This window comes from Papio anubis, chromosome 7, assembly GCF_008728515.1.
Source record: "Papio anubis isolate 15944 chromosome 7, Panubis1.0, whole genome shotgun sequence".
Taxonomy (NCBI): Eukaryota; Metazoa; Chordata; class Mammalia; order Primates; family Cercopithecidae; genus Papio; species Papio anubis.
Window position 1 is genome coordinate 132418559 of NC_044982.1, and position 217498 is coordinate 132636056.

At 39.7% G+C, this 217498-nt stretch overlaps 2 protein-coding genes and 1 non-coding gene across 7 annotated transcripts in view; all 3 read left to right on the forward strand.

Annotated features, from left to right (window-relative positions):
* The first annotated feature begins 7817 nt into the window (after positions 1–7817).
* On the forward strand, positions 7818–175628 carry LOC101016432 (NEDD4 E3 ubiquitin protein ligase). 5 transcript variants are annotated; one of them, XM_021940594.2, is made up of 29 exons: positions 7818–8050; positions 33083–33156; positions 48242–48320; positions 48417–48455; positions 76013–76066; positions 125415–125465; positions 126944–127005; positions 129721–129823; positions 136274–136440; positions 138866–138983; positions 139068–139235; positions 143784–143849; positions 147423–147542; positions 149744–149944; positions 151557–151637; positions 152198–152252; positions 152343–152401; positions 154609–154674; positions 159828–160057; positions 161410–161531; positions 161619–161689; positions 163524–163619; positions 163950–164023; positions 164281–164341; positions 168278–168337; positions 168417–168524; positions 169474–169570; positions 171957–172029; positions 172569–175628. In XM_021940594.2, exons 1-29 carry the CDS (start codon positions 8006–8008, stop codon positions 172669–172671), a joined length of 2703 nt encoding a protein of 900 aa, XP_021796286.1. In that variant the 5' UTR covers positions 7818–8005; the 3' UTR covers positions 172672–175628. The 5 variants fall into 5 exon arrangements, with proteins under 5 accessions (XP_021796286.1, XP_021796284.1, XP_021796285.1 ...); XM_021940592.2 differs by lacking the exons at positions 7818–8050; positions 33083–33156; positions 48242–48320; positions 48417–48455; positions 76013–76066 and adding an exon at positions 81505–85428; XM_021940593.2 differs by lacking the exons at positions 7818–8050; positions 33083–33156; positions 48242–48320; ... (1 more) ...; positions 76013–76066; positions 125415–125465 and adding an exon at positions 81505–85428.
* Positions 44087–44190, forward strand: LOC116276271. The gene has a single exon (XR_004185694.1). It is a non-coding gene; the product is annotated as a small nucleolar RNA U13 (small nucleolar RNA).
* A 30311-nt stretch (positions 175629–205939) lies between the features above and the next one.
* LOC116275909 (dynein assembly factor 4, axonemal-like) overlaps positions 205940–217498 on the forward strand; it is a 33557-nt gene continuing 21998 nt past the window's right edge. The window contains exon 1 of the mRNA XM_031668985.1: positions 205940–206046. Within this exon, the coding sequence (XP_031524845.1) occupies positions 205940–206046 (107 nt within the window). The remainder of the gene's footprint in view (positions 206047–217498) is intronic.

Sequence of the window (217498 nt, forward strand, 5' to 3'; positions counted from 1 at the left end):
TCAAGCCTGTAATCCCAGCACTTTGGGAGGCCGAGACGGGCGGATCATGAGGTCAGGAGATCGAGACTATCCTGGCTAACACGGTGAAACCCCATCTCTACTAAAAAAAATACAAAAAACTAGCCGGGCGAAGTGGCGGGCGCCTGTGGTCCCAGCATCTCGGGAGGCTGAGGCAGGAGAATGGCGTAAACCCGGGAGGCGGAGCTTGCAGTGAGCTGAGATCCGGCCACTGCACTCCAGCCTGGGCGACAGAGCCAGACTCAGTCTCAAAAAAAAAAAAAAAAAAAAAAAAAAAAATTGCTAATAATTAAAATGGAATGTTCTTTGTAAGTTTATTTTATATTTGGGAGCTAAAATAAACAACAGCATTTGCTCAAAGGTTTTGAACTATGGCATACTAATGGTATAGATATAGTTTATCTATTGCAGAATTGAGTCATATGCAATATGAAACAGCATAAAATCCATAAATAAGAAGATTTTATGAGGGAAAAAAATCAGTGTTACATATGCATTTTTCCCTGTTTCTGGCAAATATAATCTTTCATTCATATAAATGTTGACTGGCTTCTATGTGTTCAATGGGAAGATACAGTTCCTATATTCAAAGAACTCCCAGACTAATTCAGGGAGAGCTACAAGACAATTTAGGTACTGCTGGATTAGGAATCCTAGTTCCTCCTATGGAGTAGAAGGGATGCTTCTTCCAGGAGACACAGCAAGGGTCCCATTATACTGGAAGCTATGACTACCACTTGGTCATTTTTGAGTTTCTCATGTTAGTGGACCAATAGACAAACATAGTAATTACCATATTGGCAGGGAGGTATAGGAGCTATGGTTCAGTTTCACAAGAAAGACAAGAAAGCGTATGTTTGGAACTCAGGGGATTCACTGGGGCATATTTTAGTACTTGCATGTCCAATGACAACTCTAAATGGGCAATTACTAGAACCATGACCCAATAAGTTGAACACAACTGACAAATCATACCTCTTGGGGAGGAAAATCTGAGTCACCACCAGGCAATAACCTAGATTTGCTGAAGTACTGGCCAAGAATGGGAAAATTGAGAGTGGTTGGTATAGGAGAGAGATAATGCATATCATTTATGGCCCTGAGACCAGTTACACAGTAGATGCTGCAGCTTATCCTAGAAACCCTTGTCTATCAAGTACTTTGGAGAGGTAAAAACTGGACAGACCTCGAAGACTCTGTGGCAGAATGGACTAAGTTTGGCGCAGATCTCCACGTGTATTAGACTCCTCTTTCACTCTGACTCATATCCTCTCAACTAACCTTTACTCCAGTCCTTGCTGCAGCAACCAAAGATGTAAAGATGTAACCAGAGAGCAACTCATTTTAGTTGTTTAACGTATATTTCACTTTCTGCCCCCACCCCTCACTGCCACTGCTGTTGGACATAACTGTAGGAGCCCATTCAGCCATTCTATGCACAAGAAAATCTGCAAATATTAACATCCTATGAAATAACCCCTGTCCAATGGGGAATGGAAACTAATGAATAAATACTCCCTTCTTGGTAGAACAATTCTGAGATACATTCTATATGGCTCCTGAAGGATCCTTAATGATATCGAGCCCAAATCAGGTTAATCATGTAAGGGAACTAAAAAATCTTAAAAAATCACGGCATGGGTTTTATGCCATTCCTTGTTTTACTCTTTTCAATCCCTCACTCATGTTTCCTAGGCTCAGTCATGTTCCCATAAATGTTTAATAGCTGCCTCTCCAGGAAAAAAAAAATTATTTTGGTTTGTAGCGTTTACCTATTTCTGTGGTATAAATATACCATAATTTCAAGCTACCATCACCAAATCTGCAGTTGGGTAGAGGTATACACAATTGTACCTTGGATGCCAGTATGAGTTGAGTCCAGCGCACTACTGCTTGGGAGTGGGTCTCAAAAAAAATTACTGCATGCAAACATTTGTCTCAGAAGATATAGGGTGAGACAAAAAAGACAAAAAGCTACCAGTCTGGGCCAATTACCAGACAATCATGGGTATACTGACATTAGCCATGGATACCAATAAGATGAGAAAAACATTCTTAGGTAGAAGAGGAAAGAATTTCAATTGTATAACAAATGGGTGATAGGAAAAAGTTGTAGGAATGGGCAGGGTGTATGAATTTTAGGATACTCAGAAGTTTCTAGCCTTTGCAACTAGATAGACAATAATGCTATTTCCAGAGACACAGAATACAGGATGATGATGAGTTCATTTTGGAATCTATTTAGTTTGAGATTTTTTTTCATGATACCAAGGCAGAGATAGTTAGTGGGAAATACAGGTCTGAAGCTTAGGTAGGAGATAAGGGTGTGGAAGCTATAGCAAGGTATTGTGAAATTTTATTGTTGATAACTACTTATATTCCTGGAATGTCCTGCCGCTCTTCCTCTGGCTCCAGTCAGACAGCAGTGAGGCTTTCTGATTACTGCCCTCAGGCTAGAACTGTTACTACAGAAATGAAAAGAGAAAGATGAGTCAATGCTCATTTTTTAAGTTTTAAAATAGAGCTTTGAAACTCCTGGTAGAAAAAATATGTTGACGCTGGGTATGGTGGCGCATGCCTGTAGTCCCAGCACTTTAGGAGGCCAAGGCAGGCAGATTACTTGAGGCCAGGTGTTCAAAACCAGCCTGGCCAACATGGTGAAACCCTGTCTCTACTAAAAATACAAAAATTAGCCAGGCATGGTGGCGCATGCCAGTAATCCCAGCTACTCAGGAGACTGAGGCAGGAGAGTCACTTGAACGCAGGAGACAGAGGTTACAGTGAGCCAAGATCACATCACTGCACTCCAAGGCTGGTATTACAGGCATGAGCCACCGCGCCCAGCCGTAATAAATCTCTTTATATATCTGCATCCTATTGGTTCTGTTTATCTAGGGAACCATAACACAATGTCTTTAATCTGTCAATCTGGAACAGTTCCTCCAACTTTCTTGACTTCGATGTCCTTGACACTTTTGAAGATTACAGGGCAGATATTTTGTAGTACGTTCCTTAAATTGGATTTGTTTTCTCATGATTAGATCCAAGTTATAGAGGAAAAGCAATGGGGTGCAAGATTTTGATTTGTCAAATGTTCACTTTGATCATTTGATTAAGGTGGTATCTTTCAGCCTTTTCCTCTATGTAACTAAGTACTTTGTGGAAACATACGCTGAACCCTGTAAAAATCTCACTTGTCATTGAACTTTGAATGTACTCATTTATTATAATTTGTATCTGTAATGAACTCACGGCACCAGAATTATTCATTGGATTATAATCTGTTGCTATCATAATTTATTTTAGTGCTCACGTTAGACCATCTTTGTTCAGTGGGAGTTTTTTTCAGGTTGGTTCCTGTGTCCTTTTAATCTGTCTCCATCATTTCTTTCATTATTTTCTGGGATAACAAGATGTTTCAGGCTCAACTTTTATTTGCCTCGTCCTAGTCCTGGAATCAGCCATTTTTTCAAGGAGCCCTGGTTTCTTTGAGTAAAAAAGTTAAAATATGGATGCAAGATATGCTCACTGCTTTTGTGGTGTCATTGTTCCCAGGCCCTCTTAGAGTACAAACGCAGAAAATATTTGTGTGTGTGTGTGTGTGTTTGTGTGTGTGTACAGCAGAGGTTTACATCTACATTTATTTACATACTATATATATGTTAAAAACTTTGAGTTCATATCAAGGCCACCAATTTCATTATAACAATACAAGACCCATTCAACTTTTCTCTTTCCATTCTTGTAACTCCCTTCTTCAACAGTGAAGAATGTGGTTCTCATTATCATTCATATATTCACTTATTGGATCACTTGTCTCCACAAGTAACTAATTTCCCATTTCTGCCATCACCAGTCCACCAAGCAAACCCTTCCTTGAACACACTTGGGTCCCAGTGCCTTGCACCTGGCCATCTCTCTCACTACCTCCCACCCCTTGTGGGTTGAGGAGGGCATTTTAAAAGATGACCATGATACCTGAACTCTCTTCTTCACTCCTTCCTCTGCCTTGTTACCTGGAACATGGATGTAGTGGCTGAAGCTTGAGCTACTCTCTGGACTATGAGGATAAGGGTCACACCTACAACATCAGAGCAGTGAGCTGTAAAGTGCCTGAAATTCTGACGCTTTGGCAGAGCAAAGTAGCCATATTAACCCTGTCCTGCCCACTGTCTAGACTTTTACATGAGAGCCATACAACAGGAGTCTTTAAATCTTATCAGTTTAGGTAACTAACAGCCTAATGTAATTCTACCTGATAAAGATGTCCACAGCTAGAGGCCAGCGGGAACACAGATACTACTACTTCCAGCAGTGAGTGATGAGAATCTTCATCACCAAAATGAGGGAGCACAACAGCCTGTTAGAAGTTAGAATCCAGCTTAGCAAAAAGAGGCTCAGGGAAGACCAATGAATTGATTGGGACTATGTATTCTACCACTGGAGGCAGAAACTTAGTTCATTTCAGAAAATCAAATAGTAACATTTCTTGCACTACTGAGCTCTGTGGATCTGAGATGGGCTCTATGAAGAGAGTAGCTGAAACTATGGTAATGGCAATGGCAATGGCAATGGATGAGGTCCAGGGAGTTTCCAGAGGAAGAAAAAATAAACCTTAAAAATCTCACAAACATTAGCTATTAGAAAGGACGCAGCCAGCAGATATTAAGAGTAAGAGAGAATTAAAGGAGAACTTCTGAACAAGACTTTTTTATATCCCTTAGCGAATTACCAACATTAAAGTGCATTTCATATCGTTACCTTTCATATTGTTACATTCCACATCAAATTTTGATCCCAAGTGGTGATATTTTAAAAACTAGAAACATCTTCTGCATCACAGTGAAATCTATAGGCAGAGTTAAAGAGGGTTAGGTTACTAAAAAATACAAAAAAACTAGCCGGGTGAGGTGGCGGGCGCCTGTAGTCCCAGCTACTCGGGAGGCTGAGGCAGGAGAATGGCGGGAACCCGGGAGGCGGAGCTTGCAGTGAGCTGAGATCCCGCCACTGCACTCCAGTCTGGGCGACAGAGCGAGACTCTGTCTCAAAGAAAAAAAAAAAAAGAGGGTTAGGTACACAGACTACTAGAAAGTCTACACCAGGTTTACTGGTTTTCATTCATTTCTTGCTTCTTCATCAGTTTGGAGGCTCATGTAAAGGCAGATTTAAAGGGAGAAAAGACTCAAGAACAAGAGATGGAAGGGGTCATGCTATTGGAGGGTGCTAGAATTGCCTGCGTTTTGAGTTTGGATGATCCCTAGCACAGGTAGCAGGCACAGAATAAATTGTTATGCACCATATCACATTCTTCACACGTGCCTCTCACATGGTTATACACATACTCAAACCAAATCAACATGAACCTAACTGAAGGCAGCCTCGGTGGACAAAAGACCTTCATGGGAGTTCCGCGCAGTTGAGTGATATGTAGAGGAGTTCTTCATTCTAAACAGCTTTCTCAATGGTGGTTGGTTATTGGACCACCAGCTGATATCACCATCTCTATCTGAGCTTCGTTAATTGTAAGGTGTCCCTCCTAGCTGTTGACTGGGATATAATAATTACTCTAGTTCATCTTATATTGGTAGCTGCCTGTTTAATTCTTCATGATTTCATATTCAGAAAGACAGAATAAGAAATCATGAGTCAAATCAGCAGTCTTCGGAAGTATCATCACTAATACCTATTGGCTACATCAAATGGCCGATTTGCTTTACTTTATAATCCCTTGGAGATTTATTGAATTTTTTTTTTAATTACCAGTTTTAGGCTGTGTATACTTCTCATATATTCATTAAATGTTAGTAGCAGTAACGGAAGCTGTTCTTAAATGTTCGTAACTGTGCCCTGAAATGACACTGAATTAACTTAAATTCAAATGACTTAACTGACTTAAAATTAAACATAAAAATGTATATCATGAGAGATGAGGGAAATATTATTCGCAAAATAGAAGGGCACACAATATTTTCAGATTATTTTATTCGAAACCCACACATCCCACAGATATGTGACAGCTTAAAAAACAAACTAATGGGCCGGGCGCGGTGGCTCAAGCCTGTAATCCCAGCACTTTGGGAGGCCGAGAATCACGAGGTCAGGAGATCGAGACCATCCTGGCTAACACGGTGAAACCCCATCTCTATTAAAAAATACAAAAAACTAGCCGGGCGAGGTGGCGGCGCCTGTAGTCCCAGCTACTCGGGAGGCTGAGGCAGGAGAATGGCGGGAACCCGGGAGGTGGAGCTTGCAGTGAGCTGAGATCCGGCCACTGCACTCCAGCCAGGGCGGCAGAGCGAGACTCGGTCTCAAAAAAAAAAAAAAACAAAAAAAAAAAACTAATGCTCTCATGGCTTTTTAGGTTTAAGTCAGCCAACAATTCCTGACCATTCTGTAATTTTGTAGTCATGTTCGATTAAGTGCCATCTCTTTCCCCCAATACAGAGGAAATCTGAATTGTGTATTAACAGAATTTTTATACATATTGTATGAATGAAATGGATCCTACCAAACATAAAAGTACAACAATTGAGACGGAGTCTTGTTCTGTCACCCAGATTGGAGTGCAATGGCGCAATCTCAGCTCACTGTAACCTCCTCCTCCCAAGCTCAAGCGATTCCCTTGCCTCAGCCTCCCAAGCAGCTGGGACTCCGGGCGCCCGCCACCACGCCCAGCTAATTTTTGTGTTTTTAGTAGAGACAGGGTTTTACTATGTTGGCCAGGTTGGGCTTGAACTCCTGACCTAAAGTGATTCACTCCCTTAGGTCTCCCAAAGTGCTGGGGTTACAGGCGTGAGCCATCGTGCCCGGTCAAGTACGACAAAAATCTTATGTAACAAACCTGTAATATGGGCTATAGCCTTGTTTCCACGTAGCATCTTAAACTGTTGAAAACAAATCAGAATTATTCTGAAATCACTGAGGAAAATAAAAATTAGATTTTGAGATTGTAGAATTTTGCAAATGTCTGCAAATGTATAAAAACAACATGATATAAATTGTGGCCTGGGTGTTTATAATTCTGCCCAGACTCTTTATATGGATGCCTTATTTGGTGGAGGTCTTCCTGTAATTATGGATCTATAAAACCCATCAGACAGGAATACTAAAAAGCATGATTATTCCATAACCTTATTCCACAGGAGTTATTCTACAGGAGGTCCTAGTTCATTTTATTTTTCCTCCTTCTTCACTGCCTTCCGGTGGTGCTGCGGGTCAATGCCCAGCTAAAGCAGGTTTAGAGGGTCAGCCTGGAGGTTGGATGTTACTGGTGGACTTTAAAGATGGACAGACCATAGGACAGCATATAGCTTAGGAACTGGCAGTGTTTACAAATCCTAGGGAGAGAATTTCGGAGTCCGAGACTGCTGCGATCCTTCCAGGCCTCCCCATTTGCTGTCACGCTCAGGCTTTCCCTGGCGGTCCCAAGGTCCAGCTTCTTATTGGAATGACAGCCTTAACCGACAAGAAAGCGCTATAATTTTCAGTTTGGGATTTAAGCGGGGGTTAAGCTCACGGATTCCCAGGCGTCTAGTCAGAGGCCGAACTCTGGGTCGGATCTTAGCGAGACTTGTTGCTGAGGAACACTGCAGCTTGGCTTGCCGGCTCCCCGGCGAGCCCGTCAACCACCCACCTCCCGGGGAAGGGACCGAGGGCGCGCCCTGCCACGCGCGCTCCCCACGCCCTGGTCCCCGCCACACGCGCTCCTCCCACCCGAGCCCCGCCGCTCGCCCTCCCCACTCCCCGAGCCCGGCCACGCGCGCCCCCGTTCAGCCCCGGGAGCGCGCCCCGCCGGCCTTTTCCCGCGGCGCTGCCGGGTGCCGCTAGCGCCCACTCGCCGGGGGAGGCGCTGCTGTCGCTGGGGGAGCGCCTCCTCCTCTTCCTCCAACTCTTCCCCGCCTCCTCCCGCTTCTCCTCCTCCTCCTCCTCCACAGTTGCCTGCCCTGGGCGGGGGCGAGCGTGTCCGGTTTGTTGGAAGCGTTCGGAAATGGCAACTTGCGCGGTGGAGGTGTTCGGGCTCCTGGAGGACGAGGTGCGGGGACCGCGGGGCTGCGGGGCGGGCTTCCCTTCGGGATATTCAGCAGCCGGACATGGGGAGGTAGTGGCGGCGGCCACGACCGGAGGCTCCGCTGTCAGCCCCTCCTCCCTCGGCGCGAGCCCGGGGAGCGCGCGAGGCGCCGCGGGGACTGTGGGGGCGGCTGGGAGCGCGGGCGCTGGGGGCTCGCTGGACCGAGCAAGTTTGTCGGGTCCATACCCGCCCCTTCCCGGAGCGGCCGCCGCCTTCCTTGTCAGTTTCCTTCAGGAAGTGTTGAGGAGGGGGCTAGGCGGCCGGCGGGGGACGCACATCACCGCGCCAGCCCTTTCCTGCCACCCCCGCCGGGTGTGCGGAGCTCGCAGGCGTGGGGAGACGGTCGCAGCATCCCTGCTGTTGATTTGCTTGCTCTGGCGGAGGCCGGGCCAACTTAACTTTACGGACTTCGGTCTGGAGAGTTCCAAGTGAATTGTCATTTGCTCGTTTGGTTTTTTCTCCTTTATCTGAAATCCTTTTTAATCCCCTAACTAGAGACAGGGGTGGGAGAGCAGGAACACAAATTTTCCTCCTCTTCTTTAGCAACAAGTGTCTAGTGTGAGAAGTTCATGCTTTTTTCCACCGGTCATCGTTGATGTTAAAAAGTAAAGCCAAAAAAGTATAAATACTTTATAAAGAAGTTACCATATCTGTTCTCTTTGAAAACTAGATTAAGCTGTGGGATTTGAAGAAGGCAAAGCTGTCTCTTTTCAACTAAATAACTAATGCTGATTATGCCTATGCTTATTAAAAATATTGTAAGACCATTTGGAAAGGTTGTTCCGTCGTAAATGATGTGTGGCTTCTGTGTGTTCTTGGAGATTGTCTGAAAAATGCAAATAGGTGGGAGATGAAAAGGCTGTATATAGTCTAACAGTGACTGGTTCCGAGTGAAAAAAATCAAATTTTTTGCCTTCTTTTTGGCTAAGCGCCACGTGTACCTGTTATCAAGATTAGAACCAATTTACTGAAAATTCATCAATCTAATTTATACTGCTTGAAGTATTGTAAGACTTAAGTTGTATAGTTCCTCCTCTTAGTAACTTGGTGTCGTCAAACATTTTACACTTCTCTTGAGAGTTCTTTGTTTATAAAGGGTGGGCAATTTGTTAATGCAGGCAAGTTATTTCAGGGTATTTTGAGAATGCTTACGTGATGTGATTAGAATTTAATTTCCTAGTTATTGCTGCCAGAAGAGAAACAAAGTGATGATGGACAAATGATGGCGGCTCATAGTTCCCTCAGAAACAACAGTCAATGTGTTATAGCTAAAGATAACATTCTAGCTAATGGCCCCTTTATTCTGTAGAGGAGATCAGAAGATAATACAGCACTTCACTTGTGGTCGCTTTCTTATCAGTCAGATTTCCCTGCTTGTTACATAGACTGCCCAGTGCAGATAACTTCAAGCTGGTGTCCAACCCAGTCAGGCTGGCCTTGGACTTTCTTTCCCTGCTATATTCACAGGTAGGCCCTGCTAATTGCAGATTTCTCATCTCACCGCCTTCCAACAGAGCCAGTTGATCTTAGAGAAAATAGTGCCAAAGGTATCATTCACCATCTGTTTACTCCCTCTTGGTACACGATCAGTGTTTTTAATTATCTACTTTAGTAATTTCTCTGTTTTCAATCATTACGCCTCTGCCCAGCTGAAATAAAACTAACTGTGGCAGTTAGTGGGTGGTCTGTAAGGAACTGGGGCTAAAGGCCAGAAACTCCACCCTTTGAAATGTGGATTTCCTGACCTTGCTGAAGGATTTGTACATCTAGGAAGTTTCATGGCATGGGGCCTATCCCATGCACATTCTGGGAGTTCTGGCTGTCAATTCCATGACTCTAATTTGTTTCTATCCCCCCTCTGTCTATTTTGTCCACATTAAGGAAGGGAGTGAGATAGGAAGATAAGAGACATGATGATGAAGAATTTTCCACTTCTTCCATTGTAATTGGATTATTCATTCAACAGACATTCATTTATTGTTTCCTCTCTGCCATGCATTGTGCTAGGCACCAGGGATAGAGAGGGAAAAAAAGTGTCAGCCGCGAACTGAGGGAAAGATAAAAGTCACTTTTTTTCTTGTGGAGGTTACCATCTCTTCACTGTCATTTGCCATTTATTTTCTGGTCTATCACAAAAGTAAAAGAAGGATGGGAACCACACTCCCACCCTCCCCCCACCACACACATACACCTCTTTTGTTAAAGGAAGAAAGCATTGCAACTCTGTCACTTCTAAAACTCACGGACTAGGCTGGGAATAGGTAGCCCTCTGCTGTTGATTAAAAGTAAAGTGCTTTTTCATTACAACAAAAGGAGAGGATTCTTATTTTAAATTTTAAACTAAAACAGGGAGAAAAATAATTTGAAATGGGATAGAAGATAGTGAAAGAATTGTAATTTAATCAGTATGTAGTGAATAGTCCCTGAGTCACAGTGTGTGAGTATATCAGCACTGAAGCATGCCAAAATGTAGATCATAACACCTCTCACTTTTCAGTGAGTTTTAACTCTTCTTCCACATATAAGTGGCTTATAGTAAGAGATCGCCCTGGCTGCATGTGCAGAATTTTGCCATTAAAGTGTTAACAAACCAAGGAGGAAGTGTAGTATAATTTATACCAGATTTGTTCTGACAGTCACTTGAGATTAACGGTAGAGAATAACACGCAGTGATCTTTAGTGGGGAGCAGTGTGGTAGATGCGGGGACTGGAATTCAGCATCTCTTCCCACTTCCTTCCCATGCACCTCCCAGTGATGTGGAGGTGGGAAAACTAAACACTGTTTCCCACACTCCCTTGAAATTAATGGTCTGGATTCAAAATAGGCTCCCCAGTTAAGTGCAATTACTTGAGATTTGGGGAGTGGAAATGAGGTGGAGCATATTGTTTTGTTTCTTTGGCTTTTTCTGCTGATAAGCACAGTCATGTAAACATCGAATTTTTCTACAAAAGTATTCCAGTATCTGGTAACTTGCTTTGTACATATTGATAAGAAGTCACAGAAATAGTGGTAGCGGTAGCTTCCAGACATCAAGATTGGTTGTATTCTTGAAGTCATCAGTTCTGGTGATGGCTCCTGATCACCTACCTTTCTGATTGGGGCAGAGATAGTAGCTTCCTGAGTGGGTCGGTTCTGCCCTGTTTCTGATCTTCTAAGAACTGCAGTCCCCAACAATTTTGGCACCACGGACCAGTTTCATGGAAGATAGCTTTTCCATGGACCAGGGATGAGGTCTAGTGGTTTCAGGATGATTCAAGCGCATTACATGTATTGTGCACTCCACTTCTATTATTAGTACATTGTAATATATAATGAAATAATTATACAACTCACCATAATGTAGAATCAGTGGGAGCCCTGAGCTTGTTTTCCTGCAACTAGATGGTCCCATGTGTGGGTGACGGTAATGGGGGACAGGGAGACAGTGACAAATCATCAGGCATTAGATTCTTATAAGGGGCACACAACCTAGATCCCTTGCATGGACAATTCGCAGTAGGGTTCATGCTCCTATGAGACTGTAATGCTGCTGCTGATCTGACAGGCAGCGGAGCTCAGGAGGTGATGTGATCGATGAGGAGTGGCTGTAAATACAGATGAAGCTTTGCTCACTGGCCTGCCACTCACCTCCTGCTGTGTGGCCAGTTCCTAAGGTTGGGGACCCTCTAGAAGTCCAGCCTAGCGTCTACTCTTCCAGCTCTTCCAAAGATTTTGTAAGCATCTAATCCCCTGTATTAGCTTCTTCTTAAAACATCGAGAATGATTTCTGTTTCCTGTAATAAAGCCTGACTGAAGCAAGGAAAAGAAGGAAGGAAATAAAGAGGAAAGAGTTTAGAGTCTCCTCTGACAGTATGGAGAGTGCGGTTTCCACACACAGAATAACAGATGCCCCTGGTGGCAGCAGCCACAACAATGCCTCAGCAACAGAGTAACTAAGAAGGGCATATTCTGATACTTCTGGACCCACTAAGGCTGACCAGACACTGACCCTCACTCAGTCTAGGAACAAACTTCCCAAACCTTTATGTACTACACACAAAGGAGGAGAAGCATAGTTTAAGCAGCAGCTGTATTAGTAATCTCTCCCAAGCTTTCATGTATTTTTTTTTTTTTTTGCCATTAGTGCTTTTTTGCAACTCTTTAATTCCGGGATCATTATAAAGTATTTTTCATGGACCCAAGGACCAAAGAAGTGAATAAATATAGTGTATTTTTAAAATAGTTTATTTTAAAGTAATTTATTTATTTACTTTTGAGACGGGGTCTTGCTCTGTCACCCAGGCTGGAGTCAATGGCATGATTTCAGCTCACTGTACCCTCTGCCTCCCAGGTTCTAGCAATTCTCCTGCCTCAGCCTCCTGGGTAGCTGGGATTACAGGCATGTGCCACCACGTCCAGCTAATTTTTGTATTTTTAGTAGAGTCAGGGTTTCACCATGTTGGCCAGGCTGGTCTCGAACTCCTGACCTCAGATGATCCGCCTGTCTCGGCCTCCCAAAGTGCTGGGATTACAGTCGAGGCACCACGCCCATCCTATTTTGAAAGTATTTTAAACCATCAGAAATGTTGAAAGTACAACACAAAGAGCTCCAGTATCCTTCTCATGCAGATTCTGCAACTGTTAACCTTTTCTCTGCAATTATTCCGTCACCTTTTTTTGCCATTTTCATTAATCTTTTTCTGAACCACTTGAGAGCAAGCGACAAACACAATGCCCCATCATCTTTAGATACTCTAGTGTGTATTTTTCTAAAACAAGAATACTTTCCTGCATAATAACCATACACCCCTCCAAGCTAGGAAATGGACACTGATACAACAATGCCATTCAATCCACAGATACCATCCACATTTTGATAAATGTTCTAATAATTTCTCTCTTTCCTTTTCTGGTCTAAGAACCTATCTAGGAACATATATTGCATTTACTTGGCATGTCTTTGCAGTCTCTTTTAATCTGTAACATTTCCTCAGTTTTTCTTACCCCAGACAATTTTAAGAAGGACAGGCCTTACATTCTATGATGTTTCTCATTTTGGGTTTGTTTCGTTTTTCTTGATGACCATGTTCAGGTCACACTCTCTTGGCAGGAATCACAGAAATGATGCTGTGTTCTTCCCATGCATCACACCAGGGGACACATGATGCTGACTTGTCCCAACACTGTTAGTAATAACCTTAATCACTTGGTCACCTTGGTGTCTGCCAGGTTTATTCTCTGTAATGTCACCCTTTTTCTCTTTATAATTGATAGTATTTTCGGGGGATATATTGTAAGATTATGCCAATATCCTATTTCTCATCAAGTCTTCATCCTCACTTTTAGCATCCATTGATGAATTCTATCTGAACCAAACACCACTGTTTTGTTTTATTTCCATATCTATTAGTTAGCGTTCTGTGTAAGAAGAGCTTTCCTTTTCCTGTCATTTATTTTTATCAGCATAGACTTGTAAAATCCCACTTTATTCAAGAGGTTGTAATCACTTACTGTCATTAAATATTTTATTGCTCATACTGTCCCAGTTTGTCCAGTGGCAGCCCTTTCAAGGAGGTTCCTAGGTCTTTGTAACAAGTCCCCATCATTCTTTGAACACTTTCTGGCAGAAGTTGTTCCAGGCTTCTCTTGTATTTTGCTTGGCTCAGCTATCTGTAGTCAGCCATTTTCCTAGGAGCGCTGGTCCTGTTTAGTATAAAGTGGTTTTTACATGCTACAATTTGGGTGCTTGGTGTGCTCATTGTTACTGGGATATACTCTTGGGCCATCTCAGTGAACAGAGTTCAGAAGCATATGCATGTGTGTTTGTGTGTGTATGTGTACTATACACACATAAGTATACACAAAGATCTATAGCTATTTCTATATCAATCTGTAAATACATATATGTAAAAATCATGAATTCATACTGATTTTTTCCAATTCACATCTAACACCTGAGTTCCTTTATAGCCATAAGTACCTTTTCTAACAGTGACAAAATTTGACTTTTATTATCCTTAATATAGTTATTTGTTCATTTAATTATGTGTTCAGTGTAACTAACTTCCTGACCACGCAGATTTCTCCTCTGCCACTTCAGCTCTTCACATCCTTGGATGCCAGTGGGAATATTGCTATTCTCTATACAACATCCTTATGCAACGCTCTCCTCCCCTCCTCAGTACCCTTGCCAGTGGGCACCCTTCTGGTACATCTCGGTATGGCACCTCCCTTCTCCCCTCAGTGCCCCATGCTGGCGAGCATGCCAACCATGCACCTCTGTGAAATTCCCCCTCACCCCACAGACGTTTTCTGTAGTGGCTTGTGGTTGACTGCTCTGCACCAGGAACAGAAGAGGAGAAGGAACTATAATTTCTTTTATAGGTAATTAGGAATTCATATATCACATAGGAATACAATCTTTGAGTTGGAAGAGACCTTGTAAATAAGTCATTTAGGGTGAGCAGGGGTATAGAAAATGGGATTCTTTTGGGTTGGAATTCTGGCCCTGTTACTTACTTGGTGAATCTTGCATAATTATTTCACATCAGTCAGAGCAGAGTATTTAAGTCTGCTGATTCTCCCCATCCCCTTGCTGTCTCAGAAATATTCTACAGCGTTTGGAGACATGCCGGAACCAGTTGAACACAACTGCTTCTCAGTCTATCATGGTTATCTACTCTAGCGCTGAATCTTTAAGTCAGATTGCTAATTTGAATTGCTAAACCCGTTGTTCTGCTGAATTCTGTGGCAATTGATGTTACTCCTTTACAACTTCTGTTTCTTCTGGCCTCCTTGCCAATCGTATCAAAGTTTTAAGAGGATAAATGAATGGGGAGCAGGTAGGAGAAATCTGGAGATAAAGGCAGGGAGAAAGGCATAGCATAAGCAAAAAGCATTTTGATAAGACTTTTCTGAAAGTTAAGTAAATATGTCTGTAGCCCATTGTTATAACTCATGGCTGGACTCAGATGTCTGGCTTCGACTCATGTGAGACATGTTGGGGCAATAAAGAGAGTAATATGAACAGTCATGGCCGTGAATAAAGATGCTTTAGTGAAAGTATTCTCCTATGGGAGAAAGAGTCAACCTAAATAAATAACAGCTGCCTTTAACTGCATATGCACTATATGCCAGGCACCAGGTTAGATTTTTTCATACTTTAGCTGTAATCATCACAACATTATTGCAAAAGTAGGAAGTATTACCCCCATTTTAGAGATAGGGAATATGAGATTCTGCTTTCTTCAAGAACCTTCTCCCAGTGGGTAGCGGCTCTGGGATTGAAACACAGATCTCTTTCATAACAAACCCTTGGTCCTTCCACTTTCTTGCTACTAATACACAAAATAATTTAAAAGAAGAGACTTTTTCTCAGGAAGATGATGAATGTGAATGGAATGTGTGCAAAATTAACTTGTAATTGTTATGCTCTCATTTCCACATCTTCTGTCTTTTCTTGGTAAAGCCTATACGTGGACCTCTGAAGTACTTGATTTCTGTATTTGCTTAACAAATATTTGATGAACACTATGTATCAGGCATGTAGGTCAAGGCATGAGGTATAATGATATACAATAGACTTTACCAACTTTATAGCCAAGAGGGAGAGAGAAACATTAAATAAATTATCACACGTCAATGTTTTATAAGTGTTATTAAGGAAAATAGTGTAAGATGAAATTATATATAACAGGCTGGGTGTACTGGCCCACGCCTGTAATCCCAGCACTTTGGGAGGCTGATGCGAGTGGATCACCTGAGGTCAGGAGTTCGAGACCGGCCTGGCCAGCATGGTGAAACCCTGTCTCTACTAAAAATACAAAAATTAGCCAGGCATGGTGGCGTATACCTGTAGTCTCAGCTACTTGAGAGACTGAGGCAGGAAAACTGCTTGAACCCAGGAGGTGGGGGTTGCAGTGAACTGAGATTATGCCACCGCACTCTAGCCTGGGCAACAGAGCAAGACTGCCGCAAAAAAAAAAGTATATCTAAAAATTAATTAATTTTGTATGGTGTGGAGAAGGGAGAAAATATCAGGGAAATTGAAACTAAGGATGAATAGGAGTTAGCAGATGAAGAGTAGGGCAAAAAGCTTTCCGAGTAAATAGAACCACATGTGCAAAAGATGGGATGGAGACGAACATGAAGGCTGGAGTGCTAAAACAAGAGGGACAATGTCAGCAGATGAGGCTGGAGAGGACAGCCTGATCAGGCAAGGCCTGGCATGCCACGTTAAGGATTTGGAATCGGATACAAAGTGGAATGGAAATCAAATGCGCACACACACACACACACCCCCCATTGTCATCATCATTAACATTATTTTTCATAGTTAATATTTGTTCCTCATATGCTTAACATTTGTTTGCTAGTTATTTCTTTATTCTTGCTGCTTCACCTTTCCGTCTGGGATCACTTTTTCTGCCTAAAGTACATCATCTAGAAATTCTATTTTCTTTTTTTTTTTTTGAAGATGGAGTTTCACTCTGGTCACCCAGGCTGGAGTGCAGTGGTGCAATCTCAGCTCACTGCAACCTCCACCTCCCGGGTTCAAGCTATTCTCCCCGCTCTGCCTCCAGAGTAGCTGGAATTACAGGCGCCTGCCACCATGCCTTGCTAATTTTTATATTTTTACCAGAGACGGGATTTCACCATGTTGGCCAGGCTAGTCTCAAACTCCTGACCTCAGGTGATCCACCCGCCTTGGCCTCCCAGAGTGCTGGGATTACAGGTGTGAGCCACCGCACCCGGCCCTAGAATATCTTTTACTGACTGTTTGTTGGAATTGAACTTTCTCAGTTTTTGTTTTTGTCTGAAAATGTATAGATTTTGCCTTCTTTTATGGAATGGGCGTGGAGAAGAGTAAAATTTACAAAGAGTGAAATGCACAGATCATAAATGTACAGTTTGATGATTTTCAACATGTAGAGCCAATGACCCAATTATGATATAGAATATTGCCATCATTCCAGAATGCTCCCTTGGGCCCTCTTCCAGTCAATTCTACCCCTCTACTCTCTATAGGCAACCTTTTGTCACCATGGATTACTTTTGCCTGTTCTGAAACTTTATGTAAATGGAATGCACATTATGTACTCTTTTGTGTCTTGATTCTTTATTTTGAGAGTCATCCATGTGGTTGTTTGTATCAATAGCTCATCTTTTTCTTGCTTAATAGTATTTCATTGTATGAATATAGCCATTCTCCTTTGATGGGCACATTGATTGTTTCTAGCTTTGGGCTGTTATGTATAAACCTACGGTGACCATTCTTCTACAAATCTTTTCATAAAAGTATATTTTTATTTCTCTTGTGTAAATACCTAGGAATGGAATTTCTGGGTCATAGGATTTATGTCTTTAACTTTATAAGAAACTGCCCAACAGTCTCCCAACGCGATTGTACCATTTTAATCTCCCATTGGTAATATGTGAAAGTTCTAGTTGCTGCACATTCTTTCAGCAGCATTTGAAGTTTCAGCCAAAGCCTTCCTCCTACTCCTGTCTCCCAGCCTTCTCTAGTAACCTACAGGTTATCAGCTCCATGTGTATCCTTCCAGTGATACTTTGTGTATAAATAAACAGATACGGTGCTATCACACTTAAAAGTAGTGATAAGATGTAAAGTGATGAGTTGTTCTTTCTTAGAAATTATATAGTATTGATTCAATAAAGTCCAGTATTCTAAATGAGGAATACTTCCATAACCACATTAACGACAGCAGTTTCCTTTCCTACCCCCATGTTCTCTACCTGTGGTTGTCAACTTTAGTGTCCATCTGAATCATCTGAAGAGTTTGTTAAAATATAGACTACCCCACAGTGTGTGATTCAGTAGGTTCGGGCCTCAACATTTGAATATGTAACAAATTTCCATGTGATGTTCATACTGCCAGTCCATGGAATCCACTTTGAGAACCACTGCTTGCTCCTAAATCGAAGGATTCTGGATATTTCTTCTTTATTGTGGCTATTACTGTCAAAAACTCTTGAAGAATTTTGACTCATGCATTTGGGTATCATAGACTCCAGCTTTACAAGGACACTTCTAATTGATTTTATTTCTCAGTATGGGTGATCTTCCATTTATATTTTTATAGACTGTTTCAAATGAATTTACATACCAGAGGAAGAAAACTGGTGTCAATCCATAGGTTCCAGTTTTTCGTTTGGAAAATATGGTTGCCATAAGTGATGTAGCATGTTGCTCAAGAGAAAAAAAAAGGAGGCCGGGCATGGTGGCTTACACCTGTAATCCCAGCACTTTGGGAGGCTGAGGCGGTGGATCACCTGAAGTCAGGAGTTCCAGACCAGCCTGGCCAACATGGTGGTGACATGAGAATCCCATGTATGTCTCTACTAAAAATACAAAAGTTAACTGGGTGTGGTGGCAGGCACCTGTAGTATCAGCTACTCAGGAGGCTGAGGCAGGAGAATCACTTGAACCTGGGAGGCAGACGTTGCATGCAGTGAGCCGAGATCATACCACTGCACTCCAGCCTGGGCGATAGAGTAAGACTCCGTCTCAAAAAAAAAAAAAAAAAGGAAAAAATATGCATCCCTCCCTAGCAATTTTTTTGTTGAATATTTTGTGTTTACCTTATTACCCTATTTAAATACAGTACTATTCACATCTGAATCACTATACTATGTTTATAATTATTTATTTCACATTTTTGTTTGGTTTAGTTTTCCGTATGTCTGTCGCAGATGTAATTATAAGCTGTTGGACAGAGCTTTAAAACCACTCAGTGCAGTAAAAATGTTATATATATATATATATATACACACACACACCCCCCTACACACACACTAAAAAATGAATGCTAGCCATTTTCTTTTCCTTGTTCTTGTTGAAGACAGCCTCTTGCTATGTTGCATTCCATCTGGACTGCTTGTTCTCTACACCTGTTGCGTAGCCATCATCTGTGGGCTTCCATTTGCCATCATTGTGAGAATTCACTTGATCTCTTTTCTGTGTTGAATGCACTGTTTCTTTAATTTCTTGTTTTCTTCTTTCCAAATTTATTCCTTATTTGGTGGCTTACATCCTCTGTACGAGGAGCAGGTACTGTTGACTGGAGCCTGTCACAGTAGAATGATCTGAACCTACCATTTCATTGTGGGATTCTCATATGTCACGATTTATAGTATTTTTTTTTCCCTTGGATCACCCAGTTTCCTCAAAGAGGAATCTTCTGTTTGGTGGATGCAGGTCTGGCAGCCTCTGTTCCCAGACACAAGTTGGGGGATGAGGCTGGGGTCTCATTAGGCAAACTTTTCCCTGCTTTTAATAAGGTGTCTTACTGCTATTTTCAGCTACTTTAGAAAGGTTTCTTGTTAATCCAGAATTTGTCAGCCCCTACTGTGTGCCAAGTATTCTGCTGATTTCAGAGGGTATAAAGTTAATGAAAATATGGCCGGGTGCAGTGACACACGCCTGTAATCCCAGCACTGTGGGAGGCCAGAGGCAGGCAGATCGCCTGAGGTCGGGCGTTCAAGACCAGCCTGGCCAACGTGGCGAAACTAAAAATACAAAAATTAGCCGGGCATAGTGGTGCACCCCTGTAATCCTAGCTACTCAAGAGGCTGAGGCAGGAGAAACACTTGAGCCCGGAAGGCAGAGGTTGCAGTGATCCGAGATCGCGCCACTACACTCCAATCTGGGTGACAAAGTGAGACTCCATCTCAAAAAAAAAAATAATTATTATAAAAAGTTAATGAGAAGAAAGTTTCCTAAATCTCAGCTTTAAAAGTGGAGAAAGGCATAAAGTTTATGCCTGAGATACGAGATAATGTGTGATAAACGCTACATAAATGAGCCTCTGACAATGAGAAGATTAATTCCATGTAAGACTTTTAGAAAAGATGGCATTTGGGCTTTGAAGAAAGGGCAGAACTTTCTTTAAAGAAAAAAATAGAATGTAAAATTTACAAAATGTTTAAGAAGTAAAAACTTTCATGACCTTACTACTTTAATAGCTATTTTTACTTTTGCATATTTCCTTCTAATCTTTCTGTGTGTATTTTTACAGTTGTCGTATAATAAATTTCAGCATTCTTATTTTTTCAATTAATATAATTATTCTGTTATAATCATTACTTTTTTAATGGCTTCAAAGGATTCTGCCCAGATGATATAGGGTTTTAATAGTGAAGTAGTAAGGGAATCCAGCTTGTATAAAAACTCAGAGATAAGTAAAAATGGAGTATATATATATTTTCAAAAATAGACTTATGAGTGTGGGGCACAACAGAGGAATGAGAGAAGGATGAAGAATAACAAAAGAAAATCTCTCAAGACTTGTGAGAAATGGAAAGACATACAGCCCTGCATTTCCTGTTCTTGTTTTTTGTTTTGTTTGTTTTTTGCATTGTCAGGAAATTGAAGAGCAGTTAGTAGATGTCTTCATGAATTGTGGAGAAAATCTCAACCCTAGGAAGCTACCTGTTAATTAACGCTGCCTGCATAGATAACACATTACATCACATTACCAATTTGTTTCTCCTTGTCATTCAAAAAGGGCACATCTCTTTGCCTATAATTTGCAACTTTCTATTTTATTTTCGAAAAACAATAAAGTTCTCTTTACTCATGAGTGGAAAAGGGAAGGTTCAAGCTTTAGTGAAGAGCCTTGGTCTGGTATAATTTTGTCCCTGTTTTGATTACGGAAAGGGTGTTTAACTTTTGTTCCTTTTTTTATTTATTTAAGTACTATCCAGATTTCTGTTAATAGTACTCAGTATCAGAATTCTAAAATCATTGAAGATATTTTTCTCTAGTTGCAGCATTTATGCTGCTTTCCCTCCTTTTCAAACATGTGAGAGATTATAATGTCAACATGTGAAAGTGATGGAAAAGACAATTCTCTAGCATAAAATTACAAAATGAAGTTAAAATCAGTGCAAATATTAAAATAAATGGCACTTCATTTTGAGAGAAATTTTTAATCAGTATAGCTTATCAATTAATCTTAGCATTTAAAATAACTAGTTCTGTTTTTCGTGGTGGGAAATGCAAGGAGAAAGGTTAAAAGTTAAATGTATCTGGGACAGCTGTGTTATTTATAATTCCCCTGGAATTGTTTTTGATTAATGCTTGTTACATTTTCCCCATGAGGCTGGGGAGTGTTTCAGTAAAGGCTAACATGGATGGTTTTTAATATCAGAAGTTCCACAAATATGGATTAACTTTTTAGAGATATATGATAATCTCTTTTCTCAGTTATGGTCATGTAAATTATAACTGCTACCTGAACTTAGAAAAAATAAGATAAGTAACATTATTTGCTGTTGTCACTTCAATTATACCTTACCACTTGAGAGAAATGGTACTTGTTAATTAAGTCATGACAGAAGAGATTTTTAATCGGGAGGATCCAGTTTTGGAGATTCCTACCTATGTAATGTAGTCTGGTTACTTCCCAGTAAACTGGTATAGTGAGAATTTGACCATCAGGGCCAATGGAATATTTCAGTTGGCCTATTTATTCATTGACCTTCCAGAAAAAAAGGGTAATCTGTAAGTGTCTCCGATTTTTGGGAATCCTTCCCCTCAGAAAACTGAAATTTCAGCTTACATGTTTTCCTCTCTGGTTTTCAATTCCATCTTTATTTCTGATACCTGAGGATTTCCCTTCTTTCTTGCAAGATCAGCTATATATTTAATTTTATTTGGTGATGGAAGAAAGTTATTTTTTTCTAGCATCTCCAGTCAGAGTTTTTTTGTGTGTTGTGTTAATTTACCATATGGGTTTTGGAATTAGTTGAATATTTAATTTACAGTCATGCATTGCTTAACAACAGGGATACATTCTGAGAAATGTGTCATTAGGCAGTTTCATCATTGTGCAAATGTCATAGAGTGTAGTCACACAAACGTAGAAAGTATAGCCTACTACACACCTAGGCTGTGTGATATAGCCTATTCTTCCTAGTGTACAAACCTTTACAGCATGATAACTGTACTGAATACTGTATGTAGTAGTAATACAATGTAAATATTGTGTGCCTAAACATATCTAAACATAGAAAAGGTAAAGTAAAAATGTGGTGTATTATGGGACCACCATCATATATGCTGTCCATCATTGGCTGAAATATCATTCTGCAGCATGACTGTCTTATTTAGTGAGACCTCTTGGAACAGGGGTGTTTGTAAACCTTTAGAAGGAAGAAGGTTAAAATAAATAATCTATGATATGTATATTTTCTCCTACTCAGACCTCTTCTGAGAAAGACATACAAGCTACTACTTGCCAATGAAATAATTTTAGAATAGAATCAGTTAATTTGCTATCTCTTGTGCTATAATATTTCATATTTGTTGATCTTTCAAAATTTTTAAAAATGCTTAAATTTTGTGGGCTCGTAGTAGGTATATATGTTGATGGGGTACATGAGATATTTTGATACAGACATTCTATGTATAATAACCACATCAAGGTAAATGAGTTATCTATTACTTAAAGCATTCATCATTTCTTTGTGTTACAAACATTCTAATTATTCTGTTATTCTAAAATATACAACAAATTATTGCTGACTGTAGTCACCCTATTGTGCTATCAAATACTAGCTCTTATTCATTGAATCTAATTATATTTTTGTACTCGTTAACCATCCACTTCCCCCAGGTCCTACTACCCTTCTTACAAATGCATGAGAACATACAAAGTTTGTTTTTGTCTCCCTGGCTCATTTCACTTAATGTCTTCCAGTTCTGTGTTGTTGCAAATCATGGAATCTCATTCTTTTTTATGGCCGAATAGGACAGCAGTGAGTGTATGTACCACATTCTCTTTATCCTTTCCTCTGTTGATGAATACAGGCTGATTCCAGATCTGCTGCAATACACATGGGAGTGCAGACATCTCTTCGATGTACTGGTTTCATTTCCTTTGGGTATATAGCAGTGGGATTGCTGGACCATATGATAGTTCTATTTTTAGTGTTTTAAGGAAACACCATAGTGTTCTCCATAGTGGTTTTACTAATCTACATTCTCATCAACAGAGTATAAGGGTACCCCTTTTGCCACATTCTTGCCAGCATTTGTTATTGCTCATCTTTTGGATAAGAGCCATTTTAACTGGGGTAAGATGATATCTCATTGTAGTTTTGATTTGCACTTCCCTGATGATCAGTGATGTTGAACACCTTTTCAAATACTTGTTTTCCATTTGTATGTCTTCTTTTGAGAAATATCTATTCAGATCTTCTGCCCATTTTAAAATCAGATTATTGGAGTTTTTCCTATTGAGTTGTTTGAGCTTCATATATTTTCTGGTGATTAGTCTCTTGTTGGATAGTTTGCAAATATTTTCTCCCATTCTGCGGGTTGTTTCTTCACTTTGTTGATTGTTGCCTTTGCTCTACAGGAGCTTTTTAAGTTGATGTGATCCAATTTGTCCATTTATGCTTTGGTTGCCTGTGCTTTTGAGTATTACTCAAGAGAGTTTTGCCTAGACCAGTGTTCTGGAGAGTTTCCTCAATGTTTTGATTTGATTTTTCTATATGACAAGAGATAGGGGTCTAGTTTGATTCTTCTACATAGGGATATCCAGTTTTCCCAGCACCATAATTTATTGAAGAGACTGTCCTTTCCCCGTTGTGTGTTCATGGCACCTTTGTCAAAAAGGAGTTCACTATAGATGTATAGATTTACTTGTGGGTTCTCTATTCTGTTCCATTGGTTTGTATGTCTGTTTTTATGCCAGTACCTTGTTGTGTTGGATACTATAACTCTGTAGTATAATTTGAAGTCCAGTAATTAATTTGACTCCATTTTGTTCTTTTTGCTCAGGATGACTTTGGCTATTCTGGATCTTTTGTGATTCCATATATTTTAGGATGTTTTTTTCCGTTTCTGTGAAGTATGTCATTGGTATTGTGATAGGAATTGCATTTAATCTGTAGATTGCTTTGGGTAGTATGGACATTTTAACAATATTGATTGTTCCAATCCATGAACATGGAATATTTTTCCCTTTTTTTTTTTTTTGGTGTTGTCTTCTATTTCTTTCATCTGTGTTTTATAGTTTTCAATGTAGAGATTTCTCACTTCTTTGGTTAAGTTTATTCCTAGATATTTAATTTTATTTATAGTGACTGTAAATGGGATTCCATTCTTGATTTCTTTTTCAGATTGTTCACTGTTGTCATATAAAAATGCTACTAATTTAATACCTTGTTTCTTAAATAAAAATAAATGCTACTGATTTTTTGTATATTGATTTTGTATCCTGCAACTTTACTGAATGTGTTTATCAGTTCTAATAGCTTTTGGGTGGAGTCTTTAGGTTTTCCAAATATAAGTTCATATCATCCTCAAATAAGAACGATTTGATGTCTTCCTAATTTAGCTTCCCTTTCTTTCTCTTATCTAATTTCTCTAGGACTTCCAGTACTATATTCAATAATAGTGGTAAAAGTGGGCGGCCGGGCACAGTGGCATACGCCTGTAATCCCAGCACTTTGGGAGGCCAAGGCGGGTGGATTGTCGGAGGTCAGGAGTTCGAGACCAGCCTGGCTAACATGGTGAAACCCTGACTCTACTAAAATTACAAAAATTACCCGGGTGTGGTGGCGCACACCTGTAGTCCCAGCTACTCGGGAGGCTGAGGAAGGAGAATTGCTTGAACCCTGGAGGCAGAGGTTGCAGTGAGCTGAGATCATGCCACTGCACTCCAGCCTGGGTGACAGAGCAAGACTCTATCTCAATGAAATGAAAAAAAGAAATGAAATGAGAAGAAAAGAAAAGAAGAAATGAAATGAAAATCTTGTTCCAGATCATAGATGAAAGGCTTTCAGTTTCTCCCCATTTACCATGGCACTAGCTGTGGGTCTGTCATATATGGCTTTCATTGTGTTGAGCTATGTTCCATCTATAGTCAGGTTTTTGAAGTGTTTTCTTTTAATCATTAAGGGATGTTGAAATTTATCAAATGCTTTTTCAGCATCAGTTAAAATGATCATACGGGTTTTGTCCTCCATTCTGTTGATATGATGTTTCACTTTGATTTGTGTATGTTGAACCATTCTTTCATCCCTGATATGAATCCCACTTGGTCACAATGAATGATTTTTTTTCAATGTGTTGTCAAATTTGATTTGCTAGTATTTTATTAAGGATTTCTGCATCAATGTTTATCAGAGATATTGGCCTGTAGTTTTCTTTTTTCAATGAATCTTTGGTTTTGATATCAGAGTATTATTGGCCTTATAGAATGAGTATGGAAAGTATTCCCTCTTCCTCTGTTTTTTGAAATAGTTTGAGTAGGATTGGTATTAATTCTTTAAATATTTGGTAGAGTTTGGCAGTGAAGCCATCAAGTCCTAGGCTTCTCTTTTCTGGGAGACTTTACTACAGCTTCAACCTCGTTGTTATTGGTCTTTTTATGTTTTGGATTTCTTCGTGGTTCATTCTTGGAAGGTTGTATGTGTATAGAAATTTATCCATTTCCTTTAGGTTTTCCAATTTATTGGCATATAGTTGTTCGCAGTAGTCTCTAATGATTCTTTGAATTTCTGTGGTATCAGTTATAATGTCTCCTTTTTCATCTGTGATTTTATTCATTTGGGCCTTCTTTCCTTAGTCTAGTTAAAAAGTTTTATCTATTTTGTTTATCTTTTCAAAACACCAGCATTTCATTTTTGTTGATCTTTTGTATTATTTTCTTTGTTTCAATTTCATTTATTTCTGCTCTGATCTTTATTATTTCTTCTACTAATTTTGGAGTTGGTTTGCTCTTGCTTTTCTAGTTCTTTAAGATGCATTGCTAGGTTTTTTTTTTTTTAAGTTTTTCTACCTTTTCATGTAGGAACTTACAGCTATAAGCTTCTCTTTTAGTACTGCTTTTGCTGTATTCCATAGATTTGCTATGTTGTGTTTCCATTATTATTTGTTTCAAGAAATTATTTAATATCCTTCCTAATTTTTTCATTGATCCGCTGATCATTCAGGAGCATACTGTTTAATTTCCATTTGTTTGTATTATTTCCAAGTTCCTCTTGTTTTTGATTTGTAGTTTTATTCCATTGTAGTCAGAGAAGATACTTTTAAGATCTTAATTAAAAAATTTTTTTTTTCGTTTTCAAGACAGAGCTACTCTGTTGAACAGGCTGGACCGCAGTGGCACAGTCATGGCTCCCTGCAGCCTCAACTCTTGGGCTCAAGTGATCCTCCCACCTCAACCCCCTGATGAGCTGGGAGTACCACTCTGCCTGTTTTTTTTTGTTTGTTTGTTTGCTTTCAAGAGATAGGGTCTGACTATGTTGCCCAGGCTGGTTTCAAACTCCTGGGCCCAAGAAGTCTGCCCATCTCGGCGTCCCAAAGCGTTGGAATTACAGGAATGAACCATTGTGCCTAGCTGAGTTTTTAAAGACTTGTTTTGTGGCTAACATATGGTTTATCCTTGAGAATGATCCATATGCCAAGGAGAAGAATATGTATTATGCAGCCATTGGATGAAATGTTCTGTAAATATCTATTAGGTTCATTTGGTTTACAGTGCAGATTAAGTCCAACATTTCTTTGTTGATTGTCTGTCTGAATGATCTATCCAGTGCCGAAAGTGGGATGTTGAAATTTCCAACTATTACTATATTGAAATCTAGCTCATTCTTTGACTTTAACAATATTTGCTTTATATAACTGGGTATTTCAGTGTTGGATGCATATGTATTTATAATTGTTATATCTTCTTGGTGAAATGATCCCTTTATCATTGTGTAATAACCTTTTTTGTCTCTTTTTTTTAGTTTTTGTATTGAAATCTATTTGATCTGATACAGCTATTCCTGCTCTTTTTGGTTTCCATTGACATGGAATATTTTCTCTGTCCTTTTATTTTCAGCCTATGTGTGTCTTTATAGGTGAAGTGTGTTTCTTGTATGCAACAGATTGTTGGGTACTGTTTTTTTAATCCATTCAACCACTCTATAATTTTGATTGGAGAGTTTAGTTCACTTACATTCATTGTTATTATTGATAAGTAAGGACTTCTGCCATTTTTAATTTGTTTTCTGGTTATTTTGTGGTCCTTTTTGTGAAAGTGTTTTCTTTAGTGGTGTGCTTTAAATTCTTGGTTTATCTATTTTATATGTCGGTTGTAGGTTTTTTAACTTGATGTTACATGACGGTTGCAGTTAACATATTACAATGCATTATTTTAAACTGATGACAATTTGATTGCAAAAACAAACAGGAAAAGAGAAAACTGATAAAAACGCTACACTTTATCCCTCTTGCTTTTTAACTTTTTCTTGTTTCTATTTGTATCTTCTTATATTGTCTGTGTCTTTAACAATTGTTGTAGTTATTGTTTTTGATAGATTCATCTTTTAATCTTTCTGCTCAAGATATGAGTAGTTTATATACCACAATTACAGTGTTATAATATTCTGTATTTGTCTGTGTACTTACTGTTACCTGTGAACTTTGCACCTTCAGATGATTTCTTACTGCTTATTAACATCCTTTTCTTTCAGACTGTAGGACACCCTTATAGCGTTTCTTGAAGGATAGGTCTTTATGTTGATTAAATCCCTCAGCTTTTGTTTGTCCAGGAAAGTCTTTATTTCTCCTTTATGTTTGAAGGGTATTTTCACCGGATATACTATTCTAGAATAAAAATTTTTTCCTTCAGCACTTTAAATAAATCATGCCACTGTCTCCTGGCCTATTAGGTGTCCACTCAGAAACCTGCTGCCAGACGTATTGGAGCTCCTTTGTTTTTTGTTTTGTTTTGTTTTTTAATTTTCTCTTGGTGCTTCTAAGATCCATTCTTCATCTCTGGCCTTTGCGAGTTTGGTTACTAAATATCTTAAGGTAGTCTTCTTTGGGTTAAATCTGCTTGATATTCAATAACCTTCCTGTGCCTGAATATTGATATCTTTCTCTAGGCTTAGAAAGTTTTCTGATATTATTTCTCTGAATAAACTTTCTACCCCAATCTCTCTTGCTACCTCCTCTTTAAAGTTAATAACTCTTTTTTTTCTTTTTTTGAGACAGAGTCTCACCCTGTTGCCCAGGCTGGAGTGCAGTGGCGTGATCTTCGCTGACCACAGCCTCTGCCTCCCAGATTCAAACATTTCTCCTGCCTCAGCCTCCTGAGTAGCTGGGATTACAGGTGCGCGCTGCCACGCCTGGCTAATTTTTGTGTTTTTAGTGGAGACGGGGTTTCACCATGTTGCCCAGACTAGTTTCAAACTCCTGACCTCAAGAGATCCACTCGCCTCGGCCTCCCAAAGTGCTGGGATTACAGGCATGAGCCACAATGCCGGGCCCAGTAACTCTTTGCCCTTTTGGGGTTATTTTCTACATCCTGTAGGCATGCTTTGTTACTTTTATTCTTTATTTTTACTCCTCCGACTGTGTATTTTCAAATAACCTGTCTTCAAGCTCACTAATTCTTTCTTCTGTGTGATCAGTTCTGCCACTGAGAGATTCTGATGCATTCTTCAGTTTGCCAATTAATTTTTTCAGCTCCAGAATTCTGTTTGATTCTTTATAAGAATCAAAGAGGTTTTTAATCTCTGTTAAATTTATCTGATAGGATCCTGAGATCCTTCTTTGTGTTTTCTTGTATTTCATTGAACTTCCTCAAAACTGCTATTTTGATTTATCTTAGAGTTCACGTATCTCTGTCCCTCTGGAATTGGTCACTGCTGCCCTATTTAGTTTGTTTGGTGAGATCGTGTTATCCTGGATGATGTGGATGCTTGTGGATGTTCATTAATGTCTGAACATTAAAGAGTTAGGTATTTATGCTGATCTTCACAGTCTGGGCTGGTTTGTACCCATCCTTCTTGAGAAGGCTTTGCAAGTATTCAAAGGGAATTAAATCTTGTGATCTAAGTCTTTGGTCACTGAAGCCATATGTGAGCATATTAGAGGGTACCCCAAGCCTAGTAGTGATGCGACTCTTGTAGTCTCATAGAGGCACCAACTTGCTGCTCTTGGTTAGATCTGGGAGAATTCCCTGGATTACCAGGCAGAGACTCTTGTTCTCCTCTCTTACTTTCCCCCAACCAGTTGGAGTCTGTCTGTCTGTTCTGAGCTGCCTGGAGTTGGCAGAAGGGTGACACAATCCTGTGGCCACCGTCACTGGGACTGTGGCCTTGGGTCATACCTGAAGCCAACACAGTACCGGATTTTGCCTAAGGCTTGTGGTGACTATTTCCTGGCTACTGCTTGTGTTTATTTAAGACCCAAGGGCTCTTCAGTCAGCAGGAGACGAATTTGCCAGGGCTGGGTCTTTCTCTTCAGTGCAGTAGGTTCCCTTCTGGCCCGCGGTGGGTCTAGACATGCTGTCTAGGAGTTTGGGCCTGGGATTAGAGACTTTAGGAATCTGCTTGGTGCTTTATTTCACTGGGGCTGTCATGGTACCCAGGTTGCAAGACAAAGTCCTTTTTATTCTTCCCTTTGATTTTCTCAAGCAGACAGAGTCTCTGCCCATGGCCACCACTGCCCCAGACCTGTGGCTACTACAGTCTGGCTACTGCTGATATTTATTAAGAGCCCAAGGTCTCTTTAATCAGTAGATGGTGAGTCCTGCCAGGCCTGGGTCTCTCCCTTTAGGGCAGTGGGTTTCCTTCTGGCCCAGAGTGGGTCTAAGGCCAGGAATCAGTGACTTTAGGAGTCTGATTGGTGCTTTATTTTACTGTGACTGAGCTGGTACCCACGTTGCAAGACAGTCTTTTTTTTTTTACTTTTCCCTCTCCTTTCCTTAAGCAGGAGTCTTTCCCTGTGGCCGCCACAGCTGGGCATGTGTTGGATCACACCGGAAGTCAGCATAATACTGAGTCTTGCCCAAGGCCTGTGGCAACGGCTACCTGGCTACCCCTGATGTTTATTCAAGGCCCAAGAGCTCTTTAGTCAGCAGGTAGTGAAATCTGGCAGGACTGGGACCTGTCCTTCAGGGTGGCACCTTCCCTTCTGGCCCAGGATGGATCTAGAAATGTCTGGGAGTTATGACTTAGAATGGGGGCTTCAGGACTCTGGTTGCTGCTTTATTTTATGGTGGCTGTGCTGGTATCCAAGTTGGAGAACATAGTCTCCTCTACCCTTATCGCTCCTCCTGGAGCTACGAACTGTGCTGTCTGAAGTTGGAGGAGGAGTGACACAAGCACACCCTTGGCCGCCTTGTCTGGTGTCTCACTGGTCCGTGTGCATCCCAAGTCTGCTGACTCCAAGCCCAGCACAGTACCAGGACTTGCTCAGGGACTGCAGTCCTTGTGGTCTAGACTGCCTTTTAAGTTTATTTAGGATCTTGGAGTGCTTTAGCCTACAGGGGCAAGGCTTGCCCAAACTTAGCTGTTGCTGGGATGGATGATTCCCCTCTGGCTGAGGTTGGTCTAACTACTCCCTCCATGGGTGCCAGTTGACTTCTGCCCTGTTTTGCCTTCCATTGCGACAGGGCAGCACTGAGTTCCAATGCAAAGTCCTACAATCACTTTGCTCTTCCTCTTGCGAAGGCATAGATTCTCTCTCAGCCACCACACTGCACTGCCAGGGGATGTAGGAGGGGTGGTGTAAGCAATTCAAGACTGTCTTTCCTACCCTCTTCAGTGCCTCTTTCCTTCATACGATGTTAAAACTAGGTACTGTGATTGGTCACCTGATTTTTGGTTCTTATGCAGATGCTTTCTTGTTTGAATAATTGTTTAATTTGATGTTCCTTGGTGGGGACTGTCACTGGAGAGTTCTAATGAGCCATCTTGCTCTGGCTCCTCCTCCATATTGTTGATCTTAAAAAATGCTCCTGTAAATACTGTTGTACTTAAGTCCTTGTATACATAGATGTACATTTATCTAGGGAAGCATCTAAAAATAGAGTTCCTGGGTTTTTGTTTTAGAACTTTAGTAAGCAGGTCAAGCATCTCTTTAGAATGATCCATCAATTTACACTCCCACCAACAGTGCATTAGAGTTCTTTCTGCTGACTGGTGAGATTATCTTTTCATGTATTTATCTTAGCCATTCTATATGGTATCTTGTATTAGGTTAATTATATTTTACATACTGATTTGTAGGAATTATTCACATACTCTGGATAATTATCATTTGTCTCAATGATGTATATTTTAGATACTTCTATCCTGTAGATATTTTAGATATGTCTACAGGAAGAAGTATCTAAAATATCCCCTTTTTTTTTCGTTTTGCACATGATATTTTTTCTCATACTAAAGGTATATAATTTTATTATTGTGGAATTGAATAATTTTTGCCATTAGGGTTGTATTTTTAAAATATTTCCAGATGCTATAGAACTATTGCAAAATTTTAAATTAACTTTAAAAAAATTTTTATTTTCACTTTTAGACTTTATCTGGAATTTGGTTTTATGTATTAGTACAAGATAGTGATTGAATGTTATTGTTTACTTCTTTACTCATTTTTACTCCTCTCTATGAATTTTGGAATATTTGTAAAGATCCATGAAAAAATTTGAAGGGAGAGTGGGAATTGTATTAAATTTATAGACTACTTTGGAGAAAAAAGATAATATTAAATATTTTCACACATAAACATAGTGGATTTCTCCATTTATTGAAGTCTTTTTTACGTTCTTCGATGTTTTATACATTTTTAAAATAAGGTCTTGCTCTGTCACCCAGACTGGAGTGCAGTGGTGTTCATAGCTCACTGTAATCTCAAATTCAGGCAATCCTCCTGCCTCAACCTCCCTAGTAGCTGGGATTACAGATACAAGCTGTCATGCCTGGCTTATGTTTTGGAGGGATGGGGTCTTGTTATATTGCCTAGGCTGGTCTTGAACTCCTGGGCTTAAACGATTCTCTCATGTTGGCCTCCCAAAGTGCTGTGATTATAGGTGTGTGCCAGCGTAACTGGCAATATTTTATAATGTTATCTATGAAGGTTTTTTTATATTTCTTATTAATTTTATTTCTGGTCTAACAGTTTTGTAACTTGTGAATTAAAAAAATGCATAATGTTTTATATTTTCTTAACTTTTTATTTTGAATAATTTCAAACCTACAGAACAGTTAAAAGAGTAGTATAAGTAGTACAGTATACACCTGTATACCCAAGAACTAGATCCACAAATTGGTAATATTTTGCTCATTCCCCTTTATTTATATACGCACACATACGCACACACAGCCTAGTTATGTTAAATTTTTTATTTGCTAAGTTATTTGAAAGTAAGTTGCAAGATTTATGATACTGTATCCCTAAACACTTTACTATGTGTCTCTTAAATCTAAGACACTCTTTATAAAACCTCCATGCCATCATATCAAAGATATTTAATATTTGATACTTTACAGTACCCACACATTATTATATACTGTGTTGTCTGTTGAATGGGATTTTAAAAATAACCTTTTCTAAGTAGTTATTACAAATGATTATGGGCTGGGTACAGTGTCTCACACCTGTAATCCCAACATTTTAGGAGGCTGAGGCAGGCAGATCACCTGAGGTCAGGAGTTCAAGACCAGTGCAGCCAATGGTAAAACCTTGTCTCTACTAAAAATAGAAAAATTATCTGGGCATGGTGGCGCATACCTATAATCTCAGCTACTCAGAAGGCTGAGGCATGAGAATTGCTTGAACCTGGGAGGCGGAGGTTGCAGTGAGCCAGGATCACACCACTGCACTCCAGGCTGGGTAATAGAGTGAGACTCTGTCTCAAAAAAACCCCAAAAGCCAAATGGTTATGAACTTTCGATTTTGTGTATGTATATAGCAATAATTAGAAATTCATATTAGTTGCAATACTTTGGCTTTAGATTTTCTTGAGTGCAGTAATAAATTCTTATTCAATGTAATAAGTTGACTCAAATTTTTGCTTATCTTTGTAAATAATCAGGTCATCTACGAATAATTTTCTTTTTTTCCTATGTAACTTTTAGTAAAATTATTGAAAAATTCTTCAATTAATTTTAATATCCTAATTATTGATATATATATTTTAAAATATTGTATCTTAGTTAACTTATAAGTGTATGAAAATGAAATATAAATTTCTGTATTTTAGGAAAATTCACGAATCGTGAGAGTAAAAGTTATAGCTGGAATAGGCCTTGCCAAGAAGGATATATTGGGAGCTAGGTAAGTATATCAATTTGGATTATAATTTTAAAACTTTGTATTTGTTAATTTTTTCCAAACTTTGGTTAAATTAAAAATCAAATAGTATTAGTAAATTGTTGTGGAAAGTATAATAATAATATTACCAGTTGGTGGTTTACTAAATCTCTTGGTGTCTGAATTACAAAATTTGTGAAATTAGGCAGAAGTACGAATGATAGCAATAGTCACAAGATACATTATTGAACTCTGGTTCTGGAAATTTGTAAAATTCTAACAGACTAATCCTTTAGCAGGTAACAACCATAAACTCTGGACTTAATACAAAAAGCAGCAACTTGAAGGCAGTGGAGAGTGAACAGAGCAGGCAGATTCTGGTGGGGAGTTCATGTTTGGAAGAAGCGAATTGTACTAAGTGAGTTCCTGATACTATGAGTTGGTCTGAGGGCAGGTAGAATCAGAACCTGGAAAAATTGTAGTCTTCATGGCCCAGGAAAGTAGCAGAATCCAAACTTTGGTTCAATTAAAAATCAAATCAGGCTGGGCATGGTGGCTCACGCCTGTAATTCTAGCACTTTGGGAGGCTGAGGCAGGCGGATCAGTCGAGGGTCAGGAGTTTGAGACCAGCCTGACCAACATGGTGAAACCCCGTCTGTACTAAAAATAAAAAAATTATCCAGAAATCGCTTGAACCCAGGAGGCGGAGGTTGCAGTGAGCCGAGATTGTGCCACTGCACTCCAGCCTGGGCAACAGAGTGTGCCTCTGTCTCAAAAACAAAAATATATACGTACGTACATACATACATACATACATACATACATACATACATACATACGTATGTACCAAATAGTATTGGTAAGTAGTTGTGGGAAGTAGAATAATATTTCCAGTTGTTGATTTACTGAATCTCTGAATCTGAAGAAAACATGGCAATGGTAAGGATTCTGGAAGGGAGAGAGCTGAAGAGCTCAGCAACTCAACTGAAGACAAAAGATCTGAAGAGAAATCAGAGTTACTGCCTAAGAAACGGGGTTTGGGAGACTGAGGCAGACAGATTGCTTGAACTCAGGAGTTTGAGACCAACCTGGGAAATATGGTGAAACTCCATCTCTACAAAAAATACAAAAAATCACCTGGGCATGCTGGCACATGCCTATACTCCTGGCTACATGGGGGACTGAGTCAGGAGCATTGCTTGAGCCTGGGTGATTGAGTCTGCAGTGAGCCAAGATCGTGCCAACGCACTCCAGCCTGGGTGACAAAGTGAGGCCGTGTCTCAAAAAACAAACAAAAACAGGATTTGTGGCTCTTGTCGGAACAAGATGATTAATTGCATGATAGTCTTAATCTGTTTAGTGTTGCTATAACAGAATTCCTAAGACCGTGTATTTTGTAAAGAAAAGTGGTTGATTTGGTATGTGGAAAGTTCAAGACTGGGCCTTTGCATCTAGTGAGGGCCTCAGGCTGATTCAAGTCATGACAAAAAGGGGAGGGAGACCTAGCATAGGCAAAGAAATCACATGGCAAGAGAGGAAGCAAGAGGGAGGTGTGCCAGCCTCTTTTTGACAAATAGAGAGGAACAAATAGAATGAGAACTCACTCACTCCCGAGGGAGGACATTCATCTATTCAGGAGGGATTTGCTCCCATGACCCAAATACCTCCAACTGAGACCCATCTTTCAATATTCCCACATTGGAAATCAAATTTCAACATGCAGTTTGGAGGGTACAAATATCCAAACCATAGAATGATAAGCAGAGACATACACACACACACACACACACGCACACACAGCAGCAGCAGCAAAATTCAGTCTCCAAAACTTAACATTTATAATATATGTCGGCCAGGCACAGTGGCTTACGCCTGTAATCCCAGCACTTTGGGAGGCTGAGGCGGGCGGATCACGAGGTCAGGAGATCGAGACCATCCTGGCTAACACGGTGAAACCCCGTCTCTACTAAAAATACAAAAAATTAGCCGGGCGAGGTGGCAGGCACCTGTAGTCCCAGCTACTCAGGAGGCTGAGGCAGGAGAATGGCTTGCAGTGAGCCAAGATCGCGCCACAGCACTCCAGCCTGGGCAGCAGCGAGACTCCGTCTCAAAAAACAAAACAAAAAAAACCCCCCAAAAAAACCATTTATAATATGTGTCCAGAATATAATGCAAAATTACTTATCTAAAAGAACCAGGAAAATGGAAGGCATTGTCAGTAGAGAAAATATGCCCACAATAAATTTTAAAAATATGAAATGAAATGGAAATCATAAACAAAAGAAAATTCCAAGAGTGAAAAAACAGCATTTGAAATTAAAATTGTTGGGTAGATTTATCAGCCAAATGGAGAAGAGGAAAGATGAACTGAACTTAAAGATAGATCAGTAGAAATCGTTACCCAGTTGGAGGATGAGAGAGACAAGAGAGACAAACATTGGAGGTAAAAACAAAAAACAAAAAAACACAGCTTTGGGGATTTGTTAGATAATATGTAAAAGTCTAACGTGGATATCGTTATATAATATCTTACAGTCTAACACAGAAACGGGAGGGGAATGAAGAAGGCAAAATATTTTTTGGAGAAATATTGGCCAAGTTTTTTTTTCCAAATTTGATTAAATTCATATAGTATTGAAAAACGCCAAGCAGGATAATAAACACTAAGAACACAATGAGGTGCATAATAGTCAAACTGTTGAAAGCCAGGTATAAAGAGAAAAATCTTGACAAAAAGAGAAAAATATGACCCTTTATATATGGGGGAACTACAAGTCAATTAATTACTGACTTCCTACCCAAAACGATAGAGACCAGGAAAAAATGGAACAATAAAATAACAACCATCAATCCATAATTTTATATTCAGTGAAAATATCCTTTAAGGAAGATGAGAAAATAACATTTTCCAAAAAAAAGACAACTAGAGAATTCATCACTGGCAGACCTGCCCTGTAAGATATCTTAAAGAAAGTCCTTTCCGCTGAAGAAAATTGAAACCAGATAGACATTCAGGTCCTCAGAAAGGAATAAAGAGCATCAAAAATGGTAAATATCTGAGAATATACAAAACATGTTTTCCTTTTATCATCATATCTTTTTAAAATAAAACATATGCCTATTGAAATCACAACCTAAAACATTGTTTTGTAGGATTTATATTGCTGATGGAATACATATAACAACTGTGACATAAAGGATGGAGCAGGTGTAAATTATGGACCTATGTGGTAGAATGGTATAATACTAAGTATAAGTTGAATAAAAGATTAATGATGTGTAGTGTAATATCCAGAGAAACCAATAAAAAATAGTGCAAAAAATTATAGATAAAAAACAGTAGAAGTTTTAAAATGAAGTTGTTGAAAAACTAAATAAACAAAAAGCCAGGAACTTAAGCCCAGGGGTTCAAGACCAGCCTGGGCAACAAAGTGGGACCCTGTCACTACAGAAAGTCAAAAAATTAGCCAGGTGTGTTTGTATGCACCTGTGGTCCCAGCTACAAAGGAGGCTGAGGTTGGAGGATCACTGGAGCCCAGGACGTCAAGGCTCCAATGAGCTGTAATTTTTTGCCACTGTACTCCAGCCTAGGTAACAGAGTAAGACCCTGTCTCCAAAAAAAAGAAAAAAAAAAATGCCAGAAAAGGAGAAACAAATGATCAAAAAAAGTAAACGAGGCCAGTTGTAGTAGCTCACACCTGTAATCCTAGCACTTTGGGAGGCTGAGGCGGGTGGATCACCTGAGGACAGGAGTTTGAGACCAGCCTGGCCAACATGGTGAAATCCAATCTATACTAAGACACAAAATTAGCTGGGTGTGGTGGCCCATGCCTGTAATCTGAGGCACTGAGGAGGCTGAGGCAGGAGAATCAGTGGAAGCCAGGAGGCGGAGGTTGCAATGAGCCAAGATCACACCATTGCACTCCAGCCTGGGCAAAATAACTAAACCATTAAAAAAAAAAAGTCAGAAAAGGAGGAACAAATGATCAAAAAAAGTAAAAGGGGCCGGGTGCAGTGGCTCACGTTTGTAATCCCAACACTTTGGGAGGCTAAGGCAGGTGGATCACCTGAGGTCAGGAGTTCGAGAGTAGCCTGGGCAACATGGTGAAACCCTGTCTCTACTAAAAATACAAAAATTAGCTGGGTGTGGTGGCGGGCATCTTAATCCCAGCCACTCAGGAGGCTGAGGCAGGAGAATTGCTTGAACCCGGGAGGTGGAGGTTGCAGTGAACCAAGATTATGCCACTGCACTTCAGCCTAGGTGACAAGAGTGAAACTCCATCTCAAAAACAAAAAAACAATGTAAAGGGCAGGAACAATGGAAAACAAACAATAAACCTGGTAGACCTAAATCCAATCATATCAATAATTACATGGAACATTAATGGATTAAAATAAATATGAGACAGAGGTTGTTAGGATAAATTAAAAAACAAGACCCAACTATATACTGTCTTATGAGATGCACTTAAAATATAAAGACATAGCTAAGTTGAAAGAAAGTGGAAGCAAAAATATATGCCATGCAAACAGTAAGCATAAAAAGACTGAAGTGGATATATTAGTATCTGGTAGAATAGATTTAAACACAAACATTTTCAAACATTTCGTGATGATAAAGAATAAAGTCAATCAAGAATATATAACAATCATAAATGTATGTGTGCCTGCTAAAATAACTTAGAAAAATATAAATCAAAATTTGACGGAATTAAAGGGGAAATTTTTAAAACTCCCACCATCATAGTTGGAGGCATTGACACTTCTCTTTCAGCAGTTGATAAAACAACTAAATAAAAAAATCAAAAACATAAATTTGAACAATATTATGAACAACTTTGACCTAAAGAACACTATTTCTAACAACTTTCTTTTCAAGTGTACATGGTACATTTGCTAGCGTAGACCACATATGGGCTGTATATTGCTGCATAATAATATTACCACAAACTGGCCGGGCGCGGTGGCTTATGCCTGTAATCCCAGCACTTTGGGAGGCTGAGGCAGGCGGATCACAAGGTCAGGAGATCGAGACCATCCTGGCTAACACGGTGAAACCCCTTCTCTACTAAAAATACAAAAAATTATCCGGGCGTGGTGGTGGTCAGCCCCTGTAGTCCCAGCTACTCGGGAGACTGAGGCAGGAGAATGATATGAACCCGGGAGGTGGAGGTTACAGTGAGGCAAGATGGCGCCACTGCACTCCAGCTTGGGTAACAGAGTGAGACTCTGTCTCAAATAATAATAGTAACAACAACAACAATAATAATAATAATACCACAAATTTGGTTGCTTAAAAGAACGTACATTTATTATCTCACAGTTTCTGTGGTTCAGAAGTTCCTGCATTGTTTAACTGGGTCCTCTGCTACAGGGTCTTGCAAAGCTGCTGTTGTTGTTGTTTTTTTTTTTCTGATTTTTTCTAACTTTTCTGTCTTGAAGTCTCTCACATGAGAGTGGCTGTAAACTCTAGCCCTGCCCTGATGAGACTCTAGGAATTTGGACATAGATGTTTACACTGTGCCTTTCATGGGTATTTCTTTATCCTGGCAAGTGCCCTCATGCCTAAGTGTCTTACCTATGACCAGATGTCCCTCTCACAGCACACTTGCATATCCTGGCGGCTGCTCTTAGAGCTCTCGTCTGTGTCCAGTTTATTCCTACCAAAATAGCAGATAGCCACTCTCTAGGAGAATCCTGACAAAGAAGTTAGGGTCGAGTGTATCAGTCAGGTGAGACACAGGGGGCAACTCAACAAAACACACGAAATAACAGCGGTGTATTACTTAACAGATGCCAGAGAGAAGAGGGCAGCATGCCTCCCAGGGTCAACAGGAAGTGGGGAGCCATCCAGGACTTGCACAGTCAACTAGTGGGTGGGGAACAGGAGAAACAGTGCAAGGGACCTGTGGGCTGAGGCTTTTATTGGGATCCAGGGCATTTTCCAAACAGGTTTCCTTCAGGGAGTTGTCACTGGTGGGTTTAGAGCAAGCAGGCACAAATTTCATGGAGTCATGCTGTGTCTGAGAAATCTGTATTAGGGTTCTCTAGGGGGACAGAACTCATAGGATACATGTATATACGAAAGGGAATTTAGTAGGAGAATTGACTCACATGATCACAAAGTAAAGTCCCACTGTAGGCCATCTGCAAGCTGCGGAGCAAGGAAGCCAGTCCGAGTCCCAAAATCTCAAAAATAGGAAGCCGACAATGCAGCCTGCAGTCTGTGGCCGAAGGTATAAGAGGCCCCTGGCATGTCACTGGTGTAAGTCCAACAGTCCAAAAGCTGAAGAACTTGGAATCTGATGTTCGAGGGCAGGAAGCATCCAGCATGGGAGAAAGATGAAGGCCGGAAGACTCAGCAAGTCAAGTCCTTCCACGTTCTGCCTGCTTTATTCTAGCTGCCCTGGCAGCTGATTAGACAGTGCCCACTCAGATTGAGGGTGCGTCTGCCTCTCCCAGTCCACTGATTCAAATGTTAATCTCCTTTGGCGATACCCTCACAGACGCACCCAGGAACAATACTTTGCATCCTTCAGTCTAATGAAGTTGGCACTCGGTATTAACCATCACGGAGAGGTGGTTACTGTGGCATATTTCTGCAGTCCTTGTGGGTATGGGGTCAGTGGAGCAAGTCAAGTAGGTTGAATCTGGTTGCTTCTTAGGGAGGTGGTTACCAGGAGGCAGTTGTGTAAGGTACTTATCTGATTGACCACATTGAGGAGCCGAGAGGAGGTAGAGAACTGGAAACTGTGCTAAGGGTGACTAAGACCTCCTTCTGGTATAAAAATGTCCAACTTAACATTCAGTATGGATGCTGAGGCAACATAAAATTATAGGAATTCACTTCAGCTGTCATTAAGGTGTTGGTAGGGCTGTGGTCTTAGCTGAGGCTTGCTTAGGGAAGGATTCATTTCCAAGCTAATGTGGTTGCTGGTGGCATTCAGTTCCTTGCAGGCTGCCAGTCTGAGCGTTTCCATTTCTTGCTAGCTGTCAGCTGGAGGCCGTCTCAGCTTCTTGCCATTCAGCAGCTCACAAGCTGGCAGTTTGCTTCTTCAAAGCTAGGAAGAGTCTCCTAGCAAGGTGGGTTACAATCTTATGTAATGTAATCACATACTTTGTCACCTTTGCCACAATCTGTTGGTTAGAATATATAGATCCGTCCCATGCTTAAGAGAAGAGGAACACAAAGAGCATGAATATTAGGAGGTGGGGATAATAGGAGCCGCCCTAGTGTCTGCCACAATATTCTGGGCCTTAAAACAATAAACCACATTCTTTTGAAATGTGCATGGTACATTAACCAGCATAGACCATGTGTGGGTCCATAGGACAAATTTCAGAAATTTTCAAAAGATTGAAATCATATAGAGGATGTTCTTTGAGAACAATGGAATTCAATTGGAAACCAATAATATTAAGATCTAGAAAAACTACAAATATTTGGAATTTAATTAGCATACTTCTAAATAATCTGTATGTCAAAGATGAAAATATTTTGAACTGAATGAAAATGAAAATAAAGCAATTTCACAATTGTGGAATGCAGCTGAAGTTATATTCAGAGGGAAATTTATGTGTTTAAAATCCTTAACTTAGAAAAGGAGCAAGATATAAATGAATGTTTTGAGTTCTGACCTTAATAAATTAGGAAAAAAGAGCAAATTAATTCTAAAATAAGTAGAGAGAAGAAATAATAAAAACAAAGGCCAAAATCAATAAAAGAGAAAATGGACAATGATAGAAAAAAAATTACTGTAATCAAAAGCTTGTTATTTGAAGATATCAATTAAAGTTTTAAATCTATCTAGAATGATCAAGAGTTAGAGAGAAGGCACTAATTACTGGTAATGAGAATGAAAACTGGGGCATTGCTATGGATCCTGTGGAAATGAAAAAGATAAAAGGAAAATATTTTGTACAATTTCATGTCAATAAAGAAGTACACACAACTTAGATGAACTAGATAATAGTCTTGAAAGACACGGATTACAGAACTAGCCACAGAACAAATATAAAACTTTAATAGATGTTCATTATGGAAAGAAATTGAATTTGTTGTTAAAAGAAATTGAATTTGTTGTTAATTAAAGGAACTGAATTTGTCCTTCCTGCAAAGAAAACTCCAGGCCCACATGGTATCACTGCATACAACTATCAGACATTTAAGGAATAAATAATACAAATTCTACACAAACACATTAAGAAAATGGAGGGCATTTCCCTACTCATTTTATTAGACTAGTATTATCTTGATCCCCAAACAAGACACAGACATCACAAGAAAACTTAAAACCAATATCCCTCAACACAGATGCAAAAATGAAATTGAACATTATGTATCTATGTGTCACCAGGTAGGATTTTTCCTAGGAATACAAGGTTTGTTCAACATTAAAAAATTTATCAATGCAATTCATCGTATTCATACAGTAAAGTAGAAAACACACATGGTCATTTTGCTTGGCATGGAATATGCCTTTGACAAAATCTAACACCAGTCATGATAAAATCTCTCAGCAAACTAACATAAAATACAAAGGCAGTTTAATATCTGAAAATTAACTGATGTAATACACTATATTAATAGAATAAAAGAAGACAGTCACCTTTTTTTTCTTTTTTTTTAAAATTATACTTTAAGTTCTAGGGTACATGTGCACAATGTGCAGGTTTGTTACATATGTATACATGTGCCATGTTGGTGTGCTGTACCCATCAACTTGTCATTTACATTAGGTATATCTCCTAATGCTATCCCTCCCCGCTCCCCCTACCCCATGACAGGCCCCGGTGTGTGATGTTCCCCACCCTGTGTCCAAGTGTTCTCATTGTTCAATTCCCACCTATGAGTGAGAATATATGGTGTTTGGTTTTCTGTCCTTGTGATAGTTTGCTCAGAATGATGGTTTCCAGCTTCACCCATGTCCCTACAAAGGACGTGAATTCATCCTTTTTTATGGCTGCATAGTATTCCATGGTGTATATATGCCACATTTTCTTAATCCAGTCTATCATTGATGGACATTTGGGTTAGTTCCAAGTCTTTGCTATTGTGAATAGTGCCACAATAAACATACATGTGCATGCGTCTTTATAGCAGCATGATTTATAATCCTTTGGGTATATACCCAGTAATGGGATGTCTGGGTCAAATGGTATTTCTAGTTTTAGATCCTTGAGGAATCGCCACACTGAGAAGACAGTCATCTTAATAAAAGCAGAAAACACAACTGGCAAAATTCAACACCCATTCATAATAGAAACTCTCTGCAAACTAGGAATAGATGGAAATGTCCTAAACTTCATCAAGGGAATCTATGAAAAAACCCAGTAGCTAACCACCTACTTAATGCTGGCAGTTTGAAGGCTCTCTACTTAATCTCAGGAATAAGGCAAAGTTGCCTGCTTATATGTTCTATCCAACATTGTACTATATATTTTAGCCCTGTAGTATAGCAAAGAAAAAATATAACAGGTCAAAAAGGAAGAAGTAAAACTGTCTTTATTTGCAGACAACATCGTTTGTAGGTAGAAAACCCCAAGGAATCTACAGAAAAAGCTACTGGAAGAACTAATAAGTGAATTTAACACTGCCACAAAATGCAAAGTCAGTGTACCCAAAATCAGTTATATTTCTGTATCCTATCATTGAGCAATTGGATAATAAAACTAAAAAATGTGTTTACAATCGTGTAAATGTTAAATATTTATAAATAAATGTACCAAAAGATTTGCAAGAAATGTACCCTGAAAACTATAAAACAGTGCTGAGAGAAATCGAAGACCACATAAATCAATGGATACATATGCTGTTTTAATTAGAAGACTCAATAGTGTTAGGGTGGCATTTTTCTCCAAATTGATTAGATTTGGCACAATCCCAATAAAAATCTCAGCAAATTTTTTCAGAGACATTGATAAGATGATTTCAATATTTATATGGAAAGTCAAGGCACATAGAATAGCCAGAACAATTCCGAGAAGGAACAAAATTGGAAGACTTACGTTACCTCATTTCAAGACCTGCTACACAGTTATAATAAGACAGAGTGGCAATGGCATGAGAATAGACATATTGTTCAATGGAATGGAGAGTGTAGAAATACATGCATGTGTGTGTGTGTGTGTGTGTGTGTGTGTGAGCGAGAGAGAGAATATATACACATATATGATTAGTTCCTGTTTAACAAAAAATGCTGAGGTAATTCAAGGGAAAGGGTAGTCTTTCAGTACACAGTACTAGAACAACTGGTCTGTACAGAATGAAATGAATCGTGGCCCTTACCACACATCATACAGAAAATTAGGATGAGCTAAAATGATGAAACTTCTATAGGAACACACAGGAAAAAAAATCTTTGCTCTATTGGGTTACACAAAGTTTTCGTGAACAGTACCAAAAAGGATGGGCCATAAAAGAAAACTGCCTTGAAAGGAACTTCAACACAATTAAAACTTTTCTTCTTTAAGAAACACGGTTATGGAAAATGCAAGCCATAGATTGGGAAAAAGTATCTTCAGACATATATCTGGAAACAACCTGAAAGTCCATCGACAAATGAATGGGTAATCTCATGTACCCCATAAACACATACACCTACTATGTACCCACGAAAATTAAAAACATTAAAAAAAAGAAATGTGGGCTGGACATGGTGGCTCACACCTGTAATCTCAGCACTTTGGAAGGCCAAGGTGGGAGGATCACTTGAGCCCAGGAGTTCGAGACCAGCCTGGTGATGAGACCCTGTCTCTACAAAAAAATTTTTAAAAGTTAGCCAGGTGTGGTGATGCATGCCTGTGGTCCCAGCTACTCAGGAGGCTGAGGTGGGAGGATCACTTGAGCCCAGGAAGTTGAGGCTGCAGTGAACCGTGTTCATGCCACCTCACTCCAGCCTGGGTGACAGAGAAAGACCCTGTCTCAAAAAAAAAAAAAAAAAATGTAGTCTAGATCCTTCTGTAGTTTATAAGTGTCATGACGGGGTGTCCATGCACATGTGTAAGATGTGCCACCCTTGAAGCTTGTTACAACATGGGCAGATTACCAATTCCACATGAAAAGAAAGAAAAGAAAGGTATATACATACAGTGTTTATTCAATCTTTAAAAAGGAGATTCTGCAATATGTGACTATACAGATTAATCAGGATATTATGCTAACTGAAATGAGACAGTCAGAGAGAGACAGATACTTCATGTTTCCATTTATATGAGATATCTAAAATAGTCAAATTCATAGAATCAAAGAGTGGAATGCTGGTTGCTGTGCTGGGGTGAGGGGTGAGTAGAAATGGAAGTTAATAATTAACAGGCATTAAACTTGAGTCAAGCAGGAAGAATAAGCTCTAGAGATTTGCTGTACAATGTTGTGCCTAAAGTTAACATTAATGTATGTGCAATTAAAAAGGTAAGAGGGTAGAGCTGCTGGGTGCAGTGGCTGACACCTGTAATCCCACCACTTTGGGAGGCTAAGGCAGGTGGATCACTTGAGCCTACAAATTTGAGACCGTCTCAGGCAACATGGTGAAAAACCCTGTTTCTACAAAGAAGCACAATTAGTCAGGCATGATGGTGTGCGCCTGTAGTCCCACTACTTGGGAGGCTGAGGTGGGAGGATTGCTTGAGCCCAAGAGGTGGAGGTTTCAAGTGAGCTGACATTGCACTACTGCACGCCAACCTGGACAACAGAACAAGACTCTGTCTCAAAAAATGAAATGAAATGAATGAATAAATACATAAATAAATAGGGTAGTGATCATGTTAAATATTCTTACCACAAGAGAAACAACGAAACAAAGATATCTGACAAAGGCCATTAACCCCCTATATATATGAAACCTCTTACAACTCAATATAATTAAAAGGCCAATTAAAAAGGGGCAAAACTCGACTGGGCACGGTGGCTTACACCTGTAATTCCAGCACTTTGGGAGGCCAAGGTGGGCGGATCACCTGAGGTTGAGAGTTCAAGACCAGCCTGACCAACATAGAGAAACGCCATCTCTACTAAAAATACAATAATTAACCAGGCGTGGTGATGCATTCCTGTAGTCCCAGCTACTAGGGAGGCTGAGGCAAAAGAATCACTTGAACCCGGGAGGCAGAGGTTGCGGTGAGCCGAGATTGTGCCATTGCATTCCAGCCTAGGCAACAAGAGTGAAACTCCATCTCAAAAAAAAAAAAGAAAAAAGAGGCAAAACTCTTGAACAGACAGTGTCTGTGTATTGTTCAAGTGTATTTGTCTAGCTGGATGGTGAGATTAGGGATATAATTACATTTACATTTTGTATTTTTATATTTAATAGTATTTAGTTAGTTGTAAAAAACCGTGGATAAGATTGGAAAGGGAAAATGTAGAGAGAACAGAGGGGTGGGGCAATACTTAGGGAATATCAGTATTTAACTGGCAGATAGTAGAAGAGGAGCCTAAGTAAGCCACTGAAGGAACGGTTCGAGTGGTATGAGGAGCACTGGAAGAGATGTGTCATAGAAGCGAAATGAGATGAGTGTTTCAAAGAGAAAATGGTCAGTAGTATCTAAAAACATAAAGAGGGCCAAAAAAAGAAGTATCTGGAAAATGTTGATTGCTTTAACAAGATTGGTGACTTTACAAGAGCCTTTTCAGAGGAATGGATCTCAAGGGAAGAGACAGAAATCAGACTGTAGGGTTTTGAAGCATAACAGGAATTAAGGAAATGAAGTAAAGGCGGTGGTATGCTATAGTGGTTAGGAGTATAGGCTGGGAGGCCGAGGCAGGCGGATCACGAGGTCGAGAAATCAAGACCATCCCGGCTAACATGGTGAAACCCCATCTCTACTTAAAATACAAAACATTAGCCAGGCGTGGTGGTAGGCACCAGTAGTCCCCGCTACTCGAGAGGCTGAGGCAGGAGAATTGCTTGAACCCAGGAGAAGGAGGTTGCAGTGAGCCGAGATCGTGCTACTGCACTCCAACCTGGCGACAGAGCAAGAGAGTATAAGCCGGGCATGTTGGCTGATGCCTGTAATCCCAGCACTTTGTGAGGCTGAGGCGGGTAGACCACCTGAGGTCAAGAGTTTGAGACCAGCCTGGCCAACATGGCAAAGCCGTGTCTCTACTAAAAATACAAAAATTAGCTGGGCGCAGTGGCGCGTGCCTGTAATCGCAGCTACTTGAGAGGCTGTGGCAGGAGAATAGCTTGAACCCAGGAGGCAGAAGCTGCAGTGAGCCAAGATCGCGCCATTTTACTCCAGCCTGGCTTACAGAGTGATGCTTCATCTCAAACAAACAAACAAAAAAGAGTATGGCCTCTGGAGCCAGGTGCTGGAGTTTCAATCCTGGCTGTCTGCTTTCTAGCTGTGTGATCTGTGTGAAATAAAGAAAGGAATAGTACCTACCTCACAGGTGGTTATAGAAATTCAAAGAATTAATATACGGGCTGGGCACTGTGGCTCACGTCTGTAATCCCAGCACTTTGGGAGGCCAAGGCAGGCGGGTCACCTGAGGTCAGGAGTTCGAGACCATCCTGGCCAACATGGTGAAACCCCGTCTCTACTAAAAATACAAAAATTAGCCGGGCGTGGTGTTGCACGCCTGTAATCCCAGCTACTCGGGAGGCTGAAGCAGGAGAATGGCATGAACCCGGAAGGCAGGGGTTGCAGTGAGCCGAGATTGTGCCACTGCACTGCAGCCTGGGCGACAGAGCAATACTCTGTCTCAAAAAAAAAAAAGGGAGAAAAAGAATTAATATACGAAACCTACTTACAGCAGTATCTGGCATCGGGTAATTGCTATATAAGTGTTCTTGTTTTTATTGTTAAAGATTATTCTCTGAAAAGGTTTGGGAATGGAAGAAAAAGATGTATTTTGCTTTGCTGGAGAAGGGAGGGAAAGTCAAGGGGAGGAGGAATTTAAAAACATTTATATGCCTAGAGAAACCTAGATCAAAGAAAAAGCCAAAGGTCTAAAAGAGAGCAATGAGAACAGATGATGCAAGGCTCCAAAGTTCAGAGAACTGAATAAGGGGGATGAGACTCAAAACAAGAGGACTCCTGACTCACTAGGTTAGGGGTAAGGATGGGTTCTGATAAATACCAGTTTCTTGGGAGTGTTTTGGTGCCTTTGATTTTGGCCAATTAAGAGGTAACGTGGTATGAAGAAATGGAGTTGGGGGAAGGATAGTTTGGATTAGTTTGGAGGGGATTTGGTGGAGAATGGTGAGTACTTGGGATACCCATGGAACATAGGAGAAATTTAACCATGGACAAGTAAAGTGTTCAAAGTCTTGTGGTTTGCAACCCTATACATCACAAGAATTTCCTTCTTCATATCTCCTTGTAGAATTGGTTTTATTAACATCTAGTTATTTTATTTTAATTTTTTTTTTTGAGACAGAGTCTTGCTCTGTTGCCCAAGCCTGAGTACAGTGTTGTGATCTTGGCTCACTGCAAGCTCCACCTCCCAGGTTCACGCCATCCTCCTGCCTCAGCCTCCTGAGTAGCTGGGACTACAGGCACCTGCCACCACGCCTGGCTAATTTTTTTTTTTTTTTTTGTATTTTTAATAGAGACAGGGTTTCACCGTGTTAGCCAGGATGGTCTTGATCCCCTGACCTCGTGATCCACCCGCTTCAGCCTCCCAAAGTGCTGGGATTCCAGGCGTGAGCCACTGTGCCTGGCCACACCTAGATATTTTCTTTTTTTAAGTGAAAACAGTTTGCCTTTACTTTGTAAGAAAAGTTTACACCCATGAGATAACTTGAGACAACCTAAGGTCTTACAAAACCAGTCTTAGAATCATTGAATTAACCATCTTAACTCAGAAGAAGAAAGAATGTAATAAAAATCAAACAAAATTTTAAAAATCTAGGAAGGTTATAATCATTAGGCCTGTGATTAAAAGGTTTTCTTTCTAATTCTTTGTGTCTTTCACTAACATGGTACTTCAGGTTTTTAACGAGATGCAAAAATTACTTCAATTGCTTACCTGCCTAAGAATTCTGACTTTTAAATTCAGGAAATAATTGTAGATATAACTAACAAGGAAAATTGTGAATTGTATAGTCTGGGTGATCTGAGCTTGGGGTAAGCAATAATTAAAATTTTTCTTTTTTTTTTTTTTTAACAGTGATCCTTATGTGAGAGTGACGTTATATGACCCAATGAATGGAGTTCTTACAAGTGTGCAAACAAAGACCATTAAAAAGGTTAGACTTAGCAATATTCAGAAGTTTTTAATGTCCTTTGTTTTATTTTTAGAAGACAAAACATTATTTAGTTATACTATGTTTATTATTTTTCAGAGTTTGAATCCAAAGTGGAATGAAGAAATATTATTCAGAGTAAGTATATATTTTATTTTACTAAAGTGGAAAAGTAAGTTTTTTTCTCAGGAGGTTAGAATGATAAATTCTCAATTACAATATTTGAAAATGTATCTCAGAATTGCCTGAAATTGTGAAAATGTAAAAGGAATTGAAATTGAGGATGACATAGTCCTGGAACCATTTGTCTTATGAAAAACATAAATGTAAAATAATGGAGAGGTAAAAGACTGGAATTATCTCATTCTAGTGAAACTGATTTAGAGACTGTACAGTAGTCCTATTCCAGTTGAGCAGATTCAGTGTTTTCTCATAAAGATGATGCAAAATATATTTATGTCTCCCCAGTGGTTTATTATTAAACAGTTTAGGGCCTATCAAGTGAACACATTTCTTTTTATCCACACGTCATTCACATTGCTGCCTTTCCACCCCATCTGCCTCATTTACCATAGGAACAAACTCCAGTCAGCAGTTATTTCCGGTTCCTCAGTAGGACCCTCAAACTGACTGTGTCTCTGTGTACCTGTTTAATATCAGAGTCCTTACTGTTGCCAAAATCGAAACCCTACCAGAGCAGTGGTAGAGATGCATTTCAGGAATTTCCCCTCTCTGGATTATTCCCACTTGTATCATCCTTCAAATGTTCTTCCTTGACCCCATTTTCCCCTTTAGCTGTTGACTTGTTTCTCTGTTCACCTGAATAAGGAACATTCATGGGAGAGTTGTCTACCCTCATCATTTCTGCTTCTCCAGGATGCTCCTTGACCCACTGTACTCTCGCTCACATCCCCGTCTCTCAAATGAAACTGCTGTTATTCAGGTCCCCAGTGACCTCCCTGCTGCCAGGTTCATCTCATCTCATCTTACTCATGCTCTTCACAGCATCTGACATGGCAGATCATTCCTGAAACACCAGCCTCTCTGGAGGCTTCTATGGTACCATACTTGATTTCAGTAAGGAAAACAGAAGCTGTTCTTCCGTACTTCATGTTAAAGATATTTTGTTTGTTTTGTTTTGTTCAATTTTAATAAAGTGAATTTGAAGGGAAGAAATTGCTGACACTAAGGGCAAGGAAGCTGTTGCTGAAGATCCAGCCAACAGCACCAATTAAGTTGCTTCTGTTTTTTCAGTTTGGAGTAAGATTTTCCCCACTCTTTGTAGTATGACATAAAAACAACATTTTAAATCGGTTAGGAAATTTTGGAATCTTGAAGAAATGATATTGAATCAATTGGATAGTCACATGAAGAAAAATGAAGCGAAATTTCTGTTTTTACTATTTCACCAGAATAAATTCCAGGCTTGATAATGTCTGGTTTTGATTGCTTTTTTGGCACAATTGTTGCTTAGGAGAGTATTTTTAAATTCCCAAGTTGTTGAGTTATTTATTTATTTATAATTTTGTTTTATTTTACTTATTTTGTTATATTTTTCTTAGAAACATATGTATTTTCAATATATTGCAAAGTTTTCTTTCTACCTCTTATGTTTTTTCTGATATTATTGGCTTGCCCATGTTAAATAATGTTTAGTCATAATAACAATGGATATATATTTGTCTTGTTTCAATTTTAGTGGGAATGCATCTAGCATGTCTCCGTTAAATATGGATAGCTTTTTGTTATTTATCATATTAAAGATGTATTCAGCTATTGCTGTTTTTTCAAGAGTTAAAAGAAAAAACGTATTGATACTTCCAATTTGAGCCATGATACAGTAACAGGATATCGGGCTTAACCTGATGTGTAAACAACCATAAAGCTGGGGGGGGGGGAATAGGAGAAATGGGGGGATGTTGGTCAAAGTGTACTGACTTTTAGTAGTAAGCTAGATAAGTTCTGAGATCTAACGTGTAGCATGGTGACTATAGTTAATAATACTGTATGTACACTCGAAATGTACTAAGAGAGTAGATTTTAAGTGGTCTCACTATACACACACACAATGGTAAGTAACTATGTGTGGTGACAGATGTGTTAATTAATTTGATTGTGGTAATCATTTCACAGAGTATACATATATCAAATCACATGTATACTTTGAATATTTACAATCGTTATTTGTCATTTATAACTCAAGAAAACTGGAAAAAAGAAATCTACTTAGATATAGTGAAATAGATGGTTAAAATTTAAAAGATGCAAGGAGACATACCATGCAAAAGTAATCAAAAGAAACTGAGGTAGCCATATCAATGTCAGACAAAGTAGACCTTAGAATAAGGACAATTACTGGGCATACTAAAGGACCATTATATGATGATAAAAAGGAGAAATTCATGAAGAAGCCAGAAACAGCTCTAATTGCTTATGCACCTAATGACAAAGCTTTAAAATACCCAAAGCAATAAATGATAGAACTGAAAGGAGAAATGGGCAATTATCCTATGTGGAGAATTTAGCATTCTTCTTTTTCTCAGTAACTGGTAGAACAAGTAGAAAAAAAAAATTGAGTAGTGATGTGGAAGTCCTGAAGAACATTATCAAGTTGATTTTACCTAATTGACATCTGTAGACTCTCTACTCCAACAGTAGCAGAATATGTAGTCTTTTCAAGTACACATAGAGTAGTTACTGAGTAATCTGGGCCAAAGCCCAAACCCTAACAATTTTAAAAGAATAGAAATCATGCAAATTGTGGTCTGTGACTAGAATGAAATGAAAGCAAGAATTAATAACAAAAAGGTATCTAGAAAATCCCCAAATATTTGGATGATAAACACTTCTAAGTAGCTCATGAGTCAAATAAAAATTCTCAATGGAAATTAGAAGATATTTTAAGAGAATGAAACTTTTTGATGTGGTTGTTTGTTTTTTTCTTGTAAATTTGCTTGAGTTCTTTGTAGGTTCTGGATATTAGCCCTTTGGCAGATGAGTAGATTGCAAAAATTTTCTCCCATTCTGTAGGCTGCCTATTCACTCTGATGGTAGTTTCTTTTGCTGTGCAGAAGCTCTTTAGTTTAATTAGATCCCATTTGTCAATTTTGGCTTTTGTTGCCATTGCTTTTGGTGTTTTAGACATGAAGTCCTTGCCCATGCCTATGTCCTGAATGGTATTACCTAGGTTTTCTTCTAGGGTTTTTATGGTATTAGGTCTAACATTTAAGTCTCTAATCCATCTTGAATTAATTTTTGTATAAGGAGTAAGGAAAGGATCCAGTTTCAGCTTTCTACTTACGGCTAGCCAATTTTCCCAGCACCATTTATTAAATAGGGAATCCTTTCCCCATTTCTTGTTTCTCTCAGGTTTGTCAAAGATCAGATGGCTGTAGATGTGTGGTATTATTTCTGAGGACTCTGTTCTGTTCCATTGGTCTATATCTCTGTTTTGGTACCAGTACCATGCTGTTTTGGTTACTGTAGCCTTGTAGTATAGTTTGAAGTCAGGTAGCGTGATGCCTCCAGCTTTGTTCTTTTGACTTAGGATTGTCTTGGAGATGCGGGCTCTTTTTTGGTTCCATATGAACTTTAAAGCAGTTTTTTCCAATTCTGTGAAGAAAGTCATTGGTAGCGGGATGGCATTGAAGCTATAAATTACCTTGGGCAGTATGGCCATTTTCACGATATTGATTCTTCCTATCCATGAGCATGGTATGTTCTTCCATTTGTTTGTGTCCTCTTTTATTTCACTGAGCAGTAGTTTGTAGTTCTCCTTGAAGAGGTCCTTTACATCCCCTGTAAGTTGGATTCCTAGGTATTTTATTCTCTTTGAAGCAATTGTGAATGGAAGTTCATTCCTGATTTGGCTCTCTGTTTGTCTGTTACTGGTGTATAAGAATGCTTGTGATTTTTGCACATTAATTTTGTATCCTGAGACTTTGCTGAAGTTGCTTATCAGCTTAAGGAGATTTTGGGCTGAGATGATGGGGTTTTCTAAATATACAATCATGTCATCTGCAAACAGGAACAATTTGACTTCCTCTTTTCCTAATTGAATACCCTTGATTTCTTTCTCTTGCCTGATTGCCCTGGCCAGAACTTCCACCACTATGTTGAATAGGAGTGGTGAGAGAGGGCATCCTTGTCTTGTGCTGGTTTTCAAAGGGAATGCTTCCAGTTTTTGCCCATTCAGTATGATATTGGCTGTGGGTCTGTCATAAATAGCTCTTATTATTTTGAGATACGTCACATCAATACCTAGTTTATTGAGAGTTTTTTAGCATAAAAGGCTGTTGAATTTTGTTGAAGGTCTTTTCTGCATCTGTTGAGATAATCGTGGTTTTTTCCACTGGTTTTGTTTATGTGATGGATTATGTTTATTGATTTGCGTATGTTAACCCATCCTTGCATCCCTTGGATAAAGCCAACTTGATTGTGGTGGAAAAGCTTTTTGATGTGCTGCTGGATCCGGTTTGCCAGTATTTTATTGAGGATATTGGCATCGATGTTCATCAGGGATATTGGTCTAAAATTCTCTTCTTTGTTGTTGTGTCTCTGCCAGGCTTTGGTATCAGGATGATGCTGGCCTCATAAAATGAATTAGAGAGGATTCTCTCTTTTTCTATTGATGGGAATAGTTTCAGAAGTAATGGTACCAGCTCCTCTTTGTACCTCTGGTAGAATTCAGCTGTGAATCCAACTGGTCCTGGACTTTTTTTGGTTGGTAGGCTATTAATTATTGCCTCAATTTCAAAGCCTCTTACTGGTCTATTCAGAGATTCAACTTCTTCCTGGTTTAGTCTTGGGAGGGTGTATGTGTCCAGGAATTTATCCATTTCTTCTAGATTTTCTAGTTTATTTGCATGCAGGTGTTTATAGTATTCTCTGATGGTAGTTTGTATTTCTGTGGGATTGGTGGTGATATCCCCTTTATCATTTTTTCTTGTGTCTATTTGATTCTTCTCTCTTTTCTTCTTTATTAGTCTTGTTAGCAGTCTATTTTGTTGATCTTTAAAAAAAAACCAGCTCCTGGATTCACTGTGTTTTTGAAGGATTTTTTTTGTGTGTGTCTCTATCTCCTTCAGTTCTGCTCTGATCTTAATTATTTCTTGCCTTCTGCTAGCTTTTGAATGTGTTTGCTCTTGCTTCTCTAGTTCTTTTAATTGTGATGTTAGGGTGTCGATTTTAGATCTTTCCTGCTTTCTCTCGTGGGCATTTAGTGCTATACATTTCCCTCTACACACTCCTTTAAATGTGTCCCAGAGATTCTGGTACGTTATGTTCTCATTGGTTTCAAAGAACATCTTTATTTCTGCCTTCATTTAGTTATTTACCCGGTAGTCATTTGGGAGCAGGTTGTTCAGTTTTCATGTATTTGTGCATATTGGGGTGAGTTTCTTAATCCTCATTTCTAATTTGATTGTGCTGTGGTCTGTGAGACAGTTTGTTGTGTTTTCTGTTCTTTTACACTGGCTGAGGAGTGCTTTACTTCCAATTATGTGGTCAATTTTAGAATAAGTGCCATGTGGTGCTAAGAAGAACATGTATTTTGTTGATTTGAGGTGGAGAGTTCTGTAGATGTCTATTAGGTCCACTTGGTGCAGAGCTGAGTTCTAGTTCTGGATATCCTTGTTAATATTCTGTCTCATTGATCTGTCTAATATTGACAGTGGGGTGTTAAAGTCTCTTATGGTTATTGTGTGGGAGTCTAAGTCTCTTTATAGGTCTCTAAAGACTTGCTTTATGAATCTGGGTGCTCCTGTATTGGGTGCATATATATTTAGGATAGTTAGCTCTTCTTGTTGAATTGATCCCTTTACCATTATGTAATGGCCTTCTTTGTCTCTTTTGATTTTTGTTGGTTTAAAGTCTGTTTTATCAGAGAGTAGGATTGCAACCCCTGTTTTTTTGTGGGTTTTTTTGTTTTTTTTTTTTTTTGCTTTCCATTTGCTTGGTAGATCTTCCTGCATCCCTTTATTTTGAGCCTATGTGTCTCTGCACATGAGATGGGTCTCCTGAATACAGCATACTGATGGGTGTTGACTCTATCTAATTTGCCAGTCTGTGTCTTTTAATTGGGGCATTTAGCCCATTTACATTTAAGGTTAATATTGTTATGTGTGAATTTGATCCTGTGATTATGATGTTAGCTGGTTATTTTGCCCATAATTGGTGCAGTTTCTTCATAGCATCGACGATCTTTATAATTTGGCATGGTTTTGCAGTGGCTGGTACCAGTTGTTCTCTTCCGTGTTTAGTGCTTCCTTCAGGAGCTCTTGTGAGGCAGGCCTGGTGGTGACAAAATCTCTCAGCTTGTCTATAAAGGATTTTATTTCTCCTTCACTAATGAAGCTTAGTTTGACTGAATGTTAAATTCTGGCTTGAAAATTCTTTTCTTTAAGAATGTTCAGTATTGGCCTCCACTCTATTCTGGTTTGTAGGGTTTCTGCCGAGAGATCCGCTGTTAGTCTGATGGGCTTCCCTTTGTGGGTCACCTTACCTTTCTCTCTGGCTGCCCTTAACATTTTTTCCTTCATTTCAAACTTGGTGAATCTGACAGTTATGTATCTTGGTGTTGCAATTCTTGAGGAATATCTTTGTGGTGTTCTCTGTATTTCCTGAATTTGAATGTTGTCCTGTCTTGCTAGGTCGGGGAAGTTCTCCTGGGAAATATCCTGAAGAGTGTTTTCTAGCTTGGTTGCATTCTCCCTGTCACTTTCAGGTACACCAGTCAGACATAGAGTTGGTCTTTTCACATAGTCCCATATTTCTTGGAGGCTTTGTTTGTTTCTTTTTATTCTTTTTTCTCTAAAGTTGTCTTCTCACTTTATGTCATTAATTTCATCTTCAATCACTGATATCCTTTCTTCCACTTGATCGAATCAGCTGCTGAAGCTTGTGCATATGTCATGAAGTTCTCATGCCATGGTTTTCAGCTCCATCAGGTCATTTAAGGTCTTCTCTACACTATTTATTCTAGTTAGTCATTTGCTAACCTTTTTAAAGGTTTTTAGCTTCCTTGCGATGGGTTAGAACATGCTGCTTTAGCTCGGAGAAGTTTGTTATTACCGACCCTCTGAAGCCTACTTCTGTCATCTCATCAAAGTCATTCTCTGTCCAGCTTTGTTCTGTTGCTGGGAGAGGAGCTGCGGTCCTTTGGAGAAGAAGAGGCGCTCCGGTTTTTAGAATTTTCAGCTTTTCTGCTGTGGTTTCTCCCCATCTTTGTGGTTTTATCTACCTTTGGTCTTTGAGGTTCGTGACATACAGATGGTGTTTTGGTGTGTATGTGCTTTTTGTTGATGTTGATGCTGTTCCTTTCTGTTTGTTAGTTTTCCTTCTAATACTCAGGTCCCTCAGCTGCAGTTCTGTTGGATTTTGCTAGAGGTCCACTCCAGACCCTGTTTGCTTGTGTATCACCAGCGGAGGCTGCAGAACAGCAAATATTGCAGAACAGCAAAATTGCTGCCTGATCCTTCCTCTGGAAGCTTTGTCCCAGAGGGGCACCTGCCTGTATGAGGTGTCTGTCGGCCCCTACTGGGAAGTGTCTCCCAGTTAGGTTATACGGGGGTCAGGGACCTTGAGGAGGCAGTCTGCTTGTTATCAGAGCTCCAGTGCCATACTGGGAGAATCACTGCTCTCTTTAGAGCTGTCAGATGGGGACGTTTAAGTCTGCTGGAGTTTCTGCTGCCTTTTGTTCAGCTATGCCCTGCTAATAGAGGTGGAGTCTATAGAGGCAATAGGCCTTGCTGAGTTGAGGTGGGCTCCGCCCAGTTCGAGCTTCCCAGCCACTTTGTTTACCTACTCAAGCCTCAGCAATGGTGGACACCCCTCACCCCACCAGGCTGCAGACTTTCAGGTCGATCTCAGACTGCTGTGCTAGCAGTGAGCAAGGCTCCGTGGGCGTGGTATCCACCGAGCCAGGCATGGGAGAGAATCCCCTGGTCCGCCAGTTGCTAAGACTATGGGAAAAGTACAGTATTTGGCCGGAAGTGTCCCGTTTTTCCAGGTACAGTCTGTCATGGCTTCCCTTGACTAGGAAAGGGAAATCCCCCAACCTGTTGTGCTTCCCAGGTGAGGCAATGCCCCATCCTGCTTTGGCTTGCCCTCTGTGGGCTGTACCCACTGTCCAGCCAGTCTAAATGAGATGAACCGGGTACCTCAGTTGGAAATGTAGACATCACCCATCTTCTGCATCGATCACACTGGGAACTGCAGACCGGAGCTGCTCCTATTTGGCCATCTTCCAATCATTACATCTTAAAGCTCTAAAATAATCTCCTTTGACTCTGTGTCTCACATCCAGGTCACACTGATGCAAGGGATGGTTTCCAAAGGCCTTGGGTGTCTCCACCCCTGTGTCTCTGCAAGGTACAGCCCCTTCAGCTGCTTTCACAGGCTAGTGTTTTGTGCCTGCAGGTTTTGCAGGCAAATAGTGCAAGCTGTTAATCTCCCATTCTGGGGTCTGGACAATAGTGGCCCACTTCTCACAGCTCTACTCGGCAGTGTCCCAGTCGGAACCCTGTGTAGGGACTCCAGTCCTACATTTGCCATCCACACTGCCCTAGTAGAAGTTCTCCATGAGGGCTCTGCCCCTGCAGCAGACTTCTGTCTGGATAGCCAGGCATTTACATACATCCTCTGAAATCTAGGAAGAGCTCCTAAGCCTCAGCTCTTGTCTTCTGCACACCTTCAGGCTTAACACCATGTGAAAGCCACCAAGACTTATAGTTTGAACCTTCTAGAGCAGCGGCCTGAGACATATCTGGGCCCTTTTTATCCACAGCTGGAGCTGGAGTGACTAGGACTCAGAGAGCAGTGTCCCACAGTTGTGGAGGGCAGCAGGGCCCAGGGCCTGGCCTGTGAAATCATTCTTCCCTTCTAGTCCTCTGGGGCTGTGATAGGAGGAGCTACCACAAAGGTCTCTAAAATGCATTCAAGGCATTTTCCCCATTGTCTTGGCTGCTGTGAACATTCAGCTCCAGCAGCTGGCTTGAATTCCTCCCCACAAAATGGGGCTTTCTTTTCTACCACTTGGTCAGGCTGCACATATTCCAAACTTTTATGCTCTGCTTTCCTTTTAAATATAAGTTTCAGTTTCAGATCATTTCTGTGAATGCATATAAGTATATGGTTAGAAGCAGTCAGGCCACATCTTGAACACTTTGCTGCTTAGAAATTTCTTCTGCCAGATACCCTAAATCATCTCTTTCAAGTTCAGAGTTCCACAGATTTCTAGAGCAGGGGCACAATGCTGCCAGTTTCTTTGCAGAAGCATAGCAAGAGGGACCTTTATTTCAGTTCCCAAAAGATTCCTTATCTTTACGACCTTCTCAGCCTGGACTTTCCTGTCCATATCACTATAAGCATTCTGGTCACAACCATTCAACAAGTCTCTAGGAAGTAAGTTCTATCTTTCCCCCATCCTCCTTTCTTCTTCTGATCTGTCCAAGCTGTTTCAGTCTCTGCCCATTACCCACTTCCAAACTTGCTTCCACATTTTCAGGTATCTATATAGCAATGCCCTACTTCCCAACACCAATTTTCTGTATTAGTTTGTTCTTGCATTGCTATAAAGAACTACCCGAGACTGAGTAATTGATAAAGAAAACGGGTTTAATTGACTCACAGTTCACAGGCTGTACAGGAAGCATGGCTGGGGAGGCCTCAGGGAACTTAGCAATTATGACAGAAGGTGAAGGGGAAGCAGGCTCATCTTACATGGCCAGAGAAGGAGGAGGAGAATGAAGGGGGAAGTACTACACACTTTTAAGCAACCAAATCTCATAAGAAGTCACTCACTGTCACCAGAGCAGCAACGGGGAAGTCTGCCTCCATGATCCAGTCACCTCCCACCTGGCCCCTCCTCCAACATTAGGGATTACAATTTGACATGAGATTTGGGCAGAGACATAATTCCAAACCATATCAGATACCCTACAAACACCAGAAAAAATATGCTAATGGTTGTGTTAACATCAGCCAAATTAGACTTTAGGACAGTATTGCCAGAGATGAAGAGGGCATTTCATGATTATAAAGGGTGAATTCAACAAGAAGACATACAATCTGAAATGTGTATGGACCCAGTAATAAATCTTTAAAATTATGAAGTAAAAATTGACAGAACTAAATAAATAAACAAATCCACAATAGTTGATTTTGTCACTTTTCTCTTAGTAACTGATATAACAACTAGACAAAAAATTTAGTAAATACATAGATGATTTGAACAACACTAGCAATCGAGTTAACCTATTTGACATGTATAGAACACTACAGCTAATACCCAAGTGTATATTCTTTTTATATGCCCGTGGAACATTTACCGAGATAGACCACATATTGGGCCATAAAACAAGTTTCAGTACACTTAAAAGGATTGAAATTCAACAGGATTGGTTGAGCGTGATGGCTTACGCCTATAATCCTCGCACTTTGGGAAGCTGATGCAGGCGAATCACTTGAGGTCAGGAGTTTGAGACAAGCCTGGCCAACGTGATGAAACCCCGCCTCTACTAAAGAAAAAATATATACAAAAATTAGCTAGGTGTGGTGGCGTGCACCTGTAATACCAGCTACTTGGAAGACTGGTCATGAGACTCACTTGAACCTGGGAGGCAGAGGTTGCAGTGAGCTGAAATCGCGCCGCTGGACTCCAGCCTGGGTGACGGAGTGAACCTCTGTCTCAATAAAAAAAAAAGAAATTTAACAGGATAGGTTCCCTGATCACAACAGATTTAAGTTAGAATTCAGTAACACACGTATATATGTATCACAAATGTTTAGAAATTAAACAAGTTTCTTTTGAATAAACCATGGATCAAAAAAGAAAATATAAGGGAAATTAAAAAGCATTTTAACTGATTGATTGTTAAAGCATAACATACCAAAATATGGGCTGAAGCTAATTCAGTGCTTAGAGATTAATTTATACCTTTAAATACTTATATATAAATGAAGAAATATTCAAAATCATTGATCTAAGCTTCCACCTTAAGTTCTTTAAAGAAAAAGAAGGAAAGAAATAAGAATAGAAATCAATGGACAAGAAAATGGACACAAAGTAGAGAAAATAAATAAAACCAAAGATGGATCTTAAAAAACTTAATGAAATTGATAGACGACAACTGGCCTTATATGAGAGAGAAAGAGAGAGTACTCAGATGACTAATATTAGGAATCAGAGGAGGGAACTTACAGATACTTTTTAAAAGGTAATATTGTAACTAATTTTATGCCGGTAATTTTAACAACTTAGTTTAAATAGATAAATTCTTATAAGCCAAAATATACTAAAATCAATATAAGCAGTAATAGAAAATATGGATATCTGTTAGAGGAATTAATGTTATAATTGGTTTTTTTTAAATTAAGGTGTCTATAATTTTAAAATCTTACCATTATTTTTGATGATCGTATTCTCCTATTAGAAAGAATATTTGACCTGGCATGGTGGCTCATGCCCATAATACCAGCACTTTGAGAGGCCAGGGTGGGCCCCCCAAAAGTTTAAGATCATCCTGAGCAACATAGTGAGATCCCATTTCTACCAAAAAAACGACCCTCTTCACAAGGCATGTGGCACACACCTATAGTCCCAGCTATTTGGGAGGCTGACATGGGAGAGAATACTTTGAGCCAAGGAATTTGAGGATACCCTGGGCAGCATAGTGAAACCTAGTCCCAAAAGAAAGAGACAGAGATAGAGACAGAGACAGAGAGAGAGGGAGGGAGGGAGGGAAGGGGGAGGAGGGAAAGAGGGAGGGAGGGAGGAAGGACTACTTTGGAATTAAAGATATTAATGAGAAAAATAAGAAAGTCATTTAAACAAAATTTTAACTGATTTATTGGGGGTATAGTTCATATAGAAAAAGCCTGCACATATTTAATATATAAGGTTTGATAGGTTTAAACATATGCATACAGCTGTAAAACCATCACCACAATAAAAGTCATAAACATATCCATCACCTCCAAAAGTTTCCTCCTGTCACCCCCTTTTTTGTGGTATCTTGATATCTACCCTCTTCGCAAAGGTTTTGGTGTACAATGTAGTATTAAACCACCATTCTACTCTCTGCTTCTATGAATTTGACTATTTTAGATACTTTTTGTGAGTAAGATCAGTATTTGTTCTTCTGGGACTAGCTTATTTCATCTAGGGTAATGTCCTCAAGGTTCATCCATTTTGTTGCAAATGGCAGGGCTTCCTTTTTGAAGGCTGAATAATATTCTATTGTATGTATATGCCACATTTCCTTAATGTATCCTTCAGTGGGTATTTAGGTTATTTCCATATCTTGGCTACTGTAAATAATGCTGTAATGAATGTGGGAGGGCAGATAACTTTAATTGCAGTGATTTTATTTCCTCTGGCTACATACCTAGAAGTGGGATTGCTAGATGACCAGTAGTTCTATTTTTTAATTTTATGGGGAACCTTTATACTGTTTTCTATAGAGACTGGACCATTTTACATTGCTACCAATAGTGTGCGGGGATTCCAGTTTCTCCACATCTTCACCAAAACTTGTTACCTAAAAAGATCTAAAAATTTTTGTAATAGTCATCCTAACAGGTGTGGTTTTGATTTACATCTGTCTGATGATTAGTGATTTGTGAGCACCTTTTTACATAAAGGGTAGGCTATTTGTCTTTGGAGAAATGTCTATTCAAGTCTTTAGTTCATTTTTTCAATTGGGTTCTTTGTTTGTATTAGTCCATTTTCACACTATGATAAAGATACTACCTGAGACTGGGGTGATTTATAAACAAAGGAGGTTTAATTGACTCACAGTTCCACATGGCTGGGGAGGCCTCAGGAAACTTACAGTCATGGCAGAACATGAACGGGAAGCAGGCATCTTCTCCACAAGGTGGTAGGAGAGAGAAGAGAAAGTGAAGGGGGCAGAACCCTTTGTAAAACTGTCAGATCTCCGGAGAACTCACTCACTGTCATGAGAACAGCATGGGGGAAACTTCCCCCGTTTTTGTTTTGTTTTGTTTTGTTTTGTTTTTTGAGACAGGGTCTCACTCTGTTACCTGGTTGGAGTGCAGTGGCACAATCATGGCTCATTGCAGCCTCAGCCTTCTAGGCTGAAGTGACCCCCCCACCTCAGCCTCCCTAGTAACTGCAAACACAGGTGCAAACCACCACACCCAGCCATTTTAAATTTTTTTTTTTTTTGTAGTGCCTCACTGTTTCATCCAGGCTGGTCTCAGACTCCTGGATTCAAGTGATCCACCTTCCTTACCCTCCAAACTGCTGAGATCATAGGCATGAGCCACTGTGCCTGGGAGTTTATTTTATTTGTTGTTGTTGTTGTTTGTTTGTTTTTGCTATTGGGTTATATTAGTTCCTTTTGTATGTAATTTTGAAGTTTGGAGATCAACTTTTTATCTTATATATGGTCTGCAAATAGTTTTCCCATTTTGTAGGGTGCCTTTTCACTTTGTTGTTTCCTTTGTCATATAGCTTTTTAGTTAAATGTAGCCAACTTGGCAGTTTTTGCTTTCATTGCCTGTGTTTTTGGTGTCACCCAAAAAATCATTGGCATTGTCAAGACCAAAGTCAAGAAGCTTCTCCTCTGTTTTCTTCTAGGGATTTTACAGTTTCAGGTCTTGTTTGTGTCTTTAATTCATTTTGAGCTGATTTTTGTGTTTGTTTTAAGATAAGGGTCCAATGTCTTTCTTTTGCATGTGGATATCCAGTTTTCCCAAGCCATTTGTTGTTTTTTTGTTTTGATTTTTGTTTTGTTTTGTTTTGAGACAGAGTCTTGCTGGAATGCAGTGGCACCATCTTGGCTCACTGCAACCACCACCTCCCAGGTTCAAATGATTCTCCTGCCTCAGCCTCCTGAATAGCTGGGACTGCAGGCATGCGCCACCACGCCCAGCTAATTTTTGTATTTTTAGTAGAGACATGGTTTCACCACGTTGGCCAGGATGGTCTTGATCTCTTGACTTCATGATCCTCCCACCTCAGCCTCCCAAAGTGCTAGGATTACAGGTGTGAGCCACTGTGCCTGGCCACCATTTGTTGAAGAGACTGTCCTTTCCCCTTTGTGTATGCTTGGCACCTGAGTCGAAGATCACTGAACTGTATTTCTTGGGTTTGTTTTTGATCTATCTATTTCATTGATCTCTGTCTGTCTTAATTCCTGTATCAGACTGTTTTAATTACTGTAGCTTTGTGATGTATTTGGAAATCAGGAGCTATTATGCCTCTAGCTTTGTTCTTCTTTCTCAAGATGCAGGGTCTTTTGTAGTTCTGTATGAATTTTAGGATTATTTGTTCTATTTCTATAAAAAATACCATTGGGATTTTGATGGGTGTAGCATTGAATTTCTAGATTACTTTGGATAGTATGGACATTTTAACAATATTAAGTTCTTCCAATCCATGAACACGGGATATGTTTCCATTTATTTTTGTCTTGAAAGAAGGCTATTTTAATTGACAAATCAGGATTAGGACTCTACTGCCATTTCCTTATTTTGTATTTTATTTTCCATAACTTCATTACTACCAAATGTTTTAGCTAGTAACATTTACCAAATATTTACTTCATTTTTGGGATCATAGGCGGCACGTTTGTTTCAATTAGATATTTTGCTAATTTATTATAAGGATAACTAGATAAATTTGTGTGGATCAATGCTAATTCATTATGCCTAGAAAAAAGCTGAAAACATATGGTGAAATATCTTCTCTACAAAGGACATTATTATGTGTGATCCTCTGTTTTCCTCTTTGTCATTTATATCATTTGTATATAGCCCAGAATGTTTTCAACTGAATGTATTCACCATAAAAATGTCTGTTGAGATAAATATATTACAGCAAAGCATGGTTCTTGGGCATTCGGCCAAATGGAAATTGTGGTCAGAAGTTGAAGGCAGCTTTTATGTCTTTGAGAAAACATGAAGTTCAAAAAAAGTTTTTGTGAAAAACTGTTATTGACAAGTTAACACAAATGGGAAACTCCAAGTTGAAGTTAGTGCTCAATAGCAAATTATGGCCAGGAGTGGTGACTTATGCCTGTATTCCCAGTGCTTTGGGAGGCCAAGGAGGGTGGATTGCCTGAGGTCAGGAGTTGAAGACCAGCCTGGCTAATATGGTGAAACTTCATCTCTGCTAAAAATGCAAAAATTAGCTGGACATCATGGCGCATGCCTGTAATCCCAACTACTCAAGAGGCTGAGGCAGGAGAATCACTTGGGAGGCGGAGGTTGCAGTGAGCTGAGATTACCCCTTTGCGCTCCAGCCTAGGTGACAAGAGTGAAATTCTGTCTCAAAAAAAAAAGTAAAAAATAGCAAATTATAATTAAAATCTACACTTCACATGCTCAGAGGGAAAAATGTACAACACATTAGGTGCACTGCACATGTTATTTGCTCTATGCATAAGAATTGTGCACGGGCATCTGAAAAAGCCTCACCCCATTTCCTATATTCTGCAGGTGCTCTGTGTATATTTTAAGCATTCATACTCAATATATTAGATGTATATAATGTATATGTGTAAGTGTATGTTTATATTATGTTATAGAAGTAATGTAACTTATACAAGATAGATTTTTTTTTTAATAAAGAGAAATGAAAATCAGCCATGATTTCATCTCTATAAAACCACCACTGATAGTATGCTCTTCTGGGATTTCCTATGTGTTTTTTTTTTTTCTTTTGTATTTTTATGGATAGGGGGAAAAAAAAACTTACCTACATATGCGCACAAATTTGGTGTGATATTTTTCTAACCTATTTCTCAGGGATTTTGCTATGCTTGTTAATGAGATAGCCACAGTCCCTACCCTCAATGAAACTTACTGTCTAGTATGGACCAGTGTGAACAGGTAACTCAAAATTATTATCAGTGTGCTGAGCGTTATGGAAGGGAAAACAATGGTACCAGAGAGTAAATGCAGGGATGGGGGATCACTTAGTCTAGGAGGTTTAGGAGGGACCTCTCTGACAAAGTGTATCGTTTAGGATGCTTTCAGCTTCAAGTTATAGAGTCGAAGTAACAACGAAAACTGCCTTACACAATAAGCATACTGGTTAGCTGTAATCATAAGAAGCATAGAAGAAGGTTGGTCATTGCAGCAGGTGAAAGAAGTCATGCTTGACCCAGCTTCTGTGGGATTCTCTTGGCTTGCTTGCTCTCTGTGGTCACAGATACTTATAGCAGTTCCAAAGACACGATGATGTCCAGAGGCTGAAAAGGCAGAGCTTTTTGCTGAGTACCTCTCTCTCGCTCTCTTTTTTTTTTTTTTCTTTTATACAGAGTCTCACTCTGTCACCCAGGCTGGAGTGTAGTGGCGCGATCTCAACTCACTGCAACCTCCGCCTCCCGGATTCAAACGATTCTCTTGCCTCAGCCTCCCAAGTAGCTGGGACTACAGGCGCGCGCCACCGCGCCCGGCTAGCTAGGATGGTCTTGATCTCCTGACCTCATGATCTGCCCGCCTCGGCCTCCCGAAGTGCTGGGATTACAGGCGTGAGCCACCGCGGCCGCCGGCCTTTGCTGAGAATCTCTTTAAAAAAGTGAAGAACCTTTTTCCAGAAGACCCTCCAGAAGACTGGATCTTTTCCCCTTGGGCCAGAGTTGTGTAATGTGCGTATTTCCTACCCCATTGTTGATGAGGAAAATGGTGTGACGCTAAGGCTTAGAGGAATCAAAATCCAGCCCCTGGGAGAGAGGAGTTGCTGTCTATCCCTGACATACATAGTCACCCAATATTTGAATGAAATCATAATTCTTTTAGCTAGGAAGAAGGCAGAAGGTCCCATCAAGTGGAGCAGTAAGTACATTATGATACATTCATACAATGAAATCCTAATCTGCTGTTTAAAAAGAGGCAGGTTTATATGTTTTTATAGATAATTCATTTCAGATTATATTAAAGGAAGGAAGAAAAATGCAGAACAAGGCCAGGCACGGTGGCTCATGCCCGTAATCCCACCACTTTGGGAGGTCGAGGTGAGTGGATCACCTGAGGCCAGGAGTTCAAGACCAGTCTGGCCAACATGGTGAAACCCCGTCTCTACTAAAAATACAAAATTAGCCAGGCGTGGTGGTGGGCGCCTATAATCACAGCTACTTGGGAGGCTGAGGCAGGAGAATCGGTTAAACCCGGGTGGCAGAGGTTGCAGTGAGCCGATATTGTGCCACTGCACTCCAGCCTGGGCAATAGAGTGAAATTCCATCTCAAAAAAAAAAAAAGAAAAAGAAAAATGCAGAAAATTGTATATAGGAATTATACTATTTGTGTAAAACCAGAAAAATTTTTAAATACTTTCTTATATGCTAGTATTTTTAGAAAATAATTCTGGAAGGACCTAAGAAACTGTTTATAGTATTTGCTCTGGGGGTGGGACAAAGGTAACACAGAGATGTATAATTCACTATATATCCTTTTTTACTGTTTTGGTTTTTTGTCTGTGGCCATATATTTACAATTTATTTTTATATTTGTTGATTAGAGATAATTATTTGCATAAAGAAATAAAGTGGAAAGACATAAAACATATAAATTAAAATGCTGGAATACTTTCTATTCATATATTGTTTTATGCTTATGAAAATACTTGTCTAATTCATTTAATTTTTTATACTTTTTATTTTACAGTGTTCTTAAAACATATGCACAGAAAACTTGTGCACCAATGTTCATAGCAGCATTATTCATAATAGTCAAAAATTGGAAACAGCACAGTGTCCATCAACTGATAACGAAATGAGATATACACATATAATGAAATATTATTCATCCATAAAAAGGGATGAAGTACTGATACAAGTTACAGCGTGGATGAACCTTGAAAACATTATAAGTGAAAGAAGCTGTATTAGCCCATTCTCACACTGCTCATAAGATATGCCTGAGACTGGGTAATTTATTTATTTTTAATTATCATTATTATCATTATTTTGAAGCAGAGTTTCACTCTTGTTGCCCAGACTGGAATGTAGTGGCGCAATTTTGGCTCACTGCAACCTCTGCCTCCTGGGTTCAAGCAATTCTCTTGTCTCAGCCTCCCAAGTAGCTGGGATTGTAGGTGCGTGCCACCACATCCAACTAATTTGGTATTTTTAGTAGAGACAGGGTTTCACCATGTTGGCCAGAATGGTCTCGAACTCCTGACCTCAGGTGATCTGCCTGCCTCAGCCTCCCAAAGTGCTGGGATTACAGGCATGAGCCACTGCCTCCAGCCAAGACTGGGTGATTTATAAAGGAAAAAGTTTTAATTGACTCACAGTTCAGCATGGCTGGGAAGGCCTCAAAAAACTTACAGTCATGGGGCCGGGCCTGATGGCTCACACCTGTAATTTCAGCAGTTTGGGAGGCCGAGTGGGGCGGATCACGAGGTCAGGAGATGGAGACCATCCTGGCTAATACGGTGAAAACCCGTCTCTACTGAAAATACAAAAAATTAGCCGAGCGTAGTGGCGGGCGCCTATAATCCCATCTACTCGGGAGGCTGAGGCAGGAGAATGGCGTGAACCCGGGAGGCAGAGCTTGCAGTGAGCCGAGATGGCGCTACTGCACTCCAGCCTGGGAGACAGAGTGGGACTCCATCTCAAAAACAAAAACAGAACAAAACAAACAAACAATAAAACAACTTACAATCATGGTAGAAGGGGAAGCAAACACATCCCTCTTCACATGGCAGCAGCAAGTAGAAGTGTCAAGAAAAAGGTGAAAACCCCCTTATAAAGCCATCAGATTTTTTTTTTATATACTTTAAGTTCTAGGGTACATGTGCACAACGTGCAGGTTTGTTACATATGTATACATGTGCCATGTTGGTGTGCTGCACCCATTAACTCATCATTTACTCTAGGTATATCTCCTAATGCTATCCTTCCCCCCTCCCCCCACCCCACGACAGGCCCCAGTGTGTGATGTTCTGCACCCTGTGTCCAAGTGTTCTCATTGTTCAATTCCCACCTATAAGTGAGAACACGCGGTGTTTGATTTTCTGTGCTTGAGACAGTTTTCTCAGAATGATGGTTTCCAGCTTCATCCATGTCTCTACAAAGGACATGAACTCCTCCTTTTTTATGGCTGCATAGTATTCCATGATGTATATGTGTCACATTTTCTTAATCCAGTCTATCATTGATGGACATTTGGGTTGGTTCCAAGTCTTTGCTATTGTAAATAGTGCCACAATAAACATACGTGTGCATATGTCTTTATAGCAGCATGATTTATAATCCTTTGGGTATATGCCCATCATGGGATGGCTGGGTCAGATGGTATTTCTAGTTCTAGATCCTTGAGGAATCGCCACACTGTCTTCCACAATGGTTGAACTAGTTTACGGTCCCACCAATAGTGTAAAAGCATTCCTATTTCTCCACATCCTCTCCAGCACCTGTTGTTTCCTGAATTTTCAATGATTGCCATTCTGACTGGTGTGAGATGGTATCTCATTGAGGTTTTGATTTGTATTTCTCTGATGGCCAGTGATGATGAGCATTTTTTCATGTGTCTGTTGGCTGCAGAAATGTCTTCTTTTGAGAAGTGTCTGTTCATATCCTTTGCCCACTTTTTGATGGGGTTTTTGTTTTTTTTTCTTGTACATTTGTTTAAGTTCTTTGTAGATTCTGGATATTAGCCCTTTGTCAGATGGGTAGATTGTAAAAATTTTCTCCCATTCTATAGGTTGCCTGTTCAGTCTGATGGTAGTTTCTTTTGCTGTGCAGAAGCTCTTTAGTTTAATTAGATCCTATTTGTCAATTTTCGCTTTGTTGCCATTGCTTTTGCTGTTTTAGTCATGAAGTCCTTGCCCATGCCTATGGCCTCAGTGGTATTGCCTAGGTTTTCTTCTAGGGTTTTTATGGTTTTAGGTCTAATATTTAAGTCTTTAATCCATCTTGAGTTAACTTTTGTATGAGGTGCAAGGAAGAGGTCCAGTTTCAGTTTTCTACATATGGCTAGCCAGTTTTCCCAGCACCATTTATTAAATAGGGAATCCTTTCCCCATTTCTTGTTTTTGTCAGGTTTGTCAAAGATCAGATGGTTGTAGATGTGTGGTATTATTTCCGAGGGCTCTATTCTGTTCTGTTGGTCTATATCTCTGTTTTGCTACCAGTACCATGCTGTTTTGATTACTGTAGCCTTGTAGTATAGTTTGAAGTCAGGTAGTGTGATGCCTCCAGCTTTGTTCTTTTTGCTTAGGATTGTCTTGCCAATGCGGGTAAAGCCATCAGATCTTATGAGAACTCACTCACTATCACGAGAACAGCATGAAGGTAACCACCCCCAGGATTCAATTACCTCCCACCAGGTCCCTCCCACTACACATAGGGATTATGGGAACTACAATTCAAGATGAGATTTGGGTGGGGACACAGTCAAACCATATCAGAAGCCAATTACAAAAGACCATATATTATATGATTCAGCTTACATTAAATGTCCAAAATAGGCAAATCTATGGAGACAGAAAGTAGATTAGTGGTTTCCTGGGAAGGTTGAGGGAAAATGAAGAGTATCTATTAAAAGACCCAAGGTTTCATTTTGTAATTGTAAAAATGTGCTAAAATTGTGATGATGGTTGCACATTCTCTGAATATATTGAAAACTATTGAATTGTATACTTCAAAGGGATGAGTGTATGCTATGTGCATTATAGCTGGTAAAGCTATTTTAAAGATGTACCTGTATTGTTTGTTCCCACAACCACTGGCAGAATTTTCAGGAATATTGCTTCAGGTTCTTTATGAACACAATAGAATCATATACTTATCAGCACCTTTTTTCTTTTTGGAAAATTGGATCCTCTTTTGGCAACTTTTTTCCTCTGTTGTTTTATGCATTTATAGACTAATATAGTTATCCTTTTTTTCAGTAAGTCTATCGCTGATATTTTTAATTTTTTTTCTGCTTTTACCTTTTCTTAAAATATCATCTTGTAAACTCTGTTTTTTGTGATTATAGTTGTACTTCTATCTTTAATAAATTTAAAAAATCTTTTGAAAGAATTTGCACAGTTTTAAAATGAGATAGTATAAAAGGGCTTATAATGAAAAACAACAAATTCTGGTGCTCTGTCTTCCCTCCTGTTCCTGCTACCCACTTTTTAACTCTTTCTGTTTGTTACTCTGATCATATTTCCCATATTATTAAAAAGCTCATGCATGCATGTTCCAAGTCGATTTCCGACTATGATAGATGAATAAATAGCCAACTTACGTTTGGCCATTCATAGGATTCTTGTGTAAACATAATTTTTCCTCAGAAATTTGAAGACATTGCTTTATCATCTTTTACAGTTGTATTTTATATTTCTGTTGAAAGATACGATACTTGTTCCTTTTTTCTCCCTCTTTCCTTCTCTTTCTCTGAAAAATTTTAATAATTATTTTTATGGCAGTGTTTTAAAATTTCACAGTGATGTGCCTTGTATGTACAGTTTTTTAAATCCATTGTGTTAGGCCTTTGGTAAGTGGATTAGTCCATTCTGATGCTGCTAGTAAAGACATACCCAAGACTGGATAATTTATAAAGGAAAGAAGTTTAATGGACTCACAGTTCCACATGGCTGGGGAGGCCTCACAATCATGGCAGAAGGCAAAGGAGAAGCAAAGGCATATCATACATGGTAGCAGGCAAGAGAGTGTGTGCAGGGGAACTCCCATTTTTAAAACCATCAGATCTCGTGAGACTTATTCATTACCAGGAGAGCAGTATGGGGGAAACCACCCCAGTGATTCAGTTATCTCCACCTGGCCCGGCCCTTGACACATGCGGATTATTATAATTCCTGTGAGATTTGGGTGGGGACACAGCCAAACCATATCAGTAAGCATTTCAGTCTAATGAATACTGTTTCTCTTCAACTCTGGAAACTGTGTGAATAATTTCTTTAATGATTTTCTTCCCTCTGTTTGTATGATCATTTGGGGATTCCAGCTAGTTGAGTGGAAGGTCACCTAGAGTGATTTTCTGTTCTTCTCAATCAGAATTCCTCATGTGAACCACAGAATCAGAAAATGGTTTGAGTAACTACTTTCTCACATCTTCCAAGGCTCATCTTAACAAGTGCTATTCTAGATACATGAGAGAAGTTAATAGATAACATACAGTGATTGTCTAGAACAAGGGTCAGTGAACTTTTTCTTAAAGGGCCAGATAGTAAAATATTTTGGGTGTTGTAGGTTGGGAGGCAAAATCAAGGTTATGGTATAGGTATTTATATATCTATCTGAAATGTAACCATTTAAAAATATAAAAAATGTTCTTATCTTGTGAGCCATTAAATTAAAAAGTAGATTGCTGGCTGGATTTAGCACACAAGCCATAATTTGCCCAACCTCTTTTTTAGGGCGTTAGGGGTTAATTCTTTCCCTGAATCTGTTCAAAAAATCCTCTTTTTTATTTTCACTCATTTCCCTTCAACCTAGCTTTTTATTTTACCTTTGGGGAGATTTCCACAAATTTTTCTTAAAGCACTTCTATTTTAATTCAACAGTCATTTTTCATTCCAGCACCTTTTTTGTTTTCCAGTTCCCTTTTTTAATATCTTGTTTTTGTTTTATGGATGCAAGACATTCCTAAATGTTTCTAAGGATACTCCTTAATAGTTTTTAAAACCCTTTTCTTTTGTTTCCTAAATTATCTCTTTTTCCTTTGAGGACAGTTTTTCTAATTTGTACGTTCTTGATCTCTGGTAATCTAGTCATACTTAACAGTAATAAAATAGAAAAATCATCTGTTGTTTCTCTAGGTAAAATGCATAAACATTTAACTATTACATGTTACATTTTTAGTTACCATTTATATTTTATATATTAAAACTGATGCTTACAGGAACAGAAAACCAACCACTACATGTTCTCACTTATAAATGGAAGTTAAACATGAGTATGCATGGATACAAAGAAGGGAACAATAGACACCGGGGCCTGCTTGAGGGTAGAGGACAGGAGGAGGGTGAGGATAGAAAAGCTACCTGTTGGGCACTATGCTTATTACCTGGGTGATTAAATAATATGTACAACAAACCCCCACGACACACAGGTTATCTATAGAACCAACTTGTACATGTACTCCCAAAACTAAAATAAATTTTTTAAAAAAAGGAAAAAAATCTGATGCTTATATTTTCATTAAATCTCCTCCTGAAAATAGACATAAAGAGAAGATCTCTAATAAGAGGGTATGTGTGCACGCGTGCTCATGCGTGTGTGTACATGTACCATCCAGAGGCAAAGGTGGTATTTGAGACATTCTGTCATTAGGGTAGTTGCCCCTTTTGCTTTGACACTCTGTTCTTTTGGTGGTTTTCAGCTTCCTCTGCCATCCATCATCACTTCCATCCCCGCTTCATCCGTCTGCTAGGTGACTGTTGAAATTGCTCGGCTGCTGATGGCCCTCTCATCTTCTTTGCTGTAATGGTTTTATGTCTTTTACAAACTATTGCCTACGATTTAAATAGAATCTCCCAAGAAAGAAGATAAGTGTTTATGTTCAGATTGCTAATTTTTACTTAGTATTCTCACTACACATTTTAAACTGTATTTTTACATTTATTATGTGCTTCTGAAATACAAAAAGCAACATGAATAAGTCATTTGTGGTGTTTATAATTCGGTAGGGAGATATCACACATATACCCAATTAACTTTAATAAAAAGAAAAAAATGCGGTAAGTCTGATCACCTACTTTGAAAACAGGAGTAGTAGTGAATGGGGAGGTCAGGCTCTAGGGAGAGGTTGGCATTTGAGCTGGGCTTGAATGATGAGCACAATGTAGACGTGTAGAGTGGAGAAGGTGTTGCAAGTGGATAGACCTTAACGTGCACAGAAGTACCAATCAGAAAATGCAAGAAGCAGTTAGTAGTGAGTTTCCAGTGCGATTACAGTATAGGGTAGATATATATTTGGTTGGGCAAGGGGACATTTATAGGACACAAGGCCAGAAAGGCAAATCGGACTCAGATCATGAAGGATCATTCCATACTCAGGTGTTTGGATTTTGTTATTTAGACCACTGGGGACAACTTTGAAGTAGGGTGTAAAGATGGCCTAAATGTCTTCTAGGTAAGTCACTCCAATTACAGTAAGAAAGATAGATTAAAAAGATAAGATAGGCCAGGCCTGATGGCTCATGCTTGTAATCCCAGCACTTTGGGAGGCCGAGGTGGGTGGATCACCTGAGGTCAGGGGTTCGAGACCAGCCTGGCCAACATGGTGAAACCCTGTCTCTACTAAAAAAAAAATTACAAAAAATTAGGCAGGCCTGGTGGCACGCCCCTGTATTCCCAGCTACTTGGAAGGTCGAGGCAGGAAAATCGCTTGAACCCAGGAGACGGAGGTTGCAGTGAGTTGAGATTGCACTGTTGTATTCCAGCCAGGGCAACAGAGTGAGGGGGGAAAAAAAAAGATAGTTGAGGTAGTGAATCCTTTTACGACCTGTTAATTACAGTCTGAACCAGGACAGCAGGTTAGTTTCTTAGCAATATTCATTAAACATCGGCAGTGTCTGCTAGGTATTTTGATAGACATTGATGCTTTGGAGGTTCTTCCTCAAAATGGTTTCTATAGCCCTGTCTCCCTCCCTATTCCCACTGGGGCCATCCTGAGCAAAGCTCTACTGACTCCATGCCTGAGTTACTAGGGCTCCAGCTCCTGTAGACACCAGGGTCTCTCTCCAGCCCAATTCATTTTGTGCATCACTGACAAAATAATCTTCAGATGTGACCTAAATTATGTCATGTCTCCTTTTAAAACTGCTTTGGTCCCCCTACCAATCAAGTCTTAACTCTTCTTCTGGATGTCAGTGTCCCACCCTGGCTTTACCCTAACTAACCAAACTTTTCTTGCCAGTCTCTAATACAGAAATATTCTTGTGAGGCCATGACGGGAGGATCACTTGAGGCCAGGAGTTCAGGATCAGTCTAGGCAACACAGTGAGACCTTGCCTCTACAAAAAATATTAAAAAATTAGCCGAGCGTGGTAGTGCATGCCTGTAGACCCTCAGGAGGCTGAGGTGGGAGGATTGCTTGAGTGTGGTTGCACTGAGCTGTGATCGCGCCACTGCACTCCAGCCTGGGTGACAGAGTGAGACTCTATCTCAAAAAAAAAAAAAAAAAAAAAAAAAAGCAGTCTCATTTCCTTAGAGCATGCTCATTCTGCCCCCATGTCTTCTTTCCTCATGTGACTTTGCCGTGCATGTTCTCTATACCTTCTCATTTAAACTCTTCCCATCTTTCAAGTCTCAGCTCAGTTACATCTCCTCAAAAGTTCTTCTACATCTTCTTTGAAAAAAATTGTCTTACACTATTTTTTCTTTTCTTTTCATTTTTTGAGACGTGGTCTCACTCTGATGCCCAGGCTGGACAGTGCAGTGGCGCGATCTTGGCTCACTGCAACCTCTGTGCCCCAGGTTCAAGTGATTCTCCTGCCTCAGCTTCCCAACTAGCTGGGATTACAGGTGCCTGCCACCACACCCAGCTAATTTTTGTGTTTTTAGTAGAGACAGCGTTTCGCCCGGTTGGCTAGGCTGGTTACAGACTCCTGAACTCAAGTGATCTGCCTGCCTTGGCCTCCTTAAGTGCTGGGATTACAGGCATGAGCCACCGTGCCCACCCTTTTTTTGGTGGTAGGGGAGGGACAGTTTTGCACTCTGTTTTCCAGGCTGGAGTGCAGTGGTGCGATCTCGGCTCGCTGCAACCTCTGCCTCCCAGGTTCAAACGATTCTCCTGCCTCAGCTTCCTGAGCAGCTGGGCATGTGCCATGACATCCAGCTAATTTTTGTTATTTTTGTAGAGATGGTCTCCCTATGATACTCAGGCTGGTCTCCAACTCCTGGGCTCAAGTGATCCTCGCACCTCAGCCTGGGAGTGCTGGGATTACAGGTGTGAACCAGCACATCTAGCTGTCTTAACACTATTTTTCCATCCCCATGATGTCTAGCCTTATGTTTGGCATGTCTATCCTCAGTTACTCCATGGTCACAATATGGCTGCAGGAATGCCAGCTATCCTAACCACAATTTCAGACAGGAAAGATAAATGCAAGGGGCAAAAGGGACATCTCTCCCAGCTGAGTCAGCCACCTCTGAAAAGCTCTCCCGAGGAGTGACTGGCACTAGGTTGGCTTCATTGGTTGCCCCTAGGTACAAGGGATAAGTTTCTAGATAGGCATATTCAGGGTCTCCATGTTAAACAATTCCAGAGAGCACCATTCACAAAAAATATATATAAAATAGAACAGATTATTCAATATCTTTATCTGGGTTTAATATATATACATATGTATCATATACATAGTATGTATATGTATTTTTATGTATACGTATTTTTACATATGCATATTTTATATGATACAATATACATATGTAAAAAGTTATCAAGCTGTATAGTTAAGATTAGTATACTTTTTTCTTCCTCATCCCAACATTAGTATACTTTATACTTCACTGAATATATATTGTACTTCAGTTTTCAAAAATTAATGGTTTCCTCAAGAGGTGTGCAGTGTGGTAAGCCTGGGAATGTGGCTGTAGGTAAAACTAGGATTATGTTCTCGAAGGAAAAGTAGACACTGAGTTAGGTATCCAGAAATCTTTGTCACAAGTATAGGACTTTTTTCTGTCAATACTTTTGACATGTACACCAATGTTTTAAGATATCACAGTGTACAATATAATATATGTATTGTAGGGGAAAATCAACATAAATATGAATATGCTTTCTTCATTTTAAACTCTGGTACACAAAAAGTATTAAAGATTGCCTTTCTATTTGATGTCACATAGATTTTTATTTTGATATTGAAACATTCCTACAAGAATGAAAGCATTGGCTTTGAGAAATAAAATATTGCTTGTAATTTTTATTCATGTGCTACAAAATTTAAACCTTAAGTGAAAACTCAGTGTATACTTTTGACTGCTATGTACTTTATATAGTAAAAGCAACATGTGATTTTATTAAGTCAATAATAAAAGAATTCACAACACTAGTTTCTGAAAAATAAATGTCCACTTTGGGTCACTCTACACTGATAAATAGCAAGAAAATAAAACTGATCATAAGATGTAAAAATCTAGTCTGTATTTTTAAGCGTTTGCAAACATTTAAGTAATCTTTTGAAATTTTCTTTTACTTCCTTTCATTCTATTAGAAAAATCTGAAAAATAAACAACCAAATTCACTTTGTTGTAATTGTGAAACTACTAGAAAATGAGTGACACATGACTAGTCTGCTCTTATTTCATGTAATTTAAAATACATTCCAAATAATAGGCATTAGCAAATGGCAACATATTTTTGTTTGTTTGTTTTGTTTTGTTTTTCTGGAGATGGAGTCTCTCTATGTCGCCCAGGCTGGAGTGCAATGGCATAATCTTGGCTCACTGCCATCACCACCTCCCAGGTTGAAGCGATTCTCCTGCCTCAGCCTCCCAAGTAGATGGGACTACAGGCACATGCCACCACACCTGGCTCATTTTTGTATTTTTAGTAGAGACAGGGTTTCACCATGTTGGCCAGGCTGGTCTTGAACTCCTGACCTCAGGTGATCCACCCACCTCAGCCTCCCAGAGTGCTGGGATTACAGGCATGAGCCACTGCACTCAATCAAATGGCAACATCTTTAAGCATTTATTTCTCAGTGTCTGTGGGTTGATGTTTACTTGTTTTTAAATAAAGATTGTGTTTTTCTTACTTAGGTTCATCCTCAGCAGCACCGGCTTCTTTTTGAAGTATTTGACGAAAATCGATTGGTAAGTTATATTGTGCTTGTGTGAAATATGAAGTAAGGGTACGTTTCAGGAGAAAGGGTACGTGAAGTAAGGGTACGTTTCAGCAGCCAGGGGAAGTGGGTAGGCAATCTGGGATTTGAGAGATGGGTTGTGGGTGGTTATGGAGACTCTGGGCAAAATGGTGAGGGAGATAGAACTTGTTTTCTTCCTCCTGGTGCTACTCTCTCCCTTTCCATTCTCCTCCCAAGCACCTCTTCTGATTGCCGACATATTATAAGGTCTTACTGAAGACCTCTTGTGACAGGAAAGGACAGAAAATCAACCTCTTCGTCCTGTCTTCCCTCTCACTCGTCCATGACCCCTGGTTCCAAGTCCATGGCACTGGGAATCTTCGCCCAGAGTATCCTTCAGTTGTGCCTCCTTACTACAGTGGTCTTTCTTAGGGTTACCCGTATCCAATGGACATCCTATCCACTCTCTCATCCCCACTCTTCTACAGAGGAAATCTGTCCTTTTTACACTGATAAGGAATGAGCAAATAAAGTTTTCTCAAGGATGGCCAGCTCTTACAGAAGCAAAAAGCAAAGTTAAACATGATGTTCTTTTTATAAAATGATTGTTCTGATTTCTGAATTCCTAAAGACTATCTTAAAGTCCTATTCTTTTCCTAATGTTGTCTCTGAGGATCCAATCTCAAACCCTCTTCTTAGCGGCTTACATTTATATTTTAAACCTGTAAGATTTGAACAGGTAAGTATACAAACAGTGTTACGTGTGCGAAGCTTATCAGTTACAAGCACCAGAAAAATTAAACAGTTTTGTTCATTTTTTAGCTAACAAAGAAACTAGCTTTTTAAAAAAAAAAAAAAAAAAGTCTGTTTTTAGTGTTAAACTACATTCATGTTTTTTGCCCTCAAGAAATGATAATTATACTAGCAACTAAAGATTTTGCCAATGAAATCTTTAGTAAACATCATAGTAAGCAAAAGTACATTATTGCTGCCGAAGAAGACTCTCACTGGCTGGCAATCTAATTTTTTTTTTTTTTTTTTTTTTGAGTTGGAGTCTCGCTCTGTTGCCAGGCGGGAGCACAGTGGCTCAGTCTCAGCTCACTGCAACCTCCGCCTCCAGGGTTCATGCAGTTCCCCTGCCTCAGCCTCCCTAGTAGCTGGGACCACAGGCGCATGCCACCACACCTGGCTAATTTTTTTGTATTTTAGTAGAGATGGGGTTTCACCATGTTGGCCAGGAGGGTCCTGATCTCCTGACCTCGTGATCCACCTGCCTCTGCCTCCCAAAGTGCTGGGATTACAGGCGTGAGCCGCCATGCCCAGCCTGGTAATCTGATTTTTAAGGCTGAGTGACAGATGTTGCTGATTTGATTATCGAATATGGTTAGTTACAGAGCTATTTGTTTTCTGTGTTTTTGCTTTTTTTAAAAGAATATAAAATGTTTTCCTTTTTTCTCCCCTCTGTCTCTATAGATCTGTTTTCCTTTATTTATTATTATTATTTTTTGACAGAGTCACACTCTGTTGCCTAGACTGGAGTGCAGTGGCGCAATCTCAGGTCACTGCAACCTCTGCTTCCCGGGTTCAAGCGATTCTCCTGCCTCAGCCTTCTAAGTAGCTGGGATTACAGGCATCCGCCTCCTTGCCCAGCTTATTTTTGTATTTTTAGTAGAGATGGGGTTTCACCATGTTGGCCAGGCTGGTCCCTTCTAGATGGAAACAAATTAAACTTCATACTGGTGGAGTTTTGTGTGTGTTTTGTTTTTAAATCATGAAATATACATACAAAAAAGCCCACATAATATAAATATTTAAATAATAAGACAACTATGTATATACACACTTATTACTCAGCTTAAGAACTAGAACATTACCAAAATCTTTGAAACCCTCCCTAGATCCCTCCTTAGTGGCATCTCCTTTTCTTCCTCCACTAGTAGCCACTGTCCTCAATTTTGTATTTAGCATTCTTTGCTTTTTAAAATACTTTTATCACATATATACACATACATATCCCTAAAAAAGACATTGTTGTTGGCCAGGCATGGTTGCTCATGCCTGTAATCCCAGCACTTTGGGAGGCCGAGGCAGGTGGATCACCTGAGGTCAGGAGTTCAAGACCAGGCTGGCCAACATGGCAAAACTCTGTCTCTACTAAAAATACAAAATTAGTCGGGCGTGATGGTGGGCACGTGTAGTCCCAGCTACTGGGGAGGCTGAGGTGGGAGACTTGCTCGAACCCAGGAGGCGGAGGTTGCAGTGAGCCAAGATCACACCATTGCACTCCAGCCTAGGTGACAAGAGCAAAACTCTATCTCCAAAAAACAAAAACCCACCTTGTTTATTTTGCATATTTTTTAATTTATAAAAATAGTATATCTCTGTAGGCATTCCTCTGATACGCTTTTTTGCTTAACGTTGTATTTGTGAGATCTGTGATGACACCTTTCAATGATGCATAATCTTCTATACTCTGAAAATATCATAATGCTATAATTTATGTATTTAACTTCCTTAATATTAGTGTTATTAGTGTTATTTCCAGTATGTTGCTCTTACCAATTGATAAACATTTTTATGTCTCCGTATGTACATGTCTGAGTGTATCTCTAAGAGATACATTTTAGAGTTGAATTGCCAGATCATGGTATTACTGTTATTTTTCCTGTTGCCACTGATACCGATGTGAATTCTGCCTTATCATTGGGTGTATTATTGGTGAACTATTTTATTTGCATTATTTGCATGTTGTCTACAAGGAGGGACAGCTCACATCTGTGCTTTCCACACAGATGTAGTCTGGTCCATTTTGCTAGTAACTTTAGTATTGGTGTGACTCTTTCTTAATGGCCAGAACGGCTGTTTGTCAAACACTGATCAGCAAATGAACATTTCTTGAGCGTTTACTGTGTATATAATACTATAAAGTGCGTCATGATAGGTTGGAAGAAAAAAGCATTGCCTTTGATATTAACATCTATATTTATAGATGGATAAATATGACAAATAAAATTTTTAAAACTTTTAACTAAAGGAAAAAAAACAAAATACATTAATCAAGATACTGTAACGCCTGTAATCCCAGCACTTTGGGAGGCTGAGGCAGGCGGATCAGGAGATGTTCCTGGGGTCAGGAGTTTGACACCAGCCTGGCCAACATGGTGAAACCCTGTCTCTACTAAAAATACAAAAATTAGCCGGGCGTGATGGTGCACACCTGTAGTCCCAGCTACTCTGGAGGCTGAGGCTTGAGAATTGCTTGAGCCCAGGAGGTGGAGGTTGCAGTGAGCTGAGATCATGCCGCTGCATTCCAGCCAGGACAACAGAGTGAGACTCCATCTCGGGGGGAAAAAAAAAGTTGTTATAGATCCCCACACTAAGGACTAAGAAATTCTGTTATAATCCTGCATTTCTTTGGGTGCATTAGCTTGTAACCCTAAACAAATTATTCAGGCCTTCTAAAAATACCTTCTCACATTTGAAAAATGAGGACAACAATATTTGCCCTGCCTATCTCATAAGCATGTTGTGAGGATAAAATGAGACAGTGACTATGAAAATACTTGGAAAATTCTTTATCATGATACAAATATAAAGTGTTATTTAACATTCATGGATTTACGCATTTGTAGCTGTCTGATATGGTATATTTTGTGTTAGCTAAGATATACCATTTAGTTTATCTACTGTGTTAGATGCTCTTCTGTGCATGGGAAATACAGCTTTTCTCGAGAAACTTGGTTTACTAGCAAAACAAAGAGCCAAGATGATTAGAGCAGGGTGGTGTGTGTCATTCTAGTCCTCTGATTTGTTGCTAGTCTCAGCAGGTAAGGGAGGTATAGAGATGACTTGAGATGTTATAGAAACTATAGCCATTGGTGGAGTAACAGACCTGATTGTATAGCAACAAATGATCTATGTTATTATAAATGTCATTCCATCTTTATTCTGCTGAGGCACTCACAACTAAATTTAAAGTGTACCGTTTTCCTAGCAATTTATCTTTGAAAATGGAGGGTGAAAAACACAAGTATAATATTAAGCAGAAACAACTTTAGTCATCTGGAAAACGTTTGCAATATAAGTGATATTTGCTTTCAAGAAAGACTAGGCTTATATCATTGTTTTCCAGCCAATTTTAAGACTTGAGGGTTTTAAAATATAGTCGTTTCATTATGGTGATGGTAGTGGTGGTGGTGGCAATAATGACAGAACATTTCAGAATGATGTGCCTTAAAAAAATTCTACCCACCAATGCAAAAGTTAGCACTGTGTCACCAGTCTAAGACATACACCTGTACACATTCAGCCACCGGTTTTAGGAGCTGCCTATATTCTGGGTGGAGACCTTGTGCTTCTCACATTTAGCAGTTGTATTAATGAAGGTTCTCCAGAGAAACAGAAACAATAGATTGTGTATATATTTTATGTATTATTTATTTTTCATACATTTTATATATGAAATTATGTGTAATATATGAATACATATATTTCCACACTATGTATGTATATAGTGAAGACTGCAATCTGAAATCTGCGGGGCAGGCCAGGAAGCTGAGAACTTAGGCAGGGATTCTACATTGTAGTCTTGAGGCAGAATTGCTTCTTCTTACAAAACCTGTGTTTGCTCTCAAAGCCCTCGACTGATTGGGTAAGACCCCCACACATTGTGGAGGGTAATGTGCGGTACTCAGAGTCTACTGATGTAAATGCTAATCATGTCTAAATGTCTTCATAGCAATGTCTATACTGGTGTTTGACCAAACTACTGGGTACCATAACCTATCGAAGTTGATACATACAATTAACCGCCGCAGCTGACTTTGGCCTTCAAAGTTCAGTCAATGATTAAGATTACCCAGAGCCTATCCACACCATGTAGATAATTACATTATTTTCCGTGTAGATGATCAGTAACCAACAGCTCAGAATGTGGGGTTCTTAGCTTCAATCTGTTTCACTCCAGAATATGCAATTCTATGTAGGATGTGCATGGATTCTTTCCAGATGAGGGCTGCCGTGTCCCTCCAGTTCTTCTACTCTTAAGGTTAGGGTTAACACTCCTGTTTGGTATTTGCTGGACTGAGGAATTACGTTTTATAGCAAGTTCCCCGATTTTCCATGCAACTGCTGTAATAGCAGTATAGATCCTATGTTCAGACCTCAGCCAGCAGTGCAAACTGTTCAGCCTCCCTAGAATTTAAACTCAGACTAGAGTGCTAGGAAGTGCATGTGATTCTCTTACCTTACTTTTCCTTGGCTGAGACCCTCTCTGTAAATTTTTCAAACGTCATTCCTTCTTGTCCACCTGCAGCGCTTCTTGATATTTCTTTATAACTGGCAGCTGGATCAACTTCAGCAACAACAACAAAAATCCTGAAAGAAAGCGTCAGGCATTCAGAGTGCCTGTGGTGAGACCATCTATCCATCCAGACTTCTCTCTGGTGTCTCTTGGTACTTACTTTGTGCCCAGGACAAGCTCAGGAGCCCCAGAAGAACCGTGTAGTTACGGTCCATGCCCTCCGGAAAGTTAAAATCTAGTTAGGGGACATGGAACTGATGCTTATAGTGAAGCTTATCAAAGGGAAGACATTTATCTGGCCAAATACTTGGAGCTCATTATTTTATATGTTAATAATCAGAGGAGCTTTTCTTATTTCCAGGAAGTTGTAGGCCACAGGCATGAACAATTAGATCTCATTGATTAGCCTATTAGAAGGGATTCATTCTTTGAGTTATTAGACCCCACACTTAATCCCAGAAAGCAAGCTGAAGTCATTTGAAGGCAGAGTAAAACAGGACTCCTCCTTATTTAAAAGAAAAAGATGTTAAGGGAATGTTGGCTGAAGTCTGTAAAATCTTAAAGGAGATAGGTTATACAAAACCAAAATAACATCATAATTGTATTACTAAATTTCCAATTATTGTACACATTTGAAAACACAGTGCTGTTTCATTCTAGTCAAATATAATTCAATAAATTCCCATAATTCTATTTTGTTGTGTCTTAATTGATTAAATATCTGTTTAGAAAATTCTGATCGAAAACAGATGTATCTTAAGCAGTTTTTTTAAAACAAAGTATATGTTTTACATATTTGCTTTTACTTAGGAAAAAAAACTTACTTAGAAAAATACAACTTGGGTGTAGTAGCATGTGGTATAAACAACGGAACTATTTTACCTTTTACTTTCCTATGAATGAGCCAGTATATATTTATTACTGGAGTTCCAGCTATAAAATTTAGGTAAGGGGTTTAAATATACCCTAGAGTATTATTTAAAAATAAATTTGTTTCTTTCAAATAGAATACCAACCTTGGTCTATGGCATTTGGGAGAGAAATTAAAATATTAAATTTTTATTACCCAGTAAACTGAAAATAAAGGTTAAATAAATACAAAGCAGAAAAAATATATACAAAATCACAACCTCTAAAAGGACAAACAGTCCACTGTTCTCTACTGTGGAAGGTTTATCAGCACTGCTGAGCAATTCCACCTCTAGGGCAGGGCTAGCTCTCAAAAATGTAAACAAGTATGTACTTTGTTTATATAAAGAAATGTACAGCTTGGTTTGTATTTCTTTATAGATATCAAACATCTAAATGGATTGTTTCAAAGCACCAGCAGGGGCCAGCAAAGAGCTCTTAGAGTTTTTCAGAACAGAATTGGCATTGAGATATGTTTATTTGATGTGTTAAATCCTTTTTAGACTTCTTTACTTACCACAACACTCTGTTAAGTGAATGAATTGCAGAGACAGTGGAATAAAATATCCTATGTGTTCAAACTATCTTGGGGTATAGTTTTTTTTTTTTCTAATCTGCATATATTTTTATTGGAATGTTTGCTTAGGCTATTTCTTGGCAGAGTTTTAATAGTCAAAATATAAATGGCATCATTTAAAGACTGTTCTACTTGGCTGGAAAAGGCCTTAAAATTACAGGAGAAAATGCTTAGTGACAGCTTCTCTTAAACTTCTTTTCTCGAAACTATGCTTCAGTTTTGCAATGGTATTAATAGGTTAATTTTGTAGTTCTGTCCTTAAGCTTTCATTTTTTATGTAATTAGCACTTTAGAAGCTAAAATATGTATCTGTTTGATGTAGTGCTAAAGTTTTAATTCATCCTAAAGTTTTGGTATTTCCAAATTTACAGAACTGTTTGAATTCACAAATTAAAAAAAAAAATGAACAGTCCCTATATTAACTAACTTGACTAGATTCCTAGTATGACTACTATTTGGAAATTCAATCTTTGATTTGATACTTAATTACATGGGGTTTCGTTCCTACCAACTTCCTGTAATTCTATACCTATGGGTAAAAATATTAGTGGTCAAAGTTGGCTGGAGAAAGTATAGGCACTGCGATTCACATAGTTAAATGTTCATTTAGTAGAGCTGGGGTGAAAAAATACTGTTTCAACATGAAATGTTAGAAGATTGTTGTTCTTGTGTTACTCATTCATGCAAATTGGAGAAGGTATAATTGAAACAAGGTTGGCTGTGTTTGAGTCAGTGTGCTGCAGCTGAGCTCAGCTTAAAGGTCGCTGGAAATCAAGTGCTTTGTAAGTGAAGGCATTTTGACTACAAGCGATTCAAGACATTTTGGAAACGTCAGTCTCTGGAATGGGTCGTCTTTTTCTTCCTATGATATCTGGTATCTAATGTTTTACTTAGGATAAAGACTACAGCTTAATAGCTCTTTTAGGCACCACAGATGATTTTTTCTTTTGATGCAGTGCAGCTGCTTCTAGCCTGTCTACGGACAGAGATCTTTGTTATGACTTTCAGCCCTTAACATGTTTGGAAATGAGAACAAATGGCACAAAGCTTACGATTGCACTTTGCAGCCAGAAGAAGCAATACTTACCCTTTGTCAGAAACCTCCGGAGATGACTTGGATAGCCATGTTCACATGTGCTTCAAGAGACCAACACGGATTTCAGCGTCTAACGTTGTTCAAATGAAGCTGACTCCCAGACAGACTGCACTAGCTCCGTTAATAAAGGAAAACGTTCAGTCTCAAGAAAGATCGTCTGTTCCCTCATCTGAAAATGTTAATAAAAAGAGCAGCTGTCTACAGATTTCACTACAGCCAACAAGGTACAGTGGATATCTTCAGTCTAGCAATGTCTTAGCTGATAGTGATGATGCTTCATTTACTGGTATCTTGAAGGATGGTATTTACAGCAGTGCTGTGGTCGATAGTGAATTGAATGCAGTGAATGATGGTAACCTTGTAAGCAGTCCAGCCATTTGTAGTGGTAGCCTTAGTAACTTTTCAACCAGTGATAATGGATCTTACAGCAGCAACGGTAGTGATTTCGGGTCATGTGCAAGTATCACAAGTGGAGGTTCATACACTAACAGTGTCATCAGTGACAGTAGTAGTTATACGTTGCCACCAAGTGATGATACTTTTTTGGGTGGAAACTTACCTTCTGACAGCACCTCCAGTGGAATTGTGCCAAACAGGAATACTACTCCATGTGAAATTTTTTCGAGAAGTACAAGTACAGATCCTTTTGTCCAGGATGACTTGGAACATGGGTTAGAGATTATGAAATTGCCAGTGAGCAGGAACACAAAAATTCCACTAAAACGTTGCTCCTCCTTAGTCATTTTTCCTAGGAGTCCTTCAAATACCCCACCGACTTCTCCAACAAGTCCATGTACTCTTCTGAGCAAAGGATCCTATCAAACTTCACACCAGTTTATTATTTCTCCTAGTGAAATTGCACATAATGAGGATGGCACTGGTGCTAAAGGATTTCTTTCAACAGCTGTCAATGGACTTCGGTTATCTAAAACAATTTGTACCCCTGGAGAAGTAAGAGACATACGGCCACTTCACAGGAAGGGCTCGTTACAGAAGAAAATTGTTCTTTCAAATAATACTCCCAAACAGACTGTCTGTGAAAAGTCATCTGAAGGATATTCTTGTGTTTCAGTGCATTTCACCCAACAAAAAACAACTACATTAGATTGTGAAACAACAAATGGTGATTGTAAACCAGAAATGTCAGAAATTAAGCTTAATTCTGATTCAGAGTATATTAAGCTCACGCATAGGACATCTGCATGTTTGCCATCCTCCCAAAACGTAGATTATCAAATAAATATCAATGGAGAATTGGAAAGACCAAATTCACAGATGAACAAAAACCATGGTATTTTACAAAGAAGTATTTCATTGGGAGGAGCTTATCCAAATATTTCCTGTCTATCCAGCCTTAAGCACAATTGTTCTAAAGGGGGACCATCTCAGTTACTCATAAAGTTTGCATCTGGAAATGAAGGTAAAGTGGATAATTTATCAAGAGACAGCAACAGAGATTGCACAAATGAACTGTCTAATTCTTGCAAGGTAAGTTTCCTTTGATCTTGGTAAATATTAATTTATACGAGAATAACTTAATGAAATATTTGGAGAAAATTTATTGTTATAACCAAGCAGTTTTATATATTTTCCTGGTCCTTAGCTAGCAGTACTTTGTAGTCATAAATTTTATATTTGTAAATCTGAAGAACCCTAAGTATAGTTTTTTACTGTATTTGTTATTTTACCAATGTACAAAATGTGTATTTTTAAAAATCTTCCGAAGTGATTTAAGCTGTAAAACTTTTCTACAACATAAAAACAAACTTTGAATAACAGTCTATTTCATAAGATTTTATCTTGGTATCTTTTTCCTTTAAATGGTATAGTATTCTATTTTGTAGCTCAGTATTTTATTCCTATTTTCAAAATCATCATTTTGCTTTCTCCCCTTCTTAATCATTATGAAATAGAGTAAAATTTAGAATGCTTATTTAAAATATTAAGCAAATACCCATATCAAAGTGTGAAGATCTTGTTATAAATTATCATAGAGGAACTGTATCTCTAAAATACATGTATTGATCAGATCATTCATAAAAACTATTATGCTGCATGTTTAAAGCAGAGGAAAAATAAATGGCATTTGCATTTGTATATACTCTTAACTATGGAATTTTGTTTCCACCCTATTTTTCTTGAGCCACGAGTTAATACTGCCTTCTAAAATGTAACTCACTCACTCAACAATATTGAATTCTAAGTTTTAATATTTTTGAATTTGGTTTAAATTGCTAGGCATTTCCCACAATTTTCTATTTACCTTTTCATTTTTGACAATTCAACTTTATTATATTAGTAATTTAACGCTTGAATCTTAGCCAAAAGTTCTTTATGTAATTTGGCCTTTCCAAAGTATTTAAAATGGTTTGAACTGAAATAGAATTTTAAAATTTCTGTATTTGGAATGTTTTGCCAGATTCCAAGAAATTTAAAAAATTTTCTAACTAAAGCAATTTTACATGACAGTACATAATAGTTTGGGGGGAAAAAACCTTATCTGTTTATCTGTGTTTTTGTAACATCCAGTATGTTTATTAAAGATTAAAACAAAAAATCTTCTGGATAAGTAGCTTTAGGTGAATAAAATAGTAATTGCTAGTTTATTTTCTGTCTTCTGAAATCTGGTAAATATAACAATTGTTACCAATGCCCAGATGTTAATATAAGCCACTACTTTACTAGGATAAAAAAAGATCAGATTTCAAATTCTGATCTATATTTTACAATTTTTAATTCCATTTAGGAAACTTTTCTAAAACCAGCTTTTAGGAGATTATAATCCAATCAACTATTTTTCTTCCTAAAAGGAAGAAATGAAATGGCACTGAGAAGAAACATTAATACTATGCTAATTGAATTAATGTTACTTATAAATTTCTTTTACACGTAATGAAATAATTAACCTGAAAGGAATAATTCATGTATAAATATTTGTAGAAATACCTTAAAATAGTTTATTTTATGGTAATAATTATAGTTTGTTGTGGATGCTTTTGAGAAGAGTATTTTAAATGTGTTTTTTAATGAAATGTGGATCAAATGCCTTTTGCATTGTTAAAAATATCCATTGTTACTGGTTTTATTTATGCTTAGGTAAGCTAACTTAAATATTTTTTGTGACAATCAAATGTATAACTTTGTGCAGATTCTATCTTTTGGTAGATTATTGGATTATAAAGTAGTTCAGAAGTGTGCAGTTTGCTGGAGATTTAAATTGTCCCCCTTTTAATGTTTATAAAAGCATTGTAAACCATACAGTGACACTTAAATTTAATTTATACTATATCTAAATAGATCTAATTGATAAATCAAGGCTTGTTTTATGAAGAAGATTCTAGTGTTGCTTTTTCTAAATATAGTAGTGGCAACAATGATGGGTTTTAGAAATAATCCTGTGTTTATCAATAATTATATATTAATCTAATTATAGTGTTATATTGTAACTCATTTATAAATAAACAGCTCCCAAAATATTTCCCATGACTCCAGTTAGTCTGGGTTAGTATTCTGATATGCTGAGTCTGGATTCACATTTAACAAGTTGATATTAGAGTAGCATTTGGTAATGTCAGCTATCTGTACTGAGCAGTCGTGAAATTAAATCACTGCTTTGGTCAGAGACCCTGGTTTCTAAAGCACTGAGAGTCTACACATTCTTTTCTTATATGTTTAGCTACCAGTCTCTAGCAGTATAAGATTGAGTTTCTAGCTTTCTATAATCAACATCTCATTAATGACTGAGTTTTTAAATCTAGTGGGAACTTTTACCTGTATCTAGGACACTGTGTGTGTTCTGTGTTTACAACTTAGAGTGAAGATGAGACTTTGTAGTCTGTCTGCATAATGTTTATTTCAGGCATAGCAAACAACATAACAGTGACTGGCATATGTTTATTATGTATGCCTTTTGAAATACAGTATTACTTTTGTAAAGGCTATATAATGACTTTTGATCTGAAAATAAATATTTGATATTTTAACAGTATGTGTAATATTTTGGCAGTTCAATCAAGAAGCAGGTTAAGGAACTAAGGTACTACGTATACAGTTATAAAAATGATTGCTATTCAGATTTCTAAATCTGTATAGTAGTTTTCTCTACTGTTATTTTATTTCCCCCATCTGTTATTTTCTGAATCTCCTGTGTTATGTTGTTAGGATGCTCAGAGATTTCAGTACCCTATTATTTAATGTGCATTCGCATTTTGCCCAAGCTTGAATGTCTTCCATTCTTTGCTTATATTCATATTTTCATTAGAATTATTTTTTACATTTTTTTCTTTTTGTTATAAAAGTTTTTGTTCATTATCTGTAACTTAATCCTAAATAGGTAAATTGCTACTATTCTAGTATAGTAGAACTGTAATAAACTTATGTCTGAATTATTTCAAAGCCTTTAACACTGATCTCAAGATTATACATTTCTGTATTTTCTTATTTAATTGTTCTTCCTAAAATAGATGTTTTAAATATATACTTACTTTAATGTTCCATTATTTTCCAGCCCCTATTTTACTAAATTTAGCAGAATATTTAGAGAGATTTGGTTAAATTTATTTTGAGCAGCACTTATAAAAACCAATGTAATTTATAAATATTCTAAAATGTGATGCCATAATGTTAATGACTAGTTTTAGAAAGTTGGTGAAAAATGTATATTTGTACATGTATATTTCTTAGAACTGAGGAATCATTAATTTCAGACAGGCTCAGAGTGCTGAGTTGTTTGCTTGAAAATATTTTGTTTTCTCTGTAGATGTGTCTTGTTTAATTCATCCAGTACACATTTGAGTGCCAGGCCCTGTCCCAAGCACTGAGAATAAAAGATGAGTAAAATACAGTCTCTATTTAGGGGACCTCCCATTCTGGTAATAGGGACATGCTGGTAAACATAAAAATTTTCAGTCTAATATGTGATGTGCTAAATAGAGGTGTGTATGAAAAAGTAGAAAGATGTGACATTATTCATCTGGAGAGAGGACCTGGTTGGTAGAGGAAGGTTTCCCAGAGGAGGTGACATTTGAACCGAGTCTTGATAGGTAAACTAGAGTTCATCAGACAGAGAAATCAAAGAGATTCTAGGGCAGGGATTCCCCATCTCAGCATTATTATATTGGGCTGGACACTTTTGTAGTGGGGGCTGTCCTGTGCACTGTAGGATATTTAACAGCGTCCCTTGCCTCCACCCACTAAATGCTAGTAACACCCCTTTCTCCCAGTGTGACAATCAAAAAGTGTCCCCAGACATTGCCAGATGTCCCCTAGGGGCAAAATTGTGCCCTGTTGAGAATCACTGCTGTAGGTGTCAGCAGCAGCATATGCAAGACTAGAGATGTGAAAGAATCTCACACTGTAAATAGTCCAGTGGGGCTCAAGCATAGGGTAGCCTGGGGATGTGGGAGGAGGTGATCTGCCAGAAGTGGGTCGGAGTTGATTAGGCCTGGTGCTTCATGCTGAAGACAAAGAAGGTGGTCTTCTGCTGAGAGTCAGTAGTTGGGCAATGGAAGTCTTTATTTGAGAGTGTGAAGTGCTCTCTTTAAGGTTTTTAGAAGATAATTTTTCATGGTTTCATGGATTATAAATGGACTTAAGTTTTCCTAACTTGGATGACTGGGTTAACAGTGATGTTATGAACTAAGATGAAGAACTCAGGAGAGGGGCCAGATTGGGAGGGTGAAGAAGAAATCACAAATTAAGTTTATGTGCTTCAGAGGCTGCCCTGGTGGTGCTGCTTTCAAGTAGGGCAGTTGGAGATACAGGACCAAGGCTCAGGAGAGAGGTGAGAGTTGGAAATGTAGATTGGGAGTCAGGAGTACAGTCAAAGTCTCAGGTAAGGATGAACATGTTAGGGAAGGTATACATGAGATGGGAAGGGAAGATAAATTATAATTCTGGGGACTACCAACTTTGGTGAGGTGGTAGAAGAGGGCATAAAGAGGAGACTAAGGAAGAACCACACAGAGGCCAAGAGAGCATGGAGGCGTGGAGAGCATGGAGGCGTGGAGAGCATGGAGGCGTGGAGAGCATGGAGGCAGTACCACAGAGAACAGAAGTATCCACTGGATGTGGCAGTTAGAAGGTCTGTTAGCAAGAGTAGGCTCAGGAGAATGCAGGGTTAAAAGCCAGATTGAAGAAAGAATGAAACAGATAAGGAAGCAGAAACAGCCAGTGTAGGTTGCTTGCTCAGTGTCATAAAATTAGCATGAGATAGTATAGGCAAGGTATATATTTAGTGATTGTTATACAGAAGGCATATGTGAAGTAGATATAAGATATATAAGACAAACTCCCTCTCTACAGGGAGAGTACAGTCTCTTTTTCCTGGAGAAAAACATAAATGTTACAGTCTTCTGTTTTTTCACCTTGGAACTATAGAAAAAAGCAAGTATGATCAGTGAAAACTGAAATGGAGATTCAGCAATATCAAATGAACGAAACAGAAAATTACAAGTTAAAACTTGAAATCGTTTATGAATATTCATAACTCATTTTGGACAGCATTAGTCTAACTTTCTCAGTCCCCTGTCTACCACCAAAAAATAAGACAAAACAAAATAGAGCTTCCATGTAGAAAACAAGTCAAGGTTTTAAGGCCTATTCCCAGAAACTACTTGGAGAATAAGCAATTCTATCTATTTTGCTGGCTTCTTCCACGCTATGGAGCCTACCATGTGCTAGCTGTTGTGAGGCCTCACCCATTTGTATCCACTCTCCCTTTACATCACAGGTGACAGGGAAATAAGACAGACCAGGAGAAGCCAGGACAAGAGCCTTTGTAGGCTGAAGGGGCTTGGCAGAGTCTCTGGGTGAGACCAGGCGATGTGTTGAGGTCAGGAAGGTGGTTAGCAGAAGGAGCAAATGAGTGCTGAGAAAGGGAACCAGTTGTCTTGTCAGCATATCCTGGAAATAATCCAAAGTATTGCTCACACGTCTGGTTCAGTATCCTTTGTTCCTTGTGTAAAATTGGAAGACTGTGGTCAGATGAAGACAGATACTTAGAGATATAATAATTTCAAAACAAGGGGTGAGCAGATCTGTCCCAGTTCAATGAGATGTTTTGGGAAGGACTCAACATGGGAACAATTGTTGAAAAGCAATTTTACCCACACTAAGATTGAAGCGAACTGTTGGGATAGAACAAGAACAGCAGACCTGAGGGCTTAGACAAGCAACCAGCTAGTGTGTATGTGTAGCTCGATTCATGGGTGAGTCACAGCAAAGAACACCTTGAACAAGTAAGTAAATTCATGGCATTTCTAGTTAGGCTCAAGGATATCTGTTGGGGAAGAAAGAGCGTAGGCCTTCTCTTGACTTAGAGGTATTATAAAACCCTAACACTATGAAACATTTTTATTACCTTAGTAGTAAAATATATTACCCAAGCAAGAATATAGTAGACCATGTCTTTAAATTCAGTTATAACTAAACTTAGTTAAGTATAGTTATACCTGAAGTTAAGTACAGATATACCTAAAATAATATTATCCTGAATTGCTTCCTTTTATTTACTTTTTCTCTCAATTTTTTTTTTTTTTTTTTTTTTATGATGAGGTCTCATTATGTTATACAAGCTGGATTTGAACTCCTGGGCTAAAGCAATCCTCTTGCCTCAGCGTCCTGTGTAGCTGGGACTACAGGTGTACTGCTGTGTCCAACTTGTAGGCTACCCTCTAATGCTTTATTAAGGAATTAGAGAATGGCTTATTAAGATGTCAGCAGGACCAGTGATTTTTAAATTCTCATGTGCATGTAAATAACATGGCGATCTTATTAAAATGCAGATTCTGGTTCGGGTTCAGTAGGTCTCAGAGTGGGAGCCTGAGATTTCTGTATTTCTAACAGATTGTACCAATGCTGCTAATTCCCCAGACACACTTTGAGAAGTAAGTCGTAAGGCCATTCTTTGATGCGAACAATAATACAGTTCAAAGTCGAAATATCCATTGAGTCCCTGAAATGCCATTATTGTGGCCATTATCATGAGTAATTCATTAAAAACATATCAATAATACTTCAGATACTAAATGCACATGCAGCAGGAAAAAAGTTAAAGGTGGAGATATGGCAATAGGTAGGCAAATGTAAATTGACTAGAATTGATTAGAGAAGGATTCTGGAGAATGGATTAAGCAAATCTTTTCTGGGCTCAGATTTGCTAGAATACAGTTCCCTAGTATAGAGAATAATGACTAGCTCAAAATAGACACTTAATAGATATTTATTAAATTAATGAATAAAGCCAGGGACCCTTTGGAATGGGGTAGAGATGACTGCAGAATCCTGATAGGTGAGGATGACTACACAGCCTTGCACAAACAGATAACCAAACTAGGATATTTGAGTGGTGACTGTGATGATGAGTGGGAGCTACGTGATACTTCATCCTTTGCATGGAAGAGTGGCACTCTTAAATGAATACCTTGTCCCTGGGGTGAATGCCAGTGGAATATTATGATCGTGACTCAAGGATTAGTTTCCACAGTGAAGTCTGATTCATAGCCTACATATTCCACTAACGGGTATGGTATAACTGTGTGTCTGGATAGAGGCTCAGATCAAGTTTTCTGAAAAGAAGGTTGAATGGACAGAGATCTTTAAGGGTATTCAGACAAAGGCCATTCGACTAGCTTTCTTTCAGTTTATCATTGTTTTATAAAATGACTTCCCTCTAGACTTCATGTAAGAGCTGGGATTCTCAGACTAGTTCCTGGAGTTTTAAGTAACTGTTTCAGCTAAGAATGACCTTTACTTTTGTGACAAGGCTAAAAGACTGAACCCGCTTAAAGAGTCACAGAGCTTACTGGAAACTCAAGTCACTTTCAAAGCAAATGAGTTTAACAAGTATTTATCAAAAATAGAATATGTGCCTGCCATAAGTGGCAAATATTCTTCCTGGATTTGAAGAGGTTGTAATTGAAATGAGAAAACAGCATAATCCATTGAAAACAACTGGAGAACAATATAGTATAATATATAATAATGTTTATATACCTACTTAATGCAGGTGAACACCTAAACATTGAGATATATGATTGCCCATATGATTTTTAATTTTTAACTTTTATCAAGGTAACACATGTGCCTATTTTAAAAGTCAGATATTATTTCTTTGAAGATTTTCTGTATTTTTCTCCATGTTCTCTCTTCCTAGAATTCCTGTTTGCCAAAGTTTGTACTTCCTGGATTGACCTTAAAATTTTCTTTTCTCTTCTGTTTTCTGTTTCTTTGCCTCTTTAATCTACTTCTTGGAAGATGTCTTCCAAGTTTTCCCCTTTCTTTAATTTTAAAATTTTGTTTACTTTTTATTCTCTCTCTCTCTTTTTTTTTTTTTTTTGAGACAGTCTGACTCTGTCGCCCAGACTGGAGTATAGTGCTGTGATCTTGGCTCACTGCAACCTCAGCCTCCCGGGTTCAAGCGAGTCCCATACCTCGGCCTTCTGAGCAGCTGGGATTACAGCTATGTGCCGCCATGCCTGGCTGATTTTTGTATTTTTAGTAGAGATGAGGTTTTACCATGTTGGCCAGGCTGGTCTTGAACCCCTGACCTCAAGTGATCCACTGCCTAAGCCTCCCAAAGTGTTGGGATTATGGACGTGAGCCACCGTGCCCAGCCTAAAACTTTATTTTTTAATTTATCAAATTCTTGTTTCTGATTATTTCCTATTCCTAATGTCCTGCTTGTTTTATGAATATAATCTCTTATTTCTCTGAGAATATTTTACTTCGGATTTGGTTTATTTTCTTTCTTAAGTTTTGTTTCAGGTCCTGTGTTGTCTCTGGTTCCTTTTGATACCTTTGCTGTTGTTATTACTATTTCTCTTTGTTACTGGACATTTTCCTCCAGGTATCTGCTGTTCATGTTTGAGAGTCAGTCCCTATGAAGTTGCCTGGAGGTTCTATAATTATGTTGGGCTTTTCATCTGGTGGGTTCCACTGTTGGGAAACCCCCCAAGTATTAGTGTCTTCTCTCTGAGGTCAATTTGTTTCTCCAGAGAAGAAACTTCTAATGATTGCCCAGTTATGTTTTACAGCCATGGTTAGTGACAAATCAGGAGTGAAAGTGATTCCTTTATATAAGTTCTGCAACTGAGCAAATTCCAGGTAAAATATGTCTTAAAAGTGATATTTACTTACAGAATTCTTACCGTGCTGATGGTAATTTAATTCATTTGCAGTAAATGAGATACCTGATTTTCTTTTTCTTTTTTTTTTTTTTTTGAGACGGAATTTCGCTCTTGTTGCCCAGGCTGGAGTGCAATGGCACGATCTCGGCTCACTGCAGCCTCCACCTCCTGGGTTCAAGCAATTCTCCTGCCTCAACCTCCCGAGTAGCTGGGATTACGGGCATGGGCCACCACGCCCGGCTAATTTTGTATTTTTAGTAGAGACGGGGTTTCTCCATGTTGGTCAGTCTGGTCTCGAACTCCCAGCCTCAGGTGATCCACCCACCTCGGCCTCCCAAAGTGCTGGGATTACAGGCGTTAGCCACTGTGCCCGGCCAAGATGCCTCATTTTCATACCTGTGGTCTGACATACCTTGTGTATATTCTAAAAGTATATGCACTCCTAGAAAGACTGAAGTAAACACTCTATAGTAGAAAATGTGGTTTCCTTAACATATTTCTCAACTTTTTGCATTCCTGTTAATACACTGAAGTGCAAATATGCATACCTATCACTCAGAAGAAAAGGATCAACCTGTTTAAAATGTGTATGGAAATATGCCAGGTGTGGTGGCTCACACCTGTAATCCCAGCACTTTGGGAGCCTGAGGTGGGCAGATCATTTGAGGTCAGGACTTTGAGACAAGCTTGGCCAACATGGTAAAACCTTGTCTCTACTGAAAACAGAAAAATTAGCCAGGCGTGGTGGTGCACGCCTGTAATCCCAGCTACTTGGGAGGCTACGACAGGAGAATCCCTTGAACCCGGGAGGCAGAGGTTGCAGTGAGCCGAGATTGAGCCACTGCACTCCATTCTGGGCGACAGAGTAAGACTGTGTCTCAAGAAAATAAAATAAAATGTGTATGGAAATAGAACAAGGAGGAAGAGACCATAACAGCCTTCTAATAGAGTTTAATATTGGATGGTCACTGTCACTAGGACTTGAAGCCTCAAGTATGATTTTTAACTTGGAGAAAACCTTCAGAGAGAGAGAGAGAGAGAGATTTTTTTTTTTTTTTTTTTGAGATGGAGTCTCGCTCTTGTCGCCCAGGCTGGAGTGCAGTGGTACAATCTCGGCTCACTGCAACCTCTGCCTCCCGAGTTCAAACGATTCTCCTGCCCCAGCCTCCCAAGTAGCTGGGATTACTGGCGCCCACCACCACACATGGCTATTTTTTTTTTGTATTTTTAGTGGAGATGGAGGTTTCACCATGTTGGCCAGGCTAGTCTCAAACTCCTGACCTCAGGTGATTTGCCCACCTCAGCCTCCCAAAGTGCTGGGATTCACAGGTGTGAGCCACCATGCCCAGCCAACGTGTGTGTGTGTGTGTGTGTGTGTGTGTGTGTGTGTTTTTTTTTTTTTTTTTTTGAGACAAGAGTCTCGCTCTGTTGCCCAGGCTGGAGTGCAGTGATGCAATCTCGGCTCATGGCAACCTCCGCCTCCCGGGTTCACGCCATTTTTCTGCCTCAGCCTCCCGAGTAGCTGGGACTACAGGCGCCCACCTCCTCACCTGGCTAATTTTTTGTATTTTTAATAGAGACGAGGTTTCACCGTGTTCACCAGGCTGGTCTCGATCTCCTGACCTCATAATCCGCCCACCTCAGCCTCCCAAAGTGCTGGGATTACAGGCGTGAGCCACCTCGCCCAGCCCCAGTATATTCTTTTTTAAACCCTTAGCCTTGTATTTGTAAAAGTTTAAAACAGCATTCTTCATGTGCCACATTATAGGAAACTGTCTGAGATAGTGATTATCTCCATATTAGAAATAAGTAGAAAGGCCCAGAAATTTTTAAATGACTTGCTGAAAAACACAAATTAGTAAATGTCATACTTCAACCAAAGCTCAACTCCATTATGTATTTTAAAGCACCTTTCTACTACCACTAGCCAAAAGGACTCTCATCGGGCACTGGGAGAATCCTACAGGATAAAGCTGCTTGGAAAAGATCACTTTGGTAAAAATAGCATCAGAAAGAAAAACAAGAGTTGTCTAAAGGAAGAATTCCGTTTGGGCTGACTACAATCTGATGGATAACGTTTACACTCTAAAGAACATATAGTCCAGATCAAGTGCTGTCTCATAGCCATTGTTGAATGAAAAAACAGTTTAGGGATTATTATTAAACATTACCAGAGAACCGGTTTCTCTCACAAATATTTCTTTCTTTTTTTTTTTTTTTTTGAGATGGAATCTCACTCTGTCACCCAGGCGGAGTGCAATGGCACGATCTAGGCTCACTGCCACCTCCGCCTCTTGGGTTCAAGCGATTCTCCTGCCTCAGCCTCCCAACTAGCTGGGATTACAGGTGCCTGCCACCCTGCCAACCTAATTTCTCTCAAACATTTCCTTCCTTTTCTCTCAACTTGTGATTTATAATTACTTTGTTTATTTCTGATTACTTTTATTGATTAACACATACCTTGTTTTCTGCCTCCTATAATGTTGCTTATGAATTTCATCCTTAAGTTCTTTTTATTTAATAAGTGTTACAAACACCCTACATTATTATAAACTAGTTTTTTCCCAAATATTTTAAAACTTTTTGTTAGGGAAAATTTCAAACATACACAAAAATAGAAAGAATATTGCAGTGAACCCCTATGTATGACTCATCCAGTTCTAAAATATATCAACATTTTGTTGATTATATCATCCATCTCCTCCTCGCTGCTGCTTTTTTCTAGAATCTTTAAAAAAAAAATACATCATATTCTACTCATAAACATGTTGAAATGCATCTGTGATGGTTAGGAACCTTTTAGGTATATAAAATCACCATGCAATTGTGACAAAATTAATGGTAAAATTAACATTAATTCTAAACTGCTTTGACTGGATAAATCTCTAAGTCACTATGTCATTTTAGTATTGACAAAGTTCAAGACAGGTACATCTCTTTTGGCTTGTGTCTATCTAATACTTTTATTTTCTGATATGCACATTTCTTTGGAATGGAGCATGTCAGTTATTTACCATAGGATTTTCTCTTTCTTTAATCAGATAACTTTTGATAATATATGGGTCCAATATAATTGAGGCCTTCCTTTGGAACCTAAAACCAAAAGGTTAGAGTTCAGATTTGGAATTTATCATCTAACCACATCTTATCTTGGCCTTAATTGCCACACTGTATTTAGGGTTCAAACATTTGGGATAGCTACCTTACTCATTCCTGGGCAGAGGTGAAAATGTACTCTATGTTGAAGTAACTCTATTAATTCGTATTATAGCTTTTCCAAATCTTCATTTTTATATTTATATAATACGAAATTTATGAAACACTGCCACAGTGTTTCAAGTACTGGAAATTTTATATGTTTGGCAAATACTTGATGCTCAATAAAGAGTAGATCTCATTATCTACCTTATATTGTGAGAGTATCTGAAGGCACTGTAAAGTGCCATGATATGTAACACATAATAATTGTTTTATAGATGTACAAATGGAATCATATAGGTAATTATGAATCCAGATGGACAGTTAAGTAATGGGAAATGCATGAAAAGATCACATTATTAAAAAGTCAAGTAAAAATACACAGACCACGAATCTGGGGAAGCACTTCTTCATAAGAAACCAAAGCAAAGATCAAAGTCTAAGATTTCTAAAGCCTTATTAACAATTAAGCCACAATTCTTTTTACTTATACTCACAAATTTTGATTAGATGTATTAGGGACAGTGTCAACACTAGTTGTACTGAAGGAGGACAGAAATAAGAATTATACAGCAAATTAACAGGAGCAAATAATTAGCAGCTAGAAAGTCCTGTATGTGGGCCACAAGCCCCATATCGAATATCCAATAATTGGTAGTTCCAAAGCAAACCCTTTTGTTTCTTTGATCCCCCATTGAAAATTTTGACTTAGGGAGATGATCTCATAAACATGAAACATAAAAGAGTAGACTTTTTTCTCTTCAGTTTTTAAACTAAAGAATTCCCAGCGCTCTCAATAGCTAAGATACCACGAAGGATAAATGCTTGAGGGGATGGGTACCTCATCTTCCACGAGGTGACTATTAGGCATTTCATGCCTGTATCAAAACATCTTGTACCCCATAAATGCATACACCTACCATGTACCCACAAAAATTAAAAATTAAAAAGTTAAGATAGCAGTTTTCACTAATAGCATTATTTTTATTTAAATGAGTGTATTCTATGTGAAAACGTTAAAATAAACATCTTATTTTGTAAAAACCATTATTATAACTTGGTTTTTATCTTACTCTTCATCTTTAGGAATCAGTTCATCTTCTAGCTATCATCAGGGTTTTTGCCTCATACTTTTAACAAAATATTATTAATACATTTGCAATGGAAAGTATATCCTAGTATGCCAATTTATCTTCATATTAAAACGTTTAGTTGGCAGTTGTTGACAGGGTAAAAGCAAAGTAATTCAGCTATTATAATTTTACATTTATATAGTTACTTTTTGAGACATACATAAAAGCTCAATTTTGTCAGTCTGGTAGGACCTTTGTAAAGCTCTCTTATAGCTATCTCTCCCTTTATTGAAAGTAATTATGTATTTGGCTCTTAGGATATTTTTTAACCTTCTAAAGTTAATTTGGGTATGACCCTGGCATGTTATTTATAAATATTAGCAACAGGTGGTAAAACTGCTGAAATATACTGATACCATGATTTTGGAGCAAGCTAGTCAAATCTGTTTATTTACTACATGTAATGTAAGTTTCCCAAGCTTCAGCAGTCTGCAGGGACCAGTAGATACAAAATAACAATTATAATCTAAATTTCACTGACTTAGCTCTTCTCTTCTACTCATGAAAGATCCTAAGCAGCTATGAAGCGCTCTTCAGTATTTCTGGGGTTCCCGGGCATGGCTCCCATGCACTCTTAAACAAATCCAATCCTGTGGAGCAGTATTTCCAGGCATATGCAGCACACCTGTTGTCACTTTGGAGTCCTGCTATGTCTCACTGGGCCCTGGATCCTCCTCCTTTCCTTACGATAAGGTCTTGTCCAGAAGCATCCTAAAAAAGCTTATCTCAAGCTTTTCTTAGGTATGATGAATCAAACTGGTTTAAAAAAAAAAAAAAAAAAAAAAAAAAAAAAAAGTTGGGGGGAGTCATGATTCTGAACACAGAGTGGTGGGGCATCATTCAGCTTTGAGGACATGTCTGAATCTCAGAGATAGCAAGAACTAAAAACAAGATCTTAAAACCAGAAAGTACTGTTTTACTAAAAAAATTTCCTACAGCACCACTGTCCAGTATAGTAGCCAGTAGCCACGTGTGGCTACTGAGATTTAAATTAGCTTAAATTAAATTGGATTTAAAATTTAGAACCTCATTTGCACTAGACACATTCCCTGTGCTCCATCGCTACATGTGATCACTGGCTCCTGCACTGGACAGCAGTAGTACAGAACATTTCCATCAGTACAGAAAGTTCTGTTGGACAGGGTTCCCCTAGAACATTAGGTCTCGAGCTGCAAGACATTGATACCCCTGTACTTCCACAATGATCCAGTGTATTGAGGAAAGCGCCTAAAGCTGCAGTACTAGGTGGTTATGGCTGAAGGAGTGGAGCCCCATCCCAATGGTCCTATTTTTCTCTACTGGTACCCGCCCTAACGTTTAAGCAAGAAAATGTTGGTTTTAAAGGGGTTCATTGAGTTATTTTCTTAGGCAACAGTAACCCACATCCCCCTTTTTCCTGTTTTCATTGATATGTCATAGTCTTCAGTAAAAATTACATGAATTTTCAACCCTGGGAAAAATCTTAAAAACTGTTTATAGATCAGCTAAACTTACATTTGATCAGATAACCAGGTAATCAAATTATAAGAATAATCAGTTTCTACTTCTGAAATAATGTTTTTAAAAACTAAGAAAAGGCTATTCATTTCAAAAAGTAAAATTTTTTACAGAAAACATTTTATTCTGTGCCAAGGTTTGAAAAGGAGAATTAACAAGAAGAAGAAAAACTGCTTTGGGAATCATTTGATAATTATTTTGTTTGTTGTTTAGAAATATTCTCTGGCCATATGTACACTCTTTACACATACTTCTTGCAACGTGTTTATTGTACTGAGAATAAATCTTTGTTTTCACTGATCACTGCACATCATTGGTGCTTACTACTATTTGTTGATGAATAGGGAAAAGATACTAAAAATCTAACAAACACATTTTACTTTATGAAGGTCTTTTCTTGGCCAGGCACAGTGGCTCATGCCTGTAAGCCCAGCATTTAGGAGACTGAGATTGGAGGATCACTTTAGCCCAGGAGTTCAAGACCAGCCTGGGCAACAGAGTGAGACCTCTGTCTCTATTTTAAAAAAAAAAAAAAAAATTTTTTTTTTTTTTAATTAGCCAGGTGTGGTGGCATTTGCCTATAGTCCCAGCTACTCAGGGACTGAAGCAGGAAAATCACTTGAGTCCAGGAGTTCCAGTTGCAGTGAGCTGCAATTGTACCACTGTAGTTAGCCTGGGCAACAGAGTAAGACCTTGTCTCAAAAAAAAAAAAAAAAAAAAGAAAGAAAAAGAAAAAAAAACTTGTTTGTTGTGAAATACAAAAGAATAGAAGACATTATCCCCACTTCTGATAGGGCAGTCTAGGCAAGGAAGACAAAGAACATATATAAGATGTTTTGAAATTATTAAAGAAGGATCAGAGTGTTGAAATTATTGTAAGCATCAAGGCTGCTTGCCCATGAATTAAGGAAGTTTGCAGGAGGATAATCTCAATAAAGTCTATAGACTGAAAACTTTCATAAATCCTGAGTTGTTAATAGTGTTTTCGGACCCACTAATGCTTATGTTGTTTAATATATAGAAAAAAATTGAATATGAAGTTCAGGAATTTATAACTTTTAGATTCAGTTACCTTTGAAAATGATTATAACCAGAGTCTGGAGCAATAAATCTAACAACCAAATGGTGAGCTAAATAGTGACTTCCAACTATGTGCAGTTGTTGGTAGGCCTTACACTATATGGAAAAACTTAGGAATTATTTTTAACCTTCCTTTTGAAACTTTGTATAAACATTCTTAGATGATACTTAAACTATCAAATGGGGTAGTTTTATCTGAATGTAAGTTCACTTGAGTTGTGAATTTCACCTCTCATCTATGTGTTTTTTAATTGTGGGATAATGTCAATGGAAGATCAGGGTTATAATATGGCATTTGAATAATAGAAATTCACGTAAAATATTCTAATCTGTCAAACTTTACCAACTTATGTGCAGATTCCACAGCCAGGGATGGGAGTGTGGCTCATGGCCACTAGAGGGCAGGAAAGGTCAGGAACCGGATGTGGAAGCCTGGGGAAAAGTATAGGGGAAAGCTTGGATCACCCCTTCATAAGGAAGACAACTTCCCACAACTTGAAGCAAACACCATTCAGTCCCTGGGGCAGAAAAGCCAGTAAACGATGCAGGAACATAAGCCACAGTCAAAGCCAGGAGGACACATGGGCAGAGAATTAATAAACCAGTCTGGAGCCCAAACATTACCGGGCTGTCAAACTGCTGGCAGAAAGCTAAATTCTGGCCAGGTTGAAGAAGGCAGTCAGATTGCAGGGAGTTGAGCAGGTCATTTAACCCTCAAGATTATTGCTCCGAGTAGAACATAGACCCTTTTGAAATGGGCAAAGTGGGACTTTAAGAATCTAGTGCCTGAAAAGTCAAAGGAAATCTGATACCATCTTCTTTTGATATTGTAGCATTTCCTGTCACAACTCCTAATTTAGTTTTGTAATGCTAGAACTATTCCTATTTCCTTCTTGGAAAATTCCCTCCACATCCTAGAGTACTTCCTCAGGTCTCAATAGCTAGTGTTTACAAAGGAGGGATTCAGTAAGACGAAGATAGTACAGCACAATTTTCCATTAAGACATGCCATATCAATCATCATATTTAATATTTTATAAATTTTGTATTTATAAATGTATAAATATATAATTATGTTTAATCATTTAGAATTTATCTTTAGATCTTAAATATATAAATTATGTTAAAACTATAAAGGCAAGGCACATTGGGCTATAACAAAGAATAAAAGTTTTCCTTAACATTTCTATTTACATGAATAGAATTTTGTACTTTTCCTTTACAGTTTTTACACAGGTTTTAATTATATGTGCATGTTTGTCAACCATGCAAGACTGGAGTCTCCATGATATCAGAAATACCCTCCTGAACTTAACCTGGAACCTGACTCTAGAAGCTAGTCACTAATATTTGTTGACCTCAAGGAATTTACTATGTGGTTGGAGTGCAAGAGAACTATAATACAGATGTTAAAAATAGATACAAGGTGAAGTAGAATTACAGAGAAGGAAATTAGCAATGTAGTCTCATCTGGTAAATTTTTTATTAAAATGGCATTGAGGCCAGGCACAGTGCCTCACTCTGTAATCCCAGCATTTGGGGAGGCCAAGGCAGATGAATCACTTGAGGCCAGGAGTTTGAGACTAGCCTAACCAACATGGCAAAACCCCGTCTCTACAAAAAACAGAAAAATTAGCCAGGCATGGTTGTGCATGCCTGTAATACCAGGTACTTGGGGAGGCTGAGGCAGGAGAATTGCTTGAACCCAGGAGGTGGAGGTTGCAGTGAGCCAAGACCGTTCCACTGCACTCCAGCCTGGGCAACAGAGTGCGACTCTGTCTCAAAATAAATAAATAAAGACAAAAATAAATGAAATGGCATTGAGCTGGGTCTCATAAGTAGTAAAGGATTTACACAGGCAGAGACAAAAAAGAAACTTTTCAGGAAGAGAGTGTGCTGAGTGAGCTTGAGAGGGCAAAATATAGGATCATTGCAGCTATTGGGGGGCTTTTGTTAATAGAAGGCTGCAAGGTAGATTGGAAAAAAGCAAACTAGAATCCCATGCCAAGGAATTTAGTTTTTTCCCCTGGAGCAATATTTTTGAAATGTGGTCCTCACCAGTCTGTAAGATGCCTCATATAAAACCTACCCTACTGACAGATAAGTGTGTATAATGCCACATGCTGTATCTTGGAATACCACAATGCACATTAGTAAATCTAAGTTCCTAAAGTTCTGTAGGAAATAAACTTTTGAACTTGGTTTAACCAGATGTATCCCAATTATATGACTAGCGTTAGATGGCCAGCTCATTTATCTTCAGCTGTAAACAATCATTGCTCACTCCTCCTGGTTTCTCCAAACATTGAATAGAGACGTGTTTCTGAATGTGTATTGCTGGTCAGATATATTAGTATCACCTGAGAACTGCAAATTCTCACACATCATACCAGATCAGCAGAATCAGAAATTCTGGGGGTAGAGCCCAGCAATCTGTCTTTAAAAAGCCTATGAGGTGATTGTAACACACACTGAAATTCAGCCTGTATCTTGAAACTCTAGATTAGGTTGGGCACAGAGCCTCCAGCTTTCCTTAGCTACCACAGCTTCGTTTTATCCGTTTTAAAGTGGTTTCCTGTTTATCTGTTTTAAAGTTCACCTTCTCACACTTACTTGTTTTTAAATTGAACATCCAAGATTTTACACAGCTCAGCTCCTTAGTTTCTTAGAATTGAAGGCACTCTTATCTTTTGCAACAGTAGCAACCGTCTGCTAATTTCATTTCTCATTTAAACTGCAGAGATAATTCTCCAGAGAAGGTTAACTTCCATCTCTTTGAAAGTTCTATTTTCCTTTCCCTAGTAGCTTGGCAGACATTTCTAAAAAGAAAAAAAATTAATATCATAATTAGCACTCAGAAGTGTGAATCTCTATTTTCAGTCGAGGGTGAATACTTTTCTTTTGGAAAGGAAGAGCTTTATCCATTTTAGCAGTTACCTAACTGTGGCTATTTCCTGGCTAAATTATAACTTTATACACTTAGTTCTGTTGTTATTTTCCGTTGTTCCGAAATATAAATTTGAAACAATGGGATGAGCCCCTCCCTTTTTTAGAGGTGGAGAGAAAGTTGAAACAAATGCAAAACCTTTTTCTCATCTTTAGCAGCCATCAGGTTTAGGAGCGTACAATATAAATTGCTTCTAAGAGTCTTGGATATATTAAATTTTAACTTTGGAAATAATTATAAAATCCTATTTATATTTGATGCGGACACAACCTCTGATTCCTGTTATGTCTTGTCTGCTTCAGATTCCTTCTTTCCTGTAGCATATTAAAAAATGGTTTGTATTTTTAAATCCTCACAATAAATTACAAATGAAACTTTAGAGCATGTAAAGATAAACTTGACCAGATAGATCATCTGTTTTCACAAGTCTGCGATAATTAGAAAGTAGAGAACTCCAAAGAAACTGAAATTCAAAGGACAGTAACTCAAACTGAAACTGATTTAGAAAGTGGTTTCTCCTGACTTCCACCTCGCCCCAATCTATGAGGTAAAAGTCCTTTTTAAAGATGTGAGGGTTTCTAAGGGCTGTAGAATTTCAAGTAGTGTGAAGCTATTATCAAAGAACGAAGTACAGGTGTCTCTTGGTATTTGCCGGGGGATTGGTTCCAGGACCCCAGACACCAAAATGAGCAGATACTCAAGTTCCTTGAATAAAATGGTATAAAATTTGCATGAAACCTACACACATCCTCCCATACACTTTGTCATCTCTAGATTACTTATAATGCCTAATACAATGTAAATACTTGTGCTGCATTGTTTTTTAATTTGTTTTTTTATTGTTATTTTTTCCTTTTCAAATATTTTTGATCCCGGATTGATTGACTCCACAGATACAGAGAGCTGACTATGCAGTTTGTGTCTTATAGTCGTCTACCAGATAGGCTAGAGGCCGAACAAATCATAAGCTTAAGACATGGAATGCTTGCTTTATGCAAAGATATCCAGTTTCCAGAGCGCTATGATTTTATAGCACAGATTAAATTAACTCCATTTCCTCCTTGATATACTAAAAAGATTGACTCAGTAAATTTTGAACATCTAGGAGAATGTTTTAAATAAGCCCATTGTAGCATAAAGCACAGTCAATAAGGAAGTAGGAAAGAAGCAGCTATGCAAATGCAATTTTATTTAATAAGATTGGTTTACCTTAGAAAACAGTTAAATTCTAGTGATTTTTATGAGCCTTTTTTCTATCTATAGTATGTGGTATGAATCCATATAGTATGGATTTTGAGAGGAAGCATGTTTATTTAAAATAATAGTTTTTATTATATTCAGCAAGCAGAAAAATATGGTTTCTTATTTGTAAAATACTATAAATGGTCCATTCATATAAGCTCTGCTTATTTTTCTGAGAGACTCGTGTGAATATCGTCTATGTCCAAATACCCACTTTACATGTGTTCAAATAAAAAAAATTTATTGTCTTATAAATAGAAGGGAAATTTAAACTCCGCTTTAAACAAAGAGGTTCTTAGATAAATTCACTTTTAGTGTTTCAGCTTCACAGTTTTTAATTCTATTCTGGTCTTTTGTGATCTCTGAAGTATTTCTTGATCTCTTAGCTTAATTTAAATAATATGATTAATAATGGCTTGAACATTTTTATGGCTATAAATTCATTCGATTTCTTTTTTTTACTGCCTGCCCCAATTGTTGTTTTTAGAATTATGTGATCTATGCAGAGGAATCATGACATTTGCACATAGAGGATTTTAATACAGCTCTGTGAAGACAGTTGTTATTAGCAATGATTAAGATATTAATACAAATGTAAGCCTCTTGATCTTGAATCTTTGATCTTGATCTTATCTTTGTAGAAAGGTAGTTTAAACTTATGTGTGCTTCTTGGCTCACTCAGAAAAGTATTTCCTTCTGTAGCATCCAATTAATCACTAAGATCTGTTTCTATTTCAGGTTAATTTACTGTAGTCTTTATTGTTACACAAAATAAAAACTATCTTAAGTATATATGCAAAATGATAAATACTAGCTTATCAGTTGAGGCATTGTTTGTGATAGCAAAAGATTTGAAACCATTTAGATTGTCTGTCTAAATTTAGATTGACAATCTAATGATCTGTCAGTAGGGAACTGGTTAAGTAAATTTTGATGTACCATATAATGACATACCATACAACCACAAAAAAGGTAAAGCATCTCTATATATATTTATGTGAACAAAGTATGAGAGAGAATGTTGAAGGGGGAAAGCAAGATGCATAACACTGTGTCAGAGAAAACTCTAAAGGGATGGATACTCAGGCACGAAAATAAAACAGCTATCACCTTTTGTAAGGACAGAGGGTAGAAATGGATAGCTGGAGGGTAGAAACTCTCATTTTCTTTTTGATTTTGTACTTAGTATATGTGTTACTTAGATTTTAAAATTACTTTTTAAAAAATGTTCTTGAAAGAAAAGTGCTGATAGCTAAGTCTGAAAACTGAAAAACCATAAACTGTACTATACCAAATGTTCAGGTCTAAAATTTATTTTTACTCTTTAAAAAGCATGATTGAAACAAAAAGTTTGATATTACAGCAGAAAACCTTGGCTATCTTGTTGGCCTCTGGCTGTGAAGAAATTATTCTTACTATAATCCTTTGCTTTATACAGTAGATTTGCCCTGGAAAATTATTTATAATTCATATTTATTTATTTATTATTATGATGATTTTTTTTGAGATGGAGTTTTGCTCTTTTGCCTAGGCTGGAGTGAAGTGGTACGATCTCAGCTCACTGCAGCCTCTGCCCCGCCCAGCTCAAGTGATTGTCCTGCCTCTGCCTCACGAGTAGCTGGGGTTATAGATGCCCACCAAACACGCCTGGCAAATTTTTGTATTTTTATTAGGGATGGGTTTTGGCCGTTTTGGCCAGGCTGGTCTCGAACCCCTGACCTCACATGATCAAACCGCCTCGGCCTCCCAAAGTGCTAGGATTACAGGCATAAGCCACCGTGCCCAGCCTATAATTCGTATTTAATAGAAACCCTTTTTAAAGCAAAGTATTCTTCAAAGTTGTGACACTTTAAATTCACTGTTTTTTAAATTCTGATTTTTTATTACATTGGATTCTCTTAAAGCATAACATTTAGCCATTATTCATTCTTATTAAAGTTAACAACATTTGTCCTCCTAAAATTAGAGCATCTTTAGTTCTAATTCAAGTTTTTACAAAAACAGCAATTTGGATTTTTTCTTTTTATGTTCTAAAAATTGTTTTAAGAAACTGAAATTCATGTCATTATAATATTAGAAAAGGTATTATTTACTGACTACACTGTGCCCATTACAGATGGTCCTGTTTAAAATCACCTGGTGTTCCAAATTGTTTTTCAGATTTTCAGGCATTCTTACGTTACTTGTATTGTACCAAAAGCAAATTTGTTTTATGAAGTAGTCTGCATGCAGTTCAAATATAGGAAATAACTCTTGCAAAGAAATGCTTGATATTCAGAATTTGGAACAATTGGTTGGCTAGGGAAATATTAATGAACATCACAGACTGACTTGCCTTCATAGGAATGAATTTAATACTGTTACTTTTCCTTTGTAAATGGAAAAAGAACCTCTAATTGTCCTGTATTTATAGCAACCATATGTCCCAGACTTTCCAGGATAGTTCCCAGTTTCAGATTCTCCATCTCCTTCTGAGACTATGCATATTGACTTTTAGTTTGGAAAATTTTTTCATTTTTCAAACATTGGAAATACAGCTATTTGAGATCATTTCATTTTATGTAGAAGTGAAGAAACTCATTTCAGATCACTGGCTTTAAATAAGACACTATTGCAAGAAATATTTAAACTGTAGGTACTTGAGACAAGAAAATTCTCACTATGTGGGATTTTTGTTCTTTTGTTCCTAGAGACAACCAATGAACAAGGAATATAGCGCAATAAAAACAGGTGATTTTTTTAGGGAGATGGTATGGGATGAGTTTTCTTTCTGTCCCTCAGTGACCAGGCACTGCTTCTCCATGGAGATGAAAGCTGTAGGGAAGATTATAAGAGATTTTAGGAAATAAGCACAACAAATACATGAAAAGATGCTCAACCTCATTGGCTGTCAGGGAAACGCAAAAAACCACGATGACATACTACTACACACGCGCTAAGAAGGGTATTGTCATAAAGAGAGGTCATTGTTGCTAAGAAAGGGGAGGAACTGAAATCATCTTACAGTGCTGATAGAAATGTGAAATGATGCAGCAACTTTGGAAAACAGTCTGGCAGACTTTTAGCAGATTCTGTTCCTGAGTATATACCCAAGAGAAATGAAAACATATGTTCGTACAAAAGCTTTTACTCAAATGTTCGTAGCAGCCTTATTTATAATAGCCAAACAGATGAAACAACCCAAATGTCAATCAACTGAAAATGGATAAATAAAATGTGGCATATCCATATAATGTAATATTCAGCAATAAAAAAGGAATGCTACAGTGTGGATGAATCTTGGAAACATGCTAAGTAAAAGAAGTCAATCATAAAGGACCACGTATTATATAATTCAACTTATATGAAATATCCAGAATAGGCAAATCCGTAAAGACAGAAAGTGGTTGGTGGTTGCCTAGGACTGAAGGAGGAGGGGTGGGGAAATGGGGAGTGAATGCTGATTGGTAAGGGTTTTTTTTGGGGGTAATGAAAATGTTCTAAAATTGATTGTCTAAAGGTTACACAACTCTGTGAAAATACTAAAAAACATTGAATTGTACACTCTAAGTGGGTTAATTGTACGGTATATGAATTATATCTTAAGCTTTTTATTTTTAATTTTTATGAGTACATAGTAGATATATATATTTATGGGGTACATGAGATATTTTGGAGCAGGCATACAATGCATAATAATTGCATCAGAGTAAATGGGGTATCCATCCCCTCAAGCATTTATCCTTTCTGTTACAAACAGTACAATTACGCTCTTTCAGTTATTTTTAAATGTACGATTAGTCTGGGTGTTAATCCTAGCACTTTAGGAGGCTGATGTGGGCAGATTGCCTGAGCTCAGGAGTTTGAGACCAGTCTGGGCAACACAGTGAAACCCCATCTCTACTAAAAAATACAAGAAATTAGCTGGGCGTGGTGGCACATGCCTGTAATTCCAGCTACTCAGGAGGCTGAGGTGCAAGAATTGCTTAAACCTGGAAGGTGGAAGTTGCGGTGAGCCGAGATCACATCACTGCACTCCAGCCTCGGTGTCTCCAAAAAAACCCCACTAAATTAAATTATTTTTTACTATAATTACCCTATTGTGCTATCAAATACTAGATCTTATTTACTCTTTCTTGTACTCATTACTCATCTTTACTTCCCCCTAATCCACTACCCTTGCTAGCCTCTGGTAACCGTCATTCTACTATCTCAGTTCAATTGTTTTAATTTTTAGCTCCCACAAATAAGTGAGAACATGTGAAGTTTGTCTTCCCGTGCCTGGCTTATTTCACTTAACATAATGACCTTCAGTTTCATCCATGTTGTTGCAAATGACCAGATCTCATTCCTTTTATGGCTGAATAGTACTCCATTGTGTATATGTACCATATTTTCTTTGTACGTCTGTTGATGGACACTTTGGTTGCTTCCAAATCTTGGCTATTGTAAATATCTCTTCAGCACTGAAGTGCACATGTCCCTTCAATACACTGATTTCCTTTCTTTTGGGCATATATGTAGTAGTGAGATTGCTGGATTATATGGTCATTCTATTTTCTTCCAGTTAATGGGCTGTCTCCCCACTTTCTTGATGGTTTATTGTGGGCTGTGCAGAAGCTTTTTACCTTGATGTGATCCCATTTATCCATTTTGATTTGGTTGCCTGTGCTTATGGAGTATTACTGAAGAAATCTTTGCCCACTCCAATGTCCGCAGAGTTTCTTCCAAGTTTTCTTTTATTACTTTCATAGTTCAAGATCTTCGATTTAAGTCTTTAATCCATTTTTATTTGATTTTTGTTTAAGGTGAGAAATAGGAATCTAGTTTGATTCTTTTGCATGTGGATATCCAGTTTTCCCAGCACCAGTTATTGAAGAGATTGTCCTTTGCCCAGTGTATGTTCTCGGCACCTTTACCCAATATGAATTCACTGTAGATGTATGGATTTGTTTCTGGGTTCTCTATTCTGTTCCATTGGTCTGTGTGTCTGTTTTTATGCCAGTATCATGCCGTTTTGGTTACAATAGCTTTGCAGTATAATTTGATGTCAGGTAATGTGATTTCTCCAGTTTTTTCTTTTTGCTTAGGATGCCTCTGGCTATTCTGGGTATTTTGTGGTTCCATATAAATTTCGGGATTATGTTTTCTATTTCTGTGAAGAATGTCATTGGTATTTTGATAGGGATTGCATCAAATCTGTAGATTGCTTTGGGTAGTATGGGCATTTTAACAATATTGATTCTTCTGATCTATTAACATGAAGTATCTTTCCATTTTTTGTGTCCTCTTTGATTTCTTTCATCAGTGTTTGATAGAGATATTTCACATCTTTGGTTAATCCTAGGTAATTTATTTGTAGTTATTGTAAATGGGATTGCCTTCTTGATTTCTTTTACAAATTGTTTATTGTTGGCATATAGAAATGCTACTGATATTTGTATGTTAATTATTTATTATGCACCTTTACTGAATGTATGAGTTCTAATGGTTTTTTGGTGCAGTCTTTAGGTTTTTCCAAATATAAGATCGTATCATCTACAAACAAGGATAATATGACTTCTTCCTTTCCAATTTGAATGCCCCTTATTTCTTTCTCTTGCCTGATTGCTCTAGCTAGGACTTCCTTTACTACATTGAATAACAGTGGTGAAAGTGGCATTCCTGTCATGTTCCAGATGTTAGAGGAAAGGCTTTTAGTTTTTCCCCATTCAGTATGATATTTGCTATGGGTCTGTCATATATGGCTTTTGTTATGTTGAGCTATATTTCTTCAATACCATTTTTTGTAGGGTTTTATCATGAAATGATGTTGAAATTTATCAAATACTTTTTCAGCATGAATTGAAATGATCATTCTGTTTATAATCAATACTTCATTCTGTTGATATGATGTATCATATTGATTAATTTGCATATCTTGAACCATCCTTGCATCCCTGTAATGAATCCCCCTTGGTCATGATGAATGATCTTTTTAATAGGTTGTTGAATTTGGTTTGCTCGTATTTTGTTAAGGATTTTTGTATCAATGCTTATCAGAGATTTGGCCCTGTAGTTTTCTTTTTTGGATGTGTATTTGTTTGGTTTTGGTCTCAGGGTAATACTGCCTTCATATGATGAGTTTGAAAGTATTCCCTCCTCCTCCTCCTGAGTAGGATTGGTATTACTTCTTTAAATAGTTGGTAAAATTCATCAGTGAAGTCATTGGATGTTGGGCTTTTCCTTGCTGATAGACATTTTATTACTGCTTCAATCTCATTACTTGTTATTGGTCTGTTCCTGTTTTGGATTTCTTCATGGTTCAATCTTAATAGGTTGTATGTGTCTAGGAATTTATCCACTTCTAGATTTTCCAATTTATTGCATATACTTGCTCATAATCTCTAATGATCCTTTGATTTCTGTGATATCAGTTGTAATGTCTCCATTTTCATCTCTGATTTTATTTATTTGGGTTCTCTCTCTTTTTTTCTTAGTCTGGCTAAAGGTTTGTTAATTTTGTTTATCTTTTTTTAAAAACCAACTTTTTATTTTGTTGGTCTTTTGTGTTGTTCATTTCAATTTCATTTATTTTTGCTCTGATCTTTATTATATCTTTTCATCTACTAATTTTGGGTTTGGTTGGCTCTTGCTTTTCTAGTTCTTTAAGATGCGCCTTTTAAGCTGTTTATTTCAAGTTTTTTTCTTTTTTGATGTAGGCACTGTTAGCTATAAACTTCCTCCTGAGTACTGCTTTTGCTGTATCCCAGAGGCTTTGGTATGTTATGCTTCCGTTATTTGTCTGAAGAAAATTTTCAGTATCCTTAATTTCTTCATTAACCCACTAGTCATTCATTCAGGAGCGTACTATTTAATTTCCATGTTTTTGTATCATTTCCAAAATTCCTTTTGTTATTTATTTCTAGTTTCATTCCTTTGTGGTCGGAGAAGATACTTGATATTATTTCAATTTTTTTTTTTTTTTTTTTTGAGATTGAGTCTTGCTCTGTTGACTAGGCTGGAGTGCAGTGGCGCGACCTTGGCTCACTGCAATCTCTGCCTCCTGGATTCAAGGAATTCTCCTGCCTCAGCCTCCCTAGGTGGGACTACAGACCAGCACGCCCTGCTAATTTTTTTGTATTTTTAGTAGAGACAGGGTTTCATCATGTTAGCCAGGATGGTCTCAATCTCCTGACCTCATGACCCGCCCGTCTCAGCCTCCCGAAGTGCTGGAATTGTAGGTGTGAGCATCCATGCCTGGCCCATTTCAATTTTTAAAATGTTTTAAGGCTTATTTTGTGGCCTAATATATGGCTTATTCTTGAGACAGATCCATGCACTGAGAATAATGTATAATTGGAAGCAGTTGAATGAAGTGTTCTATAAATATTTATTAGATCCATTTGGTCTGTAGTACAGATTAAGTCAGATGTTTCTTTGTTGATTTTCTGTCCAGATATCTGTCCAATGCTGAAAGTGTGATGTTGAATTGTCAAGCTATTGTTGTATTGGGTTCTGTCTCTCTCTTTATCGCTAATAATATTTGCTTTTTATATCTGATTGCTCCAGTGTGGGATGCATATAGACTTACAATTGTTATATCCTGTTATTGAATTGACCCATTTATTATTATATAATGAATGACCTTCTTTGTCTTTTTTTATAGCTTTTGTCTCGAAGTCTGTTTTATCTGATACAGCTACTCATGCCTTTTTTTGATTTCCATTTTAATGAAATATCTTTTTCCATCCCTTTGTTTTTAGTCTTTATGTCTTTATAGGTGAAATGTGTTTCTTTTAGGCAGCAGATTGTTGGGTCTTGTTTTTGTTTTCTTTTTTTTTTAAATCTATTCAGCCACTGTATGTCTTTTGATTGGAGAGTTTAATCTGTTTATATTCAGTGTTATTATTGTTCAGTAAAGACTTACTCTTGCCATTTTGTTATTTGTTTTCTGGTTGTTTTATAGTTTTATCTTCCTTCTTTTCTTCCTTCCTGTCTTCCTTTTAGTGAAGGTGATTTTATCTGATGGTATGTTTTAATTTCTTTCTTTTAATTTTTTGTGTATCCTTTGTATGTCTTTTTATTTGAGGTTCCCAAGAGGCTTGCAAATATTTTATAAGTTATTATTTTAAACTGATGACAACTTAACATTGATTGCACAAACAAAGTAACAAGCCAAGAAAAAACCAATAAAACCTCTTTGTCCCCTTGCTTTTTTTTTTTTTTTTGCTATTTTTATTTATATCTTATTGTACTATGTCTTAAAAAGTTGTCATAGTTACTATTTTTGATCAGTTCATCTTTTAGTCTTTCTACTTAACATATGAGCAGTTAACACACGACAATTACAGTACGATCATATTCTGTGCTTTTCTGTATTCTTACTGTTACCAGTGAAATTTGTACCTTCAGATGATTTCCTATTGCTTATTAATATCCTTTTCTTTCAGATTGAAGAACTCCCTTTAGCATTTCTTGTAGGACAGGTCTGGTATTGATGAAATCCCTCAGCTTTTGTTTGTCTGCGAAAGTCTTTGTTTCTCCTTCATGTTTGAAGGACATTTTCACCAGATACACTATTGTAGGGTAAAACTTCTTTTGCTTCAGCACTTCTAAAATGTCATGCCACTATCTCCTAGGTAATAAGATTTCCACTGAAAAGTCTGCTGCCTGATGCATTAGAACTCCACTGTGTATTACTTGTTTCTTTTGCTGCTTTTAGGATCCGTTCTTACCCCTCACCTGTGGGAGTTCGGTTAATAAATATCTTGAGGAGTCTTATGTAGGTCATATCCGCTTGGTGTTCTATAACCTTCTTGTACTTGAATATTGATCTCTTTCTCTAGGTTTGGACAGTTCTCTGTTATTATCCCTTTGAGTGAACTTTCTACTTCGATGTCTGTCTCTACTTCTTTAAAGGACAATACCTTTTCAATTTGCCCGTTTGAGGCTATTTTCTAGATCTTGTAGGTGTGCTTCATTGTGTTTTATTATTTTTCTTTTGTCTCCTCTTACTGTGTATTTTCAAATAGCCTGTCTTAAAATTCACTCTTCTTTCTTCTGCCTGATAAATTCTGATATTAACAGACTCTGATGCATTACTCAATATTTCAGTTGCTTTTTTCAGCTCCAGAATTTCTTCTGGATGCTTTTTAATTATTTCAGTCTCTTTTGTTAAATTTATCTGATAGGATTCTGAATTCTTTTTCTGTGTATCTTGAATTTCATTGAGTTTCCTCAAAACAGCTATTTTGAATTCTCTGTCTAAAAGGTCACATGTATCTCTCTTTCTGGGATGGGTCCCTGGTGCTTTATTTAGCATATTCTGTGAGGTCATATTTTCCTGGATGGTCTTGATGCTTGTGGATGGTTGCCAATGTCTGGACATTGAAAAGTTAGGTATGTATTATAGTCTTCACAGTCTATGCTTATTTTTACCCATCCTTCTTGGGAAGGCTTTCCAGGTATTCAAAGGGACTTGGTTGTTGTGATCTAAGTTTTGGTCGCTGCAGCCATATGTGTGTTGGGGAACATTCCAAGCCCAGTAGTGCTGTGACTCTTGCACTTATAGAAGTACCACCTTGGGACCAGGCATGGTGGCTCATGCCTGTAATCCCAGCGCTTTGGGAGGCCAAGGTGGGTGGATCACTTGAGGTCAGGAGTTCAAGACCAGCTTGGCCAACATGGTGAAACCCAGTCTCTACTAAAAATACAAACATTAGCCAGACATGGTGGCAGGTGCCTGTAATCCCAGCTACTTGGGAGGCTGAGACAGGAGAATTGCTTGAATCCAGAAAGTGGAGATTACAGTGAGCCAAGATCATGCCACTGCACACCATCCTGGGCAACAGGGTGAGACTCTGTCTCAAAAAAAAAAAAAAAAAAAAAAAAAAAAAAGGAAGAAGTATCACCTTGGTGGTCTTGGATAACATGTGGAAGAATTCTTTGGATTACCACCAGACAGAGACTCTTGTTCTTCTCCCTTACTTTCTCCCAAAGTCTCTCTCTCTCTCTGTCTCTTTCTCTCTCTCTCCCTCTCTCTCTGTGTCTCTCTGTGTGTGTGTGTGTGTGTGTGTGTGTGTGGTGTGTGTGTGTGTGTGTGTGTGTGTGTGTGTTGAGCTGCCTGGAACTAGGGGAAGGGTGACAAAAGCATCCCCGTGGCCACCACCACTGGGACTACACTGGAGTCAAACCTAAAGCCAGCACAGCTGGAGTCTCACAGGCCTGCTGTAACCCACAAGCTGGCTGCCGCCTCTGTGCTCCAAGGCCCTAGGAGGCTCTACAGTCAGCCAGGCTTGTGACCTTCTCTTCAGGGCAGCAAGTTACCCTGGGCCCAAAGTGCCTCAGAGATGCCATCTGGGAACTCTCAGGGCCTGGAGTCAGAAAGCTTAGGAATCTACCTTATACTCTATTCTGCTGCAGCTGAGTGGACACACAAATCATAAGACAGAGTCCTTCCCATTCCTCCCTTCTCCTTCCAAAGGCAGATTCTTCCCATGGCCACTCCTGCCACAAGAGTATGGGGAGTACTGCCAGACTACCTCCAATGTTCACTCAAGGCCCCAGGGCTCTTCAGTCAGCTGGTGATGAATGCTGCCAGGCCTGGAATTCACTCTTCTGAGAAGTGGGCTCCCCTCTGTCCCAGGGAAGGTCCAGAAATGCCATCCAAGAACCAAGCCTTGGCATCAGGGACCCCAAGAGCCTGTTGGGTGCTCTACCCCACTGTGACCAAGGTGATACCTAAACTGTAATGCAAAGTCCTCTTTACTCTTCCCCCTACTCTTCTCATGCAGAAGGAGTCTCTCCTTATAGCCAACACACCTGAGAATGTGCTGGATTTCACCTGAAACCTGTATGTCTAGAGTCTCACCTAAGGCCCACGATGTATGCTATTTGGCTACTGCTGCTGATTATTCAGGGCCTAAGGCTTAGTCAGCAGGTGTCCTAGCCTACTATGGCTGAGCTGGTATCCAGGTTGTAGGACAAAGTCCTCTTTACTCTTCTCAAGCGAAAGGAAGGAGTTTCTTTCAGAGCTGCATGCTGCACTGCCTGGGGTTGGTGTAGGGGTGGCACACGCACTCCCTTGGCCGCTCCTCCTGGTGTCTCACTAGATCACCTGCCCACCCAGTCCACTGGCTCCAAGCCCAGCACAGCACTAGGACTTACCTGGGAATTGGAGTCCTTGTGGGCTAAACTGCCTTTCAAGTTTATTTAGAACCCTAGAGTGCTTTAGCCCACAGTGGTGAGGCTTGTCAGAACTCAAGCTGCCGCCACTAGGATGGACAATTCTCTGCCGGCTATGGCTGATCCAAATGCCACCTTCATGGACCATGGCTAAGTTCTGCCTGGTGTTGCTTTCCACTGTGATGATGCAGCACTGAGTTCCAATGCGAAGTCCCACCGTCACTGAGCTCTCCCAGCCCCAAGTGCACAGATTCTCCATGCCATGCAGACACTGCCAGGGGCTGGAGTGGCTGGGTGTCATCAATTGAAGACTGTCTTTCCTACCCTCTTCAGTGCCTCTTTCAGTGATGTGAAGTTCAAACTAGATACTCTGAGTGCTCACCTGATTTTTGGTTCTTATGAAGGTGTTTTTGTGTCATTTTTAAATTTTGTGTTTCTGCAGGGAGGATGATCAGTGGAGGCTTCTATTTGCTTATCTTGCTCCACTTCCTACCTAAAAGCTGTTACTTTTAAAAACCAAAATTAGGGAGAGAATTCTGCACATTTGTTGGAAGATTTGGTCTTATACCTTCTGTAGCAGTGGTTCTTAATGAGGAATGATCTTGCCACCCAGGGGATATTTGGCAAAGCCAGAAAATGTTTTTGGTTGTTATAACTGGAGGGCGGGTACTACTGACACACAGTGGGTAGAGGCCAGGAATGTTGGTAAATACCCTTCAATGCACAAGACAGCCCCCACAAAAACAAACAAACAAAATTATCTGGCTCAAATAGTCAGTAGTGCCTAAACTGAGAAACCCTGTTCTGTGCCTGTATTACTCTAGTGACAGTTGATCACAGCTATGTTTTTTAAGCACTGCAAGGTCACAAATCATCAGACATACAGATGTTCAGTGTATTCTGTTTACTCAGGACAGGGCTATCTAATAAGACTAAACCAAAAAAAAAAAAAAAAAAAAAGTTTTTTTAAAAATCTGATTAAGCTGAAACCTAAATTAACTAGATAATTCAGTTACTCAAAATATTTCATTCCTCAGTCATCCTTGTTGAGATTTTACTATTTTTTGTTATATTTTACTTAGAACTTCTTTTTTTTTTTTTTTGGAGATGGAGTCTCGCGCTGTCGCCCAGGCTGGAGTGCAGTGGCACGATCTCGGCTCACTGCAAGCTCCGCCTCCTGGGTTCACACCATTCTCCTGCCTCAGCCTCCTGAGTAGCTGGGACTACAGGCACCCGCCACCGTGCCCAGCTAATTTTTTTTTTTTTTTTGTATTTTTAGTAGAGACGCGGTTTCACCGTGGTCTCGATCTCCTGACCTTGTGATCCGCCCGCCTCGGCCTCCCAAAGTGCTGGGATTACAGGCATGAGCCATCGCGCCCGGCCTACTTAGAACTTCTTAAAGATTAGACTTATGAAGTATAACATCTGCTTGTAATAAAAACAGGAATAAAGAAACATACTGGCTGGGCACAGTGGCTCACACCTGTAATCCCAGCACTTTGGGAGGCCGAGGTGGGTAGATTACTGGAGGTCAGGGGTTCAAGACCAGCCTGGCCAACATGATAAAACCCTGTCTCTACTAAAAATACAAAATTAGGCGGGAGTGGTGGCGTGCACCTGTAATCCCAGCTACTCAGGAGGTTGAGGCAGGAGAATTGCTGGAACCCGGGAGGTGGAGGTTGCAGTAAGCCAAGATCATGCTATTGCACTCCAGCCTGGGCAAAAAGAGTAAAACTCCATCTCAAAAAAAAAAAAAAAAAGGAAAAGAAAAGAAACTTACACTTACATATAGCCTTGAAAACGTCATTAAAAGCTAACTTACTCATTTCAAAAATTATCATCAACTCATGTTCTAGTATAGGAATTCGGCATTAAACCAGGCTAATTTGTTAGGCCTCAATCTCCAACCATACTCCTTTTCTTGTATAAACCTGTTTGAAATGTCTACATACTGGTCCAGGAAAAGGGGAACAGGGATTTCATTATATACGCCAGTATTTTAAATATATATTAGGTGGCCAGGCGCGGTGGCTCACGCCTGTAATCCTAGCACTTTGGGAGGCCAAGGCGGGCGGATCACGAGGTCAGGAGATCGAGACCATCCTGGCGAACATGGTGAAACCCCGTCTTTACTAAAAATACAAAAAAATTAACCAGGCGTGGTGGCAGGCGCCTGTAGTCCCAGCTGCTTGGGAGACTGAGGCAGGAGAATGGCGTGAGCCTGGGAGGCGGAGGTTGCAGTGAGCCGAGATCGCGCCACTGCATTCCAGCCTGGGCGACAGAACGAGACTCCGTCTCAAAAAATATATATGTGTGTGTGTGTGTGTGTGTGTGTGTGTATAAGCTAACATGTATTGAATACTTACTGTGTGCTAGGTATTATGCAAGGCACTTTGTATTCTCTTATTTAATTCTCACAAAACCCTACTAGTAGATATGATCATCCCTACTCTTCTAGGAAACATCTCTCTTGTAGCTGTCTTCCTGCTCTAGTATGCACTGGTTGCTGTCTAGGTGTTACATAACTGTTACTCTGAGACTTCTTTTCCCTGTCTTTCTGAGATTCCTCTTTGCTTCTCTCCTATTTTGAATCCCCTGCATCTTCCATATCATGGCATACTCCCTCATTTTGGTGAAGTATATCCTCCATTACCTCCCTGAAAATACCAATAACTGAGAATGTCTTTATTCTACCACCATAATTGAAAAAGATAGTTTTTCTGAATGTAGATTTCTACTTAAGAAATATCTGTGTTTCATTATTTTGGAGGAATTACTCTCTTATCTTTCAGGTTTGTGTATTATCTACTTTGTTACTCTCCAAGCTTTTAGAATTTCTTTATCTCTGGTGCTCTGAAATGTCACAGTGATGTGCCTTGCAGCAAGTCTTTTTCTTCTTTCATGTACTTTGCCTAATATTCGGTGGGCCTTTTTATTCTTTTTTTTTTTTTTCTGGAAACAGGGTCTCGCTCTGTTGCCCAGACTAGATTGCAATGGTGTGATCTCGGCTCACTGCAAACTCCGCCTCCTGGGTTCAAGCAAATCTCCTGCCTCAGCCTCCTCAGTAGCTGGGATTACAGGCACATACCACCACGCCTTGCTAATTTTTGTATTTTTAGTAGAGGTGGGTTTTCACCATGTTGGTCAGGCTGGTCTCAAACTCCTGACCTCATGATCTGCCCACCTCAGCCTCCCAAAGTGCTGGGATTACAGGCAGGAGACACCGTTCCCCGCCGGCCCTTTTTAGTTTTAATATTCTCTTCCTTGAGTTCAAGCAAAGTTACTTAAAATGCTTTTTTAATAATGTCCTCCCTTTCCTCTTTTCTTTCTGGAATGTCTATTATTTCAGTGTTGACTTTTGAATTTTCTCCTGTAATTTCCTTATTTGAAGAATCCTATAGTCTATTGTCTTTTAGTTCTACTTTCTGAGAATTTTTTAAACTCTATCTTCTAACTCTATCTTGAAGTTTTTATTTGAGTTATATTTTGTATTTCTACAAGATATTTCTTGTCCTCTGTTTTGTTTTTTTTTTTTGTTTTTTTTTTTGCAGCCTTCTGTCTTGTTTGACAGATGGTTTATCTCCTCTTATCTCGGAATATTACAGTTTTTCTGAGGTATTTTTCTTGGAATTTGACTTAATTCTTATTCATCAGACTTATTCATCAGACTCCCATCTCTCATTTAGGTCTGTGTGTTTCGTGTTATAAACTTTCCCCAAATATTTAGTAGCCCTTAACTGTCCATAATGTGTAAGATTCCAGTATTTATTGGAAGGGTTTTGTTCATGGGCATCTATTGACTAGTGGACTCCACTTTGGGGTGAGCAGAGAGAATTAGTCATTTTGTTGGAAGACTTCCAGGATTTAATATCTATAAGTCTGTCTCATTGGGTTACTTAGTTGTTCCAGAGAGGAATTTTCTTTCCTGGCAGGTATATGTTTGTCTGCCAGTATTTTAGAAGCCAAGTGAAACAAAGGAGTTGGAGAGGTACTTACTGTTCGGTATTAGGACTTTCACTTACTCTCTCACTTCTCTCTCTGCTGTCATCTACTCTTCCAGTCTCCCTTTTATATTTCTTTTACAGTTCATGTAAATTAAATAGGACAGCATGTACTCTTTGGTATCTTCTTTTTATAAGTAAACTCTTCTGGCCAGGTGTCGTGGCTCACACCTATAATCCCAGCACTTTGGGAGGCCAAGGTGGGTGGATCACCTGGGGTCAGGAGTTCGAGACTAGCCTGGCCAACATAGTAAAACCTGTCTTTACTAATAATACAAAAAATTAGCTGGATGTGGTGGCACACGCCTGTAATCTCAGCTGCTCGGGAGGCTGAGGCAGGAGAATCACTTGAACTAGGGAGGCAGAGGTTGCAGTGAGCAAAGAACGCGCCTTTGCACTCCAGCCTGGGCGACAAGAGCAAAACTCCATCTCAAGAAAACAAAACAAGCAAACAGAAAAACACTTTTCTTTGAGATTTATCTGTGTTATTTTGTATATCCATTCATTTCATTCCATTGCTGAGTAATTCTACTAATTGCATATACCACAGTTTCATCTTTCAAAGGACATTTGAGTTATTTCCAGTTTAGGCTATTATGAATGAAATTCTGTGAACATTCTTGAGTAGTATTTTAGAGGATATTTGCTTTTATTCTCTTAAGAAAATACAAGGAGTAGAATTTCTTGGTCATATACTGGTATATGTTTAACTTTATAAGAGAGTAATATTTACCATTTATTTATCTTCTTGTTTGAAATATCTGTTCAGGTCTTATGCCCATTTTAATTGGATAGTTTTTCTGTTTATTATTGATTCATATTATTGACTTATAGTAATATTTTATAAATTGATCTCTTTATTATTATAAAATGTTTCTTTTTTTTGTGGCAATACTCCTCATCATGAAGTCTAATTTCTGATATTATTATAGCCACTTATACTTACTGTATACCTGATTATTTTTTCCATACCTTTATTTTCAATTTATCTGTGTATTTGCATTTAAAGTTCATCTCTTGAGCCTAACAGTGACAAGCACCTTGAACCCAGATCTTTATATCTAAATCTGATTATCCAGTAAAATTTATCAGAGTTCTCTGGAGAAGTGGCTGATTGTAGAGCAGGGATAAGAAAAGTATATGCTGAACCTGAAACATTTTGTGGTGCCAAAAAGTAAGGAAATACACAAAAAAATGGAGAAGATATCAGAAGTGTACAAAAACTAACCTGACGTGACTCTCAATGACCATATCTGGGACAATTTGAGTAAAAAAATAATTGACAATAATGAATTATATCTTATAAGATAATAAAAAATAAATATCAATGAGCCTATGATAATATAAATTAGTGGCTGAATGTATAAATGGGAGGAAGGGAAAATTCTTTATTTCAGCAGAATTATAATTAATTAATATAAAATAGAAATAGTAGAAATAGAAAGTCAACATTTGGCAAGCACCACAGTAATAATTGTTGCAGGCAAGAATCATCAATGGATGCTAAAGTTTGTGAGAAAAAGTATGATGAGAAATAGGTTATTTACGTATCCTCAAAGGCTTTTCCTACAATAAACTGTTAATTACAAAGGGGAAGATATTGAGAACCATGGAAGACAGCACCTTAACCAAATGATTGAAGTGTTAATATCATTGCAATACAACAAATCAGTATCATGTGCCTCCTGATATGATGTGCTGAGAAGGGCACAAGCATCACCTTTATGCTATTGCAAAAAATACATAATCTAAAGTCAACCATGAAGAAATCTTAGAAGGATGTTCTATAACTAGTCAGTACTGCTCAAAAATGTCAAGATTATAAAAGACAAAGAAAGACTAAGGTACTTTCCAGATTAAAAGAAGAGAAGCTAAGGAGACAGGACTACCAAATGCAATATGTGAATCTGAATTGGACCCTGGACTAAAATTAGGCAGACAACTGGTGAATTTTGAATCAAGTGTGTAGAGCAGTTAATAGTATTTCTGGTTTTGATCATTATAATATAGTTATTTAAGATGTTAACATTTGAGGGATCTGGGTGAAAAGTATATGAGGATTCTCTCGCAGTATTTTTGCAATTTTTTTAAATCTGAAATTATTTTAAAATGGGAAGTTGACTGGACACAGTGACTGACACGTGTAATCCCAGCACTTTGAAACACCAAGGCAGGAGACTCACTTGAGCCCAGGATTTGAGACCATCCTGCGTAAGATGGCAAGACCCCATCTCTTCATAAAAAAAAAAAAAAGCAAAAAAGTGAAAAAAAGAAAAATATTTAATAAAATATTTTTAAATAATAATGATAGATGTCTTTTATAGGCAACATATGATTAGGTTTTGCATTTTTATTCAGCTTGACAATCTGTGTCTTTCATTGGACTGTTTGTCATAATTTATGTGGCTGGATTTAGCTCTCAGAATGTGCAGTTTATTTCTGTTCATCTCATCTGTTTCTTTGTTTCTCTTTTCCTGCCTTATTTTGAGTTAGTCAAATATTTGCAATATTCCATTTTAACTCTTCTCTGTGCTTTTTAGCTCTGCAGTCAATTAATGATTAACATATCAATCATACCACTTTATATAAAATGTAAATCTTGCAACAATATAGATTTGATTATTCCACCTATCTTGTGCGCAATGCTGTCATTTGTATTACATCTACATGTATTTTAAACAAAGATTGAGAAGGTACCAAAAAAAAAACCTTACCCACATGTGTACCATTTTCCGGTACTCTTTACTACTCTCTTGAGATCTGAACTTCTATCTGGTGCCACTTATCCTCAGCCTGAAGAACTTCCTGTAGCATATTCTGTAGTGCCAACAATTTGTCTGCTGATGACAAATTATCTCAACTTTATCCAATAGTATCTTGATTTTCCTTCCCTTTTTGATGGATAGTTTTTGCTAGATATAGAATTCTTGGTACATTTTCCATTTCAGCACTTATAGATATCATTCAGTTGTCTTCTGGCTTCCATTATTTTTGATGAGAAGTCAACCATTATCTGTATTCTTATTCTCCTGTGTGTAATGTATTGTTTTTATTAGGCTGCTTTCAAGATTTTGTTTATCTTTTTTGTTTTCAGCATTTAACAATGATGTGCCTACCCATTTTTCTTTATGTTGATCCTGCTTCAGTTCACTGACTTTATTGACTGTCTCAGCTTGTGTTTTTCTAAATGTGTGACTATTTTGGCTGTTTTTTCCCCCAAATATTTTTCTGCCCTATTACCCATCCCCTTTTATGGAACTCCAGTCACACATATGTCAGAATGCTTGAAATTTTTCTGCAAGTTCCCTTTATTTTTCATATTAGATAAATTCTGTCTCTGTATCTTCAAGTTCATGATACTTTTCTCCAGTCATCTTCCATCATCTTTTAAACCCATCTAGTGAATTTTTTTATTTCATGTATTATATTTTTCAGTTCTAAAATACATTTGGCCAGGCGTGGTGGTTAACACCTGTAATCCCAGCACTTTGGGAGGCTGAGGCAGGCGGATCACCTGAGGTCAGGAGTTTGAGACATGGTGAAACCCTGTCTCTACTGAAAATACAAAAATCTGCCAGGCATGGTGGTGCATGGTACATGCCTGTAATCTCAGCTACTTGGGTGGCTGAGACAAGAGAATCACGTGAACCCAGGAGGTGGAGGTTGCAGTTAACCGTGATTGCACCATGGCACTCCAGCCTGGGGGACAGAGCAAGACTCTGTCTCAAAAATAAAATGAAATGAAATAAAATAAAATAAAAACGTGCATTTGATTCATTTTTAGTTTCCCTTTTACTGCTGAGATTCCCCATCTTTTCATTCATTATGACCTTATTTTTCTTTTAAGTCCTTTGAACATCTTTATAATAGCTGCTTTATTTTCCCTGTCTGCTTATTCCATGATCTGCATCATCTTGTGACTGATTTCTGTTAATTACTTTTTCTCTTGATACTGGGTCATATTTTTTTTATTTCTTTGCATGTCTAGTAATTTTTTTATTGTAGGCTGGACAGTGAATATAGTAACAAACAGAGACAGTGAATTTTACTATATTTGCCTGAGGTGTGTTGATTTTTTCTCTTCTCTTTCCTCTTCTCTTCTCTTCTCTTCTCTTCTCTTTTCTTTCTTTTTCCTGAGATGGTGTCTTACTCTGTCACCCAAGCTGGAGTTCAGTGGCACGGTCCCAGCTCACTACAACATCTGCCTCCTGGGTTTAAGCCATTCTCCTGCCTCAGCCTCTCAAGTAGCTGCGATTACAGGCATGTGCCACCACACCTGGCTAATTTTTGTATTTTTCGTAGAGATGAGGTTTCTTCACCATGTTGGCCAGGCTGGTCTCTAGAACTCCTGACATCAGGTGATCTGCCCACCTCGGTCTCCGAAAGTGCTGAGATTACAGGTGTGAGCCACCGTGCCCAGTGTTGATTTTTGTTCCAGCAAGTTAACATAGCTGAACTCCAAATTCTGCTTCCCTTTTGGTGAACATCAACTGAAATCAATGCTGAGCCCTCTCAATCTTCCAGCTGTTGACTTTCACCTGTTCAGTTCAGGGGAAATCTAGGGATGTGGGTAAGGGTTTATATATAGATTTGGAAGAACTCTGGTGGCTTCTTTTTTTCTGGGATTTTTCTCCTCTTTTTCTAGATATGCTGTCAACCCCAAACTAGGCCTTCTGACTCCTCAAGCCAGTAATAGTGCAGATTTCAGCTTAAGTTCTAGGCTTGTCTGCATTATGTGGACTGTGGAATGCTACTAGAGGAAAAGCCATGTAAATACTGAATCCTACCTCGTGTAGTTCCTTCTTTCAAGGATTGACGTCTCTCCAGTTTCTGCTTGTTTTGGGTTATTCTGTTGTACTTTCAAATAGCTCTTTTAGTATTTGGTCACAGAATATAATGGTTATCTGCAGAAGGATTAATCTAATGTATGCTACTCTGCCATTACCAGAAGTTGTAACACATTACTTTTTATTTTCCATTGATGCTGCATAGGATTGAATTTAAAAAATTCTACATTTTCTGTGAATGGTGGCACTGTCTCATCAAAATCTTCTAAAGGAATTGAGCATCTTACTAATCATATTTTTTCTTGTTTCTCTTATAGACAAGAGATGATTTCCTAGGTCAAGTGGATGTTCCACTTTATCCATTACCGGTTGGTATAGGTGCCCATGATTTTCCTTTTGTGTTTATGTTTTTAATTTAATAAATACTTACATATATACAATATAGTTAATGTAAATAATTGATTTATCACATGTATACTACTTTTATTTATTAAACATACCGTTTTTCTAAAAAACTCATTTCAGTTTTCCGTTTTCATTTTCTCTTTAAGATTTCCATACATGAACCCCAGTGAGAAATAGAGAACTTCTGATGTTTGTTGGCATTGTGAAAACATTGTGTAAAAAAGATTAGTTTGAAAATATTCTGCTGAATAACTAGAATGAGGAGTGCCTAAGCTCTCAGAAGAAAACTAAGGTAGTTTATGACAATAGAAACATAAAACACTGAGAATCAGGACTAAGAATATAGCAAGGAGGAAAACAGATTCAGGAAACATTGCAAAATAGAACATTATTGAATCACATGTCTGACATGGAGGCTTAAGAAAATAAGAAGTAAAGATAATACAAGTTGAACTTGCAAGATAAGAGTGGCATCTCATATAGAAAAGTGAGGAAGAAAACCCATTTTGTTTTGAAATGCAAAAAATTTACTGTTGGACAGAGTTTTGATAGGAAACAAAGAAAATGAAAGTTTAAAGTAGACTACTGACAGATAAAAATCAGTTATGTAGGGAAAAGGGACTAGAAAGATTAAGTGTTATCACTGTCCAGGCAACAGCAGAATCTCTGAAAATAATGGATTTTCCTGATAAAACAGATAAGAACGGAGGGCCAGCCATTGACTCTCAGTCAACATGAGTGGATCAGAAAAGAAAGAGAAGACAGACAAGGGGAAACAGGAAGAGAACCAAGTAAAATAATGTCATGAGAATTTAAGAAAAGAGTTTCAAGGCAGACTGGGTAGTTAACAATACAAAACATCAGAGAAGAAGAATAAAAACTAACAGCTGCTGAATTTTAAAGAAAGAAAAAAAATACTTCTTTTTCAGTCTTTTGAGTTATATTAATTAGCTCTCTACAGTCTTTCCAGAGCATAATCTTTTTTTTTTTTTTTTTTTTTAAACAGGGTACAGGACCATAAGCTTTCAGTAATATATTTAATCTAGTCTTACTTTCCAGGCTATTGACTTTTTTGGTCTCCTAGAATTATCTCCATGCTTTAACCAAGCCAGCCTGCAGACATGTGCATAGTCCATACTGTTTTGGGATGTCAACATAGTAACCACTCTATATTGTTTTTCTGCTTATTGTCTTCTGCCCTCCCTTTGGCTCCACAACCCGCCTGCTCAGCTAGTTTTCATATGACTTGTGATGCTGGCTGCAATTCCTCTTGGGCAGGAAAGCAAAAGCGCTGTCAAGTTAGCATTTAATAAACTAAAGCTACTTTTTTTTCTCACTTCCAACTTAAATTATGCCTTAGGTGATAGTTCATGAGTATTCTTGAAAAGTACATGCTTTTGGTGTTATAGATATATTTTGAAAACCCACTATTTTATTCTAGACAGAAAATCCAAGATTGGAGAGACCATATACATTTAAGGATTTTGTTCTTCACCCAAGAAGGTCAGTAAGTATAAAATAATAGCATATTAAATTTTTTATCTCTTCTTTACACCTTACAGTAGCCTCATTAGAAATTCAGGATTTAAACCTCTGTAAATAAGCTACTTCTAAATATTATTATTATTTTTAAAACTTCATTGCTATTTCTGATTAAAAGTACTATATGCACATTGCAAAACACTCTGAAAATACAGAAAGTGATCACACCCCTTTGGGAAAGATTTGTCCTTCTAATACTTATCAGACCAGAAGGCTAAAATTTGTCATTATTTTATATTTATTTTTTGTCTTAAAGTTTATGTCATATTGTCATACTGTGCTTTAAAAAATCACAAACATGAATTCATCTAAAACCATTATCCAACTCGACGTGCACAAAGCCAGTTTCAGAAAAACCTAACTATATTTTGTATACTTTAAAAAGTATTTTAGAAGACTCAAATATTTAGAGAAAATAACATAAGACTGGAATTTAAAACCCAAATAGCATGCTTATAATTCCATTTTCCCAAAGTTACTTGATGTTTGTCAAAAAAATTTAAATTTAAGCTGTAACCAGAACTCCTTTTGATCTTCTATACCACATTGACAAGTAAAATCTAGTCGAAACGTGTGTGGATTTACTCTCAAAAAGGTCAAACTAAAGCAGAGAAAGGACATCTGTGAAAGTAACAGTATTTGTCTTGTTTCTTAAACTATAAAATGCATTTGAAAAGGTACTATTGGAACTTAGTAAAATTTTTCACTTAAAGTGATGTTTTTAAGTTACTGTTTGTAATATAAATATTAAAACAAAATGAAAAGGAGTGCTCACTGACTGTTAATATTTACTCTATAAAGGAAGTCACATTTAATTTCTGTAGATGTCTGGAATGTAAATCTTTCGTCTTTTAATTTTAGACTGATTGTGACATCTGCATATCAGGAATGACTAAATTGTTTTTTCTTATTTGATTGTCCTAGAAGCCTGCTTTTCAATTTGTCACATGCTTTCTAGCTTCTTTATCTTTAAAAAATACAATTTGCTTCTTCTGTCTGCAATGAATATTATTGCAAGTGTAGAAAGAACTTTATTCAGATAGAAAATGTACGACTACATTCCTAAATTTGTTTGAGCCCCATTAAGTCAAAACCTTGAGGCTTCTTTTCTAATTGAGAAGACATGAAACATACAATTGTAGAGAAACTTTTCAGCAAAACATTATCTGAGCACATTTTCTGTATCCATCTTTTATAGCCACAAGTCAGAATGTTCACATCTCCTTCAGTATGGAGACACAAGCCACATTAGCAGCCTTGGAAATAAGCATCGGGGATTTCACTGACTACTCGGGAAAGGATACACTGAATGTGCCAAATTCATGAAAACTATACAGAGAAGAGCTAAAAAGATTAGGGGAGGCTTGGGAGTGGGGGTAGGTAATCTCTTGAAGACAGAATAAAAAGATTAGGACTCTTGTCTAGAAAGACAAAGGGTAATTGCTACATATCTGATATCTGTAAAAATCATCTCCAAAAAAATCTATATAGAGAGCTGAGACAAGCAAGGATTTCTTAAGTAAATCATAGGATGCTAGAATTGATGAGGGCAATAGATAGAATTAAGCCTTAAATTAGAAGCTTATGAAAGCACTGTAATCGCAGCACTTTGGGAGGCTGAGGTGGGTGGATTGCTTGAGCCCAAGAATTCCAGACCAGCCTGGGCAACATGCAAAACCCTGTCTCTATAAAAAAATACAAAAATTAACTGGGCGTGGTGGCGCATGCCTGTAGTCCCAGTTATTTGGGAGGCTAAGGTGGGAAGATCACCTGAGCCTGGGAGGTCAAGGCTGCAGTGAACCGTGATTGAGCCACTGCACTCCAGCCTGAGCGACAGAGGGAGATGCTGCCTGAAAAAAAAAAAAAAAGCAGCAGCAGCAGCTTGTGAAAGACAGGTTTTCAAAAGATTTAAAATATTACTACAGCAAGCAGCAGCCTTTAGCTTAGACAACTAATTATTCAAAGAGGTGATACAATATAAAAATAGATTAGGTAAATTAATGTGTGACAGATTCAAACAGCTGCCAAAGAGATGTAGCAGGTTTCAGACACTTATCAAGCCTTGCCCTCTACTCTTCTGTCATCCAAAAAAATATGGCCAGATTAGTATCCCTAAAGCACATCTCTGAGGATACCTTTCTCTATCCCCCAAATTCTCAGTGATTTACCAAAATATGCAAAATAAAGTCTGAAGTTGTCTGATTTTGCCTGACCTCTGGACCATCCCAACCTCCTGTAGTTCCCTTAACATATCCTATAATCTAGCCAAACTCAACTACTGCCATTTCCTTAATTGCACCCGCAGTTTCCCACCTGTTTCCTGGATCTTGCCCTTTTCTCCACTCATAATGCCTTTTCCTCTATTGCCACAGATAAGAATCCTCCCCAATCTCCTAATCCCAACCCAAAGACCAGCTTCTCTTTGACATTGTCTCTGATGGTTCACTTAAATTTCCTTAGCATCATCTTTGTGGCATAACAATTATTTATTTATATATGTTTCCCTTTTCTCCACCTTCTATTCCTTTCCCTGGATATCTTCTGCCCTGGAACTTGTTTTTGAACCTCCCTTTGTAGACCCCCTGGTACCTAGTGGGTGTTCATTAAACTCTTATTAATTGAATACTTTTCTCCCTGGTGATAAAGTTTTATGAATATTTATTTTCTTTTCTACAGTCACAAATCAAGAGTTAAAGGTTATCTGAGACTAAAAATGACTTATTTGCCTAAAACCAGTGGCTCAGAAGATGATAATGCAGAACAGGCTGAGGAATTAGAGGTGAGATTTTATAAATATTTGGTTAAACTAAAAAAAAAAATTTAATTTCTTATTTTACTGTACTCTGAAGAACAATAACTATTGAATGAAGTTAACGTGTAAATAAAAATTATTTACTTGGACATTTATTTCACCCAAGCATTCATTAATAGTCTTTCCTCTAAGGATATTTCTGTCGAATGAATGGCCGTTATTGATGGCCTTCTTAAAGGTTAAGGAGTAGAGAATAGAATATAAATCTAGTTTTTCAAAGTTTTCTAAAACTGTATATTCTCTCCATTAAAGTAAGAACACAATTTAGTATTTTGAAGTTAAATATATGGACATTTTGAGGAGACTCCACTGATTAGGAGCTCTTTTATGAAATTTAAGTCCTGTTAATGTTCTTATTATGGTGAGAGGGCTCATAGGAAAGGAGGGGAATTAGGGAGCAGGAAGAATTTAAGTGATCTAATAAAGAGCCTTCTGTATGTGCGGCAAGTAGAATTTAACAATTTTCATGGATAACAGGATGAGAGGAAAGTCCAAGTCAAGATTTGTGTAGAGTTACGTGCATCTGGAATAAGCAAGTAAGAGGCAGAAAATACGTACTTGGAATAGAATTGGATAGGTTTTGGAGACTGGAATCCTAGTTGCACACTATCTAGCCAGACCTGAGTGAGTCATTGAACTTTTCTGAACCTCAGGATCTTGTTTGCAGAGTGACAGGATGGCACCAGATGACCTCGAGGGTTTCTTCCAGCAGAAAAATTTATGATTTGGAAAGGGGTCAAAAAAACACCTGCTCCTTGAGGTTCCTTTTGAAAGCACGTTATCATCAAAAAGAAGTATTTATTCAGTAGCTATATTAGTCCATTTTCATACTGCTGTGAAGAAGTACCCGAGACTGGGTAATTTATAAAGCTTTAAAAAGAGGTTTAATGGACTCGTAGTTCCACATGGCTGGGGAGGCTTCACAATCATGGTGGAAGGTGAAAGAGGAGCAAAGGCACAGCTTACATGGTGACAGGCAAGAGAGTGTGTGCCGGGGAACAGCCCTTTATAAAACTATCAGATCTCGTGAGACTTATTCACTGTCATGAGAACAGCACTGGAAAAACTCACTCTCATGATTCAGTTACCTCCCACTGAGTGCCTCCCACGACACGAGGGGATTATAGAAGCTACAATTCAAGATGAGATTTGAGTGGGGACACAGCCAGACCATATCAACAGCAGTTACTGAAAGCAGAGCACACAGTGTATGGCACCAAATTGCTCTGGAGGCTTCTTATTTGGTGCCTTGCTTAACACTTTTGCCTCTTTGACTGAGGGCCTGTTTATGTCTGCATAAGAACAGTGAAGCTGAGGGCCTTCCCCAGGGGCTAGGCTCTACCTCACATGCCCATGTACCTTGAGAAAGAAAGCTCTAGAACAGGTAGTGAATTTGCAGCAGAGCTGTCTGGGAAAATTTTAAATGCACTGAGATTTTGCTTTGCAAGAAAATCCATAATAATAGAAAGATAGAAGGAAGACTTTTTTTTTTTTTTTTTCCTGGAGTCAGGGTCTTGCTCTGGGGCCCATGCTGGAGTACAGTGGTGCAATCTCAGCTCACTGCAACCTCCTGCCTCCTGGGTTCAAGCAATTTTCATGCCTCAGTCTCCCAAGTACCTGGGATTACAGGCATGTGCCAGCATGCCTGGCTAATTTTTGTATTTTTAGTAGAGACGGAGTTTTACTATGTTGACCAGGCTGGTCTTGATCTCCTGGCCTCAAGCCGTCCATCTGCCTCAGCGTCCCAAAGTGCTGGGACTACAGGCGTGAGCCACGGTACCCGGCCAAGAAAGAATCTTTTTTCTTCACTCACAGTATAGGTAGCCCCTAGTTTGGTGACCAAAGAACTTATCTTCTCAATTCTCTCTTCACTTATTTGATTAACTTTTTCTTATGTATTTTTATCTGATTTTCATATAATAATCATTTTTAAAGTTTTCAAGTATTTATTCAGTAGAAGTTTCTCTACCTGGTTTTCGGTGTACCAGAGTATCTTGCATAATGGAATTCTGTTTGAAATGAAGGATATCTGCTGTAAAGAAAGAAAATTATTTATTTAGTAACTTAAAAAGATTTAACAGCGTTTCATTATTTAGTGACCTGCTCCAAGTTTTGCCCACATGCACGCATCATAGGACCCTATTCACAGTTGAGTTTCTGTGGAGAGAACTGCTTCACTTCATTTTGTGGTCTCATGTCTCAATGTTTGAATTCCCTCAGAATGCACCTTATAATTTCAGGAGATGTAAGCGTGTAGGAGTTTATTTATGAAAGGCCCTAGGAATTCAAACACATGAATCTGTGCTTATTTACCTTCTGTGTAGCTAATGACTAGAATGGTCTTGCCTAGTCCTTTGACAGCTAGTTTGTGACTATATAAATTCTACTAGGAAAACAATTGTAATTTTGAAATGAAGCTCACTCTTAGTAGTTTGTATTCTGTAGTAAAGTATGACTATAATAGATAATTATGTAACGGTTGATGTTTGTACCATTTGCAACTTTGGTTTAGTTGTATGTATTTTACAAAATTAACATATAAAATGTTGGTTGTACCTCTGAATACTTTCTTCCTGACCCTCTTTGACTTGATTAAATTGTGAGTGATTACATATTGGCTTTGAGGTTAGAAATTAAATAAGGTTCATTGATGCTTAGAAAGTTATTTTATAAAGAATACCAGCTGATACATATTTAATAGGAAGGCCTGGTATCCAAAAATTGACTGTATAGAGGCATTTTATCCAGTCTTTCTAAACAGTGTTTGATTGTACAACTCTACTTCCACAAATTTGAGATAGGTTTTTCTTAAGCCTTTAATTAAATTAATTTTTGTTCTTTCTCTTCTTGAATTCACTCAGATAATATAAATACATTAAGCAGACCTTTAAGGGAGAAATCTCTAAGAAGCTTTAAAAGAAATATTCTTTTGGTACCATTTTTCGAGTGCTGAGTATTTTTATAATCCTTTACAGCAGTAGTGAGAACTATTTTATTAATAAATTGTATTAATCTTAAAGGAAATTAATCAATGATTATGTTCAACCAAAAAATGTTAAGCTTATATTTTCTCACAAAATATAAAAACTTAACTTACATGTTTTTGGGATTGAAACCAGAAAAATGCAATCTGATTCAATATATGCAAGACTAATTTTTAGGTATGCTAGATCCTATATTATCATAGTTTAAGGGAAAGGAAAAGAAAGAAGGAAGATAAACATGAATGGGCAGACAAAGTAAGAGGATATAGGGAAAGAAGAGAATGGAATTTGGGCAATAAAAAGAAAAAAAAACAGATAACAATTCTTATAAAAGAGGTAAAAAGGAAAAAAAAGAGAGAAGAAAGGTTAGGCACAGTGGCTCACGCTGGTAATCCCAGCACTTTGGGAGACTAAGGCAGGAGGATTGCTTGAGCCCAGGAGTTTGAGACCAGCCTGGGCAACATAGGCGAGACCCCATCTCTACAAAAAAAAATAAAAAATTAGCTCGGCATGGTAGTATGCACCTAAAGCCTAAGGCGAAAGATTACTTAAGCTCAGGAGGTCAAGGCTGCAGTGAGCTGTGATGGCACCACTGCACTTCAACCTGGATGTCAGACTGTGTGGAGAGAGAGAGAAGAAAGAAAGAGAAATTCCCATCCAGACCTTTTCTCCCAAAATAATTTATTCCGTCTTCTTGCTCCTCCACTACCCATTACCTTCTATACAGAGCTAGCCAAAATAGATCAACCTTGCTGCAGAAACCCCCTATCCATTTCTCCCTGCTACCAAAACACATTCCTTTCCTTCCCAACTCTTCCCTGAGGCCTCGTTTTCAAGTCTAGCCTTCCAACGTAGAAGAATTCTCTTCCATCTTGGAAGCAATCCACTGCCTGTCACACAACAGTCATTTACTGGTGATCTCCAGGCCTATAACAGAAACTCTGTGTATCTAAGGAAATTATTCTGTGTCAGTTATCCAAGTACCGAACATGTTTGCCACTTTGTCATTTGCTCTTTATAACATATATATATGTTAGTAGTTTTGGCCATACACAAATTTGAGTGTTTTGTTGTCAAATTTATAGATCTTCTCTTTCATGCCTTCAAGGTTTGGTGTCATACTTAACAGTGTCCCACTCTTAAAATGTATTTCTAAAATTTTCAGCAGTTTGTTATTAATACTTTTTGGTTTCACTTTTAAACGTTTAGATATTATTCAGTCTGTAGCTTTTCCTGATACAAGGCATGAGGTAGGGATTCAAGGGAAGTTTTTTCCAAATGGATGCCCATTTTCTAAGTAATCTTTTTTTTTTTTTTTTAAACAGAGTCTTGCTTTATCGCCCAGGCTAGAGTGCAGTGGTGCAATCTCTGCCTCCCGGGCTCAAGCAATTCTCCTGCCTCAGCCTCTCAAGTAGCTGGGATTACAGGTGCCCGCCACCATGCCTGGCTAATTTTTGTATTTTTAGTAGAGACAGGGTTTCACCATGCTGGCCAGGCTGGTCTCAAACTCCTGACCTCAAGTGACCTGCCCACCTCGGCTTCCCAAAGTGCTGAGATTTCAGGTGTGAGCCACCATGCCCGGCCAAAATTCCTATAAAGTTGAGTTTCTTTCTGGGCAAATCTATTGAGCTGCCTGTCAATGCATGCACCAGAACCACGCAGCTTTAATTGTTACCATTTATAATATGTTTTATCTGGTAGGGTTGATCTTCACTTCTTGCTCTTCTTTTTAAAAATTGTGCTGCTTATTCCTGCTTGTTTATGTTTCTATTTGAACTTGAGAATTGCCTTGTATCTTTTTTTTTTTTTTTTTTTTTTGAAACGGAGTTTTGCTCTTGTTGCCCAGGCTGGAGTGCAATGGCGTGATCTTGGCTCACCGTAACCTCTGCCTCTCGAGTTCAAGCAATTCTCCTGCCTCAGCCTCCCAAGTAGCTGGGATTATAGGCACCCGCCACCACGCCCAGCTAATTTTGTATTTTTAGTAGAGACGGGGTTTCTCCATGTTGGTCAGGCTGGTTTCAAACTCCCGACTTCCGGTGATCTGCCTGCCTCGGCCTCCCAAAGTGCTGGAATTATAGGCCTGAGCCACTGCACCCGGCCTATTCTTCTAAAATCATAATGTAGTTTTGTTGGAATCTTGGTAAATTTGTAGATTAACGTGGGAAGAATTGACACCTTTGTGAGACTGAGTCTCACAAAGATTAAACTATGAGACTGCCAAGATTAAACTATGTCTTTCCTTTATTTAAGTCTTCTTTTGTGTCCTTTTGGGAGCATTTTTAAATTTTCTTCACCAGTTTATTTCAGTTTCTAATGCTTTCCTAACCAATCGGTATTTAATAGAATCTTTGACCAACTGCCTTTTCTTTTATGAGGTTTCTCATATAAAAGCATTAACTCTTGGTACTCTTTTCTATCAGTTCCTACTTTAACTGCCCTAAGGCTTTATGTTAATTTTGCCCCTTGTTAGTCTCTGAGAAACCAAACTTCCAGTGCATTTTTTTTTTAAATCTTTCTTTGGCTGTTTTATGACTTGATAAAATGCCTTGCCTTGGTCTGGAGGAGAAAGAGAGAAATCAGACAAGGGAATCAGAATGACTTTTCCATCACTAGAGAATTCACTGTAGCAGTTATTTCTAAATCATTTGCCGTTCCGTATCTTGCCCGTCTATGCATTTGACCTTTATCTAATGATTTTTTCCATGTGTCAGATAGTTATTGATTTCTACCATAAACAAGGTGCTTTCTCTGCAGGAAAGACAATGACCAATGAGAAATAATCCTTGCCCTCATTCAGCTGATAATTTAGAGAATAGCCTAAGATTACACGAGTAAACTATGCTTCTCAATTTCTCAGTGCTTTCCAACTTTCCATGGTTGTTTATTTAAAAGATTTTTTGTCCTTTTTTTCTTTTAGATTTTTTTAAATTTTATTTTTGATTGACAAACAATAATTGTATATATTTATGGAGGACAATGTGATGTTTTGGTATATACTTACATGCAGAATGATGAAATCAGGCTAATTAAATCTGTCACCTCACATGCTTTCATTACTTTTTTGTTATGAAAATTTTAAATAGATTTGTCTTAAAGTTCTGTTTTATTGTTGTTTTGAGACAGGGTCTGCTTCTGTCACCCAGGCAGAACCTGGTGGAAACTTTACAGGCTTGTGCCTTTAAAGTTTTTTTTTTGAAAAAGTTTTGGACAATTTTAGACAAAATTTCAATGGTTACCATTTTTGCAAAAAAAAAAAAAGTCTTCATTATCATAAAGTATATTATGGTCTTAAAAATTGAGGATTGTTAATTCTGTCTATGCATAATTTCTAAAACTTGGTATAATAAATCTCTTTTTAAATTTCCTTTAGCATATAATTTCTAAAGTTAAAAAAGTCATGCATAAACTTAATTGCTACCATCGTGTTTTTCAGCCTGGCTGGGTTGTTTTGGACCAACCAGATGCTGCTTGCCATTTGCAGCAACAACAGGAACCTTCTCCTCTACCTCCAGGGTGGGAAGAGAGGCAGGATATCCTTGGAAGGACCTACTATGTAAACCATGAATCTAGAAGAACACAGTGGAAAAGACCAACCCCTCAGTATGTGCTGATGGCTTTCACAATTTTAATCTGGAAGCACTTTACGAATTTTCATTTTGAAGTCATATCTCAGATGGATTCATAACAGTATAGTGATCCATAAACTATAAGAATACTAGGATTTTTATGGCCCAGGACTTTGAAAATCCTAACTCTGCTGTTTCTTTTTTTAAATGACTTGATAATATTCAAAATTATTTGACACTAGATACTGCCCTTTTAATTGTCTCTTAATTTTAATAAGTTTTTAATTATTATATAGCCACAAATGGTATATATTTCTTTTTAGGCTGAATTAGAAGTCTTAGAGAATTTTTATAGTTTATTATTAAAATATAATAAAATGTTAATTTTTACAGTACTCTTTTTAAAATATAAATTTTTTGTAAAATATAAAGGACTCAATAATAAGGGTCTTACGTTAAACACCCATTTGATAGTCTGGTCAATATCCACACAACTTCCAGCATGCACAGATCAAAGATGGAACGACTTTCAACATATTCTAACTTATGTCTCCTCAGTGATTTTTTTTTTTTATTATCATTAAACTGTGTATACATTTATAAAATCTCCCATTCATATTTATTCTCAAATCCCCTTCCATTTTTCCTTCCATATAGTCTTATAAAGTCTTCCTTTAGTCTTCTGTTTGAAACATACTTGTAATTTTTTAATGTGTTCATTAGTCTCCTAATTTTTGGCTTTGATATTTTGTGCCTGATATATGCCAGGCACTGTCATAGATATTTTCTGTTCTCATATCCTTCCAAAACAAATCAGCAATTCAAGTACTTCATGGCACAGAAGCTTCAGTCTTCATAGAGTGACATACAGACTGCAAAGCTGAAGACACTATAAAATTCTGCAGAATTGCCCTGTTGCATACCTCAGTATTATGGCAAGCCTTACTTGAGCAAAATGACATTTCTTTCACTGTGGCTGATGTCATTTTCAGGTAGCCAAAATCAAATATTTCGGGGGAAAAAAAACAAGTTTTCCCTTAGAACTATGTATCAAAGTTATGTTTTCTTTAGCTACAGTACAGTAAGAACTGGTCTTCCAACTAGCCTGAGCTCATGTGGCGTTAAATAAATTAACAATAATTTTATTATTAAATATTTGAACAAAATTCTTGATCTGATAGACTGGTTATATTAAATGCAAATAATTAGAATAATATAAATGACTTGGGGTAAGGGTGTTCAATCTGATTTTTTTTTTAATGTTTGTGGGTCCCTAATAGGTATATATATTTGTGGGGTACATGAGATGTTTTGATGTAGGCATGCAAGGCATAATAATCACATCGTGGAAAGTGGGGTGTCCATCCTCACAAGCCTTTATCCTTTTTCTTACAAACAATCCAATTACAGTCTTCTGGTTGTTTTTAAATGTACAATTCAATTATTATTGACTGTGGTCACCTGTTAAGCTATCAAATACTAGGTCTTATTCATTCTTTCTATTTTTTTTTAAATGCTCATTAACCGTCCAATCTGATTTATTGTACTCCTAAGCTCAGACAAATCTTTACTATTACCGCTTTCAGAACAGGCTCATGACTGTATATTACCAAAAACAGATACCATTCCTAACAGATATGTAATTCCTAAGCTTTTCATTATAAAATTATGACACCATCTTTCATTCTGCCCTTCACATTGATGCACGGAGTACTCTACTCCTGGCTTAAGACCAATTCTAGAAAATATACTATCTGATTCACAAAAATGTATGTGTAACTCTATCACTCTTATAATAACATGGCAAAATAATGTAATGAAATAATCTGTGAAGCTCTCTGATAGTCATTCATTCAACAAATATTTTTGAGTACCTATATGTGTTGGACATTATCCTAGACACAGTGACACTTAAATATCAAATCAGACATGTTGTACCTTTCCACAAAACCTTAAACTCAGTAAGGTCCTCTAAATATACCAGTCTGCCTACCCATGATTGAATCCATGCATGTTGAAATAGCCTTTGATCAAAGACAATACTTTTTTTTTTTTTTTTTGAGACGCAGTCTCGCTCTGTTGCCCAGGCTGGAGTGCAGTGGCGTGATCTCGGTTCACTGCAAGCTCTGCCTCCCGGGTTCATGTCATTCTCCTGCCTCAGCCTCCCAAGTAGCTGGGACTACAGGCACCCACCACCACGCCTAGCTAATTTTTTGTATTTTTAGTAGAGATGGGGTTTCACCATGTTGGCCAGGATGGTCTCGATCTCCTGACCTCATGATCCACCTGCCTCGGCCTCCGAAAGTGCTGGGAGTACAGGCGTGAGCCACCGCACCCGGCCAGACAATACATTTTTTTATTGATCTAATGTAGATTTTTTTTTCAACGATCACAGAATCTTTGACAATCATTTTAACTGCTTAAGACATGGATGATGACTTTTTATACTTCCAATATAGGGACAACCTAACAGATGCTGAGAATGGCAACATTCAACTGCAAGCACAACGTGCATTTACCACCAGGCGGCAAATATCCGAGGAAACAGAAAGTGTTGATAACCGAGAGTCTTCCGAGGTATAAGTAGTTTCCTAGTTCTCCTTGATAGACACGTTATAGCAATAAAGTATGTGTGGCTCAAGCTTATTCTGTTCATTTTAGAACTGGGAAATTATAAGAGAAGATGAAGCCACCATGTATAGTAGCCAGGCCTTCCCATCACCTCCACCATCAAGTAACTTGGATGTTCCAACTCATCTTGCAGAAGAATTGAATGCCAGACTCACCATTTTTGGAAATTCAGCCACAAGCCAGTCAGCATCCAGCTCAGTAAGATGCTCTTAGATTTTGTTATGGCTTCAGTAGTTTATATTATGCTTATTATACCATTCAACAACTAACTTTTATGTAAAATTTTGTCTTAAATGCAATAATATGTAATAATATGTTAGGGATCTTGGGACTTTATAACATGGGCATTTTTCAAATATCCCCATCAATAGTATGGACCAGAGTCATGGCAGCCAAATTTCCGTTATGTGAATACCCTCCAGACAAAAATCACTAGGGACACATTTGTAATTGAACAACTTGGGTTTATTATTCATTTCGGCAAGGGAGAACACGCACCATGGTGTTTTGGTAGCAGAATGTTAGAAAAGACTTTAAGGATTTGGGCTCCCATTAAGTGATTTTGAAGAGGGTTTTAGGAAGCAGGACTTTGCTCTGTGTGAGATGCTGTTGGGAATCAGGGATAATTCTATGATTTTGCATCTCAAATCTTATCCGTAGTGAGGCTAAAGCTATGATTAGCAAAGTAGAACAGTCACTCACATTTGCCAGGAGAGGGAAGTGTTTGGTATTTTGTGGCTTGGACAGTGTTCATGTTTTGTCTATATTCAGCCACAATTATAGAGTGGTTTTGATTTTGTCTTGATCTTACCTATGAGTGCCAGGCCAGCTCCTGGATGTTAGGGACTGCTTTTCTCTCTCCCAGTTATGCTGAAGTTGGTTTTTTGTTTGTTTGTCTGTTTGTTTTGAGACGTCTCACTCTGTCACCTAGACTGGAGTGCAGTGGTGCTGTCTTGGCTCACTGCACACTCCACCTCCCAGCTTCAAGCGATTCTCATGCCTTAGCCTCCTGAATAACTGGGATTACAGGCGCACACCACCACACCCAGCTAATTTTTGTATTTTTAGTAGAGATGGAGGACTTTGACCCTGTTGACCAGGCTGGTCTTGAACTCCTAGCCTCAAGTGATCCACCCGCCTCAGACTCCCAAAGTGCTGGGATTACAGGCATGAGCCACTGCTTCTGACCTGAAGTTTTAACATGATATCACAAATGTCACCAACAGGTATATATGAATAAGAACTGATATACTTTGACTAAACAAGGAAATCGATGACATTTTCACTTCAGCCACTACTGTAAAAACTGTTGTCCATAGGGTTCAGAATAAAGTATTCCAGCATATGCTTCTATGATGAGAACTTCATAGCTAGCTGTCTAAACTCTATCATCGGGAGATTCAGTAGGAGCCAAAGATTACTCTCTGAGAGGATGCTATTTGTCATTTCCAGTTGAGGTTTTCATGCCTGTCATTTAGTTAGTAAATATTTATTGAGAGCAAGTAAATATTTATTGAGAGCAAGATACTATATGCTAGTTACTGAGGATACATCAGTAAATAAAATTAACAATATCTCCTGCCTTCATGGGACTTATATTCTAGTGCAGAGGAAAGCAAACTACAACCGGTGGGCCAAATCGGCAGCTGCCTGTTATGAATAATTACCACTGAAATACAGCCACATCATTTGTTTAGATATTGCCCATCTCTGCTTTCACACTACATCATCTGAATTGAGTAGTTACAGCAGCAACCATATGGCCCACAGTCAGTATTTACTGTCTGGACCTTAACAGGAAATGTGTGCTAACCTCTGCTCTAGCATCTTCTTCAAGAAGCTTCACAGTAGATAGTTGTACGTGAATATGAATATTCACCAATAAATCTGCCTGCCTGCCTCCTGCCCTTCTTTTCTTCCATTTGTCTGTTCTGTCTTCATTCATTTCATTTTTTCACAGGAGGGTAGGACAGGGCAGTCAAAGACCTAAAGAATAAACTACATTAGGCCGGGCATGGTGGCTCATGCCCATCATCCCAGCACTTTGGGAGGCTGAGGCGGACAGATGGCTTGAGGTCAGGAGTTCAAGACCAGCCTGGGCAACACGGCGAAATCTTGTCACTACTAAAAATATAAAAATAGCTGGGTGTGGTGGTGCACACCTGTAATCCCAGCTACTCAGGAGGCTGAGGTAGAAGAATTGCTTGAACCCAGGAGGCAGAGGTTGCAGTGAGCCAAGATCGCACCATTGCACTCCAGCTTAGGTGACAGTGAAACTCCATCTCAAGAAAAAAAAAGAATAAACTATATTGATTCACTGGTGATAAATCACATGCAGTCCCATCCCTTTTCTTCCTGGTATTTTTTTTTTTACTTAAAGTAATACCTGGCAACCATATAGTGTGATACTATGCAGCCATTGAAGAGAGTAAGGTGGGCTCAAGTGTATATGTCAGATGGAACAATCCCTAAGAGCTGCTGGTAAATGAAAAACAGCAAGGTAGTGTGTTTGTTATGCCAGGATTTATGTAAATTACTTAAATGCAGAGCATAAATGTGTGTATGATTTACTCAAGAACGAAACAGGAAACTAGTAACGTTGCTTGCCTCTGAAGAGAGGCAAAGAATGAACAGGATATATATTGTTTGTACCTTTTGGTTTTTTGAGATAGGATCTCACTGTCGCCCAGGCTGGAGTGCAGTAGCATGATCATAGCTCACCGCAATCTCAAACTTCTGAGCTCAAGGGATTCTCCCACCTCAGCCTCTGGAGTAGCTGGTACTACAGGCACATGCCATTGTACCCCCACTAATTTTTTAAAAAATTTTTGTAGAGACTGGGTATAGTATTGTTGCCTAGGCTCCTTTCGAATTTTATAACATGGATGATTGTTATCTATTTTTTAAAAATATTTTTAAAGCACTGTATGGTTACGGTTACAAATTGAAATTGTATTTAGGTATATAAAATAAAACTTAAGGCTGGGCATCGTGGCTCACACCTGTAATTCCAGCACTTTGAGAGGCCAAGGCAGGCAGATCACATGAGGTCAGGAGTTCGAGACCAGCCTGGCCAACATGGCGAAACCCCGTCTCTATTAAAAATATAAAAATTAGCCGGGTACAGTGGCACGTGTCTGTAATCCCAGCTACTCAGTAGGCTGAGGCAGGAGAATTGCTTGAACCTGGGAGGTGGAGGTTGCAGTGAGACAAGATCATGCCTCTGCATTCCAGCCTGGGCGACAGAGCAAGACTCTGGCTCAAAAAAATAAATAAGTAAAATAAATAGGCCGGGTGCGGTGGCTCAAGCCTGTAATCCCAGCACTTTGGGAGGCCGAGACGGGTGGATCACGAGGTCAGGAGATCGAGACCATCCTGGCTAACACGGTGAAACACCGTCTCTACTAAAAATACAAAAAACTAGCCGGGCGAGGTGGCGGGCGCCTGTAGTCCCAGCTACTCGGGAGGCTGAGGCCGGAGAATGGCGTGAACCCGGGAGGCGGAGCTTGCAGTGAGCTGAGATCCAGCCACTGCACTCCAGCCTGGGCGACAGAGCGAGACTCAGTCTCAAAAAAAAAAAAAAAATATATAAATAAATAAATAAATAAATAATAAATAAATAAAAATTAAATTTTCCATCTTACCACTAGTGTATGCTCCCTCAGTCACTATTAGTGGTCAAAGACTAAAGAATAAATGATATTGATTTGCTGGTGATAAATCACATGCATACATATATGGAAACTTTTTCTGTATATTCATAAACATGCATGCATACACATACATTTGTAGGTGATTTTTTAGCCTGAGATCATCTTAAACATACTTTTTGGTAACTTGCTTTGTTCACTTGCTGTCTCTTAGACATTGAACCATTTCAGTATATATAGATGTACTCCTTTAGAAACCAACTAAAACAATCACTCAACTCTGGCATATTCCATTGTACAAGTCGTCCTTAAGGTATTTCACCAGTCTCCTATTAAAAGACTTTAGATTGTTTACAGTACTATTATAAACAGTACTACAGTGGATATTCTGATTTAATTTGTACGTGCATTGTAAATTTTGATGTCGTTAAATAACAAAACTAAGATATTTCGGATAGTGATAATAGCATGAATAGAAAAACATAAGGAAAGAATGAACAAGAGATTTCCAGGAAACAAGTAGTCTGGAATGTCCAGGGGGTGGATTGCAAAGTGGGAAGTGGCAGAAGAAGTCAGGAAGAGGCAGGTCGTGGTGCTCAGGAAGCATTGTTTTCTGTGCTGTCATGGGCTTCAGCTCCAGAATGACAGGACTGGCTGTGCACTGCAGGATGCTCTGAACCTGCAGCGTGCAGCATGGAGAATGGACTTAAGGAAGTAAGACTTACAATGAGGAAACTTATTAGGATATTGCTGCCATTGTCATCGAAGTGACAAAAGATGAAAACTTGAAGTTAAAACAACAATAAAACTAGTAACTAAAGTGGAGAGAGAGTGTATTTGAGAATAGTTTCTGTGAGACATTCAAGAGAAGGTGTCCAGGAGGCAGTCCAGCACCCGGGGTGTGGGAGCTGGATGTGTGAAGGTGTCCACGTTGGGGGCTGAGAGCGACCACGTGCCTCAGCCTGCAGTCTTGACAGCTGCATCCTAGCCAGCCTTCTCTTCCCTGTCATACTTACCCTCACTACCTTAGCTGATGCTCAGAGACAAATGACAAATCTCAAGGTATTCTCCTTCTGTTGTCTTGTTTTTTTACAAGAATCATTCCAGCAGAAGAGGCAGCTTACAAGCCTATACTTTTGAGGAACAACCTGCACTTCCTGTGGTGAGTTTTACCCTCTCCCATCAATCAAGAAAAATATAAAACTCAGCATCTCTTTTTATTTTTTATTATTTAGAAGACTAAGTGTGAACGTTTGCCTTACAGGGAACTAATACAGCAGAGAATGTAGGCTCCAGGTGGTGATGTTCAGGGAAAGGCCTCAAAGACAAAACATGCAGAACTGTCTCTCCCATGTTAAAAGCAAAGTCTCTGCATACTGGTGACTGTGGGTGGTATCTGGGCTTGTCGGTTGAAGCGCCGTGCTGGCTAGAGGTGGTCCGCTGCATGCAGCATACAATTCAGGATCACTGTGTCCAATTGCCGATGCTCTGCGTAAGCACATGGCATCCAGCAGCCATGTCTGCCCTGTACATGAAGCATAGCCAGGGTTTCATCACTCAGGTGTGCACTGGCATTGACACGGCTGGCGGCCAGGCTGGAGTTTATCAGTCCCTGGTCTGTTTCTTCCCTGCAGTATCACATCCACCAGTCTACTAAGGCCTTCTGCTTCCTGCTCAGTGCTGTCCCAGTCACAGCCTGGATGGCAGCTTGAACCTTAACCCTGCCTCCATCCTCTTCCTGACACAAGCCTCACTACTCTGAGTTTGTCTCCCTTTTCCAAAGACCCTACTTGTTTTTGAAACTAAAGTAAAACTCCCAGGCTCCCAGCCTCTTCAGCCTACCCTTCTCCTTATCCCCCAACAGAAGCCTCCTGCTGCCTTCATTCCTGTCTATGCTTTTTCTTCCAAGCAGACTGTTCCCATGTCCTGATTCTCTCCCGCTTCTGAGTCTGCGTGCATTCCATTTCCCTGCTTGGAATGGCTTTCTCATTTTCTTCCCCAACCATCTGGAATTTGGAATGGCAGTCTAGATATCAGCTTTGAAAAACAGGGTATGTTCTAGGACAGCAATGCAGAGGCTTCAAAATCCTCAGCCCATGAGTGGTTTATCTGTCTGAATAACACCCTGCACTAAGAATGGGACACAGATCCTGTGCTGAGGAATGAGACGTCACCCACCTATGCAACCATTGCTCTGGTCAATATTGACCATCAACAAGAGGACAGATGCCATTGAAAGACTACCTTCGCCAGCCTTACTGTCACTCACTGTCATCTGTCCAGCCTCCTCCATTAGATCAGAGCCTGCTCAAGTCGAGTTCCTGGTATTTTTCCCTCTGCACCTTATAATGTCCTCTATACAATGAATATGTGGAAGTTCTCATTGACTGACAGATATTCACCCAAGACACTACTTTAGGTGCTTCGGATGAGCAGCAGAATCTTGAGATGATTTATATTTTATGTACCAGAAAAATTGTTTCCATGCCTTTTTTTCCCCTCAATACATTGATTGGGTTTTTTTTTTAAGAGCTGTCTTGGAGTATAATTTACATACCATAAAATCCAGCCATGTTTGATCATACAATTAAAGAGTTTTTGTAAATGTATACAGTTATGGAGACATCACCACAATCAAGTTTAAGAACCTTCTATCAGCCCGAAAAGTTCCCTCAATCCCTATGCCTACTCTCAGCTGCAAGGAACCACTCATCTGCTCTCTATTGCTACAGTTTTGCCTTTTCTAGAAATCTCATGTAAAGGGAGTTGTAGGGTGTAAGCTTATGTGTCTGACCTTTTTCACTTAGCATGCTGTTTTCACATAGATCCATGTTATTGCATGCCTCTATTAGTGCACGGTATTCCATTGTAGAGATATATCCACTACATTTATCTGTTCACCAGCTGATGGACATTTGTAGAACTGGGCAGCATTTAAATCCATCATTTTGTGATCTAACAGTTCATCACAACTGTCAGCAAAGTATGTAGGGCTCCTGTGTATCTAGTAAGTGGTGTCTTCAGTGTGGAGCCTGGTGGTGTTGGTTTTTATGTTGTAAGACACCTTAAGGAGCCACACTAAACCAGGTCTAATCTGCTTCAAAATAACAACAGGAAGGCCAGATTTAGGACTTTTTTTTTTTTTTTTTGGAGACAGAGTCTTGCTCTGTTGCCCAGGCTGGAGTGCAGTGGCGCAATCTCAGCTCACTGCAACCTCCGCCTCCTGGGTTCAAGCGATTCTCCTGCCTCAGCCTCTTGAGTAGCTGGTACTGCAGGCATGCACCACCATGCCCAGCTAATTTTTGTGGTTTTTTTTGAGTCGGAGTTTTGCTCTGTTGCCCAGGCTAGAGTGCAATGGTGCGATCTCAGATCACTGTAACCCCTGCCTCCCAGTTCAAGCAGTTCTCCTGTCTCAGCCTCCTGAGTAGCTGGGATAGGTGCCCACCACCATGCCCAGTTAATTTTTTTTTGTATTTTTAGTAGAGACGAGGTTTCACCATGTTGGCCAGGCTGGCCTCAACCTCCTGAACTCAGGTGATCCACCCACCTCAGCCTCTCAAAGTGCTGGGATTATAGGGGTGAGCCACTACACCCAGCCTGGATTTAGGACTATTTTAAGTAAGCCTGGAAACAACCAAACCTCTCTTTACTCATTTTTAACAAACTATGATAAATAGCATCTCCTAGCTTTTAGAGAAACAAGGCAGGAGTAACCCTTGATTCAGCAGATAAGCATGATTTCTGTTGTTAGATTACCTGGGTTCAAATCTCAGCTCCATTCCTTAGAAGCAATGTCGCTTAACAGGTTAATTCCATCACTCTCGGCCTTCTGGCTAAGACCAAGTGTAGTAGCAAGTTACTTCTATATTGTAAGCTTCTGTTTACTCATCAGTAAAATGAGCCAGTATTAGTAATTATCTCATTGAAATTCGGGTGGGAAATAAATGACATTATCCGTGTTAAACAGAGCGTGTGCTTGTTATTGTTGGGATGTTTTATTAGGGTTGTTATCACTCTCAACATTATTGTTCTAGTGTTTTTTTTCCCCAAGTGAAATACTGTACACTTTATTTTGCACATTTTAAAATATTTGAAATGTGGTTTACTTCACTAAAATGTATAATTTACCCATTTTTATTATAATACATGGTTTTAGTTCAAAATAAAATAAAATATGAATTGTTTTAAAGCAAGCAAGTAGTGAAGAAGGGATGTGGTGCTTTTCAAAGGATTCTTTCTTGTTAATATTTAAGTCTTCTGGTCAGGCACAGTGGCTCATGCCTGTAACCTCAGCATTTTGGGAGGCTGAGGCAGGTGGATCACTTGAGGTCAGGAGTTCAAGACCAGCCTGGCCAATATGGTGAAACCCTGTTGTTACTAAAAATACAAAAACTAGCTGCGTGTGTTGGCACATGCCTGTAATCCCAGCTACTCAGGAGGCTGAGGCACGAGAATAGCTTAAACCCGAGAGGCAGAGGTTGCAGTGAGCCAAGATTGCACCACTGCATTCCAGCCTGGACAACAGAGCAAGACTCTGTTTCTCTCTCGCTCGCTCTCTCTCTCTCTCTCTCTCTATATATATATATTTCTAGAAAAGGCAAAATTGTAGCAACAGAGAGCAGATGAGTGGTTGTTTCCGGCTGAGAGTAGGGATAGGGACGGAGGGAACTTTTGGGGGTGATAGAAGGATTCTTAAACTTGATGTATTTAATTCTTCTGTTATGCTTCACTGTAGCTTTTGCCTACTTCATCTGGATTACCACCAGGTTGGGAAGAAAAACAAGATGAAAGAGGAAGATCATATTATGTAGATCACAATTCCAGAACGACTACTTGGACAAAGCCCACTGTACAGGTATCCTGCATTTTGTTCACTTGCTTTCTTATAGGATTTCAACTGTCACATCCCTATGTCAACTAGTACATCACTTTGTAGTATACGCTGGATACTTCTAGAATCTTCTTTTTTTTTTTGAGATGGAGTCTCGCTCTTGTCACCCAGGCTGGAGTGCAATGGCGTGATCTTGGCTCACTGCACCGCTGCCTCCTGGGTTCAAGCAATTCTCCTGCCTCAGCGTCCCAAGTAGCTGGGACTACAGGCGCACGCCACCACGCCCAGCTAATTTTTGTATTTTTAGTAGAGATGGGGTTTCACTATGTTGGCCAGACTGATCTGAAACTCCTATCGCAGGTGATCCACCCACCTCAGCCTCCTAAAGTGCTGGAATTACAGGCATGAGCCACCGTGCCTGGCCGTAGCATCTTCTAATTATTTATTTTCTGACACTGATGTTAAGTGTCTGCCATTCCCTATGAATCTCTAATATACATGAATTACCACTTGTTATTATATAAAACAAGTTCAAATGAGAATAAGGAAAAAGCAAATGATCTAGTTTTGGGGTATTTTTGTAATTTGAATAGTTAAGATTGTTATTTTAACTAAAAGATAATCTTGTCGATTGGTATCTATTAAAGAAGTTTATGCTGGGCTGGGCAAGGTGGCTCATGCCTGTAATCCCAGCACTTTGGGAGGCCTAGGCGGGTGGATCACCTGAGGTTGGGAGTTCAAGATCAGCCTGATCAACACGGAGAAACCCCATCTCTACTAAAAATACAAAAATTAGCCAGGTATGGTGGCGCATGCCTGTAATCCCAGCTACTCGGGAGACTGAGGCAGGCGAATCACTTGAACCCAAGAGGCGGAGGTTGCAGTGAGCCGAGATTGTGCCATTGTGCTCCAGTCTGGGCAACGAGAGCGAAACTCCATCTCAAAAAAAAGAAGTTTATGCTGATGACACCTCCCCTTGGCAACAGTTTCATCTATAATATTTCCTTGTAAGTGTTTAGCAAAATATTTATTTTCTCTTACCACCGTGTCTCTTGTTGAGAAATATTTTAGCACTGAAAAGTGCAGAGAATAATACAGCAAATGCACATATTCTTTACACTCAGAATTACCATCATTAACAAGTTACCATATTAATTTCCAGACATTTTATTTTTAAAAATAGAGTCTTATAGATTAAGCTAAATTCCTTTTAGCCAAGCTCTTGGTCCCATTCCCCAGGGGGAACCACCATCTTGAATTTCTTGTGTATTCTTTTAGCCTTTTTTATATACTTACATAAAGAGCTTTAAAAATGTAAAATAAAATTAGCCGGGCATGGTGGCACATGCCTGTAATCCCAGCTACTTGGGAGGCTGAGGCCGGAGAATTGATCGAACCTGGGAGGTGGAGCTTGCAATGAGCCAAGATTGCGCCCCTGTACTCCAGCCTGGGCAACAGAGCAAAACTCCGTCTCCAAAAAAAAAAAAAGAAAAGAAAATGTAAAATATTGTTTATATGCCTGTGTTTCTAATTTTGCAATGAGAGAACACTCATTTTATTTTACAGAATGAGGTGCTGCTCAATTAAAAAAAACTTTGCCCCATAAGTCTACACCTTTTTTTGCTTAACATTGTTTTAAAGCTCTGTCTATATTGTTATTTATAGATCCAGTGTATTTCTCTTAACTACTAATATTCCGTCATGAATATGTTACATTTCACTTATCCATTTCTGTGGTAGATATTTGCCATTCATTTTGTCTGCCCAACATTTGAATCTACTTCTGTGTATGAAGAATTCCCCATCCTATGAGTTTTGGGAAAACAAAGACGACCTCCTCCTATAGGCACCAGAGCTCCCCTTGCGGCTAGGACTTGCGCTTGTGGACCTCGCTCCTTCAGCCAGATGCACCCACAGCAGACTGTTAACTACCATCTTACTGCTTGAGAATGAGTTGAGAAATTATAAATTACTGTAAAAATAAAGTTATACAAAATAATGTATTGGAAAAGTGTTATTAAATGTTATGAAATGTAATGCATTATTAAAATGTTGGGAAAATATTAATATGCCATAACTACATTTGAAAATGAGCCTCAAATATGTAGAATCTCTTTAATGGAGGGTGTGTATTCTGTTTGCAGGTTAGGTTACCTTTTTAACTGCATCTATTTGTGAGTTTTCTCTCTATAAAATATTACAGTATGATTTCATTAATGTGCTAGGCCACAGTGGAGACCAGTCAGCTGACATCAAGCCAGAGTTCTGCGGGCCCTCAGTCACAAGCCTCCACCAGTGATTCAAGCCAGCAGGTGACCCAGCCATCTGAAATTGAGCAAGGATTCCTTCCTAAAGGCTGGGAAGTCCGACATGCGCCAAATGGGAGGCCTTTCTTTATTGACCACAACACTAAAACCACCACCTGGGTAACTTTGACACTCTTCCATTTAAATTTATAACAACAATAATCATCTCTTATGTATAGTTCCTTACAATCTTTAAGTGTGTATTTCCATAACCTGTGTTTCCTAATATTCATTGAAAGATATATTGAATTCTTAATAATATTATATGTATTCAAGGTAATGCTTATGCCTCTTTTTAATATTGTTTTGGATTACGGAGATATTCATGTTTACTTCCTATTTCCAGTTTTTAGCTCACTAGCCACAAATGCTTAGGAAGATATATAGGAATAACCCTTTGCTTTTATATGAGGCTTTATAGCTCCAAAGCACTTTTGAATCCATATCTCATTTAATATCAGAAAAACCTTGTGAGGCTAGGTAAAACAAGTATTTTTATTTTAAGATAAAGCTTAAAGTTGTTTAGTGCTTGGCTTACTACTAACAGAAAAATTACTTAAAGGCCAGGTACAGTGACTCACGCCCGTAATCCCAGCACTTTGGGAGGCTGAGGGGGACAGATCACAAGATCAGGACATCAAGACCATCCTGGCTAACATGGTGAAACCTCAGCTGCTTGGGAGACTGAGGCTGGAGAATGGCATGAACCGAGGAGGTGGAGCTTGCAGTGAGCTGGGATCGCACCACTGCACTCCAGCCTGGGCAACAGAGCGAGACTCCATCTCAAAAAAATAAATAAATAAAAAGAAAAATTACTTAAAATTAGCAGCAGATGAATAGATTTTAATTATTAAAAGACCAACATAGCTTAAATAATACTAAAATTATTTAATAAATTAATACTATTAAGATAATATATGTAAATTAAACCAAATAAATTGAATTTTGTTCTCTTTTTTAACATTCTGAATTGGCCTTTGATAACGTTTTTGGGCTTACCTTCCTGTTATTCAAAAATATTAATCAACCCTTGAACAGATAGCTGGCAAAATGTATGTTCTGGGGCTTAGAAATATCATGTGGTCCAGGGCCGGGCACGGTGGCTTACGCCTGTAATCCCAGCACTTTGGGAGGCCAAGGTGAGTGGACCATCTGAGGTCAGGAGTTCAAGACTAGCCTGGCCAACATGGTGAAACCCCATCTCTACTAAAAATACAAAAATTTAGCCGGGCATGGTAGTGCATGCCTGTAATCCCAGCTACCCAGGAGACTGAGGCAGGAGAATCCCTGGAACCTGGGAGGCAGAGGTTGCAGTGAGCTGAGATGGTGCCATTGCATTCCAGCCTGGGTGACAAGAGTGAAACTCCATCTCAAAAAAAATCAATGAAAGAAATATCATGTGGTCCAATTTAATGTCCCACTCTTTCACCAGTTTTTACATAGAGAAAAGCCGTATGTGACACATTTCCTAAAGCGTGGGGCAAAAGAGATTACTAGTTAGTGGTGATCCCTGAGAACTGCTCCTTATTCCTTTTGATATTATAGCCTGAGAGTGATAGATTTTAGAAGGAGAAAATATTATGTCACATATTTAGGAAATAAAGTATAAATTGACTTTTACAAGAGAATATTTTAAATATCCATTGATGCTAGAAAACATGGTAACAGACTGACTTTCATTATTTTAAAATTTGTGTGTGTGTATTGTTCTTTATTTACTCTACCAAAAAAGGAAGATCCAAGATTGAAAATTCCAGCCCATCTGAGAGGAAAGACATCACTTGATACTTCCAGTGATCTAGGGCCTTTACCTGTAAGTGTATAGAAATGCTAACCCATCTAACTTGGCTATCTCAAATATTTTGTATTTTTGGATATAGTCGTTCTTTATCAGCTATAATTAATATTATTATTAAAATGTAGGCTGGGCGCCGTGGCTCATGCCTGTAATCCCAGCACTTTGGGAGGCTGAGGTGGGTGGATCACGAGGTCAGGAGATCCAGACCATCCTGGCCAACACGCCATGTTGGCGAACACGGTGAAACCCCGTCTCTACTAAAAATACAAAAAATTAGCCGGACGTGGTGGTGGGCGCCTGTAGTCCCAGCTACTCGGGAGGCTGAGGCAGGAGAATGGCGTAAACCCGGGAGGCGGAGCTTGCAGTGAGCCAAGATAGCGCCACTGCACTCCAGCCTGGGTGAAAGAGCAAGACTCCATCTCAACAAAATAAAAATAAAATTAAAAATTAAAAAAGGTTGATACCTTCTAAGAATCGAATGGAATATGCAAGTTAACCATACAACCAGTGCTGTTTTTCTATCCATTCATCTAAAACCCTATCCTAACATAATTGAAATACATTCTTCATTATAGCCAGGATGGGAAGAGAGAACTCACACAGATGGAAGAATCTTCTACATAAATCACAGTATGTGCAATGCGATTTTTCATTATGTTATTTTTTGTAATAAATTTTATGTGTGAGAAAGTTCACCATTTTTCTTTTTCTTCCCTTCAGATATAAAAAGAACACAATGGGAAGATCCTCGGTTGCAGAACGTAGCAATAACTGGACCAGTAAGTCTCTCTGTGCCGATGTGCTCTGATGGGACTGTCCCCTCACCTGTCTCTTCAAGAGCAGATACTCAAGGGCATAACCCTACAGGCATTGAGAGGAAAGCACATTGGCCATTCTCTCTCCTCTCCCCCATTTCCCATACTCCAAGTCTCAGTTATTTGAAAAGATTCTATGACGTCATTATCTTTACCCTATGCAATAGCAGTGGGAGACAGGTGAGCCAGACGGTCGGAATGCTAAGGCATTGTGGGCTGCTGAGCTCAGGCGGGTGCCTGCCACTGTCTGAACAAGAATGTTGACAGTCCTCCACAAATCAAAGAGGAGCAGAGAGTGTATCCAGATGAGGAAGTAGCAGCACCCTATCCACTCCAGGGTCATTCTTAAATTTTTTTATAGAAATCAGGCCAGGCTCACACCTGTAATCCCAGCATTTTGGGAGGCCAAGGCAGGTGGATCACCTGAGGTCAGGAGTTCAAGACCGGCCTGGCCAATATGGTGAAACCCTGTCTCTACTAAAAATGCAAAAAATATTAGTTAGGCATGGTAGCAGACACCTGTAGTCCCAGCTACTTGGGAGGCCGAGGCAGGAGAATCACCTGAACCCAGGAGGCGGAGGTTGCGGTGAGCTGAGAGATTGCACCACCACGTTCTAGCCTGGGTGACAGAGCGAGACTCCATCTCAAAAAAAAGAAAAAGAAAAAGAAAAAAACAACCCCATCAAAAAGTGGGCAAAGGATATGAACAGACATTTCTCAAAAGAAGACATTCATACAGCCAACAGACACATGAAAAAATGCTCATCATCACTGGCCATCAGAGAAATGCAAATCAAAACCACAATGAGATACCATCTCACACCAGTTAGAATGGCGATCATTAAAAAGTCAGGAAACAACAGGTGCTGGAGAGGATGTGGAGAAATAGGAACACTTTTACACTGTTGGTGGGATTGTAGACTAGTTCAACCATTATGGAAAACAGTATGGCGATTCCTCAAGGATCTAGAACTAGATGTACCATATGACCCAGCCATCCCATTACTGGGTATATACCCAAAGGATTATAAATTATGCTGCTATAAAGACACATGCACACGTATGTTTATTGCAGCACTATTCACAATAGCAAAGACTTGGAATCAACCCAAATGTCCATCAGTGACAGACTGGATTAAGAAAATGTGGCACATACACACCATGGAATACTATGCAGCCATAAAAAAGGATGAGTTTGTGTCCTTTGTAGGGACATGGATGCAGCTGGAAACCATCATTCTTAGCAAACTATCACAAGAACACAAAACCAAACACCGCATGTTCTCACTCATAGGTGGGAACTGAACAATGAGAACACTTGGACTCGGGAAGGGGAACATCACACACCGGGGCCTATCATGGGGAGGGGGGAGGGGGGAGGGGGGAGGGATTGCATTGGGAGTTATACCTGATGTAAATGATGAGTTGATGGGTGCAGCACAGCAACATGGCACAAGTATACATATGTAACAAACCTGCACGTTATGCACATGTACCCTACAACTGAAAGTATAATAATAATAAATAAATTTAAAAAAAAAAAAAGAAAAAGAAATCATTGTAAATGCCCAGTATGTAAGACACATCCACACTTAAGTATAAATATTACCATGTATGATAACTGTAGTCAGATAGGAAAATTATTATCCTTTTTTATAGCTGCTTTTTCCATTTTATTCAGATTTTGTTTTCTAATTCATAAAAATAAAACTGAAGATACCTTTTTTTATTACTATTTACTATCTCAACATGTAGTCCTTTAATGGCTCAAAAAGGCAATTCCTTGGAGTTCAAGGAAAAAGTACGCTTTTCACATTGCCTGTTTAATGGAGAAATCACTTTGAAAGTCTCTTTAGAAATGGAAATTTTTGTTTCTAGTATTTCTCTACCTGGAAGAAATTTCCTATTTCTGGCATGCTGCATTTTGAGAATATTGCATAATGAAAATTACAGCCATAGGAATTGCTGAATATAATTTTGTCTTAAACAGAGAAATTAAATATTTTAAAGTTTTGTATTTGTTTTTCTTCTAATTAAACTTTTCTTTCCAAATATTTTTCTTTTCATGCCCTTAACGTATGTTCATAAAATACCCTGCCGGGAACTTTAAAAATTGTTCCAGCATAAAAACAACCTAAACTTCTTTATTTTTCCAAAATTTCCCACTAAAGGCAGTGCCCTACTCCAGGGATTACAAAAGAAAGTATGAGTTCTTCCGAAGAAAGTTGAAGAAGCAGGTTAGTGATGTTTGTGATAAATACTTGAGTCATCAATATATAGATGGAAAGTAATGGGAAATTTTTTTAAGTAATAATTTGTTCTATATTTGTAACAACTTTGAGTGAACAGTTTTTCATAGAGAAAGGATGCTTATTTTTTGTGTAGCTGTGATATATCACTACAGACCACTGATTATTTTATGTCTTTATTTTGTAAGATATTTTATAATATAGAAAAATGGCATTTAAAGTTTGCTTTCCAGAGCTCTAACCTGATGTATCCTTGTGGGGTTTATGGGGCTTGATCTTTGTAGAACCTGAGCAAGAGTGGCTCAGGAAATTATCTTCTGGCCTAGTCTTTGACTCTGTTGGAAGACTCTGGATTTGTTTTATGACTTTGTTGTTTTCTAGCGGTAGTCATTCATTCTCTACAGCTTCAAATGTAATGTCTCTGCATAATTTAAAAATACAATCATGAGTGGAACTGTGCTCTTGTGACTTGTCTCCATATGCTTATCAGTTATGTTCACTACACTTTTTCCCATCACCACAAATGCAATATGTTTGGAACTAAACTCACCATCTGGCCATCTATTTCATTTCTGTTGGTGTCTTAACTAGTTTTAATGCCTCTCTCACTTGCTCATCCTGTCCTCCTTTGCCTGCAGTTTAGGAGTACTACCACTAGGTGGCCATATTGGGTTATACTTTCTTGCATTCTAAGCCAAAAGCTGGCTTTCACAAAGATTCAAGATGGTGGGTCGGCTACCTCAGATTTTCACCCAGACTTTTAACAAAAATAAAATATGATAGTTTTTTTAGTGTAAACATTTTATGCCCTAATAAAATCCTTAAATATCATCAACTTTCTAAACTCATTTTTAAAGATAATTTTGTGGCCAGGCGCAGTGGCTCACACCTGTAATCCCAGCACTTTGGGAGGTTGAGGCGGGTGGATCACTTGAGGTCAGGAGTTCCAGACCAGCCTGGCCAACACGGTCAAACCCCCATCTCTACTAAAAATACAAAAATTAGCTAGGTGTGATGTTACACGCCTGTAATCCTGGCTACTCGGGAGGCTGAGGCAGGAGAACCACTTAAACCCGGGAGGCAGAGGTTGCAGTGAGCTGAGATCACTTCACTGCACTCCAACCTGGGCAACAGAATGAGACCCTGTCTCAAAGAAAAAGAAAAAAGAAAAGATAACATTGTGTCAAAATTTCCCTGGAAATTTGTTTTCTACTTCTAGATTTTGGGATTTTAAATGTTTGCTGATTCATTGTTCTGGTAAATCTTTTCATTCTCAATGAGTATATGCTGGAGGAATAGAAGCACTAGCTTCTCCATTTGCCACTTTAAGTGGTTGAAACATGTTGTAGTATCTAATTGTTAATGTCTTCCAGGCAGCAGGAGATGGGAGGCAATGCCATTACAGGCCACAAAATTAAAAAAAAAAAAAAGATAAAAGCAATTATATTTGTTGATCTCTCACTGCATACCAGGCATTCTTCTTAGAAGTTTACATATGTTATTCATTTAATGTCTACAATAACTCTGTAAGGAAGGGACTACTATTACATTTCACAGATGAGGAAACTGAGGCACAGAGAGAATAGGTAATGTGATCAAGTCCCGTGGTTATTAAGTAGAAAAGCTAAGTGGTCTAGCTCCAGATTCCATGTTCCTAAGCAACATGACATATCATATTGGTGACTAAGAGAATTAAGAGAGAAATTAATTAATTTGTATGGAAATTACCCAGAATGCAACAAAGGTAGGTAAAGGAATAAACATATAAAAGAAAGGTTAAAAGACATGAAGTCGGCCAGGCATGGTGGCTCACGCCTTTAATCCCAGCACTTTGGGAGGCCGAAGCGGGCGGATCACAAGGTCAGGAGATTGAGACCATTCTGGGTAACACAGTGGAACCCTGTCTCTACTAAAAATACAAAAAATTAGCCGGGCGAGGTGATAGGCGCCTGTAGTCCCAGCTACCTGGGAGGCTGAGACAGGAGAATGGCATGAACCCGGAAGGCGGGGCTTGCAGTGAGCCGAGATCACGCCACTGCACTCCAGCCTGAGCGACAGAATGAGACTTCATCTCAAAAAATAATAATAATAAATAAAATAAAATAAAAGGACATGAAGTCACTCCAGAAGGAGGGGACCAAGATCATAAGGAGGAGAAGGATAAGAATATGAATTCTCAACATTAATAAAAAAGCCCAAGCAATATTTTAAAAATAAAATCTGTATCTAGACACATCATAGCAAAAGAGCAGAACACTTAGAATGTAAGAACGTGTAGCACCAAAACAGAGAGAAAGAATATTAAAAACACCAGGTGCAGTGGCTCATGCCCGTAATCCCAGCACTTTGGGAGGCTGAGGCAGGAGGATTACTTGAGCTCAGGAGTTCAAAGCTGCACTGAGCTATAATCATGCCACTGCACTCCAGCCTGGATGACAGAGCAGTACTCTGTCTAAAAAAAAAAAAAAAAAAAGAAAAATTAAAAACCGGTGCTTGAAAGCCATGCACTGTCTTTAACCTTTTCCTCTTCCTTATTCTCAACATCTTGTAGTTAGGAATAATGATGGCTAATAATTACCATATGCCAGATACTGTGTAAGCATTTTTAATGCATTATTCCATTAAGTCTTGAAACAACTCCATGTGGATAGCTATCATTATTATTATCCCTATTTTATGGATGAGGAAATTAATCCTTAGAAAAGACATGTAACCTGTCCAAAGTCTCACTCCTAATGAATGGTGGAGTCAAGATTTGAACGCAGGGCCAGATTTCAGAATGCATGCACTTGTCTACTACTCAGTTCAAACACTCAAGTTTCTCCGGTAACCCTCTCTTCTTCCACTACCATTGCTCCTTCACAGGTCCCTCTGTCTTCTCTCACTGAGCTATTCCAGGGATCTTTAACTGACCAGTGTGCCTCTTGTTTCTCCTCCTTAAAACCACCCTTTACACCCTGTCCCTCAGCTTCTGAGAACCCAGCGATCTGACCATGTGGCTTTCCTACTCAGAAACTCTCTTCTCATCTGCATTCACACTGTCCACCCTCTGCCCCCAGACTGCTTTGTCACATTTTTTAACTATAATCCCTGCTTTCTTTCCCTTCCTCTCCCTTCTTCTCCTTCTGTACCCTGTAGGTATTAAATATATCAGACCCCTCATGTATGCTGTTCCTCCATCCTTCCTTCCCTTTCTCTCTGTCTAAAGACTTCCTCTCAAAGCCTTCTTGATTGCCTCATTTGAAGTCAATAGCTCAGTCTTTTATGCCCTGCAGAACATTGCTTCCATCTCTTATCATCAGCAATTGTCCTCCTATTTTAAGTCTCAGAATTAGCAGCATTTACACTTGTTTTTCACATATGCACCAGATGAGAAACTCCTTGAGGAAGCAACGACATCTTACCCTGTGTTTTTATTCTTTTTATTCCCCATCGTTGGCCCTACTACAATACCACCTGGCCCAGAGTAGGCCTTTGATAAATGCTTACCTGCACCAGCTCCCTAGTATCCAGTCTAAAGTTACTTTTCTGCAAGCTTACCATTTTTTTAGTGACATAAGCAGTACAAGAAACTGCTCATATCATGCTTATATTGCTTATATCAACTGCTTATATTATTATGTTTCTATAGGGCTTTCCATTTTCCCTAAATAGAGAATGAAATTGATTTTTTTTCCTTAGAGCTAACCTTCTTTTTTGGAGGTGACAGAATGTTGATGGCATGTTTTCTCTTACTGGTTTCCCCTGGAAATTTGCCCACGAAGTACTGAGGAATAAAATATTTAGATATATCTTTGTAAAATGTACAAAAAGGTCTGCCTAAAGCATAGTTGTATACATTTGTCACATAAGCAAAGAATGTACAAAAGATTAGTGAGGCAATGTAGCTCCATTAATTAAGAGTACAGACTCAGGAGCTAACACTTTCTTAAGTTGTCTTCTTCAGTTTTATATGTAAAATGAAGACAATAAGAATAGCTTTTGCATAGTGTTGTTATAAAGTTAAATGAGTTAACCTACCATTCCAGGGGACCCATGCCTGGCTGTATTAGTCCATTTTCACGCTGCTGATAAAGACATACCCGAGACCAGGCAATTTACAAAAGAAAGAGGTTTATTGGACCTACAGTTCCACATGGCTAGGGAGGCCTCACAATCATGGCAGAAGGCAAGGAGGAGCAAGTCACATCTTACGTGGATGGCAGCAGGCAAAGAGAGAGCTTGTGCATAGAAACCATTAGATTTCATGAGACCCATTCACTATCACGAGAACAGTGCGGGAAAGACCCGCCCCCATAATTCAATCACCTCCCACCGGGTTCTTCCCACGACACATGGGAATTGTGGGAGTTACAATTCAAGATGAGATTTGGGTAGGATCACAGCCAAAACATATCACTGGCACAGTCTGTAAATGTCACCATCTGTTAATGAGTGAAGGAAGATAGACTCCAGGGAGGAAAGAAGAGGTAGGGAAAACCCTGAACAGACAGGCAGGCAACAGCTAGCAGGCAGTGGCTATCCTACAGGTCACAGAACGGTGTTCATTGGAACTTAATATGAAACGGACTGTTAATGAAATGCCTTCATGGGGGCATTACCATCACCATCAGTATCTTCTTTAGGCTGGTGCCATGGCTCATGCCTGTAATCTCAGCACTTTGGGAGGCCAAAGCGTGAGGATTGCTTGAACTTAGGAGTATGAGAGACCAGCCTGGGCAAGATGGCAAGACCTCAGAAACTTAAAAAATTAGCCAGACATGATGGCACGCGCCTATGGTCCAGTTACTTAGGAAGCGGAGGCAAGAGGATCACTTGAGCCCATGAGGTCAAGGATGCAGTAAGCCATGTTCACGCCACTGTACTCCAGCCTGGATTACAGAGCTGTCTCCAAAAACCAAAAAGCTTCCTCAGATATAAAGAAGCCTATATTACTAAGTAATTAGAGAAAATGCAGGAACTCTCTCATACCATAGAGGAAACCAAGACAATATACCTAGTTGTGTTTTCCCTGAGTATATTATGTAAGGAAAAAGAGACTTGGACACAGGGTGTAGAGGGAATGTTATAACTTCATGAGAGAGAGGTTTGTGATTATGTTGAACTGATTTAAACAGTAAGTCTCTCCTCTGGATTTTCAGAATGACATTCCAAACAAATTTGAAATGAAACTTCGCCGAGCAACTGTTCTTGAGGACTCTTACCGGAGAATTATGGGTGTCAAGAGGGCAGACTTCCTCAAGGCTCGACTGTGGATTGAGTTTGATGGTGAAAAGGGATTGGATTATGGAGGAGTCGCCAGAGAATGGTTCTTTCTGATCTCAAAGGAAATGTTTAACCCTTATTATGGGTTGTTTGAATATTCTGCTACGTAAGTACCTTTACAATGATTATAGGCAGAAAAAGAAAAATCACTGCTTTAAAAGTAAGAGTCAAATGATACAAGGAAAATATATGTCATGCCAGAAAAGGGCAATTTTAACTAATGTTGCTTCAGAAGTGACTTTTTTAAAAGTTGTGGTGAAATACACATTACATAAAATTTACTGTTTTAGGCCAGGTGCGGTGGCTCACGCCTGTAATCCCAGCACTTTGGGAGGCCAAGGCAGGTGGATCACGAGGTCAGGAGATCGAGACCATCCTGGCTAACACAGTGAAACCCCATCTCTACTACAAATACAAAAAAAATTAGCCGGGCGTGGTGGCAGGCACCTGTAGTCCCAGCTATTTGGGAGGCTGAGGCAGGAGAATGGCATGAACCTGGGAGGCAGAGCTTGCAGTGAGCCGAGATCGCATCACTGCATTTCAGCCTGGGTGACAGTGTGAGACTCCGTCTCAAAAAAAAAAAAAAAAATTACTGTTTTAACCATTTTAAATATACCATTTTGAGTCATTGCATACATTCACATTGTTGTGCTGCCATCACCACCATCCAACTCTAGAACTTTTTCATCTTCCCAAAATGAAACTCCGTACCCAGTAAGCACTTGCTCCCCATTCCCTGGCAGCCACCATTCTGCTTTCTGTCCCTGTAAATTTGACTCCTCTGGGTACCTCCCATAAGTGGAATCATTCAATATTTGTCTTTTTGTGACCAGCTCATTTCACTTGGCATGATGTCTTCAGGGTTCATCCATGTTGTAGCATTGTATCAGAATGTCCTTCCTTTTTAAGGCTGAATAATATTCCATTATTTTTGCATATAATGCTTTGTTTAGGCCAGGCACGGTGGCTCACACCTGTAATCCTAGCACTTTGGGAGGCCGAGGCAAGTGGATCACAAGGCCAGGAGTTCAAGACAAGCCTGGCCAACATAGTGAAACCCTGTCTCTATTAAAAATACAAAAATTAACCAGGCATGGTGGCGGGCACCTCTAATCCCAGCTACTTGGGAGGCTGAGACAGGGGAATCACTTGAACCTGGGAGGCGGAGGTTGCGGTGAGCTGAGACCGTGTCATTGCACTCCAGCCTGGGGAACAGAGCAAGACTCCATCTCGAAAACAAACAAACAAACAAAACTTTGTTTATGCATTCATCTGCCAAAGGACATTTGGGTTATTTCCACTTTTTGACAGAAATTACTATTTTTAAAACCATTAAATTCAGTGGAGGAATGTGGTTCTAACAGTAGTAAACAACTCTTAAAAGAGGAAGATTATTTATAATTATTTGTCATATTCAGGTGTTTCAAATGAAGTATTTAAATGGGGTTGTCTTTACAGGGACAATTATACCCTACAGATAAATCCAAACTCTGGATTGTGTAATGAAGATCACCTCTCTTACTTCAAGTTTATTGGTCGGGTAGCTGGAATGGCAGTTTATCATGGCAAACTGTTGGATGGTTAGTATTAAGTATAAACTTTTACAATGTAATTACCTGTTGTCTTTCACTTGGTAATCATCCTAAATGTATTTGGTTTTTTGCAAGGTTTTTTCATCCGCCCATTTTACAAGATGATGCTTCACAAACCAATAACCCTTCATGATATGGAATCTGTGGTATGTCTTTTTCACTTATAGTTTAGACAAAGTATAATTTAATAAGTAACTTGAACATTTTGAGGAATTTGCTTTTAATGACATGGAAATTAATATATTATGTTTCAAAATACAAATTAATTTTTTCCTCAACATTTTATTATGAAAATTTTCTAACGTTTAATAAAGATGGAAGTATTTTACACCGCACACTTGTATATGCATTACTCACAATTGGTTTTTTCTAGATTTACTGTATCACATACCTATCTGTCTATCCATCAGCCTATCTTAGTTTCTTCATGCATTTCAGAGTAAGTTATAGATAACAGTAAACATCCCACTAAATACTTCAATAGGTTGTACAAGTTATGTGTCTTTGGAATCAGTATTTGCATTATGATCTTTTATGATGAATATTGCGTGTGTGTGTGTATGTGTGTGTGTATATATATATATATTTTTTTTTTTTTTTTTTTTTTTTTTTTTTGAGACAGAGTCTCGCTGTGTTGCCAAGCTGGAGTGCAGTGGCGTGATCTCGGCTCACTGCAACCTCCGCTTCCCAGGTTCAAGCAGTTCTCTGCCTCAGCCTCCCGAGTAGCTGGGACTATGGGTGCGCGCCACCTCGCCCAGCTAATTTTTGTATTTTTAGTAGAGATGGGGTTTTGTGTTCGCCAGGATGGTCTCCATCTTTTGACCCCATGATCCACCCGCCTTGGCCTCCCAAAGTGCTGGGATTACAGGCGTGAGCCACTGCGCCCGACCATATGGTGTATATTTTTTAAATGGCAGTCGAAAGGCAAAGCATTATGGTTAGGCTCCTAGAAAAAAACAGAAGCCCAAGGATTAAACCCCTGACTGTAGCCATGTTGTTTCCTGTGCTGCTGAATAGCCTCACACAATATGTGTACACATGAATTCTAGGACATCTTCCTTAGTACCAAGTTCATTTTTTATTTTCTTATTACATATTAACAGCACAAACAGTGTGCTTCTTTATAAATCGTAAGATTGCACAGTTATTTGAGTTGGTTCATTGAGCCTCTATATTTATTTAGAGATTTTTCTTTAACTCGGGCTGGGTATAAACAGTGGCCTCCTCATAGCTACTTAAACATTTCACACACAGTGCCGGACACAGGGGTGCGCAACTGTAATCCCAGCACTTTGGGAGGCTGAGGCATGTGGAACTTGAGGTCAAGAGTTTGAGACCAGCCTGGCCAACATGGTGATAGCCTGTCTCTACAAAAAATACAAAAATTAGCCGGGTGTCGTGGTGCATGCCTGTAGTCCCGGCTACTCAGGAGGCTGAAGTAGGACAACCACTTGAGCCAAGAAGGTCGAGGCTGCAGTGAGCCACAATCACCCCACTGCATTCCAACCTGAGGGACAGAGCAAGACCCTGTCTCAAAAAAAAAAAAAAAAATTAAATTAAAAAATAAAAATAAAACATTATAGTCACGTAGGCATATGAGGAATGTGCTAAGTGCTCCTGGATATCCAAAGCCAAAAGTTAGGTTTTATCTGAAAACTTCTGTATTCATTCCTTTAACTGGATGATACAATCTGTACCTCCACTGCTTCCACATAAACATAGATTCTGAACTTTTAAGTAGGCACCACTTGATTGATTGATTGACTGGTGCATTTTTACTCTTGCCCTTACCTGTCATCCATCTCTTTTTGTAATACACACACATACACACATACATTTTTGTTTATGTGTGTAAGTAAAGGATGTCCATCTGACCTCTCATCTTTTACCCAATTACTCAGCCCCTCTACATAATTGTTTTTTTGCAATTTCAGGTGTGTTATATGTACAAATTTTAAATACGTAATTTTTCCCATCTAGGATAGTGAATATTACAATTCCCTAAGATGGATTCTTGAAAATGACCCAACAGAATTGGACCTCAGGTTTATCATAGATGAAGAACTTTTCGGACAGGTTTGTTAATTTTGATCAGTTAAAATGGCACATAAATTGTGAAACAAATGTATAGATGTTACTATGTACACTGAATACATTCCTAGGCTCTGTTTTTACATTTATTTTCCAGTAACAAAAACTGTCTCTCAGCAAGAATTTGTGCTTTCTTTAACATTTGACTCATTCCATATTTATTTTAGTAAAACTAATATTTTAAGTTTTCTTAGCTTTTAACTTGTGACTGGACTTAATTTAAAACACCAGGTTTCTTGTATAACTACAATATGTATACTTTTTAAATTTTTCTCAGTAAAATAACATATATCAAGTTATTGTGTTTAATTTTAGACACACCAACATGAGCTGAAAAATGGTGGATCAGAAATAGTTGTCACCAATAAGAACAAAAAGGAATATATTTAGTAAGTATTTTGTTAATAATTATTTTATGGGACATAATTTTGTACTTTACTCCAAAAAGACTCCGCTTACCATCTTTTTCTGTCCCCTTGGCCAGAATCTCAGTGTTCTTTTTCTCTATCACAATGCAGTAGCGAGCACTCATATTCAGCCTTTGCATTGGGCTTAGCTAGCCTTTAGTTTTTGTTTCTAACTAGAATAATTGTGACTCAGAATTTTGTCTTGGTTCACGTGAAAATGAAATGTTGTTTCTTTTTAGTCTTGTAATACAATGGCGATTTGTAAACCGAATCCAGAAGCAAATGGCTGCTTTTAAAGAGGTATTCGTTTTCTTTTATTTGCTCTTCCATAATTTCATAGTATAACCCATAAGTTTCTTTTTTTTAATTATTATACTTTAAGTTCCAGGGTACATGTGCACAATGTGCAAGTTTGTTACATGTGTATACATGTGCCATGTTGGTGTGCTGCACCCATAAGTTTCAAATATTGGGCCTCATCATATCTGAGAAAAATAAGTGTATGGCTTGTTTTGTGAAATCATTCTAAATTATATTTTTATATTAACTAAATATTTCATTCAGTCATTCAAGAAGTCTAGACAATAAACATTGACAGGTCCCCTTTCCCCCAAGCCTTTTCCCTATTTCATTCCCTTCACCTTAGGACAGCAAAAGAACAAGAGTGCTTTAGGCATAGTATAACATATTGTCTGTTTTTCTAAATAGGATCACCTTAGACATTTTGTTTTGTGACTTACTTTCTTCTTTTTTTTTTTTGAGACAGAGTCTCACTCTGTCACCCAGATTGAAATGCAGCGGCCTGATCTCGGCTCACTGCAACCTGTACCTCCCAGCTTCAAGCAATTCTCCTGCCTCAGCCTCCCGAGTAGCTGGGATTACAGGTGCCCGCCACCACGCCCAGCTAATTTTTGTATTTTTAGTACACACAGGGTTTCACCATGTTGGTCAAACTGATCTCGAACTCCGGACCTCAAGTGATCCACCCGCCTTGGCCTCCCAAAGTGCTGGGATTATAGGCATAAGCCACCGCACTCGGCCTACTTTCTTCTTTTATCAGATATTTATTGGGGATATTTACATGTGAAAACATATAGCTGCCTTTCTTTGTGGCTATATTTTATTCAGAATATAAATTAGTAAGTTACTTAAAATTTCCCCAATTGGTAGACAGATTGTCAGAGCACTCATTTCTTCAGATAATTTACAATCTTCTGTTAAATAAGTATCTGGCTGGGTGTGGTGGTTTATGCCTATAATCCCAACACTTGAGGAGGATGAAGCGGGAGGACTGCTTGAGCCCAGAGTTTGAGACCAGCATGGACAATATAGGGAGACCTTATCTCTATAAAAAATTAAAAATTAGGCTGGGCACAGTGGCTCATGCCTGTAATCCCAGCACTTTGGGAGGCCGAGGCTGGTGGATTGCCTGAGGTCAGGAGTTTGAGACCAGTCTGGCCAACATGGTGAAACCCCATCTCTACTAAAAATACAAAGAAATTAGTCGGACGTGGTGGCGTGCACCTGCAGTCCCAGCTACTCGGGAGGCTGAGGCAGGGGAATTGCTTGAACCCGAGAGGCAGAGGTTGCACTGAGCTGAGATCACGCCACTGCACTCCAGCCTGGGCAATGGAGCGAGACTTCGTCTAAAAAAAAAAAAAAATGAGCTTGGTGTCATGGCATGTGCATATGGTCACAGCTACTTGGGAGGCTGAGGCTAGAGAATCACTTGAGCCTTGGAAGTCGAGGCTGCAGTGAGCTATGAGCTATGAAGGCACCACTGCACTCCAGTCTAGGCTACAGAGTGAAACCTTGTCTCTAAAGTGTGTGTGTGTGTGTGTGTGTGTGTGTGTGTGTGTGTGTGTGTGTATCACATACTTTTTCATAAATTCCGTATTGAGTACTATGTGTATGGTGCTGTACCAGGCCAAAAGACATAAGTCCTGCTCTTAAGGGATGTATGATGTAAAGAGAGAAACGAACAGAGGCAAGCATAAAGTGCTAGGTGAGCAGAGAAGAGTGCAAACCAGGGAGGGGCAAAGGAAGGGACAAAGAAGGACTAGAGGGATTGGCCAACCATGGAGAAGAGGGAAATGCAGTTCTAGGCAGCAGGAGCAGCGTATGTGAAGTCTGGCAGTAAGGTAGGCTGTACCCACAGGCAGTTGAGTATGCTGGGTGAGAGAATGCAAGAGGGAAACAGTCAGCCTGCAGAGCTAACAGACCAGCTTATACAGGGCCTGTGTGTGAAGCGGTAGAGTTTGGAGTTTTCTCTGAATTTCAGTGAGGGGGAAGGAAGGTAGCATTAAAGGCTATTAACCAGTAAGACACCAAGATTCAATTTATGTTTTAGATCATTCTGGAAGTGCCATGTAGAGCAAGTTAGAGGAGAGCAAGACTAGCAGCAGAGACTTCCCAGCAGAGTTGGGAAAGGGCTACATAATCTTGGTGAGAAATGGTAAGGAATTAAGGGAATGGTGAGGGAGTTGAGACAGGAGTGGGAAGGGAATGAAGATAGTGGTGGTGGTCAGAGCTTCATGTGCATTTGAATGGCATTCAGAAAGGGAGACTTCGGCCGGGCGCGGTGGCTCACGCCTGTAATCCCAGCACTTTGGGAGGCCGAGGCGGGCGGATCACAAGGTTAGGAGATCGAGACCACAGTGAAACCCCGTCTCTACTAAAAATACAAAAAATTAGCCGGGCGCGGTGGTGGGCGCCTGTAGTCCCAGCTACTCAGGAGGCTGAGGCAGGAGAATGGTGTGAACCCGGGAGGCGGAGCTTGCAGTGAGCCGAGATCGCGCCACTGCACTCCAGCCTGGGCGACAGCGCGAGACTCTGTCTCAAAAAAAAAAAAAAAAAAAAAGAAAGGGAGACTTCAAGGATAGAGATGTATGGATTTGGGGCTCATTTGCCTACGTGTAGTGAAGCTGCGAACTCAATACGATGGAAGATGTGAAAGGGCAGTGAAAGTGGATGGCCTGACATGTGGAGAGTGAACTGGGAACACCAGCATCTTAACTGTTATTTTGAATGGATGGTTTATGAATGGACAGGTTAGGGCATGGGAGAAAAAAGAAAAGAAAAACAAAAAACAGGAGACTGTAAAGGAAATAAGGAAAATAACCAAGGCAGACAGAAAGATATCAAGAGCAGAGAGAGTTTCAATAGCAAAGATGGTTTTAATCATATCATACTGCAAAGAAGTCAAATATGATAAGGAATTGAATGTGTTTATTAGATATAGCTGCAAAGCCGTCTTTGACTTTTTCCAGAACAATTTCAAGGAAGCTGTAGTGTAGAAGTCCGATTGCAGTGGGTTGAGTGTTAGATGGGAGGTAAGTGAATGGATATGCTAAGTGCATAACACTGTCAAGAACTTGCCTGTGAAGGGAAAAAGAGGGTCATTAGTTTTGTTTTTGTTTTTTTGTTTGTTTGTTTGTTTGCTTTAAAGGTAGATATGACTTGAGCACATTTAAATGCATACAGAGTGAGCCAATAAAGAGAAAGAGATCTAGTGAGATGACCTCCCTGAGGAGCAGGTGAAGCACAGGTGCAGGCCTAGCCTGAAAGAAGAGGTGGCCCTTCTGTCTTCCACCACGGCGGGAAGGAGGCCATGATGGGTGTTGGTGATGGTTGGGACACAGGGATGCAGAAGCTTGAAGGAGTTCCGTCATGCATAATTGCCTCTGTTTTCCCTCAAATAGAACTTACACTTACCTACGGTAAAGAAGGGGTGATGTGGAGGCTTGAGAAGGATGGCAAATTTGTTTTTTGTTGTTGTTCTTGTTGTTTTGAGACAGGATCTCACTTTGTCGCCGAGGCTGGAATACCTCAGCCTCCCCAGTAGCTGGGACTACAGGTTTACACCACCATGCCTAGCTAATTTTTGTATTTTTTTGTGGAGACGGTGTTTCACCATGTTTCCCAGGCTAGTCTCAAATTCCCTGAGTCAAGCAGTCCGCCCACCTCAGCCTCCCAAAGTGCTGGGATTACAGGCATGAGCCACCGCACCTGGCCACAGGAAGTTTTAAAAATAGCCACTTTGAGGAAAAAATGAGAGAACAGACTGTGCACATGTACATTTTCTGGCCAATATTGAGATCTCAGTGAAGAGCCCGTGATTGTGTAGCGGTAGAAACTTGTGTGTCTGTGGGATTCCTCCAGTGGCACCCGGAAGCTGAAGCATAGGGAAGGCCATTGGCCCTGCCCATCAGGTTTTTAAATACATCTTTTTTCTAGGGATTCTTTGAACTAATACCACAGGATCTCATCAAAATTTTTGATGAAAATGAACTAGAGGTAAGACATAATATTTTACGTTGAAACAAATTTTGAACCCATTATTTTCCTTGTTTATAATTTGACATTTCTTACGTAGCTTCTTATGTGTGGACTGGGAGATGTCGATGTGAATGACTGGAGGGAACATACAAAGTATAAAAATGGCTACAGTGCAAATCATCAGGTTATACAGTGGTTTTGGAAGGTAATTTGAAACTTCTATTTTCGTAAATTACTTTTTGATACATTGAATCATATTTAAGTCAACTCTTGATTAACTGGTGGATTACACCAACTGGTGGATTACATTTAACTGACACAGAAAAATATATAGACCAGCAAAAATGATCTTTGATTTTGTACCGTATACGTGCACCTTCTGGGTCTATAACTATTACTAGGTAAGTAAAATGTTCACAAGGTAGTAAGTGGAATGACAGGCTGAGACAGGCACTTAGTTTTCTACTAAAGTAGGGACTCTGAAAGAACTTGTAATAACCTACAGGGTATTCCTAGGGACTCCTGAGTGGCTCTTTTAAAATATCTCATAGAGCAATGTGTATGCCATTCAGTAATATTAATATAATGTGTTTTTTGAGATAGAGTCTCGCTCTGTCTCCCAGGCTGGAGTGCAATGGTGCTATCTCAGCTCACTGCCACCTCCGCCTCCCATATTCAAGCAATTCTCTTGCCTCAGCTTCCCGAGTAGCTGGGATTACAAGCATGCACCACCATGCCTGGTTAATTTTTTTGTATTTTTAGTAGAGACGGGTTTCACCATATTGGCCAGGCTGGTCTCAAACTCCTGACCTCAAGTGATCCGCCCACCTCAGCCTCCCAAAGTGCTGGGATTATAGGCATGAGCCACTGCACCCAGCATATAAGTTTTAAAAGTCATGAGTCATATCTCAAGAGAAATTTTGTTACTTCATTAGGTTATAATCCCATTCTAAAAAGTTGCCATGTAGCCTTACAAATAAAGTTTTCAAGAACTTTATAACCCACCCATAAATAAAAATTTAACTAAAAGAAACATCCACATCTAGTAAGGGATTGTTAATATTCTAGCTAAATTCTGATAGCTTATGTTTCAGGATAATTTGTTTACCTTTTTCCCAGTGCTGTTCCCTAAATGATGTTTTTATCTTATTCAGGCTGTTTTAATGATGGATTCAGAAAAAAGAATAAGATTACTTCAGTTTGTCACTGGCACATCTCGGGTGCCTATGAATGGATTTGCTGAACTATATGGTAAGGATTTTCCATAGATCATTAAAAAAAATGGAGTGATGCCTATTGTCTTTTTCATGGCTGATGAATCCTCACGCTTCCATCATTTACTAACATTTAGCTTAATTTTAAAAAGAATTAAGATTTTGAAAGTGATATCATTAGAGACACTGGAGTAGGCTAAAATATATTTACACCTTCGAATCAGATAATAAAGGGGAAAACTGGAAACATCAAATGACTTGAGTCACTTTCCCTTCTTTAACTTCAGATTCTATGCCCCGTGTGCGTCAGTTACAGAAAAAGCATTACCTTGGCTGGGAGGGGTGGCTCACACCTGTAATCCTAGCACTTTGGGAGGCCGAGGCAGGCAGATCACTTGAGGTCAGGAGTTCAAGACGAGCCTGGCCAACACAGTGAAACCCCGTCTCTACCCAAAAATACAAATATTAGCTGAGCTTGGTGGTGTGCGCCTGTAGTCCCAGCTACTCGGGAGGCTGAGGCAGGAGAATTGCTTGAACCCGGGAGGCGGAGGTTGCAGTGAGCCGAGATTGCACCACTGTAGTTCAGCCTGGGTGACGGACTGAGACCCTGTCTCAAAAAAAAAAAGAAAAAGCATTACTTCTCATGTGATAGTTCAGGATAGCATTTGAAGTTTCACAGAATGTCACTAAGTGTATTCAAGTTGAATACCTTTAGGGAAATGCTGGACTAAACAAAGTTTAAATGGATTTCTTCAGGACTTGTGTAGAACCTTTACTGTTAGAAGAAAACAAAAGCATTGTTTCCCAAACTTATTTGATCATGAAATCTTTTTTTTTTTTTTTTTGCCTTTCAAGATAGGGGTAGAGAATCTCATTAGGCTACTATTTTTCATTTCCTGGGGGGAGCACCAGGACTGGGGAGAAGAGTGCCCATATTTCTTGATTTTTAGAATAGTTAATGCAGTTTTCAGTAAAGTAACATTCTGTGTATTCTATCAAATTATTTTTCAGTTGATGTACAAAACTGGAGGTGTGTTTTGTTTAAAAGTGCCGTTTCTGATGTAGATTGCAGCAACTTTTCTCACATTGATTCATATTCTGTTTATTGGAATATTTACTTGCTTTTAAGGATACCAAGAATCCAAGAATAAATCTTTTAGAAAGGATGTAGCTGAAGTGGGAGCCCTACTCAGAACAACGAGTAAGATTAGGATTGTCCTGAGGATTAGAAGTCGGGACTGCTGCCTAGGAAATCGCTAAGCTGAATTTGTTGTGCAAATAGAAGCTGACCATCTGATGGGATAGCTAAACCCTTTCTTCATGGCAAATCTGGTCAGCTTGCCAAGCCTCATTAATGTGTGTTTGCAGAACTGATCAAGCAGCTGCTACTTCTCTACCTAGAGTAACCACTCAAAAGTGGTTAGCTTTGTCACTGACCAATTCAGTCATTCTTTGCCTAATTGGACTTCATAGCCTCTTTCTTTTTCGTGGTTTCACCTGATTCCCCTTCCTCTCTCTTCTCTGCCTTAACCAGTTGGTAGTGAAAAATAAAGGCAGGGCAAACAAATGCCCCTTTCCATCTCTGGCCTCTCTTCCCTCTTTTATGTAACCCAGCCCTATAACCATCCACTGATTTCATGCACTGTTTGAAATTTGGGGCAGATATGCCACACATAGAGCCAGAGTTGTTTGTGTTAGAATATAAAGTCAAATTCTTATGTATTTATAGAAATAAGTTGTTTCAAAATGTTAAAATTACAATATTAGATAGCCAATAAAAAGTATGTTAAGTTGGCTAGGTGCAGTAGCTCATGCCTGTAATCCCAACATTTTGGGAGGCTGAAGCAGGCAGATCACCTGAGGTCAGGCGTTCAAGACCAGCCTGGCCAACATGGTGAAACCCCGTGTCTACTAAAAATACAAAAATTAGCTGGGTGTGGTGGCACGCACCTGGAATCCCAGCTACTTGGGAGGCTGAGGCACAAGAATCATTTGCACCTAGGAGGCGGAGGTTGCAGTGAGCCGAGATCATGCCATTGTACTTCAGCCTGGGTGACAAGAGTGAATGGCTTGTGGCCAGGAGTTCAAGACCAGCCTGGGCAACATAGTGAGACCCCCATCTCTACAAAGTGAATTTTTTTAAAAGTTAGCCAGGCATGGTGGTGCACACCTGTAGTCCTGGCTACTCAGGAGGCTAAAGCAAGAGGATCACTTGAGCGCAGGAGCTTGAGGCTATAGTGAGCTTGAATCATACCCTTGCACTCCAGCCTGGGTGACAGAGGGATACCCCATCTCTAAAATATAAATAAATAAATAAACCAGATTAGTTCCCTGTATGTGTAGGTTCTACACTAGAAAAAGTTTTGATATGCCTGAAGATCCCTGTAGAGAGTAAATGAAACCAAATAAATTCTTCCTTATAGGTTCAAACGGACCACAGTCATTTACAGTCGAACAGTGGGGTACTCCTGAAAAGCTGCCAAGAGCTCATACCTGGTAAGCAGTTGTTTGGACCTTGATAGAACGAAGCCTCAGAGAGTGAGGTTCCTCTGACTGTTAGTCTAGCTACAGCAGGGCTAGTCTCCTCTGTGTTATGTCGGTGGCAGGTATGGATTAGGGGTAAGGAGGAGTTGGTGACACTAACCCAACGAATGTGTGTTTTGTTACCAAGTCAGCCCGGGCTTGAAGTCCAGGTAGCTGAAGATCAGAGAGATCCATCTAAACTGAGTGCTGAATGATGGGCTATCCCAAGAGGGGCTAGAACATTCCATTTTGGAGGTTGAAATGAAAGAGGAACTCAGACATTTGGAAGATGTGGTGGGGGCAGGACTCCACAAGGAGTCATGCAGAGTATCCATGTCCAGAACCCAGTCCTACATCTTACTTCTACCCCTGGTGAAAAGACGTATTTTGGTGGTGGTGGCACATCCTCATCATGAATAGCAGCGTTGCTCTGTTTGCCGCTATTTCAATGTCTTTCAGTGGTACCTGCTTTTTCAGTGTCTTTCATAACCAGTTCCTCTCTCGTCTTCCAGTTTTAATCGCCTGGACCTGCCACCTTATGAATCATTTGAAGAATTATGGGATAAACTTCAGATGGCAATTGAAAACACACAGGGCTTTGATGGAGTTGATTAGATCACAAATAACAATCTATAGTGTTTTCACTGCCATAGTTTTATAACCAAAATCTTGACCTAAAATTTTCCAGGGAACTACTAAAACGTGGCCACTGATTCTTCCCAGATCTTGAAGAAAATCATATAAAAAGCATTTGAAGAAATAGTATGACAACTTATTTTCAATCACTTTTAAATAATGTGTTGCATTTACACAGTTGTTTCATTCTGTCCTTAGAGTTAGGTGCCTGCCTAAAGCCAGGTACCACCACGCCTGGCTTTAAAGTTCACGCAATAGGATATAAGTCCTGTATGACTTAAATAGTGAATTTTGTCCTTAACATTTACCTCTTGTATAGTATCTGCCAGGCAGTTTTTTCTTAAACTACTGAGATGATAACTGTGAAATATTTGTGATAAGTGTCATGTGTGAAAAGTTTGATGCATTTTGAGATGGAAAACTGAAATTTGAAAAAAGAAATACTTTACTATTGAGTAAACTACAATATATTTAGTGCTACTCGCAGCTATTTATTATTTTGTAGACCTGCCTTACGCACCTTACTGCCTAGATTTTTGGAAAAAAACCTTGGAAAGTGTGTTACCTATATTTCCAGCCAACTCACAGAAAAACTGTTTACTTCTTCACTTTCAAAGTATTTGGCTTTTGTTAATATGCAGTTTTTACTAAACAGGTGGTTCATAAGACATGTGAAGCAAATCCATATTTGCAATGGGTAAAAAGTATTAAAGCCTTTTTCTCTTGCCTGCATATCCTCTTGACCATTGGCATAGTCATCACTTTTTCATTTTAGTGTAGTTAGAAGAATTCCTTCTTCAAACATTAAAGATCCACAGAGCAGTATTTCTAAGTATGCCTTGAAGAACTAAATGAAGTGGATAGCACTTGCCTTTACTAGACATTCTTTACACTTGTACAATTATGTAGTAAATGTATGTTTACAGGGTTTATTATGTTTACAGATTAAGCTAATATCTGTAGTCGCATTTTTATATTTTTAGTATCACTCTAGTAAAAAAAAACCAAATGATTTGTTTAAAGTAACCAAAGAGTTGTTATAATGCATAATTTGTATTAAATGTATTACTATTTCTTATGCCTTTTAAAAATACTGTTTACTATGAAGACAATGTTTTTATTACAAATCCAGAACTCTCTAGGCAAAATGCTACAGTTCGCATCTTCCTTTAACCAAACTCAAGTACGTAAAGACCATGTACATGTGTTCATCAAATATTTATTGAATGCTGCGTGCATAGCGCTGTGCTGTGCTCTGGGGTAAGAGTTGCCAGCTTCAGAGAAGCTGAGTCCTGATCCTCAAGGAATTTGCAAATGTGTCGATGAATTTGTAAAACAATCAAAAGTAGGTGTAAGCAGAATAAGGCAAAAGGGAAAGTGTTCTAGGTTCCAGCACACCTGCAAAGATAAAGTATGCCAAGACTGTATTTATATTTCATACTTACATTGTTTCATCCTTACATTGGAATGATTATATAGAAAATGCTCTTAAAAAGATTAAACCCATTTCTCAGTATGGTATCTTGGTGATTTAGGAATAATTGTAAATATATGTTGTGAATCTTCTTAAATATATATATACACCCTGTGAGAACTGTAAAAAGTACCTTGGTTCTTGGTTTAAGTTTGTTGGGGTATAACATGATGAGTACTCATTAGCACCTGATAGAAATCTGAAATACGACAGTAGCAAAACCACTTTCTGCTTTCCAAACACCGCATCATCAGCATGGTTTAGGGGAAGCAATTCACAGATTAACGTACCCTGCGTTTTGTCTTCACCATTGACAACCAGCAGTCAAGGATGAGCGCCAGGTATAGTCCTGGTTTGATCTCTCACCAGCCATGTGAACTGAAGCAGCTTACTTAACCTCTCTGGATTCATATTTCTTCGTCTGTCAAATGAGAATAATCATGCCCACCCTCAATGTCATGCCAGATTGTCATAAGTTCCAGACAGATGAGAAAGCAAAAAGTACTTTGTAAAGTGTTATACAATCAGAAGGTGCTTTGTGCTGACCGTCAGATTGTGTCAAGTCAGGTGTGCAAATTGACCACACTCCCAAAGAATCATTTAAAAGTAAAGTGACTTCTAAGAGACAAGGAAGTAGGAGCATATCTGATATTAAATATATAAATAAATATAGATACACATGTGTATATCTGTATATGGATCTTACCATCATAATTCATTTTCTTCGTATCAGCAAAGTAATAGTAATGTGGGCCAATGCATTTTGGAAATGTCCTCATTATGTAGAATGGAATGTGAAAATTATTTTTGTTTAAAAAGGATTTTGCTGCAATTATTTAAATATTATGTTTGTGAAGTATCTAAGCATGAGAAAATACAAAGCTTTCTTTTTATCTGGCTGATACTCATTTGGATGATTCTGTGACTCATAGAACACGGTGTTAATGAGACCAGACTCACTGCCACCAGTCCCCAGCTGCAGACCTTCATCCCCTTCGTCTCCCACTGGGGGGCTCATGGTCCGGAAGGAATGTGTATCAAGCAACACAGGCCCTTATCCCATATAGAAAAGTGTCTCAAATGTATTCTACTGCTGGACAGTCAGTAGGATCATTTTCATAAAGCAAGGACATCATGTGTTTCTAGAAATTATAAGCATATAACTTTAACCTACAATCTCTAATTAAAAAATTGTAACATAAAATTGTATTACAAATACATATCATCAGAACTCAAATTTAAATGGTGTTTGTGTTAGGTTTTTATTTATAATACTGAAGTTATTCCATATAAGTATCAAGTTAAACACAATTCATTTTGATTACAAACTGTTTGACTTTTTAAAATCTTCTGATATGGTAAATATATGTATCAAGATTGATGTATCGAAATTTATTGCACACTTTAAAGTATAAAATCACTTTTTAAAATCTTGAATCCACAAATAAAGTTTATTCTGATTAAAAAATAAAAATAAAAACACAGCTGTGGTTCATTATAAAATAGGAGTGTTTCCAAGTCAGTATGCTGGGTGATGTCTTCTGGTCTAGTTCCTTACAGCAACATGTTAAATTCTCAATGCAATCCTAAACTTATTACCTGATGAACCAACATGATTATAAACTCTCAACCACAGATAATCAATTTCCACTTTAAAAAAAAAAAGGTCATATTGCGTAAGTCTGGTTGTTAATGAAATATCCAGAAGATAAAATTAACAGTTAAAAATGGACTGGATTTCAGGCACCTTGCTGCTCATCAGAGAAGCCAGTCTTGTAGCCAACCACTATTTATAACATTTCTATGAGAAAAAGAGTTCCGAGTGTTAATTCAGAATGAAGTGTCTTTTCCTCCTTCCTCTCAGGCATGAGAATTAGTTTCCCAGTTAGAAGGGAGTCCACTCCCACCCACTCAAGCCAGCCTGGGAAGGTGCTGTTCCAGCCCCACGTTTCTGCCACAATCCAGACCATAGCTTTTAATTTGGGGGGCTCAGGCCATGGCCCTCTGCTTCCACCCTTCGTGTTCTAGCCAGCTTAGACAGCAGCTAACCCACACCATGCCCCACTTGTACAAGAAGTCCTTGTTTTGCTGTCCATCACGGCAGATATTTATTTTATAAATGATATTAAACTAAGATATTAGAATGTCAGGACCTCACTATGAAGACTCTTAGTAGATTTTTGTGTATTTTCCTTGAAAGTTAAAGCCTATCACTACACTAGCCTCCTGCTTCTGTTCCACTCATCTCTTCCCCTGCAATGCATCCTACACAGTACCTCCATCACAACCAGTGTTTCCTTTTTAGCACACAGATTTGATCAGGTTACTGTACCGCCAGAAAACCTGAGAGCTCCCCAGAGCCAAAAGCATGAAGCACAAACCCGTTAGCATGGAGGCTGGCATGGAGTGCAGTCCATCCTCAGCCTAAGGTCTCAGTTCCACCTTCCATCATACCTCACTCAGGCGCCCTTGGTTCCCCTCCGGATCAGAGTCCTTCCAGCCCCTAATCACTGCAGACTCAGTGCCACCTCAGTGCTTTCGCTTCTCATGTCTACTTGAGTAAGTGACTTCACTTTCTGGACACAGTGGAAAGGTGCTGTGGCCTCAGCAGTTGGTATATGCTAGTGTAGAAGACATTGCATTACGCTTCTTTGTTTACGTAATTCTGTCCTACAAACTTCTGGGCAGTTTGAGGACAAACACAATTCTGTATCCATCTTTTTCATATGTTCATTTCCCAATGCAAATATTGGATAAATTTGAGCTTAAAAAGACTATTTGTGTATAGAATCCATTTGGGAGCACGTATGGTGTGCCTGGAACTGCAAAAATGTGCAGGAGCTCTGTATTTAGGTGGACATTGGGGACTACGTAAATATTCAAGCAGAGAGGGAGCTTGATTGAGATCCTGCTGAGTGCGGGGTTCTGCAGTAAACACTTTATGTGGATCTCATTTAATCTTCATAAAAACTCAGTGAGGCAAGTTTTATAGGCTCAAGGACAAGTAAGACACCTAAGGCCACACAGCTTGTAAACTCAGTGGATTTAGGAACCACAACAAAGAAAAGCTATGGAATCCAACAAATTACCAAGATGTATCCATTTTCTTGGGCTGCACAACAAATTGCCATAAACTTAGCAGCTAAAAACAATACCCATTTATGATCTCAGAGTTCTGTAGGTCACAAGTGCACATGGTCTTAGCTTAGGGTTCTCTGCTCAGGGTCTCTCAAAGCCAAAATCATGGTGTCGGGGCTATTGCCTGCATCCACAATCTTTCCTATTATTGGCAGAATCCAGGTCCTAGTAGCTGCAGGTCTGAAGTCCTTGTTTTCTTGCTGGATGGCAGCTGGGGGGCACTCTTAACTTTCGGACGTCACCGACATTCCTCATGGATTGGCCCTTTCTCCCTCTTCAAGCCAACAATGCCTCTCTTGCTTCTAATCTCTGATTTCCCATTTGGCTGCCCTCTTCTGCCACCAGACTGAGAAGGTTCTCTGCATTTCAAGATTTATTTGAATAGATCGGGCCCACCTGAATAGTTTTCCTTTTTGAAAACTGACTGTACTGGCCAGGTATGGGGGCTCACGCCTATAATCCCAGCCCTTTGAGAGGCCGAGGCAGGTGGATCACCTGAGGTCAAGAGTTTGAGACCAGCCTGACCAATATGGCAAAACCCTGTCTACTAAAAATACAAAACCTAGCCAGGCGTGGTGGCGCATGCCTGTAATCCCAGCTACTTGGGAGGCTGAGGCAGGAGAATCACTTGAACCCGGGAGGTGGAAGTTGCAGTGAGCCAAGATCATGCCATTGCACTCTAGCCTGGGTGACAAGAGTGAAACTCTGACTCAAAAAAAGAAACAAACAAACAAACAAACAAAAAAAACCCGTCTCAAAAAAAAAAAAAAGAAAAGAAAAGAAAATTGTACCTTAGGCAGAACACAGTCATGGGACCAAGATCTTATCACGTTCATAAACAGCATACATTAGGAGGATGAGATATTTCCTAGATCATTACTAGAAAATTCTGCCTTCCACACAAGGTAAAGGCTAAGGATAGAAAAGGATAATGGAGATTCACCTTGAAAAACACTTACATATATCTGATTTTATAATGTGCAGTTCATTTTTCCCTCTTTGTCAGTGGAAGGCCAGCTAGATAAACTAATGCTAACAACAGCCGGTAAGATTCCACTTCAGCAGCTGTAAATTCACAAGTCACTACTCTCAGATGAGCCATCAATTCGTGTTTTTCTCAATACCAGAAGGTTGCGTTGGCCTGAAATTATATTCAACTCATCCTTACAATCTTGCTTCTTATATAAAGAGAAATGAAAAGCCATCATTGCTCCTTTTACTGGCAAGGTTGGTGTCTTTCCAGTGAAATCATGGTCAGGATTATGAGGTGGGTCCAAATCAGACTAGAGCCATGAAGGGAAGAAAGCAGTTCACAGCCCAGAGCTGCTGATCATTCTCTGCAGATGTGTTTAGAACTGCTTTAAATCTCTGGAGAGAAGCGCAAGGGAGGGCCTTCAAACGCCCGAGTAACTGAAAGTTCCTGTGCAATCATATGACTCTCGAACAAAGTTTTTTCTCCTCGTGAAATTAACCAAAGATTAAAGCCGTAACTATAGGCTCATGAGCTATACTCTATTCATTATTTAGGTCCTGACTTAAGTTCTCTTCTGAAAAATCATCAATTATTATCAAGGCAAACATCATGCCTTCTTGAAAGTTGTTTTTCTGGAACAAGAATATTTTATAAATGAGAATTTCAAGCGTATTTTCTCAAACTAATAGGAGGTAATGAGCACATTGAACTAAGATAATCTCAGTTTAAACAAACAGGATTTTCACTGATGCTAGACTTGAAAACACTATCCAGATTAATGACTTTGTTAATACTCAGTCACTGGGCATAAGTCCAAGTGTAGCATAAATATTCTTCCAGACTTGATGACAGTGAAATATCCTATGTTTAGCCCTCTGAAGGGATAACCAAATTCTCAGTGATTGATGGATGGCAGCCAACTAGGTTCGCTTTTTTAGTATTGCTGTTTGTTGGAATGGGGTCATGCTTGTGAATGGATAGTGACGGTGTGCGGTTTTATGAGGAATTCTGTAACGTTTTATCCCTGTCTACCCCTTCAAAAGAAGTGTGAGAAGAGAAAAAAGAAAGCTGTACTAACTCAGCCACTACTAGGACTCTGGAATATCTGTGGTTCCCCCAGGGGCTCAATTTATATACTTGCTCCATCTCTGTCTGCGGACACTGTGAAACGGAATTTGGGATTTATTATCAAGACTTCTAATTACTAATATAGGCATTGACAAGGTAGGGGAAGGGAGTTATACGCAGCACATATTGCAAACCTCTGGAAGGCATATTAAGACACAGTTGAGCCTACAGTATCTTAGGACTAGTCCAGCACTATTTAATAGTCATATAAAGCAGGCAACATGTGTAGTTTTAAATTTTCTAGTAGCCATGGTTTAAAATGTAAAAAGAAAATTAATTGTAATAATCTATTTTATTTAACTCAGGATATCCAAAACATCATTTCAGGCCGGGTGCAGTGGCTCACGCCTGTAATCCCAGCACTTTGGGAGGCTAAGGCAGGTGGATCACCTGAGGTCAGGAGTTTGAGACCAGCCTGGCCAAATGATGAAATCTCATCTCTACTAAAAATACAAAAAATTAGCCAAGCGTGGTGGCGGGCACCTGTAATCCCAGCCAGTCAGGAGGCTGAGGCAGGAGAATCACTTGAACCCAGGAGGCCAAGGTTGCAGTGAGCCGAGATTGCCCCATTGCACTCCAGCCTGGGCAACAAGAGCGAAACTCCATCTAAAAAAATAAAAAATAAGAAATTATTTCAATATGTGATTAATATAAAATTATTAATGAGATATTTTCCACTTTGAGTACTAAGTCTTCGAAACCCAGTATGTACCTTATGCTTACAGCACATCTTAATTCAGACTGGCCACATTTGAAATAGCCACATGTAGCTGGTGCTGCCATATTGGACAGCGCTGGAATCCGTGGGCCTAAGGCCAAACTACCACACAACATAAAGGAATTGAGAGGCAGCTACAAATGGCTCACCTAGCAGTGTTGCTGAATTATTTTGCTTCCTCCAGGGAACCCCAGAGACTAGGAAGAAGTTCCTCCAGGAGAGCCAAATGTTGAAATTCAAACAACATTCTAATCTAGACAGTCACTTTTTGAAATTTAAAATTTACACTTAGAAATTATTTCATCCATTGTGGAAGACAGTGTGGTGATTCCTCAGAGACCTAGAAGCAGAAATACCATTTGACCCAGCAATCCCATTATTGGATATATACCAAAAAGAATATAAATCATTCTGTTATAAAGATACATTCCAACGTATGTTCATGGCAGCACTATTCACAACAACAAAGACATGGAACCAACCCAAATGCCCATCAATGATAGACTGGATAAGGAAAATGTGGTACGTATACACCATGGAATGCTATGCAGCCATAAAAAGGAACTAGATCAAGTCCTTTGCAATGGATGGATCTGGAAGCCATTATCTTCAGCAAACTAATGCAGGAACAGAAAACCAAACACCACATGTTCTCACTTATAAGTGGAAGCTAAATAATGAGAACACATGGACACATGGAGGGGAAAACACATATGGGTCCTCTCCGTGGGGGTGGGGGGCAGGGAGAGCATCAAGAACAGCTAATGGATGCTGGGCTTAATACCTAGGTGATGGGTTGATCTGTGCAACAGACCACCATGGCACATGTTTACCTATGTAACAAACCTGCACTTCCTGCACATGTACCATGGAACGTAAAAGCTGAAGCAAAAAAAAAACACAAGAAAATATACAAATAGCCAACAAACATACAAAGCAATGCTCGGACTTATTTCATGTTGAAGACTGGAAGTACTTTTGCATGTCTTCTGTTCTCCAAAAGTTTGTGCAGTACTCTGGCATGTATTTAATTGTTAACTCTTTTATAAAATCTATGCCTTCTTTTGAAACCATCTTTTTTTTTCTTTTTTTTGGGGGGGGGGAGGGGGGATGGAGTCTCACTCTGTCACCCAGGCTGGAGTGCAGTGGCACAATCTTAGCTCACTGCAACCTCTGCCCCCGGCCCCTGCCGGGTTCAAGCGATTCTTGTGTCTCAGCCTCCCGAGTAGCTGGGATTACAGGTGCCTGCCACCGCTAATTTTTTAAATTTTAGTAGAGACGGGGTTTCACCATGTTGGCCAAGCAGGTCTCGAACTCCTGACCTCAAGTTATCCACCCAACTCAATCTCCCAAAGTGTTGGGATTACAGCTGTGAGCCACCCCACCCAGCTGAAACCACCTCATTTAAAGCGTCTGTTTTCTTACGGTTTCTTTCACCTCTTTAAATTTTAAAATCACTTATTCTGTTTTATTTTAAATGGAACATGTACAAATTGTAGAATGTTTAGAAAATACATATGCACAGCCAGATTAAAATGCCTACACCAAAAATAAAAAAATATGATATGATTTACACTCAGGAGCTTACGGATGGTGGTCTGGTTCGAGGAGGAGCTGTGTTTCCACCATAAGCACATGACTTTCACTTAGGTTATATATTTACTAGGGGTGGCTCGGGTGAGAGGCTGATGTGGATTACGTAGAGGTAGGCTAAGCCCCCAAGTCACACCTGAGTGTGCCACTGTAGCTCCAAGAGAGACAGGAATTTTGCTGAGAGTCGCCCCCCAAGTTCTGAGGTGGTCCCGACAATACTGAAGGTGTTCCCTACTGAAGGTCATGGAAGCTGTGGGCACAAGCAAACGTGGGAAGAGCTGGGAAGCAGCATTCAGTGTCAAGTGCTGGATCTAGCACCTTGAAAGATCATCACCAGAACAGAGGAGGCAGATGCGCACCATGGTGGTTTATCAGAAAGAAACAGCCGGTAGCTGGGCATGGTGGAGCACGCCAAGTAGTCTCAGCTTACTTGGGAGGCTAAGGCGTGAGGATCACTTGAGCCCAGAGGTTCGAGGTCAGTCTGGGCAACATAGTGGGACCTTGTCTCAAAAATTTAAAAAAGAAAGAAGAAAAGAAAAAAACAGCTAGAAATCACAAGCAGTGTTGAGACAGGACAACTAGGAGGGTAAGGCCACTGCTGAGGAGGTCTCAGGGGGTCACCTGGGAGCCAACCTCTGACACTGAGGGGAAGGCATAGACTGTGGGAGAGGCATCTGTTTGTTTTTTCTGGTGCAAGGAGAATAACAAAATGCGATCAGAAGGGCTAATCGACTGCAGATGGAGCTCAGCGCAGCTGAAGGCTTTGAACTGGAACCAGCCCTCTCATTTTCAGCAGTGCGTGTGGCCCATGAAAAAGAAAGAGTGAAATCAAACAAGGGATCATCAGAGGCCATTATGAGTTACTCTCAATGGGTGAAATAGCAGATTATATTGTGAGAAATAGTAGGGATTTGATGGTGAAAGGAATCTCATCTGTATCCTGTCAACAACAGGGGAACTATTCAAAAGTTACAAGCCAAAGGGTGGTATGATGGGATGTGCACTTTAGAAAGCTCGTTCTTTCTCTCCAGGGGCAGCAAGATCGGGAGCCGGCATTAGTTTGGCGAGCGTTCCAATGACACAGGGGAGAGATGCTGGCGGTCTGAAGTCAGCCTGGAGAAGCCGGGATGCAGAGATGTGGGGAGGCTGAACTGCCCTTGTTTTTGGAGAGGAAAGGGCAGGAAGGGCACAGACAGGAGTGTAGGCCCACACCTAAGTCTCTAACTGAGCCAGCTGGATGAGAGCTGGCGCCGCCACTGAAACAGAAACAGGATCACGAAGACATCAGAGGGGAGGCTGCCGGCAGGCGCCTGTGGATCTAAAGGTGGGTAGAGATATGGAGGTTATTAGCAAATAATCATTAGCCCATGAGGAGACCCTGTTATATGTGCAGCACACTAAGAAAGTTGATTGAATTACCAAACATCACTTCTGATAAGCAAATTCTAATATATTTTATACTTAATAGAATAAGTGGTAAGTCGGGGGAGACTACAAACAGTGTAATTGGTAGTGTTTTTCTAGCCAAAAGGAGGCGTTTAGGTTTTTCTTTTGTCTCTATTAGGTATTCCAAGTTCTAGAATTATTGCCAACAGTTTTCTCTGGTGTCCTGTTCCACTCAGGGAGGAATTCCTCCCCACACAGGCACATGTGTGCGCACAGCCGTAGCCTGATGGCTGCTGATGACCTGGCTCCCATTCCCAATCTCCCTGGTACGAGGCCCAATTTCTCTGCAGTTGCTCTCACCTGAGACCCTGCCTGTGCCTTGCACCGTAAAGTGGTCCTCTTGCTTCTCTTCACTTTGGCATCTAGGTGCTAGAAGGCCGAAAGCTGTAGGAGCTCTGGCCACTGCACCTGTGGATAACGTCACTGCTGGGTAACAGCCCTGTGACCTCCATGAAGAAGTTTGCATGGATGGGGAGTGGGGAGGCTGCAACCGGCCAGGTGGCCCTGGGGAAGGAGAAGCACAATGAAAATGGGCTCTGAGGCCCTTGGAAGAGTCTTGAAGAAACAGAAACAGAGATTAGAGAAGAGCTAGGGAGGCCTAAAAGAGCACAAGGATGCAGGCTCCTTGGCAGGGATTGGACTAGAGTCTGTGTGGTCTCAAGCACTACCTGTAATAAGCCCCTGGCAGCCCCAGAATGGACAACCAGGTAAGGTAGCAGACCCTGGAGGGGAGCGAGAGAGAGCCCCTCCTCTCTGCCTCTGTATCCCAAATAGCAGATGACCCTAAAGTCTCCTAAATGACTAAATGTAGCTCTTTCTCGGGGCTGGCCCCCATAGCAGGAATGGTGAGGTTCAAGAGAAACCAAATATGCCCCCACCTGTTTTCTGATGACCAAACTTAATAGCAAATAAGGCCTTTCATTTCCATACTTAGAAGACTGAAATTACAATACAAAAGAAAAGACTTCTGACCCCAAATGTATTCACAGTAAAAGAGAAGAGCTGTTCCAGTATTGATAGAGGTTAGAAAAAGGGACATTTCTCCTAGGCTGGAAAAGAGCCTTGAAATAGAAGATCAAGGGCCTAGAAGACCAATATTCTCAGCATTGCCATTTTATCTTAGGCTGTGTCTACCTGAAGCCAATTCAGACCAAGAGAAACAGCTAGAACAGTTTCCAGTGTGGGCAGTGATGGTCTTTGTCACAGCATAGGTCATTGTCTGAATGATTTTATCTGCATAAGATTTCACTTGGGGTTTTGTGTAGGAGAAGTATTTCACAAATCTCTTTGTCATGAAATACTTCCAAGTATTCAATTACCCAAAAGATGTTTACTGTCCATGGGTATGAACTCAGAGGGCAAATATGCTTACATCAAGAGGCACAGACAAAAATGTGAGGTTTTCCTTAATTATATTGGTTCCCTAGTTATATATAACAGACACTACATCTCTGAGTCTACAAAATCTTTTCCAGAGCGCCAATAACTTTTTTCTTTTGACTCAAACCTCAGCCCACTCTGCCAGCAATGTGGGACGGCATTGCAATCCGAAGCCTGTTTGCCAAGTTATGGGGACTTGGAAGTCTTTTCAGCCAGTGGAGCAGAGGTTTCCCAGACCTTTTATTTTTTTTAATTATTATTATTATTATTTTTTTTTTTTTTTTTTGAGACGGAGTCTCGCTCTGTGGCCCAGGCTGGAGTGCAGTGGCGCGATCTCGGCTCCCTGCAAGCTCCGCCCCCGGGGTTCACGCCATTCTCCTGCCTCAGCCTCCTGAGTAGCTGGGACTACAGGCGCCCGCCACCACGCCTGGCTAATTTTTTGTATTTTTAGTAGAGACAGGGTTTCACTGTGTTAGCCAGGATGGCCTCGATCTCCTGACCTCATGATCGACCCACCTCGGCCCCCCAGAGTGCCGGGATTACAGGGGTGAGTCACGGTGCCCTGCCTCCCAGCCCTTTTAAAATGATCTAACATGCATACAACAGACGTTGGAAGAGTGACTCAGTCACTAAGTGAGTGGATACTTTTTAAATCCATGATAAATATGCTGGAAAGCTATCTAATTGTTCATTTTCTTCCTCATTAGGACACTGAAGAATGCTGGAACACAAGTCACTGAATCACTCTTACATTTAGATCACACTTTTAATTCACTTTAATGCATTTTCACATTTGTTGCCTCCTCTTATTAAATGCCAGTAAAGGAGGTAGGGCACACTTTGTCATTCTCATCTGATAGCTCCGAAAGGGAAAACAAGACACAGCAAGGGTTTGTCTTTGGTTGCGCTGCAAATTAGGAGCAGGTCTAGAAGGTGAAGTCAGCCTCTCTGGGTGGTATCTTGACCCTACAACTTCACAGCTTGTGTCTAGGACGAATGAGCTCACCTAAATCTCACTCTGCCTGACCCGCAGGTGAGGTTTGGAGGCAGACCCTCTATTTGGCGTATCAGTCATATGGTTAGTGTTTCTTTCTCTCTTCCAGACACTGTGGGTGTAGATAAATGAAATGCAAACTGTCCATCCCTGATCCAGGCACTAATGGACAGTAGGACCTAGCCAGATTTGCATTTTTTCATATAGACTTCTTAGATTCTTAAACCAGGACTCGCAGTGAACAGTATTCTCAAAATAACTTGAATACCAGCCATAGATAAAATGTCCTAAATAGTTAAATATTACAACTAATTAGAAATCTAATGTATTGAGATGCTTTTGGCTCAGAACCCCAGACTTGACTTACAGAGGAGGCCGTGGTAAAGATTCTCCAGCTAGGGTGGCTTACTGAGGGCCTTTGTTCTGTACGTCTGAGTTCTTTGTTCTCTGTGTCTTGATAAGGTTTTTTCTGTCATCCTCTCACCTCTGTGTGTATGTGTATGAGGGTAGAAAGGGCGGTTGTGTACGTGTCAATTATCTGCAATATAACCAACACCTGATCTATTACAAGGGCTTTCTGTCCTGACTACAAACACTTACATGCTTACTTTTTCTCCTTTACTTTATTCTGACAGTTTTTATCTCAGATCACTGACACCACTGGTTATATCAGCCTCCCTTTCCCTCTCTTCAAGAAGAGAGAAACTGTTTATCTTAAGAAGTTTTATGGTTTAGGTGGGAAAGATCTGGCTTCCTGCAGAGCCCTGAGAGGAAGATCCAAAAAAGAAAATAATCCTGTATCTCTGGCATTTCCTGGCTGCCCAAAGAGTCCTTCTACAGCTGAGATTGATAAAAACTTCATCAGAGGCACTGGTCAATCAGACTACAGGCTTTTAAAACATTACTTAACTGTGTGAGTCAGATTAGCATTTTAAGATATTGGTGTTTTTTCTGCAGACAATGTGACGTATATTTTATCCATTTTGTATGGTATCACGTTCCGAAAAACTCAACACAGTCCCTAAAGTGGTTAAAAAACAAGTACATTTTCAAATGTAATTTGACATTGCTGAAACACACAAAAGCTTTCTTGAATAAATGGAAGGATAGCTTCTATTCTTGTATAGGATGACTCAACATTATAAAGACGTCATTTTCCCTAACTTAATTTAAAACCTAATGTGATACTAACAAGCTTTTTTTCTTTTTTTTTTTTTGAGACTATGATTCACTCTTGTTGCCCAGGCTGGAGTGCAATGGCGTGATCTCGGCTCACCACTATCTCAGCTCACCCCAACCTCCGCCTCCCGGGTTCAAGCGTCAAGCAATTCTCCTGCCTGAGCCTCCCGAGTAGCTGGGATTACAAGCATCTGCCACCACATCCAGCTAATTTTGTATTTTTAGTAGAGATGGAGTTTCTCCATGTTGGTCAGGCTGGTCTGCCTCGGCCTCCCAAAGTGCTGGGATTACAGGCATCAGCCACGGTGCCGGGCCTACTAATAAGTTTTTTTAGATGAGTTGATATCAAAGTTTACATGGAAAAACAGATATCCAAAAATAGGTGGGAAAACACTGAAGAAAAGCTATGAAAGCTGAGTAATTCTATAGGACATTGAAATGTATTGTACCATAAATCCTCTATGATTAAAACTGTGGTAGTACCACATAAATAGACAAATAGGCCAGTAAAACAGAATAGAAAGCCCCAAAATAGACCAAAGTACATATCAAAAATTTAGTAGATTTTAAAGGTGGCATCTCAAATCTGAGAACAAAACTTGACATTTTTCTAAATGGTGTTTTTAGCAGTAGGCAAAAAGTAGAAATAGCCCACATGTCTGTTGCCTAATGAATGGATAAACAAAATGTGGTATATTCATACAATGGAATATTCAGCCATAAAAACAATGAAATACTGATGCATTCTGCAGTGTGGATGAACCTTGAAAATGTTACGCTACGTGAAAGAAGTCAGTCACAAAAGAGCATATGTTATATGACTCGTTTATATGACATGTCTAAAATAGGCAAATCCATAAAGACGGAAAGTAGGTTAGTAAATGCATAAAGCTGAGGGATGAGGGATAACAGGGAGTGAGTTTAGGGTTTCTTTTTGGGTAATGATGTTCTAAACTCAGATTGTGTTTGGATGCAGAATTCTGTGAATACACTAAAACCTGTATGCTTGAAAGGGGTGAATTTTGTAGTATATTATGAAGTTGATAAAGATGTTTACAAAATAATGAAGGGACAAATGACCAAAACCCAACAGAAAATGGGCAAGATCTTTTTCAAATATATGAAAAACTGTTCAGATTCACTCATAATTAGAGAAATGCAGATTAGACAGTGAGATACTCACCCATCATATTGGCAAAAAAAAGTATGGTGATACATTCTGTGGGCTATGAGGAAACAGGCATTCTCATACATTGCTGGTGGAAATGCAAACTGCAAAGAGAATTTGGCAATACCTAACAAAACTACATATGCAGTTTAACTCAGCAATAGCACTTCTAGGAATCATCTTGAAGATACAGTTCTAACAATGTGAAAAAATATATATGCACAAAGTTATTCATTGCATCATTTCTGGCCATTACAAATCTAAATGCTCAATCATAGGAGACTGATTGAATCAACTACGGCTCATCCATAAAGTAAAGTGCTAAGTGGCTCTATAAAAGAATGAGGAGGTCCGTAGCAATGGCTTACGCCTGTAATCCAGCACTTTGGGAAGCCAAGGCAGGTGGATCACCTGAGGTTGGAGTTTGAGACCAGCCTGACCAACATAGAGAAACCCCGTCTCTACTAAAAATAATAAAAATTAGCTGAGCGTGGTGGTGCATGCCTGTAATCCCAGCTACTTGGGAGGCTGACGCAGGAGAATTGCTTGAACCTGGGAGGCGGAGGTTGCGGTGAGCCAAGATCACGCCATTGCACTCCAGCCTAGGTAACAAGAGCAAAACTCTGTCTCAAAAAATAAAAAATAAAAAATAAGAGTCTATAAACCTGGTATCAGTAGATTCTAGGATATACTGTGAAGTGAAAAAATAACATGCAAAAGGACATTGATAGTATGCTATCCCACATGTAATAAAGAAGGAATACAAGAAAAAATACATGTATAGCAGTTCCTCGAATAACATCTTTTCTTCAACATTGTTTCGTTATAAGATTCATGAGGAAAATAAGTCGATTCCCAACTGAGGCCACTGTGCCAGAGTTCACACACCCTCCCCAGCTAAGTGTGGGTTTTCTCTGGATACTCTGCTTTCCTCCCGCATCCCAAAGATGTGCCCTTTAGGTGAATTGGCATGTCTCAGTTGGCCAGGATGAGTGAGTGTGTATGTGCACTCTGTGTTGGGATGGCGTCCTGTTCAGGATTGGTTCCCCCCTTGCTCCCTGAGCTGTTGGGATAGACCTGGGCCACCTCCAATCCTGAGCTGGCATGAGCAGGTTGGAAAATGAATGAATGAATGGGCACAAGTTATTGTAAAATAAAAATTCATGAAGTAGATAATTATACACATGCTTGACAAATAACGTTGTGTGAAAGTACTCAGGGAGCCCACCATATTTATGATTATTTTTGTACTGTGTGGTGAGAGGAGGTACTCCTTATAATCTCCCTTTGCAAACATTTATTCTTTGATGTAACCCACCATCACTATGACTGCCATCACTTACTGATTCACCAAAAGTTGGATAATTGTCTTTTTTTTTTTTTTTTTTTTTTTTTTTTTAAGACAGTGTCTTGCTCAGGCCGCAGTGCAGTGATGCAGTCATAGCTCACTGCAGCCTTGACCTCCTGGGCCCAAGCAATCCTCCTACCTCAGCTTCCCAAGTAGCTGGGACCACAGGCATGTGCCACCATGCCTGGTTAATATTTTTCTTTTTCTTCCTTGTAGGAATGGGGTCTCCCTATGTCACCCAGGCTGGTCTCGAACTCCTGGGCTCAAACGATCCTCCTGCCTCAACCTCTCAAAGTGCTGGGATTACAGATGTGAGCCACTGCACCCAGCAATTATCTTGTTTTCATCTTTGTTAAATATAACTGTAACTCACATTTATTTCAATGTTTAATATTAGAAGTGTTTGGGAGGCTGGGTGTGGTGGCTCATGCCTGTAATCCCAGCACTTTGGGAGGCTGAGGTGGGCCGATCACCTGAGGTCAGGAGTTCGAGACCAGCCTGGCCAGCATGGCCAAACCCTCTCTCTACTAAAAATACAAAAATTAGCCAGGAGTGGTGGCAGGCGCCTGTAGTCCCAGCTACTCGGGAGGCTGAGGCAAGAGAATCACTTGAACCTGGGAGGCAGAGGTTGCAGTGAGCCGAGATACTGCCACTGCACTCCAGCCTAGGTGACAGAGTAAGACTCTGCCTCAAAAAAAAAAAAAAAAAGAAGAAGTGTTTGGGTTTTTGTTGTTGTTGTTGTTGTTGTTGTTGTTTGTTGTTGTTTTGAGACAGAGTTTCACTTTTGTTGCCCGGACTGGAGTACAATGTTGTGATCTTGGCTCACCGCAACCTCCACCTCTCAGGTTCAAGCAATTCTCCTGCCTCAGCCTCCTGAGTAGCTGGGATTACAGGCATGCACCACCACGCCCAGCTTTTGTATTTTTAGTAGAGACGGGGTTTCTCCATGTTGGTCAAGCTGGTCTTGAACTCCCGACCTCGGGTGATCCACCCAGCTCGGCCTCCCAAAGTGCTGGGGTTACAGGCGTGAGCCCCGATGCCCAGCTTGTGTTTGGGATCTTTATTTAGAAGTTTGGTATGTTTGGCCAGATACAGTGGCTCATGCCTGTAATCCCAGCCCTTTGGGAGGCCGAGGCGGGCAGATCACAAGATCAGGAGATCGAGACCATCCTGGCTAACATGGTGAAACTCCGTCTCTACTAAAAATACAAAAATTAGCCAGGTGTGGTGGCGGGCACCTGTAGTCCCAGCTACTCGGGAGGCTGAGGCAGGAGAATGGCGTGAACCCGGGAGGCGGAGCTTGCAGTGAGCCGAGATCACGCCACTGCACTCCAGCCTGGGTGACAGAGCGAGACTTCGTCTCAAAAAAAAGTTTGGTGATGTTTTTGTGATTAGAAATTTTGTGTAGAACTATAGTAAAATTGGTTTTGTTATACTTCATTTCACTTAAAGTTGAAGTTTCCAAGAGCCTATCAATGACCTTAAGTGAGAACTTACTGTATGTGTTTGTTCAGAAGAAATACAGGGAGGATAAGCCAGAAACTAAAGACAAAGGTTACTGTTACAGGTTGAATTGCATCCCTCCCAAAATGATATGTTGAAGTCCTAACTCCCCGTACCTCAGAATGTAACCTTATTTGGAAATGGAGTGATTGCCAATGTAATCAGTTAAAATGAGGTCATACTAGACTAGGGTAGGCCCTGAATCCAGTATGACTGCGGTTCATATAAGAAGATAGCCATATCCCAGCACTTTGGGAGGCCAAGGCGGGTGCATTGCTTGAGCCCAGGAGTTTGAGACCAGCCTGGGCAGCATGGCAAACCCCTTCTCTAAAAAAAAAAAAAAAAAAAAAAAATTAGCTGGGCATGATGTGAAAACCTGTAGTCCCAGCTACTTGAGGGGATGAGTCAGGAAGATAACTTAAGCCTGGGAGGTCGAGGCTACAGTGGCAGTGAGCTATGATCATGCCACTCCACTCCACCCTGGGCAACAGAGCAAGACCCTGTCTCAAAAACAAACAAACAAACAAACAAACAAAAAAATAACCAGGACTGCTACTTTGGGGGAGTCCAAAGTAGCATAAAATAGTAAAAACTTAATTGAATTGCAAATAACTTCACTGAAAGGAGTAAGGAAGAAAAGAAATAACCTAAATAACTTTGCAAAGCAGTATTTTGATTGGATAATATAAGGCCAAAGACAAACTATATAAATACTGTACTCTAGTTAATAAGTAATTCTGAAATGACTGTAGGTATATACCAATATAGAATAAATAAGTAAAAATACTGTAGATATTGAAAGCCACATTTCTCAAGGTTCCAGAAGGAAGTTACCAGTGAGAAAAAGGGGAAAGGCAAGAAGGAGCTCTATGGTGTTGGATTAGATTTGCAGGAATAACGATGATCTTGTGGTTTGTAATATATATAAAGATACATACACACATACAAACATACACACACACATACATCTATTATTCTCCAGTAAAAGGAACCAGGTCTCTTTGGAAAAAATAGTTTAATCCAGGGCTGGGGCAGGAAAAATTAAAGATGAGCCTGGAACCTCTTGTGATTACAGAAAGTAAGGAAGTGCTCTAAAACTAATAAAGGAACATCAAAAGGACACAGGCGCCAACCTGAAGGAGCTCCTGATAGAGAAAGCTGGAACAAATTGAGCAAGAAAATAAATAATGACAGTATTAAGTTGTGACCCATAGAATAAAATAAATATGCATGAGTCCATACTGATATAAACAAATAATTGAATAAATAAATACACGGAATCCCAGCACTTTGAGAGGCTAGGAATTCAATGCTGCAGTGAGGTATGAAAGCGCCACTGCACTCCAGCCTGGGCGACAGAGCAAGACTCTGTTCCTGAAAAAAATGAAAAATTAGAAATACTATCTATAGGGTAGATTCCTCTTCCTTACAGAAGAATTCCAATTAATGTGAGAAGAACAAGGAATTGAAAAGCATGATTAGGCAAACAAGATCCACTGATGGATGCTAAAGTGGCCAAAGGTGAGGAGAAAATAGGACATGAGCATATTCTCAGTGCCTCTCTCCAAAGATATTAATTGCCAAGAAAAATAGTAACTTTATGGTGGAGAAACACTGTAGACACCATCTTAACCAAGTGATCAAGGTTAACTTCAGCAAAAATAAGCCATTTTGACGTCATACACCACCCGACCCTGATATCCACAGCATCACTTGTGGCCTTCTTACCAAAAACACATAACCTCAATCTAATAATGAGAAAGCATCAGAAAAACCTAAATTGAGACACAGTCTACAAAATAACTTACTCTTCAAAAGTGTCAAAGTCATGGAAGACCAGATAAGACTGAATAACTGAGTTGACTTAAAGATATATGACTGCTAAATGAATTATGGTTTCCTGGGTTGAATTCTAGAACAGAAAAAGCATGATAGGCGGGAAAAAAAAAACTGGTGACATTCAAAGAGGGTCTTAAAGTTTTGTTAATAGTAGTGTATCAATGTTAAAGGGTTCCTGGTTTCCATCATTGAGGTATGATTATGTAAAATGGTAACATAAAGGACATCTAGATGAAAGGCATATAGGAAATGTTTGTAATGTTTTTTGCAACTTTTCTTTCAATCTAAGATTATTGCAAAATATAAAGAAAATAACATAGTTTGAAATTTTTACCAATACAACCATTCTACCCTCGAAGTTTTATTTTTCTGATCCATAACCATAAACAACATTTTTGCCTCTCTTTCTTTGCTTTTTTTTTTTCTTTTGAGATGAATCTCTCTCTGTCGCCCAGGCTAGAGTGCTGTGGCACAGTCTTGACTCACTGCAACCTCTGCCTCCTGGGTTCAAGCAACTCTCCTGCCTCAGCCTCCTGAGTAGCTGGGATTACAAGCCTGCACCACCACACCTGGCCAATTTTTTTTTTTTCCCGAGATGGAGTCTCACTCTGTTGCCCAGGCTGGAGTGCAGTGGCACGATCTCGGCTCACTGCAAGCTCCAACCCCCGGGTTCATGCCATTCTCCTGCCTCAGCCTCCTGAGTAGCTGGGACTACAGGGACCGCTGCCTCGCCTGGCTAATTTTTTGTATTTTTAGTACAGGTGGGGTTTCACTGTATTAGCCAGGATGGTCTCGATTTCCTGACTTCGTGATCCACCTGCCTCGGCCTCCCAAAGAGCTGGGATTACAGGCGTGAGCCACCACGCCTGGCCGTGCCTCTATTTCTTGATTTAGAAATTTTATACATTACTATTTACTTCCTACTATAATAGATGATTTAGCTCAGTCGTTTTCTTACCTGCGTAAGCCCTCAAGTTTCAATTTCTCAGTTGACCTGATTTTTGGTTTTTTTTTGAAACAGAGTCTCACTCTGTTGCCCAGGCTGGAGTGCAGTGGCACAATCTTGGCTCACTGCAGCCTCTGCTGCCCAAGTTCAAGCGACTCTCCTGCCTCAGCCTGCTGAGTAGCTGGGACTACAGGCGCCTACCACCATGCCCAACACATTATTGTATTTTCCATAAAGATGGGGTTTCACCGTGTTGGCCAAACTGGTCTTGAACTCCTGATCACAAGTGATCCTCTGACCTCAGCCTCCCAAACTGCCGGGATTGCAGGCATGAGCCACCGTACCTGGCCTCTGTTGACCATTTTTATCACTTTAAAGACAATACTTTCATCTCTTCTTCCATCTCTCATAGATAATATTTCTTGCTTTCCTATCAGAACCCCCACTTTTTTTCCTCCAGCTGGTCTCCTCTCCTTTCCTCCCCTAATCCTGTTTGTCTAAATTTATTTATGTATTTTGAAGATTTGTAATGGTTACATTTTGTTCTGAAAACATAACTTAGTCTTCTTTGTATTGCTTATTGGTTAAGCCCAACAGCTGAATATCAGTAAGCCACAATCATTATTATGACCAGGCAAATATTGCTCCCTGCTGATTCAAACAGTATATGCACTATAATTGAAGTTTGTTGTTGTTGTTGTTGTTTTATATATATACTTTAAGTTCTAGGGTACATGTGCACAACGTGCAGGTTTGTTACATATGTATACATGTGCCATGTTGGTGTACTGCACTCGTTAACTCGTCATTTACATTAGGTATATCTCCTAATGCTATCCCTCCCCCCTCCCCTCTTCCTCCATCCCCTGGCAGGCCCTGGTGTGTGATGTTCCCCACCCTGTGTCAAAGTGTTCTCATTGTTCAATTCCCACCTATGAGTGAGAACATGTGGTGTTCGGTTTTCTGTCCTTGCGATAGTTTGCTCAGAATGATGGTTTCCAGCTTCATCCATGTCCCTACAAAGGACATGAACTCCTCCTTTTTTACAGCTGCATAGTATTCCATGGTGTATATGTGCCACATTTTCTTAATCCAGTCTATCATTGATGGACATTTGGGTTGGTTCCAAGTCTTTGCTATTGTGAATAGTGTCACAATAAACATACATGCGCATGTGTCTTTATAGCAGCATGATTTATAATACTTTGGGTATATGCCCAGTAATGGGATGGCTGGGTCAAATGGTATCTCTAGTTCTAGATCCTTGAGGAATCGCCACACTGTCTTCCACAATGGTTGAACTAGTTTCCCATCCCACCAACAGTGTAAAAACGTTCCTATTTCTCCACATCCTCTCCAGTACCTGTTGTTTCCTGACTTTTTAATGATCGCCATTCTAACTGGTATGAGATGGTATCTCATTGTGGTTTGGTTTGCATTTCTCTGATGACCAGTGATGAGCATTTTTCATGTGTCTATTGGCTGCATAAATGTCTTCTTTTGAGAAGTGTCTGTTCATATTTTTTGCCCACTTTTTGATGGTGGTGTTTGATTTTTTCTTGTAAATTTGTTTAAGTTCTTTGTAGATACTGGGGGATATTAGCCCTTTGTCAGATGGGTAGATTGTAAAAATTTTCTCCCATTCTGTAGGTTGCCTGTTCACTCTGATGGTAGTGTCTTTTGCTGTGCAGAAGCTCTTTAGTTTAATTAGATTCCATTTGTCAATTTTGGCTTTTGTTGCCATTGCTTTTGGTGTTTTAGTCATGAAGTCCTTGCCCATGCCTATGTCCTGAATGGTATAGACTAGGTTTTCTTCTAGGGTTTTTATGGTTTTAGGTCTAACATTTAAGCCTTTAATCCATCTTGAATTAATTTTTGTATAAGGTGTAAGGAAGGGATTCAGTTTCAGTTTTCTACATATGGCTAGCCAGTTTTCCCAGCACCATTTATTAAATAGGGAACCCTTTCCCCATTTCTTGTTTTTGTCAGGTTTGTCAAAGGTCAGATGGTTGTAAATGTGTGGTGTTATTTCCAAGGGCTCTATTCTGTTCCACTGGTCTATATCTCTGTTTTGGTACCAGTACCATGTTGTTTTGGTTACTGTAGCCTTGTAGTATAGTTTGAAGTCAGGAAGCATGATGCCTCCAGCTTTGTTCTTTTGGCTTAGGATTGTCTTGGCAATGCAGGCTCTTTTTTGGTTCCATATGAACTTTAAAGCAGTTTTTTCCAATTCTGTGAAGAAAGTCATTGGTAGCTTGATGGGGATGGCATTGAATCTATAAATTACCTGGGCAGTATGGTCATTTTCATGATATTGATTCTTCCTATCCATGAGCATGGAATGTTCTTCCATTTGTTTGTGTCCTCTTATTTTGCTGAGCAGTGGTTTGCAGTTTTCCTTGAAGAGGTCCTTCACATTCCTTGTAAGTTGGATTCCTAGGTATTTTATTCTCTTTGAATCAATTGTGAATGGGAGTTCACTCAAGATTTGGCTCTCTGTCTGTTATTGGTGTATAGGAATGTTTGTGATTTTTGCACGTTGATTTTGTATCCTGAGACTTTGCTGAAGTTGCTTATCAGCTTAAGGAGCTTTGGGGCTGAGATCATGGGGTTTTCTAAATATACAATCATGTCATCTGCAAACAGGGACAATTTGACTTCCTCTTTTCCTAATTGAATACCCTTTATTTCTTTCTTCTGCCTGATTGCCCTGGCCAGAACTTCCACCACTATGTTGAATAGGAGCGGTGAGACAGAGCATCCCTGTCTTGTGCCAGTTTTCAAAGGGAATGCTTCCAGTTTTTGCCTGTTCAGTATGATATTGGCTGTGGGTTTGTCATAAATAGCTCTTATTATTTTGAGATACATCCCATCAATACCTAGTTTATTGAGGGTTTTCAGCATGAAGGGCTGTTGAATTTTGTCAAAGGCCTTTTCTGCATCTATTGAGATAATCATGTGGTTTTTGTCTTTGGTTCTGTTTATATGCTGGATTACGTTTTTTGATTTGCATATGTTGAACCAGCCTTGCGTCCCAGGGATGAAGCCGACTTCATTGTGGTGGATAAGCCATTTTTGATGTGCTGCTGGATTCGGTTTGCCAGTATTTTATTGAGGATATTTACATCGATGTTCATCAGGGATATTGGTCTAAAATTCTCTTTTTTGGTTGTGTCTCTGCCAGGCTTTGGTATCAGGATGGTGTTAGCCTCATAAAATGAATTAGGGAGGATTCCCTCTTTTTCTAATGATTGGAATAGTTTCAGAAGGAATGGTACCAGCAATTCTTTGTACCTGGTAGAATTCGGCTGTGAATCTGTCTGGTCCTGGACTTTTTTTGGTTGGTAGGCTATTAATCATTGCCTCAATTTCAGAACCTGTTATTGGTCTATTCGGGGATTCAACTTCTTCCTGGTTTAGTCTTGGGACGGTGTACATGTCCAGGAATTTATCCATTTCTTCTAGATTTTCTAGTTTATTTGCATACAGGTGTTTATAGTATTCTCTGATGGTAGTTTGTATGTCTGTGGGATCGATGGTGATATCCCCTTTATCATTTTTTATTGCATCTATTTGATTCTTCTCTGTTTTTGTTTTGTTTTGTTTTTTAGATGGAGTTTCGCTCTTGTTGCCCAGGTTGGAGCGCAATGGTATGATCTCAGCTCACTGCAGCCTCCGCCTTCCAGGTTCAAGCAATTCTCCTGCTTCTGCCTCCCAAGTAGCTGGGATTACAGGTATGAGCTACCATGCCTGGCTAATTTTGTATTTTTAGTAGAGACGGGGATTCACCATATTGGTCAGGTTGGTCTTAAACTTCTGACCTCAGGTGATCCACCTGCCTCAGCCTCCCAAAGTGCTGGGATTACAATCGTAAGCCATCACACCTGGCCTATAATTGAAGTTTTACCTTTTGTTTAGCTTTCTGGTTTTTTTCTGGAATTTCTCATTTGCTTTCCCTTCTGTTTATTCCACCAATTGCCTTTTTTATGTTCCCAATTATATCCAGATTCTTCATAACTTAGGTATTATGTGTCCACTTTCCCTGGAGAGCTCTTTCTTGGAATTCCTGTCTTCCTGCCCCAGTTTGGACTACTTGCTGAAGAGATCTCTGGGATGCCTTGACTACTCTCCTACATTGATCTGTTATTGCTTAGATCTTATTTTTTTCCTGATTTTGCTTTTCATGTTTCTAGAGCATATCTGAAAGCAAATTCCTAAGAAAGGTTTTGCACGAAATCATTTGAGTCCTGAAAATATCTTGGCTTTACTCTCATGTTCAAATGATAGTTTTGTTGGGTGTTGATCTCTTGTTGATAATCATTCTCCCTCAGAATTTTGAGGTCTTTCCCACTAACTTCTAGCATTTATGGTTGCTATTGTAATTCTGATTCTTGCCTCTTTGTAGATGTCCTGTTTTATTCTCCTTTGAAATATTTAGTATCTTCCTCATTTTCAGTATTGTGAACTTTCATGCTATACATAGGTATACATCTATTTTCTTGATTTATTGCACTAAGCACTCAGTGGCTCATTTTAATTATGATGTCATTCATTGCCATTGTAATGTCATTCAGCTTTAGAAATTTTTCTTATATTCTTTCCTTCGTTATTTCCTGTCTTCCACGTTCACGGTTCTTTGTTTCTGAAACTTAGGAGACTCAAGGCTGAATCTCAACTTCCATTCTCTTGGTTCAGACTCCCGAGTTGCTGGGATTACAGGCCTGTGCCACCATACCCGGCTAACTTTTGTATTTTCAGTACGGACAGGGTTTCACCATATTAGCCAGGCTGGTCTTGAACTCCTGACCTCAAGTCATCTACCCGCCTCAGCCTCCCGAAGTGCCAGGATTACAGGCGTGAGCCACTGCACCTGGTCTGTATCTTCTATATCTTTACTTTTTCATGTCTTTGTCTTTTTTTTTTTTTTTCATTTCTCTGAGAGATTTCTTTGTCTTTATTTTCTCATATCTCTGTTTAGTTTCTATTTCAGCAATCATACTTTAATTTCTAATTCTTCTGAGTTTTTTTCCTCTTTATAGCATCCTGTTGTTGTTTTATGGACATGATACCTTCTGAGCATACTATGTACAGATTGGTGTTTTTGTCTTAAGTTCTCTTCTATTCTCTGAATTACCTTTGTTTTCTAGAAGTCAATTTTTCTTTTTGTTTAACCTTTTCATTTATTTTAACCAACTGTCTGGTAATCCTTGCACTTCTGCTCATGTTTAAGAATGAGGAGTTGCAACCAGGTGCGGTGGCTCACATCTGTAATCCCAGCACTTTAGGAGGCCAAGGTGGGTGGATCACCTGAGGTCAGGAGTTTGAGACCAGCCTGACCAACATGGCGAAACCTTGTCTCTACTAAAAGTACAAAAAAAAAAGCTGGGTGTGGTGGCACAGGCTTGTAATCCCAGCTACTTGGGAGGCTGAGGCAGGAGAATCACTTGAACCTGGGAGGTCAAGGTTGCAATGAGCTGAGATCACCTCAATCAATTCCAGTAGGGTGACAGAGTGAGATTCCATCTGAGAAAAAAGAAAAAAAGAGGAGTTGCGGGATGCACTGGTTCACACCTGTAATCCTAGCACTTTGGGAGGTCGAGGCATGTAGATCACTTGAGGCCAGGAGTTTGAGACCAATCTGATCAACATGGCAAAACCTCATCTCTAGAAAAAGAAATATAAAAATTAGCTGAGCGTGGTGGTGCATGCCTGTAGTCCTTGTTACTTGGGAGGCTGAGGTGGGAGGATCACTTGAGCCCGGGAGTTCGAGGATGCAGTGAGCCAAGATCGTACCACTGCATTCCAGTCTGGGCAACAGAGTGAGACCCAATCTCAAAAAAAAAAAAAAGAATGAGGAGTTAAGGGGTGCGAGTAGGAGAAAAGCCTGTCAGCCAGCAGGTGGTTGAGCAGGAAGCCAGCTGTACACTGAACAGACCCTAAATGCTAGAATCCAGGCAACTCTAGAGCTGCTCAGTTTCGTTAGCAGAGAACTTCTGGGTATTTTATTATTCTGAGGGAATAAATCCTGGCTTCCAAGTTTTGTGTATGAGAGAGAGAGAAGAGATGATGGGATCAACCGGTCTGCTCACCTTACTCCCACACGGCCTGGCATGGTGTCAGGTTGTGGCCTGGACTCAAGCCCTGCTTGCTTCCTGGGACACCTTGTGTGAGTGACTGCAGCATCACAGGGCCCAGGTTTCCTCCAACTGCAGGTTCCACGGGGATCTCTACCCCCAATCTGAGCAAGGTCAGCTGGTAAAGGCAGCTGCTGAGAGGTGTTCCCTGTGCAGCCATAAGCCTGCGGGGCTGGGCGAGCTCTATAAATAGCAGCGGTGATTACAGAGTAGTACTCCTTTTAGATGCTTGCACTTTATAGCTTTCCATTCAAAACAGGCCCAGCCCACTGTTTAGTCTCTCTGGGGGGCAGCTGTAAAGGCCACCTTGTTTCACAGCTAAGAAGAGGTTACAAGGCAATTAAAATATTTTTGTCTCTTCTCTCTTTTGATGATTATTCCCATGCAGTGGTGGCCACTAGAGGAGTTGCTGCCTTCCATTACCCACAGGAAAACCCAGCAACACTCACTGACAGCCTCCAGCCCCGAAGCTGCGCTCGAATTAGAGTTTCAGCCTTAATCCTTGCCTTGCTTTTCAGAGATTTACAAGTAAAAGTCAGAAATAATGGGGTCGTTGAATGGCCATAACCAGGCAACTGTCATTTACTTTAAAGGAGTGCATTTCCCCTTTAGGAAGATATAATCATAAATGCTTCTTTTGCCAGAATAATTATATGCTCTAAATTCTCTGTATTCTCCATCACGATAAACGCAGTAATTGCACAAATTATGTTTTAGCCGCATGGAAATACGTAGATAAAGACAACATTCCACATTTATGGAATTGTAATAAATAATAAGGATAGTCTTGATCATAAAAATTATAATTATATGGAAAGAGTGGCTACCATAATCTTAAAATTAATCCTGATTTGTATAGCCTCCTCACAGTGTTAAACCTTAACGCAACCTCACAGGGCAGGCTAGGCAGGGCAAGGGATATCATGACCAACCCATCACACAGGTGAAGACATACAAGCCTGAGATGTCCTGACACTAGTCAGTAGCCCGTGCTGTATTGGGCTCATGAGGCAGTACTCTCGGTGTGGTCCCTCCGCCTGAGCTTGGTAGACCCTTACCCACCTCCCACTCCTCTCTCTGGGCAACCAAGAAATGGAAGCTGGTATCGGGGGCACTTGTTATTGCAGTGACTGGCCTGAGCTGGCTGACAAGTGGGAGGAGGGCGAGGAAAAGAGAGAGACCTGGAATATGAAGGATTCTCCAAGTCAGCTGGAACAGATTCTGCAAAAACCCCTCTCTCTTCTCCATATTAACCTGGAGCAATTACGAAAACTATTTTCAGGAAAAAAAATATTAAAATGCAAATGAAGTGCAGTTGCGACGGTAAATCATGGAAGAAAAATGCCACTGCTGTTTATTAGAGTCCAGTGTAGGTGCTCAGCACCATTGTGGTGATGCCACTAGGGCTTACATCAGAGGCCTGAGAGGACCACAGAGGTAATCAGGCCCAGATCCCTTGTTTTACAGATGAGAGCCTGAGAGGGGGATGGTTAATCCATTTTCCCCAGGACTAAGATGGCGTTAGTAAACAGGCTTCACAGAGCTAGGTACAAAGCACATACCTGTATGCGTTAAGAAAGTGTTCAGCTGTAAGTAACGGAAAGCTGCTTCTACAGGTTCGTGTGTCTTACCTGATAATCCAGAGGTAGGCAGTGCTGGGTCTGGATGTTCCTGGGCCTAAACAGAAATCAACCCTGCTCCTCACCAGCCAAGCTTCTCAGTAGGCAGGGTAGGGTTCTGGAGACACAGTGTGACCAGAAATAGAGGTTGTATGATGAGAAGGGAAAACTTGTTGAGGACCTATGGAAGAAACGAAGGCGATTCAGCTTAAAGAAGAGGAGCATAGTAAAACTTGACCACTATAATGTAAAAGACAATATAGGTCCTGTGTGGCCTAAGAGGTCAGAGTTAGGACAAGGGAGCGCATTTGTTGGGTGACAAACGGATTCAACAATGGAATAATTTTAATAATAGGCACTTAACTGAAGGTAGATCACCTCTAAAACTAGTGAGTTACCTGGAGGTATTCAAGCTGCCTAAAGAACTGGAAGTGGGGCCAGGCGTGATGGCTCACACCTGTAATCCCAGCACTTTGGGAGGCCAAGGCAGGCAGATCATGAGGTCAAGAGATCGAGACCATCCTGGCTAACACACTGAAACCCTGTCTCTACTAAAAATATGAAAAATTAGCCAGGCGTGGTGGCAGGCACCTGTAGTCCCAGCTACTCGGGAGGCTGAGGCAGGAGAATGGTGTGAACCTAGGAGGCGGAGGTTGCAGTGAGCAGAGATCGCACCACTACACTCAAGCCTGGGCAACAGAGCAAGACTTCATATCAAAAAAAAAAAAAAAAGAAGTGTAAAGAGAGGGTATAGCTCAGAGGTAGAGTGTTGGACTGCAGATCAACAATTGGAACTGTGTGGCCAGGCGCGGTGGCTCACATCTGTAATCCCAGCACTTTGGGAGGCCAAGGCGGGTGGATCCCAAGATCAGGAGATCGAGACCATCCTGGCTAACATGGTGAAACCTCGTCTCTACTAAAAATACAAAAAAATTAGCCGGGCGTGGTGGCAGGCACCTGTAGTCCCAGCTACTTGGGAAGCTGAGGCAGGAGAATGGCATGAACCCGGGAGGCGGAGCTTGCACTAAGCCAGGATCACACTACTGCATTCCAGCCTGGGTGATAGAGCAAGACTCAGTCTGAGAAAATAAAAAGAATTGGAAGTATGTGTGTGTACGTGTGCATGCATGTCAGAGAAGGTTACAGCATTGAATAAACAAATGATTTCCAAATTCCCTTTTGCAACAGTTCATTTAACTAAAACTATCTGTTGAGTTTCTGCTGTGTTCCACATAAGGACCATATTTTCCAAATAGGAAGCTGGTCTGACATTTATGAAAAAAACTAATGGAGAGAACAGGGTGTGGGATAAATGATATTTGCTGATCGACTTCTCAGGAACCACCTGCCTTCTCAGGATGCCATTCCATTGCTCCCTGGGGAACCCCCACTCCACAGAACAGGGCCTGTTTTCATTCAGGCTTGAAGGACTCCGGAGCGGGACAACATGGCAGCATTTTTTCCAGACACATTCCAGCCTGAGTTTAATATCTGTTGCTTGTGGTATCGTGTGTCTTAAAGGTAGAGATACCTCTGTTACTTATTAAATATCACTTGTACCTCTCTGATCCTTACTTTTCTTACCTGGAAAATGGGACAAAATATATCTTCCTTGTAGAGTTCTTGTTGTGAGGATGTAGTTAGCTTTGCACAGCGTTCAGCCTTTAGTAAGGATTCAACAGATGTGGGTTCATTTCGCTGCTCAGTCTCAGCTCACCGATTTTGTCATGTCCCTTTTCCAGGCCTCATTTCCTCTAAAATGAAGACGTTGGACTGGAACCAGCCCTGTGATTTCTCCCAAAACAAAATGGCCGCCATGTTTTTCCCAGCCTTGGTTTGAAGGTCGTTTCTGCCAGGAGGTGGCACCACTGATTCATGTTTCCAGCGAGGAGGTGGGCTGACCATTTGTTAATTTCCCCTTAGCTTTGAAAAGGAGCCTCAAAACTCACCTGCTTAGCAGCTGCCTCTAAACTAACTTTTTAAATCCTGGCGTTGATGTTTCTTGAATGTGACTGAATTTTCACTTTTTTGCTTGCTCCAAGAATATCAGAATTGTCTTCCTCAGTTTTCAGTATTTAGTCCTCAGTACTTAGGGAAGGGGTAAAGAGAGAAATGGGGGGTGGTGAGGGGCCCTTCTCCACTGTGGTCTTTCCCTTTGCTCAGAAGCAAAACTGCAGATATCCAAGAGCATGTGCTGCTGAATTGCACCCACAATCAGCCATTTGCATGCTATTCAGAAGGCACAAATGGCCACTTAGGCTGGAAATTGCCTAATTGCCACACAGAGGGTCACAGATACAATTTTGCAGCCTCAGATCTCTGGCAGCAGCTAGGCTGGAGAGGCCCAGAAAATGTGGTTTTCTAGTCTTCTCGGGTTACTGTGAGCAGGGCAGGAAAAGGACTTAAGGCCAAGAGGGCCAAATTCTTCATTTTACCCAAGGCCAGTCCTGGAGATGAAAAGTGAATTTAAGATGAAAATTCCCTAACTATATCCCACCCTTCGACTATTCTCAAGAGTTTAGGAAACAGAAGATGTAGGGAGGAAGAGAGGAAGAAAGAGAGAGGAGGAAGATAAAGGAAGGGATAAGGGGAAGGAGAGAGGAAGGAAAAGAAGAAGAGAGGGAGAGGAAAGTAGAGAGGTAGATTACTTGTTGGAAATAGTTAAGAGTCAAATAGATTATTTTGCCATTTCTCTCGTAAGAACTAAAATATTTTAAGATTTAAATATAAAACATGAATGTATTATTTGGTCTTTGCTTCTAGCTTGCTCTCTCTCCTTTACACATGTAAGCACTAAACATTTATTAGTTGTCAGCCTGGATAATTAAGTGGCTAAATCAAACCATCCTGTGGACTGATTCTGACCTTTCCAATATTAGCTTGTGAAAACTTTCTTCTCTAATACTAGCCTCAGCAGAATGGTTAAAATGTATCCCTTCTGAACAGGAAAAATTACCATGAGACACCATACAAAATTTTTTTTTAATTGTCCAAAAAAGCCAGTGATTCCTTGCTGATGGTGAAGGAGGCAGAGCAGGCAGAACAGTTTCCTCTCTAGTCCCTTCTATTAGAGCTAACCTGATTATTTTAAATTGCTAGAGAAATCACATCACACACCATCAAGTCCCATTGATGACGGTGTAGATCTTATTAAGTAAAATCATTTTTCTTCATTACTAACCAACCAAGTGCTTTGTATGTGGCTGTGAAATTTACATTTAAAAACCCATGTCTTTTAAGTCTTTCAAGGTTCACGAGGTGGAACGGGACCAGGGGGTTGTCAAAATGCTAGTTCTGCAGCTTCATTGTGCAGTCTCACTGGAGGTTGTCTTTCCACTGGGAAGGGAAGTCAGGGGTTGCTACATCCCAAAACATTCCCTCCTCCTCTTGTCCCTACCTCATCTGCAGAATGGGAGCAGATGACTGTGGGCAAGAGCATTACCACGGTTTCATCTGTTGTTGCTTATGGAAAGAGAACATCCCTGTGGAGGGTTTGCTTTTCTCCGGGTCTAGTGAATAAGTTCTACTCTAAAGTCAGCCAAGCATCTGAGGACACCAACAACAAATGAACTCTATTAGGGAATTCCGTAGTAGCTTATTAAAAATTTTTATGAATATCATGCACAGTCCTTGCAAAAGGCAGTTCCTTTCTCTTGCTTACTTTAACTTCACCCTTCTGGTGTGCAGTGCCTTTTGTGGCAGCATATGAAAGGTAGAGTTTTGAGAAACAAACTCAGTTGAATTTCTGAGAAACTGGAAGGTGCTTTAGGTCTTGTTTCCTTCTTTGATACTTTCCCCACAGAGTGGAATGAGGATCAGGAAACCAATTCAACAGACTCTTGTAAGGGGTGTAGTGTTTTATGAATGCATTTGGGCCAGGCTAGGTGCATGCCTATAATCCCAGCACTTTGGGAAGCCGAGGTGGGTGGATCACCTGAGATCAGGAGTTTGAGACCACCTTGGCCAACGTGGCAAAACCCTATTTCTACCTAAAAATATAAAAACTAGCCAAGTGTGGTGGCGCACACCTGTAGTCCCAGCTACTCAGGAGGCTGAGGCAGGAGAATCGTTTGAACCTGGGAGGTGGAGGTTACAGTGAGCCAAGATCACATCACTGCACTCCAGCCTGGATGACAGAGCGAGACTCTGTCTCAAAAAATCAATCAATAAATAAAATAAAATAAAACACATTCGAAGGGGTCAGAAATGAAATCAACATTTGATTCAATTAATTGGAAATATACTATGAAGGAGACATTTAACAATGACATCAGTTGCCTCACTTAATCCTCACTACAGTGTATGAAATAGGTTTTGTTATCTCATTTCTTAGACGAGGATACAGGTTCAGAGTACCTTGTCCTGAGTCACACTGCTTCTAGGTAATGGAAAGATAATTGAAATCTAGCTCTGTCTGATCCAAACCCCGTTCTGTTTGTTTGTTTTTGTTTTTAAATTCCATGTGAGTTGAAGTTGAGTGCTACAGAAATGTAAAATGTTATTAATCATTTCTACAACATTTGCTGTGTGCTAGTCACTGTGTTAAGTTGGGGGTGTGGGTGCTGAATGGGGTAGGTATGGAGAGAGTGACTGCCCACACCTAGAGAAATGAATTGGGAAAATAGGTGCTGGGGATGTGCCAAAGGAAGCAACAATGGTATGCAAGCATGATTCATAACGTGGGGCCTGAGGTGAAGAAGGAGCAGGCAGTGTTGTTTCTAGAGTTGGATCTATGCCAGAAGACTATTGCAGACAAGACTCAGAGCAGCCTGAAGTAGGGGAAGGTAATTCTCCCTCTCTCATGCTGCACCACTCAAAACTTTGTGAAAAGTTCAGGTAAACATTGACTGAGAAGATTGCAAAACATTGCAATGTAGACCAGCTGGAGCGAGTTTTACACCCAGTTGAATGTTTTCTTGGCCACATTCCCTCCAAGCAGTGGAGTTCTCAACAGCATGTCTTTGGCAGTGGGACCTGGCTTCCCATCTCAGTTTCCACCTACTTGCTATGTGACCTTGCATCTCAGTGTCCTTATCTAACAATAACTGCTGCATAGGGTTATTGTCAAGATGGAATAAGATCACTTACAAGATGTGTGGAGCACAATGCTGGCATGATTTAAACATTATACAGTATGTCCTCTGGGATTTTACATTCTTAGTTATCCATCCCCCCCTGGCATTTTCAAACTATCTCTAACTTCCTCCTTTCAGCCTGAAACTATGTCCTGGTCTCTCTCATTTTCTTTTTATTTTTTTGAGACAGAGTTTCACTCTTCTTGCCCAGGCTTGAGTGCAATGGCACAATCTTAGCTCACTGCAACCTCTGCCTCCTGGGTTCAAGCAGTTCTACCTCAGCCTCTCAAGTAGCTGGGATTGCAGGCATGCGCCACCACACCTGGCTAATTTTGTATTTTTAGTAGAGACGAGGTTTCACCATGCAGGCCAGGCTGATCTCTAACTCCTGATGGTCTCTCTTACTTTAAAAAACAACCAAAAACTCCCCTCAGCCTATTTGTGGAGCCACCCTCTTCATGGAACTTCCAATCCTCTCGAAAGAGGATTCATAGGCTGCCAATTCCAAAGAGTAGGGACCATGTCTGTTTTGTATATTTCAGTATCTCCAATGCCTAGCCTAGTGCCTGGCATAAACATAGTTGGCATTCAATTATTTGTTGAATAAATGACTGTCTCCATTTCCTCATCATACTTTCCCAGTTTATGTCCTTGCAGTCTGGCTTCTGCTCTTACCACTCTTTCAAATTTTCATTCCCAAACTACCTCTAACTTGATCACCAAAGCTCAAGATTGTTTCTACATCCTCTTCTCTCAGAATTCTGTATAGTCAATACAATTCTTTAAAACAGGATTCCACTATGCAGTATTTGGTAAATCCAAATGTATTCCAAGGGACACAGACAAGGCTAGGTTCTCCAGTTGCTTAGTTATCTACTTAGTTAGCAGTATCCTTTGAAGTCTTTTGGGGTCACCTCTCTTTGATGGGGGTGAGTGGCATAAGACAGTGAACATCCTGGGAGGCACCTTCCCTGATCTCGACAGCTGGAAACAATCTCTCCCTCCTCTGACATGCTTTACTAAGCTTTGTCTGTGCTTCTCTAATGGAACTATTTCTTCCCACTTCAAGTAATGGTTAATTATAACCCTGTCTGTGTGACACCTAACCCACCCTGTGTATGCCCTTTGAGGGCAGGAAGCAGGCTTTTCCTCATCCTTCCCTTCTTGCTCAGCCTCTGGCATATACAAAAGGCCTTATGAAAGGACCAACCGAAAGAACTAATAGTGGAAAGAAGAAAAGACCTTGAGTAGTTATGGAGTTCCTGCCCACAGAGAGTTTTAGAACAGCCTCTCTCATTCATGTTAAAATTGGTAAAGTCCAGCAATGGACTAGCCCTGGCCTGGATAAAGTAGGAAGGATAAAACAGAGACTAACCCTGGGAGCACAGTCCTTACTTCTAGTCCAACTGGGACAACCAGGTGTGCATGCAAAAAAGTTCAGCAGCAATTCAAAAATGCAAGAAAAAAATGCAAGAAATATCATGAGCAACATGTAAGGAACAAACATCTATTCAAATTAATATTCATTAGGCAGTATTACAACTATGTGCCAGCAGTGCATTATAGGACTGAAAGGAGCTAAGAGGAAAATCCCTCAGGTTGCAGGGATGAGGGGTGGTTTCAAAAAGGGGCTAAAAAGTATGCTGAATACTGTTGATTCTTTGGTTTAATTTGCCAGAGAACTAGGTAGGTATGTCCTTGCACTAAGTTCAGTCTACAGACTGCAGGCTCTGGGCACAGCCCTCTTTAAAGCTCAGATATTTCCAATGCAATAGAGTGATTAAGAGTCTTGCTCCAGGTCAGTAAGACCTGGGTTTGAGTCTTGATTCTATCTCTATGATTTTGGCAGATCACCCTGATGCAAGAGGTGGGTTCCCATGGTCTTGGGCAGCTCCACCCCTGTGGCTCTACAGGATACAGCCTCCCTCCCAGCTGCTTTCACAGGCTGGCCTGAGTGTCTGTGGCTTTTCCAGGTTCACGGTGCAAGCTGTCAGTGGATCTACTATTCTGGGGTCTGGTGGATGGTGGCCCACTTCTCATGGCCCCACTAGACAGTGGCCCAGTAGAGACTCTACATGGTGGCTCCAAACCTACATTTCCCTTCCACACTGCCTTAACAGAGGTTCTCCATGAGGGCCCCACCCCTGCAGCAAACTTCTGCCTGGGCATCCAGGCACTTCCATACATCTTCTGAATTCTAGGCAGAGGTTCCCAAACCCCAGTTCTTGACTTCTATGCACTCATAGACTCAACACCACATGGAAGCTGCCGAGGCTTGGGGCTTGCACACTGTGAAGCTACAGACTGAGCTCTAAGTTGGCCCCTTTCAGCCATGGCTGGAGAAGCTGGGACACAGGGCACAGCGACCCTGGGCCCAGCCCAGAAAACCATTTTCTCCTAGTCCTCCAGGCTTGTGATGGGAGGGGCTGCTGTTAAGACCTCTGACATGCCCTGGAGACATTTTCTCCATTATCCTGGGAATTAACATTTGGCTCCTCGTTACTTATGCAAATTTCTTCTGCCAGCTTGAATTTCTCCTCAAAAAATGAGATTTTCTTTTCTATCACATTATCAGGCTGCCAATTTTCTGAACTTTTATGCCCTGCTTCCCTTATAAAACTGAATGCCTTTAACAGCATCCAAGTCACATCTTAAATGCTTTACTACTTAGAAATTTTTTCTGCTGGCTGGGCATAGTGGCTCATGCCTGTAATCCCAGCACTTTGGGAGGTCAAGGTAGGTGGATCATCTGAGGTCAGGAATTCAGGACTAGCCTGACCATCAAGGTGAAACCCTGTCTCTACTAAAAATATAAAAATTAGCCAGCCATGGTGGCAGGTGCCTCTAGTCCCAGCTACTCAGGGGGCTGAAACAGGAGAATTGCTTGAACCTGAGAGGCAGAGGTTGCAGTGAGCCAAGATCATGCCACTGCACTCCAGCCTAGGTGACAGAGCAAGACTCCATCTCAAAAAAAAATATATATATATATATATATATATATATATGGGTGCAGTGGCTCATGCCTATAATCCCAGCACTTTGGGAGGCCGAGGCAGGCAGATCACCTGAGATCGGGAGTTCAAGACCAGCCTGACCAACCCCGTCACTACTAAAAGTAAAAAATTAGCCAAGTGTGGTGGCACATGTCCATAATCCCAGCTACTTGGGGAGCTGAGGTTGAACCTGAGAGGTGGAGCTTGTGGTGAGCCAAGATCATGCCATTGCACTTCAGCCTGGGCAATAACAGTGAAACTCTGTCTCCAAAAAAAAAGGAAAGAAAAAAGAAAGAAATTTCTTCTGCCACATACCCTAAATCATCTTTCTCAAGTTCAAAGTTCTACAAATCTCTAGGGCAGGGGCAAAATGCCACCAGTTTCTTTGCTAAAACATAACAAGAGTCACCTTTGTTCCAGTTCCCAAAAAGTTCCTCATCTCCATCTGAGACCACTTCAGCCTGGACCTTATTGTCCATATCGCTATCAGGCTTTTGGTCTTCAAAGCCATTCAACAAGTCTCTAGGAACTTCCAAACTTTCCCACATTTTCCTGTCTTCTTCTGAGCCCTCTGAACTGTTCCAACCTCTGCCTTTTACCCAGTTCCAAAGTTGCTTCCACATTTTTGGGTATCTTTTCAGCAGCGCCCCAGTCTACTTGTACCAATTTACTGTATTAGTCTGTTTTCATGCTGCTAATAAAGATATAGCTGAGACTGGGCAATTTACAAAAGAAAGAGGTTTATTGCACTTACAGTTCCACATGGCTGGGGAGGCCCCACAATCATGGTGGAAGGTGAAAGGCACATCTCACATGGTGGCAAGAGAGAGAAAGAGAGCCGAGTGAAATGGGTTTCCCCTCATCAAACCATCAGATCTCATGAGACCCATTCACTATCATGAGAACAGCACAGGAAAGACTGCCCCCATAATTCAGTCATCTCCTACCGGGTTCTTCCCACAACATGTGGGGATTGTGGGAGTTACCATTCAAGATGAGATTTGGGTGGGGACACAGCCAAACTATAACAAACCCCAAACCCAAATTTCAGCACTGGGGAAGAGAAATTATGGCCTGGCATGATGCCTCATACCTGTAGTCCCAACACTGTGGGAGGATCACTTGAGGCCAGGAGTTTGAGACCTACCTGGACAACACAATAAGACCCTGTCTATATATAAAAATAAAAAAAAAATTAGCTAGGCATGGTGGCACATGCCTGTAATCCCAGCTATTCAAGAGGCTGAGGCAGGAGGATTGCTCGAGCTCAGGAGTTCAAGGTTGCAGTGAACTATGATCACACCACTGCACTCCAGCCTGGGCAACAGAGTGAGACCCTGTCCCTAATTAATAAATAAAAAAGAAAAATCATAATCCTACCTCTCAGGTATTGTACAAATATTTATTAATCACCTACTGTGTGTAAGAAACTGCTCTGTATGTTAGAGATACAGCAGTGAACACAACAATCATGTTAACTTCCTTCATGGAACATGAAGAATGAGATATATGCAAACTGCTAAGCATAGTGCTTGGTACACAGCAGTTTCTCCAAAAATAGTCATCATGGTTATTCCAAACATCTGATGAGGCTGAGTTCTCACTAACCAGGCTCAATTTAATTTCCAACTACTTTGGGATGCCTTCCCTGCCCTTACTGCAGTCACTGCATCGTTTGCTATAGTCAGGAAACTATTCCCTATGTCCACAATAGGTGCCAAATCACAAGTTGTCTTATGATTTTATTGCCTCACAGCTTAATTGGGCCTGTGTGAGCCTGGGGAAGTGGAGCCCTCATGAAAAGGGAGGAGGAAGGTGGTGTAGCTCAGCACTGCCTGGGAAAGCCTAGGAAGACGGCCAGGTCTCAGCTGGCCCCAGACTGAATAGGACACTGGGGCTCCTTTCTAAATAAACCCAAACTCTAAGCTCAACGTGGCCTGGGTTTGCCCCCAACAGCCGCAGTAGTGGTCTGACCCCACACCAGGCTTTGGGAGGGGGATGAGGGACACCCAGCAGTGTCAGGCTGGCCAGTGGTCTGTGGACAAGTGGTCTTTGGTCTAACAGCTGCCATCCTGGAGTAAAATGACTTCAGTCCACTGTCTAATATTTTCTCAATGTCTAAATGCTGTGGTGCTGCTTTACCACAGAAAATATTTCCAAAATGTCATCAGAACCAGTGCTAATTGTAGTTAAAGTCTCTCCAGCAGTGTGACTCTACAGCTGGGCTCAGAAGGAGGCAAGGGTGCCCCACCTGCCACTTCCTGGGCTGCACTTGGCTAATTTAAACACTCATCACCCACTGAGGGTGAGGTTTGTACTGCTGCTTCTCTCCAGGCTGCTCTTCCCAAACACTCCACTCCCTCTGCTTCCTGCAATGAGGCTGGGTGATCAGAAAAATAAACCGGGATTGCTATGCTCCTTTGTCATCTGATTTCCTTTTGGGTCACTCCACGTTTATCTGAGGCAATGTTCAGATAACAGGCCAGGTGATCTGAACTGTTATCCCATTACTTTCAAGTTGGGGGTGTTTCATTCTGTATTCCATTGCTTGGCTCTCAAATCTTGGTCTGGTTTTTCACAATAGGCCATGCTTAGTTGTGGCCAAATAGGGTGTTATGATCTGAATGGGTCCCTAAAAATGTATGTGTTGAAACTTAATGACCAATGTAAGAATGTTAAGAGGTGGGGTGTTTAGGAGGTGATTAAGCATGAGGGAGGAGCCCTCCTGCATGAGATTAGGGCCCTTATAAAAGGGCTTGAGAGAGTTGGTTTGTTTCCTTCCAGCTCTTCTGCCCTGTGAGGACACAGCAACAAGGTACCACCTTGAAAGTGCAGAAGAGGCCCTCACCAGACACTAAACCTTCTGGTGCCTTAATCTTGGACTTCCCAGCCCCCAGAACTATAAGAAAATAAATTTCTGTTCTTTATGAATGACACAGTCTGTGGTATTTTCAGACATTAGGCATCCTTGATTATACATATTTTTAAAATTCAGGTTGATTAAAATTTGGCCCAGAACTGTGATTCAGGGTATTCCAAGACGTCAACACAAACATGTTAAGAAGTGCCTGAAATCAAGAATGTTGCTACCTGTCATGAGATCTTGAACTCATTGTGTCACCTCTCAAGACCCTACATGAGTTTATTTTCCCCCTATGAAATGAAGAGTTGGCGTCTCTCCTATCATTAATTATTACTGATTCCTCTCGCAAAACAAATCTTTTATCAGCCCCTTTCACTCCAGGTTGACTGCCCCACTCCAGTCTTAATATGACCTTTTGGCTTTCATGCTAACACAAGAGTCTCTAACATCCTAGACTCCAGCCTCCCCGGCTCCCTCTCTGCCTGGCCTCCTACTCCCAGCTCATCCTGAACATGACATTCAGACTCATTTATAAGAACATAAGCTCCAGGGGGGCAGGAACCTCTTCTCTTTAGTTTACTCTTCTGTCATCCAGTATCTAGAGCCATGTTTAGTGCCTCTGGGCATTCATAATGGTGAATTTTAGGTGTCAAGTTGGCCAGGCTGTGGTGCCCAATTGCTTGCACAAACACCAAATTAGCTGTTGCTCTGAAGGTTTTTTTTTTGTTTGTTTGTTTGTTTGTTTTTGTTTTTGAGACAGAGTCTCACTGCCGCCCAGGCTGGAGTGCAGTGGCGCGATCTCGGCTCACTGCAAGCTCCGCCACCCGGGGTCACGCCATTCTCCTGCCTCAGCCTCCCGAGTAGCTGGGACTACAGGGACCCGCCACCGTGCCTGCCTAATTATTTGTATTTTTAGTAGAGACGGGGTTTCACCGTGTTAGCCAGGATGGTCTCGATCTCCTGACCTCGTGATCCACCTGCCTCGGCCTCCCAAAGTGCTGGGATTACAGGCGTGAGCCACCACGCCCGGCCTGCTGTGAGGGTTTTTTTTTTTAGGTGAGATTAAGATTTAAACCAGTAAACTTTGAGTAATAAAGATTACCCACCATAATGTGGGTGGATGTCATTCAATTAGGGGAAGGCCCTAAGAGAAAAGCCTGAGGTTCCCAGAAAAGAAAGGAACGCTGCAACCAAACTTTGTCTTCAGACTCAAGACTGTGTCAACTCCTGCTAGAATTTCTAGCCTGCTGGTTAGCTCACATAAATCTCAATATCTGTCTCTCTTTCTCTCTTCTCTCTCTCTCTTTCTCTCTCCCTTTGTGTGTGTGTGTGTGTGTGTGTGTGTGTGTATGTGTGTGTGCATGCATACTTTGTTTCTCTGGAGAACCCTGGTTAATACAGTGCTGAAGATTTGTTGAATCATACAAAAATGCTTTTATCCTATATAATAAAACAACATGTTCCATGCTAAGAAAACAAAACAAAAGCCTCTCAGAATATATTAGACTCTGAAAATTCACGGGACAGGCGGTGGAGGGTGGGGGGCAGTATTAGTTCATTCTTGAATTCCTATAAGGAACTGCTGGAGACTGGGTAATTTATAAAGAAAAGAGGTTTAAATGACTCACAGATCTGCAGGCTATACAGGAAGCATGGCTGGGAGGCCTCAGGAAACTTACAGTTATGGCAGAAGGTGAAGGGGAAGCAGGCACATCTGCACATGGCAGAGCAGGAGACAGAGAACAAACGGTGAGGTACTACACACTTTTAAACAACCAGATCTCGTGAGGACTCATGCACTATCACAAGAACAGCAAGGTGGAAATTCGTCCCCATGATCCAGTCACCTCCCACCAGGTTCCTCCTCCAACACTGAGGATCACAATTTGACATGAGATTTGGGTGGCGACACACAGAGCCAAACCATATGAGGGGGGATCCTATCTAACTTGTCTAACCCAAAGATTATTAAACTTAATAAACCATAGGACCCCTTCAAACTAGATGATGTCCTAACATCCTGAGGGGCACTCATGTGCCTTGGAAAAGCAATGAGCGAAAGGCTGTGATTAGAGTCAGATCCTGCTGAAAGCAGGCAAGACCCATCACCATCAGGCTCCCAACGGCCTTGCTAGACACTTTTTAGAAAATCACCATCATTTCTCTTTCTTCACTCCTCACCTCCCAAAATGCCCCATATCATAACCTCAACAGACTGACATTTCTTAATTCAGCATTGCTATTTCCTACATCTCCCACATCTGGGCCTTGACTAAGTCTCCTTTCTTTTCTCTACTTTTTTTTTTTTTTTTAAGATGGAGTTTCGCTCTTATTGCCCAAGCTGGAGTGCAATGGGGCAATCTTGACTCACTGCAACCTCCGCCTCCCAGGTTCAAGTGATTCTCCTGCCTCAGCCTCCTGAGTCGCTGGGATTACAGGCATGCGTCACCACGCCTGGCTAATTTTGTATTTTTAGTAGTGAAGGGGTTTCTCCATGTTGTTCAGGCTGGTCTCGAACTCCCGAACTCAGGTGATCTGCCCACCTCGGCCTCCCAAAGTGCTGGGACTACCGGCGTGAGCCACTGCGCCCAGCCTTCTTTTGTTTTTTCCTTCCTTCTTTCTTTCCTTTTCTTTCTTTCTTTCTTTCTTTCTTTCTCTTTCTTTCTTTCCTTCTTTCTTTCTTTTCTTTCTTTCTTTCTTTCTTTTTCTTTCTTTCTTCCTTTCATTTTCCTTCCTTCCTTCCTTCCTTCCTTTCTTTCCTTTCTTTCCTTTCTTTCCTTTCTTTCCTTTCTTTCTTTCTTGACAGGGTCTCCTCTGTCATCCAGGCTGGAGTACAGTAGTGCAAATGACTCACTACACCCTCAACCTCCCAGGCTTAAGCAATCCTCCCACCTCAGTCTCCTGAAATAGCTAGGACTACAGGCCTGTGCCACCATGCCTGGCTAATTTCTGTATTTTTTTTTTTTTATATAGACATGGGGTTTCACCGTGTTGTACAGGCTGATCGTGAACTCCTGGGCTTAAGCATTCCTCCCACATTGGCCTCCAAAATGCTGGGATTATAGGTGTGGGCTACCACACCTGGCCTAGCTAATGCTTTTCTTTCTACCTGGAGTTCCCTTTACTGGTCTTCCACATTCATCTACTTTCACATTTATAATTCAGTCTCTACCCAGTGAACACCTACTCATCTCTTAAGACCTACTTCAGATGTCTTTCTCTGGAAGCCTCCCGAAGGCCCAGCCCACCCGCTCCCCAGAGTGAGCTCTCCAGCCTGTAATTGCACAGCTGGGTGGTAGCTATTTGCTATACACCTATCTCTCCTACCAGTCTAAGAGATCACACAGGGCTAGAATTGACTAACTCTTCATGGTAACACCTATGGCTACACTTTTGCAAAATTGAATGAATAAATGAATAGATATTCCTTAGGTCAAAACTTCCATTACCCAGGTGTGATCATGTGTCTGTAGTCCCAGCTACACAGAAGGCTGAGGTAGAGCCCAGGAGTTCAAGGTTGCAGTGAGCTATGATCACACCACTGCACTCTAGCCTGGGCAAGAGTGAGACCCTGTCTCTTAACAATAACAACAACTTCCAAAGTTATCCTAATTTTCAACAGAGCATTTAAGCTTCTCCAGCTGTTAAGATTCTCCATAGAATAGCCCCCCCTGCTATTAGCTGCCCACTGCTGCCCAGTATGCAATGCCCACTCCCATCAGCATCCCAAGAACAGTGCATGATCACACCTGGGCCATCCATTTGTTAGTACAATTTTCCAAAAGGAAAACATCCTTCTGTCCCTTTTTTTCGTATTTGTTCAATCACTGGGTTGTTGATGAGGATCCCACAGAAGAATAAGGGTGAATGCTGTGTAGAAAGTATAAAATGTCAGGCCTTGTTATGGAATCCCATTTGGAAGTGGGGAATCTGTGAACTGGGTCCTTTTGGTAACAAACTGTGAGATCATCTGAGGATCCTGGGAGAGGAAACCCTCTGCCACCCACTCCCACTCCACGTGTCCTTCCTGTAGCCCCAGGTAACCATCTCTGATCCCAACAAGAAATTCCACAACTTGCTGAATTACCTCTTCAGAGGTAATTTGGCATCAAGCTGCTTTCCAAAAGTTAGAAGAGTAAATTAAGATATATTTACACCTTAATGTGAGTTCTCATAAACCTTGCCTTTCTGTCAATATTAAAGATTGAGGGAAAGGGATTTTTGAAGGGGGCTAATCAAGCTATTTGTCATTCTGACTTATTATATGACAGTTAACCAAAAAGAGGTAGGAACCAGCCCTTCCAAGGAAACGTATATCTATTTTCACTTAAAATTTCCTTGATAGTCTTGCAGTACAGCTACTAGAACCCTTCTATAGCCTCTAAACACAACCTTTATAGAGAACACCCTCATTTGCTGCTGTGGATTGATTAGCCAGATAACTGCAGTGTGATATAAATATGGGCTTTGTCACTATTTTTTTTTTTTTTTGGAGACAGGGTCTTGCTTTGTTGCCCAGGCTGGAGTGCAGTGGTGCAATCTCAGCTCACTGCAACCTCCATCTCCCAGGCTCAAGCCATCCTCCCACCTCAGCCTCCTGAGTAGCAGAGACTACAGGCCTGCACCACCACACCTGGCTAATTTTTATATTTTTTGTAGAGACAGGGTTTTGCCATGTTGCCCAGGCTGGTCTTGAACTCCTGTGCTCAAGTAATCCTCCCACCTTGGCTTCCCAAAGTGCTGAGATCGCATACATGAGCCACAGTACCTGGCCAATTTTTTTTTTTTTTTTAATTTTTGTAGAGACAAGGTCTTACCATCTTGCCCAGGCTGACCTGAAACTCCTGGGTTCAAGTGATCCTCCTGCCTTGGCCTCCCAAAGTGCTGGGATTACAGGAATGAGCCACTATGACAGGCCACCACTTCTTACTAGCCTTGTGATCTCAGGTAAGCCACATAAACCCAGTTTCTTTATCTATGTAATGGGGATTATAAGAATCATTCTAGGCCAGGCGAGGTGGCTCAAGCCTGTAATCCCTGCACTTTGGGAGGCCGAGATGGGCGGATCACGAGGTCAGGAGATCGAGACCATCCTGGCTAACAAGGTGAAACCCCGTCTCTACTAAAAAATACAAAAAAAAAACTAGCCGGGCGCCATGGCGGTCGCCTGTAGTCCCGGCTACTCGGGAGGCTGAGGCAGGAGAATGGTGTAAACCTGGGAGGCGGAGCTTGCGGTGAGCTGAGATCTGGCCACTGCACTCCAGCCTGGGCGACAGAGCGAGACTCCATCTCAAA

Excerpts from the sequence above, each read along its gene's own strand:
- LOC101016432 (XM_021940592.2), top strand. The coding sequence starts at position 83,881 with ATGGCACAAAGCTTACGATTGCACTTTGCAGCCAGAAGAAGCAATACT. Across the intron at positions 127,006-129,720 it reads TTTGTTCTTCACCCAAGAAG|TCACAAATCAAGAGTTAAAG; the intron begins GTCAGTAAGTAT and ends TCTTTTCTACAG. Across the intron at positions 161,690-163,523 it reads TTCATGATATGGAATCTGTG|GATAGTGAATATTACAATTC; the intron begins GTATGTCTTTTT and ends TTTCCCATCTAG.